We start from the raw sequence: 283,910 nt of genomic DNA, 5'->3' as shown, positions 1-283,910 counted from the left end.
CTCTGCATCAGTGCTGTAAAGCTGCTGCGAAAGGGCCGTAGCCTGTAAAACCTTGTGTGAGTATCCTTCATTCACGTGAGTTCTTCTTACATAGTGAGTTCTCTCTACTCAGTCACGGAGCCCCTTTGATTTCCGTCAGGCTCCTCCTGGGACTAAATGTTTGCATAATCAAGCCAGAATTATTTCTCCTCTTTCTAGTGTCAACCATCCAGCATTTCTTTGTGGGAGGAATTGCTGTTCGCTCATTGATGGGGCATGGGATTATACTGTAATTTTAGAGAGAACTGGCAACCTCTACTCCTGGCTGTCTGAGGCTCTCCTCTCCCTTAATCTTCCCCCTCAATCACTATTATAAGGGAAGGAGAAGCCCCCAAGCCACACTGGGCAGAATCTTGGAAATAACCTTTTTCATCTCAAAGATCCTGCTGAATTTTAGATAAAAAGGCAGCTTCCCTTTCAATAATGCATTTCCCCCTCAGCTCCCTTGCTATCAAAATAAGTTTTCCAGAAAAGAAAGCTCAAAAGATGACACTTCACCAAATTCAGGCTGCAGAACGGAAGCCTGGGCCTCCCGGAAGCCTGGCTGGAGAGAGTGGAATGGAAACCAATGCATGAATTTCAGCCTCTTTTTTTAATAAAAGCCCATTTCTTACTGTGTTTCGGAGGCCCCTCAGGAGAAGCCGGGGCATTGGACATTGTTTTAAACCAGGACATTAGGAAGAAGGGCCACCTCGCCTTGCTGACTCCAGCCTGAAGCTCGAATTACAGCTGAGCCTGTAGAATTCAATGTGAGGGTCTCGGAGGGAAGCTGAAAATATTCTATTGCATTGTGGGGCATGAAAGAAGGGAAGACAATTTGCATAATCCTTCCCTTTGGCGCTGCCTCTCTCTGGCTCTTGAAACCATACAAGAGAATTTGCTTGAAAGGACTTGGGCAGGCAAAGCAAACACTTGCTAGCTTCTACCACCTATTCTTATAGTAACATTTCTCTGGTAGCAACCTCCAAGCACTGGGCACGTCACAGAGGCAAAAGGAAGGTGGGGTCCCCGCCCCCAATTGAAAAAGCCAAGCAAACAAACAAAGCGTCATAATTAGGGGGCAACCTACCAGTAAAGTGATCAAGGAGCAGATTAGTCTTGAGATTGCAATGTTAGCGGTTGCAGTTTGTCTTGTTTTGCTTTTACAATAAGATAAGGGGGGTGTGTGTGTGTGTGTGTGTGTGTGTGTGTGTGTGTGTGTGTGTGTGTGTGTGTGTGTGTGTGTGTGTGTGTGTGTGTGTGTGTGTGTGTGTGTGTGTGTGTGTGTGTGTGTGTGTGTGTGTGTGTGTGATCACCGCCACCCATCCCCTTGAACCAACACCCTTACAGAGCCTATTCCCAGAACAGATACAGCACAGGCAGCTGCAGCATGAACGCCTCCCCCCCCACACTGCCACTGTCACCATGACCATCGTAGGGATGAGAATGAAGTTCAGCTCCATGGCCCAGCTGGTCCTAAACCTCGGCTGAAATTGCCAGTTGCTGCCAATAGGGTGGTGATTTGTTGGGAGGGATATCGAGGGGGAGGGTTGGAGGATGGGGTGCAGTGGGGTATTTGTTCACTGGAAATTGGAATGAGAACCCCTAAACTCATTGCACAGGTGTAGACTGTGGAAGCTCATCTATTGGCTTAATGCTGCATAGATTAAGTCAAAGGGGCTACCCCAGTTTACACCAGTTGAGGATCTGGCCCAAGGACTTCAGAGAACTAATTTTTCCCCTGTAAACTTTCTGGGAGAGGGTTTAAAAGCAATGGCCCTGCTGCCTGCTTGTTCCTGGAATCATAGGAATTAGAGAAACAGCGTCTCAGGTCACCTTGACCAGCAGCAGGGTGCTCCCCAAAGCAACGCACAATCATTTGTTTACTGGCCCTTTCCCATCATATTAGCACGTTCAAAACATCCCTAGCTAAGTGCTACTGCACTGCAACAAGCTCTGAAAGCCTGTAGTGATATGGGGGGGGCGCACAGGCTCATTTTTCCCTTGGGAATTACTGTATATGAAATGGATACAGAAAATAAACCATCGATAGCATAAATGAATTGAGATAAAGTGCTTCTCTGTAAATGGCTTAACATATTATACACGGACCTGTTGCGTTACTCAGCCCCCTCATGACTAAGTCGTTTCAGCACTGGCTGAACAAAATTAAAATTGAAGCTCTTAATGAATAAAATCCTGCCCTTGCTGCAAAAGAGAGCTTCCCTGCGTCGCCAGATTTATCTCCCCTAACGCATGCATCTTCGTGGCAAGTGCTACCAGTAATTTTTTTTATTAAGGTAAATTACTTATATGGGATTATATTTGTGTTTATACCTCTTATTTACTTAGCAACATCCTTCCCGGCTCCTCTCGCAGGACAAATAACTAGGCATCGCTGAGCCACTCGCAAGCTGCCTGCCTGGTGAGGTGACTGCGCTCTGTCCACATTGCTGGTGTCTGGAGGCAATGGATTGGAGTTTATTTCCCCAGCAAGCTTCCATGTGCAAATTATCAGTCTAGTTGGAAAACAACATCTCTGTGGCCTTGATCCAGAGCTGTCACTTCCTGACTCCCTCCCTCCACGCTACCTGTTACTACTGTAAATCTCAGGGACACTGGATATTTGATGTATTGCTACTTTGGTCACACCCTCTCCCACCCTCTATACGGGGGGGAGCCAGGAGGGCACGACAGTAGAGCCAGTCGCCTGCTCGCAGGAGCATCCCCCACACCTAGTTGCACATTCAAGGCAGCTTTATCGCCCCTTTGTATGACTAGAGTGGTATAAGGGTCCCTAGCACATGGCAGGATCTGGCCCATCGGCCCTGATCCAGCAATGCACCTCGGTATGTGATTAACTTTAAACAGAGAAATAGCCCCATTGTAAGAACCACTAGGCTCGGGAACCTAGTTTGAAGAGGTGTCTGAACCTTTGGTCACTTATCCAAACCAAACTCAAATTCTAGACCTTTCCTGGTTCTCAGTTATCACCACCTCACGGTGAAAGTCCTTTTCACAGGATTAGATTCAGCCGTTGGGTTTTATTCATTGTTAAAGGAAAGTACAGCACACCTTCCAGATACCAGTAAAAACCTCCCAAAGCTGCATTCTGACAGCCCCCGTTTCCCCTTGACAGCTTAATGAGACATTATTCTGTTTGCTCTGATGTATTCAGAGATCATTTGAAGCAGCACATTCTACTTTGCCAGGCAAATCTTGACACTTCATATCAAAACTGTTTCAGGCATTCTGCCATTCAAACAACAACAAAAGCCCCTGCAAACTCAATTTAGAAACATAAAAGGATACAACTGAAAGGACGTTTCGTTGTAGTTTTGTCTTGTTTTGTTTATAATATCGCAAGATAGTTTTCCTTTGTATTGAAACATGCAGCCGGGAAGAAAAAAAGGGAAAGTAACACGAGGTGGAAGATGTAATACTCAATCCAGAGAAGGGGAAGGTATATTTGGAGCCTGGTTTTTTAGTATCACTTGCTGGGGGCAGCTAACTCTCAGACCACTTGCATTATCCCAGCTAGTCAGCCAAATTAATCCTTTGGCAGCATTGCACGTGCCCCCATACCCCCATGGGTTTCATGCATTGTATGGGATAGTCTGTATTTGTCTGGCAGAGCAGAAGAATGTTAACAAGCCCATGCACTGAGGCAACTGAAATCCAGGGAAGACTACAGTGCAGTGGGCAGGGATTGGTGTTAATGTCTATGGAGGATTTGTGGAAATTCCCCAAAGGGCTCCCTCTCATCATATCCTATCTGTAGGATTCAAGGTTGGAACTATCTTGGGGCCCCCTGCATACATTATGCAGGACAACAGTCACAGACTCAATGGGCCCATTTCTCAGTCACCCTTCACCTCATGTAGCTCTTTGCTCTGGCACAAAGTGGCCGTGACATGCAGCCCTTCTGATTGCGTGGCGTTCTCCAGCCACATTCCTGGGAATGGCTGCACAGAAGGCAGGGCAGTGGAGAACTGGGTCTCAGATACACACAGAAGGGAAGTGGCTCACAAGCAAGTCAGAGGAAACATCCAGAAAAGAATGAAACTGTCACTTTTGTTCCCCTTGGTCTTTCCTGGCTCACTTCCCTGCCAGCAGCTGGGACAGGAAAGGAGAGGGCAGAATTTCATCCCCCTGGCTCTGGGCAGCTCCTAGCTCTCAACATTCATTTTAATGCAGCCACCTTGGCACACAGTGTAGTTGAGCCAAAGCAAAGGAGACCCAGGCAGCCCAGAGCACAACACAAGGCTGCATATCTAGCCAGTACCTTCCACCCCCCACCCATTCTCCTCTTCCTCTCTCTCCTTGGTGTTGGTGTCTGGTCCTCAGCCTCTACCTCTCTCCCCTAAGAAACTTACTGTCTAATTAAAGTTGATCGGTGAATTGCTGAGACCTCCTGGCTGCCTCAGACAGGGTTTTAACCCCTTCCTTGCCTAGCATTTTGCAGGATACATCTACCTTGTCACTCTGATCAGACAGATAGATCAGGAGACCAAGAAAGATGAGAAAGCCGAAGAGAGTGCAGAGTTCAGGGACTCAGCCATAACAGGGTTGCTCCCAGGGCCCCAGCAGTCCCATACAGACTTCCCAAAGAGAGCTCTGTTCAGTGAGGAGTGTAGCACATGCCCTAGCAGATGAAACTGAAAGTCCTGCAGGACTCATCAGGCATCAGCTGTGGCCAATGGAGCACAGCTTTGGGAGTGCTGTTAATAAGGAGCTGATTGCCCAAAGTGCTGAAGTCAGTGAGAGCTGCAGGTGCTTTGTGGCACTCCCATCACTCCCTCATTAAATGCTCTTCCATGGCTGTCTGGGGGCCCTGAGGGGTTTAATGCCTTTGGGGACGAGCTGGAGAGAGTTGCAGCTGTTGGAATGAACAGGGACTGGCTGGGGATTTGGGGAGACTTGCTGTTGCTGATTTAGCAGGCACTGTGGGTCTGGCAGGCAGGCAGACGTGTGACAGTAGGGCTTCAGCTAGCACACTACAAATAGCAGTGGGGACGTTGCATCTCCGGTGGAGACTCAGGCTAGTCACCTGAGCTCAGAGCCAGGGAGCTGGGTGGGCTTGAGGAATGTCAGCACTGCTTGGCTTGCATGCTAAGCGCCTGGGAGGCTGGCTCCCAGCTGCTGTGCAGACACACCCTGCTAGCTTAGGGCTCCAAAGTCTGGCTAACTGAGCCACCTGGCCAAATTCAGTCCTGCTGCAATGCCACCGAGGCCTGTTGTTTCCCAGGTATTTTGAGTGTGTTTGAAAATGGAGAGAAAATAAGCTTTGCCAGCCTGGCTACCAGCCTTTTATTTTCCAGTTTACCACATTCAGATAGCAGCATGCACATCCGCCAGAGGCTGCGATAGTCTCTTCTCCACAAAGGCAGAATAGGGAACTTATGTGTTTATAATCCAGCGCACAGCAAGGAGACATGTTGCTTAGATGGCATGTGCATTGAGGGAAATATTTGTGACTTGATTTCATTTCAAGAACTCTGTTGCTTCCTTCAGACGTACAGACAGCAGGAAAGGTGTGATGGATGCTGTTTTCTTTGGGAGTTTGTTTTCAGTGCTCTAGTACAATATTCATTACATGCTATTGTGCTGCATTAATGTGCAAACATATTAATTTTGTGTTTAATGGGATGCAAAAAGATATCAAAGCAAGGGTTTAACTTTTATACCTAACCCTAAACTGTCCAAACTGCAAGATGAATTGATAGTAGACAATGCAGATGATAATCATGTTTCTTTCTTGGCAAAGCATAGCTTTGACATAATGGCAGCAGCTGACAATTTGCAACTCCATAAACTGGAGGCATGATTCTAATTTATGTATGGAGCTAATGGATCATTGCTCCTGTGATAAACTGCTCATGGGAGGTAGGGTTTACCAGCAACTGGGTTTCCTTTTGCATGCTTTTTTATTTAATTTTACTTTATTTTGCAAAGTCAACACATTATTAAATCTGAGCAAACATTTGCTGGCTGAAGTTAGATCAAATTACCAAATCCATTTAAGAGATGGGATTTAATTGCTTTTGGAAACAAACTTGTATTTTAAATTAAAAACAAATATAAAGATTTTTCATTTTCTAATACAAAGAAAGATTACAAAAATGTATCATAACCAGAAATCAAATCAATAGGCTTTAGTGGGAGATGATGGATATGTTGGAGCAGCTCCTACAAACCTTTAGGGTCTATGTTATAATTGGGGCATGTGATTGCAACACATGTGAACATACCCCAGCTAGCTTTAATCTAGCTAGCATGGGGACCCACAGCAGTGAAACACAGCAGCACTGGCTTTAGTGCAGGCCATTCAGATCTGCCTGGGATCCTGGGTACGTCTGAGAGGGTCAGTTCCATGCTGCCATAGCTTCACTGCTTCTCCTGCTGCTGTCAGTCCTCCAGTTGCAGAGTAAGTCACACAAGCAGTCTCACCGGTAGCTCTCCTCTTCCTAAGCACAGTAGCCACCCTGTGGCTTATGGAGTGTCCCCCTGTATTAAGTCTCTCCCCATTCTATGGGGATTTTCCCATGAGACCCCAAGATAGCAATAACCTCCCAGCTTCCATCTCTGCAGTGCAGCGTCCCCATGTTCAGATAAGGGTGTTACTAGTTATAGCAGCTTTTCAGGGCTTTCGTTAGCTCATATTTAGAGTGCAAAGCTCCATGGAACGGGGACTGTGCCAGGGACAGCACCCAGCACAGTGGTGGTGTCTAGCAAATAATGACAATGAGGGCTGGTAATTATGAGTAATGATTAATTACAATCAATTCCTTATGAATTAACATGTGGAATGTGCTTGGAGATCCTGGAGTGGCACACACTACGCAAGTGCAAACTCTGGCTGTAATTATTACTCACTCTGCCATGCAGCAGAAGCAGGACCAAAGCCAGAAAGGCACTTCCAGCCCCTCTCCTCAAAAGGCTAAGACTGGGAGCCCAGGGAGTGCCCTTTTCTAACTCCATCGACTCCCCCGGCTCTAGGTGCCATCCTGTTCTGCCAGTGGGAATGATCCCATGCATAGTTAGCATCAGCCTCAGTCCAGCACTCAGGTCTTCTCACCTGGACCCCTGCTCCTGTGCATGCAAGATCAGGGCCCTACTTTATTTCACACTATGCTGCAGTAGCTGCCGGAGCACCAGCATTTAAAATGTCCATTTCCCACACAGCTTCTTTTCTCTTTCGTTCTACCCAGAAGAAGAGCAGCGAAAGCCTTGTGGGGAAGGAGGGAGGGGGCCTTTCCAGGAGGAACACAAAGCATTCAAAAATCTATTGGCAGCATTAAGCAGTCCATTAAATTGCTCCCAGGAGTGCTGGAGATGCATTCTGTTTACAGTGGTGAGGGCAGAAGGCTAAAGTACTTTACTTGACAGACTCATGTGATTTAAGGCTTAGACTTCATCAGGTTGAATCACAAACCATGTTTGAGTTATCATCAGTCACTAGAAATATTAGAGATGTGAGGGCTTGGAAAAACCCATCTAGCTCTGTCTCTTTCTCATACCCAGCACACCACTTCCAGGCTGTGAACCTAAGGGGAGTTTAATTACTTGGACTGGCCGGACCTTTGGACTATGCTGCCTTCCAGACATAGCCCAGGGCTCATGATCCCACTTTTCTGAGTGGAAATTTTGGGCTGGCAGAATTCCTGCTTAGCAGCCGACGTTTTGAGTGGCTCCAATGTGTGACATTTTATGCAGATTATATAATGAACTAATTTGCACATTTACAAATCATTTGCATACGTCCATAAACTTTAGGTTATGGTCAACAAACTATGCCCCAAGCAGTGGGTGGGGAGGAAAGAGAAAGTCGGGGCTGCGAAGGTAGGCGAGTGAGTGAGCGCCAGATGGCGACTGGGGTAGATAGGTGGGTGCTGACCTAGGGTGAATGGGGCTGGGAGGAGTCCATAGGACGCAGTCTGAGCCACATTGTTCAGACAAATAGTTTATTCACAGAAAAAGGCTGTTTGAGGTCAACCAAACCTATTCACAAATTCCACGGAGGGTGGGGTCCCCAGATGCTGCTGAAATACACATCATAAAGAAGACGAGGTGGGGAAATACATATGATCTAGCATTCGTTGAGTCCATGAGTTAAAACCTTTCTTAAGAAACAGATTTTGAATGCTAGGCACTTTGGTGACTTGAGTTTCGCTCTTGTGGTTGAGGCTGCAAAGATGACATCCTGAGGGTCTTGTGTGCTGTGAGGCAGGTGTGGAGCCCACAACCCAAACTAAATGGGCTATTCCTAGGTAATTAGGGATGTCCTGGCAGAGCAGCTCCAGGAGCATCGAGAGGGGGCTACTAGGAGGGAAGCATTTATACTGGAATTATCTATATCATGTCTTCAGTTCTACTTTGTATATTAATTAAACTCAATAAGCCCAGCTGAGGACTCCGCAGCTCTAGCTGTGCCAATGCTGCCATCTATAGTAGTCTCTCCAGTAGTACAAAATTTCCCTCTGATCTGGAGAATCAATCTCCAGACATTCAGGTCTCAGAGAAGCAGAGGGCAGAACTTATCAGACAAGGTGCAAGGATTTGTCTGAGATGAAACCTAGTAACAAAACACTCCCTGTACCGTGGAGAGAGAAGCCAAGGAATTGCCCCCAGAGTTCTGTCCGTAGGCATCTGCTGCCTTCCCAAACAAACTTCCTCCTTTTTCCTTCTCTGTAGGAATGAAACCCTGATTCTCCCATCTCTAGCCCACTTGGCCACCCTCCCTGCACTTCTCCAGCACTCCTCTCCCATGTCCAGTTGCACACTCACTCCACGCTCAAGAGATGGCGCAGCACAACAAGCGAGAAGCCACAGAACGTGAAAGTTTTGCATTCTGGAGTCAAGAAAGGTTATACTGAGAAGAATGGGAGTTTACCAGCTCACTTGATCTCCCCGCAGAGATGGCTGTCTCCGCACTTCAGGTTAAACTTGGAGATATACCTATCTCATAGAGCTGGAAGGGACCCTGAAAGGTCATTGAGTCCAGCCCCCTGCCTTCACTAGCAGGACCAAGTACTGATTTTGCCCCAGATCCCTAAGTGACACCCTCAAGGACTGAATTCACAATCCTGGGTTTAGCAGGCCAATGCTCAAACCACTGAGCTATCCCTCCCGCTTGCTCTGTGGGTGGCTGCAATTTTAGCTACCAGACATTGTATGTTCATCTCCGATTTCCAGCACATGCAAAAACACCCCATAAATAGTGTAGCTGGGTTTTGTTTTGTTTTTTTAATTTGAAGCTGTCTTGCAAGCAGTGATGTCTAATCTTTGGAACATCTGCTCAGAGCAGGCAGCAATCCCTTAAATGCCACTGCGCTCTTAAGAAGTTTTCTCCTTCTCTGTGGGGGCTCCTGGAAGAATTTCAGTGACATAAAGCACTTCCCACCGCTCCAGCTAATGATCACAATACCAATGGTATCTGCATGCTATGATATTCCTTTAGTACAGCCTGGGGAGGTGCAGAAGAGAATCGACAGAATAACATCTATTAATCCCCTACAGCTTGATTTCCCTTCATTAGAAAATAATTTCCCAGCCCAGGTAATAACCGGTATCAGCAAAGCAGGCAGAGTCACAATGCTGCTGGCCCATCTACCTACACTGGGCAATATCTCCAGCCGGGAGGATTTTGCTAGTTTCCCAGGTTTAGGTGAGCAATAAATTACAAAGGTTTGGGGTGGGGGGTTAGTTGCATATTTAAAGAGACAGGAGAGGTTTTGAGCTGTGCATTTGGGAAATCCTCTGCTCTGATTTTTTTATATATATACAGCAGGCTCCAAACTACAGCAGGTAGGTTGCTTCCTTGAGGTGGAGCCCTGGAGAATTCCAGACTCCAAAATGCCAGTGGAGCAACAAAAGACCCATATGGCAAACAGCCCCCGCACACACACACCTCTGGTCTCTCGCCTTGACATCCCGATGCTGAGAGCACGAATGGGTCTGCTAGCCAAGTACCAGCAATCTGCTCCTCAGCTCATGCATAGGAACCCACAGCAATCGGTAAAAGGGAAACAAACCCAGCCTCATTTAGCACAGTAGCCAATAATTTTATCCCGCTCCAACTTTCGGGAGAGGGATGGTTGGGTGGTTTCCTTGCAATCCCCAGTCATGACAAAAGATTGTGGGCAGAGCATCACCCAGCTGAATGGGCGAACAGGCTGATCTGGCACCTGCTGATTGCTCCTGCCATCAGATCCCAACATTGGTCCGACCTGCCTGCAAAGAGAGCAGGAAGGCGATTTCAGAGGGGGCAGAGTGACAGAATGGGGCAGAGGGGAGGCAGAGGGAATCCCTTTGGGGCATGCAGTGTAGTCCCTTCCTTATTATTTTTTGTAACGATTTGGTTTCATTTAGGATTGGCATCCATCACTGTCTGGCACCAAGTGCGCACAGTTACACACCTACACTGGGAGCGCCACTGGAGTCAAGGGGCTTATGCCATTCGACACCAGTGAAGGATCTGGCCCCTTCGCTGTGTCAGTTCTTGGGACAGGGACCAGAGTGTCTTCTCATGCACTTGGATGATGCCTGTCGCAACAGGGCCACAATCTGGACTGGGGGCTTTCGGGGCTCCCCAATGTAAAGAATCGTAATAATAAGCAGATATAGGGAATTAATTCAGGGTGAGCATCAGGCGTCCTGCAGGGATGAGCCAGCCAGAGACTTCAGCCGGGAGGAGCAGCTGCAGAAGCAGCCAAAGCAGGGACTGCAGCCCTGGGGAGCAGGGGGTAATTTGGGGCCCACTGGGGTTACCCCTCCAGCCACCATCTGCCTGGACCGGCACTGCGTAGAGATGACCCACACATGCACTCCAGGGCTACTAGGGCCCAGCTGGTGCCTTCAACCCCCTCCTTGCCATATGGACCCGGCAGGGAGGAGCAGGTCAGCCAGTGGGAGCAGATTGCAGAAGCAGCCCAAGCAGGGACTTTCAGACAGCTGGAGAAATGTCGACAAGATGAACTGGACTTCCTCTGCCCTGTGCTGATTGGCTGTTTGCTCCAACCCTCTCCTGCCCCCTCTGCTTCACCCCACCCAGGCCCCACTCCCCTTCCCTTCAGTGTCCCCTCTCCTGCCTGCTTCCTCCCATTCAGCTGATCCCCTCCTACCTCAAGCCACCCCCCAAAACTCACAGAACTGCTTGGCATTTGCTGCCATCCCATCGTTCACGCTGCCCAGGTGTTCTACCCCTTCTCCACCCGGGTCTGTCTGGTCTAATTAGATTCTAAGCTCTTCGGGACAGGTACTGTCTGCTTAACACCACCAGACCCCGGTCATTAGTGGGGCAGGATCAAACCGGGGACCTCGGGAGCTTAGCGCATGAGGCTGTACAGCATGAGCTAAAAGCCAACTGGCTGTAGAGCAGACTCATTTTACCTGTCTCTTGGTGCCACTAGAGGGGACAGAACACCAAACCCAGGAGGTGGGGGGGTTACATACTTCCCCTAGCTGAGGAAGGGTGCCCCAAGCTTCAGAGACTTCCCAGTTGAAATCCCAGACATGCAGCCACCTGTAATCCTGACAGACCTCAGTTGTTGGGAGGCAGCATTGATCCAGGGACCTTTAGGGCTTAGTGCCTGAGCCTACAACCAACTGCCTCTTAGTTAGTCATTTTCTCTCTCTCTTTAAGTGGTCTCAGTGCTACTAGCTGGGACAGAACACCACACCCAGAAGGCATGTGGGTTACATTTGTACCGCACCTAGCACATTGGGGCCCTGTTCTCAGCTGGCCTTTAGGCACTGCCATGCTAAACATTAATAGTAATACTACTACTCACAGGAAAGACTCCCATTGACTGCCATGGGCTTTGGAGCAGCATTTGAGCCCAAAGGCAGGATGTCTGGGTATTTCAGCATTTAGAGCCATGCCAGCTAATCTGTGCAGCATGCGGGGAGGGCTGGCAGAGCTTTGGGAAGAAAGAAATCCCACCGAACTGAACAGGGCACAGACATCCCCAGCAGTGGGGAAGCTGCAATCAACACATGCAGCGTTGCTCTTTTGAGTTTCAAAGCTAAAGTCCCTCTGTTCTGCTGCTCCCCTCGCCGTCCCCCAAGCTGTGTACAAGACCAGGACCATCTGGCGGATGGAAATGTACCATATTAGAGACATATGCATGAAGGCAAAATATCCACCCAGCTCTTCCTTGAGCAACTGCTGTCACAAAGTGGATTTCAGAGGCAATTTCACCAGACTCAGAGCTTCTGAGCACAGCAGTGCATGGCATTTGCAGGGGCATCTCAATCCCTTAACACAATGCCATGATATGCCCCACCCCAGCAAGCCCTCTCAAAGCCACAGGGGCCCAGCAAGTAGGCAGCCTGGTCATGTCAGCTGAAAACGTCTTGAACAGATGCAGCTGGTAGGGCGTGCACCTAGGTACTACTATCTGCGCCATCTAGCAGCCTTCTGGTCTATGACAGCACTTCGGGTCCCAGGAGCTTTGGGGAGACTTCAAATAAACACCAAGACTGAGGCAAAGCCACAGTACGTTTCACTGTTCAAACAAGCCCGCTGAGGACGATGGGATAATTCACTGCCAAGGCATTCATTTGTTTGTTTATTATTAATATTGAGCATGGGTGTGTGCATGCTGCGTCTAAAGTAATTATCGTGTGTGAACAAACCCAGCACATACGGGACACTCCACATGTATGTCAGCATGTGATGCAGTCTGTGGGCATCTGCCAGAATTGCAGTTCTCCCAGCTTTTGTGAAACACCAGAGGCATCAAAACCTGGCCCATCTGAAGGACATGTTGGCACCTTGGCAAAAGCCAGAGAGCAGCACCTAACGTGTATAGAATGGTACAGACTGCAGCCTCCGCTGGCGAATCCTGCAGAGACTGCAGGTCGCTGCACATGATGCTCCATCTTGATCCAATAAGGGCTAGAAATGGGATGACCAGAGATGGGCCTGATTCTGAATCTAAACCTCCCCAGAACACGAGGAATGTTCAAAATCCTTATCTAAGACCAGAGCCAAACCCCCTCCCTGAGAAAACCCCTCATGCTTAGAGGAGTTTGAAAATCAGACTCCGAGCTGAATTCCCAGCTCTCAAAGGCTGGTCCCAGCATGCTGTTCTGCACCTGGATACTGGCAGCAGTAAGGAGTTTTCTGCAATGTGGGCCTCAGAGACTACAAGTCCCACAATGCAGTGTTCTCCGTTGCATCAAGCAGCCAGTTGCAGTGCATTCTGGGACCTGTGGTCACTATGGGTTGCACCGCTGCAGTGGAGGCCGTGTTGTCAGACCCTGGCCCTTCATCTGGCCCTCATGGCACACACTGCTGCTCCGTTTCCAACCCCGCGTTCCTTTCAGGGCTGATCTCAGCTTTGAATGGCAGCATTGCCAACCCCAAGTGTTCAAAAAGCACAAGTCAGGCTCACCAAAAATCATGAGATTGTGTAAAAATAATCCAGTTGGCATTCTTTTCATTTGCCTTCTGCTTTTTGAGACCTTCAGGGTGCACTGAGGTCACATTTTGAAGCTTTCCACACAACCTCAAGGGCTAGAAACTTACTTTTTCTTTAAGAATGAAGGCTGAAATCATCCCAGATCCACTTGATTCCAGGAGCTGGGGCTTTAAGGGAAACAATAATGACCATGAGACTCATGACAAAATTGCGAGAGTTGGCAACACTGGAATGGAGAGTTAGAAGGAGGAGATTTGTAGGGCTAGAAATTGGTTTTCCGGGGATGCGAAACACGCAGCGCTCAATGTCCCAAGCAGGGGTTCCTCTGGGTAGGAGGACTGTCACCTGAGAGCACTGGTTATTATTGCTCAGCCCTGGGGGAGCCAGCCGCGCACTCAGCAGAATAGCAAGTGCTGCTCTGGGTGCCATTGCAGAGGGATGGAGCTGGCTGCCACCTCCTTAGCCGTGTCAGCCCCCAACCCTTTCCTGCTGCAGAAGCCAATTAATCTGCCCCATTCTTTGCCCTCCTCTCTCCCTTGGGTTTCAGTCAGGGAATTCACTTTCTCTCGGCACTGCAGTGCAGGTACTGCTCTGTGTTTCCATCCATTTCCTCACTTGGCAGGGGTGGGGGCGGCGGGGAGCTGGGTTTGTGTTTTAAACGGCTGGCTCAAAGGCTGAGTTCCAAGCTGTATCGTTTTACCTGCTGCGGATCCTTTTCGCCCCCAGCCCAGCCAGCTGAGGAAATGGATGGAAAAGCTGAGCAGAACTCGGGCAGTGACATCAGCGGAGTTATTCCTGATTGACACTCCCGTGAGAGGCAAGTCAGGTCCAATATCTTTTCCTGACAACTTCCCAGCTATTGTGAGCATCGCATGATGTTAGCAGCTCTTTAGTCTGGAGATCTGGGGGGATCTCCAACAGACCAACAGCACGATTTGGTTTGACCATTCTGCTATTAGTTGCTCTAGCCAAAATACTTTTTTCCCCCCCCTTCCTAATATTTTTCCATCCTTATTTTTTTCTAATTGACATCGTTCTCCCAGGATGCGACAGTTTGTGGGCAGGGAAGAGAGTTATATGTATAAAAATCCTAGCATGTGCTTATTTACCTTGTGGTTTCTCAAAGGGCTCCATCACTAATTTTTATTATGAAAAACCAATAATGTTTAAGCTGCTTAAATCCAAGCGACACAAAATCAATGGGACAATATTGCTACCCCGGATGACTTGTGTAAATATTTTGTTCCTTATTGTTTGCCCAATGAAAAAGCAGACAATCCCTCTGGAGTGGGAAGTGAATTAAAAGCTCCCGGCCAGCAGCGTTTTGGTAATAGCATTAGCATCGTAAAATGCGTCATTAGGTCAGTGCCTATCGTTATCACAAGGCATCAGGGAGACCTGTAGAAAGGCAGGAGGTGATGCAAGTTTATTAAAACCAGGTTTACAAAAGAAGCTACTTTAAAAAAAAAGTTTGTTTAATGTCACTTGTTTCTGTTGAACAGTGTCTTACAAACCGCTGCAGTTTTATTCACCACAAGCCTGGTCCCACCCCAATCATGACTTCCCTGCTTTAACTCATTGCACGGCCTGTTAATTAGATGTTTATTATTTCTTAAATAATTGCTTGGTGCTGCTCCATTGCTCTAAGCTCTGCTCCTTAGAAAGAAGTAGTATGAGTCAGAATGCCTGGGTTCTACTTCTGCCTTTGACCTGGCAGGATTCTTTAAGTGAGTTACTTAAGCTCTTGGGTCTATTGCCAGTGGGAGTTAGGCACCTAAATAACTTGGAGCATCTGGGCCTCTGTGTCTGTCTTTCTATCCAAGTATTTTTACTGGTCAGATAAGTCACAGAATGTTGTTTCTCTTCTGTGGCTGGATGAATGCACAAGCATCTCTGACCCAAAGTTTCATACACGTCCATTTCAAATTCTCTTTCCATGAATCCTCACACATGGGACTTTGGAATTCACTATCTGTGCAAGAAACTTTGTGGAAAGTGAACAAAAAGGCATGAATGTGAATAAAGAAAATAGTTTTAAAATTAAACAAAGATTTTGAGGAGAGCTTTTTGTTCTGTGCTGGCTCATGAACTCTGCTAAACTACAGTTTTCATTATCATCTCTTCCATCTCCTGCCAGGGGCTAGTTCAAAACTGACTTTATCTTGTAGATTTCTTTAATAAAATCCCATTGCTGGAGATTCTGAGCTCAAGTTGCCTGGAATTCGAGATCTGCTCAAGCTGACAGAAGCTTTTAAAAACACTGTCAAGCACTGGAAGTGCCAGATTTGGTTAGGGTGATGGCCCTGGCTCTTGGGAATACAATTGCTTTGTTTTCTCCTCCCAGGTAGCCTGCAATCATTACTGTAAAAATAAACAGCTTGTTCCTGGAGGGTCAAAAGTTGCATTTTAGGCAGTTTCCGAGGTTTATTGAAATTTGGGTATGAAAGTACACTCTCAACTTACATTTACTAGACAAGCTCTCAGACTGCATCAGACCTCTTGTGCATATACTTATTTAAGTATGTGGGGGTGGGGAGGATTTCAAATCAGACTGTTGAGCAACCACTTTGCATCTGACCTCTCAGTCCTCCTCCTCAAAGGAAACCTGCACAACACTTTCAAAAGACGAGCTTAAAGTCATAACTCTGCTGGACACTAAAAATCATGGACTGAACAGAGACACTGAATTCATGGCTCATGACACCACTCTGTAAGCCACTAACTCCCCTTTTGTCCTATGGCAGCAGAAGTGTTAATGGGCCACTTCACCACGAATGCTCCCTTTGAACCTGTGCTCACCCCTTACACTAAACAATCGTTCCCCCTGGCAGTAGCTGTGAGGCTCCCCAGACGCTTCCCAGACCTGAAGAAGAGCTCTGTGTGGCTCGAAAGCCTGTCTCTCTCACCGCCAAACGTTGGGTATCACGGTACCTCACCCACTTTGTCTCTCTAATAGCCTGGGACCGACAGGGCTACAACAACTCTGCGTATCACAAGACAATGGTATTTGTGCTCCTAAATTACTAATGCAGTTCTGGAAACCACACACAACAGACAGTAAGTGCTGGCCCAAGGCCACACACTGGGCCGATGGCAGCACCAGACTGGAGCCCAGGTCTCCAGCTCCGCGCCTTAAACATCAGACCAGCCCTCCCCTGAGGTGAGGGGAAAAGAGCTCTTCTAATTCTCCTTTCGCTTTGTTGTAACTTCACTGCCCTCAGTGGAGTCACTCCTGATTCACACACCTGGACATGAGAGCAGATCAAGCCCAGTGTTTGCAAATTTCATGACCAACAGTTTCTCTCTCTCTCTCTCTTTTTTTTTTTTTTTTGGCTAATCCACTTGATGAATCTGCATCCTAAATGAGAACTCAGAGACTGGATTAAATAGGCCGTCAGTGTCATAGACATCTCTATTACTAACAACACAGTTACAAAAAGTGGAAGAGTCTTTCTTTTATTAAGAGAAAGAAACCAGGGATTTGAATCAAAATAACAATTAATCAGCTGGTTTTCAGCCTGAACAGACCTGCAAAAAAGAGAGAGAAAGAAAAGAGAAATAACTGTGAGCTTCATCTCTGCCACCTGTCATTGAACAGGGCTTCTGTAAAACAGCCAGCAAACCAGATTTTAATGGAACTTACAACTTAGAGAGACAAGGGGAGGGGGTGGGGGGAAGAGAAAAATTGAATTAAAAATGCTTCCAGAGCTGGGCTGCTCGACAAGATAAATAGAGATCATCATTTCTTCTCTAAAGGAGGGAGCTGCTGCTGTATAGTTCACCTGAGGAATGCAGGAAAAAAATTAATGCCCTCTGCCAGAACCATTAAAACCACTCATTAAATATCCCATTTATCTTCTGTTTCCCCAGGGTTCAGGGCTCAGGACAGACACCTTCACCCAGTATCTCAGAACCAGGCTCTGCAGTGGAAGCCTTTACTTTTAACTCCTTTGTATAGGTTACTGTTCCTGCCACCAAATGTTCACTGTGTGGCTCCTGGGACTTTTCAGGGAAACTGATCGCTGTTCGGGTGTGAAAGGCGCGCACGGCCGTTATTGCTCTCTGCCACCTGGGAGCGGTGAGATCCAGGAAGCCTTTTGCTGCTGTGGACTATGGAGTGACCACTGTCCTCAATGAGGAGAGGCAGCTCACCTGCCGTGCAAAACACCACGGCATCTGGGAGGAATCACACCCGGCTTTACAAGAGCCTTCCTACCCACAGAACTCTGCACAGACCTCTCCAGAGCCCCTGCACAAGGGCCCGGCACACGCAGAAGACCATGAAGGTCTTTATAAGTGACAAAAGCCTTAGGGCTTGATGCCAATCCCACTGAAAACCATGGATATCTCTACGCATGTCGCAGGGCTTCGGACCAGGTCCGGACCAGAGCCAAAAAGTGATTGGATTGATTAGCAGGAGCACAGCACACCTGCTGATTTTTCAGCAGAAATCAATGAGAACAAGCAGAGGCCGCTTGCTCTAGCGGTAGAAAGGAAAACAAACCAATCTGCTCTCCCGTCCAATGTTTCCCTTGACTTTGAAAACAATGCTATGGTTACCACTGCCCATTTCCCAGCCGGCCCGACCAGAATTGAATGGCAGACCCTCCAGACACAAATTCAAACTAGCCCTGGATTTGGTCTCCTTACATTTACCTACTTACCCAGGGAGGAGTATATCCTCAGCTAGCTGTCAGCAGAGAATATTAACTGTTCATTATTACAGCACCTGAGAGCCCCAGAGAGATGGGTTCTGTACAAACACAGAACCAAAAGATAGTCCCTGCTCCAACGAGCTTAGAAGGTAAGTCTAAAGCAAGAGGCAGATGGATACAGAAACGCCATGGTCGGTGTGATAGCTCGCAGTGGTTTTTAGGCCTCGCAGCAGAGGAGAGTTTTCAGGAGGGTTTTGAAGTAGGTTACTGAGTTAGTTTTGCAGCCGTTTACAAGGAGCTTGTCCCAGGCATGTGGGACACCATGGAAGAAAAGTGCTTGTTTGTCAAATCTAACAAGTGGGTGACAGAGGCTGACACCACAGGCCGGTGAAAGGCGGAAGTCAACATTTCGGTACCGAATGAGAGAGGATGGGTAGAGTGGGGACAGGCCGGAAGGGCCTTGAAAGGGAAGACAAGTAGCTCATGTTTGAGACAATAGAGAAGATGGAGGCAGGGAAGGATTCACAGACAGGGAGTGACATGGTGAAAGCAACGGGCTTGGAAAACGACCTTTCCAGCAGTATTCTGGCTGGATGTAAGCAGGGCACAGCAAGTAACCCCCAAACACAAACAGACACACACTACAGACAGTCACTTACCCCACAGATGCTGTATTTGCTCCTCCTTCACCTGGAGAACTCCCTTGCGAAACTCCCTGTTAGCAGCCCCGGTCGCTTACTTACTTTCCATTTCATTGAATGTCCCTTTCTTGTGTCACAAGGCAACTTATACTAACAGAGAAGGACTGTGTGTGTGTTTCCCAGTTCATTCCTGCCCTGTTTATTCGTGGCTTTTTCATTTTCAAAACAGGGAAGTGTTTAATAAAGAGCAGAGCCAAGCAATCCTAGGGAGAAAGGGCCAGGGAGTGCTAGCACCAACCGATAAACAATATTAAATATTGACTTGGAAATGGCTTCAAAAACACGGGGTGGATAAAACAATGCGATTTCCAACAGAGCACCAGTGTGCAAGATGAGCAGTTCTGTTCCCCCGGTGCTCTCTTGCACCTGCCACTTTTCTCACGCCACCTGCTGACCTTTCTCCCCAATGAACTGGTCTCATGGGATGTCGAATTGTGATCATGGCTTCTGCCAGGAAGGATGCTCAGGAAAAGCATTCTCCCCATTTCGTTTTCTTTCCCTCCCTCGCCGCCAGTCATTCCTCCGCACCATCTGTTTGCATTTGCATATTTAATATTGAACTGTCCCTTATTATCATTACGGTGGTGATATCTGAGTGATAGCGCTGCCTGAGGGCAGCTTCCCGCCTCTGCCTTGTGTCAGGGTGGCACTTTCCTTTCTCCTTGGGATGGGCCTATGTCTTGTTTCAAATTCCTTCTTCTGCTACCACCCTCCAAAGTATCTTGCCATTTTTGATCTCATGCAAACAGGTTTTTAACAAAGGCATCTGGACGCTTGAACAGAAGAATAAATCAATACATGGGCATTCCCAGAAGAGCCAGTCGGGCAATGATTTCTGGGAGGGGGCAGATGAAAACCCAAAATATATTGACAAAAACTGACATTTCCTGTGAAAAATTCCATTTAATCAAAAAAAAAATCCATTAGGGAAAAAAAAAGATGGAAAATGTGAGACCAGCTCTAATTCCCCCAGCACTAAAGTTGAAAGAATCACCAACTGCAGGTCTTGGGGGTGGGGGGGAAGGAGATGGCTCCTGTTGCATCCTACAGCAAAAGGCGTTGTTGTTCAATGTCTATTTCTGCTTTGGACTGAGCCACTGACCATTTTTTCAGACTTTAAGGCCGTGTCCCGCACCCCTCACTTGCACAGCAATGTAAAGCCTTTGAAGGAGAAAGAGGCCAACAAGGGGACCTCAAAGCTCCAGGCTCAGCTTTAAATCCCCTGGACACCTCCAAAAACGCACAACAACAACAACAACTAATAATTGTCATTCCAAAGCATCATCCCTCACTGCGGTACTGGAGGTGCTGCACAACGCAAACACTATTAACATACAATCAAACCATTACATCATATTGTCACTTTCCATCTAGCCTCTATCACGTCACCCGCTCCATCTGCCAGCAATGCCAACCTTGATGCCCCAGGCTTTTCTCCAGGCCAGAACCATCTTCCATTTTCTAGTCTGCCAAGCCACTAATCCTCCAATGCCCAATCCAGCACCCACTGAAGTCAATGAGTCTTTGCACTGACCTCAGTGGGCAGTGGACCAGGCTTCTCCGCTATCCATCAATTATTGTATCATCCTCCTAGCAACAGGGCTTTCACCTCTTCTCTTAAGAAACTGTTCCACTCTCAAGTGCATCTCTCTGTTAGCGTATTTCTCAGCTACTCGGCCTAAATCCCCCTCTCTGAATTTCACCTCATTACGCTTAGTAATAACCCTCAAATAATTCCCTTCCCCGCTTTGCACCCAAAACCCTTCACTATCTGCGGGCAGGTATCATGTTCCCCTTTTAGCCACTGCGGTTTTAGATACCAAGATGGAACTCGCCTGCCAAAAGAGAAACCCTTTGGTAAATCACAACAACAATAGTTGACCCTGAGCAGGAGTTTATAAAAGGATGGAAATAAAGGATTATCCCCCCATGTAATAGACTGCAATGATTATTCTATTGCCTCCTGAGTATATAGGCAGCAGTAAACAACCCCTCCATACACACTGTGTACTCAGCTTCTCAGTACATGGGAGCTGCAGCGGCTTGTAAACTCAGAGGCCAGCGAAATTATCTCTAAACAAACATTAAGTCACAGCCCTGGGGAACAGCACCAGAGAGGCTGCACAAGCACAAACGTTGAGCTTTACAGTTCAAAAGGTAAATCAGCTTTAAGACAGTAGCAGTTTTTTCCCCCTGCTGGTTCCAAACTAACCTGCTCAAGGTGGGCCTGAGAAGTAGCAAGTTAGACATGAAAAGACTCCTGGAATATTACCAGCTCCTGATGATTTCCCTGCTGAACAACACACTGGAGTTTGTGTGTGTGTGTGTGTGTGTGTGTGTGTGTGTGTGTGTGTGTGTGTGTGTGTGTGTGTGTGTGTGTGTGTGTGTGTGTGTGTGTAAACAATATTAAATATTGACTTGGAAATGGCTTCAAAAACATGGGTGGATAAAACAATGTGCTTTTCCAACAGAGCTTTTCCTATATATATATATATATATACACACACACAGAGATCTATCTAGCTACCTCTACTTCTACCTGTCAATAGAAAATACCTTATTTCAACACACAGTCCTGCCCCTTCCTACATTTAGTAGGTTACTTTTTCAAAGGAGGGTGTAACAGGTGCACTGGAAAAAATGGCATGTGTGTCGTTGTTATTTAATATTCATGGAATGCAGTAGTGCCTAGAGGCCAGAGTTGGGGTGGGGACTCATGCTAAGTATTACACGGGCACTGTCCCTGCGCTGAAGAGCTTGCAGTCCAAGGGGAGTTGCACAAGAAAAATCACTAAACGCACTTGAAGTTTTAGTTTGCAAATGCAGTTACTGGCTTTCTGTGTTTACACTGAGCATTTGCCAGGAGCGATGTGGTCACATCTGTTGAAACTCTTACCCATAAACCATGCTGAAAAGTCCTCACAAATCATAGATTTACACGGCCAGGCACTGGAGTTACACAGCACCTACAAGGCCGAACGTTCGTTCCAGCATCTTGAGCAGCAGCCTGCTCTGCCTCACGGACGGTACTGATAGAATCAACAAGATTCAAGATAGGAAAGGCTCATTGGCTCCATGCAAGCTGGACCCTAGGGCCAGTGCTGGCTTGCTCCCTATGGCTCCTCTCCACTGTCCGGGCGGAAGGCTGCGCAGAGAAAACCCTGTTCCAGGGCCACGCAGGGCGGGGGAGGGGTTTTTGCTAAGCGATGCTGATTGCATCTGAAAAACACACAAGCAAGACAATGCTGCTGTCAAAGAATATGCACCTCACCTCATTGCCAGGGCCCCTTCCACTCCACCCTGCCCAGCTCTGTGCTGTCACACAGTTCAGATTCCCCCGCCAGCTCTTTTAAGAGTAGGCGCTTCCCTTCTCATTGCTATGTGAAGAAACAAAATATACCCAGTCCCAGAAGAGGAGCACAATTACCCCGAAGAACCAGGGCCAACGTAACCATCACCCCTTCGCAGCCCTCTCACCGCTTCGCTGGCTCTGGTGCTTGTCAACAAAGCCCTTGACTCTAGTCATGTGCTGCCTCAAAGCTAGCCCGGTAGGTACAATGCATTCAGCTGCTTCTTCACCATGCCATTTTCTGTAAATGCAAAAACAAAGACGCATAAGACACAAAGACATGAATATAGTATGAGAAGAAAATCTTTAGCTGGCCCAGTGCCCACCACTCGCCTGCACTGCTATATAGCCTGGCAGGGCCTTAACCTAGAAGCAGAACTCACAGGGCGGGGGAGTCTGAGGACCGGTCACTGGACAGCGAGGGCTACAGCTTGCCAAAGCAGGTGCAGATCAGGTCCGTGGCTCTCTAGCTGAGCATCTCCACCTGCAGTTGATCTGTGAGCACCACAAGTGTGCGTGTGATTTTTCAACTTGCAAAAAGAGGGGCCAGGCCAGAAAATGGCTCGAGAGTGGTTGCAAACTTGGCCCTGAATTCTGTAGGATGCTCCAAGCAAAGCAATATTTGGTGAGACCATCCAGCTGAGGACATAACCACCTCCAGCGGTGATGTTAACAAGGGATTTCACTACATTCCATGCCCCAGGCTTCCTTCCTATGTCATCTCTTTAGACTGCCAGCTCCTTGGGCCAAGGGACTTGAGTTCATATCTCCACTCCATTGCCCTGTGCAAGCCGACAAATGGATACACGTTGGCTTCCCAAAGAACCTGTAGCATTCTTAGGCTTCTCCCAAAGCAAGGGGCTGTGTGTGTCAGGTACACAACTTGAAATGCCTCAGAAGGGCCTGAGCTACAGGAAGTGAATGCTTGGCACTTTCTGGGCATTGTAAGGGGTCTCAAGCTGGGCCCCCAAAAGCATTAATCACTTTTTAAAATCTTGTAGAGAGTCATTTCCAGAGAGAGAGAAGCAGCCACAATTTCAGCAGCAGCAGCAGCAGCAGAAAGCCAGCACCTCCTGCAGCACTGCAGCCATGTGCACCATGGCAGGGCACTGGGCCACTACGGAGAGAAACGCCTGCCCTGAGGAGTCACCAAGCCTGCTTCCCGCAGCAGAGTCACCCTTCTGCAGTGGGCACCCGAATTCACAGTGCGCAGTCCAGGACGGCAAGAAACATCATCACTGTGCCTCAAAGGCTCCTCCGGACTGTCTCTCTGGGTCTGTCCTGCGGCTCCCAGGTGCACGTGCCCCCGCTACCCACCTGGCCGGTTTCACCCACTGCTATACCCAGCACTCGCTGAGGCACAGGGAGAACGTCTCAGGTCTGTTACAGATTCACCAGACTTTAGGGAGACGTCATCGGTTCTTTGGAAAAATCCAAAAGGCAAGACCAAGTGTTTGTGAAAACAGCTTCTGCCTCTGGGTGTTTGTGTACACGTGACAGTTAAAAAAAGAGGGAGCGAGAGAACAGATTGCTGCTGCCGGCTGCGATGCCGAGCAGGAGAGAAGCACGTCGCATGAGAAAATCGCTCCTGTGGAAAGAATTCCTGCAGCGGGATCTTTGCTCCAGGGTCTTGCTCCACAGCCCAGGCGTGGCGGGGAACAGCGCAGAGCCCTGGGGCACGGCTCTTGTCAGTCAGGCCCAAATTTTTCAAAGTAGCCTCCGGTTTTAGGTGCTGACTTTTGGGTGCTCAGTTCGAGACCCCTTGAGAGGGGCTGACATTCAGGCAGTGCTGAGCAGCCACAGCTCCCATTACAGTCAACGGGAGGGGGGCTAAGCACATCTGAGAAGATGACCCAAAGACACTAAAATGGGGTCAGAATTAGAGACCCCTTTGGAAAACGCAGGTCTTACCGTCCCCCTCTGGGCAGCACCAAGGGGAGATGGTCAGTGGCACGCACTAGCTTTATGAGCCCAATGCCCCCTGACTGTCCAAGGGCGTTGGGTGCCTAGCTGCCCTCTCTGCCTCGGAAAATCTCCACCACGGTGCCAAACTCCACAGAGGGTGAGGCCAGGCCTTCCGCGGCGCAACCATAATGTGGAGCCCTAGGGTGATGCTGTGAGGTACTATAACAATGGTTAGTTTGCAGTGCCCAGCAGTGGGTGAAGTGCCTTCCAGGGCAGAGAAAGAGACACGGTCCTTGCCCCCCGAGACCTTGCAATCCTTATACAGGATGAAACAAAGGTGGCCAAGAGACGGACAGGAGAGGACGGACAGGCGCGATGGGGATAATGATACCCAGCTCCTATCCAGAATTCAGCAGAGCCGGGCGCCAGCCTGCGGGAAACACTCCTTTGCTCTGTGGATTTCAAAACCAGATAAATAAAATCAGTGTCTTTGTTGACTCCATTCTGCCATGCGTCACTGAAACAAGGACTGGAATTAGGGGCGGGATCAGTGGATCAGTCAGTAAAAGGAGAAACCCAATGGGGAATCCCAGGCAGCTGGGCTCCAACGTGTCTGACCATACCATGCCCTGGATTGGGCTGTTTGTTTATTTTGTTACTGGGTGGGGGTTTGGGTGGTGGAGAGGAAGGAAATTGAGTGTTGTAATTTATGCTCAAATAAATTCGTTGGTCTCTTAGGGTACGTCCAGACTACATGCCGGATCGGCGGGTAGCGATCGATCTATCAGGGATCGATATATCTAGACGCGATATATCGATCCCCGAACGTGCTCCCATCGACTCTGGAACTCCACCAGGGCGAGCGGCAGAAGCAGAGTCGACGGGGGAGCTGCGGCCGTCGATCCTGCGTCGTGAGGACGGGAGGTAAGTCGAAATAAGATACGCTTACATCAACACACGCCCCTGCCCCCAGTGTAGAACAGGCCTAAGGTGCCACAAGGACTCCTGTTCTTTTTGCAGATACAGACTAACATGGCTGCTACTCTGAAACTTTTTCAGTGCCATTCTTTCGCTGACTCCCCAGCCTTCCCCGTTATTACCCACAGAGCACTGTGCCCCAGATAATCCCTCTGCCTCTGCATTTAAACCAGAGGGTGTAGAAGCAAAAGTGAGATTTACTCAGGATTCTTTTCTCTCTAATCTCTTTCCATCCGAATACTCTTAGGTGTTGTTTGTACCAATAGTAGGTAAACCAAAATCAGATGGAAATGTGATTTGTACACTGACAGCGTCCCTGTTGTGCACAGGGGGAAATTAACTTAAAGCATGGGCTGTTAAGAGAGTTAATTAGTTAATGCTTGTAAAGTGCTTTAAGATCCTAATGGTGGAGCTCAGATGAGGCTCTCTCTATGCAAAGCAAATTTCAGACTGAAAATCCTTACTGCTCAGAGACAGTATTAAATGCAAGAACTTCGAAAAGAAAAAACTCAGAACTGACCCCTACATACATCCTTGTGAATAAAGGCAGAACACCAGTCAAGGGTATCTTATGTGTGCATCTGTGCCCACTAATTATTCTGCCTGAAACCAGCCTTCCTGGCAGTTTCCCAAAGCCAATGCGTCAAGGACCTCGGTGTCAATATTAGCTTTATAGCAGACAGATAATAGGCGGGAACTACTCAGAGCTGGACTGTGCCAGACGACATAATGGCAAATATTAAGTTCTTCAACAAAATAGCTGCTCTCTGTGCGCGTTGGAACAAAACGCACTCAGAGAGGAATGTATTGCAAGGCAGAACAATTAGAGCGCAATTATAGGCGTGAACTTTCCCGGCTCACCCACGTGACACCTTCCTTTTGTTCCCTCTCACTCGTGTCAAGCCACCAAACATTTTCTTTCTTACTGCTGGCAGTAACCAGCTAAATTATTATTATTAATAATACTCGGCACATCTATAGCCCTATAGACACCCTGGGCCATTTATCCTCACAAGCCCCTCTGAGGGAGAATGGCATTACTGCATACTAATTTGGGGCTGAAGTTTGCAGTCCTTACTCAGGCAAGTGGTCCAATGGAGAGAAATTCACTCCAGGGCCAGCACTAGGCTTAGGCCCTACTTCAGCCCTACAAGGCCACGGTACCACGTAAGACCCACTCCAGCCCTATGGGTACATAGACTTTGGATTGGCTCCTTGAACAGGGATGAATTTCATCTGTTGCTAGTAAGGGTTACTCACAGGAGGGAAGACTCAAGGTTTTCTATGATCACTGATTCCCCAGGGCTGCACACTTCTCTGTTTGATGAGCTGCCCCTCTCAACAGGTAGGTAACTATCTTGATTAGTAGACAGTGAAGCTGGTCGGAAAACTGTATTTTCCACAAAATAATTGGGAGCAGAAACAAAGACAAACTTGGTTTGGGGTGTTTTAAATGTTCATGGAAATGTTCCAGTTTTGTGCTGAAAAAACAAACAAACAGATGAACCAATGTAGTTTTTAATGTCAACATCTGGGAAATTTTGAGGGGTTTCACTGAACAAATGGAAAATTTAGAAATAAATGATTTAGTTGTTGTTGTTTAGAAGAAAAGACCCTTTTTCAACTGAAAATATTTCCAAATGCAAAATTCTGAGCCTCTCCAGTAGCCAGGCTGCAAAGCTGGAGCATCATCTCTGGGGAAATTCCTCACCCACAACCCTCTCACCTCGCTGTCCCTTCAGGAGTGTCGAACTGAATGGGACAGGAACGCAAGCCTCAGTCTTACGCAGTTCGGAGAGATGAGGGTTCGCTCACTGCTCTGTGAGACAGGAGGCATTTAGGCTGGTATTTGCAAAACCTTTGAAGGAATTTGGGTTTGGATCTGGGCACTCAAATCTCCTAGGCCTGGTCTGCACTAGAAAAGTTCTATCAATATAACTATGTCGGTGAGGGGGTGGGGACAGGGAAATGGGTTTTATTCATCACCCCCTGGCATTCCCTCTCTCACTGCTCCTCCTGCTTCTTCTCTCCTGCTGTCAGCCACAGGGAGTGAGATAGCACTCTGTCCCAGCGGTTATCGCCCCGGCAAAGCTCTCCAAGCGTCGTTATAAGCAGGGACTCATCGCCAAGTGGGGGCGTTTTCAGCGCAGTCCCGCAGGGATCGGTTCTTGGCCCTGTGCTGTTTAACACTTTTATCAGTGGCTTGGAAGAAAACATAAAATCCTCACTGATAAACGCCAAATGAGCCAATGATTAGCGGAGAGATAAATAATGAAAAGGACGGGTCACTGATACAGAGCAATCTGGACTGCTTGGTGAGCTGGGCCCCAGAAACAATGTGTGTTTTAATGGCTCGATGTAAATGTATCCATCTAGGAACGCAGAATGTCGGCCATACTTACACGGTGGGGGACTCTGCCCTGGGAAGCAGATAATTAGCTGAAGGTGAGCTCCCCGTGTGACACGCTGGCCTAAAGAGCTAATGTGATCACTGGATTCATAAACAAGGGAATCTCAAGCAGCAGCAGAGAGGTTATTTTACCTCCATATCTAGCACTGGTGCAACCACCGCTGGAATATTGTGTCGAGTGCAGTATCCGCAATTCAAGAAGGACGATCAGTTGGAGAGGGTTCAGAGAAGAGCCGCAAAAGGATGAAAGGATTAGAAACCTGACAGATTCCAGGAGCTCCATCTACAGAGAAGGTTAAGGGGCGACTTGTTCACAGTCTATAAACACCTGCATGGGGAGCAAATATTTGAGAACCGGCTCTTCAGTCTTGTAGAGAAAGTTATAACACGAGCCAATGGCTGGAAGCTGAAGCTAGACACATTCAGACTGGAACTGAGGGGTACATTATAACAGCGAGTGAGGGTAATTCACCAGTGGAGCAACTTACCTAGGGTTGTGGTGGACTCTCCAGCACTGGGAATTTGTCAGTGAATATTGGATGTTTTTCTGCTCGAGTTCAAACAGGAGCTAACTGAGGGAATTCCTGTGGCCTGTGTTACACAGGTGGGCAGACCCCAGAGCTGACCTGCCCCACTGACCTGTTTGCTCAGAGGTAACCTGCGTCCTTGGGACTTCCAGGTTCAGCAAGGCAGAGCTTCCAGGGTAGGGAAGCGGCAGTCCCTCTGATCCATAACTCAGCCGCTAAGTGCACTGAAAGCACCCGGCAGCCTACCCATAATCCCTTGCGTGCACCTGTTATTTTTCAGTCCCACAGGCCTAGGTGGACAGCAAGAGTCTGCCACTAGAACTGCCTAGCCAGCTTTCCACCCATTGTACTGCAGGCTGTTACCTAGCTGAGAGCTGTGTGTGAGGCTAAAGCCATCCCCAGCTCTGTACGTCAGCCTTCTCCTGACGCAAGGGCTCATGCTCCTCTCCTGACAATGAGATGAAGCAAGTTTTGACAGTGTTTCCCACCCACTCAGGGAATCTGCTAGTGGCAGTTGGCAGGTGAGCGCAGCAGCAAAGGAAGCTGCAGACTTGGCTGGGAGAAACAGGATCAGACCATGGACTGGAGGAACCACCACCCCCAAAATCAGATCCTGCTGTGCTTTGTGCATGCATAGGCTGGCATGGGGGAGAGACTTCTGGCCTGGGTTGCTAATTCTCCAGGGCCTACGTTTTCACATGCCGAAGCCTGCAATTACTAGCTATTTAGGCTCAACATTTCAATCCTGGGCACCTCAATCCATAGTTAGGGACCTAACTAAGTGTCATAATTTTTAAGAGGCTGTGAACACCCTCAGCTACCATGGATCACTGCCAGAGTGGTGGGAGCTGACTACTTCCGAAGATCAAGCCACTTTTATCTGGGTGCCCAAATCTGAATTTAGATGCCCAACTTCAAACCTCTGCGCCTATGTTTCCAAATGTGGCTAGTGATTTGGGGGGGTATGGGAAGGGGTTCCATTTTTGGCTTCCCAGCTGATGATGCCTCAAAGAGGCCAAATTTTTAGCCATGCTGAGCATCCGCTCTCTGCAGTCCAGGCCCTTTTAGGACTCTCAAAAAATCTCTCAGTCACTTTGGAAAACGTAGACACCTACGTGTGAAAATTTTGGCCAAAACACTTGCTAACTTTTTGCTTCGCCGTAGGGTGAAGGTACAACCTGTGCCTCCAGTTCTGAGCCCCTTGGTTCAGCAGCTCCGGAATGACATCTAAGAAGGCAACTTTAGAGATACTGCGAATGTTGAGGTGCATTCTGGCGTTAAATGTATAAGATCAGCTCCTTTCCCCCGCTCCTGCCAGTGAGCTTATGGCCCAAATTCCAACTTCCACTGAATGGATTCATCAAGTTTATTAAAGTGTATCGACAGGAACTGTAAATATTCTTTCCCCTCCATTGCGCTACATTGATCATGGGTCCTGTAGACCTGAGATAAACTTTCGCCACATTTATTTTAATAACTTCCCTCTCTTTGGCGCTAAATGTGAGCAGACTGTTGATGAAGAGACCAATGTGAAACCAAGAAGCCGCAGCTGTGTCTCTAGTGAGATTAATAAACCAGGCAAAGGGGGCAAGGACCTTACCACTTCATCCCCTCCAGACAGCTCCGTTTTCCTATCTCCGGGACTCTCACCTACCGGCATGCTAAATGTTCACTCCGGGCTGAGGCTGTATCATTAATTCAGAGCGAATGCTAAGTCCTGCCTTGTGCTGTTTGGACATCTACCCAGACAGCACAAGCTGATGCAGGAAAGGTTTTCATTGTGTCAAAGAAAGGCACTCTGTGATCTGTTGCATGGCCTGAACTCAATACTCATGGGCGGGGGGTGAGATGTAGGCTGAGAGGTGTGTGCTGTGCTTCCTCCTGGTGTGGCTTTCACCATAAGCTCAATAGTGCCAGTCTGGGGCTTCTCCACTCGCCTTCAGTGCTGTGCAAATCCAGGCCTCCCGCTTGCTGTGAAGACCCTGTTGCAACTGCCTCAGAATAGAAGAGGCTGCCCCAGGTGCTCGCACTAGATTTGGACTTTGGCGATGGCCAGGCTGAGCAGTGACCAGCTGATCAGGACGGTATATTCGGGTCTGTGTCCCAGACTGTCACCCAGCCAGCATGGGTGCTGCCATGTTTATTTCTTCATCCCCCCTAAACACCTCGCTGGGTGCTTCTGAGGTTGGTTTTGCAGCATCCATAGGGCTAGAGGGTGAAAGTCACCTCTCCGGCACAAAGCACAAAGCCAGGGCAGGGCACTGCACAGGAGCAGCACAGGTATTCTCACACGCACCAACTGGCAGCCAGAGCACTGGGCACAGAGGGAGGCTGAATCACTATAAGTGTTCGGGAGCTGCTGGTATCACCAGGGCACCAGGACAGCCGGGGGAAACTGGGGCTTAGAGTTCTTGCAAAGAGTAAATTCTATTTATTGGAACAAGAAGGAATCAAACCCCCAGTTGCTGTGTGATACTCCCCGCTTCCCAGCTCAGCAGAGACAGCTGTCTCAGAAACCACAGGAGCAAGTACTTTGAGGAAATAACCGTGGGGAGAAAGGATAGGTGCTGTTGATCTAGGCTGGCAGTGGGTTTAGTGGGGAAACAGACTTAGCTGGTGCAACATTCTGGTCTTACCAAACTGCTGTAGCCAGACATGGAGCAATGCAGGATCTCATCCTGGGTGGTGCCGTCTGTGTGTGTGTGCGCCTGCCCATGCATGCTGCTTGTGCATGTGTGTGAGCATGCGTGTGCATGCCTGCTTGCGTGTGTGTGCACATGTGCGTGTGCACGTCTGCTTGTGCGAATGTGCTGGCGCCCTGGGATTTCACAGTGGTCACTATCCTGCCCATCATGGGCAATCAGAATTTCACAGCTACATCGGGGATAAAGGTCATGTTCGCCTACCTGGAAGCACAGGCCCCTGCCGGCTCAGCTAAAGTAAACTCTCTCTTGACTGTGAGCAGCGCGGGGGCTATGGCACACAGCGGAGCATTACCGTGCAGTAGCAGGTGTAATGTACACACACATAGATGCCTCTGCCCTGCCCTTTCCATCCCTGTCTCCCACCTCTTTCGCTTCACTCAACCCTCCCTCTCCTGCTGGTCTCCCTGCTGCCCTCCCCTCCCTCGTCACTTTGCCATCCCCACCCACCTGCCCCAATCACGGCGATCACACAGGAACCTAATTCAAGCCAGGGCAAGAAGTGCCAGTGCAGGATGGGTCATCACTGCATTTATCTGTTATTAAGAGAACACGGGGGGAAGTCACTAGTGTGTCGTCTTATCTGCTGGCGGTGAGTGAATATTCCATTGGATGGGATGAATGATATTTCCACATGGGCCAGATTTTCTTCCTGGCATTAGAGATAAAAACACAATAAAGATGAGGGCTGACAGCGTATGGCTCGTGCCTGGTCCGCTGGCGTGTGGGCACAGCTCTGAGTTCTTGCTACCTCCTCCCCCAAAGCTAATGGGCAGAATGCTGCCAGCTCTTGTGCTGTTTTCTATTTCTACTAAAGCCCCCAACTCTTGGAGTTATGTGATCATGCAAGAATCTCAGTTTGCATTTCAAAAAATAAAAAGATTCTACCCCAATGGTGGCGGTGGAAAAAAGCTTGAAAACGGTTCGTGAAACAGAAGGCAAAATAAAAACTGCCCCACGCTGGTTATTTTTTAAAATCTCGTGATTTAAAAGCCGATCTTGTGGTTTAAGGGGGACCTTGCTCTTGATGTTTGAGTGGGTGGGGCTGGCAGTACTGCATGGAAATCCCAGATATTGCAGTCATGGCAAGTCCCCAGGGAAACTGATGAGTCCAAAGGAGTTTAGGAGATGAACTGGGGATCACAACTTCCTGACTATCACACAGCTATAGAGCCCTTTGGATAACCGGGCAGGGGGACGCAGCTCTTGGTGGACGGTAGTTTGAGCACTGAGTAGGTTTCATAAACTGCATGCTGCTTTGTTAAACAGCCTCGAGAGTCTGAGACCAGTTGCCTGCAAGGAGGCAATTGGCAGATGTACCTGCTGCCTTGGGTGAGAGGGGATTGTAGGGCTAGGATTCCTGGGACCTGTACTTCTCTGTGAATGAATCCTAGAAGCGATCCCAAGCTAAGCCATACTGGGAGAGTACAGAGCTTGGATGAGGGACTGCTATGGGAGACTCAGAAATGTGTAGTATAGCTTATTCAGTAGGCAGAACTTTGAGGTGCTCCATGACCATAGTGCTGAATGGGATAGACGAGATGCTTCTTGGAAAATATTAAGTGCCGGATCTGATGCCCAATAGCTAGACTCCTATTGACCTCAGTGAGCCCTGGCTCAGGCCGCACGAGAGGGGGGCGGGAATTCTGTGGCCTCCAATGTGTTGAGGGTCAGATTAGATGATCACGATGGTCCTTTCTGGCCTTACAGTCTACGAGAGCAAGCCCTGTTTTCTGAGCATGCCAACCACTGTTCCCACACACCTTCCAACTCACCGCCGTGAGTTCATGACCTCGTACAGTAGGATGGAATTAAAATAACAGGGATGCGTCATCATGCTTGGCACTGTACAGCACTTTCCATCTTCAAAGCACTTGGCAAACCCTAACGATCCCTTGGTCTGAATATTCAGCCGGGCTCAACTTGAAAAAGCCAACGCGCATCGTCGCCTGCCAGCTGCAACCAGCTCTTTCATCATAATATGATTTATACTAGTGCTCATGTTCCACTCTTGGTTGGTGTTTTACCCAGTGACCTTGAAACTGAACTCTGAGACTGAAAGTAATTATCAAGCAGCAATTACGCGGCACTAAACTTTGTCTATTCCATGGTGTGAGGATGTTTATGTGTGTATGTATTTATTAAATATCTTTTATTGTGAGTGCAGCAGAGGGTAATGGGAGTTACGAAGATCATCCCTAAACTCACACCAGTCAGTATTCAAACCACACGCCATGTAACCACCCTGCCATTTTGCTCTTACAGGGGGCTATCATCTGGGCTTATTTAATTACTGTGACATGTAAAGTGGCAACACATACCAGCTTGCTGCTCCTGTTGACTGGCACACACAGGAAATCAAGGTGACAGTGATGTATAAGGCTTGATCTACTCTGGCTGCTCTGTCTAGCACAAGGTATAAATTGGATTATGTTGTGAAATTTTCTGTGAGGGGAGTTTTGCCATTTGAGTGGCATTTCCATATTCTGCTGAGCGATGCACATGCCCATAAAATCGGATAAGTTTTCTCGGTCATCACTTTGTGTGTTTTTATGAGTCTATTAAAATGTGATTTACATTTTTTCAATTCCCCCCCCTTTCCCTTTAATATGCCCCAGGGATGGGCAAAGGAGATTGGAGGGAGACCAGGACCATCTGGCCAATTGAATTAGACTCGGCTAAGTGTTCCGCAGAAAGTAATCGGTGTTTTAAACTTGTAGCCTGGATTCTGGATGCTCATCTAGTCTGAATTGCAAAACAGCTGCATTTTTTAAAGTCTCTTTTGCTGTACTAAAGCTGCCAGTGTAATGATGGAAGGACATCTGACTGACCTAGTGGCTAAGGGCTTGTCTATAAATTGACTGGCATCACTATTCTGGAACAACTGTGCCACTACAGGTATTCTGGAGTAAGAGTGTCCACATGGGGAGGTACTCCAGAATAGCTCTAGGGCTTTAAATGTACACTCTCTACTTCATTCCACAATCGCTTCTCTGTGTAGACAAGCCCTTAGCTTTGCAGCACTCCCCGGCTCCCCAATAGCACTGTGAGCACATGACAGAGGTGCCACTAGGTGGCCTGGGACTAGGCAGGTAAAGATTGGCATTGTGAAGAGGGGAAAGGACAGAGCTCCTGGCAGCATTGCTAGAGCATTTCCAGACTGACCCAGGGAGAGCAGTAGACCGGAAGAAGTGTACTCTAGCAGGGAGGACACTGGGCTAGGAGTCAGGGGTCCTGAGTTCATATTCTGGCTCCACCCCCAAGACTTCCAGTGTAACTCTGGGGAAGTCATGAAGTCCACCCCGTGTCTCAGTTCCCCATTTAGGAAATGAGGATAATGCCTCCCGGGGGCATTGTGAGGACAAACCCCACTGCTTGAGAGGTGCTCAGACACTATGGGGAGGGGAGGGCCAGAGAAGCACCTAGACAGAATTGCCAGACTGGGTTAGAGTAGCGGCTGGCCTATCGAGTCGCCCTGCAGAGGAAGGGCCAAGAAACGCTGCAATAGCAGAAAAGTCTCTTTTTAACCCTGTCACATGGTGGATGAAGCAGAAGGACCCATCCCACCTGGCCAGAAGAATGTGCTTCCCTTCACCCTGCGGTGGCCCTTACAGGCTTCATTCCAACGCTGCTCTGTCCACCTAATGCAGGGCCACATGCCACCAAGGGCAACGTACTGGTTAACACCAGAAGGAGCGTTAACGATGATAACACTAGAAGGAGGGTTAACGATGATAACACTAACACTTGCTGTTTGTGAACCAGCAATGGGATGGACTCCCCCAGCCCCTGCTCTGCAGTTGCAAAATTAATTACCAGTCCATCTTTCAATGTGGAGCTCTAGTAAAAGGTATTGAGGGCACTTCAGGGTTCACCCCACAGAGATGATTTAACTCATCACAGTAGCCAATTCACATAGCCACTAGCTGAGCAATTCGGTTTTAAATAATGATCTCTCCGCGTACATTTGTAGCAATGGGTTAAAGTCCCAGAACTGCTGGAAAGGCCATTTGGCACAAAGGGATGCAACAGAAAACACGTCTGAGTCAGAGCTCTGCAGAAACAGGATGTGTGCAACTTCCTGCGATTACTGAATAACATTTTATGGGCAGGGAGAGGTTCTCACCTTCCTACAGTCAGTAACTCTTGGTTTGCAGGTTATCCACTGAGAATATTTGCAATTCAAAATTCATGCTGTGTTGAAGTGTTACCTAAGTTACATGGTATTGCTTCTCACTCTTGATTGGATGACACAGAAAAGTCATCAATGCAGTGCAAATTGTAAATTTGTGAATTTTACAGTGGAATAAATTTTGCCCTTCATGAATGTTCCAGCTTAAAATTTGCTTTTCATGCATATTTGTGCTTGTAAAGAGCAAACACTGGAATGCTGGTGGGGAGTTAGCACAAAAGAGATTCACATGCTGCCAGCTCAAAATTTGCTTTCAAATTTGAAAGAGTATTTGCAGAAATGTCTTTCTCTGCTATTTGCTCAATTCTGCTAATCACATGTTGCCAACCAGGTTCAAAGACAGATGAGCAAGCAGACCTCCGAACAGCCTCTGTAATTCCCTTCTATAAAGAGATAGAGGCAGATTAACAGACAAAGAAGCAGCAAGAGAGAGACTTTGCCAAAAAAAATAATCATTTTCAGATAAAGGAGGCTCGGTGGCTGATACTGAGGAAATGGCAGAGATAAGGAGATTTGAGTTCCTTTGCCTCACAACACAAGGGAATATTTACAGCATCTTTGGTGCAAAAAATTATTACATCTGGACTATTTTTCTCACTGCCCACCCTTTTATCAGACCCTCTAAGCTCCTCCATGTGCCTGGAGCCTGTCGCCCTTTCTTAGTCTCCATTTTGCTGCCCAGTTGTTAGGTGCATCCACACAACAGGACTCAAGCTTAATTTATAAGGAGTGATGCATCTCCTGCTGCAGCTGTCTGCAAAGCTGTTGAATGCTGCCATCTATGGAGAATGAAACATGGCCCTTTCAGAGCTACACTGCAGCCAACCAGCGTGGGTGACATGAACGGCCCCAGGTAATTCAGTAGGCAAGTCAGGCCGTGCAAGTAGCAAAATGGCAGGCGGTTTGTTTGAGCGAGGAATCAGAGCGCTGCTGAAGCAAGGCGGGCTTTGCGCCTTAGTCAGGGATGGCTGGCGTCAGATGTTGCTCATGCTTCGGGTATTCCATTTCCCTCATCACTGTCCTGGGGTGGGAGGAGCTAGACACATCCAAGCACTAATGAAACCTCCCCCCACAAGGAAGGAGTGTCATTGTCCCCCTTCCGGCCCCTCCGCTGTGGAAACTGCGGTGCAAAGAGGGATAGGATTTGCCAGTAGCACAGCCAGGAACAGAACCCAGGAGTCGTGACTCCTGTATGCGCTAACTGCTAGATTCAGTGGAACTGACTCGTCCTGGAGTAACTCCACTGACTTCAATAGTGACACGTCAGGGCTGAGTTAGGGACAGAGCCTCACAGCTGGGTGGTGTTATTCACTTCCCCTGCCTACTCGTTAGTTTGGCACTGAGTAACCTGTGTGCAGTAGCACTACTAGACTCTGGAAACCGCAGCAGCTCTGAAGTGGGAGAGGCATAGAGGCCTGTCCCACCCAGGTAGTCAGAGAGGCCTAACAACCAACAGTCTATCCCCTGAGACCAAAGCGGATTCTCCCTGTTGTCTACCCTATGGACTTTTGGTCCAGTCTAGTTTTAAATTCCCCAAGCGATAGGTTCTTGGCCAGGGGGTTGTTCATCATGAGGACGCTGCAGGGAGTCCTGTGTATGTTGCTTCAGCAAGGGCCCTGAGAACTTGTCCTGGGAGTTGGCATTTCATCATTGGACACGATGTGCAAGGAGTGCAGCTTCCAGGTGCTCCAGGCAGATTCCACCAAAGACAGGGCCCTAGGAATGACACAGGTTAGAATTTGAAAGGTGAGTGTTTGAAAGGTCACACACGTTGCCTAGTTGCTAGAATTGCTTGTAAGGAGCATTGGCAGCTAGAGACCCACATCCCTCCTTTCGGGCTCACTTCCAGTGCTGGCTTTCTCTTGTCTCCTTGTGCAGCCAGGGCAGGTGGGGACCAGGGAGTGGAACCCTGATTTCTTTGCATGAGCCACTCTGAGCATCACGTCTGATATTAAACCCAGACGAAAAACTGCCCAAAGCTGTAAAGTGCGGCATTTTTAAAAGCACTTTTAGTTGTGATCATTAGCACAGCCCTGATTCCTCCTACAGCAAAAGCCATCAAACAAGACAAGGGGGAGCTGTAAAGTAAATATGGAAATGATCAGTTAAGGCAAAGCGGGACCTTTTGCAGTAGGCACACGGGTTAAATTAGAGCAGCTGCTCTTTCAGCTTGATTATTTGTGTCTCATTATTAAGGCATTTAAGAGCTTGCACCTTCTCACTAAGCTGGATAACACTCTGGGTAGATGCTGCTGATATTGTTAGGAGCCTCCCAGAGACGCACAGCGCTGAGTTTGAAGCACACACCAAAGAGGAGTCCTGGCTAGTGAAGGGCAGGTCTCTCCAGATGAGAGGTAATAAATACATAATGCTGTAGCAAATGCTCAGCCGCTAACCACTTCCCCATTGTATCTCCTAACCAGGTAGAACTTCCCAGCAGCAATGGGGATAGCACTCACACGCTTCCACTTCAAAAGCACAGGGCCTTGTCATTTGAGCTGAAAGAGACTCTCTCTAAGCTGCTTGCGTGTTAGGGCCTATGACACTCAATTTAGCAGTTCTGATTTTACCCAGCAGAGGGCAGTATTGCACACAGACTAGCCTGCTCATTACATTCCCTGGTACCCAGACAGCATAGCACTTTACGTTGTCAAAACATTGTACCGACACTAACTGCCCATGACAATAGCCCTGGAAGGCGGGTAGTGTTTACTAATGGAAATGCAAGGCGCACATAGGTGAAGTGACTTGTCGAAGGCCACACCATGCGTCAATGGCAGAGAGAAGATGAGGACTTGGGAGATTCTGGATTCTCGTCCTGTTCTCAATACACAATAGCCACACATGCTAGCACTCCCTGGCTTTCTCCTAGGACAGACGCACTGCGAGGCTTTTCACGCCATACCCCCATCTGCCCTACTCAATATCTCAGACAAAAGCCTATTCCTGCGTGAGCTCCAGCTGGGTTTGCAAGCCAAAGAGTTCAGAAACATTTAGTTAAGCATTAGGCCAAAGCAAACTACTGAGCCTTTGGAGGGTCCCCTGCCTCTGAATTATTGTCTCCCTACCAGAAAGATACCAGGGGAGCGATTGCAATTCCTGCAATAAAATCCCCTGCCATTAGTCTTTAGGTAACAGCAGCAGAAGGACTTTGCCTGCCACCGAAGCAGGTGAGATATAACTTGCCTCATTCATATGGCGCAATAAAACATGAACAACTGGAAATGAAAAATACAAAGAGATTCTGCAACATGGCATCCACTGCCAAAGCCAAGCGATTGCAGGGAGCGGTCCCCTGGGCACAGGGAATGGCTAACCAGCAGCAGAGCGAGACAGGGCAGAACTGATTGAAACGGGAAATCAAATGGGTTTTGAGAAGAATACACATGATAAAGCAAACTATCTCCCTGAGTTCCCTGGCTGCCCCTCATTGAAATGCAGCTGGAATCTTGCAGACGACTAGGCCTCTCGCCTTTTGTTCATAGATAAAGTGCTGAATTACACCAATTATGGGGGGTGAGAATAATCCAGTTTCATTTTTCATCTCTGTTTGTGTGGCACGTGCCCGTGATTTGTTCAGCTTTATTCTTTAATAGCCTTTGCGTCCCTTGGTGGTTTTCTGCCTGTAAACAGTTGAGCAGCGTGTTCCAGACACGAGAAACGCGGCCAAGTACAAACCTGAAATCCAATTTTTTTCAGCTGTGCTGCAATTTCAATTAACATATGCCTTGTTTTGCCCAGGGGAAGAAATCCTGATTTAGAGGGACTAGGAGGGAAGATTAAGAATAACGAACAGTGTGGCAGATAATGAAGGACATATACGCCTTTCTGCTCCGATAGATAGCACGTGTGCCCGGTAGATGCCAAAATTAATTGTTTAAATTATTTTGAACGGCATTTACAAAAATCACCTTGTCAATACAGCCAGGCCTTTGGTTTCAAACACTCTTCCTGTATTATCTGCATCTGAACATTTTACAGCCAAGCTTCACTGCAACAGACTCATTTGCTCTGCAGACACAGGTTTTTTCTTCCCCTTATAACACTGCCAAAAAACATGTGGAGAAAATGCAGATGGTTTGGGTTTTTTTCCCCTTTAACCACCCTGCTGAAGCTGCATGGCCTCCCTCTTCAGTTGTGCTAACATCCTTCCCATAGAGAAGTGTCACAAAGACAGTATGGGCCCTGGACTGCATGGGCCGTAACAATGGCCAGCTCAGGTCAGGTCTCAGAGGGCCCCTGGGATGGTAAGGGAGGTGAAATTCATCCCTGTGAGGGGGCAGCACAAAGACTAGGCATCAATTCAGCCCACAGGGCTGACCCAAGACCCCGGAAGCAGGTGCAAGAAGAACTCGAACCCCCTGGCACATGAGCACAGTCGGAATCTAGTCCTTAACCTCCCATCCCTTCTTCTACCCCCAGCGCCTTCTACAGGGTGCCTCTATTTCCCACCAAGCTCTCTGCCTGCCCCTCCACTCCCTGACTGGCACTGTCGTTAATAAGAAGTGCTTTTCTTCTATTCTACTCAGGGCTGTGATGGAAAATACTTCGGCTGGAAGTGAGACAAAAATCAATAGTCCATTCCATTTAACAGGGCGACTGTCACAGTAACTAGATAAAAGTGGATTAGGTACCTGCCGCTTGGCAGACCAGCGCAGCCTGGCATTTCAAGTCAGCGCTGAATGCGTGTGCGTGGCTAGGGGATTCCATCTGTTCTTATCTATTAAAGACCAAATGCACAGAGCTGCCCTTGGGGCTGGGGTGCTGCTAGGGCAACCGGACAGCAAGTGTGAAAAATTGGGACGGGGGTGGGGGGTAATAGGAGCCTATATAAGAAAAAGACCCAAAAATCAGGACTGTCCCTATAAAATCGGGACATCTGGTCACCCTAGGTGCTGCCCTGCCAGGCAGAATGGCCAGGGGAGCATTGGAGGAGCCCGGGTTCATTCTTCGCTTTTGCAAGGAGTCCCGGGCTTCAATCAGCGTGAATTGTTACTTGTCTTTCAGACTCAGTTTGGGGGTGCAGCCAAGCCCTCACCCTTCAAGGTTTATTTCAATAGGTTTCTTCCACAATGGCCCATGAACTGAATTGCTTCCTTTACACACAAGGATATGAACGGGAAGAGCAGAGGCTGGTGGGAGTTGGAAGAGAAGAGAGGGGCTGGATGGGCCTGTCACACGCTCCTGGGGCATGTCGCGTGTGGCCAGATTTTCCGTGCTCTCAAAGGGCGGAGGGGACAGGAGAGAGGAATCCGGTGGAGTGGCTGGGTTTGGTGCTACTCTCTACCCTCCCGATAAAGCCGTGGCTAGTTGTGACATGCTGCAGTCCTGTGGTGATGGGGGCCAGACAAACACCCAGATGGCTAGGGTCTGGTGGGCACTTTTCTGTACTAGAAACCACTCCTTGATTTGGCCTCATGGTCAGGCCCTGCCCCAGGAGGCCCTGGAGTGGGCAGTGCTGCTGCAGGTCCGGAGCTGGCAGAGGAGCTGCACTGGCACAGCAGTAAGGGCGCTCAGGCCTTGGAAACAAAGGCACATGGGTAGAGGAGGTTGGCGGTGCTTGGCAGAGCTGAGCAGGGTGAGGAAGGTACAGAACTGGGAACAGAGCCTGCAACCTGCTGTCAAGAGTCTCCATTCACCCACAGATCCCTTTGAAGGCACCGGGAAAAGCAGCTTCATCACGTTTTGCTCTAATCGCTCCTTCCCTACTCAAAGCTCAGTGTCACTTTGCACCAGAAATAAATTAGCTCTTCCGTTCGCCTCTGAAATTAGCAGGCCACAGGGGCAGCACTTAGCCAATGCAATAGAAGATTGAGTGCTCACTGGCTCCCAAGTGCTGCCATCAGTAGAGACCAGTCCCTGCCAGAATACCAGACCCATTTCCACAGTGCCCAGAGCCATCCCAGAGCCCCTGGTGCAAAGGAAGCAATGAAGCCAAAACGCATACATGCAGGATGGAGTCCCAGGCCAGGGAGAGAGGGGCAGCTGTACGTCAGTCACCATAAATGCTGAGGGAGACGACAGCTGTCAAATAATATAAAAACCGAGTATGTTAATAATTCTTACAATTGTGCCAAAGACTTAATGCTCGGCCTGTCAGCAGCAGTGACAGAAGCTATTATGGAGACAAGATTGGAATATTTCAGAGGCAGCATTGCAGCTGGTAACAGCCCCCTCTCAAACGCATGACATTGACGTTATGGAACCAGCAGTGCTGCCGGGAACGGGATCTAGCATTGCAGATTAGATTAATTCCCTCTCTATAGATTTTCCCTTAGTACATTTTAATTAACTAATGCAGGTATCAGTGAGCTTTCCCCAAAACATCAGGTCAACTTTATTCATTCTTGTTATTATTATTGCATTTCTTCATGTCTGTGCCGTGTTCTATCTCTCTCTCTCCTCTCCTACATGCGTATGCATTATTTCTTTATGTGTCATAAAAAACAGCTCTTAAAAGTACAATGCCCAGTTTTCCAGATGAGGATATGCTCCCCCGCCTCCTGCTTTCCTCATGGTGAAATTCGCTCCAGGGCGCAGTGCAGCACCAGGCCCTGGAACCACTAATCTCCACGTAGCCCCTTCTCGGAAGGTCAGAGCCCTAGACCTGGTCAGGAAAAGATATTTTTTTTCCCCTCAAAAACGGTTGATGAAAACTGAAGGTTTTCATTTGTCTAAAAATATTGTTGACATTTTTTGAATTTTCATTGAAAACCCACTTTTTTTTTTTTTTACAGAACTGAAATGTTTTGTGACAATTTCCTTTGGTAAAAAAGTTTTTAAAAAAAAATAAAAAAGAATTAGACAAAATTGTTAACTGCTTTATTATGCACCATGTAATTCCCACTAAACCCTGGTCTGAAGCTCACCTGGAGCCTAGGACTTCTGCTGGCCCCTCTACCAAGGGTGAACTTGGAGTGCGACCAAAGGAATGAGGCTTCCTGCAGCTCCCATTGGCCGGGAGCGACGAGCCACGGACACTGGGAGTTGCAGGTGGCCATGCCTGTGGACGGTCAATGTAAACACTCTCTCATGGCCCGCCAGCAGATTACCCTGATGGGCCGCATGCAGGTTGCCCACCAGTGAACTAAAGGAACTCATTGAATATATTGTTTGTAATTATGTTGTTAGCAGGCTGTAGAAATAAAGCATTCGGCAACAAAGCAACGCGATGCTTTTTAGGGGGTTCAACTGCAATGAAATGAAAAGGATAAAATAATAACAATAATCTCACGGGATTTAAAAGCGGCACCTCTCGGAGATGAGATTGTGTGATATGGACACGGCAGATCGAATACTTGGTCAGCCAGAGTTTGGTGGCAGTGGAAGGTAGAGGACAGACCTGGCTGCAGACTGGCCTCTGTCCCTGGAGCAACCACTCTGCAAGCGGGGCCAGTCCCTGAATCAGATGGAGCTCCTCTGGCACCTCCAAGCAGTGCATTCACTTTCCTTCACGCCCCTGCCGAGATTGACAAGTAGACGGCCTGTTGGGCTCATAATATGGGCACTGTGTGCCAATAAGGCCAGGAATCAGACCCCACCAGCTCAGTGCACGCAAGCTGCCCGCAGCCAGCAGAGGAGAATGCCTCGCTGTGATTGAGTCATCTGGGCTCAAATGTAAACATGTGTCCTCGAGGTCAAAGGCTCCGTTTCCCAGAGCCAATCTCCTGAGTACACGCCTCACGCATTGACACTGGGTTAGACAACTCCAGGCTTGCCGTGGTCACTCGCTATTGCTGCCCACGCTGCCTCTATCTGCTTGGCACCCTAGATTATCATGACAGGTTCACGGTCTCAGGCCTTATCTTCAAGACACTGACGGACCTGGGCCCAGGACACCTAAACAAGCACCTAAAGTTCCGATAGGAGGACCACAGTCAGTAACTCCATCCCTCTAGCAAATGGAGCTGCCAACTTGCTTAGGCCAGAGCGAGAGCTTTCCCAAGGGCTGGACTGAGGTGGTGGGATGAACGCCAGCTAGGGTGACCAGACAGGAAGTGTGAAAAATCGGGACTGCCCCTATAAAATCGGGACATATGGTCACTCTAACTCCAGCAGAAGCCACACACCACAGTGTACACCTCCCACCTGCCTTTACTAATAAAAGCACAGAGCACATCATGCCTAAAAACATTGGGGTTTTTAGTCCACGTTTAATTTTTCTCCTAGTGAGAGAAGGAGAGAGAGAAGGAAAGAGCCACTCATGACAGGCTCTCGTCACATCGCTTACAGCCCTTCTGGGATTTGTTCAGATGCCCTAGTGCTGGGCATAGGATAAGAACCAGAGGAGAAGAGAACTCAGATAGTTAAATAAAAACTTCATTTTGGAGGGTAAATAGAATTAGACCAAAATGCTTCAGAAAAACTATTGCTCTCTTTGTCCATCTGATTCTTCTGGAAAGGGCCAGAGGATGCAAATCCCAGGATCCCTGAACCCTTTCACTTTGCTATTGGAGGCCACGCAGAGCACAGCTAAAGCTGTCACTAGCCTAAACATCAGCAGCTGAGTTACAGGTCCTGGAGGCCAGTTAAGATGAGCAGGGCTATTAAGTGCCTGCAGCTGAGGCACTGGCAGCTTATAAAGGGTGCACAGGGCTATTAAACCCTCGCAGCTGAAACACTGGGGGTCAGGAAGGGTGATCAGGGTTCTGGTGTGTGTCTTTCTGCTGAAGTGCTTCTCTTCAGCTAATGGAGATGCCATATCAGAAGGGGTTATGCAGGGCTTGTAGCAGGCATTATGGATGGAAGCATTCAAGCCATCTCAATGAACGTTTGTTTTAGGTCAATAATGGAGTGTAAACATTTCCTGCCATGCTGCTGCAGTGTTGATATTATTTATGTGTTGACACTGAAGCAAGGCTAGGCTACAAATCTCTATAAAATACATTTCCACCAGGCAAAGCCTGCAGGGCCTGATAACCTCAGCAAAGTTTGTGCAGCACCAGCTGCTGTGTGAACTAAATTTAGAGGCTTACACACAACCTCCAAATGCTTATGGTGCATCGATTCCCTTCTCTAAACAGAAACTGTGTCTTAGTCCAGGTGTGGCTGGCTACCAGGATGCAACAAAAGAAGCAAGCTTGTTAGCCTTGGGCATTCTTTTCTTCTTAAAAACACATTTTTAAAAAAATTAGGATTTTTTAAATGGTTGGATGGAAATGTTTAAAAATACACAACTTGGGGACTTTCATAAGCAAAACAGAGCATTGGGCAATGATTTATCATTTCTAATGGGCCTTTTATCCAAAAGGGGGGATTCCAAACTAGCCTCTTTACAAGTTATCGGCATACTCACAAGTTACGTGTGTGCACTGGGTAGGGAAATCTTTTTTCTTAACCCACCACTGAAAAGCAGCCACCTCTAGGGTGGAACATGGAAGCTCTAGGTCAGGGGTTCTCAAACTGGGGGTCAGGACCCCTCAGGGGGTTGTGAGGTTATTACATGGGGGGTCACAAGCTGTCAGCCTCCACCCCAAACTGCGCTTTGCCTCCAGCATTTCTAATGGTGTTAAATATATAAAGAAGTGTGTTTAATTTATAAGAGGGGTCACACTCAGAGGCTTGCTGTGTGAAAGGGGTCACCAGTACAAAAGTTTGAGCCCCACTGCTCTAGGTGCATATAAATACTGCATCATTGCTCAGGGTATGAACAACACTGCCACCGTTAACTACAATAAGAGACTCTGAGGCATGTATGTAAGTTTCAAATTCCAGTTGAACAGGAAAGTAACTATTTTTGGTTTCAAACCCATAGCTTAATATTTCTCTCTCTTATCTTTATAACTTAGTTAATAGTGAAACTTTTTTCTGCAAATGTTCTTTTGAATATGAAGCAAACTTAATTATCCATAGACCCGCTGCTTTTGGGAAGGCCAGAATGCCCAGAAGGAGTCAGGCGCCTGGCTGATGCTCTAACCACTGAGCTCATTCTCTTTCCTCCTCTCTCTGGCCCAATGACTGCATCCCCACCATCCCATTATCCCATTAACAGGTGCCAAGTGACTTTACTAGCATGAACAGTGAATTTTAAGTTCACATATTCCCTGGGAGCACGTTCTGAGTCAGATAGTTTATTTGTATTATTTCCAATTTCACACTCACCAGAGAACAGGAAAATCACCATGTGACTTGTACAACTCACCAACAGGAATGGTAAAGTTTGAACACAGGATCTTCTACCCCAACCTGTTGTGATCCATTTGGAGGGGGAAGCGGGCTGCCAAGAAATTTGAACAATGGTGAAATAGTAGAATCCTGCAGCTGGCTCAGAACCAGTGAAGGTAATTTCTTCTTCAACTAATTCTGTGAAAATTACTTCCAGGTATATTTCATATTCACGGTAACTAAACATGGCAGTCATGAAACCCTTTGTGTCCTGACCATTGAAATCTACCTCTTTCTGGGCTTTGGCTTTGGCTAGTTATTTTCACTTGATGGAGTTCCTACTACGAAAACTCCCTGCCCATGATCCATTCAAATTAGGGGAGGGGGTACTCTACAACTGCTCATGCAGAAAGGCTCTAAGTCCATTCATTGAAAATTAATCAGGAAAATAGGGGTGTGAGATCCACGCAGGTGTCGGAGAAAAACTCAGTTCTCGCTTTTTGTTTGGGTGCAGCAGAGTCAGATACTTTATTCTGTTTTGTCCCCTTCCTAGACAGGTCTCTCACAGGTAAACAATTACAGCAGCATTTTACACTTTGTTACAGACAAATATAAAGCAAGCTGCATTTTTTTTTTATACATAGGTCATCCTGATATCTTGTTTTCCTCACTTCTAAAAAGACACCAGTCTACATATTTTGTTATCAGTGCAAGGTCGCAACAACTTCTCACACAGTTCTTTTCCACTCGCCTCACACAATCCTCACTTCTACAAATCTCGCGTTATTAGGGTTACAGTTAGCCTAACTCTTGCTAACAAAGACTGTCATGCATTAAGATCCCCTACAAATCCTTGTCAGTTCTTTCTGTACTTCCACACAGGTGTGCAGACCAAATGTATGTGGCCTCAGTTAGAAAGAGAAACTGAGCTTGTCTCTTTCTATAGAATTAGACATTTATTGGCATGTATAATTCCTAACAGGGATGCTGTTCAAAGGCAAAACAAATTGGAACTACAAAGAAGCTGAATGTGTCTATGTGGTCAGCTGACCACTGAACCATGAGAAGCCTTTTTGTGATGTTAGTTACGACTAGCTGAGATCGTAACCACCCTAAGACCAGCCTTCTCCAGGAACCTCCCAGTGAAGTTGGCTACCTGTAGATACTCATGACCCATGTACCAGTCTGAGCCAGTTATTGGTGCAGAACAGAGGTTCTCTAAGTATGGTCAGCACGGAAATTCTTAGTGGTCCCCGGGGAGCCAGAAATGTCACATGTTGCTGCTGCCCCTAGATCCTTGTTTTCAGCAGGAGGAAACAAAATAGCTGGGAGGGTCCAGGCCCCGATGCAGCAAAGTACATAAGACATGCTTAGGTTCCATGGCTGAGCCACATTTCCAGGCTCCCGCAAGGTCCTGGCCATGTGGATGGCGAGCGGCACGCTGCGATTTCTCTCCGATCTGAGATCGTGGGGAGACCAGTCACACTCCTAGTCTGTGGTTTATTATTTCTCCATCAGGAAGAACAGTTCCTACAAATGGCTGTTCCTAAGACTGGTTAACGTCCAGGTTCTGCCATTCGGCCTCCCTGCTGGAACTGGCAGGAAGGGTCCTTATTAGCCGCAGACTTTATGATCGTATTGATGATGTAGGCACACCCTGTCCCACTGGGAACCGGATCAAGGCAGATGGCTGCGAGCATGGCATGGCCTGGTGTAAACATAAACAGCTTCCTAATTAATCAACATGGCAAGAGAAATGAGGATGAACGTCTGAAAGGCAAATGAGCTTCAGGAGAGTTTTGTACGAGTGATTCATTGGACTCAGCTCCTCTTTGAGGATTAATATTTATTTCTTATAAATTTTTTGGTGTAATGAAAATTTGATTTGTCATGAATTAGAGATGAAAACATTTATAATCTTACCTACTGCAAATGAGAGAGTCAGGCACCCATCCGGTTAGCAGAACGGCAGGTGACAAATACAAGAATCTGGGTCTATGGACAGGGAAGAGAGATGAAAAGATTGCTCCCTTTGGAAGAAGAATTGCTCTCCCTGTTGACTGAAGTTGTGGGGCCTGGCACGTATACAAATAATTGTATAGGAGCCTGTCCCTTGGGGGTGGGGAAGAGATGCGTTACAGCCTCGTGGTTGAGTCCATTGGGCTGCCCCTGGTCTCGGGGCTCAGGGCTCCATTACCTAGTGGCCAGAGTCTGTAGCCCAGTCCTTGCTCTCAGGGCAGTGTGGCCTAGCAGCCAAAGTCCATAATACTGGTGAGCAGGATGGGGGGACCCAGGCCTGCCCTCTCCACCAGGTCCCAACTCGGGCCCCTATCGGTGGTGAGGCTGCCCGCCACCAGCTCGGTGGGGCTACTAACAAAACATGCCAAGCCTGGGTTCGGTTCTGTAGCCATTGTCCCACAAAGCTTCCCTCGGTCACTTCCTAACCGAGTCTTTGGCATTCTCCATCTCTGGGATTCTCCAGTCTCTCCACTCTCTGCAACATCCCGAGCTGGTGTGTCAGGGTCCGTCTCCGTCTGGCTGGCCTCCGCACCTTGGTGTGCAGGTGGTCCTCTCCCAGGAGCTATCGATGCACCTCCTTCCCCACCGGTGGTCAGCCCAGACTGAGCTGCTCTGCTGCCTTTTATATCCTGGCTCCAGCTGGAACACGCCCACCAGATCGGGAGGGGGCGTGGCCTCCTCAGCCAAGAGAGAAGAGTTAACCCCAGCTGATACACCCCACCACAGAGCCCCAGAGATAAGACAATGTATGCATGTATGGGAATGGTCTGATCAGATAGAAAACTAGGTCCCAGAGATGACGAGTGTGATAGGGAATCCATTAGCGGTGTTGATAATGATAAGCACGCAGCTCATCTTTGGCAGCAGAAAGCCATAATTTCCAGGCATGAAAATAAATGGAAATGTAAAAAAAAAAGTCTGGATAAAGATGGGGACTTTTTACAGCTTAACTAGCAAAAGGAAATATTTTCAAACAAACTGTATTCCCATTAATTGCAAATGTAAATGAAGCCAACAAAACTAAGGATTCCCGTGGTAACATGCATGAAATGCGTTCTCCTTAGCTCCGTGCTCCGACTCCAGCGGAGATAACAAAGCTCCTCGTGCGTATTTCAGGGTTCGTTGGTATATGAGCTGGGAATGGCAGGCAGGACTCTGGGCTGCCAGGCCAATGACCCAGTCACAACATTGCCAACCCAAGCATTCAACAATCATGCACTGGACCCCTCCAAAATCATAAGCAACTGACTGTAGCCATGACATGAGGCAACGTTTATGAGCGACTGACTATGCTAACCCAGCCATCTTGAGCATCTGAGCATCCCCATGTGGATGACATGGCTGTAGAAGCAGAGCAGACTTGGGCTGAGCTGGGTGCTTGTGTCGTTATGAAGCAGTGCTGGGCTGTCTCGCCAACCAGCCTGTAGACTAGGCATAGCGCTCTTTGGTATTAACATGGATTCATTTCCTTGAATACGTGTAGCTGAAGAACATAATTCTTCTTTCTTTGCTTTTCATTGTTCTCCATGCATCCACTGCTAGTTATCATTAATTATTCTCCTCTTTAAAATATTTATCATCCAATCAGGAAGCATATGCAGTACCACAGGACTTCTGGTGGCCAATCACACACCACAGATAGAAAAGTAAGTCAACTACCCACCCACAGATTGAAAATTGTTCATCCAGATTTTTCACTGAACACACTGGTTTGGCAGAGACTCACAGACAGAAAAAAAAGTGGTAGATCCTCAATGAACCATTCAACCAGCTGTAGCTGTAGCTGTGGTCCTTAAAACAGGCCCTCATTCCAATCCCAAAGTTACCCATGTTCCACAAAATGTAGGGTCCCATTGCCTTTATCACTGACAATTATTTACATCAGTAATAAAGATTTATAAGACTAAGTTCCCAGGAGGAGTTAATCACAATAAAGGAAACGAGCCCACAGCCTTTTACGTTTCCTTCGTGAGTAATTTTGTGGGTCTCGCACATGTTGGATCTTTGACAGATATCGCATTTGCTATTTGGGCCTCGGCAGATATATGAACACAACAACAGCATCAGGCTAACTCGGAAAGTGAAATTTACGAAAAAGAGAAAATGAAACAGATCAATCTGTTTTCATTGCCCCAAGTTGAGTGATGCAATTGATAAAAAGGCACAACAGACAAAAATTAAATTAAACTTTCCAAATACTTTTAGTTTTATTAGAGGGAAGGATTTTTTTAATGAATTTTGTTTATCTTAGCAGCTTGGTTCCTTTATACAAAAAATGAATAGGTTCAAAATAAATATGCTCTACCAATAAGCTATTTGCCACAAATGGGGCCGTTTTTAGATTTATAGCTCATGGCTGATTGTGACTGAATCACGACAACTTCACTAGCAGCATTAAATCTGAGATTAATGTCCTGTGTTACCTCCACATTCAATTTCTTCTAATAATTCGCCCATTTCCAGGAGATGTGCAATCGATATAGCATAAAGGACAGAGGGAAGCTCCAGAGAGGTCATCAAGTTCCAGCAGGGCTGCCCTCTGAGGATGTAAATCTAAGATATTGATCTACTTTTATTAGATGTGCATTTAGGAATTGATCTCTGCCTTTAGATGTCGCCAGCTGGGCCAAGGCCTATATTATCCCCTGGCATCTGAATTCATCCCTGGGTAGAAAACTTAGCACCACTGTGATTTTATGACGTTTCCTGTGTGTGCAGCATGCCAGAGTCAGCTTTTAAAAGAACTTCCAGCAAGTTACATGACTCTTAATACTGTTACCTCTTTTGACCCAAGCAGTTAGCCGATTTCGAGGATCTTGTGGATTGTTCCCATTAGAAGGAACGTTTTGTTATGATAGGGTCAGGTATTTCTTTGATGCAATCCTGTCTGTTTACAAGGAAAGTACACAGAGTGCTCTTTCCCTGAGCACAGTAGGAATCAAACAACAGGAGACAGTTTCTCCAAGCTCCAAGACTCTTTCCAGCTACCACTCTGCCCCGGAGATCACACTCTTTGCTTTCTTTCATGGCAATGATGCCAGTTTTCTTGGCTCTTTCTTTGGCTTTTCTGTTGCCTTCTCTGTGCATCTGTGCTCCCACATGGGCTCTCTCTCACACACATACAGAGCTGCAAACAAATCAACCCCCCACCCGCCCCAGCATTTAATATCAGATCCCTGGGAAACCCCTTGGATTGCTTGTCCCAGCAGTGCCCAGACTTGCATGGGGTCTAGTCCTTGGGTGGAGGTTTTCCGTTGTTTCATCTATCCCTAAACAAAGGAGTATTTAATTGTTCCCTCCTTTGACCTGAATGGAAGGGCACTGAATGGAAGGGCTTCCAGGAGCTGGTGATGACCTACCCCCCAGCGTAACAATACTTGGAAGTGTGGCTTGAGCCCAGACACCACTCAGGCAGGCACTGTGCAAGCTTCTCCCACCCACAACCCTATCAATGCACCAGCCCCCTGACCTCCAGGCACCCTGGCAGCTCTGCCCAGGCCCCTCATCCTATCCTGGAATGCGCCCTACTCTTTTAGACCTTGGCATCTCCAGTAAGCAGAGGGTGCCTCTCTTGCACAGCTGAATGATACACAAATGATACACAGCCTACTGGGGAGTAGGCTGAATCTGCCAGATCTGCTTCTAATACCTCACTGTGTGTGTGTGTGTGTGTGTGCACAGCAGAGAGATGGTTTTGGAACACTAGCTCCTCCACGAGGAGTAGCAGCATCTGTCTACACAAATACCAAGGTCTCCACCCCTTCCAAACATCTATTTTCACCAAAGAAAATGAAGCTTCAGGATTTCCAGCTACCCATTTGCTAATGCTTCAGGGGCTCAGTGGGGGCTGGTGTGACAATAGAGGGTAAATAGGGAGCCTGCTTTAGCTAGGTCATTCCAGACATTACATTTGCTCAGGGATACAAGCTATAGCTTGCCACGACGCAGACTCCAGTCCTACAGGTTACTTTGAAGTGGACGACCCAGTAAAACTCAGAGACCCCAGTCCCTGTTGAATCTGATCTCATCAAAGGAATCATAAGTCAAGCACACACAATTACTTTCCCCACCTATCGTTGTGCAACAGCCATATTTGCTCACGGCAAATGCATGAGCTCCAAGCCTGCTCCTTTGAAAACTGCTGTACCAACGCAGACCCAGGTCCAGCTAGTGTGGGACCCTGTCTCCAGTGACGATCCATGAAGTGGTGGATGCACCAGAGGCATAATGCACCCAGTTGTGAAATGCTTTAATAGGAGGAGGAAATTGCAGGCAGTAATCCTCCTATGCCCTGAAGCCAGAAGATTGAGAGACTTTGAAATATTCAGCCCAACTAAAGAGACTCTAATTTAAAATCACATTTCTGTTTTGTTGTTGTTCCATTAAGGTTACAGGAAATAAGAGACCTTAGAAATATTTTTCTCTCTCTCTCAGTCTCTCTTCCATCCCTCACCTGTTTCTTTAATTTGTGCCTTCCACAGCATTTTCTGCACATTCACTTTCACTGTTTCCCCTGCCAATCAGTTTCCGTTGTTGTTTGCCTTTGGGTCTTTCACACAAAAACAAAGGGAAGGAAAATATTTTCAAAAATAGGAAACATTTGATTGTAAAACCACAAAAAAATTGTCAGAGCAAGATAAGGGCCAATTAACACCTGGAATTACTTTTAACTCTCTTCTGGAAGCTGACAAGAGTTCAAGTCGATGGTATCCCATTAAAACCATGCACTGAAAAAATCCCATTTCAGCTGGATCCGTGACACATCTGCTCTGGCAGATGTATTCATGCAACCTTTGAAGCCAGCCTTGGTTTCAATTCAACCTGGTTGGTAGGTCACACTGCAGAATGAAGTCTCTCATTTCCAGTTGGGTGGAGCTGCTCTGGGCTGCCATGTTCCTTGGGGGATGGAAAGTGTCTCTTCAGATAGACGGGAGGCTCCTCTCTTGCAGATGCTCCGGGAAAGCTGGGGAATAAGAAATGGAGCTGGTTGTCTCTTGCAATGACCTGCAGCAGACGTGAACTGTCAAGAGGAGAAAGATACAAGGGGCCTGAGTTATTGCATGCAGAATGGAAACCTCCAGTTCTCAAGTGAAATGCCTGCCTCTTCTGGCTTGACACCATGAAAACGATTAGATAGATGCCCTCAAACTGATTCATAGCAGTGGCCACAAACTTAGGGCAACAAAATGCTTCATTATGCAATTATTGGCCCACACCTTACAGTCTACATTAGGGTGACTCTGCACTGGTTTGGATCATTTCTGCAGAGTACTGGGGGCGGGGGAGGGTGTTATAGATATACAGACAGAGTCATTGGGCAGGATGAGGGCAGCTAGATGGAAGGGGACGGAGAACTTTAAAATAATCTTGTTGTTTGATCTGATCTGAACACCTTAGGAGATTTCTAGTGCTGCTCAGACACAGTTCAGCTTTTCCTCCCCAGATCGGTTCATCTAACCCCAAGTTTGTGCTTGCAAATTTCACCCCGCACAGTCCACATGGGATAATGCAGCAGCCACAAAGAGAGGCCGGGTTAGCAGACGTGCACTATAAATCTATGCGAAACAATGCCAGTCTGTCTGAAGTGTCCCCTCTTGCTATAAATCTCTCTCTTCAGAGGCGTTAGCGGCTAATTCAGGAGCATGCAGAAAGCACTTCAGATTTCCCTTTCACAGGCACTGCTGCAGGACGGTTTCAGTTTGCAATGGCAGAGACTGGAACCACTAGGGCACCTTGGCAAACTGAACAGGCTTCACCTGCTCTGATCGGATTCTTCATCAATCTAAATATTCTGCTGACTGCTCTCACTTCCTTGCCGTGACATATGTCACGCTGCTCCGGGTATGCTTATGAAGCAGAGCCCACGTCTCGATAAAATTATTATTTCTATCTCACTGATGCAGAATCCTCTCCTGGCGCCTGGGTCCAAATTCAGTCTCCAGTGTCTTGCTACTTTATTGCCAGTCTTCAATGTCCGACGTTCTACTTACAGCCTCAGTTCCTGGAGACAAGTGCTTATGGGAGAATCGCAGCTGTCGTTTCCTTTAGACAGAGCAAGTTTCTAGACCCCAGTAGTTGGAGAGACAGTCTTGAAAATGGGTGTAGCTGGCTTGCCTCGGAAAAATTAACAGAAGGGTAATGAGCCCAGGCCAGGGGTGGCTCCAGGCCCCAGCACGCCAAGCGCGTGCTTGGGGCGGCATTCTGCGGGGGGCGCTCTGCCGGTCCCGGGAGGGCGGCAGGCAGGCAGCCTTCGGCAGCATGCCTGCGGAGGGTCCGCTGGTCCCGCGGCTCCGGTGGACCTCCCGCAGGCGTGCCTGCGGAGGGTCCGCTGGTCCCGCGGCTTCGGTGGAGCCACAGGACCAGCGGACGCTCCGCAGGCACGCCTGCAGGAGGTCCACCGGAGCCGCGGGACCGGCGACCAGCAGAGTGCCCCCCGCAGCATGCCGCCGTGCTTGGGGCGGCGAAATGGTTAGAGCCGCCCCTGGCCCAGGCAATGAGTAAAACAAATGGGCCTGGAGACAAGGCTCAAAGATACAAATAGAGAGTAAATTAAAGCCTTTGAAGCATATTTATTATTTGTTTTACTGTAGTGCCAAGGAGACCCGGCCATGGAGCAGGACCCCGCTGCGCTAGGTGCTGTACAGGCACAGAACACAAAGACAGTCTCTGCCCCAAAGAGCTTCCAGTCCACGTATAAGACAAGAGACACCAAGAGATGGGGAGTGCAGGGAAACGATGGGCCTGTGCTGGTCACCCTGACAGACAGTGGTCTTGGCAGCCTAGCCATGGGCAAGGAGACTTGTGAGAAAGGAGTTGAAGGAAGAGAAGGAGTTAGTCGTGCAGATGTTTACAAGGAACTTCTCCCGTGACGGTCTCGCTCCTGACTGCAAGGATTTGATTCTCAAAACGAGACCTAACCCAAAAGCCCCTGCAAAACCCTTTGGCCCGTCTCACTTTTTAAGGCGATGTCACTGCAGTGCCCAGCTTGGACTGGAATGATCAGGATTTGCCTTGTAAATAAATAGCACATAGCCCCCATCTGCACTGTGCAGCTTGCTAGGCAAGAATTCACTCAACACGAGGTCCTTCCCGTGGCATTGGAAAGGAAGTGCCTTCCACCCTGTCAGCGCTCTTCTGGGGCTATCGTGCCAAATGCTGACAACGGGATTAGTGATACTAATGACACTCACCTTTATATAGCACTTATGCTTGAAAAATACTTTGAACATGTGTATGCCATGGCTGTGAATTCTCCAGCCACCTGGGGTTTTCGCTGCGTCCACTAACAACTTGTACATAGCCCGTATCCCTGGCCTAGTGTGTGTGTACCACAGATGGCTCCCTGCACTGAGGGGCACCGTACGCCTTCTTTCTGAAGATGTGTTCTTTTTCCCTGATCACATTTCCATTTGGGAGCCCAGATGTGCACCCAAGATCTGAATGTTTCAGCCTACGCTTGATGCATCCCTCTAACAGCTGGACCCTTTTTTTTATCAATGGCCCATTACAAGAGCCTCCGTGTGCTATTTTTCAAAGTAAAATAAACAGCGACTCCCCTTGGGGAGAGGGAACAAGAGTATTATTTTCTCAACTTTTGATAAAGGCAGCAATTTTCAGCTATATTACATTGTGTACTTGACCTCCTGTGACCTTTAATAATTTCACCTTGAAACAATCATAACAGAGCTATTTAGAGGCGGCAGTAAAGGCTGCTATATTTCAGGATTGATTTTCTGCCAGTCCACCCAGTGCACTCTACATTCAATAACAGAAACTTCAGTGATCTTTCAACACACTCTCCATTCTCAGGATTCAGGCTGCAGCTCACCTTCAAAGCGCTGCAGGCAGCAAAAGGGAGGTAGCAGAACAGGGGCTCTCAGCTGGTGCTTCGGTTCAGACTGGGAAACTCTGCGGGGGTGGGGCATTTCTACATCCGTTTGGACCCCTCCCTTCAATGTTAGAAGGCACATTCACGTGGCCTCTGGGCCGAGTTCTCATCTCAGCGTCCATAATGCAGAAGCAGTGCGGTTTATGGCTACAGACGTTTCCCTATTAGGGCAGGGAGGTATTTGAGCTCCAGGCTCCAGATCTCAGTCTTCTTATAGCGAACCACAAATCCTGGCTCCTCCCAGGAGTTCTCCATGATTTTCTTTTCTGAAAGGGGCTGGACCTGACAGCCTCGGAAGCTGAAAAAGTGCAAAATTCAGCCCGGAACGTGTACGGCACAGGCTTCCAGCTGCCACCCATGCCACCTTTGTGCCAGGCCCTGGAAGGAGCATGAAATCATTTCCCCGCACGCCATTCGCTCCTTGGTCTCTTTGCCATGACTGCCAGTCGGGATAGCAGGTTATGTGAGATGAGCACATGAACCACATACGTAAACGATCTTCAGGGGGGCATCAGTTCTGATCACGACTGAACTTCTGACCAGGATGGCAGTGGGAAGCTCTGTAACCCATCACCCATTCCCTGACCCGTTACACTGCTTGGTTCATTCCTTGCTGGGTATCCTTCTCCTCTTGTTCTAACCGATGGCAGGGCTCACACACATGTCGTGCACTGAGCACTGCTGTCAGAGACATTCAGGGAATAAATGACATTCCTGGAAAGCACAAAATTGTTTATTTGGGTCTGTTAGAACCAAGTCTATTCCAGAATTAGTGGGTCTTGTCCAGCACTAAAATGCATGTGCTCTCACCACATCCCCAGGGAGGGATAGTGGCCTGATGATAGAATTTAACCAGAATCTACCTGTCTGTCTGTCTATCATTGGTCGGTCTGTCTTAGACATTTATAATGAACCCAGCATTTTATCTGGGTCCCAAGGCAAGAAGGGGAATCATCTCTAAACAGAAATTTTTTCCAAGTTTTACAGAGAGTATCAGAGCCTCTTTGAACAACTTTATCCTTAATTCTAAAGTCGATTTGAATCACCAGAAACTGGGTCAATATGGAAGGACTGGGAGATTCAACTCATCATCTGCTTACCAGACAGCAAAAAGCAGTAATTCCTTTCCATTCAACTCAATTATCCCCTGGCTCAGTCTTTGGAGAAACAGCCATGATTGCTTTTCTGCCAGCTCGTGGCTGGTAAGTTAATAACGTTACAACCTGCATTTGATGCACCAAAGAAATTCCTCCGGGGGGGCGGGGAAGGAGGATCCGCTGCCCCTAGGCCCAGGGTTTCTTTTCCATCTCATAAAACTTTCAGTCCCCGAATTTCCCGCTCCTGTGCTCTCCCACCAGGTCTGGAACGTGCTACCAGAAAAACAATAGGCAGAACAGTGCTCTGCTTTGGCATGGTCCCTGGGCAGCCACCACCCTAAACCCCTGACAGACACCTCACTCTTTACAGTGCCATTGTCCAGAGGGGCACGCGGACTAACGTGCATTATTTCATGCTCAGAGTTATAGGGATACTGCTGGCACCATGGCAACACCAACTCTACCTGCCAGTGGCGATGCCCAAGGGTCTAACGGTGACTGCTGTACCGCGATTATTACCATCAGTCGTACTGTAGCCGCCCCGAGAGCCCCCAGGCCGGGATAACGCCCATCGTGCTAGGCATCATACGTACACATAGCAAAAAGACAGCCCATGGCCCAAAATGCTTGTGGTCTAAATGCATAAGTAACCACTGGAACAACTCACCCAGGGTTCTGGTGGATTCTCCATCACTGGCAATTTTTAGATCAAGATGGGCCACAAGTATTATTGTGAGGAAGTTCTCTGGCCCGTGTTATACAGGAGATCGGACTAGATGATCACAATGGTCCCTTCTGGGCTTGAAATCTATTAAACCAGGCCACTGTTCTGCAGCCCATGTAAGGACACAAGGGCCCCCCTTCTCTGGAAGTTCCTGGTGCCCTCTATTTAGCTTCCTTCGACATTCCTGTGGTGCTATCACTGTGGTATCTAGGCATTGTCCCGCTCCATCAGCATTAGCATTCAGCACAGCCCCTTTGCTCCTATGCCACATCTCTCCCTGACTCCAGGTATTTTGGTCTGTGTGTTTTAAGTGCATTTCTGACATGGATACCCGCCAGCAATTCACAGCAGGAGAACTCCAGAAGAGCAGAATCTGGGTCTAGCCTAGAAGCCGTCTACCCCACTGCTTTATGGACGATCTGAGAGGCCAGGAGCTTGTAATGCTTGCGTCCCGTTGGGCTGTAACCTCAGAAGCCCTGCGTTGCGGGCGGGACATCACACTGGGACCCAGCTGACTGGGTTTAGTGCTGTCCCCCACCCTCCCTTGGGAGCAGGCCTGGGAAAGGAAACCTCCCGCTGCGACACCAAATCCAGTAGGGAACGCGGGTTAAACAGACTGTGCAAGCAAACACTCATTAATTAATTCACCTATGAGGAAACACGGAAGCCTGGTCCTTCTGGGCCACTAAAAGAAGCAGCATGCAATGAATGGCAGAGGCACTGCCGAGATGAGAAAGCATCTGTGCAGCCCAAGCAGTGCCAGGCACACAGCACTTGTGTGCACTGAACTAGATAAAGGGAGAAAAGAGAAGCTCTTAAATCCTGCTTTCTTCTCCCTGCAGAGTGAGGCTCACTCTGGAGCTCAGTGCTGGGGACTGATGAAAAAAAACATGTGGTCAAAAAATTCTCAACTAGCTTTGTTGCCTGGATCTTGTGCTGGCCCCTCTTCAGAGGGGTGAATTCCCCCCTCTGGTAGAATGGCTCCCAGACATCTCCATCTCTGCGCTTTCAGGCTGCCTCACTGAGACGGTGCCACACACTTGCTAGTCACCTGGCACTGTGTGGGGTACATCTCCAGCACTGTTATTTATGATGTAATTTCGGTTGTTTGTTGTAAGTCAATATTGCCTCCAGGGCACCGGGAGCCTGCCAGGCATTGGGGTGCAGGGGCTTGGCGCACACACTCCCTTCTGTCAAGTGGACATAGTTAGGTTCAGCTACAGATTCTCATTAGTTTTTGCTCACTCCGCTGCCTTATCGATTTCCTCTCAGCCTCTTCATTACTAGTCTTGTCACATTGTAGAGGCTCTTCGAAAAATTTACAATACGGGAAAGAAAGAAAGAAAGAAAGAAAGAAAGAAAGAAGCCTCCAGGCTCAGGAAGCCTGTGCCAAAGTTCTGCATGAAAGAAAAGAAACTTCACTATTAACCCTGCACTTCCCACTAGGGACTAGGCCAGCAGAGACAATGGAGCTGTTACAAGCAGCTGGCTAAGGAGGGGTGAGTACAAGACAGCATGGGCAGCAGAACCTATTGAAACTGCCTGATGCAGTGTTGCCAACACGTGATTTTATCGTGGGTCTCACACTATTTGGTGTTTCTATTAAAGCCCCAGCTGCTGAGGCAGGTCATGGGGGGTATGTCTACACAGCAGCTGGGACTGTGCCTCTCCGTGCAGGTAGACAGACACACGCTAGCTCTGCTAAGCTAGCGTGGTAATAGCAGCGTGGTCACTGTGGCACAGGCGGGCAGTGGCTCAGGCTACCTATCCACGCTGGTATTTATAGCATGCTGGCTCGAGCAGAGCTAACACGTCTCTCTGCCCATGCAGGGAAGCATGCTCCTAGATGCAGTGTAGAAATGCCCTAGGTTGGAATCTCAGGTTTCATTTAAAACAATAAGTAAGTCTCTAGCCCTCCTGGTTGCAGAGAAAAGCTTGAAAATGTGGCCCAAGGGTCCCTCAAAGGCTCAGAATCCAGAGGACAAAGAACCCACAAATTATTATTTTATTGTACTCGGTATTATTTATGCATTAAAATCAAACAAGTTTTAAGCCAGCTCCTGAGTTTGGAGATTTGACTCAATGCTTGAAATGTTCAGCTGTGAATCCTGTTTCCTGTTGCAATTCCTGGGACTGGGCTACCAGCTGGCGGGTTATACCCCCTCGTGGACACAGCTGGTCTATGCTAAAAGTGCCCTTCCACCCACCAGCCGTCCAAGGCCTATGCACCACGTTAGTCTATCTGAAGTAGGGCCATAGGTCGGCCTTCTGCACGGGGGGAATTTCACCCCCAGAGTGACGTTTCACCCACTTGTTACCGCTTGGCTTTTAGTCTCAGATCCTGCTGGGGCCAGAGAGATCCCAGCCTTATAACTGCAGTATCACATCCTAAAGCCCCGAGTCACCAAGCTACGTAAGCAGGTGTCTCGCTTTAAGAACAGGAACTGTCCCTTTCCAGTCAATAGGAACAACTCAGGTGCTTCAAGTGAGGCAGCTGCTAAAGTACTTGCTGACTCGGAGCCTCAGTTAGGGTGGCGAGGGGGGAGGTGGCAGATAGCAGGGCTGAGAGGACGGGGTGCGCTGGCGGTGGGTGAGCAGGCCGGGCTAGACAGGTTGTTGGGAGTCGAGGTAGGCGGTGGAGTCAGAGCACAGGCGGCCATTTCTAACATGTTTTTAGTTCTCGAGATGACGAGCTCTCTACAGCACGAGACATTTTGTTGTTATCATTGTCCCTGGGCAGAGTCCCTTTGGAAAGCAAGGTGGGGCGGGGGGTTGCCTCACTGTTTGCCACGGAGAATCAAACATGTCAGCGCCCAAACTGTATGCAAATGCTGCCCTGACAAAGCAATCACCCACCTCCCATTCCGTTCTGGGAGCGTTTGCTGAAGAAAACACATTTGTGAATCTGACAGATATGAAATTGCATGCCAGCTGCTGGCCAGTAAATGACATCTCATGGACCCCAGACACCAGCGAAATAACTGGATCCCCATAGGCTGAAGGAGGAAGGAAAACTCTTGCCTTGTCAGGTGAGTCACCAAAATGCGTGAAAGAGAGAAGCTGTCCTGCCCTCCCTTGCTTTCTGCTTCATGGGAGAAGCGTTGCGTCCCCCTGCTTCTTTTATGGTCACAAAAGAACCCTCTCAAGGGAATGTATTGCCATCGGCACCAACAAAAACCCCTGCCACTGAGGCAAGTCTGTGCTACTCGGGAAGGAATATTGCCGGGATCCTGCTCCCGATGCAGCCAATGGAAAAACTTCCACAGACTTGCCTGGTGTGAGATCAGGCCCCTAACGCAAGCACAACCCCCTAGAAATAGCCAACGACCCACTGCTGCTAGTCGATGGCAAAGGCCTGTTCAGGCAAACCCGGCTTCCCCACCCAGCTCCACCTGCTGTGCCCGAGACTCTTCTTGCAGTTCCCCAAGGCCAACGTGTTCACAGCGAGGGTGACTCAGAGCAAGCCCGATAATCCAGATTCTGGTTCTGACCTGATTTCCAGAGATGCTGAGCAGCCACCACTGATGTACTGGAGGCTGCAGATGCTCCTTGCCTTTGAAAATAAGGCCACTAAAGCCACCCAGGCTGGGACTTGCTTTCTCCTCTTCGCTCTTCCTGGCAGGCACAAATCTCCCCCGCCCCCCTGCTCCCCTCACAAATGTCAGTGCATTGAAAATTAAACTTTTCGAGGGAAGGGAAGGGAAAGGGAAAATGAAAGGGTCACTTTCAATCATTTTTCTTGACTTGAAAAAAAAAGTTTAGAAACTGTTTCAAAACATTTCAGCTTAAGTGGGACTCATAGTGCATCGGACAGGTACAGGCTCTTTGCACAGAGGTGAATTTCACCCCCAGAGTGAGTTTGCTTGGCACATGCTCTAGAGCTGTGGTTCTCAACCGGGGGTACAGGTACCCCTAGGGGTAAGCAGAGTTCTTCCAGGAGGTACATCAACTCATCTAGAGATTTGCCTAGTTTTACAACAGGCTACGTAAAAAGCACGAGTGACGTCAGTACAAACTAAAATTTCATACAGACAATGACTTGTTTATTCTGCTCTATATACTATATACTGAAATGTAAGTACAATATTTATATTCCAGTTGATTTACTTTATAATTATATGGTAAAAATGAGAAAGTCAGCAATTGTTCAATAACAGTGTCTGGGACACTTTTATGTCTGATTTTCTTGGCAAGTAGTTTTTAAGTGAGGTGAAACTTGGGGGTTCGCGCGACAAATCAGACTCCTGAAAAGAGTACAATAGTCTGGAAAGGTTGAGAGCCACTGCTCTAGAAGGGACTAAGGATCAGGACTCCTGGCTTCTATTCCAGGCTCATTCACTGTGTGAACTCAGGCAAGTCACTTTATTTTCATCGCTGTGTGCCTCAGTTTCCCTGTCTGTAGGCAAAGGGGTACTAATTTATCTGCTGTGAATTCTAATTAGTGAGGGCTTTGCGATCCCAGGATGTGAAGAGGTGGCATCACAGTGCAGATTAGTATTACATAAGTTAAGTCATTGCTGAGCCAAAGCATAGGGACAAATCTCTCTGCAGGGCTTGCAGTATTCTCATTGTAACAAAAGCCAGGCACACTTGGTAGGCAGGGAGATAAAATAAATGCAACCACTCCTAGAATCACAGATATTCTTCTCCTAATCCCAGGTCCTCTGCTGCCAATACACAGGGACTCGGGGTTTTGAAATAGCATCAGGTATGTAAATGATAAGACAAGGAACGTAGGGGTGTGACCCTTCTTTCCTTGAAGGCAGCTCCCGAGTGAGCAATGCGGAGGACTGCAATCATGGCTGGGCTGGTTTATGGGGTTTGTGAAAACCTCAGTGCTGGCTCATCTGTCGGGAAGGCCTGGTCCCTCGTTTATTAGCTGTGTTAAATAGGAACGGGAGCGTAAGAGAAACGGGAGGTAAATAATGAAGTGGGGGAAAGTGTTTATAAATGGCAACAAGACAGTGGAGTTACACCCAGGTGAATTTGGCTCTCCATTGTTACAGGGGCATTGTCGGCATGAATGCTTGAATACCAGGCCCTGACTTTTTAATACATACTAAGGGTTTCTCTCTCTCCTACTGAAGGGTGATTTTGGCAAAAGCAAGACAAGTTTCCCCTGCCTTCTCCCAGCCCCTTCTCTGCACACACTCCTGGCTGAGTGATACCCCTTCGGTTTCAGCTTTGATGCGGCCTTATGGCTAAGAGGCTCCTTGCAGAACCGGCGGAAAGGCACCAACAGAACAGAGAAGCTGGCTGGATATGCGCAGTGCCATCAAATGCCCAAAGCAACCAAACTAAAATTACACAAAGCAAAATATTGCTCCGTATCTAGTGATATTCTGGGTTCCTCTTAACAAGAGCAGGTACACCACTTTACCCCATGGAAATGCGGCAGTGTCCCTTTCAATCTCATGAGGTTTTAGGTGGATCTTTTCAAGCCAAGTGAATTCACGTCTTCTTCAAGGAAAAGCAGCACCTGAACATAAAGGAGTCCCTACAGTGCCTGACTGGGAGATACAAGGGCTGAGAGCCTGCAAATAGCTAGTCTGTGTGGCCACATCTTCCTATCATCAGTTCGCTACCCTCATCCTCCCTTCCCCTCCCCTCGTGTATCTTGTTTGTAATGAGCGCAGAAGATCAGCAAGGCGGGATGGCTCCTTACATTGTGCTTGTGAAGCACGCTGACCAACAGGGCCCCAGTCCGGAATCTGGCCAGTGGGTGCTACCAGACTATCAACCAGCATCACCATTAACAAGGAGTCAGAATCTAAGGATGCAGATGAGGTGCCAGGTTTCCGGGTCTAACTGGAGAAACCATCTTTCCTTTGGGTGACACTGTGACCTGGGGACATAGGCCCTGAGCCCACGAATGAATGCATGTGAATTGTCCCACTGAAATGAGTGTGCATAGACAGGCAGAGTAACGATTCCTATTGCTCTGAATACACTCTCCAGAGCTCCTGCTGTAACAACCTGACCCTAATTGTGCAACCAGGAGTTCATGGGCCAATCTGTCCAGGTCTCAGCTCAGAGGGGAACGCTCGGCTTTATTTACCATGACAACCCTGGAACTACAGAGGAACTCGGGAGAAAATCATGGGGCCGGGGACACCGCTGATGGAGAATTGCCCTAGCAAAGTTGGGAAGCTCCTGCCGATGCCGACTCTTCCTCTTCCCAGAGAATCAAGTCTGAGGAAATTAAATGCAACTCACTGGAACGTTGAAACTCTTGTCATTTATATCCACTTCATGTTTTGCCCGTTGCTGGCTATTTTAACACATGAACAGCATCAGTGTCATGCTTACTTAAAACCCTCTGCTCTTGCCTGCTGGTAAGAGTGTTGATTTCAGTCATTCATGTTGTACGTTCAAATCCTGCTGGTGCTTTCTTTTCATTCAGAAATACAAAGGAACCTCTTCTTAATGACCATTCACCTTTGGGTGCCATGAGGTGAATAAATTCTCCACACATTGCTATTTAGAAACTTAAAAAAAAAAAAAAAAAGAAGCAGCAGTTATGTCAGATCTAAGGAACATTTGCTCCAGGTATAACAATGGCCAGATATGCTCCCCAAACACTTACCAGGTATTCTAGTCTTGTCTAATCTAGTCTGTCAGGAGTTTTGAAGGTCACCCGTTACCATGGTATTTAAGGGCTTTCCATGAAAAATAAATACACAGGACCAGGTCCTCAGATGGTGTAAATCAGTTTACATAGTTGAAGTCAATGAAGTTACGTTGGTTTATACCAGCTGAAAATCTCTCTCTCTTTTCCAGGAACAAGTTTAAGATGATTGTTAGGATTTTGTATAAAGAGTGATTATGGGGAAACTAAGAGGAAATGGATTTTCCATTCTGCTCTGAATGCAGCAAGGTGATGTTCACTCTTATTTTATCTGCATTCCACTGTCTAGAGCTGGCTTCTCCTGCCAATGCAAGTCTTTGCCTGTTCGCCAACAACCTCCCATTTCCAGTAAAGCGAAGCTGTGGAGTGAGGTCATCCTGGTGGAAGTAGAGGCAGATTGAAACAGCCATGCTGGATAATGCCCAGAATCCAGTTGGGTAGAGTGGCTAAGTTAAACAGCCCTGTACATTCATGTTAAGACAGTTCACTCCCTGGCTTCATCCGCCTCCCCCTGGGAGCGAGGAGGAAGGGAAGGTGCATTGTAGGAGACTGAGACCAATGTGATACTCCCGAGGGCCTTTGTGCTGGAGTCCTGTTCCACATCTGTACATTTCATTGACAGGGATGTACCAATAGGGTGACCAGACAGCAAGTGTGAAAAATCGGGATGGGGTGGGGGGTAATAGGCACCTAAAACATCTGGTCACCCTATCCAACATCAGGATCCCACTGCATCCACGTGACTCAGCACCGAGGAGCCTGGAATGACCAGGAAGAGAAGCAGTAAAACGAGAAGCTCTAAGACTGATTCCTTCTACAAGGATGCACCCACTGGGCCTAACAGCAACTTGGGAGACGTTCATTGATAACTATATGCTGGAATCATAAGCAGCGGGGCTGGGAAGGACATCTGGGGTCATCCAGCCTGATTCGCCTCCTCCACCCCCTGATGTTTACAAAACCACTCGCTAACTAGCCCCACCCTGGTTTTACTGGATTCACGTCTCCTCACCACGGTTGTGGAGCTGTTTCCAAACTGACCCTTTGGTGACAGGTCATAGAAGCCAGGATCCCACTCGCGGGGTAAGTGAGGCTGCTCAGGGTGCTGCTAACTCCAACTTCAAGTGAGGCCGAGAGGTCAGGGCTTGAAATGTAACAACAACCCCTAGCGGCAAGCGAGGGATGCAACAGGGCCCACATGCATCAGCTGCAGGTGGAACTCAGGACCGGGTGCCCACCCAGGGCCAAGCTGCACAGTTTTGCTTTGTTTAGGGGCTGCCCTGCCCATAGAGATCCCCAGGGCAGGAGAACATGTCCATTTCTGCGCACGTGGGCCCCATCCTCATAGCATCCGAGGGCCTGATCCAAACCCCACGGGAGAGTCCCATTGGCTTGGACGGGCATTGCATCGGCACCGGAGTGCACAAGAGCAAAGGGATATAGGAAGCAAGATGCTGAAAAGGGCTTTAAGTTAATCCCCTTGTTTGCCACCAGACACCACTAGCCTGTTCCCCTTCCCCTTTGCTGGAATGTCTCTCCCAACTCAGGAGAGTATCGGTCAAGCCGAGTTTCTCTCACACAGATGGATTCAGCTCTGTCTTGATTAGAAATTCAAATCTCTCCTCACATTTGGAGACGGAAAAGAAAAGAGTCTCTTCTTCCTCATTAAAGAGAGGGAGCAATGTTGGGAGTGGGAGAGGGAGTTAATCAAACTTGGGCTGGCATTTTCCACTCGGGTTCCTCTCCTCCAATGGCACCGCTCTCTTTGCTCTGCGGCACTTCCCCAGTAATCATAACAATAAGTGGAGAGGATACGTTTCAGGGTTTAACTTCTTTCTATAGTTAATAAATGTCGAGTGCTTCTTTATCTCTGCCTGGTCCTTTCTGATTCCATCCTTTACACCTTCTTAATACCTTCCCCGGCTTGTCTGACAAAAGCATTTTACAAGATGGATATGTTCTGTCTCTTGCTATAAAAACCAACATGGTAATGAAAATGATAGAGAGCGCCGTGTGGATGAGCTGAGAGTGTGACCTCTTGGCAGGGATCTCTGGGGAGAAAGCAGCTTAGCCCTACACAAGGCACTCACTGCAGAAATAAGTCACCCAATGGTAATGATTTAAAGTAGGGCATTGTGTTTGCATAGGCAGGCCTGTGTGGTGTTGGCCCTATGATTTTCCTGTCATGAAGCAAAAGATCCTTGCAATGAGCCTCCTACTTATTATGACTGTGACTCTTACAGCCCAGTGAGAGGTCAGGCCCAGAGACATAGAATTAAACTAGGGGAGCTGCAGGGGATTTTTAAAAATATCGTGCACCCTTGTTTTGAAGGCCTGGAAGGTTCCGCGGTGGTTATTACTACTGTAGCTGTATTGGGAGAGAGTGTAGAGGCCCCAGCTAGAATGGGTTAGAAATGACCATTTTTTGGTGTGGAAAATTTTGACTTTTTGTCAAAAAAATCAAAACCAAAAATGTAAAGCTCAGCCAAACAGCCCAGCCCATAGAAGAGAATGGGCACATGAGGGAACAGAACTACACTTCCCATGAGGCACTATGATGGAACCATATTTTGGTTTCTCAGCCGAAAAGCAAAACCGTCTAGGTTTTTAAGTGCTCTGTTTTTATTTTATTTTTAAATCAATTTTTTCTGCCAAAAAGCTAAATAGTTTGTTTAGTCAAAAACCCCAGTTTTCCATCATAAAACAGTTTTGACAGAAAAGTTTCAACTGTCTCTCATTCCAAGAGCGACTGGGCCTTGCACATACACAAACTGAAACGTTCCCTCCCGCCACAACTCTCACTGTACTAGACACGACAGCCAAGAGAGAAAGGTCAACGACCCGGTTCTGCCGATGAGAATTGGAGATCCAGAGAAATTAAGTGACTTGACCAGAATCACTCAGGGAGTCCATATGAGATTCAGAAATTTGACCCACACCTCCTGAGTTCCAGTCTAGCAACTTCACCACAAGACCAGCATTCCTCTCTTGACTGTGGGATTTTTACTTTTACTTTTTTTAGGAAGAACTTCTGTTTTTCCTATTTGTCTTTTATTATTAATGATTACAATAATTATGATTTAGCATCTGCACTGCAGTAACACCTACGAGCCACCATCCTGGACCAGGACTCCATGAACAAAGAACACAGACATACATAGTCCCTGCCCCAGAAGGCCAACAACTTAAACAGAAGACAACAGCTCTCACCATATTAAAGAACCAGGATGGTGGAACTAGAATTAATCTAGGTGCCCTGGAGTCAAAGCTGCTTGAACCAATGTAACCTAATCCCCTCCCAGTGTGACCCTTTGCTCCTGATGTATCCCCAACTCTACCCTAGTGATAACCCTTCCTCTGGCCCAGTTGCTGGCTAAAATATTGCCCCACGGTGCGGCCGGCAGAATGCAAGGAATCAAGCCACTTTTCTAAAACAATCAGGCTTTATGGAGGCTGTGGCACAATTACATTGAGCAGCCGTGAAATTCATTGACAGACTAAACCCTGTAATCTCTTTTTAAGTACCTTTGTAATGACTGGATTAGTTAGAAACTCTTCCACTATCCAGAGCAGAATAGCTAATCCAGAAAAATCCAATACTCCAACATTACAGTGCTCTGTGTCTCCTCCCCAAACTGGCTACAGACTGACGGGCTGATTTCGGCCCATTCTGGGTTCTGACCCCAAGACACATCCGAAGCCAGAGCGTAATTAATTAAGGACATTTAACTAGTTACACATTCATTAATCTCAGCATCAATGTGCTGCTTTAAGCTCTAAAGCTAATAAATGGGCTTCATAGGGGAAGCATCTTCTGGCAGGATGCTTGTGGCTTAATATTCTAGTGAGATAGCACGGGACTTCTGAGCTAACAGGATGCTTGGGCCAGGCATGGTCACAGGGAGAAAGCAGCAGCTATGGGGCCGGGGTGCTTTGCAGCAGATTCTTGTTGTTGTTGAAATTAGCTGAGGTTAAAAATGATAGAATACAGTAGATCCAGGGGCGGCTCTAGCCATTTCGCCGCCCCAAGCACGGCGGCACACCGCGGGGGGCGCTCTGCCGGTCGCCGGTCCTGCAGCTCCGGTGGACCTCCCGCAGGCGTGACTGCAGATGCTCCACCGAAGCCGCGGGACCAGCGGACCCTCCGCAGGCACGCCTGCGGGAGGTCCACCAGAGCCACCTGCCGCCCTCCCGGCAACCGGCAGAGGGCCCCCCGCAGCGTGCCGCCCCAAGCACACGCTTGGCATGCTGGGGCCTGGAGCCGCCCCTGAGTAGATCTACATAGAAACCTCAAAAGATTCAGAATTCTGCAGACAGGATCGTGCTTCTGCATGTACCCCCCAGGCTTCTGTGAAGCATGTCTGTCTATTTCCAGACACACCCTCTGTCTATCACCATCTATACCCCTCTATCTGCGCAATTTTGGATCTCGCTATCTTGAGTACTCATCTGGGTCCCATTAGCACCGTATCTGAGCCCCTCGAACTTTAATGTGTTTATCTTTGCAACACTCTGGTGAGGTAGGGCAGTGTGATCATCACTGTACAGGGAGAAAAATGAGACTAAGTGACTTGACAAGGTCCCACCAGAAATCTGTGGCAAAACAGGGTCTCAAACCCATATCTCCCAAGCCCAGTGCTCTGACCACTGGACCATCCTTCCTCTTAATCCCGTTCTGCAGAGTGCTGGGCACTTTCACTTCTGGTTGATGAAGACGATTGCTTCAGATTACAGTTACCAGGGATTACAGCCCCACTGCACTAGGCACTGTGCAAATGCATTTTTTAAAAAAGCAGCCACAACCTCAATGAGCTTAAAACCTTGGTTTATGACAAGATCCAATGGGTGGATGAAACAGACAGAGGTAGAGAGGGCCGGGAAGCGAGCAGGATGCGGTAACAGTAAAACAAGCACAGTTTTGCATAACGAGGCAGCACCATCTGCATGTCTCTTACCGGCTGGCAGGTTCTATAGGCATCATGGCAGAGGTGAGTATCCAGGAGGGGTGTGAGGGAGGATAAAGTCCTGGCACTGAGGATTTTTTCCGTGGCGTTTTCCCGTGCATGAGGGTATCAGGGGAAAGGTCAGTGGGATCAGAGGGTGTTCACCCCTCTGCTGGATCAGATCTCTCCTGTGCTTATCAGCAAGGTGGGTGGCACCAGTTTAATTCTAGTGAGAAACAGCAGTGGTGGCAGGACTTTGTCTTATATAGACCCCTATTGCCCTCCGCCCTCTGTCCCTATTTTTCACACTTGCTATCTGGTCACCCCACCCCAAAGCAAGTTGCTTTTAGCTGAGTTTCCCACCTCTCACTGATTCCCTCTCATAATGCCATAGACATCTGGGGTGGGAACGCCCTAATGATGCCCACCTCATCCAGGCCCAGGCGGGAGGGGGGCAGTGCCAGAGTGTACCCCATGCCTCTCACCAGGGCAGGGGAGTGGCAGTAATTAGGGATTTGTTCCTCTGTCAGGTGACTCCTGATGTTCATCACATTCTCTGTCTGTTCTCAGCTCATGCAGCAGAAGAAAAGCATGTCAAACTCAGAGCCTCATTTCACACACACACACACACACACACACACACACACACACACACACACACACACACACACACACACACAGAGCTAGAGCTGCCTCCAAATGGGAACCTGTTTTCACATCAGCACGTTCTAGCTTCTGCTATGCCCTGGCCGTGCAGATACAGGAGGAGCCGCTCTCCCATGACCTGGGCATAGAATCTACAGGCAGGGCTGATGAGAGACAATTGGACCTGGGCCCTGAGCTCAGGGGACCCCCCAAAACACCCGTGTAAATGCAGTAAAATGGGAGATGGAGGATCCCCAGTAAACATGATGTACTGGAGCCCCACGTTTCTCTCCCTGGGCCTGTCTGCAGGCCAAGGGGCTCTGAATGCAGATAAGTCAAGAGGGCAGGGTAGATGCTGGAGGAATGGAAAGCACAGTCTTCTGTGGAGCTATTTTTAAGCTTGTGTATATGCCAGATACAGCGTTGCATTAAAAATGCATCAGCGGGTGGAGAAATTAGGGGACTAGGTAACTAGAGGCGGCTTGGAGGGCCCCGTGATGTTCAGAACAGCAACCCACGGAAACACTCACATCTGGCAGGTTGTTTTTTTCCTGCCAACTTGCCCCCAACGGTGTCATTGTCTTAAAAATGTACAGCTAAACCCCCGCGTACTTTAAAGTGAAGTTAAATAGCAGCGAAGTCTGGGCCTGATTCTGCTCTCACTTTCCATGGTGAGGCACCAGTGGTGATGTCAATAATGGTGCTCCTGATTTGCAACAGTGCGAGTGAGATCAGACTCAGGCCCTCCATCTCCCCACTACTTCCCCCACCTCTTTAACATATTTATTTAAAAAAGACAATAGCATCTAACTAGTGATTTTATATTAGCTGTAAGGAGACAGCCAAACTCAGTGGCAAAACTCCCCTTGAGTTAAACAGCGCCCAGATTTGGCCTTGATTCTAAGGGGCAGTGTTGAACTTCAGTAAGGTTTCTGTTCTTGTAGCTCAGGACGCTCCTAAAATTAAATTCTAGTCATTTCCTGCTGCAAAGCCATCCCTGACAGTCTCTGAATTTAATTCTGAAGTGGGTCAAGCCCCTTCCTCCAGCCTCATCTCCAAGACCTTCCCCCTGCCTCCTAGGTCCCGATGGGGGGAGATTGTGGTTTTCTGAACTTGACTTCTTTTTCAGCCAGCCCCAGAAATAGACTCCTCACCCACAAATCTGAGTTGCTTTTGGTGTCTTTGTTCTATAGCTAATCGTGAGCAGCCTTTAATGAAATTAATGCTGCCACTTCAGGCACCAAAGACAGCTCCGCCAGAACAGTAACTTACAACAGTCTTCGAATCTACCTAAACCTTTTTGTGAGGTCCTGTGGAGCTATTATTTTTAATGATGTGCAAACTCATGTGGGAAGCAGGAATCAATGGTGGGTTGAAAGGCTCTGTGCAGGGGGTCTCACATGGACTTTCCAAAGAGAGGAGCTGCCTGGGGCTTGGTTTTGTTTAAATATAAAAGTGGAATGAGGATTCTTTTCTGATGTTTCCTGGGTGTTTCTTCCTATTCTCTAGCTAACAGAAGAAATTGATTTCAGATTGTGTTTCTGTGTTGAAGGCAATATGACAATCATCTATTTCACTTGTGGGCCTGAGCACAGAACTCTATTATTCACACTCTGACTTTAAGTTATAGCAGTTTTTGCGTCGAATGTACCAATTCCAACAGATTTAATGGACCTGGCCTCTGCACCCCTTTCTATGTGGTAGCTGATATTTTCTACATTGATCAACTGTATCTACAAGCAGAAGAAAAAATCTATTACTCCCATGACGATTGTTTTAGAACAGCGTAAAGGTTTCCTGCTATGGTCAGCTGAAAGTCTGCACAATGTGTACTGCTGTGCATGTGTGTGATTGTGTGTGTAGATGCTTGTAGGTGTGTAACTGTGAATGTTGGTGAGTTGTGCATGTGATGTGGGTGTGTGATTGTGTGCATGCACGGAGACCCAAGAATGTGTGTAACGGTGTGTGTCATGTGTGATTGTGTGTGCGCATGTGTGCAAGCCTGTGAGACTACGTGTGGGCATGTGTCTGTGTGTTCCTGTTGGTGTGGTTGTGCACATTCATGAAGGTGTGTAACTGTGTGTATGATTATGGGTGTTTATGCACAAGATTCACACTCTGAAATCAAGTGACTGCGTTTTTAAAATTACATTAAAGTAAGTGGCCAGTTATTTGATGTTGTCTGCAGCTAGCTTCCCTCTACTGGCTCTGTTCCCAGCATCCCATTGTGTTTGTGGGGATATGTTGTGAACCTATGGGAGGTAGCGGAGATGGGGCTCCCTACACCCGGTGTCAGACACAGGCAATGCTCAGACGATTCCCTTGCTGGAGGAGCAGTTTCCATGTTCTCTCTCCTGTGTAATGATTAGAGGTGGGTCACACTAGGCAGGCAGGATGGTCTTGCGGTGCAAGTTAGCGTTAAGCTGATGCTGGTTCTATTCCCAGCTGTGCCTACAAGCTCCCTGACCACTTTAATCTCTCAGGGCCTTGCTGATAGGATGAGGATAGGATGTTTCCCTCCCTCCCATGGGTGCTGTGATGATAAAGAGACTAGACTAGATGGACCCTGGTCAGATCCAGCCTGCGTTTGCCCAGAACAGCTGAGGTTCTTACGCAGTCACTTGCAATGATTTCAGAAGAGTTTTCTCGGCGTGTGTTGCAGTCTGTTCTCGTGGCAATGACAGTATTAAGCATGGCAGCCAGACTCCTGCACAGCTGTCTCTGAGTGACATTCTCTGCAAACACAGATGACATATGCAGCATTGAAATTACTTGAGATTTTCAAACTCAGGCTATAAATCACAGGAGGGTTTTTTGTAGTTGTTGGTTGTCGGGGAGGGAATGCAGGTACTAATCAGGGCAGCCGGCGTCACAGAGCTCTCCTCCCCCATCCCCTGCTCCAGGCAGCTCAGAATTGCCTTCCTAGCTTCTAACGTTCTCACAAGACCGTCTGGACCATGTCTCCATCTTCCCCATTCCCTCAGCTCACCTGTTTGGGGAAGCTGACGAACAGATGGGATGTAACAGGTTGGATATACTGTGCGAGGAAGACAAGTAAATAAGAGGATAAAAGCCCTCTGCACTGAGGATCTGATCCAAAGCCCATTGAATAAATGGAACAACTCCCACCATGGGTTAGGCAGTTAATCGGGCTCCAGTTTCTAGCACTTCCCACCTCTCTGCACACACGTATTTTACCACAGCAATTACCAGATAAATGTGCCAGGAGGAGGAGACGGGGAGGAAATACCATAAATCCTGTGACTAATTAGTGAATTATTTCCATGGCTACAGCAGCAGCTGCCCATTGATCTGGCCTTTTGCTGGACAGCAGTGAAGAGGGGAGGTGGCCACGGTGCCTGATAAACGGGGAAGGTGGCAGCAGGATTCCGAACAAATTTAACACAACTCATGATGTTTAAGCCCATTGGTTTTGGTTTGCGCTCTGTGCAGCAGGTACAGGCCAAGGGGCCGCTGGAGGCTGCTGGAAACTGACCTTAATACATCAAACAGAGGACTGCGAAGACGGGTTTGAAAGGAATCTGCCCTGACAGCTCATGGCTGAGAGCTTGTCTCATCTGCAAGAGAAGGGGCCACAGGCGACTCATCTAGAAATACTAATATGAAAATTTAGCCAAAGGGGCTTTTGCATGGACTAGATCTGCATGTGGGTAATGATTGCTGCACATGTTCACGCCAAGCCACCCTCCGTATCACTCCTCAGGAGCATTCCTGGGGAGACTGGGGCTGGCTTTTTCAATTGCAGGGATATTTTTGCCAGAGAAAATACACAGCAGCAGGGCAAGTGTTAACACTCCTCGCTACGGTCAGCAGCTGGAAGGGAACCAGCAACCCGCAGAGCTAAGAGCATGCGCCTCCACAGCTGGAGCTAAAGGGTTAAGTCGCCTCTCTGGGCGTTGTAACAGACTCATATCCTCTGGCTCAGGGGGCGGCCGTGCCACACACTGAACAGTGGGTGCAGCAAGTTCACACGCCCACCTTAACCCTTCGTGGATGGGACGATCCAAAGAAGAATTCGTTCAGTCTCCATGTCCCACTCCATCTTTGGCCTCTTGCTGTGTAGTAAGATCCAGTGCCTCAAAACAGGCTTGTGATTAGCTGAAAAGGAGATTTCTGTCCACAGAGCCACTGCTCCTGTAACCACCTGGCAATCTACCCACCTCTTAATTTTTACAACAAATTATCTCTAATTATCTCATGTCATGAATAAGCCAGCATGGAGATAAATAATTAATTGGCATGGTATAATGCACCAGGCAATGGGCCCCGAATGGCTTGCTCACAATTGCAAACATCCCTTTTCCCCTTAACCACTTTAATTTGCTCTTTCATTAAACAAAAACAGTGAGAGATACAGAAAATCTGAGAAATCGAAGCTCATTATTGAGCCAGCCCTGGGTAAAGCAGGTGAATGTCTGTGCAAAGCAGCTAGTGTCGATCATATCAAGGTGTGACATTATCTGATTAAAATATGACCATATAGATCATTGTTGCAACCATTGTTATATATTTGCAACAAATCTTGTACAAAATGTGGCATGTAAGGTGTCTATGAGAAGGTTATGATTTGCTGGTTAGGATTATACTGTCTGTGTTCATGTATCATTTTAGTATTTGAAGTTATGAGTATTGGCTCCATATTAGGGCTGTTGATTAATCACAGTTAACTCACGCAATTAACTCAAAAAAATTAATTGCAATTAATAGCACTGTTAAACAATAGAATACCAGCTGAAATTTGTTAAATATTCTGGATGTTTTTCTACATTTTCAAACATATCTATTTCAGTTACAACACAGAATACAAAGTGCACAGTGCTCACTTTATATTATTTTTTATTACAAATATTTGCACTTGAAAAAATGATAAACAAAAGAAATAGTATTTTTCAATTCACCTCATGCAAGTATTGTAGTGCAATCTCTTTATCATGAAAGTGCAACTTACAAATGTTACATAACTGCATTCAAAAACAAAACAATGTAAAACTTTAGAGCCTACGAGTCCACTCAGTCCTACTTCTTGTTCAGCCAATAGCTAAGAGAAATAAGTTTGTTTACATTTACAGGAGATAACGCTGCCCGCTTCTTAATTACAAAGTCACCTGAAAGTGAGAACAGGCATTTGCATGGCACTTTTGTAGCCAGCATCACAAGCTATTTATGTGCCAGATGCGCTAAAGATGCATATGCCTCTTCATGCTTCAGCCATCATTCCATGCTGATGATGCTTGTTAAAGAAAATGCATTAATTAAATTTGTGACTGAACTCCTTGGGGTAGAATTGTATGTCTCTTGCTCTGTTTTACCCGCATTCTGCATATATTTCATGTTATAGCAGTCTTGGATGATGACCCAGCACATCTTGTTCATTTTAAGAACACTTTCACAGCAGATTTGACAAAACGCAAAGAAGATACCAATGTGAAATTTCTAAAGATAGCTACAGCTCTCGACCCAAGATTTAAGAATCTGAAGTTCCTTCCAAAATCCGAAAGGGACGAGGTACGGAGCATGCTTTCAAAAGTCTTAAAAGAGCAACACTCTCATGCAGAAACTACAGAACCCAAACCACCGAAAAAGAAAATCAACCTTCTGCTGGTGGCATCGGACTCATGATGATGAAAATGAACATGCGTCGGTCTACACTGCTTTGGATGGTTATCAAGCAGAACCCATCATGAGCATGGACACATGCCCCCTGGAATGGTGGTTGAAGCATGAAGGGACATATGAATCTTTAGTGCATCTGGCACGTAAATATCTCGTGACACTAGATACAACAGTGCCATGCAAAACATCTGTTCTCACTTTCAGGTGACATTGTAAATAAGAAGCAGGCAGCATTATCTCCTGCAAATGTAAACAAACTTGTTTGTCTGAGCAATTGGCTGAACAAGAAGTAGGACTGATTGGACTTGTAGGCTCTAAAGTTTTACATATTTTGAATGCAGGGGGCGGGGTTGTACACAATTCGACATTTGTAAGTTCAACTTTCACGATAAAGAGATGGCACTACAGTACTTGTATTAGTTGAATTGAAAAATACTATTTCTTCTGGTTTTTTGCAGTGCAAACATTTGTAATAAAAAATAAAGTGAGCACTGACACTTTGTGTTCTGTGTTGTAATTGAAATCAATATTTGAAACTGTAGAAAATGTCCAAAATATTTAAATAAATGGTATTCTATTATTAACAGTGCGATTAATATTTTTAATCGCTAGACAGCCCTACTCTATACCTGTATTTCAAATGTTTGCTCCTGGGGTACTGTCCACAAGGTAGTCAGCCTGTATATCTTGGAGGGACTATTCAAATTAAGTAGCTCATCAAGAAACACTTAACTGACAATGGACCATGGGAGACTCCCATCTACCCTGAACGGACTGTCCTGCAAACCTGCTGTCTGGGGTATCGGTAATGATTTCCTGCAATGACTAGGAGAAATGCATGGACATGTGACTTGTCCGTGTGACTCCAACCACCATCTTGTTACTGTAATTTTCCACAGTAAGAACAATGGGATTCCCTCCACATGGCAGAAGCTATAAAAGGCCCTGAAAACTCCTCCATTTTGCCTCTTTCCTGCTCAAACCTCTGGACTATGGATTTATACTAATGGGTGCATTCTACCAAGAGACTGAGGTCCTTCCAACTATTTGGAAGCAACCAGAGACTTGACTTAAGCCAGCAGTTTATTCCATCACTGTTACAAACCTGAACCAAGAACTTTGCATTTATTGTATGTATTTGATTCCTTTAACCAAGTTTAACTCTCACCTTTCTTTCTTTCTTTCTTTTTAGGAATAAGCCTTTAGATTTTAGATATTAAAGGATTAGCATCAGCATGATTTTTTAAAATTTTAAATCCATGGTGCATCCACAGCTTGAATACTGCGTGCAGATGTGGTCGCCCCATCTCAAAAAAGAATTGGAAAAAGTTCAGAAAAAGGGCAACAAAAATTATTAGAAGTATGGAATGGCTGCCATATCAAGGAAGGTTAATAAGACTGGGACTTTTCAGACTGGAAAAGAGATGACTAAGGGGGAGTATGACAGAGATCTATAAAATCATGACTGGTGTGGAGAAAGTAAATAAGGAAGTGTTATTTACGCCTTCTCATAACACACAAACTAGGGGTCGCCAAATGAAATTAATAGGCAGCAGGTTTTAAACAAACAAAAGGAGGTATTTTTTCACACAACACACAGTCAACCTGTGGAACTCCTTGCCAGAGGATGTTTTGAAGGCCAAGATTATAACAAGGTTCAATAAAGAACTAGTTAAATTCATGGAGGATAGGTCCATCAATGGCTATTAGCCAGGATGGGCAGGAATGGTGTCCCTAGCCTCTGTTTGCCAGATGCTTGGAATGGGCGATAGGGGATGGATCACTGGATGATTCCCTGTTCTGTTCATTCCCTCTGGGGCACCTGGCACTGGCCACTGTCGGAAGATAGGATACTGGGCTAGATGGACCTTTGGTCTGACCCAATCTGGCCGTTCTTATGAGTCAACCTCTTGAGAGTAGTGAGCACAGTGGATGATTCCTTCTTTCTCCTCCCCCACACCCACCCCCGCACACACAGTACATGCACTTGGGCAAACTCTGGTGTTTTAAACACAAGTGGCAAACACTCTGCAGGACATGAGACATGGAAATGTTCCACAAGACCGAGGCAAATTTCTTCTTCTTAAACTATTTTGCTCCAGTAGCCCCCGTGTTGTGCTTGGAGAAGAGCAAGCAGAAAAGAAGGGTTTAGAGGTTGAGCAGGCAGACAGATCAAGAGCTTTAAAGAGTATGGAGCAAAGCATTCTAGGAAACCCTAATGTCATGCCATCCCAAGGAGCAGTTCCTATTTTTACCATTTTCTGCTTTCACCATGATCCAAAAGCTCAGTCAGGACTCGTGGGTTCTAATTCTGCTTCAGTGTTTGGTGTCACTCAACCTCTCTGCACCTTGCTTCCCCGTCCATAACAGGGGATAATGATATTTGCTGTTCCTGCCTCGCACAAGAGTTGCAAGGTCTTGGAGCTCCTCAGATGCAAGGCTGTACTAAAGAGCAAAGTGTATCCTTTCTATTGCTACAGCCTCAGGGACCAGGGAAAGGAAAGCCTTGACTCCTTTGTCCTCAGAGAAGGAGGGATTTAATTTCTCCCAGAATCACAGTTGCAGCTGGAGGAAGGGGAGGCTTAGAGACACATCCTGCCTTATTTGAAGTTAGGAAGATAAGGCTTCAATTTTTGTATTAAAATAATAAAGTTATCAAGAGAACAGCATGGTCTCCCGAGGCTGACGAGGCCAGAATTGGCACCTGCTGCTCCAATTCAGATGGCCCCTTTGGCTAATCCCTCAGTCCACAAGGTGGAGATCTGCTGTCCGGAAGCAGAGCCTCTGCAGGATTAGCACTCTTCCTGGACGCCACGCTGCTAAGCATTTCTGCCGGCATCCGTTTCCAGCGGAGGGAAGCCACCAGGTGCCAGCCAGCCAGCTCATTCTGCAGGAAGGAATGTCATGCAAAGGTTATTGCGGAGTTAATGGGGTACTAGACGGGTCGCTTGCTGTGCTGGCTCAAATGGCAGCCGGAGTGGGCCAGCTGTCCGAAGAGGTTTCTCTCTCGAAATGGTATCCTCTGACATTCTCCTCAGTCTGCGTGTGGATTTAACCTAGTGCCGTCCTACAGGCAGATAGTACCCACTGCAGCATTTCTCACAGACAAGAGAGGAGCCCATCATGCAGCCCAGCCAGACGCTATTACCCAAGTAGCGTTGGCTCAGCACCCAAGGAAATCTATGCTTATTGCACCCGCTACCCCCTCTTCTTACCGACTGCACCGTCCCTTGAAACCTGCCGCTAGGAGCGATTAACAGACCGACTGCCACGACCACAGATACGGGTTTCTTCAGTCGTTCATTCTTCGGCTGCTGGCAATGGGGACTTGTCTGAGCAGAAGAGTTCTACAGAGATGGGTCCCAACCAAATCCCCAGATCCCAAACACCCCTTGGATGAGGGGAAAATCTGGGTCTGGATCCGAAGTCTGTATCACAGGCCCATGTCTAGATTCTCCTGATCTGTAAATAATGTTCCAGATTCAGCGCTGCCAAACCTAAGCTGTCAAAAATCCTGACTCAGTCCCAGAAAATTCTCATGAGATTGGTTCTAAAATCATGAAGTGGCTTTGCTTTTGTTTAGGTTTTGTTCTTGTTGTGCGGGGGGAGGAGGAATTGTTTTTTAAATAGTAACTTTGAGGTTCTGCTTACTTGTCTTCTGGCCTATGGGGATCATATTTCCACACTTTTCTCCACAACCACGTGGGTTAGAGTTCCCAGGAGCATTGCTGTTTTACTGAAACTAGCCCGTTCCACACTGGAAGCTGAATCCATGCTGGAGGCTGGGCGTTTCTGATCCCACTTCGCTCTCACGGTTCTGCGCCCGGTATGGGCGGAGGGCGGGCGAGGGCCCTGGCTCAGCAGTATGGCGTATTGCCTGGGCTGCTAGCAGACTCGCCAAAGGGACTTCCATCTCCCTCCCTGGCAAGGGGCAAGAGAAGCCAAGGGCTGATTGTGCCCACAGAGAGAGAACTCCTTGCCCCTTGACAAGCTCCTCCTTGGGCCGAGTTTGAGACGCCTTGGAATGGCAAGATGGCACTGCCCCTTGGGTGCCCCTTGGGTCCTGCAGATGCACTCATGACTTGACGCTGTGACTCGAGTGCCTGCCATCAGAAAAAGACCCATACTAAGCTCGTTCCTTTCAGGGCTCGTGCATGTCGTCCAGCCGGGCGCTCTAGATAGACCCGGTGATAAAAAGAAGGTGGACAGGCTTCGGCTTCGAATCACTCCTGCTGATGTCTCTGCTCTGCAGACAAGCTGCTTGGGGAAATACTTCCTCCCTGTAGCTTATTTACTTCTTGGTTGCTTGTCCAAAAACTACCACCAGCCTGCACCAGCCCCCCTTTGAGACTGCATGTCCAGTGGAGAGTGAGCCCACAAATGCTGCAATAAAAGAGTGGGACTGACAAGCACAGACATTAGCCTGACCAATAATTTTCTTGGCTAAATCTTCCACTTCCCAGGCGTTGGCAGAAAGCTCATCACGGCTAAACACTGGCAGCTCTATCATTACATGACAGTGACATCCTCCAAAGCTCTCCCTCTCTCTCACACACACACCCCGACGCTATTAATACCCTGATAACACTGTACTAATTGTATTCTATGGATGATAACACAAGATTAGCCCTCCGACACACCAGCGGAGCAGCTCCCCGGTGAGCATGTGCTGCTCTCTGTGTGCCGTGACTGCAATGTCCCATTATTCAGCTATCTGCTCCATTCGCATGGGTCCTTCATGGGGTGTGTGCACTGAGCCAATAAATTAAACTGGAGTGGCTTCACCATTATTAAGTTCGATGATACTTTAAAGAGAACCTGAGCCAGGAAACTGAACTGTCTGTTAAAAACAAGAGCAACTCTATTAACCCTGAACTTGTCCCACTTGTGTCTGTAGCAGCTCCCAGGATTTAGAGGTTACTGTATTATTGCCCTTGGAGCAGTGGAGTGAGATCTGTTGCAGGAGCTCTGTCAGGGACTGGACACCAGATCTGAATCAGAGGAGAGATGTGGCCTGGCACAGTTTGTTAGGGACTTTGGGGCAGAATTACCAAGGTATTAGGCTCCTTAAGATGCCAATGGGGGTTTACAAAACAGATTAGGCACCTAACTCCCACTGACTTGTCCGTTTATTCAAGCCTAACGCAGATCCTGGTGAGCTTGCAGACTTCTAAACGGGAAAAGGATTCTGGGTGTGAAGCTGCTCCTGGCTTCTGGGCAGGAGCTCCGTCAAAACACAACTTCCAGAGGGCTGCTTTCTGGATTACGGGCTCTCTTGGAGAGAAGAATTGGCAGCTTTGGCAAGTGCCTATTGATTTACAAGCCTTGTTTCATGCATCCACAACTAGCTGGCCCATGGAATAAACAGAACATGGAGCAGATACCATGGAATAAATTGTCAGTCACCAATCCCTAAATTTCATCCCTCAGCACCTGCACGAGCATGGTCAGCCTTGTGGAAACAGGCATGCTCACATGAGCAGTCATTGCCATGAGCCCCATGCCTGTTCTGTGCACAAAATTACCAGTCTGCCCAAGCCAGCATAATGAATCCAGGTGGAATCTCTGTGCCATACCAAGTCTGTTCATCACTAATTACAATGCCATGCTTGAGGCATGTCCACCCACAGCATGGAGGCCATCATTCAGTTCACTAAGCCTCAGGCCTGCAACATGAAGAACTTGCAACCCAGGTTCAACACAGCCTTTCATCCTTCTGCTCTTGATCAACTGAGTCGTTGATAACCTGGAGATAACCAAGATCCTGTTTGCTCTGCGTGGGTGTTAAATGTCCCATGATACTTTTCCTTTAGGGTGACCAGACAGCAAGTGTGAAAAATCAGGGAGGGAGGGGTAATAGGAGCCTAGATAAGAAAAAGACCCAAAAATCAGGACTGTCCCTATACAATCAGGACATCTGGTCACCTTATTTTCCTTCCAATATTATTCTGGCTTGCAAAGTACCATAGGAGTGCAGAACGCTTTGCATATATGTGGGGCCAGATTTTCAAAGGGCTTAAGAGTCTGCAAGTCCCTGAAAGTTTGGCCCCTGTTCCCTATCCTGCTAAGCTTGAGATCTAAGGCAGTTTAGCTCCACTGTTCCTGACAAAATCTTCCCTCCCATTGCTGTGGTGCGCTACGCTGAGGGCTGCACTCCACTGATGCTGGCACACACACCTCATTTCTGACGTCCTTTGGGGAAGGTCCGTTAGACTAGATGATCACAGCTGAAATTAGAATGTCCTGTATTACTAGTATGTTATTGTGATGTCCACTCACACCTGTCCTGCCTGAGGGGCACAAGCATGGCTCATTGAGGGGCACTGATTTATACCCCTGGGTAAGGGTTTCCTGGGGTGTGGCCTGAGCGGCATATGGACCAGGTGGAGTTGGCAGGCAGTATGTGGGCCAAGTGATGCTGACAGTCACTCTTGCTATTTTTTTGGTTCTCTGGTTTCATGTTTAGTTTTTTTTTAAACCTTTAGCAGCCAGAGGGCAGCCATCACTGGATACCTCCACTAGCAGGGAGATCTCACTAGCCGGTAACCCCGAGCAACCCTGAAAAGAACTAACTCCGTCTGCATAGCTCAGCAACCCTACAATAACAAACCCTGTGTGCAGCTCAGCATTCATTAGCAACCCTACAATAATAAACCAGGGTTAGGATGTGCTCAGTGAGGGTTGGGGGAAATCTGAAGGAGGAAAATATCAAGTGTCCCAAGTGGTTTTTCTATACAACAGAATATGGGAACTCCCTAGAGAGTGTCACTGAATGTGCTGCCGGGAGACACTGCATCCGAAACTCACTGGACATCTCAGGTAGCTCTCTTCATTCCCTTGGACAATAAGATGTCTGAACGTCCTAGTAAATGTACTTCCTTCCACATTTCAGTATCAAGACCGTGGTAATATGAGACACCATTGCAAACTCTGCTCCTAATCTTGGTTGAAAGGTGGAGAGAGGACGTGGCTGTTTGTTTGTTTGTTTGTTTGTTTGTGCAGACTGTAAAGTGTCCTACCAACACATAGCTTAGTGAGGGTTAAGAACATAAGAGCGGCCGTACTGGGTCAGACCAAAGGTCCATCCAGCCCAGCATCCTGTCTACTGACAGCGGCCAATGCCAGGTGCCCCAGAGGGAGTGACCTAACCTAACAGGCAATGATCAACTGATCTCTCATATGGGTTCTAGGTTACTAGCAGAACAATGTCTCCTTAGAGGATTAGCAGCTTAGAAGCCTGGACAAGAACTCTCCAGCAGAGTCATTCTGCAGCCCAGGCGTCCTCAGCAGTGCCGGGACTTCAGGAGGTGGGACGCACATGATGCGGGGTGCAGATTCGGACTCTGCTGAGCCAGTCGGGCTCTGCGTGTTCTGTCCAGTTGTTCGCTAGAGTGAAAGGATGTGGCAGGCTGAGCTGTTTGTTACTTTGTTTGCACATCAGCCCCAGCCTGCTGGGATGCACATTTCAGGTTCAGTGACATTCGTTCCGATTTCACAAGCTCACGGTTCAAAGATCTGGTGCAAGCTCCGGCGGATGTCGGGTACGTGAGCAACAGGACTGTGATGGCAGCAGTGGAGTGGGGGTTCACCGACTGTATTTACACAACAACACAGCCACACTAGTCAGCTAGCACGCTCAAAGCCTGCTCCCCCAGCTGCTTTAAGGACCTCAGTGACACGTGGTCTGTGGGCCAGCCCTTCCACAGAGCTGGATTTCATCCTCAGCCTAATGGCCCTTCTCTTGCAGAGGCTTCACTTCATGGCACTTTCATTTGCACGTGAGACCCAAACAATTGCACATAAGCTCTAAGGCTGTGGCACTCTTATTGTGGAAGGAAAGAAGAAGAAGAAGAGACCACAAGAGAAATCTTCGGCAGATATGACGCTGTGCTTCCCAGGCAGAGGACATCCTCCTTCGGTAGCTTGCTGCGGTTTCTCTGACTCTCACATAGCCCCCTGCCCTCTGCAGAGAGAATCTCTCCGAGTGTTGTGCCATCTCGGTACCCTCTTGTCCCAGTCTGGCAAATAGAAACATGCTCAGCCAATGAACTGAGCGCAGAAGGAGTTAGAAAAGGGGTGAGCCTCCTCTATGTTGGCCACTGCTTCCTCTGGCCCTGAAATCACTGAGTCAGACCGTCCTGAAAGCACCTCCCATGCCTAGGAATGGAAGCCGGAGCCAGACCCAGGGTAAGGCAGGGGAGAGATGGAGAGAGTTTTAAAGGCTTCCCTGACACAGAAAGGCACATCAGGGCTGAGGGACCCAGCAAATGTGAAAACGGAATGGTTCCTTCAACTGTGAAACTCCCCGAATGGCTGATTGAAGTGACTTGATAAATGTAGGGTTTGCACAGCTCCGAGAGGGATGTAATTTGCAAGGTAAAGACTCCCATCCGCGGGGTCAGGGAGAGTGAGCGCCCCATTGCAACCACTGCAGGGAAGGAGTTTGCTTGCTAGGAAAATGGACCAATGCTGCCATCTGCTGTGTTTTAGTCGATTAGGCTGGTTCGCGCCCTACATTGCTCTGGCTCTAATTAACCCTTTGTTTCACTGAACCCCTGATGGGAGCCTGAACCTTTGGAGGCAGTTGGCAGCAGCAAGAAGGGCTCTGATTTGCTCTGATCACAGGTTTTCCAAACCAATTTTCTGCCCGCAGGAATGGATTTGCATGGACTGAGGCAGTGCAAAATGGAGATGACTCACTCTGCTGCATTGACAACTCCACCGAGAATGATGCTGGCAGCCTGGTGCCATTCCTGGCCCTTTATCCTGTGCATCGTGCAGGATCTGGAGAGATCATGGCACACATCTCAACGAGCTCCTGCTAAGGGGTGTATCATCAGTAACAGACCAGTGATCTGAACTGCAGTTAGCTTTCTGCTCCTCAGCATTTGCAGGCCAGATGGGTATGCTGCCTGCTGCAAAGGGATGCAGCTCCAGCAGGGCAGAATAACCTTCAACCGCACTGCAGCCACCTTCCAGCCCCACCCCTAAGCCTAGCCCAGGGACACCAACTGGATCTTCCCCTCACACTTGCTCAGGGAAATCAGATATTGATTTCTGATTTCAGAGAGCCCAGGACATGATCAAAACCCACAGAAATGCAAACATTCCCTCCCCAAACACACCTACAGAAACACACACACATTACATCAGCTGATCTGAGTATCCTGTAAAATTCCTGGCTGGTAATTTAATGCCATGAGATCCCAGATTCCCTTTCAAATAACAGTAACTAGAATCACTATATCAGTCAGTGAGAATGCCTCCTCGCTACAACTTTGGCAGGAAAGCGATTTTGGACCTGGTTTTGAAACATGCCTTGCAATGAATTGTGAACACATGCTACCTAATTGCACCCTCAAAGCAGGTAGTTAGATGACTAACTTGCACAGTTTCATGTGCCATAAATCAGTGGTTCTCAACAGGCTACATAAAAAGCACTAGCGAAGTCAGTAAAAACTGAAATTTCATACAGACAGTGACGTGTTTATACTGCTCTGTATGCTATATGCTAAATGGAAGTAGTGCAATATTTATAGTCCAATTGAGTTATTTTATAACTATATGGTACAAATGAGAAAGTCAGAGAAATTTTCACTAATAGTTTGCTGGGACACGTCTGTATTTTTAAGTACGATTTTGTAAGCAAGTAGTTTTTAAATGAGGTGAAACAGGGGTACACAAGACAAATCAGACCGGAAAGGTTGAGAGCCAATGCCATAAATTATGGGTGTAAAAGTGACCTCAAAAAATTTGAGCTGATTTTAAAATAAAGAGCCAGATTCTCAACCGGTGTAAAGGGGGCTCAGTTCCATTGACTTCAATGTAGCTGCCTCCCTTTATACCCTCTGAGGAAATGGCCCTGTGATGCATGGCCAGAAAGGGTTAAACATCCTGCAACATAAATAACCCTCAAAAGACATGTGGGGAGATAATGTTTGTGGTTTTGTATATTTACATATGTATGAGTAGGGTCAACAATGTAATCAACAGCCCTTGTCTATGCTGTATTCTGATAATTCAAAGGTCAAAAGAAGATCCTAGCATTTAAATGAATTTTAAACACGGGAAATCTCTGTATTCATCTCTCTTTGAAATGTACAGCAAATAATCTGTGAATGGTGGAGGAACAAGCAAATGGCCTTATGTTAATTCTATAGCTAAGTACCAGTGACTGGGCCTCCTTCAAAGTCATCCTAACTACCTTTTGTTTCCGGAGGAAATCCCAACTTGTCAAAGAAGACATGAAATTGTATAAAAGATCCTTGGGTCCTAATTCTGTCATCTCAGATCTGCTTAGGCTTCATCAGAAGTTTGAGTCACAAGACTGAGGTATCAGGTATGCTGGTTCACCCTGACTATGATATTTGGACATTGGACTATAACCTATGAACTATTTCTGAATGAACTCTTTGCAACTACGAAGCTCACCATCTCTGCTATGAATCTGCACCTCAGTGAATTGAACTTGTGTCTGTATGTATATTGATCTTTTAACCATATTGTCTCTCTTTTGTTTCTTAATAAAGTTTAGTGTAGTTAATAAGAATTGGCTGTAGCATGTATTTGGGCAAGATCTGGAATATTCAATAACCTGGGAGGTAATGTGTCCAATCCTCTGGGATTGGTAGAACCTTTTCTTTTATATGATGAAATAAGATTTACAGAAATTTTCATCTTATATTACATGGGTACCTGGATGGAGGCCTGAGGCTCGATCAATTTGAGGGAACTCTGTTGGCTGGATTTCTGAGTAACCAGCAAGGTAAGAAAGAAGCTGTTTTATGCTGGTTGGTGAATCTAAGTATTGGAATATCCACAGCTGGCTCCCCACTAGGATCCCGGTCACAGACCCTCAGCCCTTTTAAGTTCCCAAGACGAATACGAGCACATACTAACCTGAAGGAGAAAAAAATCCACTTCCCATTTATCCCAAGCAAACATTTAAAGGCCAGAACTGACCTTTGTACTCACATGTAGATAGATGGATGGATGGATGGATGGGGTATATGGGGATAGGTAGATGGATAGATAGAGGGGGTGTATGGGGATAGGTAGATGGATAGATAGAGGGGGTGTATGGGGATAGGTAGATGGATAGATAGAGGGGGTGTATGGGGATAGGTAGATGGATAGATAGAGGGGGTGTATGGGGATAGGTTGATAGATTAGTATTTGTTTATTTATTTTGCAATCCAACTACACCGAGGCCAAATCAGTCCCAACCACTTGTTACTCCCCAGCAGTTCATACAGCAATGAAAATCTAACTGATTGCTTCATCCTGGGGGTCTGGGTGACTAAGACAGATCTATGGGCGAATGTCGTCAGAATGTTGTGAACTAGGCAGATGCTTTAGCCAGGAGCCATAGGAAAATGCTAGTAATCTCCATGCAGAAGTCATGACCTGTACACAGTATTACTCAGCAATATGTCTCCTACCAGATTACTTCTCTCTTATATTACCAATGGGCTAGTAAAGTGTCAGGCTGCAACAATATTCTTGTGCTAGCTGAATAATTAAGATTCTTCTTTATCCATCTCTCTTTTCATGCTTCACACTCAGATTTTTCTCCATGCAGTGATAAGCAGTCACAAGCTGCCATGATCACAAACAATGCAAGGAAGTATATTCTGAGCTCTTAAATAGCAGAACATTCAATTTCAGACTCAGCACATCATGAGTGCCAATAGCACTAGGAACCAGAGAGGGGAGCCAATCATTTTTGGCAGATTTTGGTTGTCATATTCTTTGCTTACTGCTTGAAATGATTGAGTTGTGGTGCTGTTGAAACAGCTGCCATGCTGTGCCCCAGAAGTGGCTGCATTACCCAGTCACTCCTGTATGCTTTGCACTATCAAAACATTTTGCAAGGTATCTTGGGAACAACCTGGATGGAAGATACTATCCATAACATGAGAAACATAAGCATGTCCATACTGGGTCAGCCCAAAGGTCCATCTAGCCCAGTATCCTGTCTCCCAACAGTAGCCAGTGCCAGGTGTCCCAGAGGGAATGAACAGAGCAGGGAATCACCAAGTGATTCACCTGCTGTCGCCCATTCCCAGCTTCTGGCAAACAGAGGCTAGGGACAATCCTGGCTAATAGCCATTGATGGACATATCCTCCATTAATTTATCTAGTTCGTTTTTTTAACCCTGTTATAGTCTTGGCCTTCACAACATCCTCTGGCAAAGAGTTCCACAGGCTGATTGCGTGTTGGGTGAAGAAATACTTCCTTTTTTTTGCTTTAAGGTGATAATGACAATAGGACTAAGTAGAGAGGCTAAACTTAGGGTAACCAGGTAAGGCTGAGAAACCCAGGGTTGTGAGTTCAGTCCTTGAGCAGGCCACTTATGGATCTGGGGCAAAAATCAGTACTTGGTCCTGCTAGTGAAGGCAGGGGGATGGACTCGATGACCTTTCAAGGTCCCTTCCAGTTCTAGGAGATAGGTATATCTCCTATTATAATTATTAAATAAGGCAGATATCCGGCAAATCAGACCAACAAAGCCCAGAAAATGTTTGCAAGAATAAACCGGGGAAAAGAGATTTCCCCAAATCCTGACTCCGTTGAGCTGTCTGCTCAGCACCCTGGCGCTGCACTCTAAGATCCCTCGCCTGGGAGCAAAGGCAGAAAAGCACTTAGAATAATGGAGTATTCATAGCTGACACCTTTTAATTCCTCCAATGATTAACGTTCAGTGGATTAGAACCAGGATGGCTATTTAATTAACAGGCATGTCAAGCTTGCTTATGAGTCATTAAAAAAAGAAAAACACCCTGGTGATTGACTTGTTAATACGGAGGAAATCAATTACCTTTTTTTCCACTGAAGTTTTCTGGCTTCAGCCACAAGGATGGAGGGAAAAGGAGCCCAGGTCTAAGCTGAGCTTTATTCTTTGTGACAGAGGCTCCTGGGAATGCTCGAATCCCAGAGACGTGAAATCTCTGGTTCCTCCCGCACCCCGTGGCTCAGAGGCTGCCGGGTAGACTCAGGGGTGCGTGCACGTGGCCATGAAGCAGTACAACACCTGCGCTCCTGTCACTGTTAATTACTGTTACCGGAGGCACAGGGTGGGCCAGTGGCTAAGGGCTCCAGCCTGGGACTCCTGGGACCTCAGGCAATTCCCTGTTCCACCACAGACTCCCTGTGGGCAAGTCACCAAGCCTGTGCCTGAGCTCCCCATCTGCAGCAGGGCGTAGGGAGCCCGAGGCCTGGGAGGCACACGCTGGTGTGGGAATGGGGCCGGAGAAGTAGATTATTTATTTGTGTTGTGGTAGCACCCAGAGGCCTCAGTTTAGGATCAGGGCAGGAATACGAATCAGATGGCAGGAAGGAGCGGTGAAGGGAGAGCGGGAGGGTACCGGTGACGGGCGCATGCCGGGCAGGGACTCGCTCTCTGCTCACCTGGTTGGTCTTGAGCCAGTTAATTTTGTTTTAATGAATCACTGGAACCGTTTACCAAGCACTGAGGTGGATTCTTCGTCACTGACTCAAGATGGGCTGTTTGTCTAAAAGCTCCGCTGACGGGATTAATTTGGGCAGGTCTCTGGCCTGCGTTCTGCAGGTCAGACTAAGTGAGCACAATGGTCCCTTCTGGCCTTGGAATCGATGAATAAGACATAAATAAATCCCTGCACAATCCCTGCTGGCCACCTCGCTACACTCAACAGGGATCATTTTGTGCGTCATTGTCATTCCTATTAGAGACCCCTTGTGCGACAATCGAAGGGATTGGAAATCAATGGAAGGTCGGAAGATATGGGCCAAAGAGCTTCCAGTCTAAACAGTCAGGGTGTGAAGAGAAACAGAAGCACCGAAAGCAGCCACTCAGCCACGCCTAATGACTAACACCCAGGTGTCCTGCCTGCCACCCAGTGCCCTGCCGCCAGACCATGCTGCTATATGGGATGCATTGGGGGTGGAATTCCGGTCCTGAAAGCATTTTCCCTGTGAGCTGTGACAAAGTTTTAGTGCCAGATATTCCCATTGGCTTAGGTGGGCTTTGGATCAGGCCCCTGGGAGTAGGGCCAAGCGGGTGATTCAGATCACCTAGATTATGAGGTATCCAGTCCTCCATGCCCCAGAATTCCCCTCCCTAGTTTACTTCTCCCTCCTGCAAACACAGCTGCCAGCCCAGAGGTGAGGGTATGTGAGGGCGCAGATTGATGGCTGGCTGCAGAAAGAATAGCAGATTCAATGGGCTGTAATAGCAGCGTTCCCGCGCAATGGGCACTCGTACAAAAGCAGCCTCGCAGTCTCTGCATGCAGGCGGCAGCATACCTGACGGCTCAGGCCGCTCGTTTAGCTGCCGCGCTGCTGTGCATAATAGGGGCCTGTAGAAAGCAGCGTGCTGGGAGCGCCAATGGGAAGCAGCAAGCAGCCACTTTAAGAGCATTTATGTAGCTGTAATGGCTGCACCGTTCACACCCACTTCCCGCTTCACTTACCACCCACCAGGCTGGGTTGGGGAGGGACAATGGGTGTGATTAGTGCGAGTAATTTGGAGCAGCAGAGGGGACGGTATAAACCAGATGGGGTCACCCCCATCAGTCGGCTTGTATTTGAACACAGGGACACAGTGAGCTGCAGCTGCAAATGGGCAGAGGAATTGCAAATCAGCGTGCGGCATGCGCTGGGGAGAGGACCTGGCTGCTGCATCACAGTAATGCACAGGCTGGGCCACATCCAGGGTAATCCCTGTTTGCTAAAACCGAAGGCCTGATTCCTAGAGGAGCTGGCGCCTGCACTGAGGGGCAGCAGGACTGGAGCTGTGGGGAGTGCTTGTACATTTTATTATGTAGGGCCAGAAAGAAAATGCCAGGGCTCAGAGGGAGGCTGACTTGCAAGCACTTAGCAAATGGGTCCCTCTAGCCAACCCAGTGCCTGCCACCAACCTCTTCTCCTTAGTCCCTCGCCCCGTTCCTCAGTCCCCCATCACTGCCCCCCAGGCCAGCGGAGATATCCCACAGATCCCTTTTGTCACTGAGGTACGCTCATTTTTCCTTCAGGGTTCAGATTTAGTGCTGGTGTAATGATGGTGACGTTCCAGTGAGCTTGGTCACCATTTGTAGATCACCCTGCCGGCTGTCTTCCCAGCACCGTGTCCGCCCGCCCCCCCAGCCCTCTTCTAATTGCAGCCCAGGAAGAATCTCTCTTCCCTTTTGCCATGGCTGGAGTTCTGCAGGGCCAGACTCTCAGTGGGCGTAAATCCGTTTCTAGCTGAGGATCTGCTGAGCTGAGGATCTGCTGCTGGCTCTTCAGCTCAGCAAGAGAAAGGTCTGCTCAGCCCCTCTGCTCTGCAGTTCTCGGCTGTGTTCCTCTCGCACCCGGGATTTTTCGGGTGGTGCTGTGTTTCCCATAGCGGGTCAATCCCGACCCAGCAAAATTTCCCCCCTGAAGTTGACTCGCTCCACAAAAGTTCCTGAGAGCTGGGGACACTCTGAGATCGTTTTCCCCTGCAAGGAGTGGGGCAAACACAGCTTGTTTGGGTTCATGGAGCTGCTGTGTGATTTCCCCTGTATGTTAATATGTAACAAACACAGCCTGGCCCGACAGCCTAGGCACAGAAGATAGATGAGGCCACCCAGCCGACTTAATAAATCAAGCTGCAGAGTGACGCCAGAAATACAAATGCTCCTCCGGCGCCTGAAGTGGACTCCGAGTGACATGACAATGCAACACAGTTTAGTCTGGCTCTGGGAGTTTACTGCGTCAGAAATAGCAAATAGGATTAATTACGGCCATTGTTGGAAGGTAACAACGCCTCTCGTCCTGTCTGCTCAGGTTAGGAAGGGTTTGCAGCACGCTGCGTTCGTGGGTACATGGCAGCTCTTGGTGCAGAACTGAAGCCCACACAAGAGATTTGGCTGCTGGGTTAAGCAGAGGCAGCGATTCCTGTGACTTGGCTCAGGCTGGTTCAAGGCCTGTGTTCGCACTGAAGAAAGAACTTTTAAAGATACAGACCAAGATTTTCAAAACTGGCTCATGATTTTGGGTGTTGAGCATCCACCCACTGAAAACCAGGTCCCTTTAAGGGGTCTCCGTTTGGAACTCCTAGTCTTGTCCATGGTTTATTAGCAAATGTTTGGGTGCCAAGCAGGGGAACAATGAAACAGGAACGACCAAAGCCAATCTGGGGTGCAGGCCATAAAATGCCTGGTATTGTAGATTCAGGGGTGCAGGTACTGCCAGGTGCTGTGTCACGGTATTGCCATAAGCCAGGTGATAAAATAGTAATTTCCTGGGAAGTGATTTGATTTTAACATGCTACCAGCGCTGTTATTGGCCTCCAGGGTATAAGGAGTATCCCAGAATGCTTTTAACTAAATTATTCCAGTGGCTTAGTCAAGGTATGTACCTATTCCAAAATGTCCAGCTACCCCCTGCAAGACAGATTGCTGTGTCGCTGGCTGAGCAGCCCTGGGGCTTTAGCACGGGCCCTGCCTTGCAGGGGGAATTCCACTGGGTAACCCTGAGGTCCTGGAGAAAGGTACTTCCCTTCCAGGACTGCACCCATCAGCCCAACACTGCAGAATGCCTGCATGGCACACCAGACTCCAGCATCCACAGAGGGTATTGCAACGGAGAGACTCACTGTCGCACTCCTTATGGATCGGGGGGGGGGGGGGCGGCGCCTAGGAGTTCTGAGGCTGGGATTTTTGGTTTTATACTTCAAAAGTCAAAGAGGGGGGAAAGCCCATGGATCTGGTGGTGACAGCAAGGGGCTAACGGAAGCCTTGTTAAAATATATCCTGCAATTTGCTGAGTTAATGATTACATCAGAACAATGCACAGTGCCTCTTAGCAGGCTGCAAAGGGCAGGGCTGAGCAGTGGGTCTCGAGGAATAGCTGATGAATTCCGGGGACAAAGAGGAGCTCATGAGAATGTGGGGGTAAAGGTTTGCCTGGGATGGGGGAGAGGAGAGAGTGACCGTGAACACTGAGCTCAGCCAGAGATGTAGAGGAACCACCTGGCACTGATACACAGGAGGGTGTCCTTGATAGCTCCCTCCCCAGGCAGTTTAATAGCACGTGTGCCATAACAGCTGGGTTGTCACATGTGGCTACTGCAAGGAAATTTTGCAGACAAGTCACTTTCTGGGGTTACCCAAAAGTCCTATTTATCTGTTGACAGGAAGCATCTTCTGCCTAAACAGAGCAGACCCATTGCCCTTCTAGTCCCAAATCCTACCTCTCACAAAGGGTAATGCTGAGTGCATCAGAGATGGACAAAACCTAACCCAGGGTACCAGGATCAATATTCCTTAGTATTGTTATCCAATACAATATAATATAATCTACCCCCTGTTTCTAATACCGGTATTCCACAGTCACACCAATGTCAATCCTCTGCTGAATGGCAGCAGAATCCTGGGCCAAAAAGGTGGCTTCCCAGTGGAAAAGTAATCAGTAATATAGACTCTGGGTGTATGCTACATGTCACTTGTTTTATTAACATTATAAACACCAGTCCTGGAACAGAGGTGGTCACAAAGCATGTGCAAACAAGCTCCTTTGCCAGAAATCTGAGCCTAAGCCCAGTTCCCAGGAAGCTATGCTGTCTCAAGAATTTACTCAAATATAAGGAATAAAGAATTTACTCAAATATAAGGAATAAGCCAGAGAGAAAACTGCTCTCTGCCATGGTTTCTTTTCAAGGACCACTCCCTAATTAACTCACAACAATACAGCATTCCTTCAAAGACTAAATATTTGCTCACACACTAAGAAACAGAACTTGTAAGTCTATATGAAACAGCTCTCTCTGGTGATTCCTGCCATAACAATGTAATATGATATCTTCTGGCTCCACTCCTCTCTTCCTCTGAACACGTCTTAGCGCCTGATCCTGTGATATTGAAATAATAGAATCATAGAATATCAGAGTTGGAAGGGACCTCAGGAGGTCATCTAGTCCAACCCCCTGCTCAAAGCAGGACCAATTCCCAAGTAAATCATCCCAGCCAGGGCTTTGTCAAGCCTGACCTTAAAAACTTCTAAGGAAGGAGATTCCACCACCTCCCTAGGGAACCCATTCCAGTGCTAAATCAGTGGAAGTTTTGCCATGGACTTCAGTGGGAGGAGAAATGCAGCCCTAAATCACACTCCTCTCTCAGTCCTGCCAGCACAAAGCCCCAGGCAAAGATGTGCCATCTACTTTTTACAGGAAGTTTTGAAGAATCCCCTTTTTTTTTAAACGGACTTCACTGTCTGGCCACCCACTGTATTATGCCTCTTCTCCCCCTCACTAAAGTGCTTGCAGTTTTAGAGCAAAGTACAACTCTGTCACATCCAAACCCTGCCTGTGTGCGAAGAAAACACAGCCTCATTGGGTCACTAATGGCGATTTAATTGCGGGTGCTGCAGTAAGATTGCACTGACACAGAAGAAACAAACTGCAGTGCTGCAGGTGGAGAGGAAATAGCTAAAATGAGGCCACAGCAAAATGTCCGGTTGTCTAGGAACTGTTGTGTAGGGGAGCAACCCACCACTAGGAAAAGGATGGACTGGGGGACCTGATGAGTCATTTCTAGTTCTAGCGTCTGTGATTCATAGATTCTAGGGCTGGAAGGGACCTTGAGAGGTCATCGAGTCCAGTCCCCTGCCCTCATGGCAGGACCAAATACTGTCTAGACCATCCTGGATAGATATTTATCTAACCTACTCTTAAATATCCCCAGAGATGGAGATTCCACAACCTCCCTAGGTAATTTATTCCAGTGCTTAACCACCCTGACAGTTAGGAACTTTTTCCTAATGTCCAACCTAAACCTCCCTTGCTGCAGTTTAAGCCCATTGCTTCTTGTTCTGTCCTTAGAGGCTAAGGTGAACAAGTTTTCTCCCTCCTCCTTATGACACCCTTTTACATACCTGAAAACTGCTATCATGTCCCCTCTCAGTCTTCTCTTTTCCAAACTAAACAAACCCAATTCTTTCAGCCTTCCTTCATAGGTCATGTTCTCTAGACCTTTAATCATTCTTGTTACTCTTCTCTGGACCCTCTCCAATTTCTCCACATCTTTCTTGAAATGCGGTGCCCAGAACTAGACACACTACTCCAGTTGAGGCCTAACCAGCGCAGAGTAGAGCGGAAGAATGACTTCTCGTGTCTTGCTCACAACACACCTGTTAATGCATCCCAGAATCACGTCTGCTTTTTTTGCAACAGCATCACACTGTTGACTCTTATGCTCTTACTGATGCTCTTACTGACTCCTCATGGAAGGCTAAAGGCCCCTGGGTTAACAGCACTAATTTGGCCCAGGCTGGAATTTTCAAAGCATCCTGTGGATTTAGGGTGGGTGCTCTTAGTTGTGTGTGTGAGTGGGAGACATGCACATCAGGGGACAACCACTCCTTGCAGACAGGCCAGCACAGGGCTGATGCAACAGCTACTTGGAGATCTTGAGGGGGACTTCAGTGGTTCATAGGCCTCGAGCTAGCCCTCTGCACAGGGGTGAATGTCACAGATAAGGACCAGATTTCCAAAGCAAATATGCATCTTGGCCACCTTTCGACAATTCCGATGGGAAAGAGAGTGCAGAATAGAACAGAATAGGCCTAGGAATAGAATAACAAATGTAGGTGCTCATGTAATTCTAAACATTCTGGTCCAACTCATCAGAACCCCCAAAGGCACCCGCTGGGCTCCCCAATACCCCACATAAATGTTGGGGCACTTTCTTGAGATGGTGGATGTTTCATGCTTTTTTCATTCTCCAAGAAGCAGAGCACAGGGGGTTAAAGTGATCTCTTGCTTGGCATTATAAATTGCATTCTGCAGAGCCTGACTTTGGGAACTGAAATTCTGATTGCTTAAATTGTAGATTGCCTCTTGACATTAATTACTATGTAAATCCGGCAGATTAACATTGTCAGATGGTGAGTGGCAAGTTTCTCTTGGAGACAGTTTCTCAGGTGCTCGACTGTTACATAAGTTGCCATAGCAATCGTCTCTTAAAAAAATATAATAAAATATTGGAACCAGCACTCTCCAGCCCCACCCACTGGTAGTTTGCTGATGTTCACGTGGTCCTGGAGCCAAGCTGCAGCCTGAGACAGTCGCCAGCTGAGACAACCCGCCCACGGCACGTCTGAATTGAGCTGAAATAGGTGACGGCGCCTGAAGACTCAGGCCAGGGATTAGAGATCAGGCCTCTCCTCCCAGCCTGGCGATCTAGCTCCGGGAGAAGCTATTGCTTGTGAGCAACATGGTGCTGTTATCCTGGGCACACTGAGTCCAGCCCCCTGGAGCTGCACTCCCCCACTGCAGGCAATTAGCCCTTCTATTGACTTCAGTGAGCTTTGGACCAAGCCCTTCCTGCAGTAGCTTCAGGGAAGGGTTTTCTGGTCCTAGTGTCACTTGAGGGTCACTTACGTTGGAGCCGAGGGGACTGTACCAGGCCTGTACCAGAAGTGCTGCCTAGCTTTGGAGCGGGCCCTCGGTACTGGCGCTAGAGCAGAGGAAATGAAGTGAGACTCGGGGCAGGTTGACAATGTAACTTACATCGCTCAGGGGTGTGAAAAAGACACACCCCCACCCCCGAGCGACGTAAGTTACAGCAACTAAGCACTGTCCACACTGGCGCTATATCGGCAGGTGACGCTCTCCCATCGGCACAGAGGGTCTTCACCAGCCGCACTACAGTGGCACAGTTGTGCTGATGTCACGCTTCTGGTGTAGACCTGACCAAAGAAAGAGACTGGAGGGCCTTGTCTACGCCAGGAAACTTCACGCAGCTGCACCACCACTACCGACAGTGTGCTGGTAATAGACACGGGACTGGGGTGGGAGGGCCATCAAATCGTGAGAACCTTGCTGCTCTGGTACTGCCTGTAGCAACAGAGGAGCGGCACCATTTTTTCCTAGTGCCGATACACTCAGAGAGACGGGGTGCGTGCACCAACGCCGTAAGAAAATGTTCTTTTAAAATTCAGTGAGTTGTTCATGGCAAAACCCTTGCAGGACTTCTTCTGTCCAGGCACCCTGTGATGAAAGCACAACCTCCGCCTGACATCCCCCTGCACCATGCTCAGGCCTTCCCATGCACACGTAGGCGAAAGGAAGGGAGAACTAAAAAAAGGAGGAGGAAGAAGAGATTCACACACACACACACACACACACACACACACACACACACAGGGACTATAGCCATGCTGGCATGTCAGACAGTCAGCAGCACATGTACACTTGTGTCTGACAGGTGGGAATGTGGGTATCTTCTGTCATTCGATGGCACTTCTGTACCAATAGTAGCCACAGACCCTCTGTCCCTCAGGTCCCTCTGTCTCAGCTTTCCGGCCCAGAATAAAAGCTCTGGAGGTCTGCAGGAAAAACGGGTTCTAAACTGCTGCCAACCATCCCTTCAGTTCCAAGACATTTCTCCACTTCAGACTCAGAGCAGAAGATGAAGTCACATTTTGACCCATCAATGGATTTAATGCTCCTTGGAATATTGTCTAGCTGCTCGCAGTGCTTGGTGCCTGAATGACCTTGATGGGAGAGATTATTGCCACTTCTGCAGTCACTGCAGAGCACAACCTGCTTCCTCTGCCTGGCTGTGCATGCCGCCCGTGTGCCAGCTGAGTCCAGCTGGTATCGTGTTGCAGGGTGATAAGGGTTCCTTTGGTGGAGAGGAGCTGCCACTGCCTCCTTCATGACCGCTTGAGAAGGAGATTTGATTGTTATCTCTGGCTCAGAAACCGAACTATATAAAAAAACAACAACGCTGTTTTTCACTAGAGATCAAAGAGGCAGGCGCAGAATTGAGCAGAGCTACTTGTCACAACAGAGAGCTTTTAAAGGTGAGCTGCAAAGCTCACTAGAGAAATATATAAACTGCCTTAGATCCTGTGTCAGGACCGGAACACAGGGGAGGCTTCAAACATTGACAAATGGGATGACACTTTAAAAGAGCAAAGCTTTAAAATTGCCTCCGCTCACCTGCAAATCCAGACGCCGTCACACCATCGAGCCATTGAGATCCTTTGGTCCATGTAGGATTGTCCCCTCTGCACTATTTCCTGGGGCTTAGCCCACTCTCATTTTAAATGTACCAACTCATGGGGCTTCCTCCACGTTCCCTGGGAGATTATTCGATTGCCCAGTAGAGTGCATAGGTCTCAGTCAGTTAAAAGAGATTTGCTTTCTTTGTCTTGCCTTGTTCAATTCAACTTCTCTGTGCCAGGAGACGTGCCTCTTGCTATGTTTGCAACGTTTAGTGCAGAGTGGCAATGCTGTGACCCAGCCCAGAGTTGTTAATCTTCCTGCAAAGCCCATCTTGTAATGCAGGAGGCTTGTGGATCAGAAATGGGGCGAGAGAAGTATCTCCCAGTGAGGGGGTTAGCAGGTGGGTTTCAGTGTCTCTGGGCCAGCCCATTTAGCAGCCCATGCTTTGGATGTGGATTTTGTACTAGGCGTGTGTTTAAAAAGAAAAACAGGAAGAGCTTAAATCTCAGGGCAAGAGCGGTGAACACTTAAATAACGCTAAACATGGATAGATAGACTATGGATTTGAAGTCTGAGGGTGTGAGAAATAGATTCCAGTAGAAGATGCTGATACTGACGATTTTACTGTGGCTGATTTTCCCATTGCAGCGCAGTAGAATTTGCCTCACTGCCCCATTAGCTCTGGAAGATCACACACGTCTGTAAGCCACGGTGCCTGTGTGTTACTGGTCCCCACCCCATCCTGATCTCAAAGGTGATAAGATGTCACCCCCCCCAACTGCAGGGCCTTGGCTCATTAGCTCAACCTGTAGCAATTCATGCTTTGAGTTCTGGAGGTCCCTAGTCGAAGCCCTGCTGTGTTGGCCAAGAAGGCAGCTGTCACACTTCCCTCTTGGTGAGATGGTTTTTACAGAGGCTCCCTGGATTTCCAGCCATTCTGGGGGAATGGGCATCTCCAGTACAATCCACACCCCATACTCATTCTGGCAAAGCCCTGACTCTAGATAGGGCAGAAGAGGAGAGAGGAATCCATACACCTAGTTAGCTGATGCCAACAGGAAAAACGAGGCAGAGAACAAAGGATGCAAGAGGGTGGCAGCTTCTGAACCTTTGCATTTGCTTTGAAACCGCTCCGGTTGGTGGCATGAGACAGAGGTGGAAGGGGAGGGGAGGCTCCAGATGGGGCCTCCTGTGGCTTTCCGGAGCTAGTCAGCATTAGGACGGGACTGTCCCTCAGGCTTCTGTGTCTCTTGGGAGAACATTTTCCAGCTTCACCTGCCCTGCACCCCCTGCTTGGTGGAGCATCCAAAGCAATTTCAATGTGATATTTCATTGTCATGTTTATTTGCCAGGGGTGTCACTCAGTGGCAGAGAGTGATGAGCTGCTTTTCCCTTCTCCTTCCCAGCAGCTAACCTGCTGCTGCATCCATTACCAAAACGACAAGAGTTTTCTTGAGGGAAGAGCCAAATATCTGTTATTAGATTACAGGAGTTTAAAATAAAATGTGACAACATTGTGCCTGGCAGTCGGTGGTATTTGCAGCAGAATGGAGTGTTTAAAGACGTGAGACTGTGCAGGGGATAGTGCAGTGCAGCCAGTGGCTGAAGGGGAGGTACCTGAGACTCAGTCGATGCCTGTGTCCCCACTTTTTCTGAAATTACGACTCCCAGAGGCAATATCAGGAGAACCACATCCATGGAATTGCCAAACTGGGTCAGATTCATGGTCCATCTAGCCCAGTGTCTCATCTTGGACAGTGGCCAGCATCAAATACTTCAGAGGAAGGGGTGAGAAATCTCATAATGGACAAGTGTGGGCCAGCCTACCCACAGGGACAGTTCCTCCTGACCTCTGTCAGTCACTGGTCGGTTTATCCCTAAAGCATGAGATACGTGCTGATACAGCAGCAACTGGAGCATTGTGTCCCATTCTGGGCGCCATGTTTCAGGAAAGATGTGGACAAATTGGAGAAAGTCCAGAGAAGAGCAACAAAAATGATTAAAGGTCTAAAAAACATGAGCTATGAGGGAAGATTGAAAAAAATGGGTTTGTTTAGTCTGGAGAAGAGAAGATGGAGGTGGGGCTGGAAACGACATGATAACAGTTTTCAAGTATGTAAAAGGTTGTCACAAGGAGGAGGGAGAAACATTGTTCTCCTTAACCACTGAGGACAGGACAAGAAGCAATGGGCTTAAACTGCAGCAAGGGCGGCGTAAGCTGGACATTAGGAAAAACTTCCTGTCGGGGTGGTGAAGCACTGGAATAAATTGCCCAGGGAGGTTGTGGAATCTCCATCATTGGAGATTTTTAAGAGCAGGTTAGATAAACACCTTCAGGGATGGTCTAGATAATACTTAGTCCTTCCATGAGTGCAGGGAATGGGACTAGATGACCTCTCGAGGTCCCTTCAAGTCCTATGATTTTAGATCCCTTACAAATTTTGATCCTCTCTTCTGTAACTGTTCTCACTATTCACACCAAAGTCTAATCCATTTTGAATCCTGCTAAATTCAAGGCCCTGCTTCTAGGAGTAATCTAGGAGACTGAGACAAATACCTTCCATTAAAAGTAGTGCAAGCTCTGGGTCAGATGCCTTTCAACTGATTTTGGAAACTCAGCCATAGGTCTTGTCCATGTCTAACATCTATGATTCTTTCAGGTCGTCTAGTCCATTCCTTTAGTTTTACAGCCAGTGACAATCCAGACCCCAAGCTACCTAGGTGACCTCCCCCTGCATTACCCCTTGTGCCTCCAGAGATCTGGCCATGTCATCAGTGCTATCACATTACCATTTAGTGCCTCTGCTTGGATTCTGGCCAGATAAGCAGAGTCTGTTCTCCACTGGTTGAGTCGGGTATCTAACTCCTGCTGAACCTGCTGCCACCAGGCTGTAAAAATGTCTTAATCTTATTAACACAAACCAATCCATTAACTCTAATTGCCGTGCTTGTTGGGGAAGGGGATTTTAATTAACTATCCTGGTTTCCCGTGTGAATGCAGAAGGACACAGAGCACGTGGATGGGGCCATTGTGACTTTCTTCATTGAGTTGTGTATTTGCTTAGATATTCTCTTAGCATCTGTTTTGCATCTCTTAGCTCCCCTGCCCAGTTACCCATCACTCCTCTCCTGGGCCAGCCTATGGAACGCAGGTGCCACCAGTTGCTGTTTTGGGAAGTTGACAGTACAGGGGTAACAATGAGCATAGTAGAGGCACGACACAGGAGGACGCAACAGCCAGGAAGGGAGTTACAAACTGTCAGGCAATGATCCAGCAAACTGGGTTTTGCCAGGTATAAATGGGAACGTCCAGTTCTTCTCACTGAAAAATCCAGGAGGACAATCGATGGCAGAGCCCGTCTGCTGGGGAGCGAAGATGTGAGCAGTCCCACTGAGCTCTCAGGATGAATGAGGGCTCCTCAGCCCAGTGGGGTGAGTGCTGGTTTCAGCGCAGGTGGACAGTAGTGATGCTAACACCCAGCTGCCCAGCATCCCGGCCAGCCTGGCCCCTGTCCCAGTGGCTGAGTCTGCAGGTGAGCTAGCGCTAGGGACAGAACGGCCGGACAGGTGCCTAGCCACCCACCACACTCCCACTTTGCATCACCCTGAACGCTGCTCTACGCAGGGGGTGAAGGAGCCGCCAACCCTTGGCCCAGTGTGACTAAGTGCTAACCAGTGGCATGGCACATCCCCATCCCTCCACGACTCCCCTGGGGCCACAGGGCTGGGGCAGCCCCATTGTGTGTTGTTGGGTTTACTTGCATTGCAGTAGTAACCCCTCGGGCTGGGAGCTGCACAGACACAGAAAGAGCCAGATGGTCTCTGCCCCGGAAGCTTGTGTTCGAAGCAGCAAAACACGGCCCTTTCAATAGCAGAGAACGACTGGGCACGTAAAAGCTGTGGTTGTCAATCTTGAGGAGCAAAGCGCATGGATGGATAATTACAGGCCCGGGAGTTTAGCCAGGACATAAGGGCACAGGGGATAAGCAGATCAGTCCCCGCGCAGGTAGCAGGACAGAATCCCATGGCCGGCAGGAAGGAGGGGCCTACGTCTGTTGTCTTTAATGAGGCCAGCTGGACCGGATGTGTCATTCTGGCTCGGGTTGTGCAGAAGGCCTTGCTGCTTAACCCCTGAGAGACGCAGGCTCCCGTTTGCATGGCAGGCTCTGGCCCTTTCCCTGCTTGTCTCCAGACTCGGCCATTGCACTGCTTTGGGTCTGTCGCCCAGAGTGAGTGTGAACAGGATTCAGCAGGGGGCTGGGCAGTGAGCCCCAGAGCCCAGCGTCACTAAGGATGCCGGAAAGTTGCCTTGCAATGACAGCCAGAGCAGAGCGGATGCATTCTCCCTCCAAATGCTCTGTCTCAGCCCCCCAGGGCACTAACTGAAACACAGCCAAGGCTGGTGATTTTAATGGCTCCTGTGGCACAGCAGTGGTAGGACTTGGCTGTGGTCATTGTAAAGGGGATTCTTTAATGAGGCTGCTGGACACAGAGACACCCTGTGGTTTTCTCTGGCTTTCCAGCTCCCAGCCTGCATAGCTTCGTGTCATCACACGGGGTCTCCCGAAGTCCTGGCCTGGACCGAGTGGAGACTTGATGGGTCACAGTTTGTTCCCTTCTGGATTCCCCCACCTCTTCATTGCAGCCTCTGCATCGGTACAGGCACCTGGGCATTTAACCATGCTCACACTGAGAGTGCCTCCCGAGATGGGTCCATGTCCAAAACAGAGCCATAGTTCCAGGGATCAGCTGAGCTGGGCTGCAGGTGCCTCAAGTGCAAACACACCCACAGGGTTTGCTTCACCAGTGTCAGTTACACCAGTGCAAAGTGGGTGCAACACTTTGCCACTGTGATCGGGAGCATTCAGTTTGCACCAGCACAAGAGATGACACAGGGCACTGGAGAATCAGGCCTGTCAAATGAAGGTTCTGAAAAGTACCTACAACTCCCCCTGCATTATCCCAACCATAGACCCTCTCTCCATGACACTGGCCCAAGGAGAGGCTTCCTCCTGCTGTCAGGGAGCATGCAGGGTGATTGGGAAGGGAACTCAGGGCTGCCAGCTGGGTATGGTTGGAGTTCGGCTCCTCGATCCCAAAATGAACCAGGAGCTGTCATGATGTCTCTATTATTGTTGAATCTTCCATCATTATTATTTCATCATCTAGTCCCTGGAGGAGTTCGCCTGACAATGGGGATCACTCAGGAATAATGTGGATTGTCTTGTAGCTCCACAATGTAATTCAGCATAAATTAATGTACCATAGAAATAAAGTGTTCCCAGCTCGCTCCTCCCTCCCCACTCACGTCTCTCCCTCCCCTGGTCGCAGCTGCCTGTATGCAAAGCAGCGCTTGAGTTCTGCCAAACTGCGAGAATATTTTTACTCCAAAAGCCTGGGAGAGAATTCAGCACCAGGATGTTGCCAGCTGCCACCCAAACGCGGGGCCTGATCCATGACTTCACGGGACTTTGGATCAGGTCCTAGGTTCGCTCAGGTCAACCCTCTGCTGGATTTATCCCAGCCCAAAGAGCATAGCGGGGCTGCCCGTTGGTATGGTTTTGCTGGCCCCACTGGGCCGCAGTGTAACAATATCCAGGGCCTTTCCCCCCAGCACAGCCAACTGAGGATCTGGTGCAGTATGAACAAGAGTTACAGCGCGGGCCGCTATTGGCGTGTAACGATGTGTAAATTACAGCTGGAAGCTTGTGCAGGGGCCATGGGTAACATCCCATCTGGCTGCTTCGCCAGCAGAGAGGCCCAGAGCACAACAGGTGACGAGCTCCCCGCATGCGGGGTCTGGCTCTTTGGGGGAAGCTCACCCTGCTAATGCCTGGGCTGTGACTGGTGTGGAGAGAGCAGCAGCCAGGCCCCAGGGCTCTCGAGCTGGGACATTTCATCAGCCCTCAGTTTGCTGCGCCCATTTCCTTGACCCCTGCTCATCCGTTGTGTTTTCATACACCCAAAGAGCAGGCTCCTGAAAGCCCAGAGCAGCCAGCTCGCGCCGTGTCCCAGCGCAAGTCAGATCCCCCGGAGGTGGCATGAGGAATGTACCTGTGACCGTTCACTCACAAGAGGGTAGGAGCCCTTTGCTGGGCCACTAGCCCCAGGCCACCACAGCCACCTGCCTCTCTGCAAAGAGCTTCGTGCTGCTTGCAGGAGTTCAGCTCCAAAGCATTGCAAGATGGGGAGGCAACTAGGCCAGAGAGGAAAAGTGACCGTTGCTGGGGCACCTTTGCTAGGTATGATGCAGTGGAGGTGCCATAGCGGTGGGGTGGGCGTGGCCCCACGCTGGGAAAACAGGGTCTGCTGCCAATGAGAATTGAGGGGCATCGGCTGAGCGGCGTGTGTAGACCCCAGGCTGGAATAGCAGGAGCTGCTGCAGGGCAGGACTGCAAAGCTTTGACAGAGCTGGGGAGGGTGGTAGGAAGGAGGTGGAGCGATGCACTGGCAGAACTGTTCTTGGGTGCGAGCATGAGCTAGCAGCGGGGGAGCGGAGGTGCAGGGGCAGACCTCTGGATGGGCAGTGGCAGGACCAGACCAGCAGGGGGTGCTGTGTAAGAGATGGTGACACAGCACCTGCTGCATCATGGCCCTACAGGCTTTATTAGCTTAAAAGCCTGGCAGGCGTCTGCTAGCCAGGCCCTCCCTGGGAGCCAGCCTGTGCCCTTCCCCTTGGCATTCATGTCACTCCTGAAAGCCGCCCTTCTACGAGTCATGTGACACCATTCCAAAGTGCTGATTGGCTGCTTCTGCACCCTCACTCCCAGGGGATGCTCTTTCCTAAACCGGGTACCACAGCACCCTGGCGCAGGGCCCCGCTGGGCACACAGAGCTGCCTCCCTGCAGGGAGGAGGATTTTACCAGCTTCAGGCAGAGCCTGGCTTGGGCCCCACCTCTGCACTGTGCATTTCTTAGTGAACAGTTTTTCTCTCAGAATAAAATTAGACTCTTCAGATCAAATCCGGCACGTTGCATAGGGCTCCTTAATCTCTGGATTACATGCACCCCAGCAAGATTTACACTGAATTTGAAACAACTTCCATTTCCTAATGACTCTCCTTGGGCATAGCGCTGGGGGAATCTCTCTCTTAGCTCACTGGACTCTGACCTTCCGAAATTCAGCTCACAATAGAATCATCTCGCTTTGCTGGCTAAATGCCTGTTGAATTTCAATGGGGTGTTGATGCCATTCGAGGAATACGCAGCCGGTAGCACACTGGGTTTCAGCCTGGTTAAAAAATATGGCTGATGCTTTTGTTGCTGGAATGAATCAAGGTGGGGTTGTGTTCATTTATTTTTTGAACCATAGGATTTTCAAGCACAAAAGGTGATTAAAAAATGATCCACCTGACAGAGATCTTCCAGGAAGATAAAAGATACAGTGCTACATGAAAACAGGGTCCTGAATAACTGGGATGGGCTCCAAAACGTCCACTCTTTCATTCACATGTACATCTTACAGCGAGTTGGAAGCAATTGCATGTATAATTAAGCATACAGTATAAGGCAATGCTCGCTGGTCCTTCGCAGCTTTGGTTGGGTTTCTGCTCTGCCGTGTGAACAGGAAATGTTTTGCAGTCAGCAAATGCCCTTGGAATCCTGATGCATGGAGTGAGTCATTTTGATCAGTGGGCAGAGGGAAACATTGGCTAGGATGAAATAACTTGGCTGGACGTTTGTTACAGGGAACGTTCAGAGATGCTCCATCAGAGACCAAGGGAGCTGCAATGAAAGTACCCTTTGGGATGGTTACACTGAAGGAAAAACCCCTGCAAGTGCAATCGTTCTGACCAAGAAAATATTGAGTTTCTGCCTGAGGTCAGAGCTTTAACCACAGGAAGAGAAATGTGCTCCCCCTACCCCCAGGTCGTTGCAGTCTGGGAAGGAGGTTTGCAAACTTCCCCTTGTCACATGGTGCCTGTTGAGACACTGAGCTCAATACTGGCGTTGGTGCCTCTGACCAGATGTGAATTTTACTCTGGATGGGAGTGACACTGCACAGATGCCTTTCCATCACCTTGAACCCCTGTCTCCCGGCTCCCTCTCCTAGGGAGCTCCTGTGCTATCCAAAGCCCCAGCAGGCCAGGACTCAGGGCTGCCTTGGCCCTGGCAAGAGGCAGCACCTTCTTCGACACCGTGAGCTCATGCAGAGAACCGTCCCAGGTGAATTTCCAGCAGGGCCACGGCGCTTTTCCAGCTCTGCCGCCCTTCCCCCTTCCAGGAGCTTCTTTCCATCTCGCCTCCCGCCTGAGCTCCAAGAGTCATTACGATGCCAAGCAGAGCATGGAGCAGGCAGACATCTAAAGGCAGCACGGGATTCCCTGGGGAAAGTGTGTGTTCCCGGGGAGGGCAGAGAGGAGAATGAAAGGAAAAGATCCCAGCTCCGGCTGGAGCTTTCGAGTTGGCGGAAGGTCCTGGGGCCTTTCAATGAGATCATTACCATTTAGGTTGTTTAGTAAGAGCAGGCGGTTTGAGCTAACACTTCCCATTCACCCTAACTGCTCTCAGGAGAGGATCCCCCAGCACTCTGGGCTCCTCCCGGTGCCATCCCCAGCCCATCCAGAGGGGCGGCTTATGACAAAAGGTGACCTAAAAACACTTTCTCCTTTCAAGGTTGTGCTTGTGTGGTGCTTCCCTACCACAGCCCGGTTCTGGTCTTTGTGGGAAGCGGGGGATCGGCCTGCTGGGGATGGCAGGTATTTCAAACAGCTCGGGCAGCCAAGATGTGGAATATCTGATGCCGTGATTGTGAGAAGCCACAAGGTGTTACTGAAAGGCAGAAGGTTTCCTTTGTGCCCTGGCTGGTCCTCAGGCAGCCTGCGGGGTCCCTCGGAGGAGGTGATAATAGCATGTCCGGGGAGAGGCCATGGAGTTCAGTGGACTTGGCTGGGAGTCAGGAGACCTGCATTCTCCGGCAATGCCATTCTGCATGTCCTTGGGCAAGTCACTTCATGCCTCTGGTTCCTCTCTAGACTATTTAGACCACGAGCTCCCTGAGGCGGGGCCTGGCTCTCCCTGTGTGTCTGTACAGCCCCAGGCACGCTGGACCTGAGCTCAGCTGGGGCCTCTAGGTGCTAGTGTAATGATACTAAGAGTGCAGAATTAGGGGGGAGGGGATAGCTCAGTGGTTTGAGCAGCCTGCTGCACCCACCCAGGTTGTGAGTCAATCCTTGAGAGAGACCCACTTGGGGCTGGGCAAAAAAAAATCTGTGCTGCTAGGGGGCTGGCTGGACTCTCAACCTTTTTCAGTCTTCCCCAGTTCTAGGGTGGTGGTATATCTCTATTTACCTTTTTTTTAGTTTGTGTGTGTCACTTGTAGCTGCACAGAGACGCCCACCTGGAGCTCCTGATGTGATAGGAACCTAATATCAGAGGGAGTGATGGCACTGAGTAGGGTAGCCTGGGGGGCTGGCAGTTATTGGGTGGCTGCTGCAGAGAAACGGGGTTGGGTGGGGGTGTTAAAATGAAGGGAACAGTTGTTGGCAATTTTCTGCTCTGGTTTCCCTTCATAACGATTTTGTTCATGTCCAGCAATGCAGCCTCCCTGCATCAGTGTCTGACCCAGGGCCGGCCCTCTGGAAATCCCTGCGCTCGGACTCCTCCATTGGTGTGTTCTGCAGGGGAGCCAGCCAGAGCTGAGAGATGTCCTGAGTAAACTTTCCTACACACCCACTCAGCAGCCTCCTGGGACGTCCAGCGACAGGTAGACAAGGCAGCTCGTCTTCTGCAAAATCAGAGCAGTTTTCCCCTCTGCCGTGCTGTGAGCAAACTCCTAGTACCTAAACCAGAGGCTGTGAGCAGATAGATCTAGCATGTTCTCGCCAGCCTGCAGGTCAGGTGTGCTGGAGGGGTCAAGATGTCACTGCCCTGTAATCCAGCGAGTCTCCATTAGTCGTGGTACATTTCACTTCAGTAAAAGGCGGCAGTGCTCTCCACACGCCCTCACCACGGGGTTCACCGGCTCATCTTCTGCAGGGTTGTGATGGGGGAGGAAATAGGTTGGTCACTGCCTCACCTTGCCAGCTCCTCTCAGCTAATACTGTTCAGTTCTGTCCCCTCAGCTCTGCAGCACCTGTACCCTCCAGCACAGCCAGTGCAGCTCAGCACCAACCTGCAGCAGCCCCAGTTTTTCCAGCTGGGGGGTCCCCACCTCAGTTCAGACCTGCCCACCTGCAGCCACGACAACACCTAGACCAAGTCGGCCCAGCTCCAGCAGCAGCTAGATCTTAGCACAGTTATTCCAGGAGCAGTCACCCTGTGAGTCTGCAACAGCTCGGAGCAAACCACTGTTTATTTTGGAGTCTGTTAAAACTTTGACGTTCAGATCGAACTTGGTGGCATTTGAGAAACTGCTCATGAAAAGGAGTGCGTGCCGCCTGAATCCTGATGTATTGTGCAGCCTTAAACGGGAGTCAGCCGGGGCTGGGGAGTTTGACTGAGCAAACAATTCAGCTAGAACACAAACCTCTTGGGAAGTCATTTGAACTGACACTACTGAAACGGCACAGAGGCTTGACAGATCTCTTGTGGAAGCTGAAAATGTGCTACATCGAGAACCTGCTGTGAGCGGGCCGGGGAGAATGAAACAGCTGCCCAATCAACTGGGGACTGGGGAGTGAGTCTGTTCTGGTAATTACAGGTGAAAAGCAGCCGTGGCAGAATGCTCGGACCCTGTAATGAGCTTGAGCGCTGCAAATGCTGGAGCATGTGTGTTTACTCTCCAGTTCCAGATCCACTGGGGAAACTGGATTATCACGAGTTCCTGCCAGAATTCTAACTGAGACTGATTCCCATGGACCGTGCTCCCCTCTGTGTGATGTATTCTTCCCTTTCATAATACTTTAGGATCTCAAAGCATATCGCTAACATTGCCAAAGACTCACAGCCCCCCTGCAAGCTAGCGTGGTATTATTCCCATTTTACAGATAGGGAAACTGAGGTATGGAGAGGGAAAGTGACTGGCCCAAGGTCATAGAGTAAGTCAGTGGCAGAGCCAGGAGTAGAACACAGGAATCTTGGTCACCTGCAATAACCTTAAGACCACACTGCCTCCTAAGGCAGCCATTAGCACACAGAGCTGGAGGCTTATCGGCTCACTAAATGCCTACAATATAAATGCAGGCCGTGAGCCGTCAGGTGTGAGAACTGACTCGGGCGTCTGCCTCAGGAGAACGAAGTCACATTCAGTATCATCTTCAAGGCTTATTCTGCAATCACCATGCCACTGTGTAATGCACACGGTGCTACGGGCTAAACCTTCTCGCTCAGGGAAAGGCTGCCAAAGGCATTTCATGTGAACAGAACTAGGGTTGCTCTGTGCATCCTAATGCCACATTAACCTGGGGAGGATAGTCGACTCCAGCAGCCTGCATGTGCCCCCTAGAGAATGACGCTGAACACGAGTGGGGTTGTTGAAATACACTTGCAGATGAGTTCATGTAACACTTTCTTAATAATAGACCTGTTGCACCGTCCAGCCTTTCTCTCCTGGGCTAATGACAGCTGAAAAGCAACATCTGTATTGTAACAGGAGAGACACGCACTCTTCCAGGCCCCCAGACACGCGCTGATTTTATTATTGGTAAGTTCCATTAAAAAATGCCTTGTGACACAAAGTAACATTAGTGTCAGGAAATCGTGGCAAGGCCCCTCTGGGGAGCCCCTGTGCTGTCACCCTGATTAAATTAGAGTGTATCTTTTTCCCTTGCATCCAGATGTTCCATCAATATTCATGAGGGAGACTGCTTGAGTACACAGCAAGTGCCCTGAGCTTTTCCAGGCAGGGAAGAGAGAGAGACGAGAATGAGCTCCTTTCTAGAATCAGCATCAGCACCATTTGCCAGTCGAGCTGCCAGTCCAGAAATTATGATCACGGGCGATTAAAAAGTGGCACAGGTGGAAAGAATGCTCTGCATTCCTGAGACACAACGTGTCTCTGCCCTGAGGAGGGTCTGAATATCCCGAGGCAAGCGGAGTTCTTTTTGCTAAGTCAATACTCACCTACGCTGCCCGCCCAGTGGCACCAGTCAAAAATCACAAGTCTGCCCCTTGGACACACATGTACGGGGCACATGTCCAAGCTTTCCTTCACAACCATGAGGGCAAAAAACCTCACTATTAATCAATCAATCCATCCATCAAGTAAAGACTCACACATGATCACCTGACTCCAGGAGCTGAGGCTTTAAGAACACTGCCAAATATCACCCGACTTGTGGGAGAGCTGGCCATGTTTCTGACCCCTTGGGCAGGGCTGAGACTCCGAGCTTGGTTATGCCTGGAGGCACAGCCCTGAGCCAGAGAGGCACATAAACTGCGTGGGTCCTTTCCGAGGCACAAGGCCTAACCTCTTGAGTAGGCTCCATGAATCCCCCACTGCTCCTCGTCCCCTCCTCGGCTGCTCGCACTCAGTGAGGAAACCCAGAGAGCAGGTGCTACGCTCCTCGCCGGAGCTGGGTCACACTAGGCCAAGCCTGGACTGGTAAATTCATTCCCTCTCTGGTTAATTCCACCTCAGGTTGGCAGGCGCCAGAGAAGAGCAAAGGGTTAGTGTAAGCTGCCATGGGGGTGTTACGTTTGCAGTAGACACCAGTCCCTACTTGCCTTTTCCAGCCAGCAGGCTATTTTGGGTGGCAAATGTGCCTCTTTCCCTAGTGGGGAAGGCATCTGGAATTCTGCGTATTTGGCTCAATATCACAGAGACGGAGGGAGGTGCAAATATTCCCACCAGTCCCCCTTCATTTCCTGCCCAATCAGCGAGATGTTATAAGTGTGGTCCCCTCCCACACACCAGAGACATCAGCTCTGACTCCAGGAGGAGAGGGACCAAAGAGCACAACAAAACCCTCAGTGAACTCACTGGAAAGGCTCCTGTTGGCTCCAAGCAAGTTGGATCAGGGTCCAAGTCTCTGGCTCGCTCCCAGCCCTAATGGTCCGTCTACACGGACAGCAAAGGTGTGACGGTAGCACGAACAGGCTCAGCTTTGCTAGCTTTCATCACAGGCTAGCAACCCACAGATGTACCCAGGCCCCCAGCAGGAGGACAGCCTGAATGCAAGCCCCTTTCTCCACAAATACACTATTCCTGATGAAAGCTAGCAGGGGTCTGACTACCTGTGTTACAACCATCACACCCTTACGTGGCAGTGCAGACGTGTATCCTAGCCTGGGAACTCTTTGGAGAAAGGACTGTGTGCGTGTGTGTCTGAGTGTGTGCGCATGTGTTTCTGTGTGTGTGTGTGTCTATGTGCGTATCTGTCTGTGCATGCATCTGTGTGTGTGTCTGTGTTTGTGTGTGTGTGTGTGTGTGTGTATGCGTGTGTGTGTACAGCACCCTGCCCATTGTGGACCCTAATGAAACACAGCTAAGAAGCCCTCCTGCTAGCGGTGGAGCTGAGCTCAGAGCTGTCACAAATGGAGGGAGAAGAGCACCGGAAGCTGCACACTCTGAACGTGCCCTAGCCGCAGGGCTTTTGAAACCAGGAAGCCTCAGAGGAGGTGGCGGATGGAGACTGGCGATGTTATTTTCATTAGCAATTTCTCACACACCCACGTCCCTTTTTATAACCCTGGCTGGGCCAGGACAGTAGCATCACTAACCCCTGGGCCGGACTGTTACCACCTAATGCCAGCAATCGAATGTCAGTCAGAGATGAGCTGGCCCCAGCGAGTGACTCGAAAAGCCAGTCCATTCGTTGGCGGGTACAGGGAGAAAGTCTCCTTGCAATCTCCACATCAGTCAAAACATCAAGATCTTGCTCAGGCTTCCTGCGGCTTCCAAACTGCCCAACGAAGTGGAGGGGCTGCTGCACTGGGCCATGCCCCTGCCCAAGGGCCCCATAGGGATGGGGCTGTCTGCCCCTGTGAATCCTTTCCTCCCACAGGCAAGCACTCATTCGTGTGCATTTCAGTGCTCACCAGGGGGTGCAACTCACCTTTGTGCAGTACGAGGTCTATGCACCATTTAAGGGCTGACGTGCCAGTGTTCTCACCAGGCGTGAATTTCACGCAGTGGTGAGCCCGTATTCACGTGTGTGTGAGTATGTCTACACTGCAGTTAGACGGGCGTGGCTGGCCCATGCCAGCTGAGTCGGGCTCACGTCACTAAGGGGCTCTTTAATTGCAGCGCAGACGTTCGGCCTCAGGCTGTGGCCCCGGCACTAGGACCCTGCGAGGTGGGAGGGTCCCAGAGCTCGGGTTACACAATCCTAGTGTTGCTCTGACCCCAAACTCAATAGTCAGGGAGTCAAAGTATTTCCGGAGCGATGAGGCCAAACTCATTCTCCTGTCTGTATTTTTCATTCTTTAGCTAGCTCTAAAACAGCCTTTCTTACCCTCTCCACCTATTGCATTTTTAATAGACTTGTTTAGGGAAAAAACAGTTTATTCCCCAGCAAATTAAAGCTACAATTCAATTCTCTAGTTTTATTTAAGAACACAATTAAAGTGGTCTGATATTTGCAGAATTCGCAGCTGTAAATTTCCCTCAGGGGAGCAGATACTGTAGCCCATGAAAAATCAAAGTGCCAAATTGCTGCTAAAGAAAGGTAGAAACGTGTTTTAATTGACTAAACAAGTCAGCAGCTTCCCTGGTTTCACAAAGACTCTGCATTTTCTGGAACCTTTTTGTGCTTTTTCCTTTGACATCTTGGTTCAAATCCCACCCTGGGGTAGCCCCACTTAAGCCAGTGGGGTTGCACCAGGGAGCAGGATGGCTGCTCTTGTCATTCCTTCCCAGGACTCCTGGACATGACTCTCTCTTCACCTGTTTTCAGCTCTGCTGCCAAGACGCTGTGATCCAAGTCCAGTTACAAAGGCAGAAAGGCATGGAGGAGCCTGGCAGAATGCTTCCCACGTGCCATTATTTCCTTAAAATGCTGGGGTTGCTGCATGCGTCTGTCTGTGGCAGGGATTATAAACTCAGGGTTCCGGGTCCCTTCTCCCCATCTGCCTCTCAGTATAAATACAGCCGCTTGGGGGTCCTGCCAGGTTCCTGGGATCAGAGACCTGGCCCAGAACTCCTCTCTCCATCCTCTGAGAACCCATCCAAGCTCTGCTCTGCCATTTGTTCTCATTATGCTTTGTTTAGCAGCACACAATCCAAGCCCATAACTTCTCCTGGACGTAATAGCAGCATTTCTGTATAGCTCAGTGAAAGCAAAGCCCAGGCTAACCGGCCACCAGGGAGAGGTGGGATATACTGCAGGCATTACCAGCTGTTGGGACCATTGTTAATGCTGGATGATTATTCCATAACTCCATGCACGGCTCCAGCAGTGATCAGTTCAGCGAGTGACAGCGTGCCCAGGACAACACGGGGGGAGCACTGCAGTGGGAGCCAGAGCAGACTATGAAGGCCTGGCAGTCACTGAGGTTTATTGGGGTCATTGTCTGTTTGAAAGGTACTACCCCAACCCCATCAGGAATCTAGGGGATGAGAAACAAGGATCCCCCCACCCCCAAGTTTTTGGAGCCTGGGTGCCATTCTGACACCTTATCACCCTGCTGATTGCCACCCACACGCAGAGGTGCCAAGGAGGGTCCTGGCCAAAGCACCAACCCAGTGCCACAGCATCAGGCACTGCATCCCCACTCCACCAGCAGTGCCAACCTCTGTGCCCCGTGCCCACTCCCAGCCCAGCCCAGCCCACACCCAGGAAATACTGTCGCGTCCTTTCTCCCAGGATTCAAGTCCCTCCTAATCCTCACTTCTTCTGCTGTGCCCAGGGGACGGGAACCCAACGAAAAGAGAGAGAAACCCCACACACACACACACACACACACATGATTCCTCCCACTGGGCTCCCATCTTCTCTCTTATTGTGGGTCTGGCAGTAGCACCTATGGGCCCCATTGTGCTGGGTGCTGCACAGACACATAAGGAGTGCCTGCCCCAAAGGCTGACAGACAGAAGGAGAAACTTGTATAGATGGGGAAACTGAGGCACCCAGCCATTGATTTTCACATGAAAATTGAATCCAGATCTTCTAACACCTAGGCTGAGGGCTTCACTCCAGGACATCCTTCCTCCGTCTTCTTCTAGTTCTGTGACTGTGGTGCTGGGACAAGCTCTCTTTTCTGTCAAAGGCAGTGCTAAGCTTGTTATCTGCTCTTAAAGAAAGAGCAAAGAGCCTTCGGAGGGGGCGCTGGGATCTAGGAAAAGTGAAACCGGGGCTCCAAGGATTCCCATCATGCCTGCCCTACCACACAGCATCTTCCAGGGGGTACCTCTTATCTAATTTCCCAGAAACAACAGCCTCCTGTCAGGTTCCCCCCACCCCCAATATTTTGAATTCACAAAATTATCCCCTGGGTTTCCTTTGAGCTGTGTTTGAAAGGATGCTCACCTTGAAGTTGCAGCCAGGAGCTGTTTCATTCTGCCAATGCACCAAGGGCAGCTGCTGCTTTGAGACAGCAGAACAACTTTTAAACACACACTTGTGTTGTCCTGCTCCCCGTGAAGGCAGACAGATTCCCTTCAGAATTACAGCTCTTGGAGCGAGATGCAGGAAGCATGAAAGGCTGCGGCAAAGCTTCAAAGCCAAAGGATTGTATGACTGGCATTAGCTTCAACCTGCAAGTAGTTACTGACTTTCCCTTGCGGGGTGCTAGGCAGAAATGGACTGCTGGGAAGGCACACACGGCGCACCGGACGGGGGCTGGAGAAAGGACAAAGAAACTGGCTGTGAGATACCGTCTTTCACCCCCAGATTGCGAGTTCAGCTCGGGGCTGGCCAGTAACACCTGGGAGCTCTTCTCCTACCAGCCAAGGAGAAGGGTGGTGCCTCCCCTGAAATGAGCTGAGGGGTCTCAGTCCAGTCCCTGTTGAGCAGGTCACACAAACCAGCATCACAGTCGTCACCGTTGTTGTGGAAAGATGAAGACTGAGGATACTGAAGACCCCCAGGCCCATAGAGGTTAGAGCTGGAGCCAGTAACAGGAGACAGGAGTGATGGCTGCCTGTGCTGGAGACACAGATCTCTTTGCTCCCAGGGCTGTCAGGGCAGCTCCTTTCAACTGCACAATATTCCTTGAGCCCATCACTCAAAGCACCTGAGCAGTTCAAGTCTGAGTGTTCACACGCTCCAGCTCTGACAGAGCTCCCCCAGCAGGTTTTCCCACCCATCTCCTGGGGCAGGCGGGAGAAGCCATTTGGCAGGGTTCTGTGGAGTTCCCAGCTCATTGGATCCTGCTATTTTAACACCTTCCTCGGGAGATTCCAGTGTGGTTTTCCAGGGACAACCTGCGCTGCTTTTCTCCATGCAGTCAGTGTAGTTCTAGAGAAGATGCACCACTCAACACATCTGCCAAGAAACAGCCTTTGAAACATACAGTGACACAAACACCAACCTTAACAGGCACCCAGACTATGAAACAGCCAAAAGCTCAATGGCTGACACCTAAACAATTTCAATTCTGCCCCTCAATTTGGGTTACCATTTTAAGGCCTGATTCATCTTCCATTGCCAGCGATAGTCTTGCCTTTGACTTCAGTGGGAGTTGGGCAGGGCCCTTACTGTGCTTGTAGCATTACTGATGTGGATAAAGGAGTACGCGTGTATATTATTTGTTCCTAGTGTCAGTTTGAAGGCTGCATGAAGATCCAAACACCTGAAGTTACTGCAAGATGTGCTTTAGCCATCATTTGGTAGGTCATATCGTCATCTGTGGTTGGGGCTCATGGATGTAGAATCCCAACCCTTTTGAAACAAGATGTGTTTGTTGGTCAGTAGTTGTGTGTTTTGTTTAATAAACAGACTTCCACACATTTGGTTTTCCAACCTCGTCTCCTTTGTTTACCAGAGGCCACTTCTTGGAACTCTGAGCAGCACACAGAGTCACCTAGCCGCTGAATAATATACTTCAGTGAACACAGCATTGAAACCAGTATCAAGTTTATTACTGCTAGCAATGGATATACTTCAGATTTCCAACTGCATTTCAAAGGCAGCACATCACCACATATTTCTGATGTCCAGAAAAGATTTAGGGCTGCTCTAATAACAAAGAAGCAGGATGGGAAAGGAACAATGAAGTTTAGGTTTTGTTTTTTCCAGTTTAGACCTAGTTTGTAAGAGGACAAAAGATGTTAAAAGCTTTATTCAAAGACAGTAAATGGTCCCCTCCCCTGCAGGGTAATATGCGATTTCGGCAGTTTAGTACAGACAGAAAAGTGTGTTGAAGGAATGTGGCATATCGATTTCCTTTTGTGGGGATGTGTGATTCCTAATGGAGAGCTGTAATGTCTTGTCATACTAGTCTGGGAGGCCTATTTACCACCCTCCTGAAAGCAAAGGTCCCTGTCATTGATTTCACTCAATGTTTACATGCATTTCGCTCTTTTAATGTAACAAGGACAGTAGCAGCAAAATTCTCAAGACCTCTAACACCAAGAGATAGTGGCTTCATTTGAGATAAGCTCACTCAGTAATTATATGATTCTAACCGGTAACTCTCTCCCCTCATTCCCCTTTGTAAGTAGTTTGCATAGAGCTAGGCAAATAATTCACCAGCATTTGCATTGATTCAATTAATTTTGCTGTTTTTTCCCAAATAAAATGTTTCTTTTTCATTATCCACCCATCTCTACGTGTGACCAGACTCTGAGGTGGCTGCTAGAACGCGGTTGGGTTATCAGGAATACAGTGAGGAGCCTTCACCTCTAGGTTACAGGCTCCAATCCAGCAGAGGTTCCATTCCCATTCCCATTTTACAGCTGTTTGAAGGCCTCTGTGCCCAGACAGAGGCTAAACTCCCTGCAGGACCCAGAGGAGGGAGCTCACTTACATTATTTTAAATGTAGTTTAATTTTGTTTGTGAAACTACTGCCAGGGTTTGAGCCTCGCAATTTGCAGTACGGCTACACAGCCCTTGACTTCCTGACCTAAGGAGCAACTCCATTAGCTGGCAGCGGTAGTAGGTTGTGCCCTCTACCTACTGCATTTGTATTTGTGAGACTCATGGGAAATGTGAGTCTTTAGGCAAGACTGAAACATTGTTTTCTAAGCTCTCTCTGAAGCTGTGGCCCTACCAAAGACCAGAGACCTTCCCCCCATGTCTGTGGGGACACGGACATTCGAATGGAGATGGATCTTACCCTGCACAGCCCAGGGAGCCCAGCTGCCATTTAGGCACCGAAATAGGCAGCCAGTCGGGTGCTGGGCTTTGGCTGGCCGGCAGCATCACAATGAGAGCTGCTAGGTGTGGAGCCCTTGAGAATCCAGCCCTGAGCTCTTGCGAGAACCTGGCATCCCCTCTGACCATCCTGCCCCTCCAGTGCTGCCTGAGAATGAGCGGCAGCTGTGGTGAGCAAGAGCTGTCCAACATCCCCCCGCCTGGCAATCCGTCTGGGCTGGAGTGAACAGCCTAAGAACTGATAGCAGGTCTGTCCATCCGTGTCACTGGGACAGATGTAACCAGCTGGAAAAAATGCAGCCATGGCCCCTTCCCTGGGCTCCCTGGCTTTCCAAACAAAGGGGTATGTACCAGAGGGAGGTTGAATCCCCCTGGCCTGTCACTCAACACCCCCCCATTCTAGTTCTGGGCTCCCCACACATAAGTCGGCAGATGCCCCTGAACCCTGAATCCCAGCACCGCCTGCTAATCCAGCACTGGGCTCCCCAGACACTCTGCTTTGCTGATGCTCCCCCCCCCCCCCCCGCCAAAGCCCAGCTACAACCCCCTTGCCACAGTCCAGGCCTGGAGAAAATGCCTGTTGGAATGTGTCACCCCAAACTCAGGGGTAGTCTGGGGATGTGGCCAAATAGAGACTAACAGGAGAGCACCCTAAACAATCCCCCCCCCCCGACCCCATGCACACAGATCGACAGGCTTTCCCCAGCAGGCAGGAATTCCCCAAAGCTGCCCCCTCCCCGCACTACCCGGCTCCATTCTAAATCACAGCGCACGTCTTCTACCCCATAAACCAACAACCAGAGGGAAACGGAGGCCAAACGTCTCCTCCACCTTCCTTTGATAGCTTCATTGGCACTTCCAAGCCTCTGTTGTTAACAAGAGTTTCATTAATAGGGACATTCGAGTCCTGTTCAGCCACTTTAGACACTGGGCTGTGCCAGGCAAAGAGCTGCCTGCCTGGTTTAAGGTATAATTTAAAGCATCAGGACAGAGAAGTGTTGGGGACCAACATGGAGGCCTTGTTTTATGGCTGGTGTTCCCTGCGAATAGACCCCACCTGGACTGGTGCAGGAGATACACAGACGAGAGGCTGTTCCGGGGTATTTCAGAACTAGGCATAAAGAAAGGCCATTCCCTCACCGTGGAGGCTCTCAAATGTCATGGAGATGGGGGGGGAGGGCACAAGGACATCTGTTCTCGTGATGTTTCCAGCCTGATTCCAAACTAAAGAGTCTGGCGTAACCTTTGGATAAGCAACCCACCGTTAGCTCCATCTCAGAGTCAAGCCTTTGGAAATCAGTCCAGTCCAAGGAGATACCAGTGCAGTCACGCACCAGCCCCAGGCCACGTCCCATTCTGTTCACCCCACTCAGCTGGGGTGAGGGATTTCTTTTGGCCAGTGGCCAAAATAGCTTTAGGTTTTTCACTATTGCCCACCATGACCGGCGGTGAGCGATATGGTACCCAGGCAGATAAATATTTAGGAGTTGTCCAGGCTGCTTTTCGTTTGTAGGAGCAGGATTTGAATCACAATAGCGTCCAGAGGCTGAGATCAAGGAAACATCCAGTACAAAAGACAGCCCCTGCCCAAGGAGTTTACAATCTTAGCATATGATGAGAAACACCAGAGGGGATCTAGCCTGCACAATGGAAGCAAAGAACAGTGAAAGGATCGTATCTAGTATTGCAGGTAGTGGTCAGAGCGCACCAGCCTCCGCAGTGACACTACAGGTCTGAGTTCGTTGCTTGGCTGGTTAGGTTAACTGGTCTGCAAGGTTTTGCCACTGCAGGCTGGTGAGAACAAGTGGAACGTCTGCAAATGGACGATGAAGATGCTTCTTCTTAACTCCGGTGCGACTCAAGGGCAGCAAATGCTCCAGACTGACTCTACCCACTCGCATGCAGATGCCTGCAGCCTGCTAACGAGCAGCGCTGATTTAGTGACTCATAACAAGCCCCACTTGTTGCTACCGAGCAATAACATTAAATCCGTCCCCTCGCAGGGCGTCCCGGAGTGTTGTTTACAGGGCATTCGATAACTTTTGTAATTACAGAGCCATACGCTGCGTTATCAATTGTACCGGGCGAGCTGGGATCCCTGGGACACTGCCAGCAAACTTTACTTGAAGGGATAAAGCCGGCAGGCTGTAAAATAGTTTTATGGCCCCAAGGCTGAGCCTGCCCCTGCCATCTGTCCCACCCAGCCGGTGAAATATGGCCTGTTTCCCAGGCCGCGCTGGTTGTTGATTCTTCCAGCCCAGCGCGTGTTTACAAGTGACCGAGGGAGAGCGACTGCGCCAGGTGGTGTTGACTTGACCCAGGATCCAAGGCTGATATGTTTGCGTGAAGGGCCCAACGCGCCTCCTTGATGCATTCGGGGGCTCAATGACTGTATCCAGTGGGGAACAAAAGGCAGAGCAGTGCCCCAGCCTCTCACAGCGCAACGTGGGCCACTGCCTTCCCGGCTCCGCCTCGGCACCCCCGTCTCCTGTGAGACGAGGCCTCAGTGGGCTCGCCCCAGTTCCCCTGGCCAGAGCCAGGCTTGACGCAGCGCTGCCGGCCGTTTGCTCTTTTCGGGCCTGACCCAAAGGCCACTGCAATGAATAGAAAGGCTCCCAGGGAGAGCAAAGGCCCTTTCCGAGAGACTCCGAGTGCAGCCCCTCCGTAGCGGAGAGGGGCTGGCTGGCTGGGATTGCCAGAAGTGCCCAACAATGGCCATTGACTTCAGTGCTCTGGAAAGTCCCACCCGCTACCTACAGCCACCAGCTTCCCTAGGGCCACAGGAATGCGCTTTGCCTTTGGGTGGTGAGTCTCCAGCACCTCCGTTAGCCTGGGCGTCCTTGCACAGGACTCTGAGCTGAGTGTGGCTGGGGGCAGGCGCTGAGCCCTCTGCCCTCCACATGGCACCGCACAGGGTCTCAGCCTGCCAGACTCCGCAGATTTCATAGCCACCTTCCCTTAGAACAGAATCACCTCCGGAGAAAAGCTCCCAGACTAGCCTCCGTGTCCTGAACAGAGCCCAGCACAAAGCCAAGGCCTACCAGCCACCGAGAGCCCAGTCGCAGGAGTCGGCAGGCAGGACATGCCATAGCTGCAGAATTACATCACTAAGCAATTATCATTGAGCGTCTTTCTATCGCCACTATCACTAGATACATATCGAGTCCAAGCCAGGCTCTGCTCATTGCCAGATGAAGGCAGGTCTCATTTCTCCCCCGGGACTGGCCCATTGTAGAGGGGAACTGCTCACAACAGATTTCAGGCAGTTCCAAGGACCTGGTCCCAAGCCAAGGGACGTCAAAGACTCTTGCAGCCTCCAATGGGCTCTGGACAGGGGGCCGAGGAGAGCAGCACACCAAGTGCCCTCCCATAGGCACATGACTGTAATCCCCATCTCTGCAGAGTCATCGATGTTTAAGGCCAGAAGAGACCTGTGTGGCCCTTGTGTATAAAGCCTGCTGCACGGGCCAGCCAGCCCCAGCCAGCGAGTTCACCCTCACTTGCACTGAGCCCATCCCCTCCGTTTGAGCTACAGCCGATCTTTTCGGGTTTAGCACTTCTCAGCTCGCTGTGCTAAATACAAAGCACGTTCGGCAACTCCACGCAGCTGCAGAGCGACAGCAAGACTGCAGGGCTGGGGCTGGGCTGGCTAGAGAGCGGCTTTCCAATGGCGTCTGCGTTCTTCCTGGTAAACTGGCATGAACGTGGCTGGTTTTCCAAGCCCTTAATATGGCTCTGACTGTTGCTGAAGAGATTTAGCAGCTGGCACTGATTTGCTTGGTTTAAAATATAAACATGGCCCCTTCCCAGCAGCTGGAAGGGCCCCAGTGGGTGCTAGAACATGTGTTCCGGTTGGCACAACGGAGGGGAACTCCTGGGCACAGTCAGGCCTCATTAGCTTCCTCTCCTTACAGAAAAGCGGAGGGAGGAGGAGCGCTCTCATTCCGGCTCCAGCAGCCAAGGAACAAACATCACAGCCTCCCTTCCCCAGCGTGTGCGGACACACACTCACCTGGACAGGTCGGGCCTGATTCACCATTTCCCTGCGCCTTGTGTGGCCATTTGCACCAGTGCGAGGCAGGCCCAGAATCCGGATTCCATTCCAATGAGGCACATTTCGCTCCTGTTTTGCACTGGTGTAAATGACTGCACGAGGCACAGGGTAGGTAATTAATGCTGAGGTGAGCCCTGGCTCTCTCTCACACACAGGAAATCATGTTTAGTCCCCACTGAAATGACTGTGAGGCACCAAGCGAGCTGCCAATCCCAACTCCTCCTCCGCTCCCCTACAGATTCGCACCCAGCGCTAGCTCTGAACCTGGGCCTCCCTCACGCCTACAGGAATCCAGGCTTCCCTTGCGTGGGACATCCAGGCCCAGAGCTCTGATTTCACTGGGGAAATCACTAACCCGACACATCCCCTGCTTCCAAGGACAGGGACAGCCATTCTGAAAAGAACGCTGCCATGCAGGCCACATTGCTGCATGTTCCAAGGAGCTTTATGGCTTTTTTCTTCAATGAACCACACAGCACAGTGATCCCCTCCTTACTCGGGCATTTCAGCTGTTACTGAGAAGCAGACAGAGCTGTCAAACCTGGCAAGTGTTACTTTTGCTCTCCAGGACGGGAGTTAGGAATGGTGGACTGGGGGGGGGGAACAAACTCAGAGTACAAGGCTTGCAGAAGGTAATAGAACTGCACATTCAAGGTTGTCTGTTGTTAGCAGTATTTCAGTAGTGTCTAGCTGGCAGCAGGACGAAGGAAGTATCATTATCCATATGGGGAACTAAGGCCCAGAGACAGTAAGTGACTTGTTTGTGGTTACATATGGAGTCTGTAGCAGAGCCAGGGATTGAACCCAAATCTCCTGAGTCCTCACCTGCTGCTTTATTCACACACCATCCTTCTCCCCTTGCATTTACCCTACTTTTCCTGGAAACTTTTGCAAAGAGCAGCACCTTTTTTGAGCAAAATCAAGGCTGTCTAGGGGCCAGAAATGTGTTCATCTTTCAAGGGCAGCCAGCTTTTGCATCTAAAACGTGCACAAAATTGCATTTCCTTCACATCTTTTCAATGCAGAAGTTATTTTTGAACATGCAAAAGGAGCAACATCTCCTCAGGAGCAAAAGCTCATGGAACAATCTGCTCTAGGCCAGATCCTCAGCCAGGGTAAAACAGTGTAGCTGCACCAATGTCACTGGAGCAACACTGCTTTACACCGAGGATCTGGCCGCTGGGAGTGTGAGCCATCCGCATGGTGCTGGCTGTTCCCCACCTGCTGCAGGTCTCAGCAGCTTCTCCTTTCATCTCACCGATATTTCTCGTTAAAATAATTTGTCTCTTAAATAAAACATGCATTATCTGATGGGGCGATTAGTGCAAATGTGCTTCCAGTCCGGTGACAGATGCGGTGAGTGTTCCTGGCAGCACAAGGAACCCAGCTGCTGTTAAATGAGGAAGGGGACGTTTTTATCCTGATGTGCAGGGCGGCCCGGCGCTAGCTGGTTGTTTCCTCAGAAATCTGCCCAGTGTGTATGGACTGAAGCGGGGCTTGGAGAGAACTCTCTGCAGAGACCGGGGGAAAGGCCTCCAGGGTTCCCAGGGCCACAGCTCTCAGTCACCATGGCTGCTTCCTCCAGAATTTGAGACAATAGGCTTCTCCATCCCCTGCCAGGAATCCCTGGGCATTTCCAGGAGGTCGGAGACCCCGGCTAACGCTCCCAGGGCTCCCACATCACACACCGAATGGGAGGCTCACAAAGCGGGGCTCAGCTGGAAGGATTTTCTAGATAAATAAAAAAGGAAACTGCTTTGGTGCTGGATGGTGATATGGCCTCAGATGGGAATTTCTCAGCCTAGGAGACCACTGATAAGGGCCCTTTGACACGGACTCCTGCTGATAGCAAGTGGTCTGAGACAAATGTATTTCACAGAGGCTTTAACTAGCCACCAGCAGGGACAGAGTTTTGATCCCTGCTAAACTAGGTGGAATTTGAACTGGTGACCTAGCAAGGGTGAGGCGTTATGGCCTATTTTCAGTCCTCTGAGCCATCTCACCCTTCTGCCTAAGGGTTTAATGCTTCACTGTCCCTATTCATTTTAACAGGCAGCACCTGGCTGGAACCTTTGAAAACTGCGGCTGTGCCTGCACAGAGCTCCCCAGAACAAGGGAACTCTGCCCTCACTCTCTCCTCCTAGCTCAGAAGCTGTTCGGCTTCCTCTGCTCCATAATTAAACTGCTTCATCTTTGTAGGAATCGAGACAAGCTTTTAAGGCACCTTTCATTCATTCCACTCCTTTCTATCGACAGGAGACATTTCTTTATTCTGGTAGCTGTCTGTGAGCTATACACACTCTCGTATTTGACACGTCTGAAATGAAGGTCTCAAGAGCTGTGATGTATCCAGAGACGGATGCCTGGAGAATAAGAGATTCTTTGGGAGAGGGATACACACACACACTTATACTTCTAGCCTAAACAATTGTCTGTATTTTCAATTTTCCACCAGATTATGTTTTCTTCTTAAAAGATGTTGTCTCCTGCTTCTTGACCTGAATCAACTGAAAGATAATAGAATCCAGTTGAAATATATACATGCATTAATCTTACACACAGAGTGTCTTTCCCAGGCTGAAGGTGGAGCGCAGGGAGAGGATCCAGCATGTAATCAGACAGCGACCTTTAGCTGTGTAATTTCCACGCTGCTTTAATAGGAGTCGATGCATTTGTGCAATGCAGACGCATAGGCACCTCCGTGAGTTTTCTGTGCTAATAGCATAGCACTGGAAACATGATCTTGAGTTCAGATAGGAAGGGAGCTTAAACCTTAGAGCTGTGTCTCCCCACACACACGCCCCGCCCCATCTGCAGAGACAAAGCTGCAGCCTTGACCCTTGGGCAAGAACCAGGAGGCCCAGTGATGAGCTGGGATGGGCCATTTTTAAATGGCGCTCACAGGAGAACGAGGCAGGATGGAGGGGAAGGGAAGCACTTTGGCTCCAGCTGCAGAGCACGTTGGGGCACCAACGGGCAGATGCTGCAGCTCAGATCCTCAGAGACCCTGCTGAAGCCACTTCCCTGGAATCCACCTCATCTGTTCTTCAGAGGGGACGGGAGCGAGGCTCCTCTCCCAATGAGTCCCCCTTACTCCTTTGAGGCCAATGCCGCTGGAGGAACCCTGCAGGGCTCCAGCTTCCCTCCTCCGCGGAGAGGACCTCCAAACCCTCGCCACTTCCTCACCTCTGCCCCGGTGGGTGCTGCCTCCCAGCCCTGGGGGGATCCCAGCTTTATCCCCCAGTGGCCCCAAATTGTTCTGCCTTCCTCCACAGCAGCGAGTGCTAGTCCCTGACTGAGGCAGGGTCCCGGACTAGCTGGACCAGAAGTCAGATGCCTTCAGGAGGCTGGATGGTCACACTGTGCTGATCGCCAGCCCTCAAAACCAGGCCCCTGGGAGGTGGGTCAAGCTGGGGACCTAAAATGACCAGCCATTGTGGACACACATGGCCACAATCTTTCTATTCTCCACTTGTCTCTCGCGCAGCGCTGCCAGGACAGCTTTGAGGCAGGGTGGCTGGGCAGATGCTCTCCATACATCTGACAGCTGTGGCCATCTCTCTTCACATCCCTGGTCCTCACCCTTTGCCACATGCAGTTAGATTTATGCTCTTGGGAGGCGGGAATCTTGGCCCCAGTTCAGATCCATGACAAAACTCCCATTGACTTCGGTGGGGCCAGGATCACTCCCTTGGGATTTAAGACAAATGCCCCAGGGTTTTTTTTTGGGGGGGGGGGGGTGCGGGAGGGAGATGTTTGCCTTACATTGGTGGCTCACCATCTCCCATGCACACAAATGTCCTTGAGCAGGAACTTCTCTGAGGAATCCCAGCCTCTCTGTCCGTTGTGAGGCAAACAGTGAGGCAAAGCAACTCTGGGTATCCTCCCTGCCACGGGATGGAAACAGCTCTGCCAACCACCGACCAGTTCAAGTGTAAACAATCCAGGTAGCTCTGGCAGTCAGCCGGCTGCAGCCACCTCTTTTGTGCAGTGGAAGAGGAAGAAATTGGATTCAGGGAAACCGAATACAGTTCCCTGGAGAAGATGTACTTTTCCATTATACTTAGGTGCTGAATAATTGGTGGTAATACAAGAGATATGGGCAGTATCATTATACTCCAGACTGTGCTAGAGATGCATTATCATCGTCTGTCATTATCTGGGCTTCCGTGTAGCTGCTAAATTGTAGAACATGATTTTAATAACCCTGGCAGGCAAAAATAATTTTTCTTTTGTCACTTAACAACTCGTCATCATTCAACAGTTCCTTTAAATAATAAAAAAAGAGAGAAAGAGAGAGAATTAATTTCTGGTGGAATACACACAGCCACAGTTTGCCATTCTCTGCATTTGTAAAAATGCCCCCGTGCAGCCAGACAGCATTCAAGGACATTGCAGATAATGATGGGTGAACTTGAGAAAGGTCGGGGACTCGTACAAGCATCCAGATGTCTGGACAAGGGTGATAACGACAGCAACAACACACTCGACAGGGCCATGCTCCCCAAACTGTTTTGCAAATGAATGTCCACAGTATATACACTAGGGAATCGCTACCTCTGCTGCTGAAATGCAGCCATCTCTAGAGTAGGAGGGTAGCAGCTGTTGGGAAGGGCAAATTGATGCCACACAAGCATTTGGGGAAGTTTTTTGGAGTTTTAGCCAAAGATCCTCAGATCTGCTTGGCCTGGAAGTCTAGTGGCCAAGGGATGGATAGACTCATTCCAGCAAAGGTGGCCCCATTCAGCTGTGGGAAAGGCTAACCTGACAGCCCAGGAGTTGCTTCCGGATCTGACACAGACACAAACCCTGCCCTTACAAACACAGTGCTTCATAAAGCACTTGGGCTACTCAGCTCAAAGACTGGCCCAGGGCAGGAAATCTGGCTGCCGGCCTCCAACACCGCATTCAAGATGTAGGGTGTGTGGCTGTGACAGGGGCTGCGAAAAACCAATCCCTTTGCAAAGCTGCAGAGAAGTTCTCCCACACCATAGCCAGAAGAATGGTCTTGCCACGTCCTGCAGCACTTCTCATTCACAGTGCTGGAATCAAGCCGCCTGGTGAAATCCCAGTTTGTTTGAATCACTTCAGATCAAATGACCTCAGAGGAGACAGGCTGGGGAAACTGATAAAAGGAAACAGGTTGGTGGGGAGACTGAGTGGAGATTGGCCCAGCATTGACTCTGACACCTTCAGCAGCAAACTCACAGAAGAGACTAGATTGAAGAGGAGAGTCCTTAATCTGTCTTGTCAGAAAAGCCTGGTGAAATTAATTGGAATTTGCAGACAACAAGCCAGCCCAGGCATGTAACAATGGTAGCAGTGATAAGTGTTCTAAGCATTCTGTTACCGGGATAAAGCCTGCCACAGTTGTGTCTACAAAATGGATTAGGTGTCACTTTGGCTGATTTATAGCTTTCAGCTGTTTAAAGGAGCAGACTTGCCACCTGACGCAACCCAGGGACTTTCACTCGGATACCAAGGTTGATGTGGGTTGGGGTTTGGTTTTTTTCTTTTCCTTTTTAATGGTATTGCGGAATGGAAGGTCTGGCGATATTAAATGCATGGGCCTGACTGGCTCCATAGCTGTGAGGAGCAGGAAGGAGAGTGGAAAGACGCACTAACTTTTACCCTCTGATGCGTTCAGTCCTTTGATACAGGACACTTAAAGAAGCCTAGAGCTGTTAGGTGCCCAATTCCCACTGGAATTCAATGAGCCCCTAACTCCCCTGAGCCCCTCTGAAGACCCTAACCTCACGCTTCAGGCCTCTCTGTTCTGAAGATCCATCCCATGGAGTGAAACTCAGCCAGAACCAGGCAAGGCTATAGCTGGATCCAGGGGATGCTGAAATCCTGGTTCTGTCTCCCCAGTGCTGAGGTGAATCTCCCCCTGAGAGAGCTCAGCCCGCAGGTGCTCTCCTCACCCTAATCAGTGTTGTGATGCTGCACCCCAAATTCTTCATAAAAATATGGTTATGACATGAATATGGCCTAACTAAGATATAGTGTATGCAAGAGGGGTCATGTAAGGCAGTGCTTCTCAAAGCCGGGCTGCCGCTTGTGCAGGGAAAGCCCCTGGCGGTCTGGGCCGGTTTGTTTACCTGCCGCATCCGCAGGTTCGGCCGATCGCGGCTCCCACTGGCCGCAGTTCACCGCTCCAGGCCAATGGTGGCTGCGGGAAGCGGGGGGGGGGGCCAGGGATGTGCTGGCCGCCTTTCCTGCAGCCCCCATTGACCTGAAGCAGCGAACCATGGCCACTGGGAGCTGCGATCGGCCAAACCTGCGGACGCGGCAGGTAAACAAACCGGCCTGGACCACCAGGGGCTTTCCCTGAACAAGCGGCGGACCGGCTTTGAGAAGCACTGCTGTAAGGTATCATTGGAAAGGTTATGATTTGCTGAATGTGAGTATCCAGTTTGTGTACAGGTGTCATTTCTGTATCTGCAGCTAGGAATATTAACTATGTAACAATTTACAATTGTGTGTACGCTTGGTGGGATGCCCACCAGACAGCAGGCAATCAGCCTGAACTGGCCATTTAAGAAGGACAATAGAACTTTGAAGATACTAATCTCCCACCTTCCTGAGAAGCTTCCTGGGATGTTGCTTTGACACTGCAGGGGCATCTGATGATGTCACCTGCTACAAAGTACCACCTTGGACATTGCTGGTATTTTTCCACTGGAAACAAAGGATTCCCGCTTTATGTAAATCCTACTTAAGGCTGGGAAGTGAGTCAATCAGTTTCTTTGTCCCTTCAGGTGCTTTCAGGCAGGGAGGCAATGGAGAAGAGCCCTAATTTGGGGAAAGTCACGGGCTGAGTACAGGCTGAGACAGGGCTCTAGTCTGTAAAGAGAAATAACGGCATCTTTAAGCTGCAGAAACTCTGCAACCTGCCTAAAGCAACATTGAGGGTGAGAAATTACATTTTGTAACCGATTTCTTTAGTGAATTACGTTTAGGTTGCATGTTTTGTTTTATTTGCTCAGTGATCTGCTTTGCTCTGTTTGCTCTCCCTCATAATCACTTCAAATTTACCTTTTGTAGTTAATCAACTTATTTCTTGTTTATTTCAAAACCCACTTTGTGCAATTCATATCTGGGGGGGCAAAGAGCTGGGCATATCTCCCTCATTAAATGCATGGGCCTGTCTGGCTCCATTGCTCCCACATTGAGGGAGGGGGCGATTTTTGTGAGCTTGCGCTGTACAGATCTCGCTATACAGTGCAAGACAATATAATCTGGGGTTTACACCCCAAAGGAGGTGTGCACGTGAGTGCTAGGTAAAATCCTGAGCTGAACCCTCCCACACAGAGTTCATTTCAGTCTGTATCTGCAGCTGGGTGTGGCCGTAGCTGTGTGGGTGCTAGAGAAGCCTTGAGGGCCTGGCACAGCAAGGACAGGGTGAGGAAGGCCAGGCTGGTGGAACGGGCGGGCTCAGTGGGACCCCAGCACACCAAGTGGCATCCCGGACGGGGGGTCCAACCCGTCACGAGTGTAATTCTGAGCTGCCACAAATCAGCCACGCAGACCTCCAGCAGCTCCTGAGGGTCACTTTGGATTCTAATTCATGCCTCTGGCTTGGGAAACTCCTACAAGCAAGGCTTCTCTTGAGCTTTCTAGGACTGAGGTGGGACAACCACCATAGAATCATAGAAGTGTAGGCCTGGAAGGGACCACAGTAGGTCATCTTGGCCAGTCCCCTACACTCAAGGCAGGACTAAGTAATAACTTTTACTAGACCAGTCCTGGACAGGGGTTTGTCTAACCTGTTCTTAGACACCTCCAATGGCTGAGATTCCACAACCTCCCTAAGCTTAACTACTCTGACAGGAAGTTTTCCCTAATGTCCAACCCAAACCGCTCTTGCTGCGATTTAAGCCCATTGCTTCTTGTCCTATCCTCAGAGGTTAATAACAACAATTTTTCACCCTCACCTTGTAACAACCTTTTACGTACTTGAAAACTGTTATCAAGTCCCCTCTCTGTCTTCTCTAAACAAACCCAGGTTTTTTTTCAATCTTCCCTCACAGGTCATGTTTTCTAGACCTTGAATCAGTTTTGTTGCTCCCCTCTGGACCTTCTCCAATTTGTCCACATCTTTCCTGAAATGTGGTGCCCAGAACTGGATACAATATTTCAGCTGAGGCCTTATCAGTGCAGAGCAGAGCAGCAGAATCACTTCTTGTGTCTTGCTTACAACGCTTCTGCTAATACATCCCAGAATAATGTTTGGTTGTTTTGCAACAGTGTTACACAGTTGACTCATTTTAGCTTGTCATCCACAATGACCCCTAGCTCCTTTTCCGCAGTGCTCCTTCCTATGCAGTCATTTCCCATTTTGTGTGTGTGCAACTGATTGTTCCTTCCTAAGTGGAGAACTTTGCATTTGTCCTTAATGAATTTCATCCTATTTACTTCAGACCATTTCTGCAGTTTGTCCAGATCATTTTGAATTTTAATCTTATCGTCTAAAAAACTTGCAATCCCTCCCAGGTTGGTATCGTCCACAAACTGCATAAGCATACTCTCCATGCCATTATCTAAATCATTGATGAAGATACTGAACAGAACCGGACCCAGAACGGATCCCTGCGGGACCCCACTCGTTAGGCCCTTCCAGCTTGACCGTGAACCACCGATAACAAGTCTCTGGGAACGGTTTTCCAAGTAGCTCCATCGAGAACAACAGCTCATACCAGTTTGGGAGCTGGCCTGGCAGATGCAGCACCAAGCTCTGTAACAAGTGAACCCAGCTAGTCTGAACCGCAGAATGAGCCCAGATTCAATTCCCTGAGCTTGGGGGGACGGTCCATGGCTCCTATTTTTCTAAACCCTTTTGCCCAATGGGTGGCTACTGCAGTTGCTGTGGCTGCACTGCTCTGTCATATTCCAGGGAAAAGACAGAAATACTGGGCTGTGCCCAGCGCTTCGGCAGACCCAGCTCGTGTGTTCTGCATGGGACTCCCTGCAGTGTCTCAGGAGCCTTCTACCTGGATGTACCTGCCAAGGACAGCGGCACAGCTTTCTACCTGGACACACCCAGCCAGGCAGGGCGCTCGGCCCCAGACCAGGTGTGTTCTGTGACATTCAGCAGCATAGCTGGTGCTGTCCTCCTGAACACGTCCAGTCATACGGCAGCATGGCTGGGGCCTTCACTCTGCACGGACATTCGGAAGCTCAGCAGCTGCGTTCCACCTGCGGGTACCTAGGATGTTCCAGCAGCATAGCTGATGCATTTGACCGTAATGTGCCCCAGATTGGTCCGTCCATGCTGCAGGGCTAGCATACACCACAGAGAACTGGGGCATTCAGAAGCACAGCAGATGTGTCCCGAACAGGTGACAGTACAGTGCACGCCTTGTAGCTGACAGCACCTGCAGTGCTGGCAGGGGCCACAGGGTTAACAGCCTCGTGTTATTCTGCAAAGCGGTTGTGTGTTTTGCATTCTCATTACTCGCTCCCTCCTGTGCAGCACGCCCTGTGCCACGATCTCTGCCTGACGTCTACCCACCAGCGACAGCCCCTGCGGTCCAGCAGAACAATATGGGCAGGGCATCTGCGGTTACTGAGACGGGGAGGGGGAATGCACTCTGATGTACTCTCCCCACTCTCCGAGGCAGACGGAGCACTTATTAAACGGGACACCCTGTGACACCAAGAGACGCTTGTACTTTTAAGAAATATGCCTTTTTTTTTAAGCAGTTGCTTAGCCCTTTCTGCAGTTGCTACAGGCAACAATCTGCCCAGGCCCCAAAGAAGAGCCATATACAAGAAACACTTAACAGGTCTGACACCATCGGGTCAGTCAATCTGCGGAGCCCACACTCTCCTGACAGGAAATCAGTAACACCACAAGTGATAAGGGGTATTTATGTGGCAACAGCTTATGTGCCGGCGATGGCACCTCACCCTGGGATGCTGCTTTCCATAATCGACTGTCATAACCCAGCCTCATCTCTTCGCCGTCTCCGTCGCTCCTTCCTCCTGGGCTGGATGACTTTAATTCTACACCAGCACGTTCATTAGGGTCAATCATAGACCGTTTTATTATTATCTGAATTATTTCTGGGCAACATCTTAAATAGAAAATTCATATCTGCCATTTAATGGCCCAGGTGTCGCCGCTGGAGTTCACATGACAGCTCTGTTGGCAAGGAACCTCTCCCCTGTGACATCTGCTTTCTGCCAGTCACAGTGGGAAAGGTGTGAGGACAGTAACACTCGCTGCTGTGTGCAGCACTTCAGCTCTTCACCACACTTTGAAAGCATCACCCCATCTTCCTGGGCAGAGCATCAGTGTTATCCCTGCGCTGCAGATGGGGAAACAGAGCCACAGAGGTTCAGGGACTTGCCCAAGGTCAGGGAGCAAGTCAGTGTCAGAGCTGGGATTAGAACGCAGGGCTCGCTGGCTCCCTGGCCTGTGCTCAGAGCCCAGGCCGATGGGCGCTAGAGTAAGGTAAACCCTGCACCCTGTTAATGCAGCTCCTCCCCTTACAGAAAATGAGGCAAGGGGGGACTGCTGAGGGCATTGGAGCCTGTCGCCTCTAGGCCACCAATTCAGCTCCACAGCCAGGTGGGGAGCGGGAGCCCCTGGAATCCCAGGAATAACAGTATTGTCAGACTAAGAAAAGGGCCGGCTGGGCAGGTCCTGTGGTAAAACCCTCCCACCACGGAAGCTGCGCTGTGTCCCGTGTACAGAGAAGGGCAGTGGCAGCTTCATATCTGAGCTCCGTGTGGCAGACGCCTTCCAGGAAACAGGAACGTGCCTGTTGTGCCAGTCTGAACCCAGGACCCAGCAACGCCCCCAATGGAACCCTGCTCCCACATGGCAGCTGATGCAGTGGGCTGGGTCTCTCGTCGCCTTCAGCTGATGCAGCACCTGGTTGGAAAGCTCTGTGTTTGTGCAGCACGGCAGGGGAACTCCCTCTTGTCTCCACAGGGCATGGAGCCCTGGTACTCGGGACCTCATTATAATGTCACCTCGTTGTGTTTAGTTTCCAGGGAGGATGTCTCACGCCATGTGCTGGGCATGCACTGAAACAGGTCCTGAGGTCAGCGCCAGCCCACAGCCCAGCTCAGTGCACAGGGGGGACGGCAGGGCGGGTGGGCTGCATGCTGCCCGCCCTCGGCTGAACTCTGGAGGGTTCTTACAGAAGCATTTCGGTTTCCTTTACCAGAGACATGTCCCTGCAGTGTTCCCGAGCATTACTGCCCGGCTCTGCCTTCTGGATTAGCTGTTGTATCTGCCCAGCTCCTTTGCTTCTCACATCCCATCGCTCTTCAGTGAAAGCTGCTGGGTTTCACTCCTCAGATGCTAGAAGGAGTTTAAGGGATCATCCCAGACAGCAGCAGCAATTCTCTGAGGCCTCTGGGAACCTCCTGCTGCTTGCAAGTCACCGTCTGCACAGGGTTTTTTTTTTCTCCTCTCTCTGAAAAAACCCATAAGCGCATCAAGGCTGAGTCAAGCTCTGCCTCCAGCATGGTTAGGCCAAGCAAGGGGTAGCTGGAGAAAGAGGTGTGAGAGTCCATCGCAAAGTCACAAGTGCACCACACAAACACTCACACACATGTACACTAGCACACATGCAGACACACACACACCTAAACACACGTGTGATCACACAAAAGACACACTATGTCGTGTCAGGCACACACAGGTCTACACTCATACAAGCATACGGACACCTACTGTAGGTACACACACACACACACAATCACACACACCTGCTCAGATCTCTGTCACAGTTACTTGCTGCATGACTTCCCTTAATCCAAGTAGTTTTTCTGCTGATTGACAATACGAATTCCCCCAATGTCCCGTGTGGCACAGGCAGGGTCGCTGACGGGGACAGTTTTGAAGGGCAATAGGTACCAGGTGCCTGCGCCTGCTGCTAGCTCCCTAGTTGAGACAAGTTATTGTTACAGAGCGATTGTGTCTCTGACACTAACCAAGCTGCTGGTCAGTTTCCAGCCTAGTTCAATGCTTGTTGTGTGAGCAAAGACAGCACCAAGGAATCGAAAAGCAGCACTGAAGCCCACGTACAGCTCCTGGAAACTGTCCTGCTCTCAGCGTGTGCGTGCATGTGCGTGAGTGTGTGCGTACGTGCACTTAGGCCGAGGCGAGTGTGCAGCAGACGCAGCATAATTCAGAGTCCTTCCCACAAAGTGCAGCTCGGTGCTGTGCAAAGGGAGTGCAGATGCTGACACCGAGCACCGTGCCCGCCGGGTGGCCTGGCATGACAGTTCTCTGCCCTTGCTGGAGGGGATGGACCAACCCTTCACTCAGCCGGACCGCTCTCATGGCAGACGGGCCACATCTTCTCCTGCACGCTCCAGCTCACACCTTCCCCGCCCAAACTGCCCCACATCCCTCCGGGCATTCACCTTTGGTGTCGTGCCACAGCCCATTACAGAGCTCTGTTGCCATGGGGGGAGCTCTGCAACCCCCCGGATGTGAACACAACAGAGACAAGTACAAAGCCCTCCACTCGGGCACCTCGGCCCCCTGACTGAATGGAGAGAACCCCAGAAAATGCTCCAGGTGGCAACACTAGCAGCTGCTCTGGATTCCCTGCAAACATCCTGCTCCCATGGGCCATCCTGTTCCCCCAGCACAATCCCCTTCCCACCGCACCCCAGGCTCTGCGGACATCCCTTGTGATGGTCTCTGCCCTGGGGACACAGCTACAAAGAAAATAGCATGCTCTGGAGGAGTGAGCGTAGGCCAGGGAGTCAGGACTCCTGGGTCCTATCCTAGCTCTGCCGTGGGTTCCCTCTGTGCAAAAGGGAGGGCAGGATTGGCCCCAGAGGTTCATGGCAGGGCCCTGGCATCATCCACAAACCCCTCAGGCTTTGCTGATGTCATTCCCATTGTCACCTGCACCCCTGGGGCCATTTATTCAGCCACCTGCAGGTTCCCTTCCATTGTAAGGATCCTGCCCGTGCCGTACTCCCTGCTGTGTTGCTTTCTCCCAGGAGAAATAGCACCAGGAATTCAATAAGCAGCGTGAATTCTCCAGCTCTGCTGCAGCTGGGGCTCTCTCTGCTACTGGGCATGTGGAGGCGAGATAAGGCCGGATCTTGGCTGGGATTCCTCCTCGCTAGCTCTTAGCCCTGTGCAATCCCCCCGCTGGCTGCTGGGCTGTGCAGTAACCTTGGCCCCAGCTCCCCGCTGCTTACAGCACAGCCCAGGACACGGCAAAGAAACATGCCCAGGCCAAGACGAGCCCAGCTCGGTTGCTCACTGCCTAGGAACACAGGCCACCTGAGATCCTTCCCTCACCTGGGCACAAACCAGAGGCAAATGTAGCTGGTTGTAAACTTGGATCTGGCTGGCTGTTTGGGCAGCACGGAGTGCGACTTTCCAGAGCAGCTGCGTGGGCCTGGAGGGGCCAGGTGGGCGCGGGCAGAGGGGGGTGGGCTTTGCTCCGACATCCCGAATCCCTGGGACTATTTAGCAGAAGATAATGCAGCTCATAGAGCACTAGAGAGGAAGTGGGGGGCAGGACTCGCATTCCAGCTGGAAAGTGGCCACAGGGACCGGGCTGCTTCCAGGGGAGAGAATCCCCCGGCTTCCCGAATACCACACACACCGCAGATAAATCCCCCACCTCGCATGCTGCCTTGGCCACTAGCAGCTGCTTTGACCGAGGAAGGGGATATTGGCCAGGACGGCTGAGGGATCGTTGGCAGAAGTGAGGCAGGGCGAAAGGAGCCTCACTTGAATGTCTCCTCTGAAAACCAGCAGCCTGGAAGGCCCCTTGCGCGGCTCAGGCTGCAGGATCAGTATTAATTCTGAGCCCAAGGGCTGGGGTGAGCTTTGCCCCAACCTTGGGAGTTTACAGCTGGGCTGGGACAGTCACGAGCTGCTGCTGGAAGGGGCTAGACCAGAGCAGGTGTAATTTGGATAGAGACCTGCAGATGGCCACACGTTTGCTCTTTGCTGAAGGAAAACTGACGCCTGCTGGGGCAGGGAATCTGGGAACTCAACTGGTTTGCAGCTATGCATGCGCCAGAAATAGAGTCGCTCTGAGGTTCCGGTCCCAGCCTTGCCAGTGGCCTGGGACAAGTCCCTGCCTTTCTCTCTGCCTCAGTTTACCCAGTTGTGGGGCTGTCAGGATGCACTGGGGCTCACCGAGCCTCACACTGAGAGACAAAGAAGCTAAATCCTGCCCCACTGCTTTTCATGGCTGCCGAGAAACGGGGCAGCCCCATCGACGCTTTCCCTTGGACTCTCCGTTCAGAAGGTCCAGCCGGGGCCAGTGCAGGCCCTGCTGCTTGCTCCGGCCCCAGCAGCGCTGATGCAGAATGGGGACAGATCGCAACAAAGGAAAGACATGAACACCTCCCCCCACCCCGTTCTCTCGCCCTCTCCGGCCCTAGGGGTACGACCCCATCGCACTGTGAAGCCACGCTGCCCCGGAGGCCATGTGTACGAGACCGAGCCCCGGAGAGGAAGCCAGAACCTGCGGGACAGGCACAGAGGTGGCCTCGAGACCGCAGGGGGAGGAGCAGGGCTCTGGGTACATTACTGGGGTGTCAGCACCCACAGCTGTGCCGAGGGGCGGCCCCATTCCCTCCCTACCACCAGGATCCACGTAACTCCCCTGGGGAAACCGGAGCCCAGGGACCTGTCAGTTCCTGAGACACGCAGCTTAAAACATCCCAGTAACTGGCCCCCTGGCCAAGCCGGGGCCTCCATCCTGGAACCCAGTGGAGGAAAGAGGCTTCCGGTTTCCTCCCAGCCAAAGGGCTTTTCAATCCCATTCGCTCCCTCCTCTCTCCCACAGCAGGTTTTAACGCCGGCTTCTCTCCTTTGTCGAGCTGCAGTCGCCCTGGTTAGACAGAACCGTCTGGGGCTGTCCCCCGTGTCTGCGGGAAAGCGCTGCGAAGGGACGACCATCCCCTTTCCCTGGCTGGCCCCATCCGCCAGCGTCTGACGTGACTATAAGCCCCCCCGAGCCAGCCGGCCGGCAATCTCGCTCTTCATTCCAAGGGTTTCTGCAGCAGGCCTGGAAAGGCAACGGTGTGATTCAGTCCCCACCGTGAAAATCACAGCCGGGCCGCCCTCCCCGCTGTCAGGTGCAGGTGCAGCCACTGGTTTTGGTTTCACCCGACTTCTATCAGAACATTCCCCCCAACCCCCGCTTCAGTCCTGGCTCATGACAAAATTCACCTGCCCTGGTCCTCTCCTGCCCAGCACTCGTGATCATTCACAACAGTCTATAATAACCTTTCTATGGCTCTGATCTAAGGCCCTTGAGCAGCTTTCCATTGGCTTCACTGGGCTTTGGCTTGCATGCCTGCGTGTGCAGCTGGAAGCAAGCCCTCCAGCTGGGCAGACAGACTCACGCTAGCTCCGCTCCAGCTGGTGCACTAAAAATAGCCGTGCACGTTGGGGTTCGGGCTTGCCCATGTACCTTTGTACTTCCACGGGGAAAGTCTAGCTCCATTTTTCATTCACTCCTGCACCGGAATCCTAGTGCACGGAGAGGCTGGGGTCTTCCTGGTTAGCGTGGTATTACGGACGGCTGGAGTCTCTCTAACCCCCTTGCGATGCTCTGGCACTACAGTGGATGCAGTTTGCTGGTTATATTGTAGCTTTGCAGGTGACGATCTCCCGGCTCCCAAAGCCGGTGTAATAAGTGTGGCTGCTTTTCCCAACCGCCAGGAGGAATTGGGGGATCTGAGTCGTTTTGACCCACGTTGACATTTTCTGGTTTATTAACCTGAGAAGATCCCATTTGTCCCTCTCCCCCCCCCCCCTTAGCGCATGTCGGCATCAGGCAATGGACAAATCAGGTTACAGGGAGACTAATAAAAATGATGGGGAATAACGTACTTGGGGAGGATACCAGGCTGCTCCAATGGGTTTCTAGCTCTATGTAGCATTTGATTTAAATCACTGGTGCTTGAAACCACCAAATACCCATCATTTAATTGTCCTTTGTGATTATTTTCAACTCAAATGACTGAACGTCTTCATACATTTATGGCTCTGGACATTTCGCCAATAAAAGATGGCAGCTCTGCCCAAGCTGCTTATTAGCGGAACAGTCGTGTGGCAGCATCAAACCCGTAAGCAACTGCCGGTATCTCCTCCCACATGCAATATGCACTGATGCCAGGAGGTGAGGGATAACATGCAGTGACTCCAAGCAAAGCTGTGCAGTGGGAGCACAGGTGGTGGCTTGGGCTAGTAGTCTGAGTGCATACCCGGGGGCACTGGGCAGCCCACCCGAGTCGTACCCGGGGGCTCTGGGCAGCCCACCCGAGTCGTACCCGGGGGCTCTGGGCAGCCCACCCGAGTCGTACCCGGGGGCTCTGGGCAGCCCACCCGAGTCGTACCCGGGGGCTCTGGGCAGCCCACCCGAGTCGTACCCGGGGGTTCTGGGCAGCCCACCGAGTCGCACCGGGGCTCTGGGCAGCTCACCCGAGTCGTACCCGGGGGCTCTGGGCAGCCCACCCGAGTCGTACCCGGGGGCTCTGGGCAGCTCACCCGAGTCGTACCCGGGGGCTCTGGGCAGCCCACCCGAGTCGTACCCGGGGGCTCTGGGCAGCCCACCCGAGTCGTACCCGGGGGCTCTGGGCAGCCCACCCGAGTCGTACCCGGGGGCTCTGGGCAGCCCACCCGAGTCGTACCCGGGGGCTCTGGGCAGCCCACCCGAGTCGTACCCGGGGGCTCTGGGCAGCTCACCCGAGTCGTACCCGGGGGCTCTGAGTTCATACCATTGGCCCTGACTCCGCAGCGCACCAGGAGCACAAGCAGGCGGCTGATGTGTGGAGGTCCCACCCACCAGCTGTGTTACCTGCTGTCAGTCACGGTGGGCAGGGTTTGATCCAAACCTCTCGAGACAGATAGAAGTTCCCCAGGCACCTAACTGATTCCCAGCTCCTCCCAGCTGCTCCTAATCCTGTGCCAGTGCTTGTTAAACACAACTCTCATTGCATGAAGGAGCTGTCAAAATACGGCAAGTCTCCTTCTGAACAAAGGGAAAAACCAGTGTTTGGTTGTTAGAGCAAAGTATTTTGACAAGAAACAGAAAGTGAACTTCACAGGGTGAATAGCATTAGATCCAGTGCATCCAACGTCTAACTGGCGCTTGGCTCAGACATGTTTTATTCATCCCCTTTTAAATGGTTTCCAGTGTTTTGTCAGGGGCGACTCTCCTGCTACAAGTTACCCTGACTATTGATTACAGAGCCGTTGGGGCTTCCCGCTGGAACTATCGCCGTGAAGTATTTCTAAAGATGTTTTAACCAAGGGGCGGAGCCACTGAGGTCAGCCAAAGGGTCTCTGCCGTTCATACTGGACAGCATACAAGTCTCAGTAGAGCTAGGGGGCATTTTAACTCAGGCCGTTGGATGGGCCTGTGATTATGGCCCCAGCCTGGGATGCAGGTAGGGTGACCAGACAGCAAGTGTGAAAAATCAGGAAGCGGGTGGGGGGTAATAGGAGCCTATATAAGAAAAAGACCCAAATATCCGGCCTGTCCCTATAAAATAGGGACATCTGGTCACCCCAGGTGCAGGAGACCTGGGCTGAAGCCACAGACTCTGTGAGCCTCGGGAAGGGACCTGTTTTCCAATCTGCAAAATCAGGACAGTAGATGTGCTTTGCCTCACAAAAGTGCCAGGAGGATAAATACATGAAGGGTTGTGAGGCCATCTAAGTCCTAGCACAGACGAGGTGCTGAGCGCCTGCAATGCACGGAAGCCAGTGAAGAGACGCTGATGAGCCGACCTGCACGCTGAAAGTTAAGAAAGGGCTTGAGGGCTTTGCTCAATGAGTTTGGAGTGAGTCTGAGCCATTGGGGGTTTAATTAATGTCTGTGGCCCACTCTGCTAGGTGGCCTAATGCAGAATTTGCACCTGAAAGCTCCAGTGGCTGATTCTAGGGCTTATTCAGCAGGAGCTTCCAGCAGCCAGTTTACAAAGTGAAGTGTTCTCCACAGGATGGAAATACTGATAGCCCTGTGCAGAGAGCAATAGTGATTGTGTGTATATATAGCCACGCTATTGTGAGATTTTTAAAGCGTTGCTACGAAATGGTTCTGTTCCTTCAAAAGAGAACCCCCGTCAGGCATTCGCTGGGGCTAACAACCTCGTTCTGCAGCTATTGACTAAGAGTAAATAATCTTCAGATATATTTTTTCCCCCGATAAAAGCAGAATTTCTCTATTATGGTTGGGGGTGTTTATTAGAGCAGAAAAATAATAGCACTGCACTTTCAGCGTGATTGCCTGGAAGTGTCAGAAATCAGACAAGCACCGACTGGCACTTTGGCATGAAATGTTCCTTTTTGTGCCTTAGTCAAAAGGGAAAAGGTTGGGGGTGGGGATGGGGGAATTAGTACAAAAATCTCTCTCCCAGTAGCTTCAAAGAGGCCACATGGGACTGCGCTGACCTCCTGGGTGGAGGGAAAATCTGGCAGGTGGATTTTCCGAGCCACCTGGCTGCGCTGTAGAACAGCAGACAGAAGGCAAGGGGGAGGGGGACTTGCATGGAGGGGAAGTTCGTCTTGCTTGGCTGTGGTTCTGCTGCAGCAGAGGGGAGCCCACTCGCTGGGTCTGCCGTTCCTTTAAGTCACTGTCAGCATCCGAAAGGGGGGCATCCCAGCTCTTCCAGGGTCCGTGAGCACTAGCAATGGGACTGCTGCAAGGAACACACCCGTAAAGAGCAGCCGGATTCCACTGGACACACTCTGTCCCCACAGAGGCTCAGCAGCTGCGCGACCTTCCAACTAGCTTGATTTTGAGCAGGGAAGGAAGCGTGAGGAAGGGTCTGAATTCCCCTGAATTTCCCTGCCCTGCTCCAGGGAGAGCTGATCCCTCTGTTCCAGGCTCTGCCCATCTCTGCTCCAGAGGCCTCCCTCAGTAACTGGGAGTTTTGCTTTAATCTCGTGAGGCCAGCACTGCCCATGTCATCCCAAATCCCGGCTCTGGGGAGTTAACAGCACGGCACTTGGAGCTGGACGACTGATCTTCTGCCTCCCACTGTACACTAGATGCAATTTCTCATTTGAGATAACATCATAGAAGCAACTAGCTCAGAAGCCTGCCGGCTTTCATTACCTGGCTAGTAGCAGGCAGGAAAAATGGCCAGTGGCATTTCTCTTTATAGTGATAACAGGAACACACCAGATATATTGTTACCTTTCCCTCAGTCTAAACCAAGTGTAGGCCTTGGCTTGCACAGTCTAAAGACGTGCTGTACTGATCGACTGCTGCTGAAATGCCTCGTGCTAAGTACCCTTGACAACTGCCTTGGGACCTGTTTGTCTGCTTTTGAGGCAGTAGGGATGTGTCCACGAATATTCCTTCGAACTAAAAAGGGAATTTACATTTGATCCCATGAAAGGAAATACTTTTTCCACACACTTATCCATAAGAACATAAGAACATAAGAAAGGCCGTACCGGGTAAGACCAAAGGTCCATCTAGCCCAGTATCTGTCTACCGACAGTGGCCAATGCCAGGTGCCCCTGAGGGAGTGAACCTAACAGGCAATGATCAAGTGATCTCTCTCCTGCCATCCATCTCCATCCTCTGACGAACAGAGGCTAGGGACACCATTCTTACCCATCCTGGCTAATAGCCATTTATGGACTTAGCCACCATGAATTTATCCAGTCCCCTTTTAAACATTGTTATAGTCCTAGCCTTCACAACCTCCTCAGGTAGAAGAAGAACTTCCTTTTATTTGTTTTAAACCTGCTGCCTATTAATTTCATTTGGTGACTAGTTCTTGTATTATGGGAATAAAGTAATAACTTTTCTTATCCACTTTCTCAACATCACTCATGATTTTATATACCTCTATCATGTCCCCTTAGTCTCCTCTTTTCCAAACTGAAGAGTCCTAGCCTCTTTAATCTTTCCTCATATGGGACCCTCTCTAAACCCCTAATCATTTTAGTTGCTCTTTTCTGAACCTTTTCTAGTGCTAGAATATCTTTTTGAGGTGAGGAGACCACATCTGTACACAGTATTATATATTCTCAGTCTTATTCTCTATCCCCTTTTAATTATTCCTAACATCCTGTTTGCCTTCAGAGAACTATCCACGATAACTCCAAGATCTTTTCCTGACTCATCATGTTGTATGTATAGTTGGGTGGGGTTTTTCCAATGTGCATTACTTTACATTTATCCACATTAAATTTCATTTGCCATTTTGTTGCCCGATCACTTAGTTTTGTGAGATCTTTTGAAGTTCTTCACAATCTGCTTTGGTCTTAACTATCTTGAGTAGTTTAGTGTCATCTGCAAACTTTGCCACCTCACTGTTTACTTTCTCCAGATCATTTATGAATAAATTGAATAGGATTGGTCCTAGGACTGACCCTTGGGAACACCACTAGTTACCCTCTCCATTCTGAGAATTTACCATTAATTCCTACCCTTTGTTCCCTGTCCTTTAACCAGTTCTCAATCCATGAAAGGACCTTCCTTTTATCCCATGACAGCTTAATTTGTCCACATGTTTGTTGACCTCTTCAAAGAACTCTAATAGATTAGTAAGACACGATTTCCTTTACAGAAACCATGTTGACTATTGCTCAAGAGTTTATGTTTTTCTATGTGTCTGACAATTTTATTCTTTACTATTGTTTCAACTAATTTGCTAACTTCCAGTCATTAAGGACAGGTTACAAACCTTGGTTAATAGTTCATTTGAGTTCTTTCAGAACTCGACTTGTTAATGTTGAGTTTATCAATTAATTCCAAAACCTCCTCTAGTGACACTTCAATCTGTGACAGTTCCTCAGATTTGTCACCTACAAAAGCCAGCTCAGGTTTGGGAATCTCCTAACATCCTCAGGCAAAGAATCCATTTAGTTTCTCCCTCTTTGGCTTTTCTTATTACACTCTTGCACTTAAGTTGGCAGTGTTTGTGCTCCTTTCTATTTGCTCACTGGGATTTGACTTCTTTTTTTTAAAGGGAAGTTTTATCTCTCACTGCTTCTTTTACATGGTTGTTAAGTTTAGTTCTTTTACTGTTTTTCTTAATTTGGGGTATACATTGAAGTTGGGCCTCTATTATGGTGTCTTTAAAAGGGCCCCATGCAACTTGGGATTTCACTTTTTAGTCACTACTTTTACTTTTGTCTAACTAACCCCTCATTTCTGTATAGTTTTGAAATTAAAGGCCACAGTGTTGGGCAGTTGAGATGTTCTTCCCACCACAGGGATGTTGAATGCTATTGTATTATGGTCACTATTTGAAATTTTATCTCTGCATTTCGTCCTGAAGTGAAATGTTCCCAGTCAATATGGGGATAATTGAAGTGGAACTCACTGCCACAAGATGAGGCAATGAGCTGGTAGCCATCCACAGAAACTTTCTGTAGCCTGGCAGCCCCTCCGTCTTCCTCCAAGGCTGGAGCAGCAGCCTGGAGAATGGGTCTCTGGTTGTGTCTGGGGGTTGGGCTGCGCTCAGCTTTCACTCTGCTGAGGCTGGGGCACCCAGCTGTGAAATGCACTGGGGAGGCCTCACTCTGCATCCTGGCAGATTCCCCACCCTCGTCACCTCCGAGGAAACAACCTACCCCCGCAATTCTCAGCAGAGTCTGGCAGCAGGGGCAAGGCAGAGGGCACCGTTCCCATCACAAGCTGCAGTTCCATTGTGTCCCTTTCACTGCTCAGGTTAGAGAAGAATAGTCCACCCCAGGCAGCAACCAGCCCACTGGCTCCAAGGAGGGATTTCCTGGATCCCAGCAACAAGGAAAATTAATATTCCTTCCTGGTTAATTACAGTACCGTGTCGGAAGCCTTGTTCAAGGTCAGCCTCTTAGACCCCGTGTAATCAATTCATGCCTAATTTACATCTGCATCGTTGGCCAGGCCTTTGGCAAGGGGAGTCTTGCTGCAGCTCGGAGGTGATTAACTCCTGTAACGTGGGGGAGCTGGGAAGACCTCCAGTGCCGCTAGCACACAGCACCTGTCAGGTCCGTATTATTTGTATGGCAGTAGCACACAGAGGCCTGGGTGAGACACACTCCCTCCCCCAACGAACTCACTGTCTCAATAGGCCAGACAGACAGAGGGGGAAGTGGCTTTCCAGAGGTGAGTCACCCAGCCGGTCAGGGCAGAGCTGGGAACAGCAGCCAGCCGAGGTCCCCAGGCCACTACTGCCGAGCCCTACCCAGAGGGCCATGCTGCCAGGATTCGTACATCCTCCTGAGGGCTGCTCCCTGCTCTAGCTGTTGGCTCCTATATTTTGTCCATTGGTTAGGCAGGGCCTTTTTCAAAGCCTCCCTCCAGGGGGCTGGCACCTTCACTACGATATTAAAATCCAAACCCAGCAAGACAGGGGAGAATCAGCGCAGCAGGCTCCAGGCACGGCCAATGCAGCTGTTTCACATCAGTCACTAATGTTCTGCTGGCGCCTGGGCTGAGGGCACGAGGTCTGGCAGTGGATATGCTGGAACCACCCTGTGACCAAGAGCCGTGAGGGCTGCAGGGGCAGCTGACAGTGATGTATGGCTGCAGAACCACCTTGGGTTTGAGGAGAAGGCAAATGTGTGTATAAAAAGCTGTGGCAGGATAAATCGCTGTCGCGTGGCAAGCTCCAGGGCAGAGGCAAAGAGAGGAAGGTGGCAGGACACACTGGCAGGGAAGGCCCTTGGTACCCCCTTCACCCAGCAGAGTGAGCAGGAGAGGCCCATACCAGCACCAGGGACACTGTACACCGAGATAGAGAAAAATCCCAGCAGCAAACTGCCCTCTTGTGACCCCACCAAGAGGAGTCCTGCTCTCGGCATTGCCTGAAGACACTTCTCTCGGCAGGTGGAGTTTCTGGAACTAGTGTCTTCTCTGGATCCCCGCTTGTGGCACTGAATTGCTCTTTCCTAACAACACGTCTCTTACCCGCTTCCAGACTCCTTACACCAATAGCAAAACCTGCCCTTAAAGAGAAAAGGGAAAACTAAAGGGAGGGCATCATACTATACAGAGTCATGGCCCTTCTGAAACAGGAGATGTTATTTAAGGAAAATAGCTACAACCACAGACACAAATAAAAACGTTTCTGCACAGCTTGAGCCCCAGCTTTGTTTCCATTGTTCACCAGGGATTACATCATGCCTGGAACTCTGTCCTGCAAACAGGGACATCTAGTGGCTGAATAGTAAACTGCAAGTGAACATATAACATTCCTGAAGGTGATGCAAAGGGCAGCCTGACCTTTCACCCTGGAGCCTGGGTTTAGGGCTTGCTCGAGAGCCTACCCATTCAGCTCTGTAGTCCCCTGAAATTTCTCCGCCTTTCAGAGAGACACACCAGGGTGTTTGATGTCCTCTGAGCCTGGGGGGACAGGGTTAGGGTCAGAGGTCGGGCGTCCTGCTACTCACCATCAGTGTCTGCTTGTGTCGCCGAGCTAAAGATCTCCTGCTTGCCAGTGTCATGCCCAGGAGTTCTGCTGCTGGGGAGGTGCTGTGACACGTATTGCAGCCACATGCAGTATCTTGGCGGGACCATATTGTATGAAGGTTACGAATGGTTTATGTGTCACTGTGCGTTAGGGAGTGTGTGCAGCTCCTGGGGCAGTGGCCCACAACAGCACCCCCAGGAACTACAGACAGTGGGGGGTGATTGAGATAAACACTTCCAGGGAGGTGCGACCCCTGGAGAGGCGTGCCTTGCCGGGCCCAAACGGGGTTTCCCAGAGACCCACAGAAAAGGAAAGGGCTTCTGATATAAATAGGTTTAAAGTGACTCAGGGCCTCCTTGCTGACCCAGCAAGCAGACAGGACCTTCTGTCCAAGGGTTGGAAAAAGACTGATGGGCAACAGCTGGCGAGCTTTCCGCATGCGGATAGGAACGCCGGTTGTTTTGATGTGTTTTCTCTGTCATGTACGAATGAAGGTGCTTGCTTAGCAAGGGCTGGGTGGTGACTTGTGGCCGCAGTGGCCATGGCCCTTGGAGAGAAAGCAAAGTGCAGGCACTGGCCATTAGGCAGTCTGGCTTGCAGGGGATATCACAGTGTAAGGCCGAGAGCCGAGCAGCTTTAAACCGCCCCCGTCAGCAAGGAGGGGGATAAAGTCCCTGCCCAGAGACAGGTGATGGCTGGAGACCTGGGACCTGGAGTGGAGCACGGGGTGGGGGAACAAGCGCAGTTACCCTGAAACTGTGACCGGCATTAACAGTCTCAGGCTGGAGACACTCAGACACTTCCCTTCCCCGCCCCCCCCCACCCCCATGCCTATGTTCCCTCCTGACAACACTTTCCCCGCAGCCTCCTCTCTTTGAAGCCGTGCTCCTCTGACCCCTCGTTCCGGTTCTAAGGGGGACACGCAGAGCCGGTTTGGATGGAATCAAGCTCCAAGTCTCCTTTTAACTCTTCCTCCTTGTGATATCGGCGCTGCCGGGTACCCCTGCCGCGGTGGATTAACACTGCTCCACGGCGCCTTGTTAGCAGGAGCCCTGGTGCTTCAGAGGAGCTCTCGGCTGTTTGTTGATTCCATTTGAAGCCTCCTGCTCAGGCGGGACATGGCCCATTTCAGGCAGTTCCCTCCCGACTCAGGGGCTCCCCGTCTCCCCTCCTCCCTCCTGAGCCAGTCTCAGCCGCAGTAGCTCTCTGCCCTAGCTCCTCGGGCAGTGCCAATGAGGGCAGCATCTGGCCATTTAGGGCTCTGGAGGTCACCACCAGCGCCTGGACCGCCGCGTGGTGCCCGCCCCCCGACAAGGTGCCCTGACGCCCAGGGGCCAGGCGAACGGGCTAACACTGCGCCCTGGGCCCCAGCACAAAGCAAAGCCTGAGCCTTCAGGGAGTAGTTCCCCTGCACTGCTGGTTCGGCCTGGGCCTGGGAGGAGAAACAGCCAAAATCCACAGTTCATGCTGCATTTTCCAACCCAGACAGACTGGGCAGGGGCATGGGGGGAGAGACTCCTTTCCAGCCGGCTCACCTCCCGTTTACAGCCCCCCGTGCTGCGGATAAGCTCAAATTAAGTTTGCACCATCTGAGCTGAATCTTTCAAATCTATAGACCACAAAAAGCAAAACGAAGCACAGGAGCAGCCTGGCCTTTGGGGCTGTGAGGCCCTCGGCGTCGCTAGCAGCCCGTCGTGGAGCTGCAATCCTAGCCAGGCAGCTGGGGCAGATGCTCCCCGTACGGAGTGCCCGGTGGACGGACCTGCACCGTGACTTGCCGGGCCGGGACGCAGGGGTCTCTGCAGAGGGCAGCTACTTGCTGGCAGGCTGCACGCTCGGAGGCAGGTGCAGGATAGAAATTGTGAGCTCTTTGCCCCGGTGCTCGTTCACAAAGGCTGAGGCCATTGGTTTGGGGGCGTCTCTGAGCAGATGTGCTGGGCCCTTTTGGTTGTCGTGGGCCACACATGGTTTCCCTGCAGCCTCCTCGGGGCAGCTTAAGCTTCCAGATGCTGGCGTGCCCCCCTTCTTCCCAGCCTAGCACTGAACTGGGCGGTCAGACACCACCATCCTGTCTCGCCGGCGAGAGGTGCAAGGAGAGTTTGCTCCACATAAGTGGCTTGCTGCCAGTGGTTCTCCAGCATTTATTGCTGCCATATGGAAATCAACTTAATAGAGCAATAAACTCTTCTTAATGAGATTGCTAACCGACTGCAACATCAGCTCTGGGCACAACATTGCCACGTAACTGAAAATGTTCCTAATTTCTAGGCTTCCATAATGAGTCAGAGGCTTAATGGATGGATGCGACGGAGCCGAGACTGGGCGTTCTGGGGCAGCACAGACCAGAGACTGGTTCTCGAGCCCTGCCTGTGTAACCCACACACCTCCTAGGTGTGATGTTCTGTCCCATGCAGTGGCACCAAGATCACTTAGAGCGAGACAGAGAGATTAATGAGTCTGCTGCAGCCTTAGCTAACGGCCAGGTGGCTTTTAGCTCCTGCACTAAGCTCCAGAGGCCCCAGGTTCAATCCCACCCACTGACACCTGCACTAGTACATTCTGCACCGCTCCCGGGCAATGGATGCAGCTGCCTCCATCGAGCCCCAGAGGAGAGTGAGTACAAGGACCAGGACGAGGCTCCCTGGGGTGGGAAGCTTTGGGGGCATGGTGCAGGGAGGCCGTGGGAGAAATCTCGCTGTCTGTGGGCACTTGATTGCAGGGCTGTCAGGCCAGCACCTTAGCCACAGCTAAATTCACTCTTAAAATCCCTGTCACTGTAAACAAACGCCCCACAATTTGTAACAACTTGTAGTGTTCAAAATCAATTGCTCTCGGGGCCATTGCAGGCAGCAGTGCCAGCCTCCTGCTCATCGGGCAATTGCCAGGAAGGAAATCCCTCTCCTTCCAGGGGTGGCTCAAAATGCCAGCTCTCTGCTCTCAGGGGGTCCTCCCCAGGGGCCAGCAGGCACTTGGCCGAAGTGGTGGCCCAGGCGCCCCAGGAACGAGTCTGACTATGTGACTAATTCCTCCATGGCGCCCTGCTACCGCTGCTTCCTCACACACCCTGCACACGCTAACCGGGACTCTGCAATGTGACCTCCTCGGGTCCTGAAGCTCCCACAGCCAAACTCCAGGGGAGAGAAGAAAACAGGACAGAATAACCCAGCGCAATCGGGGCAGGACAAGAGGGGCAGCTTTTCCTGGGTCTGCCCCCAGCCTTCAGAACTCGGCTCCTGCAGGGGAAGATGCCCTAGGTAATGGTAGGGGAGAATGAACTGAGCCAAATCAGTGACACGGGCTCAGCCCCAGACACCTGACTGCATTTCCCAGCCTTGGGGCCCTTGGGGGAGCCCAGGGGCTCGGCTTTAAGTGAGTTGCCATTACTGCAGCATCACATGGAGATGGGACTAGAGATGGGCAGAAAGTGACTTTTTTCCTGCCAAAAATGTTGGTGAAAATGACCATTTTTCTTCCAAATCATTCAGGTTTTCATAGAACCCTTCTACTCAACATTTTTCCATTTTAAACCCCAAAATTGTCTTTTTTTAAAAAAACCTGGACATTTGCTATAAAAATGGAATTTTTTTCACAAAAATTTCCATTTAATCAGAAAGCGACTTCCTGGGCAAAAAAAGGGCAGTAGAAAACTTTCGACCAACTCTAGAGGTAATGGATAAAATTCTGTTCTATGTAGGTTTTGATCCCGCGCCATCGCCGTAGAGTCTGAGCATATTGCAATTGTGCATTAAGCAGCGTGACTCGCATCTGTCCTGTGTTGTTCACTCTCCCTTCCTCTCCTGGGGAAAGAAGCGTGTGCAGTGGAGAGTCTTGTTTTGAGAAGGTTAAATACCCCTGTTGCTCTGTGTTTCTATTAGAGAAGATACATCAAAGAAACGCACTTGCACTTGAAGCAGAAAGTGATGAGGTGTGTGTGATCCGTCTCGGACCACCCTGGGGGAGGTTCTATCTCCTGCACAGACAAGCATCACTCTTATTGTGGAGACCCAGAAACTGGAGTGAGTTTCTCTGGCGGTGGGACCCCCCTACCAACTCCCCCGCTTGCATCTGCTCTTCCTGCTCCATACACGTGATGCCCACAAGATGGCGCTGGGCCCCCCCCCTGCATGGGGCTGGGGCTGGTGTTCTGAGGACAGGTTTGCTCACCCCATGGTGTTACCTGTGGGTCTTTCACCCAAAGCTCTTGGCAAGGTTACTCTGTGCAAGGGGGTGTCAGGAAATAACTCAGTGGAGACACGGCCGCCCGACCGAGAGGGCGCTGGCCCAGACAGTCTAGCACAAGAGCGCTCTCACTTAAAGCTCGACGTTACTTAGTCTCGAGCACTTACACGCATCCGCAACAAGTTAGTAAAACACCCGCAACCCTCAATTCTGACCCAAGTTTGGTACCGCGGCAGCCGTCTGATTGGCCCATCTTCCTTGGGGAACCCCAACTGTGTCCAGGACGAGAGCCCACTAGTCCAAACCTATCCCCCTATTTATCCTTGGCAGACAATAACACCTCAAGAAAAACACTTGCTAGGCAAGCAGTTTCAAAAGCTCCGCCCAAGGTCTCCTCAGGTTACTCATTAGCCAGCTGTACTCCTGCCGGGCCTGCATGCCTCGAGGCCCCTACAGACACAGCCCTGAAGGCAAATATAAATAAGCCTCTGGCTTTTCTCCTCAAACACAGACCCCAGCATGTCCAACAGAAACTTCATCCCGGAGAGGGGCGCAGGCTCAGGCAAAGGTTGAGCAGGAGGTTCCCTTCGCTCCTGGCTTGGTCATGCTCAGGCACTCACAGAGGCCTGCTAAGACCTGCTAAATTTGGTTGCTGTTGGTGACAAGTGTGATAACCAATGTTACGCTCTGGGGAGTGGTCCCCGGCCCTTTTACTGCTCCCGTACCCCGGGACTGGCCTGGCAGCAGCGTGAGGAGATTGGCTCTGTTGCTCCTGGGCGGCTGGGTATTTCAGATTGTGGGCCCTGCTGGAAGGAGTCAGGAGAGGCTGAGGGAGCCGTGGGCAGTTTAAAGTAAAACCAATGAAATGGCCTGAACTTTATTTAAACTCCCATAAGATTCAGCCTGAGGTTGGCAAAGGTCCAGACTGGTTCTGGTTCCATTTACACTGATGGGCCAGTTCCTGTGCCCCTTATTGGTCCGTGCCATAGGGTGAGGAGTGAGCGGGGAAGGCAGGGACCCCTGGAGCACTGTTACCCAGGTGCCCCTGGCTGATGCTCCCACTGCCAGGCTCTGTTTGCCTTTGCACCTCGGTCAGCAGCAGGCTGGCCAAGAGGACAACCGTTTGCATTTAGCAGCGCAGCGTCCAGCCTTTCTCTCCCACCCACCGGGCTCCCATTCAAGGACCATGTGGCTGGCTCCGCTCGCTCAGTGCCTGGGCACCCTGAGGCTGAAACACAAGCACGTGGTGCCAGCACCCCCTTTGCTTCCGGGGCTCAGCTGCTCTGGCTCTGGAGCGCAGCATGAATTCCACCCAGCATGAGCCCGGGGAACCAGGAAGCTCAGGCCTTGAGACCCTGGGGGAGTCTGCCAAGGAGCAGCTACTGAGCCAGGGCTCCCAGCCTGGGCTGGTTTCCAGCTCCTGGGTGTCTTTAGATGCCAGTGATGGGGCCTGTGCGGTCCCAGGAGTAATGCAAAAACCTGGCACTGGCCCACTGTTGGTGTCACTCCAACCTGCAGCAAGGCATGGCAGTAATGCAATCGTCAGCCCTAGCTTCACCTCGGACTCGGTTTTGTTCTTTGTGTCAGTCAGTGGCTAAGCTCGCTTCATTCAGCCATTGTTCCCAGCCAAGCCCTGAGAGCCTTACTTGGATTTTACTGAGCCCTGATCCACACTTAAAATGTACCGCGACTAGCTACATTGCTCCTGAGCGCCATAGTTAGGCCGACCTAACCCCCAGTGTGGACACCTCACGTTTGACAGAAGAAATCTTCTGTTAACCTGGTCCCACCTCTTGGGGAGCTGGAAAAAGCCCTTCGATCGACGCGGGAAGCACCTACACTGCGACACTATGGCTGCGGCGCTTGCAGTGCCGACGTGCCCTTAGTCCTGACTCCGGCAAAGCTCCCCTTGGCTTCACTGAGAGTTTTGCCTGAGTGAGGGTGTCAAAACTTGGCCGTCTGTCTGTCTGTCTGGCATCCAGCTTCCCAGCTCTCCTGACTGGGGCTGAGTCGCTTTCCTCCTCCGCCACCCTCCAGGCAGGTTTAACTGATTGCACCAGGTACCACAGTGCAGGAGCAGAGACACGACCAAGCCACTTTGCCCCTCGAGGCCCTTGCAGTGCCAGGCAGTGTTACCCGGGCAGCCTCTCTATGGCCCAGGAGCACGTAAACACTCATCAATCACATCAACCTGGCAGCGCAGTCCCCAGCCCACCCAGCGACCCTCCAGCACAGAGCAGAGCAGAGGCCAGGGCAGCCGGGCGTTGCATCCAGCTGGCCATGGACCCGGCTCCGCTGGAGCCGGAGTGACTCGATGGGGAGCACGGCCGAGGAGCCACAACGCACAAGTTCATCCTCCAGGGGGACAGCGCGGGGTGGCAAAGGTGGGGGAACAGTGCCATCTAGTGGGCGATGGCGGGAGGATCCGTGGGAGGCCTTTTCCGCAGCAGGATTTCAGCTCCCTTTGCCCAGCGCGGTCGCATTCCCCCAGTACATGGGCGTCACTGGGAAATAGAGCAACAGCAAACCGTGGCAGCTAGGCCCTGAGCTCCCGGCGGCGCTGCATGTGGCCCTTCGTTTGCTGAGACGCTGAGCTCGGCCGTATTTTCTGTGGGGCACCGTCAGCCACTTCGAACCGGGGGAGCCAGGGGCCCTCTCTGAGCAGCAGACAATAAATCAGACACAGCCAAGGTGGTGAATGGCTGAAACACACACACACACACACACACACACACACACACACACACACACACACACACACAGCAGGAGGCAGACTGGACGGGATCTGCCAGCCATGCTGTCTGCCCGCGTGTCTGCCTCCTCCAGGACCAAAAGCCCATAGAGAAGCTGGGAAATTAGAGACAGAAAACCAGTCCCCGCTCTGCAGGTCTAGTGCAGAATTGATCCCTCCGGCAGTTTGTCCAGCCTAGTTTTAAAAGCCCCAGGCAATTGCCAGCTGCTTGCAGCACATAACGGGGGCCGGTCAAGGCCACAGAGCTCCCATGAACCAGGGCCAAATACCCGAAGTGCAGATGCCCCCAGCGTACCCTGAGGCCGCTCAGTGCCCAGCAGAGGGGGACACTGGCAGGGATGCTGCCCTATGGTGGGAAGAGAGACACAACCCTGGCCACATCACGTTTCTCGTCCAGCTCGGCCCAGTACGAAAGTTGTAAGGTGCTGGGAGGAGTGGGACAGCTCTCCATAAAGGGTGTTTCTAGGGCAGGGGGCAAGGGGGATGGGATTGAGAGAGAGTGTGTGTGTGTGTGTGTATGTTTCACACCACAGCTACTCCCCAAGAATCCCTAAAGATGCAACCAAAGTCTCTTTAACTGGAGCCGTATCTAAAGCCTCAGCCCTTCTTTTCGGCCTGGAACAGCCTCTGGCCACCTACAGCTCCCTAAGCACTGTCCCTCTCCTGCAAAAATCCTTTAGATCTGCCTGTTGTTTTCCTTTTCCCCTTTGCAGCTGGACTGTTTGTCTCTGTGGAGCACAGTGCAATGCAGTGTGAATGAAAGCTGCCACCCAGGCTGGAGCTGTATGCTGTGTTTTCACAAGTAGCGATGGCTGTACAAGGAAATTAGCAGCTGTCAGCCTCGGACAAAAGCAGATTAGCAAAGCCTCTGCTGCTCAGTGTCTCTTTGACTTGGTCTGTGATTTTCATCTTTAAAGGGCCAGGATAAATTTTTCATATTTTGCAAATAGCTCTGGATGTTAAGAAACAAACCCATTGCCTGCCTAGAGAAGTTGAAAATGCTCGGTGATTGGAACAGACAAAGATCTTCCCTTCTGCAGGGAACATAATTATCTCTTTGCAAATCAAAGGCCATTTCAAATCTGTCATGTTTTGTATAGATCACAATAGGAGCTAAAGTAATTGAGGCCTGGAAAAGCAACATCAAAATAAAGCAGAAGCAAGACTGCATCTTCCCTCCCACATTAACTAGCGGGTGTCGTTTATTATTGCGGGAGCCTCAGCTGAGATTGGGGCTCCTTGCGCTAGGTGTGAGACACTCTCCCTGTTAGGGTGACCAGATGTCCTGATTTTATAGGGACAGTCCCGATATTTGGGGCTTTTTCTTATATAGGTGCCTATTACCCCCCATCCCCTGTCCCAGTTTTTCAGACTTGCTGTCTGGTCACCCTACTCCCTGTCCCAAAGGGCTTACAGCCTAAAAAGACAAGACAAACAGAGAATTGGTGAAAGGAAGCATCATTATCCCTGCTTTATAAATGGGGAAACTGAGGCACAGAGAGATTAACGGGTCTGGTTTTCAGAGGTGCTGGGAAACCCACCACTCCAGTTGGAGTCAAGGGGCATTGCAGGGGCTCAGCATCCCTGGAGATCAGACCCTGCGTCCAGATTTTCCAAAGTACTCAGCCCCCATGTAGATACCAAACTCAGTAGCACATCGGGGGCACGTTGGGTGCTGAGCTGGTATAGGAGGCCAAAGTGTGCAGCAATAGGCTCATCAAGCAACAAAGCTCCGTTCTAGCGAGTGGAACATCTCTGGGCCACGCTGACACACCGACCACCCCGGGGAGGCGACGGCTTCTCCTGGAGCTGCTCCGAGCCACCTCAGCCTCAGGACTTTTATCCTCCTCTCTGCGGTTTTCCACAGAGAGAGGGGGAGGCCACACACTGGGGAGCCACAAAAAGGCTTCCAGCCCCAGGAGGAGGGCCCCTGGCATGCTCTCCATTCAGCACATCTTTCCAGGAGCTCTCCGGTGTGAGCTGATCCCGGTGATCAGGGCATGTCTGCCATGCCAGGGCTGCCAGCAACGGAGCAAGACTCTGCCATCCTGGCGGGCACCCTTGCCGAGCAGGATGATGATATTGGAGTAGACAAGGGGGCCAGACACAGAGGGGTGAGGACAAAAAGGAGGGGGCTGCAAAGTGTCCCTGCCCCCAAGTGCTGTCCGGATACTTGCCGAGGGGGGCTCTGGGGCATCTTCATTCAAGACCAGATTTTCAAGCATAATAAGATTAGATAGATAGATAGATAGATAGATAGATGGGGTGTATGAGGATAGATAGATACTGTTCCCTTGTTCAGTTGGATATAGTAACCTGCTTCATTTTCTGCCCTCAACTCACGTGCAGCGTTGCTATGTTGCTCTCAGTTCGGAGTGAAGTGGCCTCTGTTTTTCATTACTACGGTCATTTAGGAGCGTTTCTAAAGACCCGTGAGCCATCCGGATGACAGTTGCTGTATAAACGTACAATTATTATCGCTGTCACTGCTGCACAGAACCCCTGAGTAACCGAGGCAATTTGTGCCTGGAAAGTGCACAGCATAAATACATACCGAGGTCTATTTATCTCCTACTTCTCCACAGCTGATGAAGAATTACCAAGTGTTTGTCAGGGAGGTACACAGAGGTCACCCTGGCTGTGTCTGCTGAGGCTGAGGGCTGGAAGCGAGAGCCTGCTTCTCTTATGGCCTTAGATCCATCTCTAAGTGCAGTGGAGTTTTTCTTTAGCAGTTCCTAGCAGAGAATTTTCTTTTTATCTCCCTCCCTGACTGAGCCTCTTTCTCCCCCATCCATGGCGCTGGCGAGTCCCCTCCAGTGAGAGTAGCAAATTGCATGGCTTTGTAACACCACTTGTTTTGCCTGCTTTTTCTGGAGGCCCATTCATATCAATTGTCCTTCTGCTGGGTTTGATTTACGGACTGTGCTTTGCTGCACTCCTGCATGGTGCTGGAAGTTGCCAATACGTTTGCAGAGAGGAGCTGGCTACAGGGTGGACCCAGTTGTCTGCGATGACAGAGTGCGCGCGCTCTCTTTTGCTGAAGGGCTGTAACAATATGGTTTGTTTGAATAAATCATGTCGGGTGGCAATTAAACATGTCTCCCAATACATTAGAGAGGCTGTACTAGGAGCGGCACCAGGTTTTTACACTTAGATCTTCCATGTTAAGTGACTGGCAATATTTTAATTTTTTATGGAATTAAAAAAACCCTCTTTGGGGAGTCAGATTCTTGCAGGCAGCTGAACTGATATGAGCAGGCAAATGTACTTTATACGGCTTAATAGCAACGATCCACCCGAGGGGCTGAGGAGCATGCCTGAGGAAGGAAGAGATTGAGGAACATTTTGAGGGATTTTCTGTGCAGCTCTTTCCCTGGCTACTGACCCATGAGTAGGGCCCTACCAAATTCACGGTCTATTTTGATCAATTTCATGGTCACAGGATTTTTAAAATCATAAATTTCATGATTTCAGCTTTTTAAATCTGAAATTTCACGGTGTTGTAATTGACCCAAAAAGGAGCTGGGGGGGGGGGGGTCGCAAGGTAGGGTGACCAGACAGCAAATGTGAAAAATCGGGACAGAGGGTGGGGGGTAATAGGAGCCTATATAGGAAAAAGACCCAAAAATCAGGACTGTCCCTATAAAATCGGGACATCTGGTCACCCTAATCGTAGGGGGGTTGCAGTTCTCCTCCCCCTGCTTCTGCACATGGGTGGCAGGTCGCATAGGCAGGGGGAGGCGTTGCCTCCCCAAACAGTCAGGCGTGCCCCCGCCCCCTGCTGTGATGCTCCCTACATGCCGCTGCGGCACGCTTTTGGTGCTGGGGGCTAGCCGCAGGACTGTGCCAGTGGCCGCAGTGGGGAGGGGTCTCTGGGCTCCGGCGGGACCTTGGGCGGAAGGGGAGGGGCCTCCAGCAGAAGGGGCGGGGCTGAGGGCTAGCCTCCCCCAGCCGGTGGTTCTGCGCTGCTGCTGGCGGGGCGCTGCCTTCAGAGCTGGGTGTCCGGCCAACAGCTGCCACTTTCCAGCCGCCCAGCTCTGAAGGCAGCGCAGAAATAAGGGTGGCAATACCGTGACCCCCCAAAATAACCTTGAGACCCCCCCGGGTCAGAATCCCCAATTTGAGAAACGCTGGTCTCCCTGTGAAAGCTGTGTAGTGTAGGGTTAAAGCACACAAGACCAGATTTCACAGGAGGAGCTCAGATTTCACGGCCCATGCCGTGTTTTTCATGGCCATGAATTTGCCACTCATGAGGAAAGCTGTCTGTCGGCTGGGCCAGAGGCTCACAGGAGAGCCGTGCTGAGCCCTCTCAATCAGAGCTCAGTTCCTGCTTAGGGCACCCACTTCAAGGCCAGGTTTTCAGATGTGCCCCGTGCCCCATGGGAGACTGGTGGACAGGCTTGGCAAAGAGCTCAGCGCCCAAAGTCCTGACCCCTTTTGGGAAGCTGATTGAGCCGATCGAAGCCCGCAGTGAACCCGGCTTCGCGCAGCCCCAGGGAGGGCTGTGGATAACGGAGAGGCTGGCTCCAGGGGGCTAAAGGAGGCTGTGTTTGGGAAAGGACTAAACAGCAAGAGGGGGGTTTTGTTTTAAGAATTCTGGCCCCTTACTCGTTGCAAGGAACCAAGAGGGCTAGCTCAGGCCATGCGGGGGCGCTCTCTCTGGGAAGACCCCCAAGCCGCACAAGACAATTGCAGCTCAGGGTTCGTGCTGGGTTCTGCGGCGGAGCAGGGCCGATGTTGCAGTGATGCCCAGTCCTTGCCTTGGTCCCCACTCATCCCAGCAACTCTCGGGACTCTGGCGGGGGACACAGCCAGCCCCCTTGGCTGGGGGAAAGCTTGCTGCAACGTGGGGCCTTTGGGGGTCAGAGCAGCCACTCTCCCGTCAATGCTGGTAGCCCCTAAGGAGGGTCCTAGAATCCCAGGCCAGGCCGGGGCTCCGGGGGTCTGGCTCAATAGGGTCAACATACTGGCCCTGGGCCCTGACTCCCCCCTGGCGTCCCAATCCCCCGGCTCTTTCTTCTCTTTCCATCACTTGTCATTTCCCTGCTGCAGTGAGGATCCTGTTCCCGGCAGGCGCCCAGGAGCCACTGATGTGCCCGCTGGGTATCCGGCTTGAGCGGTCAGGCCGTGCCTCCGGGCCCCCTCTGCACAGACTGTGGCTTCTCAGCAAGCTGCCCGCTGGCGGCTGGGAGTCCAGGCTCCAGCGGCTGAATGCGGAGATGTTATTCATGGTGCTGTTCTGCGGGGCGGTCCTGATGTCAATACACTAGATCAGAGTCTGTCAGCTCCACGCTAGCGGCGAGGGCGTCAGGGGAGCAAGGCAGAGATGGTGGGGATTTAATTACCTGCTTAGCACTGAGCAACGTGGCTGTGGGGAGCATGTTTACAGTCCCTGCCATGGCCAGCAGCCCAGCTGGCTCCTAGCCCACATGGCCCTTTCCAGACGTCGCCCCTCGCACCTGCCCTCTGCAGCGACAAGTTCCCGTCCCTGCAGCCGGGGTCTCAGCTCAGCAGCTCCCACTCCTCCTCCCTGAGCTCAGTGTTCCCATGCCATGCAGGGGCACTTCGCGGCTCTGCATGGGGCTGGCACGCCGACCCCAACAATTCTGGGTCCGTGCCCTGCACCTCAGCTCCCCTGGCATGGCTGTGGGCAGAAAGGCTGCGGAGGGGCTGCTGTGCACCGGGCTCGCCTAGCCGTCCCGGCACAGATTTCCAGGTGGAGGCCCAGGCAGGAGGGGTTCTGGCTGTTTGGGGGCGAGGGGAAGCCCCGTCTGGTGTTCAGGAAGGGTCGCCCCTCACAACAACCTGGCTCTCTAGGGATCTGGGCGGGGAAAGGGGCCGCTGCAGGATGCCCTGGGGATGGAGGGGCAGCCCGGAGCAGGACAGTTACACTCTCTGCAGGCGTGGCAGAAACTGTGGGGTCTCTGAGGAAACCTGGGTCACTGGGATCAGGAGGGTGGGGCGAGGGGGACGGGGTGATGGTGCTGCCCCTCCAGACAGCTGCCCCTTCCGCAGCAGCCGGTGCTCTGAGCGGTGCCGGGGTGCGTCCAGCTGCCCTTCGTTCAAAGCTTTCAGGCTCAGTTACCAGACGGCGCCCACACATGGTAACTCTGGAAAAGCCCTGAGGAAGAACCGCGGCCACTTCCCCTTTTGGGGTTCCCGCTCTCGCTGTGTCACGGGGCGGGGAGCAAGGGCATTGTTGTGTCACTGACTAGGAGCCTGCCGTTCCCACCAGCTCTCACCTTCACTTCTCCAATTCCACTGGGCAGCCCCGCGCACCCCACTCTACACTAGGCTGGTGGTACCCAGCACCCACCGCCGGGGGCCAGTCGGCCCCAGCCACCAGGGCTCACCTGCCCCTCTCAGAGCCAACTCCATCCTTCCCCTTTGTGCCGGGGACCCAGCGAGGGCACCGGTCAGTGCCAGCTACGCACCGGGCTGCTGGCTCCCAAAGGGCCCTTGTCTGCTAGAAGCCAGCCTGGTGCCCGGGCCACGTCACAGAGCACCGGGCACTGTCACGCAGCACTCGCTCCTAGCCCCCGCTCCGCCGGCACCTGGGATGTGAGCTCTAGTCCCAGAGCTCTCGCCCTGCCACACCCCACAGTGCAGGGAACTGAACCAGGCCTGACGCAGGGGCCCGCACTGCCCGCTGGGAGGGAGCAGGGGGAGATTCTCAGGAGCAGACTGTCCCTGCCCCAATCCCATCCCTGGAGCAGCTAGTAACAGTGCCATTCAGCCCCCTTCTGTGCCCACCCCTCAGTAACTGGAGCTGCCAGGGGTATTACTGGGAATGTGGAAATGCCTGTGCCAGCTGAACCTCACTCACTGGGGCCTTGGGTTTTCCCCACACCCCTGTTAACTCCAGCCTCTGGACTCTCTCTCTAGGGAAAACCACTGTGCCAGGCATCAGGGCCCCATTGTGCCAGGCACTGACCGAGCAAGAGACAGGCCTGCCCAAAGAGCTCCCAGTCTGAACAGCCCAGGAAAAGGAAGAATTATTGTCCGTTTTACAGATGGGGATCTGAGGTGCAGAGAGATATGGGGACATGCCCAAGAACCCACAGGGAGTCAGTGGCAGAGCTGAGAAAGCTCATGGGTACTGGCACCAAGACCCATCTCAATGGCCGGACCATAGACCAAAGGAGCAGAAACCGGCACCCCAGAGCATGCAGTGTTTGGGCAGGGCAGCATCTTGGCCCCCATAGATCCACTGCCAGAGCTGGGGGACGTCCAAGACCATGGGGGGTGGGGGAGGGAGGCTGGGAGGCCACAGGAATTAGCTGGGCCGGGAGAAAGGGAGAGAGGAGGGCGTCAGGGACTACTGGCAGCTCAAGGAACAAGCCACGTATTGGCACATTGCCCCTCCGGGTGGGGGAGCACCGCTGGCGTCAGGCAAGAGGAGTGGGGCTGACGGGCTCCAGTCTGGTGTAAGACCCAGAACCCAACCGAATCCAAAGCTCAGGTGCAGTTCGCTTGCCCCCTGCTAAGACAGGACCCCATTTCCATCCTTTGCTGGGGATCCGAACCTCTGTCAGCTCCCCAAGGCCAGCCCCTGAGCATGTCGGACGGGCGTTGGCCTCCCAGCACTGTTGGAGCAGCCAGGCTGTCCGGGCTGGGCTCTCGGTGTACCCAGAATGCTCAGCACTTCTCTGGATGCAGTTCCCCCTCGCACCAAGGGTTTTGGTGACACCTGGGCCTGCAGGGTGCCCTCCAGGGTGTCCCAGCACCTGGGCTTGGCCGGGCTCAGTTCCCGTCTCTTGGCCCTGGGGCAGGAGGAGAGCGGCAGCAACATTTGTTCTTAATCCCATTTTTTTGTTTGTTGCTTTCAAGCGGCCCCCCCCTCCCAGGTTCCCACGGGGACACGCGTGTCACCATAGTTACAAGAAAAGGAGCTCCCACTTTCTGCAGTAAACAGGCTGCAAGAAGTCAGGTTTCCGTGGTAAGACGCTCGGGTTGCTACACTCAGGGATGTTGCAACCACAGCCTCTCCTCCCCATCCCGCATCTGCCCCTGCCTCTGCGCCCATCACTTGTCTGCGGGAAATCACCGCTGGACAGGCGTGCAGTGAGATGGGCATCAATCAGGGAGGCCAGAAGGGCACCCAAAATATGAGGAGAAGAAAGACGATTTCTGATTTTTTATCAGAACTGCCAAGGCGAAGTACCCTGGTTCTCCCCCAAACAGACATCACACGGTGCCCCTCTCCCATGCGTCTAACCCTGGGCAGCATGCCCACACTCCCCACAGCTACACACGGCCGTCGAGATTCCAGCCGATGGCTCTCATTGCACTTGAACTGGGGTTGGGACCATCTTTTTGTTATGTACCGCACCTAGCGCAATGGGGCTCAAGGCTCTAGGTGCTACCTCTAAGCAAATACTATCACCAGTCAAAACTACCAACAATGACATCTGTCAGTCAGGTAAATTCTTGCCAAGCAGTACGTCACATTGATCAGTGTTGTGTGAATCCTCCCGTATAACAAGAGACTACACTGATGATCCTAGAACACGCCATCTTACAGCAGATTACTGGACCTTTGCTGTACAATTCTGTCTGTGTGTTTTTAAATTTTTAGCAAGGCACGTAATGAAAGACTTGGAATGCGTGCACTCAAGGGGCCAGAGTCTGCAGTGACAGACATGCTATAAGGACTAAAAGCTGACAGAAATGAACCTTCTGATGATCATTATAATCCTTAGGGCAGGTCCATACTCACCGCGCGGGTCGACGCGGTGAGTTCGACTTCTCCAAGTTCGAACTATCGCGTCTAATCAAGACATGATAGTTCGAACTCCCCGCGTGCTCCGGTCGACTCCGAAACTCCACCACCGCAAACGGCGGTGGCGGAGTCGACCTTGGAGCCGTGGAGTTCGACCCCGCCACGTCTGGACGGGTAAGTAAGCGAATAGCGTAGTTGAACTTGCGTACCCTAGTTCGACCCCCGCCCTTAGTGTAGACCAGGCCTTAGTCCTTCCTTGAGTGCAGGGAATGGGACTAGATGACCTCTTGAAGTCTCTTCCAGTCCTACGATTCTATGATTCCAACATTACATTTGAAAACTTTAATGCCTGCAAGCTGAGATTTGTGCACTGGGCTTGACTCACGGATGGACAATCCGCATGTAGAGCAGGTGCTGAGGGGAGCAGTTACATTGCCATGGTATTATCCATTCTAAACCCAGAGAATTCCACCAGTACCATGGCATGCGTCTATAGCACGGTGCAGTAAAGGTCGTGATTTGAATGGTGCCCATTCTGGAATGGCTCTGCGTTTTTTAAGCTGGCCCCTAACAAAGTGACAGCAAACAGCTCCCAAAAGCACAGGACGCCAAGGCAGTTACCATTTAAATATGGCTACAGATGTGAGCCGGTGTCCATGAAAGGGACTACTCAGGCAGGGTACGACCTGTGGAAATCAGACGGAGCAGACACCATCTCTGCAGACCTGGCTTCCCAAGATGCACCATGCACTAGCTGATTGGTGTTCAGGGATTGGGACCAGCTGCTGAAGTCTGGGAGGAGGGTTTTATTTGGAAATGCTCTTCATTCAGGAGCCCTGGAGACAGCTCCAGGCCAGTCCCGCAGCTGATGGGAAGCTCAGCTCCACTGCTGTTAGCTAGCACACTGGCTCGGGCAATCCCTTCCTATAGGCCCAGCACCTGCTCGGCCCTATCAAAATAAAGCCAGCAAAGCTGGGCTGGGGAGGGGTTATTTACCAGAAAGGTTATTTATAATGCCATCCCTGAACTCCGTCTAGCACCTGGGCTAAGTGATAATGGCAGAGAATGGATTTTTGGTGGGCTGGGCGGAGGAGGGAGCTCAGGTTTATTGACGCCCTAGTGTAGGCTGTGATGTTCCCCCGCTAATGGGTGGGAAGCAAAGCAAATCAACAGGGAGGAAACAAGTGAGGCAAGTGAATGTAGGGCAGGATTGCTGGTGCACAGACCGGGACTTCCTCTGGCAGGAGATAAGCATCTGATAGCTCCAGGCTTATCTCCCTGCCTCAGCCCCACGGAGCCCCCCGCCTGGCGTAACAGTTCCTTAAACACTCAGCCCTAGAGAGTGGAAGTCGGCAGGAGCGGAGCAAGATAGCAGGGAGCAGTCGCTCTGGTTACTGGTCGCAGGCTGCTTTCCAGCAGGGCCCGGAGCTCTCAAGAGACAAGAGACCGATCAGTGCAGCACAAAGGGGACTCACCAGCCTCTCTCCCCGGGAGCCACCCACCAGAGCAGACACCGCTCCCTGCTCCCTCACGGTGAGGAGAGTGGAAAAGGCTCTCACTCAGCGAGCCACCACTTAAGTCCCGCTTCAACCCACAGGGCTAGGGCCTTGTGCTGCCCCCCCCCGACACCCTCACAGGGTAGGTTCCACCCCCGAATGGGGTTTTGCAAACCCCACTAGTGTTTATCTTTACTCCACCACGTCCCTCTGGATGGGGCATGTTCACTGTTAATGTGTTTACAGTGAGGGGAAACCGTGTGCGGTGACCATGGCTACGCACGGGCACGGGGTTAGCCGAGGGGTTTGCTTTGGCCTCCTGCTCCCTTTAACTCAAACTCTACTGTTGTGAGGAAGTGCCAGTGTCTCTCCGGTGAAATCCGCCAGGCCAGTGAGAGCTCTCTGATCAGTGTGTGTGGGAGGCGAGCAATACACGCAGAATGGGGCATTGTCTGTTGCATTTCCTAGTGAGCAACCCGGAGGCAAGTGTTGCAGGCTTCATGCTGTCCAGAGTAATAGCAGCTTCATGCTCGCAAAGCAATGCAACCCCTTCTGGAGGAGAGGAGAGGGAGGGAGGGTTTCAGAAATAAGCATAACCCAAGCTAGAGACTGTCGTGATCACTGTATCGACCACCACACTGGATACTGGCCCACGTATCAGTCAGCAGACTGGTCACTATGCGCCTGAACCAAAGCCCAGTGAAGTCAGTGGGAGTCTTCCAGCCGATACAGTCCCCAGTCTTTGTGCCAGTTGCCATACTGGTGCTCACATGTTCTCCAGCCATATGATTTGGGCTGGGCATTATTTCTCTTGCGACTGCCTGGGCTCAGGACCCCAGGTCAGCAAGATGCTCCCCCACACACACACCACACAGAGAAGGGGAGCTGATGTAAGGTTATGGAGGAGATCGAGGCATCAGCTCCCCCTGCACACAGGGCCCAGGGAGCAGAGGTGTGCAGGCATCAGCCTGATGGGTTTGGTGGATAGAAAGCTGGCTAGTTTGTTGGGCTCGGCGGGTAGTGATCAACAGCTTGATGTCTAGCTGGCAACTGGTATCAAGTGAAGTGCCCCAGGGATCAGTCCTGGGGCCGGTTTTGTTCAACATCTTTATTAATGACCTGGATGACGGGATGGATTGCACCCTCAGCAAGTTCGCAGATGACACTAAACTGCGGGGAGAGGTAGATACACTGGAGGGTAGGGATAGGGTCCAGAGTGACCTAGACAAATTGGAGGATTGGGCCAAAAGAAATCTGATGAGGTTCAACAAGGACAAGAGCAGAGTCCTGCACTTAGGAGGGAAGAATCCCATGCACAGCTACAGGCTGGGGACTGACTGGCTAAGCGGCAGTTCTGCAGAAAAGGACCTGGGAATTACAGTGCATGAGAAGCTGGATATGAATCAACAGTGTGCTCTTGTTGCCAAGAAGGCTAACGGCATATTGGGCTGTATTAGTAGGAGCATTGCCAGCAGATCGTGGGAAGTGATTATTCCCCTCTATTCTGCATTGGTGAGGCCATACCTGGAGTACTGTGTCTAGTTTTGGTCCCCCAACTACCAAAGGGATGTGGACAAATTGGAGAGAGTCTAGCGGAGGGCAACGAAAATTATTAGAGGGCTGGGACACATGACTTACAAGGAGAGGGTGAGGAAACTGGGTTTGTTTAGTCTGCAGAAGAGAAGAGTGAGGGGGGATTTGATAGCTGCTTTCAACTACCTGAAGGGGGCTTCCAAAGAGGATGGATCTTGGCTATTCTCAGTGGTGGCAGATGACAAAACAAGTTGCAATGGGGGAGGTCTAGGTTGGCTATTAGGAAACACTATTTCACTAGGAGGGTGGTGAAGCACTGGAATGGGTTCCCTAGGGAGGTGGTGGAATCTCCTTCTTTAGAGGTTTTTAAGGTCAGGCTTGACAAAGCCCTGGCTGGGATGATTTAGTTGGGAATTGGTCCTGCTTTGAGCAGGGGGTTGGACTAGATACCTCCTGAGGTCCCTTCCAACCCTGATATTCTATGATTCTATGAGAGGCAGACACAGCAGTTGTTTGCGGCGGGGTGCTGCATGGGTAATGAGTAATGTGCCGCTAATGCATATCAAGTAAACAAATACATTACAAATCCCATAGTAAACAGCTGTTTGCACAATAAATGCTACCGCTGGAAAGGTCACCAGTGCATCATGGGATTGGGCAATACTCTGTTTACACAATCACTCCGTACTCCAGCTCAACAAATGCAATGTGCTTGTAACACGGTCTAAGGGATGTGATGCTGCCCTGGGACGTGTGGGTGAAACAACAGAGATGTTTAAAGCAGAAATGTTAAGGTCTAGGAGCCCTCACCAATGCCCTGTCTCGAGCATGGCTGTTCCCAAGAGGCAGTTAACACCCAAAGTAGGTCACAGACTTCCACAAGTGAAGGATTTGTTTCTAGCATGTTTCTAGCACAAAAGCCACCACAAACTAGCACCTTCATTGGCACAGAACATAGCACCGCCTACACACAGAGAAGTTAGAGAAAAACATCAAATCCTTCCTGCCAGAAGGTTGCAACATAACATGAGTTAATTTCTTAGAATTCAGAACAATAATAGACAAGAACCCAAACCAGGAAGAGACAAAGCAGGCTGCTCCCTAAAAATAGCGAGGCCCAACTCACTCCACTTTACACTAGGCTGGTTCTTTTTAGACCAACTACAATTGCACACTTCCTTACAGAACCACTTAGCCCGCAAGCAGGACCAAGAAAAAAACCTGAAATTAAAAGGGACACCCTACAATTTTAATACAATTTTCAATACACCACAGTTGGATATCTCAGCAAAAAAGGCAAAACTATGAAAGGGCCCAGAGGATAACCCCCCTCTGGGCACTAGAGGGGCCCTGCTAAGGCAGAGTTAAGGGTTATTGTGTTTCTGTCTCATCCTTGCAGTAACTGAGCACCTCAGAAACATTGCAAGTGTAGCCTGTGTGGGGAATCAGTGTTATTCCCATTTCACACCAGGGGCAAGTGAGGTTCACATGAGGAGAACTACTGAGCAAAGAATCCTCCCACAGTGCCAGGGAAACGGATTGAAACTGTAATTAAATGGAATTCTGAAAGGCCTAGATGAACGCAATCCCACAGGGACAAGCCAGCCCTGCTCCTTAAAGGAAAAACTGCACCTCTTCAATCTACTAGAGTTCTTGGAGAGGGAGAACCAGCTAATGTCGTTGATTTGGACTTTAAATAGCTGTCGACAAAGCCCCTCGCAAGCGGCTGTTAAGGAAACAAAATCAACCCGGGGCGAGAGGCAGAGTATTGTTGCGGGTCAGACACCGACGAAGAGGCGGGACACAAAGGATTAGATGGCCAGTTCTCACCATGGCCAAAGGCTGGTGGTAGGGAGCCCCGAAGAACTGTGCTAGGGCTTGGAGTGGCACATTCTGGAGTGAATCCCAGCAGTGCCATAGTCAAGGCTGTCTCTTGATTTCCACTTCAGTGGCATCTGAACTGCACCCCACATCGTCCCAGGGTGAGTCAAAGTCAGCAGTGTGCTCTCCTGAGCCCCTGGCTGAGCACATGCTGTGCTGGGGGGAGATATGTCCTCAAACCCACAGGGACTTTGCTGAGGTGGGTCTCCCCTTTTCTCGGCAGCCTTTGCTAGGGCCCACCCACTCGTCACCTTGGTGCAGGAAACGCTGGGCGTTTAGAAAACGCCAGCTGAGCTTAGCAGGCGGGTGCAGGGTGGGCTTGGTGGCCTCTGATACACAGGAGGTCAGACCAGATGATCAGACCAGGTCCCTTCTGCCCTTAAACTCTATGGCTCTGTGACTTGGAGGACCCTGTGTCCCAGCACACGGCCGCTCCACCAGCTCTGACTGGAGAATCCTGGATTTAGGCCTTCCCCAGTGAGTCTCTGCTGGGAAGGACCCAGGAGCAGACCCCAGGGAGGTTCAGGAGTGTCACCCAGGGCGGGCAGGGGCAGCACTCACAGTAGGGACCCTGGAGGGTTAGTCTCCGGTGTGGGGTGAGGGAACAGCTGGCACCAAGAGCAGTGGAAGGGCCTGCCCATGGGAACAAAGGTGGAGACTGGGGGATGGCTGGGCTCTCCCTGACACGCCACTGGCTGGGTGAAGCCCTGGAGAACATGCAGCAGATGAACAGGGGGGATGTGAGCTCTCAGCGTGGGATGCTGCCTTGAACGGTGCACTGGGCTGTACAAACAAGGGCACTAAAGGTGCATGTCCAGCCCCTCCCAAAGGCTGCGCTCTGCTCCAGGGCACCTTGGAGGCTGTATTCCTCCTGCCAGCCTCTCAGAGGCCGAGCTGGCCCAGCTGGTTGCGGCAGGTCCCAGCAAACCAGCACATTATTGCCCCATCCCGGCCGCTCATGGACTCCCTTCGAAGCGTGGTGGGCAGGGGAGGAGGATGAGCCAGGAGCCCTTTCCCCAGCCACTCGCTGCGTGTGATGTGCTCCTTCCTTCCTGCCAGAAAGCCAGGCAGATACAGCCTGCGGGGAAGCATTTTGCAATCACCTTTTCTGAAAGTCAGAGCAATTAACGGCACTGGTTGGTGGGTTGGTTGTTTTTTTTTTCTTTTTCTTTTTTGAGGAACTAACGGTGAAAGCAACATGTTAGAGAAGAGCTGGAACACTCTTCTCTCCTGGGAGCCGGGGGCCGGTCCTGCGAGGGAGCCGTGAGCCAGAGTGTGCCGCACAAGGCGCTGAGATGAGGTAAGGGATGGAGCTCGTGCTGGCTGGGTGCTGACTCAAACTTGGGTTGTACAGAACCTCTGATGGGATCCTGCTGCTCTGGCTAGGCTCCATCCTTGGCCAAAGCTGCTCGGGGTGGATCGTCCCCCTTTTAACAGGCAGCAAATGATGCATTCTTGTGAATCTGGGGGTTCCGGCATTCAGCGCTGTCCTGCTGCTGCAGCTCAGAACCATTCAGCGGCTGTTTAAAGTTTGCACGATGCTTTGGAGCTGTGAAGTGTTATCCCTGAAACTGAGGCTATTCGTGGCTCATTTCCCCGCAGCGGGGTGGAGAGACGGAATAACCCATCTCACACACCACCGAGCACCAAATCCAGGCTCCCACACCATTGACTCCCCACCCAGGAGCTCCTTTCGTGGGACTCAGTGGGGCAGTCGGATCTCCAGCCCCAATCCTGGTGGGAACTGGCAGCAAGGAGCAGGTGAGGGAGTCAGAACCTGGGACCCAGCAGTCTGGGGCTCAGGAGCAGAAGCAGGGGTGAGGATGGGGGAGTAGGGAGGTGCTGGAAGAAGAAACTGAAAATAGTTTAGAGGATGAACAGACTGCAGAGTAGGGGGAGGCAAGATCCCAGTGGCCTGCAGATGTGGCCTGTCAAGTAGGGAGGCATTTCCTCATTCATTCCTTTCGTAAGACTATAAACAGCCCCAGCCTCGAGCCACCTTTCACGTTTCTTTAAACCCACCCACTGGATGGCATGGGAGGTGAAACCACCCCGGCACCGTGAAGTGCCACATCTGGATACGAATGTGTCCGTCCCTTCTCTGCAGAAGCCGGGGGAACCGCCTGCCTTGAGCATGGCTGAGTGGAGCTCTGAGCTGGCTGCCAGGATCGGGCTGGTGGCCGAAGGTCGTGCCTGTCTCTCCCCACGCATGGGGCTGGTTTACTCGCAGGGTTCTTCTTTCCCAGCTCAGGCAGCACCAGGCTCTGGGGGGGGCCTTGTTCCATGCAGTCTGGCCGCGCAGAGGTTTGGTTGTACAGGCTGCACGCTCCTTGGGGCAGCAGGGACAGGCTCTGACTGCGGGGGTGCCTACACAGGAGCGAGTTCCCGGCCTGGATGGAGACTTGTGCTTGTGGGGCCAGGCTAGTCCGTTGTGGCTCTGGCACGGAGCGGGGCTAGTCTGAGCTCAGACCTGGGGGCGGCAAGTCTCCGCCTCAGCCAAGCGGCAATCGCTCACCCTGGGCATCACCACACCCACAGCCACTCCAGTTACTTTATTTCCCAGACTGGAGGGGACTGGAGGGGCTGCGTGAATGTGTTTCTGACACAGAGAGGTGGCCTGAAAATGGGCAGTGACAGGCCGCAGGCACCACAGGCCTTGTGTCCTATGAGCCTCTTCGTCCCAAACATACATGATGGGAACAGCTGGAGGGGCATGGAACACCCTCACGTCCCACGTCTGTATGTACCACGGGCGAGCACTGAGAGGACCCGTCACATGCCACCTCCATCTGTAACGGGTCAGCACCAAGAGCATTTGTGCTTGGCTCTGCTCTCCCATGGCATGAACTATGTGGAAACGCTTGGTGATGCAATTACCCAAATGTCTCAGGCCAAGGGAGAAATTCACAGCCTCAGGGGGCTGGTGTAAAATGAAATGTGCTTTGTGAAATACAAATGTAGCGTATGTGTCAGATTTATCCCCGTTAGCATGTGTGTCCATGTTAGATAGACGGGGGTGGGGTGGGGGTGGAATGGGAAAGATAGATAGATAGATAGATAGATAGATAGATAGATAGATAGATAGATGGGATGCATGGGAATAGATAGATGGATGGATGGATGGATGAACCCAGTACATTTTGCCTCCTATGTGACTCAGAAAGTCTCTCATGTAGGGTTGTACCAGGCCAGGTTAATCTGAGCACACTCCCATCTCCACAGCCATCATCCCAGGCCTGTAAAGGAGACTCAGTCTGTGAATTCAGATCATGGCCATGCACTGGAACTCTGAGATGCTGCTGGGATGCTCCACACTCTTCCTTCTGCTCCTCGGAGGTGAGTTTCAAAGGGAAGTGGTTCCCAGCAAGGAGCTGGGAAATCCCTGACTCCGTACAGATGCACTTGATGTCAATTCTGTGGCCAGCATGGAATGAGTTTTGCTAGTGTCCATCCCAGAAACGGTGCTGACTGGCAGTGAAGACAGGGGCCAGGCAGTGACTGTATTGGGGACTAGCCTGTCGGAGAGGTGGCGAATCCAGGTCAGGCTGGAGAAGAGTGGTGGGACATTCCCCCTGTCCTGGCGTTACTGGACCCTGGATCTGTAGATAAGTGGAGAATTTCCCATCCCAGGGCCATTCACCAGCCACAAGTGAAAATAATAGATCGATGTCTCAGGGCTTTGAAACTGAAAAGCCACACTGAAGTGACCGTGGCCTGAGTACAGCTCAGCCGTGCTTCATGGACGACCCTCAAACAAGAGCCCAAAAGCAAACAAAAGTCTCACTCCAAACATGTGATCCTCTAGTACAGACCCCTGAGCCCAGGCCACATCCCAGTCCCACCGCCCATGTGGCGTCGTCCCAGTCCCCCGAACCAATGCTGGAGCTGCTGAAGTCTCTGCGCTGGTACCCTTCACATTCTAACAAAAGGCACTGTCCGCATGTCTGGCCTTTTGATTGTTCCTTTGCCATTTCAGACTCTAACATGGCCCCTTTGGTGCTAAACTCTTGCTGTGCAATGTGTCTGCTCCTTAAAATCTCCATTTGGGAAAGAAAAATTCAACCTTAATGGCAGCAAATTTAAAGCTGACAAAACCAAATACTGTTTTGTAACATTAGGCTGTGGAACTCACTGCCGCAAGGTTTCCTTGAGACTGAGGGTTTATCAGAATTCAAAACAAGTCTTGGACATTTATCTAGCTAACCCGACCATGCAGATTTGCTATAGAAAGGCTTAAAATTCATATAACTTTGGAAGGGGTATAAAGTCTCTCCTTCAGGGCATCAGCCAACCAGCAGGGGCTGGGGGAAATCTCTTACTGGAGCCGGTTATCCCATAACTGCAGGGTTTTGGCACCACTCCCCCGTGTTGGAGATGAGATACTGGGCGAGATGGAGTCCAAGTTTCTAAACATGGGGCTGGCTTTCAGGAAAAAAGAGTAACGCACTCAGGCTGCCAGGAGGAGTTCCTGGAGTGCCAGTGAAGGAGCAGGCCAGAGGGGCAGCCCCTTCTGTGTAGCCCAAGGCCCTGTCACCTTGATGTGCTGTTCTCTTTCACTCTGCAGGGGCCCGAGCCTGTGGCAGGGTCACAGTGGACTCACCCATCATTCTCTTGGGATCTACAGTCACAGCCTCTTGCACCATCCAAAGCAACCGCTGCGGTGGCTTGGAAGGTGAGGAAATCCAGATCACGTGGAGACTCAACCGCGAGTCCATGTCAGGGAGCCAGCACAAGAGCGTTGAAGGAGCAGACGTTTCCAATCTCACCATCAGCCATTTCAACCTAACCAGGGCCAAGCTGTGGTGCTTTGTGGTGGGGAACGGCACCCCGCAGCGGATAGACATGAAGGAGATCCACGCAGGCTGTAAGTCTCCCCCTCCTCTGGCCTCGACTCAAAGGGCCATGTTTCCCTGCACGTGCAAATAGCACACCCCCTTCCTCCTGATATTTGCACCTGCATCCCTTTCCTTGCACCAGAACTCCTGCATTTGCACATGCAAATGGGGTTAAACTGAACTCCCAGTGGGGGCAGGTAATTAGGGGCCACCACCTCCTTTGCAGGCATGGTCACTTGGACTGCCCCCTCGGCCATGGCTCCAAGAGGCTGGCTGGATCTCGCTGAATACCTTCTCACTTCTCTCTTGCTTTGGCCAGGGACAGAGGGGGTGGGGGTTACTATTTCCTGGTGCATGGGGGAGGGGAGGGCTCTTTGACGTCATGTGCAGGTTGGCAAGGTATGGCAGCGAGGAGAGGGAGAAGTTTGTGCCATTGCTGCCTGGCTGGGGACTCCAGGGCTTCAGGCAGGTGTTCCCTCTCTACAGGTTACAGGAGAGTTCTACAACTGTAGGTAGTAAATAGTTAACAGACACAGGACCAGTCGATGGTGCTCAAGGACATGCAGCTTAACTGCCCAGACCTGGGAGGTCCACTCAGCACATCTCAGATCCTTTCTCCCCGTTGCTTTCTGCCTAGATCCACCATCGAAGCCTGAGAATCTAACCTGTATGATGAACCTCAGTGAGAACAGCCTGACGTGCCGCTGGGACCCCGGGCTGGACGGACACCTCCCAGCCAGAGTGGCTCTGAAAAGTTCCAAGTAAGTGATAAGCCTCAGCCACATGCATGGCCTCCTATCCATCTGCAGGGCCATGGTCAGGCCTCTTTGCCCATTGCACACCGCACATGGAGAAATTAGAGGGGAAAAGGGGCCCGTTTTGGTCCTCTCCTTCCCTTTGCACCCAGGACAGCATGTTCCCCACAACTATCTAGGGCTGTGTCCCATCTGCTTTTAAAAGCCCCACGCAATGAGGCCTCCAGCACGCCCTCCGCAGACTGTCTGCAGGCATCTGTGCTCCGGGGGATACCACGTCTTGCAGGCTGCTCGGTGCAAGCCCCTTGTTGCTTTCCCTTGCTGTGTGGCCTCGGATGTGTCCTTTGGCCATACAGTCCCAGGGCTCAGCGTCACCTGCTGGTACCTTGTGCAGCAGTAATTTTTCAGAGTTTTGTGCCAGAACTGGCTCCCAGAGCCCCGAGCGGGACCAGATTACAGCACTGACTATGGGCAAGTTTGAGAGCTCCTGACACCACACGACAAAGTCAGGAGCGCCGCCAGCTTTTTTGGCACCCTAGGAAGCAGAAGGTCCCACCCCCGAAATGGCGTCCCTGACAGAGGCGGCAGAAGGTCCCGCCCCCAAAATACCGACGACGACCCCCTGAATGTTAGCGCCCGGTCTCCTAATGGGTTGCGCCAGCCCTGGGCAAAGTGGATTATAGACACCCACCATAGAGCAAGCTTAAAGCCACTGAGACTTGATCCCAGAGTCCCTTTGACTCCCAGCCTCTGGGATTGCACCTCAGAGAGTCGCTGCCGGCAGAAGCCCATCTTCTCGATGAGGCCAGCCTTGCCTCCATGCCAGCGGCCCTGCTCAGCTTAGCTCTCCCTTCAAGAACTGTATTTCCCCTGCCTCTGGCCTACCTTTGGGAGTTATTCAGAGGGTCCCTCTGCACCTGCACAGAACCTGGATTTCCATGTCCCTGGGTGTGCCCACTGGGCGCAAGTTGAGAGGAAGGTGAGGATGGGTCTCCAGTGAGAACACACAGAGACTGACCCCATCTTGTTCCACTGCAGGAGCAGAGGCCAGTGTGACGTTTCCCAGGAGGCGATCTCAAACTGTATCCCACAAGCCGGCCAGAACTACTGCACCATTTCTCGCAGCTTTCTCCAGCTGTACCAGAAAATGGACATCTGGGTGTCAGTCCAGAATGCCCTGGGCACAGCTGAGTCTGAGCATCTGTGCATCGACCCCATGGATGTAGGTGTGTAATGGAGCTGGGGGCTTCCTTTGTAGCCACCTAAATCAGAGTCTGGACATAAGAATTTAGAGAGAGAGAGAGAGTTAGTTCTGTTAAACCAAGTCGCATTAAAACACTTCCGATTATTAGGTCACACTTTAAGGTTCCATTTATAAATGGTTTCCAAAGCAAAGGGTTAATAGAGGATTACTAGCTGTTCTAAGCCGGTTATAGATGTTAGTAGGATGTGTTATAGGTGGTTACAAGCATCTTAGCACAAAATGTCATAGATGGTTATAAGCAACCTGTTGACTGACTGGTCCCTCTAACAGATGGTTAACCATTTATTGAGCTGTGTGTAGCTCGAACGTTTGTCCCTTTCACCATCGGCAGCTGATCCAGTCAAAGATATTACCTCACCCGCCTTGTGTCTTTCATGTATTGAAACATCAGCGAGTCGTTTATTAGCCCTTCGGAAACTACGGATCAATGGAACCTTCTATCAAATACAATGGATCATTATTACTATTATTTTGCTGTTTAAGGGCCTGATTTGTAGCCCAGCAAAGTCAGGGCGAGTCTTTCCATTGACTTAGCAGGCCCTAAGTGCTCAGTTCTGCAGGTGAAATCCTCACCCTGTTGAAGCCTCTGGCAAAACTCGGCTATATTGCATCAGTACCTGAGATTTCTGTTACCAGAGCCCCTGGGTGTTGCGGGGAGGTGACTAAGTAGGAGTTAACTCCCAACATCCTGGCCAAATTACCATGCAGTCGTTATAATTTGCTCACTGCATCCCCACTCCAGGAGGTTTTGACTGATGCAGGATGATGCTTCTCTCCCTGTTCTGAGCTGCTGCACGGAGCCGCTCTGTTAAACAGCTGCTGCATTTCAGCCCAGCATTACAGCACTAGGTGGGGTAATTCCTCTCCAGAGGGAAAAGGGGGATAACGTGCGTTGTGAGGTTTCAGGAGGAAAGACACAATAGGAACATCAAAGAAATGATTAATTAATGAGTTATTGTCAATTACTAATAACAACACATTTCCCTCAATCTCTGATTGGCCCCTTTTCCGCTACTGTAATTATGGATCAATCTCCCTGTAATGCCATGAGGCTCATGTATGGGAGACTATTTTACTTCATTTGCGTATTGAATCCAACTCCTAGTCAGATTATTTCTATTTCTCAAGGTCTTTTCATGCTGCATTTTTTTAACCATTTATTTTTCTTACTCACCTCGCTGGGGCTTAAAGCCAGAGCCAGGATTAAGACTAACACTAAATCCGATCAGATAGATGGCTGGGATCCCCCGTGTGAATCCCAAGGTCTGGGGGTCCCACTGACTGCAGGAGAAGGTGTGCAGGCAAACAATTAGTGGGGTCAAGCCCTGGCTGTGTTTTGTGCTTTGCCTGAGCCCCATCTCTCTATCGATCTATCAATCTATTGATCTATCGATCTCTATTCCTTGTAGCCAAACTGGATCCCCCTGTCCTAAAGAGCATCCAGTCAGTCCCTTTCCAGACTGACTGTGTCTCCGTGGCCTGGGAAGTGGCTCCCACCAGCTCCCACATAGAGCAGCAGTGTGAGCTCCGCTACAGGACCCATGAGGACCCTGGATGGACTCTGGTGAGTGACTGGCTCCGGGAGAGGGGGCCGGGCTGGCTGGCTGGCTGGGGCTGTGTTCCTTTGGAGGAAGTATGGTCTAGTGGCCAGAACTCCTGGGATCTGTTCCTGCCTCTGTTTCCGTGGGGGGACTGAGAGCCCCTCATTTTCCCCATCTGTAAACTGGGAGATTCCATCTGCTCTTCCAGCCAGCTCCTGAGGGGAGAGGAGTGAGTCATTGGCTTCTCTCTCCTGTTTGGAAGGAGGGAAGGAAACCTCTCCTGTCCCACCCAAACCCCCACTCCTAAAATGCGCTGTCTGCTCCTCGATTGTAACCATTCCGCATCCTTCTACTCAGGAGCTGCACGGATAGTCCAGAGATTTACTCTGCACTTCCAGTACCTCTGTTTGACCCCCCTCCCCTCGCCACACACCCTGGTGCCCGCTGCTGATGGGGCACAGAAGAGGGGCAGCCTGCGGGCACTGACAGCTAGATTTCCCAAGATCTCAGGGCTGGATCTCCAAGTGCACAGCGCCCCCCATCGGAGCCAAATTTCCCACCCTCAGCAGCTCCCATTGGGACACGGATCAGATTTTCCAGAGCTCACACCCAGCACCCTGGGCTCTTTGGACAACCAGGCCACTTGCTTAGATGCCACAAAGGGAGTTGAGCACTTGGAAATCTGGGGCGATGAGGCCTGCCTAACACTCCAGCCTACAGCATGGGGCGGGGGGAGGGGGGGGCAGCCACCAGACACTGGGGCCAAGATTCTCCAGAAGTAGCTAGTGATTTGGGGGCCTGGATTTTCACAATGTGCTGAGCAGCCACCCTCTGAGACTCAGGCCCCTTTCAGGCATCTCAGGTTGGTGACTCCAAATCACCAGCCACTTTTGCACCAGTTGGGGATCTGGCCCATTGACCCCAGTGGAGCGAGGCTGAGAGCCGGCCCCACCAAACAGAGAGATCCAGGCCACACAGCATGGAACCCCCCCCCTCTCGGAGCCACTAACAATCACACCTTAGTCTCTGCCACTCCGGCCCCATCAATACAGCTCCCGCCGCCAGCTCGTTTCCAGAGCTGCTGCCTGGCAACCTGCGACCCAGATTGCCTTTGGAGATGTCCAGTTCCCTTGTTTAGATCACAAGTTTCCTGGGCTGATTCTCCCCTCCCTTCGGTGTAACACCCCCCACCCCGCCGGAAAGGCCTGGGGTTCCCCTGGGGAGTGTGCGGAGCCAGGCCCCTGGAGCCTGGCCCTGGCCTTTAAGAGTGGGGCTCTCTGGGAGCAGTTTCAGGCATCGATTCCCCCTGGGTCTGGAGGCTGCATTACTGGGCCAAACCCATCTGCTGGCCGCCATGGACTTTGCCCAGCAGATCCCACACTCTGCATGTGACTCTTCTTTTTGGACCCGTCTCAAGTGGGCCGTGCAGCTTTGTCCACAGAGGGTGAAACAGCTTTTCTGGGCAGGAGCTAGAGAGAAGCGGGGCCGGCTTCCCCCAGGCCTGGCCCCTCGCGCCCTCAGTTACATCCACAAAAGGCTGCCACAGCAGAAGGGGTTGCCGGGGCTACCCCAGGGAGCTGTTCACGCCCACTTCGGCACGCTTTGCCCTGGTGTGACTGACGCACGGGGCGAAGCCGGAGGGGGATTGGGGCCTCGACCCGGCCACGACTGAGCAAGAGTCCACATGGGGCTGCCTCTGACGTTGCTTTGCTTTGCGACCAGGTCCCCAACATTGTCAGCCCCAACCTGAAGACCCATCACTGCGGCTTCCTCTTTGGGACGGAGCATCGCTTCCAGATGCGCTGCAGGCGGGTCACAGCGATGGGCTACTGGAGCGAGTGGAGCCCGGGATGGAATTTCACCACCCACGAGAAAGGTGGGTCCTGGCAGGGGGACCGCCCACGCCATGGTACCACCGCACAGACAGGGTCTGACTGGCTCAGGCTCAGGGACCCAAGGCCTGGCTGAGAGTCCTCCCCATGCCAGGGCTGTTGGGAGGCCCCTGGGTGAAACAAACACAAGAGAGAGCCATCCTCACTGCTGCCCCATACACACACCCCCATCCCCCGGCTGCCTCAGCAGAGAGACCACGGACCGAGCCCTAGGGCTGGGACCCACAGCGTCCCTAGTGCTGGTGCATTGTGACCCCACAGCAAACCTGGGTCTGTGGCTTCGCTGGGTGACCAGGCAGGGTGGAAGAACAAAGTGACACACACAGAGCTCGGTGATGCGGCACTGGGGAGGGCAGAGGAAAAGGCCCAGAGCTGCCTGGGGGCGTGGGGTCCGACTCCTGCTTATTGGCGTTCGCAGTGGGTCTCTAAGGCTCCCCGTGCTGGGAGCGGTGGGTTCCCATTTACAGCCCTTGGTGTGTGGGTCAGGCCAGCTTTGCTCTCCCACGCGGCCTGGCTTCCACCCTGGGGCAGGTGTTGTTACGGGTGTTCATTTGCTGGGCGATGGGCCAGCTTGGTGCACAACAAGGAGACAAGGGCTCTGCCCAAAAGTGCCCATGATCTAAGGGCTGCTCTGCACACAGGTTTGGTCCTAGGAAAGCAGTGTCCCTTAGGGGCGTGATCCTTTATCCAGTTAGACTGGGCTAAGCAGGCCCTGTCCTGGTTCAGCTATTCCTCTTCTCCTATACGGAGAAACTAACCTGGCGTTGGGCACCTTTATACCAAGAGCCACACCCACACGGGGGCTGTACCGATGTAACTACCCCGGCAGAGTTCCAGTGGTACAACCTGTGACTGTCGACCAGGCCTGGGAACGGGGCTTGCAGCTGAAGAAGGTGCAAGACTGAATTTTAGTGACATTCTGATCCACTGAGACCAGCACATCTGTGTGGGGTCTGTCACATCTGTACCAGTAAAGGGCAGCTGCGAAGAATGGGTGAAAGAAACCCCTCCTCTTGTGTGCTCTAGCTCCTGCAGGGAAGCTGGACGTTTGGTGGAAGATGACGCCTGTGGACTCTGGGAAGACAGCGGAGGTTCAGCTGCTGTGGAAGGTAATGCTGGACAGGCCCCTCCCAGCAGAATGCACATGCGGCTCGTTGTAAGACAGCCCCTGTTATTACACACGGCTTGTCTGTGGGGGAAGAGGCACGTGAGCACTTAGCCGTGGGACTCGCTGAGACTGTCACAGCCCCATATCTGAACTCCCTGCTGGTGTCCTGGGCTCCCCAGTGCTAGGACAGGCTGCCGCATCCTTTTCTCCCCTGCCCCAGGTGTTTCTATAGGACCCGTCCCCCCTAGAAGCCAAGCACTGAGCACGGTAAATCACCCCTGCATGGTGCCCTCCACAACGGGCTCTGGTCCCAGGCCGGGTCCCCGCACTAACCCAACCACTGTTCTACCCGCTCTGTGCAGGCTCTGAAGCGGAACGAGATGAATGGCAGGATCCTGGGGTACTGGGTCTCCCTGAATCCCAGACAGAGGAATGTGGAGCTAGCCGCTGTCTGCAACACGACCGAGATGCAGTGCAATTTCTCTGTGCTGGCTGGGGTCAGGAGAGTTTATCTCGCAGCCTATAACTCAGCAGGCGAGTCTGCAGCAACAGAAGTTATCTTCCTTGAGAAGAAAGGTAGGGGCTCGCTAGACAGCCTTGCAGTCTGTTCAAAGCAGCATGTCTCTGAAACCCTGAAAGCACCTTCAGGTGGGCTCCGCTCTGCAGAAACCCTTTGATTTCTCAGCTCAGCTGCACGGGGGCTAGGAGCCCTCCCTGTCGCTCCTTTGTCTGGCTCCAAGAAGTTGGACTGTCTCTATTTGGTCACTGCCCCAGTAATAAGTAGAGGCACTTGCCTGTCAGAGCGTGATCTCTGGGCTCCTCAGTGATCCCGCAGACACACAGTGACCCCGAGATGGGCTCCCTGGTGCGTTTCCTGGGCTGCAGAACATTTCAGGGGAGCAGGGGGTGAAACCCGGCAGACACCAGGCTGGCCCAGGAGCATGTTTTAAAGGCTGTTGAGAGTGATTAGCTGGAGGGCCAGCTCCTCAGCTGGTGTGAATCAGGGTGGTTCCACTGGAGCCAATGGAGTGACACCAGTTTACACCAGCAGAGGAGCTGGCCTGTAATCTCTGAACCATCCTTTTGAACGACAAGAGAGCAACTAATGGCCAGGCCTGTGCCCTGAGCAAGGGGAGAGTGTGAGACCCCAGACCAGGCACTAAATCTTGACATTCCCATGGCTGCTTGGTAAGAGAAGATGCTGCTTCTGCTTGCAGACTCACAGGCCCCACCCCCTCTCTGCTAGCCGAGGCGGCTGCAGAGGGTCCATGGCCTCCTCTGGTTTTACTGACTCTGTGGTGAGCTCAAAGCGCAGCAGCACCAGTTCTGCTGCCCTTCCCCCGCTCCCTCCTGACCCCCGCTCGGCTTCCCCCATATCCCACACACAGCTTCTCTCCCCCTGGGGCTGCGGGCGTGACTGTCTGGGCCTGATTGCCTTCTCCCACGCTGTTCGCAGGGCAGCCCCTGGCCGGGATCCACACTTCCCCCTGTGATGAGCACAGCCTCTGGGTGCACTGGGAGGCACCCAGAGCCACAGCCACTGGGTACGTACTTGAGTGGCGCCAAACAGCCTTGCCGGGGCCAGCCAGGAGCAGCGGGAGCTGGCAGGTGGAGCGGAACAGGAGTGCCACCAAGGCACTAATCCGAGGTAGGCGCTAAGGGGCAGGGTTTGGGCAGCAGCCTGGGGCGTGGGGGGGCAGCAAAGGTGGGTTCCTGGCCTTTTGCCCCTTCGATTCACTGGTCCAAGGTCTGTCCACAGCACATGGCACCTTGGAGGCTGGACAGCTGCCAGGAGGGGAGGCAGCACTCTGCCAGCCCAGGCTTACGGGGGGAAGCCTTGGTTGTGTCTTCTGACTCTCCATGTTTCTGAGCTGCCCCTCAATTTTACAGATCTCTGCGCTGTATCCCTCCACCGACCCCACACCCGTCTCTGCTCTGTATCCATCCTGCAACACCCCCTCATCTCTGTGCTGTATCCATCCATGCACCAACCCCATCTCTGCCCTGTATCCATCTACTGCTCTGCTCTGTATCCATCCTGCAACACCCCCTCATCTCTGTGCTGTATCCATCCATGCACCAACCCCCCCATCTCTGCCCTGTATCCATCTACTGCCCCCGTCTCTGCGCTGTATCCACCCTGTGACCCCCCTTCCAGTTACCCTGTACATACCAAAGTTTGTTTTCATGCCCATAATGTCAATGCTGTGCCATTAAACCCCCGGGATGCTGCCTCATGTACCAGGTACATGATGAGAAGTAGAGATTTGATGTGTCAGCTGACGCACTGTGGCTGATTGACTGGAGATGCAAGATATGCTGGCAGTGCAGAGGGCGCCCTCCCTGCTTCAGATGATTGAGTAAAGGGCTCTCAGTGCTTGTAGCCCTGCTGGTTTAATCACCTCCTCTTGTTTTCTCTTCCAGAAAATATTGAGCCTTTCCAGCTGTACAATATCTCCGTGTACCCGTTGTATGCGGACGCGGTGGGGCTGCCCCTGCACACAGCAGCCTATTCAAAAGAGAAAGGTATGTGTTTCTATAGCAGCTCCCATCCCGAATGACCCCAAACTGCTTCAGGTCCAGGCAGCATGACTGAAATGCAGCCACCTCTGGGGTGGAGGGTGGCAGCGCAACAGCACACATGAATGGGGGTGCTGAAAGTCCAGCCCAGGGCCGTGGTCCAAGCCCCTGCTCTTATGAAAAGTGTCTCCCGGCTCTGTGGAATTTGGCAGAACAGAGGGTTAACTGCAGAATGATCTTTTGCAAGAGATCACCGTGCAAGAAGCACAAGACAACCAGAGTCCTTGGGTGAGGTGCTCCACTGACATACTGCACCAGCATACACTGGCAGAGGGTCTGGCCCACTGCTCACAGGGCATTCAGTGCCAGAGGTGTGCGGGTCCGGGGCTCCCCGACCTCCAAGCAGTCAGATTTGTCACAAATACCTGCTCTTACCCAGGACTCTCTGCTCTCCGGCCCATATTGGGGACCCAATAGGAATCTGCACTGCAGTGCCCTTGGCTGCTTTTTGTACCTTTCGTGTTCTTCTCCCACTTCAGCTCCATCCTGTGCCCCTAAATTCCGCCTCAAGAGTGTCAGCAAGTCCCACGCCGAGCTCTGCTGGGACCCAGTCCCCATTGAGATGCAGAATGGCTTCATCACGAACTACACCATCTTCTGGGCCAGCACCGCCAGCGATGAACTCCGTAAGTCCTGCCTGTGTCACTGCCACCCTTGCACTGCACCTACGACCTCGTCGACCTGCCCAGTGCTCTGCAGCACCGTCTTCCCATGGGCTGGATGGATAGTAATCCATGAATGGATTACTTGAATGGATAGTAATCCATGAATGGATAGTAATCCAACCGTGATCCCCCACACAACCACAAGGGTTGAGAGGGTTCAGAAAAGAGCCACAAGAATGAGTAAAGGATTAGAAAACCTACTTCTAGTGACAGACTCAAGGAGCTCAATCTATTTAGCTTAACAAAAAGAAGGCTCAGGGGAACTTGGTTGCAGTTTATAAATATCTACGTGGAAACAAGTATTTACTAATGGGCTCTTCAATCTAGCAGAGAAAGGTCTAACAGAATCCAATGGCTGGGAGTTGATGCTAGACAAATTCAGACATGGAGGTAAGGTGCAGTGAGTGTAATTAGCCATTAGAACAATTTACCAAGGGTCCTGGTGGATTCTCCGTCACTGGCAATTTTTAAATCCAGATGGGCTGTTTTTCTAACAGATCTGCCCTAGGGATTATTGTGGGGCAGGTCTCCGGCCTGTCTTGTACAGGGGGCCAGACTAGATGATCACAATGGTCCCTTCTGGCCTTGGAATCGATGAACATCCCAGTAGGCGCCTACCTGCATCCTATGGTGCCCAAATCCCTTTGCAAATCTGGCCGGAGAGGCTGAATGACCTACGCGTGGTCACACAAGCCATCGGTGGCAGAGCAGTGAATTGATCCCAACTCTCCTGAGTCCCAGGCTAGTCTCCATCCTTCCTCTAGGTGTGTGTATGTCGGGGGCTGTACTATAGGTCTGGGAAGTGGGTGGGGGGGAGTTCCAGGGGGTCACACTGTTGTGGGGTCAGCGTTTTATTTTCTCTTCTCCCTCATCACCGTCCCCTCCCCCCTTCCCTGTTGTGGTCCTGTCTTTCGTGGAGGAGGTGGGCGCTCAATTCCAGTCAGACCCACTCGTGCAGGTACCACTGCCCCCGCGCAGGCTCTGGATTTAGCTCCTGGAGGTGATGCCAGGACTCGGAACGGGTCCGTAAGCGGTGTGAGTGCGCGGCGGGATTGGGAGCTCAGGGTGACTAATAGCCGTACCTGCTTCCTAGGTGCCGTTGTGAACTCCTCCTTCACCACCTTCACCGTCAGGGGCCTGCTGCCGTCGACGATGTACAAAGTGCACATAATGGCGTCCACAGCAGCCGGCAGCACCAACAGCACAACCCTGACGCTGGTGACCCCGGTGCTGGGTAAGGCCGTGGGCTTGGCCCGCTTGGGAACCCAGCGCTTGGGATGGGCCCACAGCTGTGATCCGAGGCGCTTTGTGGCCCACGAGGCAGAGGCGGGGGTGGGGGAGATAGCCCTGGACCCACACCCCTCACACATGCACACACACAGACAGGCATGTGCACACACACGCACACACACAGATACACATGAACTCTAGGGACAGCTGGATCCCAAACTGCATGTGAACTTGGCCCATCCCTAGGTGGCAGGGGAGACATGGGGGTTGCTGAGGCACTGGGACTAATTCCTGGGTCCACTCCAGCTGCTTAGCACAAAGCACCCCGGGATCATAAGAACATGAGAACAGCCGTACTGGGTCAGACCAAAGGTCCATCTAGCCCAGTGTCCTGTCTTCCAACAGTGGCCAATGCCAGGTGCCCCAGAGGGAATGAACCGAACAGGGAATCATCAAGTGATCCATCCCCTGCTGCCCATTCCCAGCTTCTGGCAAACAGAGGCTATGGACACCATCCCTGTCCATCCTGGCTAGTAGCCATTGATGGACCTAGCCTATATGAACTGATCCAGTTCTTTTTTGAACCTTGTTATAGTCTTGGCCTTTACAACATCCTCTGGCAAGGAGTTCCACAGGTTGACTGTGCGTTGTGTGAAAAAATACTTCCTTTTGTTTGTTTTACACCTGCTACCTATTTTCATTTGGTGACCCCCTAGTTCTTGTGTTATGAGAAGGAGTAAATAACACTTCCTGATTTACTTTCTCCACACCAGTCATGATTGTATAGACCTCTATCCTATCCCCCCTTAGTCGTCTCTTTTCCCACTTATTCATCGCTCCTCATATGGCAGCCATTCCATACCCCTCATTACTTTTGTTGCCCAACCCCCACCTACCTCGAGGGAATGCTCAGGTCACGCCATGCCACCTACCTGACTCGCTCATGCCAAGGGCTGAGCTTTGGGAATAACCCAGTTCCTATCTCTTTTCCAGATGAGAAAGAAATCCAGTATCTCCTCCCGTTCTTTGGCCTCGTGTGTGTCGTGCTTGTAGTATTATTCGTCTGCTTCCAGAAGAATCGGAGGTAAGCGCCCGTGGATCAGCAGCCCTCCATGGGCTTGGCACTTAGCCTCCCGTGATGCAGCTGTGACCTGTGCGATGCGCAGACACCGATCTCCGTCCAGACAACGGAGGGGGCTGGAGTCAAAGGGCTGGGCAGACATTTCCTCCCCGTTAGGCTCAGGGACACTCACAAGTATGGGAGCTTTGTGCTTTTCACACCAGGCCAGATCCCCCGCTGGGGCGAGTCGGTGGAGCTCCATGGGCTTCCATGGACTCAGCCCCAGAGGAGCGATGTCCCTCTTCACTGGCAGCAGGTGTCTGAACAGAGGCGGGTCCAGCAGGCTCAGACAGGTGCAGAAGGGCACTGAGGGTAACTGCACTGCCCCCAGTTATTATTTATATTGTGATCTGACAGCCCCCAGAGGCCTCTACCAGGGATCAGGGCCCCCTGCTGCTGGGTGCTGCACAAACACAGCCCCAGGCCCTGGATTTCACCCTGCCAGCTGCGTCTCTGCCAATCCCCCCAAGAACCCAAGCCCTGACGGAGCGATCGGCCAGCAGCCCTGTCATTAAGCATCCCCCCGGCTTTGTTATGTGACCAACAGGGTGAAGAATCAGTTCTGGCCCAGCGTCCCGGACCCAGCTAACAGCAGCCTGGGCAAGTGGGTGCCAGCCGACCTGCAGCAGGTAAGAAAGGGTCCGGCAGGTGCCAGTCCTCCCCCATCACTGCTGACTCCACAGCACAATATTGAGTCACCCCTCACCAGCTGAGCACCTGGCAGGGAGACGGGACAGTGCCCTGGTGAGAAGGCCAGACACCACAGTGATGGGCAGGGATTAAGCACCAGAGTAGAATAGAAGAGAAACTAGCCCTGCCCTCCTAGCAGCTGGGTCAGCAGCAGCCAGCCTAGCAAAGCTCCTTCCTATCCGCCAGTAGGGCCGTAGCAGGCTCAGCCCTGCTGGGCAGTCAGAGCTAGCAAACAGCTCAGCTGGCAAAGAATGGGGCCTGATCCTGCAAAATGCCGAACACTGACTTACTCAGCACCCTGCAGGATTAGGCCCCGCTTAGCACCACTTCTGGGCCCTGCAGTGGGGCTGAGAACACAGAGCCTGGCGGGAGAGGGGCAGGATGAGGGCGGGGGGGGGGCGGAGGGGCTTGCACAGCAGTTGGGCTGGGAGAGGCTGGGGTGAGCGGGTGCTGCAGAGTGTCCCCACTCAGTGGGACTGAGAAGGGGCTAGAGGAGAGGGTAGCCGTCAGGAGAGGGCTGTGCCCTGCAGTGGGGCTGGTGAGGCCGCAGCTACGCACCTCAGCAGGCCTTCCCTGAGCAAACGCGTGTTTCCTAGGAGACTCTCCAGACAGCCAGTGCGAGGGAGCCTGGCCTGGTGACCATTTCTGACATCACCGTGCTCGAAAAAGGAGCCGAGAAGAAGGCACCGCTCTGGGGGAAGAAGGACCCTGTCCCAGCAGCTGCTGGCAGCTTCCCGGCCCTCCCCAAATCCTACATCCACCCCAGCAGCTCCGGCCTGCCGAGCGGCAGCAGAGCTCCGGGAGAGGCGCGGCCGGGCTCGTACGTCAACACTGCTGGGGCCGTCCAGTACGCCAAAGTAGTTGCAGAAGGCTACAGGGGCCAGCAGCAGCATGTCCCATCTCCCCTCTACATCCGGTCCGACTCCACTCAGCCCCTGTTGAGCGAGTCGACGCCCAGCCCCAAGCCTTATGAGAACCTGTGGTTCCACGGGGCCCCGCCGGCAGGGCTGCACTGCCAGAGTTCCCAGGAGGATGTGGCCTTCCTGGAGGAGCCGCTGATCGACTTCCCCCTGCTGCAGGGCCTGAAAATCGACGGGGCCGAGGACCTGCATGACTTCCAGCGATTCTAGCGCCTTGCGGAGGCCAGGAGAATGGGCAGCTCAAACAGACGTGTCTCTCCTGGCCAGCCTCACACCGCCCCCCCCTTCCCAAACCTCCATGGAGTAGGCACCAAGCTGCTGTTTGCATTTGCACCACATACTCTCAAAGCATTGGCGTGGCTTGAGCCTTGGGGAGGCGGAGGGTTGGCCGGACGCCCAGGGATGGTGCATCCCACCGCCCTGCAGGAATACGGAGTCTGGCTCCTTGGCTGGCAGGGGCTGGAAGCTCACAACCAGATCCTGCTCAGGGCAGTGAGGAGCTGGGTGCTGTCTGCTCTGGACTCCAGCGAGAGCAGTGTGCTCTGTAGCTCACAGAATCAGGCCCTGAGTGCCTTCCCCGAAAGCTCCTCTAGTCTCTTTCTCCCCAGGCCGGTGGGGCTGGGAATGCGGCAGAGAGCCCTACGGAGGGAGAGCGCATCCCAGGCAGCCCCGCTGGCCGGCCGGCGCTCAGGGCAGTGCTGATTACCTAAAGGAGCTGCACCCATCTGAGCTGAGGGAAGGTGGCTTTGATGCAGAGAGGAAGGACGGGGGGAATCCCTGAAAACAGAACATCAGCTGCGTGCAGGGTCCATGCAGAGGCTGCAGGCTCTGGAGTCCAGACTTGCTCTGCAGCTGTCTCCTTTCTGCAGCTACTATCCCCAGTGCTGCCCTGGTAGGGAGGGAGTCCCGCAGACTTGGCTAAAGACTTTATAAAGCTCCCTATCTTCTAAGGAAATGTCAATGAACAGTCTTCTAAGCTCATTATCCTGCTCCCTGGGGTTCTCTGGCAAGGACCAAGCCACGGCTCTGCATGGCCCTCGCCGAGATGGGGAGCTGAGAAACTTCACTGCACTTTCTAAACCCCAAGTTAATGTTCTGCTATTTATTTGCTTCTCTACATGCTCACTTGTTACCCTGGGGACATTTGCAAAGAGTCAGCGCAGCAAGAGCTGTCTGAGGCCAGGGGATGGGTACTACGCTGCTGAGCTGTTTACTGCTAGGTTACCAGTTCAAATCTAACCGAGGTCCATAGTGACCGACAGTCGGGCCCTTGGCTGGATGTCTAGGGCTTGGCGTGTGAAATGAACTGGGTGTCCAAGTGGGACTGTGTTACCAAAAGGGATCATGAGCTCCCCGGTCAGCCTGTGAGATGGGACCCCCAGCCAAGGGCTTGGGGTGCTGTGAGGAACGTGTGCCCTGCCGCTCTCAGGCTGTTCCTGTTCACTGGGGGGCGGGATGATCCCGTGTTTAGCCTAGAATGGGGTAGACCTGGGCTAGGTTCCCTTCCTCACTCCTGTGACCTAGGGCATGTCACAAAGGGTGTGTTCACTTTGCAGTGTAAACCCGGGGCTGTGGGACCTGGGCCTGTGGACTCAATGGATCCAAGCCCTCCCTTGAGCATCTACACTGCATTGCAAACCTGGGTTTACAATTGCCGGCCCCAGGTCTCACAGCCGTGCTAATGGGTCCATACCGCACTACGCAGCCCTTCTGACTCGGATCTGTGGCTTGGCCTGCATCCATGCTGCAAAATGAAAGGCTTGGACCTCTCAGCGGGTCCCAGGTCCTGAGTGCTTGCTGACCCCCAAGTCAGACTGATTTGTGTGTGGACAGAAGGGGAACTTGGGCTCAAACCCGAGTCAGACCCTATGCTGCGTGTGCAATGTAGACATACCCTTTGTCTCTCTAGGCCTTGGCTCCCCAGTGGAAAGCACCATCCGGCCTCCCAGTGTGTCATTGGGATAAATGCCCACAGGATTGTGAGGTGCTCAAATACCACAGCAGTACAGGGAGGCAGTACTGTAGATGGCAGGTACATTAAGGCTTTAAGTCTCCCGGCCTGCCAGCCCAGCACTGGAATCGCCACTAGCCTGTTTACCTTTTGAAACAGTATTTTTTAAGCGATTGGGCTGGCTTCGGAGCTGGAGCGTAGCAACTTTCCGTAGCTTTGGAAGGAGTCGGCTGGGCACTGGATGCTGCGGCGGAAGCTGCACTGCAGCAAACCCACCCCCAGCTCACCCTGAGAAGCCCAGAGGATGAAACGCAGCTTCTTAAGGCTTGTTCAGAACTCCCCCAGTGTTGGGGTTTGGGCAGCGAGTAGAGTAGATCCTTCTTTACGCTGAGCCATTTTGCTCACCCTGACTGTCAGCTCAGGAAGTTATCAGTCTGCTCGCCTCACGGCAGCATTAGCTGCTGTCAAGCATTAATAGAGCCAGTAGTGATCCCCGTTCCCCCTGCAAGGCAATCAGTGCTCGTTAGCAGTAGGGTTATTTCCTTTAAGGGTTTTGAATTGAGCCATTTGCTGGACGTGCTGTGCCTCGGCGTGTGGCCTGTTTCGGTTGCTGTGAACATTGCACTGGGTAGGACTGTTGGCTGGTGGACCTAGCTGCCAATAACACTGTTGTTATGTGGTGGTGGGGACTGGCGATATTTCACAGGTAAAGTGTTGTACAGCCATGTAACCATTCCAAACCTGTACGTGTTGCCCCAGCAGCCGCTCCGCCTCGGGCGCTGTTTGTAGTATACCACTCAGAGGGAAGGTTTCCCTTTATGGGTTTGGTTTTTTATGTTTCCTTGGTTTGTTTCCTTTGAACAGGTCATTGTAACATTCTGAAATTCAGTATTTGCCAGGTGTGTGTATTTGTTTCTGTGATGCTGCAATGGTTCTGTCACCTCTTGCTCTCCTCCCACAGGCAGATTGGCAGCGGGTGGAGGGGTTCTGTTCCCTCCAGTTCTACTGCAGGAGTGACATATCAGCCCGTCCTATCATTGGTGTTATTCGTCTCCAAGCCAGGCCTGATCTCGCTGCTGGAAAGGGCAGGGGGGCAACACAGTATGGATCTGATCTCCTGAGGTGCTGAGAGCCCCAAACCCAGCTGAAGTCAGTGCGAGCTGAGGGTGCTCAGCACTTCTGGAAATCAGGCCCTAGGTGACATTCAAAGTCCAGCGCTCCTGCAAAAGGCTGGTTTTCTGAAAGGGTCACTAAGGCAAGCAAGCCAGGCATGTCCACACTGTGCAAGCCAGCAGCAGTTCTGTGCTGGAGCTGGCAGATCACAGCTCAAAGTTCAAAGCACTTTGTGTCATCACTAAGAGTCTGAGAAGTGACATTACACCCAGTGTGAACGGGGACTGTCAGCCACAGACGCCTGACTTTAAAAATCATTATTATTAAGATACTTGCAAAGCAAGGGGAGAAAAGAGATTTGCTGGCTGGGCTCTCTGTTCCTCTGCTCCATGTGCCATCAGTTACCCTGTGTAATGTGAGTGCGAAACACCATCAGATCAGAATAGTAACAATTCACTCCCACTGTGCACTGGGTTAAATGGCTGCACAAGACACAGGGCAGCAGGAAATCAACCTTGTATTTGCTTCTGTGAAACTCACATTAGGAAACCTGAAACCACCCCAAACCCACCTGGCTCAGCTTCCGTTATAGCCTCCACTCCCCCAGCTTTGCATAACCCTGGGGCGTTTAAAACGTTGGATGTTGAAACCAAGTGACACTCGCATTTCAGTGTGAACTGTGGCTGCTCTTCTCTACGTTTTACTTTGAGTGTTTGGCGTTAGAGACCATGAGCCTCGAAGCAAAACTGACAAGGGTGACACAGGGAGGGTGTGTGGAGCCCCCAGGAGGACATGCAAGTGGTTGCCGGCTATGCTGAGGAGGTCTTTGTCCTGCAAGAACAGGTGTAGCAATCGTCTCATAACTCATAGCTCGGAACCCTGAATTCTTGCCTGCTGCAAAGGCCACCCCTTAGCCACGATGCAATCCTTATTTGAGTGCCAAGGTTTACATGCCATCCTATTCAAAGGCTTCCCCAGCTCACAGGCCCTGGGATGGGCCAGTTCCAATGCAAGCCAGCTCCACAGCGACTGAGCATCAGTACAGTCTGGCGGCTCTTCAGCAGCCCCCTGGGGAAATGAATGGGGGGAGAGTCTCACTTCCGTTCCCATTGGCATTTCCCTTTTGTTGGCAGTCACAGTAGCAAGACTTAGGACTGAATGGGGCAAGGAACCTGAACCTCCTGCTCATTCTCAGACGTGAACCCATCAGTGCATTGATGGAGGCTGAAGACACACTATGGGGGAACCTGCTGCTGCCCATCCCATCCCCGTTTGGGCACCTCTCCTGCCGGGGCTCTGCACAGAGTCTCCCATGGGCACGCCTCCCCTGCACATGTAACCCTGTTCATGCCCCTCACTCCTTTGGGGCCCCTCCTGCCTCACTGTCAGGATGGCCTTTGAATGCGGCAGCCATGCCTGGCTGGCACCTTCACCGAACTCCCACAAACTAAATGTGATGCAGGAAAACAAACCCTTGAAGGCAAGAGGGAGTGACGTGCACTATTCTTTATAAATCCCACGTGTAGCTCAGTTTTCCTGCATGTTATCCTGCCTGACCGCACAGAGTTAAATCGAAGGGGAAACTGACAGGAAGCAGAACAATGGCAAAGAACAGGTCAGAATGCCCAGGGTTCTGGGGGAAACAATGGGGAGACTGTTCACTGGGGAAGACCCTGGCCTGGCTCCAACTAGACTGGTCTATTCATTCCCAGGCTTTGCCATGCACCGAAGGGGATCCTAAAACCATAAAGATGTTGGCTAAGGAAAGAAGGGGGGTTGTCAGGGGCTGCCCAGAAAGCATCAGGAAGCGCTGACGACGATGCTAGGAGTCTGCTTCTCCCAGTCCAGAGCCAGAGGTAGGTGGGCTGAATGGAACCGACCCAAGCTTGCAAGGAAAGATAAATGTTTAGAGAAGGGGAAATACGCGCATAGACCTTTATGGTTTTTATCTTTTACTCTAGGTGCTTTGGGGGAATAAATACTGCTTGGTTTTGAAGAAGCTGGTTTTGGGTCAGTTGAATCAACTCTCTGGGCACAGCTCCCCAGAGGTAAAGGGCTTACAGGTGCCAAACCCCGCTGGGCAGCTCGTGCCAGCACTGTCGGGAAATGGCCACCCCCAGAGAGCCGGGGGCAAGATGGACACAGCACATCCCTTGGGCTGTCCCTGCCCCCACCAGGGTGACCTGGCACGCACACTGTGTGTGAGGGCACACCGCGCACACAACACCATGCTGCCAAGCACCCGCTGATGGGGGTGGAGCAGCGTGCGCTGCACAATGACATCCCCGGCGTGTGACAGCGACAAACCACGTCCGGTTTGTATCAGCACCGGAGAGGGGCCAGCCGCCCGGCCTGCCTCCCCCAGACCCTGGCTGCAGGGACCCCCCTGCGAGAAAGGGGCAGGAAGCCAGGCCCATCCCTGCAGGGTGCACTCGAGAGGGGCTGGCAGGCCCTGCTCCCCCGACACCCCCCAGCAGTGCTCGGAGCCACGAGAGGAACTGGGCCAGGCCTGAGCCTGCTAACCCGGGCAAAGCTGCCCCACCCTGAGCCCAGCCCAGCCTCCGATCGATTAGCTCGGCGGTCGATTGGCCGGGTCTGTCTCAAGATGGCGGCGCCCATGCCAGCCGGCCCGTAGGGCAGGGGAGATGCTGCTGCTGGGGCTCCGCGGGGCGCTGGGCCGGGCCCGGAGCTGCCGCCTGCCAGGCCTCGGCTGGAGGGGGGTCAGCGGGGCCCTCCGCCTGCAGGAGACGGGAGACGGGCGCTCGGGTGAGGCGGCCTGCGGGGTTCGGGAGAGAGGGGCCCGCACGTGGGCTGGGGGGTCCGTGGGGGGTCGGGGGGAGACCGGGGAACAACGCGAGGAGGGGGCTGGAGGTTGTGGGGCGCTGGGGAAGGAGGCGGCAGGGGAGGAGGAAGGAGGGTAGGTAACGGGGAAGGAAGGGGGCAGGGAGAGGGGGCGGGGAAGGGGTGGGTAAATGGGGAAGGGGAGAGCTGGGGAAGGGAGGGGACAGGAGCTGGGGGCAGGGAGAGGGGTGGGGAAGGTGGGTGGGTAAATGGGGGAAGGGGGAGAGCTGGGGGATCAGGAGGAGGGGTGGGTAGCTGGGGAAGGGAGGGGCAGGGAGCTGGGGGCAGGGAGGAGGTTTGGGGAGGAGGGTCAGGAAGCTGGGGATGGAGGGGGAGCTGGGGAAAGGAGGAGGGCGGGGAAGGAGAGTGGGTGGGTAACTGAGGAATGGGGAGCTGGGGAAGGAAGAGGGGGTCAGGAGGAGAGGTGGGGAGCTGGGGAAGGAAGGGGGTCAGGGGAGGAGGAGCTGGGGAGGGAGGAAGAAGATGGGGGAAGAGGGGGTAGCTGGGGGGGAAGGAAGAGGAGGGGTGGGGAGCGCCGAGCTGGAGGGGGGAGTTGTGGGAGTTAAGGGCCACGGCAGTGAGGGGAGGTTTGGCAGCAGTTGGCTGAGGTCGGGGGGGGGGGCGGTGCTGGTGGAGTTCTCGGATGTGAGGTGCTTGGGGGGGGGGGGTGCTGCATGGGCTCCCTGCCGGGACTCAGGTGATGGGAGAAGTGCAGAGTCCTGCAACTGGGAGATTGGGCCTAAGGGTGAGTGCTGGTCCCTGGGGGCAGTCGGGTACTTCAGGCCCCAGGACAGGGTGAGTGCCAGATCCCGAGGTGCAGGGTGTACTGGAGTGTTAGCAGGTTGGGACAGGTGACAACCTGTAAGGCCAGGAGCCTTCTGTGCAGGGGGGGAAACACCGGGCACTGTGGTGCTTCATGTGTCCAAACTCGCACACAAGCACCAGTGTTGGTGCCATAGGCTTGGTTACCAGCTACTTTAGCTGATTCCTGCCTCAACCTCGGAGATAAGCTTCTGTGCCGATAGACCATTGCTGCCGGTCTTCTATTTGCCCCCTCTCTGTCCCGCCATGGAGCCTGAGCTGCTCCAAACCTCATATTGTCATCAGACCACATTTTACGGGGTGTGGTGACACACATGAATAGGAAGTGATGGGTGCTGGTTAGTACAGCCAGAGTGTTACTGTGATCCTCTGGGACAATTGCTTTAACAGACTGGGGAGCTGCTGCACTAAGATGTGGTGAGTAGATGGTGAATTTCCAGTCCTGTAATGCTCAGTAATGGACAATATCAGCAGGAACCTGCTATTGAGAGTGCTCTCCTTCAGACTCCCTGCTTCTCTGGACATGCAGCATCCTTGGATTATGGTGCAATCGAACATATGCTTGAAATATTTTCTTTAGTGCCTCTGACACAGACCTAGATAGCTCACAGAATCCCAGGCAGAGGGTGCTCTAAAGGCAATCTCCCAATACAAACTTCTTCTTTACATTATATTGAGTATATTCTTACCAAATCTCAAAAGCATATAGATAAAATGTATTTATGTGTCTAGTAAATCTTTGCTTTCTTCCATGAAGTTTATAGCCCGCTTGTTCAGACAGCCAGAGGTTATGCCCGGCCTGTCAAAAGGAGGAAGCAAGGTATGGTAGAGACTGGATTTTGAGCACATTCCACAATGCATTATTCTTAATAACATTAACATTATCACCAATTTGCGGACCGGGGGGGGGGGGGGGGAGGATTACACCCTAAAAGTGTTATTAGACACTTGAATGGGGGGGGGTGTTTGATTCATTTAAATCATGCTTCAGAAATCCTAAAAAACAATTTTCAGACAGCAAGCATGCTGGGTTGGTCAAAAACCGTAATTGGACTGTCATTTCTCGAATACACCGTGAATGCTCACTGAAGTCAATAGGAGCATTTGCATTGATCTCAGTGGGTTTGGATCAAAACCTAAATCCAGAATACTGAAGCCAGGAAGCGGGATCATATCAACTCCCATCACCTGTCTTATCCACACTCCAGTTTAATTCAAAACTGCTTTCTTGGTTTGCCCTTCACAATTGAAAGATCCATCCCCTCTTTTCTCTTGAATTATCTCCCTCTGATCCATTCCCCCTCCAAATTCTCTAGGGTGTGAGACAGCCCGGATTCGATAAGCTGTTCCCCACATGTTGATCTTTTCTTTGTAGTGCTCCCCAGCCACCTGGATGACCTTCCTCCTACCATGCTGAAGAAAGATTATGCCAATGTCCCAATAATAGATAAGTATGTTCCAGAGGCAAGGGAAGGGGGAATGCTTAATCACTTCAGAGATTTAATTATTAAAGACATCTAACCACAGAAAGCAGTAGTTGTAATACTGCTAGCATTTACATAACACACTGTACAGTCATTCATCGAGAGAGAACTGCAGAAGTTTTGAAATAATGGGTCAAGAGTGAAATTTGCAGAAGTGGCCACTGATTATAAGAACATAGGAACTTAAGAACAGCTGTACTAGATCAGAGGGACTGTGGCCAGTCCAAAGGGAATGAACAGAACAGGGTGCTCCATCCCCTGTCGTCCAGTCCCAGCTTCTGGCAGTCAGATGTTTAGGGATACCCAGAGCACAGAGTTGTGCCCCTGACCATCTTGGCTAATAGCTATTGATAGACCTTTCTCCATGAACGTATCTAGTTCTTTTTTTGAACCCAGTTATACTTTTGGCCTTCACAACATCCCATGGCAACAAGTTACACAGGTTAACTGTGTGTTGTGCAAAGTACTTCCTTGTGTTTGTTTTAAACTTGCTGCCTATTAATTTCGTTGGATGACCCCTAGTTCTTGTGTTATGTGAAGAGGTAAATAGCTCTTCCCTAATCACTTTCTCCACACCAGTCATGATTTTATAGATCTGTATCATATCCCCCCCTTAGTCGTCTCTTTTCTAAGCTGAACAGTCCCAATCTTTTTAATTGCTCCTCATATGGAAGCTGTTCCATACCCCGATTCTTTTTTGTTGCCTCTCTCTGCACCTTTTCCAATTCTAATATATCTTTTCTGAGATGAGGTGACTAGAACTGCACACGGTTTTCAAGGTGTGGGTATACCATGGATTTATATAGTGGCATTATTATATTTTCTGTCTTCTCTCTTTCCTAATGGTTCCTAGCATTCTGTTAGCTTTTTTGACTGTAACTGCACATTGAGTGGATGTTTTCAGAGAACTATTCAGGATGACTCCAAGATCTTTCTTGAGTGGTAACAGCTAATTTAGACCCCATCATTTTGTATATATAGTTGGTATTGTTTTCCGCTGTGCATTACTTTGCAGTTATCAACACTGAATTTCATCTGTCATTTTGTTGCCCAGTCACTGAGTTCTGTGAGATCCCTTCGTAATTCTTTGCTGTCTGCTTTGGACTTAACTTTCTTCAGTAATTTTGTATCATCTGCAAACTTTGCCACCTCACTGTTTACCTCTTTTTCCAGATCATTTATGAATATGTTGAACAGCACTAGTTGTAGTACAGACCCCTGGGGGACACCACTATTTACTTCTCTCCATTCTGAAAACTGACCATTTATTCCTATCCTTTGTTTCCTGTCTTTTAACCAGTTACCAGTCCATGAGAGGACCTTCCCTCTTATCCCATGACAGCTTAGTTTGCTTAAGACTCTTTGGAGAGGGACCTTATCAGAGACTTCCTGAAAGTCCAAGTACTGGACATTCACTGTATCCCCCTTGTCCACATGTTTACTGACACCCTTAGAGAATTCCTATAGATTGGTGAGGCATTTTCCCTTTACAAAAGTGGTGTTCATCTACATGTCTGATCTTTCCTTCTTTTACTCTAGTTTCAACCAGTTTGCCTGGTACTGAAGTTAGGCTTACTAGCATTACATTAGCTATCCTCCAGTCATCTGGTACAGAGGCTTATTTAAGTGATAGGTTACATACTACAGTTCTGCAGTTTCATATTTCAGAACACTTGGGTGAATATCATCTGGTCCTGATGACTTACTACTGTTTAATTTATCAATTTGTTCCAAAACCTCCACTACTGACACCTCAGTCTTGGACAGTTCCTCAGATTTGTTGCCTAAAAAGCATGACTCAGGTATGTGAATCTCCCTCACATCCTCTGCAGTGAAGAGCAATGCAAAGAATTCATTTAGCTTCTCTGCAATGGCTTTGTCTATCATGAGTGCACCTCATGGTCCAGTGGCTCCACTGGATGTTTGGCAGGCTTCCTGCTTCTGGTGTACTTAAAAATGTTTTGCTATTTTTGTCTTTTGCTAGTTGTTCTTCAAATTCTTTTTTGGCCTGCCTAATTGTACTTTTAACTTGACTTGCCAGAGTTCATTCCTTTCTGTTTTCCGCTGTAGGATTTGACTTTCAATTTTGAAAGGCTGTCTTTATGTCTCTAACTGCCTCTTTTACGCTGTTGTTTAACTATCAGGGCTTTTTTTTGGTCGTCTTAGTGTTTGTTTTTCATCTGGGGTATACGTTTAGTTTGATCCTCTAGCATGGTGTTTTTAAATAGTTTCCATGCAGCTTGCATGCTTTTCACTCTTGTTGTCACAAGGAAAGTTCCTTTTAATTTCCACTTATCTAGCTTCTTCATTTTGTGTAGTTCTCCTTTTTGAAGTTAAATGCTACTGTGGTGGGTTTCTTTGGTATTTTCCCCCCTACATGGATGTTAATTCAATTACATTATGGTCACTGTTACTGATTAGTTCAGCTACATTCACCTCTTGGACCAGATCCTGTGCTCCACTTAGGACTCAGTCAAGAATTGCCTCTCTCCTTGTGGGTTCCAGGACTAGCTGCTCCAAGCAGTCATTAATGGTGTCTAGAAATTTTATCTCTGCATCCTGTCCTTATGGATACCTTACTTTCTGGGTGCCCAACTTGAGATGTCTTGGGGTCTGATTTTCAGAAATGCTGGGCACCCAGAGGAGGAACCTGTGGGTGCCTAGTACTTCTAGAAATCAGGCCTTGAGGTGTCTCAAGTTGGGCACCCAGAATTAGTGGTTGCTTCTGAAATTTGGGCCCAACTGCATGTGTGTGGCTGGACTCTCTCTTGCCCACGTGGAATCCCACTGACTTTGGGAGGATGCCGCACAGATATAGTTTGAAGGATAATGGCCTTAATAGGAATCATTTTGTCTTTGAATGTTCACGGAAAGCTAATCTTCAGCACCTGGATTGCACATCATGCAGGTTTCAGAAGTATCAGTACTTCATAGTGAACTGAAACGTTTCAGCCCTAGTATCCAATTAAAACAAAAAGCTACATACTACCTCCACTCTTAGCAGTGATTTCTTTTAACGAATGCAAGAAATGGTTTGATTTCCTTATTACTTTTTATTGGTAGAAAGCCTCTAACCTACTCTATTTTAAAGCTCTTTGAAACACTTACAGAAATGCTAATCTGTTCTGAAAATCTAAATCAACCTTCAGAGTTAAAAACAAAATACATACATTGCATATTCTGCTTTGTTTTATAAATCAATCTCTGATCTCCCTGCAGGGTTGATGATGTAGTGAAAAGGCTATTGTCTCTGGAAATGGCCAGCCAGGTTAGTGTCTTTCTGCTTGTGTAAACGCTGGAACTTTGGGTGGCAATGTCTCTGTAAGATCTGGCTATACGCTCAAAATTATTTCATAATTTACTTCTCCTGGTTTGTTACTTGTGCCAAGTGACTTCAAACCTGGTGGTTAATAACTCACCCTGATCTGTTGGTAATTAACTCAAAACACACCTGAAATTCACCAAAAAATCCTCTCATTTCTACTAGTAAAATACATGTATGTGCTATTGTTTTTTACATATATTAAAATAAGTGAGAAAATGCTAGAAGAATCACAGAAAGAACCATAGGGCTGTTGAGTGCCATCAAATGGTATCTACTTATTCTAGAAAATGATACACCATCAACATTCATTTAAAAAGTGGTTTTATTACTATTTTTTAAGTGCCCCAAAATGCAGGCACATCAAAGACAAGAGAAGGCCCTCATTCCATGGAGCTGCTTAGTATCTAAATTCAAAAATGTACAACCAGAACAGGACACATGCAGATAATATGGAGTTCTCCAACTGCACTGAGAGAGACCGGGCCCAGTTCCTGGTCCTTCATCATGCTGGCAGGAGCTGGGAGCACTTTGGTGTGATCGTGGTCAATCCTACAAACTGTTAAATGTCTAAGTGCTGCTCAAATATTAATACCAGGGAAGCGTTTGGTATTACTACCCTTGTGAAGTGGCAAAATACATAACTTGTGGTTAGGCTTGGAGGAATTTAAATCTTTTTTATATAATTTTATGCATAATATCAATGTTTATTTTTAAGCGGTTTTGTATTTAATTTTTCATAGTTGCAGGAAATTATGGGGGGTGTCAGACAATTATTTAACGACTGTAGATGTTGCGATTCCAAAAGTTAAAGCTTTATGACCTTTAAAACACACATTGTCAATGTCACATGTCAAAATATACAAAGTAAATATCCTTAAATCAAACTCTACGAAGTTCTCACACAGCATTTTTCTTACCTTGCCTAGCTGTACATTTTGACTGTTATCGATGGAAATATTTCTTCATCGGCTTGTGTGTGTCTGTACAGTGATACCAGTCTTTACCGACTTTTACCAATAAAAATCGAATCCTTTCAAGCCTCGGCTGGTGTTGCTTAATAGCAAATCTCTCTGGCTAGTTAAAGAGAGAAACTGCCCAGGTTCTGAAGGGAGCAGGGCTGGATAAATCTCTGAGCATGTCGGCTAAAAGGCACAAAGGGGTTTGAGTGCAAGCAGGCACCTTTCTTTCCACATCTGTGTGAGCCTTAAGAAAGGGGGTTCCTTGACTTCAGGCCTAAAAAAAGTATTTCTAGTGCTTACAGCGGAGAACTTCCTGAGTTCTTCTTTGCTGTACTCTGACACTCAGTGGCTGCCTTTCCCTTTGCTGGCTGAAGAAGCTCATGCATTGAGCAAAGCCATTTATAAAATACTTGGCTTTTCCCCACACTTCCTCTGGGCGTGTTGGGTTGGTGTCAGTGCTTTGAGGCAGTGGGGTGTCTTGCATCTAGAATAATCCCGAATAACAAAACTGAGGGCCGTGGTTTCTGTCTGTTGCCCACAGAGGGAGAAAGTGAAGATAAAGACGCAGCAGTTGATCGAGAAGGTCAGGAGGACTCCTAGTGACAACGGTTCCTTCGAGGTGCAAAGTAAGTCCAGGAGCCAGAGGGAGATCCCCAGTGGAGAGCATCTCTTTGCTTTAATCCAGCTGTTTCCCCTGTCATTTTACCGAGGCTCCTGTGAGAACGACAAGAGCCGCCTTTGTGGGAACACTGGGAAGGTGTCTCACCTGCAGTAGGGCACTGGGGGACCCTCAAGGTCTGGGAGTGCGACAGATGTAACATGCTTATCCACTGGCAAAGGGAGCGGTTTGAGTTTTTCTAATGAGTGCCTGTGGCTGCTGCATAGAGAGACATTCTTGTAGCTCTCTGCTTCAGAGACCTAGGATGGAGGATTCCTCTGCAGCTGTTGATGTTGCTGCAATACTTTTCCAGTAATATGTTTCTTCTGGTTTTTCCTCCACTGTTTCTGCAACTGTGATGTCCCATGCTCAGCAGAATGAAGCAATACTCTGGGGAGGGAGTGCATGACAGGAATTGTGGCTTTTGAAAGATCACTGTTGCGTTTGGAAATAAAACTCCTTTCTGTACACATACCAATTGTTTAATGAAACCCCAAAGGATGGGTGCAGAGGCAGGGATCAGGCTGCTGCATGACCATTCATTTGACAGGGTGTAACCTTGTCCAAAGCTGTGTATGCGGCCGGGAGAGGTGAATCCCTCCAAACATGTGACCCTGTATTAAAGTTCCACGCTGACTCTGGCACCCATTGTCACTCCTTTCCCCATCTGGGGAAAGGAGATTTGCCCCTCCAGGCTTAGTCAAAGTTCTCTAAGGTGCTAGAAAGTTCACAGTACCATCATCCTTCCTTCCAATGCTTTCCATTACAAATGTCTGCCAGGAGCCTTTCCAGTTACAATGTGGAAGTGCCGCACACCCCAAGGGCAATGTGTGGGTTAACCAATTCCAAGCATCCACATCACACAAACTGCTGCAGCTGGCAGTTTTAGCACAAAGGCTGAATTGGCCAAGGAAACTGAACTTCTCACCTCTAGAGGCAATCCCTACAGGCCAAGTCTGATGTATATTGGTAGGGGGCAGTGGGTTTTGCCAGTACTGAAATTCACTACCGATTTAAATATAGCCACGTATTGTTAAACAGACTGGGCTTCTTCCTATTCCTCTGAGCCTGACACCAAGTGGAGTAGAGTGAATATAAAGCCGTCAGCAGTTAAGTGGGGCAGCAGGCATTTCAAGGAAGGCTCTCAATTGTTGTTAAAATAATCTTAATACATAATACACACTTTCAAAATAATTTTAAACTGATCTTTAGGTTTTGGGTGTTCAATTTTAAAGGTTTGTTTTGCATTTTTTTTAGAAATTCTGTACAAATGCCCAAAGTTCTTTGCAAATCTGATACCCAAAATGTATCCGCTGTAGTGTGTCAGAAGCCTGAGAAGACATCCGTGTCAGAGAATGCATTGCTGCTTTTATGTAATCTCTTGTTTATCTTTTATAGCTGCTATTTTAACTGCCAAGATTCAAACTCACCAGGAGCACCTGCAGATGCACCCCAAGGTAATTCTCATTAGATATGTAATCTACAAATTTGAGACCAGCCAGAGGGTCTTGTACTTAGTTTCAGACTTAGAGGATTTCAATTGTGAGGAAGATCCTAATTTAGTTTTTAAAATGTCTGTATCTCCTCCCTTCTAAAGCAGTGAGGTCACTGGTAGCGTTTGAAGCTGGAGGATACTGTAGGCAGTAGCTCATGTTTCAAGGATTGCTTTGAGTTTTGCTGCACCTGACTGGAGAATCTATGGATCACAGTTACATTTTCAAAGATTGAAATTTGTCCAAATATGTTCCTGGAGCAATGGAAGCAGTGGCGTAGCCAGGTTCTAAGAGCAGGGGGAGTGAACACAGGAAAAAAAGGTGCCACCCACTGCAAAGCAGCGAAGAAAAAAAAAAAAAAAAGAAAACCCAAGTCTTGCCAAAGAACCCGCTGCGCCGAATTACCCACTGCCGAATTGCGTCCGAAGACCCGGAGTGACTGAAGCACCAGCCGCCGAATTGTCGCCAAAGACAGCTGCCAGTGGGAAACGCGTGCTGGAGCCGCAAGGTAGCAGGCGCCCCCCAGCGGGCACAGGGAGGAGCGTCACCCGACCGCCACAAAGCGAGGGCCGGGGGAGCAGGAGCCGCCACCGCAAGATGCACGCAGCAGAGCCCAAAGTGAGTGCTGCCGAAGACCCGGCCGTGCTGGGAAGCGCCAAGTGACTGCTCAGGGGAGCGGCTGCTCCCACTGCTCCCCCGCAGCTACGCTATGGAAGCCACTGACGATGCATTTGAATTAACAGCTAAGCTAAATCATGCTGCTAGTGCAGATGGGCTTTTCATATGTTTGTTATTTAACATACATAAATATATGTCAGCTAGAAACCTATTTCCTTCTGGCTATAAACATTTTTCCCAGATGGGATTTATCTCAATGCCACAGTGGCTTAAAATCTAGTCTGTTATTTCAAGGCCCCCTAGGTTCAAAGTCCAAACTTGGATCATCAGCAAAAATGAGTTTGTGGACAAGACACCCTTAGGTTCTTGCTGAAATTGTACCAGCTTGGAAATGTACCAACAAACATGCCCCAAAATGTGCTTCAATTTCTCACATTAAAATTGTTCCCTGTTTATCTTTAAGTTTATGGAATTAAAGTCTTTAAGGTCTGGTCTGCACTACAGAGTTAGGTCGAAGCAAGGCAGCTTACATTGACCTAACCATGGAAGTGGCTACACTTCAATTTGCTCCCACCAACGTAACTGCTTCACTATGCTGACTTCATCTCTATGAGTGGTGTAGAGTCAAGGTCGACGTAGTTGAGTCAATGTGGTGTCAGTGTAGATACTGCATTGCTTATGTCAACTGTTAGAGGCTTTCAGGAGCCATCCCACAATGCCCCACACTGATAGTACAATCAATACAAGCGCTCTTGGTGAGGGCGCACGCTCCTGACACAAGGAGCAAAGTGTAGAGACGCACAGGCGATGTAACTGCTGCAGTGGCTGTATGCCAGCGGAAGTTAGATCGACTTAATTTTGTAGCGTAGACGTGGCCTGAGAAGGTAAGAGCTGTTATCCTGGACTGGGGTCCAGCTAGTCCAATATCCAGCCTGTAGCAGCAGTTGTACCTGATGTTTCAGCGCAAAACAGAAACACTTGAAATGTACTTGGCTGAGAGTGTGCAAGAGGTGTGCATATAGTGTGGGGAGGGGATTGCTTCTGACCCCTGCAGGAAGTTCTTCTGCCCTGAAGCCAGAGATTCCGCCTAATAACATGGTTGAATTATCCAAACTCTTTTGCAAAGGATGAACCAATGGGCCCTGCCAGGTCAAACTGGTCCCAAATGCTTCTCTAGGATTTTGGAACAATACATGTAAATGGAAGCAGAGGTTTTAGCCAGTAAGACTTCCCCTGCAGTCTTTGGCACCTGGCAATTGCAGCTTATGCTAGTGCTGAGGAAGGTGTAATTGAGCAGTAAAGGGGAATACACAAATTGAAACTAACCTTCTAGCAGAAACACTGTAAATCGAATGCAAAATGCAATTTGACTTTTCACATTTTCTTATAAAAATCTGAGGTGCCGGTTATATCATTTAAAGAAAACGGTTCTTAAAATATTACTCTTAACCTGACTGGGTCCCCATCAGCAATAACCCCAGGCTGTTGAGAACTGCTTATTGGGAAGGAATTACAGTCTGACTGCAACTCATGAATATTAAATCCTCTGCAGGACAAAAGTAACCGGCGTCGCATGCTGATGGCCATAGATCGCCGGAAGAAACTGCTCAAGTACCTGCGTCGCACCCGCTATGAGACTTTTGAGCACACGTGCAAGCAGCTGGGCATCCAGTACACGTTACCGCCACCCTATTGCAGGAGAATGACCCGGCGCTGGGCCGCTAAGAAGGCTTTCAGCCTCAAGGTATGAAGTGGAACTAGGAAGCACAGCTCAGCATAGTGTCAAGGGGAGCAGGCTGTGGACTTGTCTGCACAGCTAGAGCAGATTTTCCTGCTAAGGGGCACAGCGGTTTGGATCACTGTGCTGAGGTGTAGGAGGAGGGGAGGTTGTGACTCTAGCCTGGGTTTAGTGCTGGGAGTTTGATGGTCGCTCTGGGATAGGATTTGAGTTTGAAAAACGAATGAAAATTAGTGAAAGGCCTGAGCTGTCCAGACAGCTCCATAGAAGGTGAGTTAGGAGCTGGATGTGGCGGGCAAACTTTTTGGCCTGAGGGCCGTATATGGAGGGCCGGTTAGGGGAGGCTGTGCCTCCCCAAACAGCCAGGCGTGGCCCAACCCTCCCCCGCTCCTGCTTCTCTCCCCCTGATGGCCTCCCCAGGACTCCTGCCCTATCCAACCCTGCCCCGTTCCCTGTCCCGACTGCCCCCCTACACCGCCCCATCCAACCACCCCTTCTCCCTGTCCCCTGACCACCCCCAGAACCCCTGCCCTTGACTGCCCCCACCACCACCCCATCCAGCCCCCCCTCCTTCCTGACTGCCCCCCGGAACCCTTGCCCCCATTCAATCCCCATGTTCCCTGCCCTCTGACCGCCCCAACCCCCTATCCACACACACCCCCGACCACTCCCCCTGAACTGCCCTGCCCTCTATCCACCCTGCCCCCTTATCATGCTGCCGGGAGCACCAGTGACTGGCGGTGTGGCTGGACCCAGCCACGCAGCACAGAGACCGGGTCAGGCTGGGCTCTGCAGCTGCGCTGCCCCAGGAGCTCGCAGCCTCGGTGCCCAGAGCATTGTGCTGGCGGCGCAGTAAGCTGAGGCTGCAGGGGAGGGGGGCAGGAGCTTGGGGCTGGGCAGGAGGGTCCCACAGGCCGGATGTGGCCCGCAGGCCGTAGTTTGCCCACCTCTGTGCTGGAGTCACTGAGTGAGCTACAAGTGCAGCCTGCTTTTTAACTGTCTGAAAGCTTCAAGTTTTGTTGCTGAATTGCTGTGAATGAGAGATTCTGCTTTCCGTTGCAAACTTGGGACAAATCCATTTCTTCAGAGTCCCACTAGGAGAATGAATATGTAGAAGTGAAAGTGCAAACTTCTGTTATTTCCTGGGAAGGGATGTGGGCCTCAGCTGTGGGTCAGTCTAACTTGTCATCTACACTCATGTAACTGAGAGCAGAAGTAAAAAACTGTATTTTAAAAAAAGTATTAATTCCCTGAAAACGAAGACAGTACTTTGGCCCAGCAAAAGAATAGCTGGGTGGAAATGAATATATCAACTGGAATTCTTGTATTTGGAGTCCCAGCAGGTGAGAGCCTGTCAGGTGCAGTTGCTTTTATTGAGACATGTAGTGTCCCTTCTAGACCTTGATGTTCTAGGATTTAACGGATCTTCCCTAAGTTCCTGCATGACCCTGCCTGATGTTAGAACTGGTTTCGACAGGGGTACACAGGCTTCTTTCTTCCCTTGCCCCCTACCGCTCTCCTGCAGGTTTTCAATGAGGTACAGAAACTGAAAGCACCCGAGAGGCTAAAGCAGAGACGAGAATGGCAAGCGAAAGCAAGGGCCGCCAAGGAGCTGACGCTGCAAAGTGAAGGGACCTCGGTATAGCAGCACCCTGAGCAGATCTCGCATTCCAGGCCTGCATGTGAAAAATGTGTCCCTCCAAAATACAATAAATGATTTTAAAGCTACTATTTCCAATTTCTTGGTGTGGGAGGAGGGTGTATGTAGTGTGTCCTCTGTATTGGGTGTGAGTGATCAAAAAATCTGACTGTTCAACAGAAATACCCAGTGGGTGTAATGAGCAGTTTGAGTCACTTTAGCTGCTACAGTCAAGTGTGTGTGTTCTTGAGCCTTGTCCTCACTGATTGTGCTAAGAAAACTTTAATTTTAGGGATCCCACCCCATCATAGGTTGGCAAGTGATCATGTCTTCGATATGAAGCTCCCTCCCTTTAGACAGGCCTCTAGCTCAGGGGAGGGCAAACTACGGCCCGCGGGCCAGATCTGGCCTGTCAGGACTTTCAGTCCAGCCCCATGGCACAGTGGGGTTAAGGCAGACTCCCTGCCTGCCCTGGCCCCGCGCTGCTCCCGGAAGCGGCTGGCACCACGTCCTTGCAGCCCCTGTGGGAGGCAGAGGGCTTTGTGCGCTGCCCTTGCCAGCAGGCACCACCCCCCACAGCTCCCATTGTCCGGGAACGGGGAACTGCGGCCAATGGGAGCTTCAGGGGTGGTACCCACAGGTGAGGGCAGCGCCGCCTGCCCCCACCCCACCCCCAGGAGCCACTGCCGGACATGCTGGCCACTTCCGGGAGCAGCGCAGAGCCAGGGCAAGCAGGGAGCCTGCCTCAGCCCCGCTGCATGCCACTGCCACCCCAGAGCCGCCCAAGGTAAGTGGCACCGAACTGGAGCCCGCACCCTGAACCCCTCCTGCACCCCAACCCCCTGCCCTGAGCTCCCTGACCCCCTCCCTTGAGCCCCCGCCACACCCCTCCTGCACTGCAAGCCCCTGCCCTGAGCCCCCTCCCGCACTCCGCACCCGCTCCTGCACTTCTGCCCTGAGCCCTCCTGCACACCGCACCCCCTGCCCCAGCCCTACCTTCATGGCCCTGCATACAATTTCCCCACCCAGATGTGGCCCTTGGGCCAAAAAGTTTGCCCACATGTCTAGTTCCTCTTATCACACAATGCAGAGAACTCACTACCTAATATTGCTGATGTCAAGAGTTTAGCAGAATTCAACCAATGATTATCCATAGAAATGTCACATAAAGGAGAGGAGGGGCAGTTTCAGGAAGTTAGCCAACTCATGATTTAACACCAAGCCCCTTTGAATACATTTACCCTTTTGGCTCTCTTGAAAGTGAGAAGACAAAGCTTTGAGGTAAGTGGATCTTTTTTCATTTCAAAATGTACATAAATTGCATATTAAATTACTCTTAGTTATTAAACCATTTCTAGTGCATATTAGTCAAGTACAATGTGTGCATATAACTTTGTCATGCACCCAGAATTTTTAAAGCTCCTCTTTGAGAAGCATTCTAGCCCTTCCGAGGGAATGCTGTGTTTACTTATTGTGACTATATCTATTTTCCCTGTCCTGAATAATTAACAGGTCCCTGCCCTTACAAATACAAGACCAAGTACAATGTAAACACGTCTTATGCTTTTGGCTCTCTTAAGTCACCCTAGAAGAAACAAAAATACAAAATCTTTAAAAGTACGTAATACAATTGGAACATGCAACCATTTAACCTCACAGCATAGATCCTATGGGGGCATCAGTGTCTATATCAGTGGTTCTCAAACTTTTGTATTGGTGACTCCTTTCACACAGCAAGCCTCTGAGTATGATCCCTCCTCCCCCATAAATTAAAAACCCTTTTTTAAAATATATTTAACACCATTAAATACTGGAGGCAAAGTGGGGTTTGGGGTGGAGGCTGACAGCTTGCAACCCCCCCCCCCATGTAATAACCTCCTAACCCCCTGAGGGGTCCTGACCCCCAGTTTGAGAACCCCTGGTCTATATTTTAATAGTTTAGTAATTGGAGAAACTGTGTGTGTGTGTGTGTGTAAAAAATATATAAAAAGAGAGAGAGACTTGGACTTTTTTGTATTTTCAAATACTGAATTGCATTTTTAACACACAATTCTGTGTTGTAACTGATGTGTAGTAAATTAGCACCTGTAGATAACTGACTGCAGCTATAAACTCATCATTAAGAATAAGATTATGTCACAGAAGTCATGGATTCCGTGACTTTCCGAGACTTCCATGACATTGTCCACTTCAGCCCTGAGATTTCGGGGCTGCAGCTGGCAGGGGTGGGGAGGTGTCCACAGCTCCCAGACACCAGCCCCAGAGCCCTGATCCACCGTGAGGGCGCCCCAGAGCACTGAACAGCCGCAGCAGCAGTGGGTCCTGGACTCTTTCCCCCTCCCCCCCCCCACTGCACAGCAGGGCTTGGTCTCTCATTCCCCCCTGCCCCTGGGGCTTCAGTCATCTCTCCCCCCTCTACCCCCAGTCAAACCCTCTCCATTATTTTTAGTAAAAGTCAGACAGGTTGTAGGCTTCCATTAACTTTTGTTTAGTGCCTGTGACCTGTCTGTGACTTTTACTAATAATAACCATGACAATATCTTAACCCTACTTGTGATGAAACTTGTGTGCTGACTTCAGACAACACATTGGATAAGGTCACACACCCTTTGTCTCCATTTCCCCATTTGTAAAATGGAGATTACACTGACTTACCTCACATGAGAAGCGGAGGGCTAATATTGCTCTTTTATAAGTGCTTAGGCTTACTGGTTCTTTAAGGAGCAAATATGACCTGTAGCTGCACCTTGGGCTTTGTTTGCAGAGGGTGCACTGAGCACTAGACAATGTCCCAGACAGTGATCATCCAGCAACCTGGCTCCGTGGGGTCTGCCATCATGTCCCCAACGGGTGACTGGAGCACCGGGAGGTACGAATGTTGTGCAGACTGTGCCACATGTAAGTACAGTACTTGCTGCAGTTGTGATGCATTTTTGAGGCAAACCAGATGATCTGTGTGTCAAGTAACAGGTCTGCTGACTGCTGAGACTTTGAAGTGCGTCAAGCACTGGGAGAGCATTTCTGTGAAGATATTAAACATAGGAAAATGGAGAGGGCTGAGACCTGACTACATGTTAAGGAAGTTGAACAACAGGGGAAGGGGTAGGTGTGCAGGGATGGAGGAGGAATATAGTTCCTTTCCTAATGGTTCACTACCCCATGTTGGCAAAACTGAATGATGAATCACTGACCTCCTATACACTGTTTGTATATACTCTGTTTTGAAGGCTGTTTGGGGACTTTCTGCCCAATGCTTCTGTCATGTTATGTGGCAAACAAGTATGGAGAGAACTGCTGCCTTGGCATCACTTTTGGAGGCATGACGGCGCTGCGAACTCACATGCGCCTCTCTTACGGCATCCAGGTAACATTGCTTTTTGGAAAGTTTCACTTCTTGGCATTTTCTATCTTGTGAGCAATGTTTAAATTAGGTCAGGCTATCAGAGCAGCAGGACTCTATTTAGATTAATTATGAAATGGATGTAAGTGGATCAAAGAAGCACCAACAGCACTGAATGTGAACTGGCGGAGGGTAATCTTTGCTGTGGAGATATCTAACATTGTCTGAGAATAAGAACATATCTGCTGTATTGGGTGAAAGTTTAAGTCCATAATGTTCTGCACCCTAGTCTGCTGGCGGGCAATGCCTGATGTTTCAGAGGAGGCCAACACCACTAACCCCACCCCGTTACACAGTTCAACAACTGTACAGTGTGGTACATAGGAAGGAGAGATTCCCTCCTGTTCCCTGTGATGATTATCTTGCACCCCAATTTTTGAGATTTTTATTACCCTTTTCTCACCATGGATAACTTCAAATGTTATTGCTTTCAACATAATCCAGCTATGGTATTTGTCTCTGCCTTCCTCTGAGCAGTAATTTCCATGGCCCACCACATACATTGTGATATATAATTCCTTTCATTTGTTCTAAAATTATCCACCACTTGATTAATTGACTCCCCACCCCTTGGCTTGTTTTCCAAGATAAATAGCCAAATTCTAAACCCGTAGTACGGAAATGCTTCCTACGTTAAGGACCTGTCTGATAACACTGGCTGACTCAACCCTCACTGGAAACTCCTTTGTGTCTAATGGTTCAACCAGATATGAGAATCAGAAGTGTTAGACATGGATAAATCCTGTTAGTCCATCTGCTTGGTGGAGATTAAGGTTTCAGTTTGTAGAACAGAATTGATTATGAAACAACACACTTCATCCAGCTTTGGACCAGCAGCTTAATCATTTTAACTCCTTTGCTAGGAACTTCTGATAGTGTGTGATGTTAAAATCCCTGATTTTTGAACAGCACTTAATATCTTCTGTTAATTCCTTATCCACCACACTTGTAAAACCTACACAAATGAGTTTGTTCTGTTAGGCAACAGCACAAATAACTGATCCCCTGTGGAGAGGGATATGCAGGTCTCTTCTTTTTCAACACTACAGTTTCTCTTTTTCTTCAGCAAATCGTTACATTACAAAACACTGTTACCTTGATGAGGAAGTGGGGAGATGTCCTGTGGCTGAAAACAGTAGCATAGTCTCTCTCTGAATGGGAGGCTGCAGTTAGAACTGTTGGGCCTCAGCTCTGGTCTTCAGCCCATGCAAACTGCTTCCCCTTTGCTTTGTGTCAGACAACAAATTCTAGGGCTGTCAAGCAATTAAAAAAAATAATTGTGCTGTTAACAATAAGCAACAAAGAGTCCTGTGGCACCTTATAAACTAACAGACGTATTGGAGCATGAGCTTTCGTGGGTGAATACCCACTTCATCAGATGCAATAGAACACCATTTATTTAAATATTTTTGGATGTTTTCTACATTTTCAAATATATTGATTTCAATTACAACATAGAATAAAAGGTGTACAGTGCTCACTTTATATTTGATTGCAAATATTTGCACTGTAAAAATGAGCTGTATTAGGTGAATTGAAAAATACTAAGTACAGTAGTGCAATCTCTTTATCATGAAAGTAGAACTTACAAATGTAGAATTATGTATACACAAAATCCTTCAATGTAAAACTTTAGAGCCTACAATGGTGGTTGAAGCATGAAGACATGAATCTTTAGTGCACCTGGCACAAATATCTTGCGACGCCAGTTACAACAGTGCCATGTGAATGCCTGTTCTCACTTTCAGGTAACATTGTAATTAAGAAGTGGGCAGCATTATCTCCTGTAAATGTAAACAAACATTTCTCTTAGCGATTGGCTGAACAAGAAGTAGGACTGAGTGGATTTGTAGGCTCTAAAGTTTTACATTGGTTTTGAGTGCAGTTATGTAACAAAAAAACCCTACATTTGTAAGTTGCACTTTCATGATAAAAAGATTGCACTACAGTACTCTTATGAGGTGAATTGAAAAATACTATTTTTGTTTTTTCCAGGGCAAATGTTTTGTATTCTGTATTGTAAGTGAAATAGATGTATTTGAAAATGTAGAAAAACATCCAAAATATTTAATAAATTTCAGTTGGTATTCTATTGTAACAGTGCGATTAATTGCAACTATTATTTTTTAGTTAATTAATCGCAGTTAACTCACGGGATTGACAGCCCTAACAACTACACATGGGCCACCTCAGAAAATACGCTACCATCCAGGCCCTTAAAATAATAGTACCTAGAAACCATAGGACTGCAGCTGTTCTTTCATCAGTTGTGGCCTCACTGATGAAGACACTGATGGGGAGGAAGGGTTGGTGCTATCTTTAAACAAATTTAAATAAGTCTGTTAAGGAACTGGGTGAGAACTGGCCTTTGGGGCCTCTCACCTCTAAATCACTGGATGAAAATTGTCAAGGTGGTTAATGATCAAAAGTCATTAATGTCTGACAGCACTTTGCCCTAGATGTGAAGTGAGTTTGTGATCTCAATCCAGTTCCTATTGGCCGCCAGCCTTCTGACAAACTGCTCAAGTGGCTGGTACCTGGGAAAAGCATGTCCAGTCCAGTTGGCGCAAGTCTACACCTGGTACAATAATTAGGTTAGGTTGGGTATTTTTAAAAAAAATCTGAAGCAAACCTAGTATTCTGAGGATTGGAGATGCATTATTCAGACAAGGCGTTGGCAAGGGGAAATAGCTACTTATATTAAAACAAAATTCCTACTTGCAGCACACAACATGTGTTTCCAAGCCATATAAAAGCACAAACCTGTGACCATTTCAAATCAACAGAATATTGGATTTAGGATATGGTTGATATTAGCCCTCCCATTTTATCTGGTGTATGCAGGGAACCATCTGCAGGGATGTACTGGCGATGTGTTTTTGTGGCCCTTGTGAGGTATGCAGAATGGCTCGCGAAATGAACATCCGCTCTCCACACTAAAGGTAAAGAGCACTGCAAAGTGAGCAGTGGGTGGGTGAAATCCCAGACACGCCATTGCCCTTCTTCGCTAGGGAAGAGGCAGCAACTTTTCATAGAATATCAGGGTTGGAAGGGACCTCAGGTGGTCATCTAGTTCAACCCCCCTGCTCAAAGCAGGACCAATCCCCAACTTTTGCATGACTGCCCAGAAGATCTCATGCCATGGGCTAAGGCCCAGACCCCGTGGTGCAGTTCCGGTGGTGGGGATGCAGTATTTCCATTAGAGGATGTGGCTGCAGGGTGAGAGGATAAAATCAGCACGTGTTTGCTGGTGGCTGATAAACGTTGAGTGGTGGAGGGGCTGGCTGGGGCTATGAAGTGCAGGGGTGGCTGGGCTCTGTGGGAGGATCTGCAGTAGCTGAGATGGATTTTGTGGGGGCTCAGGAGGGGGACACGAGGAGTGGGCAGTATTTGAGAGTATACGGGTGGGAGATTGGGGGGCGTGGGGCAGAAGGGTGTATGATGGGGTTGGGGTCGGAGGGGAGAGTATGTGAGGAATGGGGTGAGGGGAAGAGAAGGATAGGGGTTACGGGGTGGGGAAGGGTAGAGGGGTATGTGAGGGGCAGAGAAGGGGCAGAGAGAAGGATAGGGGTTAGGGTGGGGAGGGCAGAGGGGTATGTGGGGGCAGAGAAGGGTAAGGGGGTTAGGGTGGGGTTGGGAGGGGCAGAGGGGAATGGGGTAAGGGGGTAGAGAAGGATAGGGGGGTTACGGGGTGGGGAGGGGCAGAGGGGTATGTTGGGGGGCAGAGAAGGGTAAGGGGAGTTAGGGTGTGGGAGGGGCAGAGGAATGGGGTGAGGGGCAGAGAAGGATAGGGGGTTATGGGGTGGGGAGGGGCAGAGGGGTATGGGGGCAGAGAAGGGTAAGGGGTTAGGGTGGGAGGGTTGGGAGGGGCAGAGGGAATGGGGTGAGGGGGCAGAGAAGGGTGGGGGTTACAGGGTGTGGGAGGGGCAGAGGGTATGGGGGCAGAGAAGGGTGGGGGCGTTAGGGTGTGGGAGGGGCAGAGGAATGGGGTGAGGGGCAGAGAAGGGTGGGGGTTACAGGGTGGGGAGGGGCAGAGGGGAATGGGGTGAGGGGCAGAGAAGGGGGTTACGGGGTGAGGAGGGCAGAGGGGTATGGGGGGGCAGAGAAGGGTAAGGGGGGGTTGGGAGGGGAGCAGAGGCGCTCCCCCCCCCCGCTCTAACTCGGGGCTTTGTTTTCGTTGCAGGCCCGGCCCGAGCGGCGGACCCCGGCGGGGGCGGGGGGGCTGGTGCCCAATAAAGCTGTTACCGACCGAGCCGTCTCCTGCGCCGTGTGTCCGGGAGGGGGGGGGCACGCGGGGATTCCTGTCGGCCAAATCACCCCCTTCCCCTTTAAGAGCCCGACTCTGTCAACAAACCGGCCCCTGATTGGCTCCTGCCCCCGCCTCGGTGCCCTGGCAACGGCGTCCGCCTGCCCGGGAGCCTGGAGCCGGCGGCTGCGAGGGACGGGCCCCGCGGCCCCGGCCGGACTCGGAGCGGCCCCGCCCGGCCCCGCCCGGCCCCGGGCCATGTCGGCCCGCACGCTGCCGCTGCTCTTCCTCAACCTGGGCGGCGAGATGCTCTACATCCTGGACCAGCGGCTGCGGGCCCAGAGCATCCCCGGGGAGAAGGCCCGCAAAGGTGAGAGCCCCGCCCGGGGGCCGCCCCGCACAGCGCCGCCCCCCGCCGCCCCTCTACAGCATCCCCGGGGGGCTGCCCCCACCTATCGCCGCACAGCGCCGGGGAGCCGCCACCCGCCCCTTACAACGTCCCTGGGGGGCGCCCCCCGCCCCTTCCCAGAGCATCCCCGAGGGGCCGCCCCGCCCATCGCCGCACAGCGCCGGGGGGCCGCCGCCCGCCCCTTACAACGTCCCTGGGGGGCGCCCCCCGCCCCTTCCCAGAGCATCCCCGGGGGGGCGCCCCGCCCCCCATTACAGCATCCCCGGGGGCCGCCCCCACCTATCGCCGCACAGCGCCGGGGAGCCGCCACCCGCCCCTTACAACGTCCCTGGGGGGCCCCCCCCGCCCCTTTCTACAGCATCCCCGGGGGGCGCCCCGCCCCCCATTACAGCATCGCCAGGGGCCGCCCGCCTCTACAGCATCCGCTGGGGGCCGCCCGCCTCGCCGCACAGCGCTGGGGGCCTCCGCCCACCCCTACAACATCCCTGGGGGGCGCCCCCCGCCCCTTCCCAGAGCATCCCCGGCGCCGCCCCATTACAGCATCCCGGGGCGCCGCCTATCGCCACACAGCGCCGGGGAGCCGCCACCTGCCCCCCTACAACATCCCTGGGGGGCGCCCCCCGCCCCTTCCCAGAGCATCCCCGGGGGGGCGCCCCGCCCCCCATTACAGCATCGCCAGGGGCCGCCCCACCTATCGCCACACAGCGCCGGGGGGCCGCCACCTGCCCCCCTACAACATCCCTGGGGGGCCACCCCCGCCCCTTTCTACAGCATCCCCGGGGGGCGCCCTCACCTATTGCCACACAGCACTGGGGGGCCGCCGCCTGCCCCCCCAGTACAGCATCCCTGGGGGGGGCTACACGCTCCCCTTCCCAGAGCATCCCCGGGGGCCTCCCTCCACTACAGCATCCCCGAGCATCCCAGGGGGGCTGCCCCTTCCCAGACCATTCCTTAGGGCAGCCCCCATCCCTCCTACAGCACCCCCAGGGGGTCACCTGCCGCCACCCACTACAGAATCCCTGGGGGGGCCTCCCCCCCTCTACAGTACCCCCAGGGGGCTGCCCCCCACCCCTTCCCAGAGCATCCCTAGGAGGCAGGCCTGGAAAGGTGACAGCCCTGCCCCAGGGGACAGCCCCCCTGCACCTCCCCTGAGAAGGGCCACAAAAGTGAGGCCTGTGGCAAGACTGCCCTGGTGCTACTCTGCCCACCCCCCCCCCCATGAATTGGCTTTAGAGCCACACACACACCCCACTATTGCAGTCTGTGTATCACAGCCTAGGCTGAAACTGGGAGTGGGGTGCAGGGAATGGAGCATGTGGGAAGGTCAGGGCTCTTTAGAGGAGGCAACTTTAACCCCCCCCCCCTTTTCCTCATGCCTCTGAAATGGATCGATGTGAGTTCCATCCCTGTGGCAGGCTTCAAAATACTCTCTCAAAATGGAGCCAGTAAGAAGCTTTTTTTTTTAAAGCCCCACTTCGTGCCCTTGTGGTTTGAAAGGGGAGTCTTCTGCCTGTGACCCAAATTTACAGCTGCTGTTTAAAGTCCTGTAGACAGCAAACAATCATATCAGTTTCACACTACTGCTTCTGTCAGTTTCACACTACTGCTTCGGAACCTTGGAGCCACAGCGGCAGGGCTGGCACTGTTCACCAGTGAAGGGGATACGAACACCAGAGGCTGTGGGAAGGGTGGAGCAGCAAGCCCACAAATCAAGTGCTGCCTGCAGGGCAGTGAAAGGACACTTTCCCTTCCAGAAGCCAGGAGGGCTGCGGCTTCAAATGTATCAAATATCTACTAGCCACAGAATAGAAAAATAGAACAGAGTTTGAAGACAGCACCTGGGTGCTCAGATGTTGATAAGAGGAATAGGGGAGTGCCTTTCTCACCTGTATTATCCCTTCTCCTGCTTGGTGACCATGGCTCTCTCCCTCCTTACTTTTTTGTTGGCATCTGGCTAGTAGGTCATATGCTAGGGCTAAGTTCCAGAGCCCTAATGGGGAAGCATCACATCTCATGGTGTAGGTTATAGATATCTGGCTAAAGACTCAGTTTCCTTTACATGTCTGACATTTCTAGAGTTATGTTCATATTTAAACAGCTACACAATTTAGCTTCATCCCTAAAGAGAGTCAACAACTAATTCACTCTTTTGGATCCTGTATCTTTGGCTTTCTGTTCAAGAGGCTTGGTACACTGCCCTCTAAACAGCTGAGGCTCCATGAGCAAATTTTGTGCTAAACTGATTTTAAAATGGCTTGTTGTAAGTACATACTGAGCCAAGCTGTTTTTTTTCTAGAACCATGTTTAAAATTTGTCTTTAATGGAGTTTTGGACACAGCACTATTGGATACTTATGCTCATGGATGTAAATGGTGATGTTACATTTTGAACAGAAAAATTCTAGCTAATGTAAATGTGTGTGGGGGATTGGGGGGGGGGTATTGTTGAATGTGGATCAAAGCTACGCTCCAGCTCTCTATACTCAGTTTCCATACTGTACAGCACAGTCATGCTCTATCCCCCTACCCAATATATAGGTTTCTTCCAACTGTTACATCTTTTATGGAAACCTTGAAATCAACGGTTCCCATTTGAAACCAGGGTTCTGACTAGATCCCCTTAATTGAGGGGCAGATGTGAACACCTCACTGTAGCTGCCTGGGGTGAAGCCTGTGTATTGGAAATGTATGTTCCAATAGAATATGAGTTCCACTAGAATATTATAAAGTAAAATGATATGACAGCGTGGGGAGGAGAAAATGTGCCTGGGTGGAAGACTTTACTGGGGGTGCAGAGGACACATTCTTTGTTGCTTTGGGGAAGGGAATGACTCCTTCCCACTGATCCAGGGACATCCCAAACAGGCTGTGGAGAGTACCATCTACATCTCTGCCCTTTGTCTCTGTAAAGTAGAGGAGAGGAGGGTGGGAATTAAAAAGGAAAACTGAGGAAATCCCAGAAGACCAAGAAGCAAATAGAGAAAACTCCAGTCAGGGATGTACAAAATAAGGTGAAATATTATCCTTCTCCTACTGATTCCATTGATCAAGAAGCCACTTTGCAGCAGCACTAAAATGGACTCAAAGCTGCTCGTTCATGGCAGTGTTCTCTGTTTTTAGCAATTTCACTCTGAAATACGATCAGTCACGCTCCAGCTCCAAAGTCATCTACTGTTTACTAGTAAGCTAGTCTCATGCAGTCATTTTTGTTGGGTGATGTTTCCCTGTATTAAATTTATATAGAGTTATTCATATACTTACTATGGTATCAGAAGGATACTGCAAAGACAACATAGTCATAACAACCATTTCCTAATCAGGGCATCATGGTAATAAATTAATAGATTCCAAGGCCGGAAGGGACCATTGTGATCATCTAGTTTGACTGTATAACACAGGCCATAGAACTTCCTGACAATAATCCCTAGAGCAGATCTTTTAGAAAATCATCCAATCTTGATTTAAACATTGTTAGTGATGGAAAATCTACCATGACACTTGGTAAATTGTTCTGATTGTTAATTACTCTCACCATTATAAATTGATGCTATCTGACACTAGGTACCTCTCTGGTAATGACTGCATGAAGCTGTTATCATTCTATGACTTTCCATGAGCTCCGTAACTTCTGCGGCAGCCAGTGGGGCTGACCCCAGAACTGCCCAAGCAGCTGGCTCCAGTGCCAGCTGCTCAGGTGGCCCCAGAGACAGCCCCACTGGCTGCTGCTGAAGCGGCTCCGCAGCCACCCGCTTGGGTAGCACTGTAACCAGCTGCACCAGCCACTGCTGGAGTGGCCCCGGGGACTAGAAGCTGCTCGGGCAGCCCAAGGCAGCTGGCCCCAAGGACCATCCGAGCAGCAGTCAGTGCAGCTGGCCCCGGCGACCACCCGAGCAGTGGAGTCAGTGCGGCTGCCCTGGGGACCGCCTGAGTAGCAGTTCCCCAGGCAGCTGGAGCAGCTGCTGCTCGGCGGCCCCTGGCAGCTGGTGGTGCTGGTCCTTCCCCCACCCCCAGCAGCAGGACCCCCAGACACCTCCCCTAGGAGCAGACCCAGCTCCCTCTCAGCAGCACCTCCCTGACCCCCAAGATTTAATCGGGGTATTTATAGTATTGCTATGGACAGGTCATGGGCCGTGAATTTTTCTTTATTGCCCTTGACCTGTCCATGACTTTTACTAAAAGTACTCGTGACTAAATCGTAACCTTAGTCATCATACTTATCAACATCTCCAGAAAAATCATCACTTCTTTACATACTAGAGATTGCTACACTTACTACAGTAAAGAGCTGGTATGGGTGGAGGCCTACAATAGAAGAAAGTAAAAACTAAGATTGTGCATTTGGTTATCATGGAAACCCAAATAAACTTCAAGTATCAGAGGTGTAGCCGTGTTAGTCTGGATCTGTAAAAGCAGCAAAGAGTCCTGTGGCACCTTATAGACTAACAGACGTATTGGAGCATGAGCTTTTGTGGGTGAATACCCACTTCGTCGGATGCGTGACTTATACTTGAATAAACTTGAATATCTCTGTATTTTTATTTCGGAGCTTATTGCCTCAGGGATCCATTTATGGAACCAAAATAACTCAAGATTTGGTCTTCTCAACAATATTTTCATCATCCTGGTTCTGAAATAACACAATAACAGCCGATGAGGTGTTATTTTTGGACCCAGAGATGGCTTTCTGAAGCATTTAAAAAGCCCCTGAGAAACAAACACACACACAATTTTAAAAATAAGAGAAACACAAATATATGACTACTGGACTTTGTGCCCACCCTAGTAACATGTTTTTGGATCCTGTATTTATAAAGTTGTAAAGTCATTATTAAATGTACCTCCCCCTTTGATTTCATACTAACTGCACAAAAGCTCCAACCTTAAATCAGTGGCATTGTGCAGCTCTCATTGTAACATTTTCAGAATTTAACAAATTAAGGTTAAAAATAAACCACTTTCTTCTCCAAACCATGATTGTATATGGAGCAGGGGCAGGGAGGGCGATCCCAGGAACTGTAAAATTTCATAACAATAAGAAATCAGGGAAAAGGTTCATTATGCTTTTCCATCTGTCCTCCCAACCTGAAAAAACTGCTTGACAGTAGCAGAGGCTATATTACAGGAAGCTATTTTTAACAATTCATATTATAATGGCTAAAGCAATGATAGGGCTATCTTATTGCACCATCGCTGTGTATTGTTCAAGTGGCTGGAGGTACAAAACTTAGGCTTGGCCTACACTACCAACTTATGTTAGTATAATTACGTGACTGAGGGGTGTGAATTTTCCACACCCCTGAGAGACGTAGTTATACCAAGCTAACCCCCAGTGTAGACAGCTCTATGTCAACAGGAAGGCTTTTCCCGTTGACAAAGCTACCACCTCTCAAGGAGGTGGAGTACCTGTGCTATCAGGAGAAGCGCTCTTGTTGGCGTAAGTAGCATTTTCACTAGAGCTACAGCAGCATAGCTCCACCGGTGCAGCTGCAGCACTGTAAGGATAAACAAGCCGGTAAACATAATGACACATGAGGTGTGAATTAGTGACCCAAAAAAACAAGTTCTGACACATCTCGATGAGAACATAGGACCTGCACTGCTGTAGCAGCATTTTGCACTCCAGAAGAGTCAGGCTTTATTTCGGTTGAGATGTGGTTACAGCTATGTTGGGGTATCATTGGTTAGAACTGTTGACTCTATATTGTTCACTTGTGAGTAATAAATATAGTTGTACTGAAAACAACCAGATACATTAGCTCTTCCCTTTCCCAGCTTGGTGTCAAAAGTGCTGAGCATTTGCTTGGGATAAAATTCTGGCCTCAGTGAAGTCAGTGGGATTTTTGCCAATGACCTCAAAAGGGCCAGGATTTCACTATTGGTGTTTGGTTTTTAATGTGAATTAAAGGTAAAAATGGCAGGCAGCCTTTTCTTGTTAAGCATTGAATGCTGACATGAAAATAAAGTCCATTAGCTAGATTTTTCCAATTTCTTTCTTTTAATCTCCTTGCAAGTATTGTTCTTACTACTTGAACCAATGTTTTTGTTTTGTATGCTTCGTGTAGATGAATGGACAGATGTGGACAGGAAACGAGGTACAGTAACCTTTTAGCTGCATGCAGTAGATCAGCACAACCATATGCACATATGCACTCTAAACCCATACGCATATATACACTCCGAACCCTATTGCTGCAGTGTTGTAGTTATAGCAATTGTCAAGAACACAAACAGGTGATTCTTCAACCAAGACTTTCTACTTAAAACATACATTACTAATTTTAGATCTAAACACAAATAAATCAAAGACCCTTTAACAATAAATATCTTATAATCATGCAGCCCTCTGAAAATTAATTATAATCAGGGCAATGCATATCAATAGATGGTATCTTCACCAGAGAACTTTCTAGCCAAATCTGAATGTCTTTGTTGATTAACCTTACAGAAATACAAGCATATGACTGCATGAGTTCTGTGAGCATTGTTCATGTGTATAATGCAGGTAGTAATCATGTATGCTGCATAGCTGTATTTCTGTAAGGATACTCCCTAATCCCCTACCTTTCCTGATCTTAATTAGTCTCCAGTTTCCAGGGCCCAACACCTCTTTAAGCAGCTTCCTTTTAATAATTATGATTCACAGTTTTCAGAATAAAGCCTTCAGCATTCTCTGTACATTTAGCTAAGGTGCTTCACTATGTAGGGCTGTCAAGCGATTAAAAAAATTAATTGCGATTAATCACGTGATTTAAAAAATCGCAATTAATCACGCTGTTAAACAACAATAGAATACAATTTATTTTAATATTTTTGGATGTTTACTACATTTTCAAATATATTAATTTTGGTTACAACACAGAACACAAAGTATACGATACTCACTATATTTTTTATTACAAGTATTTGCACTGTAAAAAACAAAAAAAACATTTTTCAATTCACCTCATACAAGTACAGTAGTGCAATCTCTTTATCACAAAAGTGGAACTTACAAATGTAGAATTATGTAAAAAAAAACTGCATTCAAAAATAAAACAATGTAAAACTTTAGCGCCTACAAGTCCACTCAGTCCTACTTCTTGGTCAGTCAGTCACTCAGACAAATAAGATTGGTTACAATTTGCAGGAGATAATGCTGCCTGCTTCTTGTTTACTTGTTTACAAAACTACAGAATCCAAACCACCAAAAAGGAAAATCAGCCTTCTGCTGGTGACATCTGACTCAGGTGATGAAAATGAACATGCGTCAGTCCACACTGCTTTGGATTGTTATCAAGCAGAACCCATCATCAGCATGGAATCATGTCCTCTGAAATGGTGGCCGAAGCATGAAGGGGCATACAAATGTTTAGCATATCTTGGCATGTAAGTACGTTGCAACGCCAGTTACAAAAGTGCCATGCGAAAGCCTGTTCTCACTTTCAGGTGATGTAAATAAGAAGTAGGCAGCAGTATCTCTCGTCAACGTAAACAAACTTGTTTGTCTTAGCGATTGGCAGAATAAGAAGTAGGACTGAGTGGACTTGTAGGCTCTAAAATGTTACAGTTTTGTTTTTGAGTGCAGTTATGTAACCCAAAAAAAAAATCTGCACTTGTAAGTTACACTTTCATAATAAAGAGATTGCACTTCAGTACTTGTATGAGGTGAATTGAAAAATACTATTTCTTTTGTTTATCATTTTTACAGTGCATATATTTGTAATAAAAAATAATAATATAAAGTGAGCACTGTGCACTTTGTATTCTGTGTTGTAATTGAAATCAATATTGAAAATATTTAATAAATTTCATGTTAGAAGTACGATTAATTGCAATTTTTCTTATCACAATTTTTTTTTTAGTTAATCACGTGAGTTAACTGCGATTAATTGACAGCCCTATACCTAAGTGTTCAAGTGATATTCACGTGTGACTATGCTGGAGTTTGCTTCCATTTTTCTCTGTGGCTCCACAATGTGTTTTGTGCAGTTACATGTTCCTGCAGCATTTAAAATGTACTAACATATCATGTAGGGCTCTATTGTAACACATTCAAAAGTGGGATGCGGAGGATAAAAGCACCTGCCTTTCATATCTATATGGTCAAGGCACAACTGTGGATTCCACATAGATCAATCAGTAAAGCTTTAATACTTTAATTGTGCAAGGATTATACAGTAAAAACATACTGTATCCATTGCTGGATGCTACTATTAAAAGGAATGATCCCCGAGCAGTCAACAGTCCAAAATCACAAGGTTGATGATATCATGATGATTCAGGCTTCACCCATCCTCATCTACTTCATTGACTTCAGTTATTTATCATTAATACACAATTGTTCATGTTTACACAATGAGTAGCTAAAGGAGCTGCTGCAACTGTGTAAAATGTAACCAGTGACTGGTGTCTGAAGCAGTAATTAGTAGTTGGCAGACTGTAATGTGAACGTGTATGTGTCTGTTGTTCACAGCTGGAGTCAGTTATAACCTTGGTAGTCAGCAGTTGTGTACCTGGATTTTGTTTTAAATGGAAACTTGTTGCAGGTAAAAATGTGTTAACTGTTTTGTTCTTGGATTATTCGTTTGGCTGACTTGAATGTAATCTAGGAAGCATGAGCTTTATCAAGACAGAAAGTTATCTGCTTCCTGTCATGCATGTGAGCCATCTCTCATTAAACTGCATTAGAAACTGAGATGTATGGGTCACAAATGATGTGACATGATTATGACAGAACCTCTGTGAATCCTCCCTCTTCTCTCTCGTCCATTGCATTCTCTCTTTGTGGGAATGTCTCCTGTCTGCACTTGGATCCCTTTCCTGGTCCTGCTTGCTGAGCTCCCTCTGTGCCTAGTTTCCTTTATGCTGCACTGCTTAGAGTGTCCTTATCCCTGTGCTGACACACCTCTGTTTTTTTTTATTTTCCTAAACTCGAATGGCTAACGTTCTCCTTGGGAGAACCTACACTCTGGGATCCCTTTGCTTGATACAAGGCTTTTGTCTTTAGTTCCTATAAAGAAATTAATACCACATTTCACTATCCGAAGTGTGTTTGTTTTTTGAATGATACAGGGGTTGGCTATGCCATTTTTACATTGAATATTTGTTTCTTTCACAGCTCTATTTTAAGAAATGTGAATGATTTTAATTGCAGGAATTAATTTATATAAGGATTGATGTGTGGTTAATACAAGTCATCCCATTTCATTCAATTTCATTCCATTGTAAAACACTTATAGAGAGACTTTGAGTATTGTTGCAACTCTAAATAGGATTGTTCTGCTACCTGTTTGGATGGCCTTGGTAACAGGTGAAGGAGAAGACCTTAATGTGTGCAATGTGTGCAAACAGCTATAAAATATTCATGTTAGTGTTGCCATGGGGCAGAAGGTCTGATTTTTTCATGTCTGACCAGCTGCAAAATAAAATATGTAATGACTGATACTTATTGACATTGGATTGGATTTTCTTCATTCCTAAAGGGATGTTGGATTAAGATTCATTGTACTGCTGTGAAGCAAATTTTTCTGGCTAGGATTGACAAATAAAATGTTCCATGGACAGTACGTGCCAAAGGTAGGTAGTGGGGGGAAGAAAAATCTTTTAATCATAGTTACTTTTATTTGGGTCACTGCTTCTTAGAAGCTGAGAATAGATTGGTATCCTATGAAATCTCTTAAGATGCCCGCAAGGGGAAATACTGTTTTGCATCTTTGTAAATATTAACTCCAAGCAAGCATAGAGGGAATTGCATCAGTAATGACTTGCGCTCCAGCACTCTGAATGATCTGTTTCCAGCTTCTCGGCACCTGAATGGTACCTAGCAACTGCCCTGGATATCTAACTAAATTTCCAGTATTATTAAGTGCCAGAGAAGGTGAAAATAGCTGCTACATAGCTTCTGCTGCAGGGCAGTAGACCCACTCACCACCCCCTGCCCCTGCAATAGTGAGCGTGCACTCTAACTCTACCAATAAGAAATAATGTCAGTATTTATATAATTAATCATTACCACCAAGTATCTCTTTGTTCTCTGACTTCTGCCCGGAGGTTTCTGTAATCCTGTTTGAATTTGCTAGCCTCACTATCTTTGGTAGTGGTCATCTGCTTAGAAGAGGCTTAATCCTTGCTCTGTAGTCTTGGTATGGACTGCAATATTAGCTTTCATTCAGCATTTCCATAGTGGGAAGTGAGTGTGTGTGGTACAGAGTTTAGGGCCAAATTCAGTACTGAAGACAGTGGAGTTGCACCTCCTTGTATCACTGCTAAATTTGTCCCTGGTGTCTACCTTTTCAGAAAAGCAGTGTACTCTGATGACTAGAGCAGAGCACTGCGAGGCAGGACTCCATGGTTCTTTTCTTTGCTCTGTCACTGCATCTCTTGAGTAAGTCACTTAACAGCTCTGTACTCAATAAACATATATAAAAAGGTACTATTCATAAGGTTGCTGTGAAGCTTAATAAATGTTTTGAAGTGCTTTGAGATTCTCATATGAAAATCACAGTGGAAGAGCTCAGTATTATCTTCCAGTGGTGCCAGTGTTTGAAATGCTTTCCTTACCACCAAAAATCCAAATCTGTGCAACACAAAAACTTCAGACAAGGAACCTTGAATCATTTGAAAGACTTCTGTTAAAAAGAGGAAAATAAATTGATTTCTTACATTTCTAAAGGGAGAAAAAGATTCAGTTGACCATAATTTATTTTAAGATGGTAATGTGAAAGTCTAATATAATTTAGAACCACAACGCTTTCCCTGTGGAGCAGAATTACAGCTAAATAGGCATTAGATGCAGTATCAGCCTGTTCACAGAACCAGGCATTTCTGATTTAAATAAAAAAATAATAAAAGTGATAGACATGATTTAAAAAACAATGCACCAAAAAGAGTCTTATTCCCATCAGAAAAAAAGTGTTTGTTGCCTATGGCTAGGTCTACACTGCAGACCTCTGCCTGTCCAGCTCTGTCATTCGCAGTGGTGAAGACGTGTGATCTCTGACCCACAGAGCTGTGTCTACAGAAGCTCCTAGTGTAGATGCATTTTTACTGGCAGAACTTCACTTTTACCAGTATAGTTTGTTTCTCTCGTGGGAGATGGTTTTACTATACTATAGCAAAGGACAGCTTTGCTGGTTTAGCTGCGTCCAAACTAGAAGTGCTTTGCTGGTATAGTATACCAGTATTTTTTTCTCTTGTGGCCCTGTATGTGGTTTGCATAGGTAACAATTCATATGAATCCTCACACACCTGACTGTCTGTGTCCTCCATGTGGAACAAAATAGAGCATGAGCTATTTTTGAAGTCTGTCAGTGTAGAAAATCAACAAAATGGGTTCTTTTGTCTTTACAGTTATGAATGATATCATCACAACCATGTTCAATAAAAAGTTTATGGAGGAGCTGTTTAAACCACAGGAACTCTATTCCAAGAAGGCCCTGAGAACAGTGTATGACCGGCTGGCTCATGCTTCAATCATGAGGCTGAACCAGGCGAGCATGGATAAGGTAAAAAGAATGTCTTCCCCTCATAAATTATTCTAGATATTAGAAGCCATTTGTTGCTTTCTTCGATACTGCTTCTCACTGGGTGTTGATTGCAGTAGATTTTTTTTATATCATTCTAATTGATGAAGCATTTTGTGACAGAAATCCTCCTTGCAAAAGTTACTCCTATTTTCCTCCCAGGAAAGGTGTTAGAAAATACACCTTAGTATCAGACATCATTAAGATAACTCAAAACAACAACAAATTCAAAACTCTATGTTTCTGCTTTGATAATGTGAAAGTGTTTGATTTGGGGTATTCATTAGTTATATCTTAATTATAACTGTGTATATGCTTATTACTGTTTGGGCATCTCCAAATTCATACCCTCAATTTTGTATGTGCAAATACCTGAATGTGTGCCTGCAAAGAGTATTTCTACATGCAAATAATTGTGGCTATAACTAAGGAGATTGAGGAAAGCCCCTGTGAACACTTTACCCTATGGGTTTAGATGCTAACAATTAAATTCTGCATGTAACAGGTATGTATAAAACCTACCAAAGGAATAAAAGATCATAGCTCTTACCATACAGGTATTGGGATGAGTTTTCAAAATCACTTTCCAGATTAAACTTGACTTGACAGTGGGATTTTCACCAGATGATGACTGACCTCGGCTTTTTGATCTAACTAGGTTTCCCTGCATTATTTTACAGCTCTATGATCTTATGACTATGGCTTTCAAATACCAAGTTCTGCTCTGTCCTCGACCCAAAGACATACTGCTAGTCACTTTCAATCATCTGGATGCTATCAAGGATTTTATACGAGACTCCCCTAATATTCTTAACCAAGTGGATGAAACATTTCGGCAGCTAATCGATGTAAGAGCCAATTATTGGATGTTTGTTTTTTCACTTTTTTTCAGCTAATTTTAAAGATGCTAAATACCCGGTTGATGAGTGGCTCAGTGAGTGTGGAACTTTTCTTTCACCCTTAGGAAACAACTCAAATCATTCTGCTCCCCTCTTGAACCTGAGGGAAATAGATTTGGTTTTCAGTTACTAACTTTTCCTAATCTTTTTGGAACCACAAATATAACTATCCCAGTGAAAGACTTTTTTTTTCTCTAAATTGTATTTCTTTGGAAGGGAATTTAGTGACTGATATATTCCAACAATAAATAATGGTGAAGGAAGGAAGGCTCTGAAGTGTTTTAAAAACACTTCTTGAGACTTAGCAGTTTAGAATTCCAGTGTTGTTTTCATACTGGCTCACTTTAAGCTATTTATTTATTTAGGGTCCAATCCAGTTCCCATTAAAGTGTAAGTCTTTCCATTGACTTCAGTAGGAATTGAATTTGGAATTGGTTTGTTAACAATGGCTGCTTACCACACTGGCCTTTATTTATTTTTATTTGCAACACAGTTTTGACATTTTCGTGGCCACATTTGACTAGATGGGACAGGTCATTCACAGAACAGCTTAGAAACATTACAGTTATAATTTCTTTTCTGTTCTCTAGATGTACAGTTGTCTCTCTGCTGGTGAATTTCAGCTGATCAGGCAAACACTCCTAATTTTCTTTCAGGACATGCACATCAGGGTAAGTGTCCCATTTCATTAGCCCATAAGAAAAACAGTGTGTTTGATTTTGTGGCAATAAAATGTAGGTATTTTGTTATAATTACATTAGTTTGAAACAGGTGTGGTTTTGCTGCTTGGGGTTGTAACTTACATCGATGTGCTTGATCTCTCCGTAACTCTAAAAACTGAGCACAATATAAATAACAAGTGTGCCCAATAGTTTTTACTAAATGAACATCCCATTCACTAGAATGATATGAAAAGCAACTGCCCATACTCAGCTGCAGTTCTTTAAGTACTAATATACAGACTGTTTTCTGGACTTGGGTTTTTCATTACTGGGAGATTTCACAAACCGAAAGATACCTATGTACAAACTCAACTGACAAACATTTTTCTTTTTAATTAAAGGCTTGACTAAGAAACCATGAAAAACTGGGGATTGACAGAAGGATTCGACATTCCTAAATAAAATAAAGGGTTCTGTTTTACTCATTTGAGTATGATCAGTTAAAGTTAGATTAATACTTCCAGTCTCTGGGTGCTGACTAGAATATGACTACTGTGGGCCCAATCCCACAGTCCTTTCAACTATCAGCCTTCCTTTGATTTTGGCAGGAATTACCATGCAGGAAGTCTGCAGGATCAGGCTCCAAGTGATTTACATTAGGAATTGTTTGACTGGTATTTTTGTGGGTGGGGTGTTTCTTTGCAGGTCTCCATCTTTCTAAAGGATAAAGTACAAAACTCGAATGGTCGCTTTGTGCTGCCTATATCAGGTCCTGTTCCATGGGGAACAGAAGTTCCAGGACTCATCAGGTGATTTCTAGACCATTATTTATTCTGTATGCAGCTCCTGCAGTGTGCACAGCTTCCCACAAAGGAGCAGTTGGTACCAACTGTAGTGAGAATACTTGTCCAGTGGGAAGAGCACCAAAACTATCATTCATTTTGCATAGATCACTGAATATCTGTTGGGTATTAATTACTTATATAGCTCAGGACTTGGAACAAGTGATCTGACAATTAAAGGCTGAGTATTCCCTCTGTAATCCCCTGTTCCAGCAAAGTGCCCCCTATTTATTCTTTTAAAATTACACCACTGCCCTTTATCAATGTAGTCGTTTTTTATAGTAGTATCAAACATTTGACAAGAGAGAGCTTGATTCCCTCTCCTCCAGTATGAAGAGCAAAGCAAGTCAGCACTAAAGAGCCTCACTAAATATCTTGAGATAACAGTGATTTATTTTTATTTCTTTAAGGATGTTTAATTGCAATGGAGATGAAGTTAAAAGGGTTGAATTCACCAATGGTGGAAATTATATCAGTCCACAAAGGGAAGGTTCATTTGATCTTTATGGAGACAGAGTGCTTAAACTGGGGACAAACATGTAAGTAAACTGGCCTACATAGAAACTACGTATAAAATTCTTAATAAAACCTGCTGAAGGTCAGCCTTGAAGATAAATGGCTCTTGGTTTGTTGAGGAAAATATGTCTTCAGTCTTTGTATCTCATTGGCTTGTTTATGCCACTTCTGCAGCTCTTTATCAGCTTGACACCTTTAGTTTAGTGATGTCGTCCTGGGAGAAGAACACCACAACTAGCAGTAGCTATGTATGTATATATATAAATAGCCCCGAAAAGAAACAGCAAAATCTCAACTCCTGTCCACAGCAGAGTTGAGGAATGACTGGATCTGGTTTACTATTACACATTCTGTAATTATCACTTAGTTTGCATTCAGGGAATATTTTTGATGACATAGATTTCTTCTGAGTAATTTTGCCATTCAGGAAAGAAGAGTTAGGAGTACTCTGTCCATTTGTACTTTTCTTCACTCAAGCACTTTAACACAGTCAGTATGTTAGAAAACTGAATTAGAACTGCTCATTCCAATTATTCACTGTCTCCAGAAAAGAATGTATGGATATAACTTTATCATCCAGAAAACATATTTTGATCCTATGCAGACAGAGATGTCTCTTTGGCTCCTCCCCTGTGCATAGGAACTGACTGTTTTCTTCCCTGCATGCAGTAACTCTTTTATTTTTCCCTCTAGGTACAGTGTTAGTCGGCCAGTAGAGACACATATGTCAGGAGCATCCAAGAGCTTGGCATCCCACACAAAGGTCGGATGTCCTTCTATCCCCTTCATGCTTTACTAAGTTATTGACATCAGTGACATTCTGTGGCAAAAAGTATTTTGGTCTAATTACGCATTATGTGAAGAAGTATGTCCTTTTATCAGTTTTGGATTTGCCACCTTTTTTAGTTTCATTCAGTCTCCCCTTGTTCTTTTATGAGACATGAAGAACAGAAGCTCCCAACCTTCCTTTTCTAGACCATTCATTATTTTATATACTTTTATCACGACCCCTCCTATTCATCTTCCTTTCTCAGGTAAACAATCCCAGTCTCTTCAGGCTTTGTGTATTGGATAGTTTTTCCAGGCCTCTGTGTTGTTAGCCTTCTCTGAACCCCCTCCAATTTTGTACCATCCTTGTTGCCATGGGGTGACCAGAGCATATTAGAGGAGGCTACCAGTGGTTTATATCATGGTTTAATATTTTTTTCTGTATTGTTCTCTGTCCTGATCTTTATGCATGCTAAAATCTTTGTTGTTGTTTTTCCTAACCAGTTGTTTGACCTACTGAAACAATTGGAAGTTCGTTTTACAGATTTTTCGGCTGTTCGATTTAGCCAGGAAATTATTTTGTCCTGTATGTGTAACCTCAGTTTGAGTCTATATGCGCTAAACATCAGTCAGCCACCATATTGCTTCTATAATATAAAATAATATCACACTGAAAAATGTTGTCCTTTACAATACCAAGAACCAGCAAAACAAGTATAGTCCTTCTTTTTGTTTGTCCGTCCAATGAATCCATTGTTGTTTTCTGCAGGAGAATGCAGCCCCTAACCCTCTTGCTAAAGAAGAACTGAACTTTTTGGCTAGACTAATGGGAGGCCTGGAGATCAAGAAACCCAGTGGCAGTGAGCCGGGATTCCGATTAAACCTATTCACAACAGATGAGGAGGAAGAGTATGCTTAATTCCAACACAACTTTGTGTGTGTGGTTTTGGTACTGGGGAGAGGCACAGCATTGACAGTCCTGGAGACTGAAGCCCTTTCTCTAAAGCGAAGGTACAGCACAGGGCAAGCTTTCTATTATGGCTCAATCCTGACCTGGATGGATCCTCTCCAGGAACAAGAGAGGAGTTCAGTCTCTCTGGTGTGTTCACACCTTGGCCTCTGAAATTACCAACCAGAAATCCAGTTAGCACAGGTGTGGGGGGGGAGGTGTAACGTGGAGTCTTCTCCACTATAAAGTGACTGAGGCTTCTTAATTCCCCATTGGATGGTAATGACTTTTGGCCACTAGTGACCTGATAGATTTGAACCTGTGCCTGAAGCGAAATACTCTCCCATTATCAATCTCCCTCCAGCTCCTTTTAAGCAAATAAACATTTCACAAGATAAGTGCTTTATTATAGCCTTAATGATAAAGCAGCTAATCTGGTCTCTCAGCTCTAATCATCCTAGTCTCTTTGATAAAGGATTTATTTTCTGGCTGGGGGGAGCAGGGGAAGGCTGCCATTCCATTGTCTGATTAGTTAAAGTTAAAGCTAGCTGGATGTGTTTTGTATTAGAGAAATACTAGTATCTCATGGATGTGCAGGGGTTGCTATATGAAGAAGGCTGCTCGGTAAATTAAAAACCAACCAGATGTTTTCCCCTTCACTCCCCTATCTATCATACATGAGATTAAGTAAACTTTTTTTATGCTTTCAATCAGATATGCAGCATTGACCAGACCTGAAGAGTTATCTTACAAAGTTATCAACATACAAGCAACCCAGGTGTGTATAGTCAAGTATCAGAGGGGTAGCCGTGTTAGTCTGGATCTGTAAAAAGCGACAAAGAGTCCTGTGGCACCTTATAGACTAACAGACGTTTTGGAGCATAAGCTTTCATGGATGAATACTCACTGCGTCAGATGCATCTGACAAAGTGAGTATTCACCCACAGCTGAAGAAGTGGGTATTCACCCACGAAAGCTCATGCTCCAAAACGTCTGCTAGTCTATAAGGTGCCACAGGACTCTGTCGCTTTTTCCAGGTATGTATAGTGTATTTCAGATCTTTGATCTTTATCATCTCTTTGTTTCTGAAAAAATAATTTTACGTTAAAGATTAATTTGATAAATTTTGAAAATATTAATGTATTTTGACAAAACCCAGTTAAGATCACAAATAAGTAATGGAATTAGAAATATAGCGGATATTTGCAACTGTATCTCCTTTACTCACCTGCCAAAGCACAAAGTTTTAAAAATATATAGGCTAGAGATGGCAGACCCTGTGGACCATTTGCCTGCTCCTATTACCCTACAGCGGCAGATCCTCACATGCTTAACTTTAAGCAGGTGGTTAAGTATGTCACCTGAGTTTTGTATTCTGATTCCAGTCCTGTGGTCTGCACAGGGCAGAACTGCAAGGGCAGGCTCCATCATTAGCTATTTTAAGGGAAAAGCAATGGCCAGTGTTATAATTAACGAATGGGGGGAGGAGGGAGCTACACACTTGTTTTTATTTGTAGTGTTTAAAAAACTGGTGGTTCATCAGGGGTTTAGTTAATTTCTCAGTAACTGAAAAGTATCTTTTCTTAAACACACTTTTTATGTTAAAATACATAAAATTCAGAACGCTGAGGGCTTTTCTAAGGTTATGATGACAGTTCTAAATTTGGTCAAATTTTGGACCTTAAATCTTGAGATGAACTCTCTAAACAGAGTTATACTGACAATAATTGTGAAATTAAGAATTTAGATGTTGGGGTTTTGTTTTCATTTTCAACAGGACCAACAGCAGAATGAGGAGCTGGCTCGAATCATGGGGGAGTTTGAGGTGACAGATCAGCCCAGACAGAGCACAAGCAAGGGAGATGATTTACTGGCTATGATGGATGAATTATGATACTCTGCTTCCCAGAGGCACAGGCAGAACAAGAAGCTGTTTATTTAGTCACTTACAATTTGATATAGACAGAAACCTGCTGCTAGTCTCCTACCACATGGAGCTGTTACAAATCCTGTCTGTTTGTCATGACTGATTACACAGGCCAGCCTCAGACCCCAGAATCAGTCTGGGTGGCATTTATACACATTCTATCAAAACTACTCTGATTTTAAATGTGACCTTTCAATATTTGCCTCCTTCATTTTCTGTGAAAGCTCTAGATTGTTCCAGGCCTCTGACTTAGAATCTTGAGTAATTAAAGAAAAGGGGAAGTGAGTATTCATGTTCTGCCCTTAAGCTTTGCTGTGGGAAGTCTGGATACTTTAGATACCATTTATAATGGGAAATGTGAAGCTTGGTGTAATATATACTAGCTTGTGTGTGAATCTTTAGCCCTCCTGGCAGGAACAGTCCCTTCTCTTTGCCAGTTGAGGCCAGAGAAGATTTTGTTTGCTTCAATTCATGTAGCTAGCTGTCTATCCACCATTAAACAGTAGCAACCTCTTTTTTGCAGCACTCCTAAAAATGAGGTCTAGAAATGACCTACTATCAAAAAAGTGTCTTATTTGTGTTTCTATGTACTTAATGTATATTTTTTTTCACTTTTCAATAAGGTACAGTACCATACTTCACTGTTCATTTCTGCCCCCATCACAAAACAGGGAACTCCAGTTCTTCAGAAATATTTTCCCAAGTGCATAGGTTTTTCTGTCTTAGAATAAATCTGTTGGCCTGAGCAATGTAAACTTCAGTCCCTAAATGCTATGCTATCTACCACTTTTCTTACTTCGCTTTAGTGATATTCCTCTTTATAAATGTAGCAATGTGAAAGTAACTTTCAGTTGGATTACTTTTATGGTCTGTTGTTTGCAAGAAATAAGGAACCTTCTCTCAGCTACAAATTAACTTGCCAATACGAGTAAGTGGATTTAGTTCCAGTAAAATGCTGATAGTAGATTTAGGGTAATAAATCAGGAGCTGATCCAAAATCATACATGCTAGTAACGGCAGGGGCATTTTCTTTTTATCATTAAAGTAAAACAAGCCTAATACGTGGATGAGTGAAACAGGGAGTTCAGGTACCCTGCAGGGAGGCTGGTGAGGTCTCCATGGCTGGTGCTGTACCAGTCCAGGTCTTGAGTAGCATGAAGGGATGGCAGGGGCTACCATGGCCTGTTTGGAGGTGGTGGGTGGCGGCGGTGGGGGGGGGAAGAATGTGGGGATGGTTCCATGGCCCAATGGGGAAGAGAGAGAGGAGGGGAGATGCGAGGGCAGTTCCATGGCCCATGCCGAGGGAGGGGAGATGTGGGAGTGGTTCCATGGCCATGCCAGGGAGATAGGGGAGGTTCCATGGCCGGGGGTAGGGGAGATGGAGGGAGTGGGTCCATGGCCTGGAAGGGGTAAGAGAGATGAGTGGGAGGTTCCATGGCCTGGGGGGTAGGGGAGATGGTGGGTAGGAGAGATGGGGAGGTTCTGTGGCCCAGGAGGGGAGATGGGGGGTCCACGGCTGGAGGCGGTAAGGGAGATGGGGGAGGTTCCATGGGCGAATGGGAATGGGGATGGTTCCATGGCCCAGGGGTAGGGGAGATGGGGGTGGTTTGGGGGAGGGGTGGGAGATGGGGGTCCATGGCCCTGGGGAGATGGGAGGTGGTTCGAGGGGGTAGGGGAGATGAGGGGGTGGGAGATGGGGGTCCATGGCCCTGGGGGAGATGGGAGGTGGTTTGGGGGTCGGAGATGGGGGTCCATGGCCGGGGAACTAGAGGAGATTCCATGGCCTGGGGGTAGGGGAGATGGGGGGGTCCATGGCCGGGGTAAGAGTGATGAGGGGAGGTTCCATGGCCTGGGGGTAGGGGAGATGGGGGTGGTTTGGGGGAGTGGGTGGGAGATGGGGGTCCATGGCCGGGGGAACTAGAGGAGATGGGGTCCATGCCCTGGGGATAGGGGAGATGGGGGTGGTTTGGGGGAGGGGTAGGAGATGGGGGTCCATGGCCGGGGAACTAGAGGAGATTCCATGGCCTGGGGGTAGGGGAGATGGGGAGGTTCCATGGCGCAGGGGGTAAGGGAGACGGGGAGGGGAGATGGGGTCCATGGCCGGGGATGGGAAGTGAAGGGGTGGGGAGATGGGGGTCCATGCCCTGGGGGTAGGGGAGATGGGGGTGGTTTGGGGGGAGGGGGTAGGAGATGGGGGTCCATGGCCGGGGGAACTAGAGGAGATTCCATGGCCTGGGGGGGTAGAGGAGATGGGGGTTCTGTGGCCCAGGGAGGGGAGATGGGGGGTAACGGACGGATTTGGGACCTACGGGGGCGGGGCTCCGTCTCGCCCTCCGCTGTAGTGTGTCCCCTCCCCCCCACCAGCCCCGCCATAGGCAGCGGCCGCCCCGCCCCCTGCCCCCAGACGCGTTGAAAGGGGGCGGGCCGCGCCGGTTGCTCGCCGCGCGGTCGTTTCGGGGGCGGGTCCGGAAGGGGCCGGGTTCCTCGCGGAGCGCCCGGGGCCGGCGCGCTCTGAGCCGGGGGGCGGGGCCAGCCCGGGGCGCGCCCCCGCCCGGCCAGGAGCTGCAGCCCGGTGAGCGAAGCCAGGCCCTCCGGCGCGCGCCCGCCAGCCTGCGTGTGCGCGCCCGCGCGCGGGCCCGTCTGCGGCCGCTCCCGGCGGCCTGGCCCGTGTGGGAGCGGCGGGGTCAGGCCGGAGCCCGAGTGCGGGGCGGGGGCGGGGTGACAGGCGCCTGTGTCGGGAGTGTCCCTGTCAGTGCCGGGCCGGAGCTGGGGGGCGCCGCCTGAGGGGGGGGCCGGGCCCGTCCCTGCCCCAGGACCAGCCACCCCTGGTGTCCCCGCCGCCGGGCGCTGCTTGGCGGCTCAGGCCAGGGCCCGGCCCCTGGCGGTGGAAGCGCTGCTGCTCCCCGCCTCTTACAGCGGCGGGAACGGGCGCAGGCCGGGGTAGCGCGTTCCCTGCCTGCGAGGGAGGTGTCAGGCCGGGACTAGGCTCCAGGGCGAGGCAGGGGCCAGGGGCTGCTGGAAGCGGAAGCCAGGCGGGCTCACGCTTTGACCCGTTGTAACCGTTTACCAAGGGGTGTGGGGGAATCTCCGCCAACGACACGTTTGACATCCAGATTTAGAAGATCTGCTCCAGGAGTTATCTTGGGGATGCCCTGTGGCCCCTGTGATACAAGAGTTCAGACTTTGGAGTGTTCGACTCTGCAACGCCTGGGCCTCTGCTCAGGCTTCTAGGCATGGCTGCCTTCTGAAGCGTGCCCATCCCCCAAATAATCCCCCGACAGGCACGAATTCCCCACGATTGACCTGTCTCAGCAGAGTGGCTAAGGAGTGAATGGGACAGAGACAACTCCCCTTTGGCCTTTAGAGGGCAGAAGTGAGGCACGTTGACAGAGGGTTGTGTATGTCTGATCTGCTGATGTCCGTGATGTGCCTGTTACAGAGAGAACTTTGGAGACTGATTCCTGTTGTCTGGCCAGCCCCATGCACCAGTGCTAAGTTCATCTTGAAAGCTTTAGCAATGTATTTGTTATATAATGTGTTCCCTACAAACTGCCCCAAAGTCAGTATTAGCAGAGGCAGAGGGCAATCGGAGGTAGCAGCAGGACCTGTTAGAGAGAGTTAACATGGGGTGAATTCACAAGTGTTACACAGGCTTCTCTTGCTTTTTCCCTTGTAGTTGGGTAGCGCTGTACAATGGAAATCAGCCACTCTGTCAAAGAGCGCACCATTGCTGAGAACAGCCTGGTCATCCTACTCCAAGGTATCCATGGCTATGTCACCACAGTCGATCTCCGCGACGAGAGCACAGCGCTGGGCCGCATCACCAATGTGGACGCCTTCATGAACATTCGCCTGGCTGAGGTGACCTTCACAGACAGACAGGGCAGAGTCTCCCAGCTGGATGACCTGTTTGTGACGGGCAGGAATGTCCGCTATGTCCATATCCCTGACGAAGTGGATATCAAGGCCACAGTGGAGAAGCAGCTGCAGCTGATTCACAAGGTGCGCTACTTTGGAGGCCGCGACAAAGGGAGAAAGGAATTCCCTACAGCGAGACACAAATAAACTGTCCTGGGCATTGCCCAGTATCCCCAGGGAGCTCTAGTGTGAAACAATAGCTCTCAGCTCCCTTATAACACCACCCTCCAACTTCTGGACTGGAAATCTTCCTGTCTCTGTTACCGTTTGAGACAAGAACAAACATTTTTCATCCTGAAAGATCCCCTGGGCTTCTCTTTCAAATCCCTCCTCGGTTTGTTACGGGGATTTGGTTTTGGTTTCTTAGGGCAGCTTCCTGACATTGGTGTTTGGGGGGGTGGGAGGGAGGCCGAATGCAGACAAGGGATCATCCATTGGGGTTTATTTTAAATTTTTTAAGGCCTCTGTGAGACCTGGTGTGTTTCTTGCTGCTCTGGCAGGTTTTATATCCTGTCTCATTCTTAGGTTGTTCAGTAAACTTTTTTCAAATAAACCCTTTTTCCAGAAACCAACAAGCTTCTTCTGTGTTATCATTAGATCTTTTCAGTGCCTTTTGAAAACTCCACTGACCTGCTAGCTTGGGCCATTACTGTATTTTTATTCTTTGATCAATGGCTGGTGGATTATTTCTATCATCTCATTAATCTTTGCTCACCAGCTCAGACCTGAGAATTCACTACCCTCTCTCCATTAGGAAGTTAGAACCAGAAAGATCTTTCTGAATGGGAGAGCAAGATGGAAATCTCCACTCATGAGACAGGCCAGAGGGCCAGCTAGCAGGGACAACTGGATTATAAACTGACCACTGATTGCTCACCTTGTGTTATCCAAATGCAAGAAGTGGTTTTGCCTTTGCAGTGGAAAAGAGATCAGAAAGGCCTAGGTCAGGGGTCGGCAACTTTTCAGAAGTGCTGTGCCAAGTCTTCATTTATTCACTCTGATTTAAGGTTTCGTGTGCCAGTCATACATTTTAACGTTTTTAGAAGGGCTCTTTCTATAAGTCTATAACATATAACAAAACTATCGTTGTATGTAAAGTAAATAAGGTTTTTTAAATGTTTAAGAAGCTTAATTTAAAATTAAATAAAAATGCAGAGCCCCCCGGACCAGTGGCCAGGACCCGGGCAGTGGGAGTGCCACTGAAAATCAGCTCGCGTGCTGCCTTCGGCACGTGTGCCATAGTCTATAGCAGGGGTAGGCAACCTGACTTTTGTCTCAAGTTGTTTCTATTATGGATGTTTTTTAGATTACAGCTGCACTGGCAGCAGGTATCAGAATGAACAAACTATGAAGTCCCACAAGAGCTAAGGCCTTCAAATCATTGAGAAAATTAACAGATAGGGTTTTACACCACCTCTGAAAGGTTGCCGACCCCTGGTCTATAGTGACAGGGCTAAAATCAGTGGGAGACTGGGGGGAGCTGTGTATGGAGCTGTACAACTGGGAAGTGTATTTCTTATTGGTAGAGCATCAGTTGTCTACCATTAGCTTGCAGTTGGCAGGTGATCTGCTACAAGGCCCTGGGAAGAAGTAAAGCCTGACATGATGCACATGGAGGGCCGCTTTCGTGTGGAGCCTGCCACTGCCTGCACTCTTGGGAGCACGGTTGAGCAAGCAGATGAGCTCAGAACCTTTCTGTATTGTGTTTGCTGTGTTACTGTTCAGAGCATGAAGTGTGTAAGCCCTCAGAGGATAACTCTGTTATGACCAAAGGGCAGGAGGAAGGAATAGGCTGTCAGAAGTGACGTGTTTCTTGGTTAAATGAAAGCACCAAGTAGCCATGGTTTCTGGAGCCTGCTATTTTTGGGTCATCTGGTGACACATCTCTGCATGGCTTATCCTGGGAGGTGCAGTGGGAGGGGAATTGGTGCCAGGAGAGGGAAGTTGGGATGTTGAACAGGACTGGACACACAGTCCCTTTGACAGAGGCCTGGCAGATTACGATTTCATACCCAAGGGAGGAAGGTACAAACTGAAACGTAACTGACAGCAGCCGTAGCATGAATCCGAGAAAGGAGTTAACCAGGAAAGCCTCTGTCGGTGGCAATCAGCACAAGGGTGCGTGCATCCAGCCTGCAATTTACTGGCGTAAAAGCTTGTCTACACATGGAGTTATTCTGGAATAACTCCTATTCTTGACATGTCCCAGTGCAGACACTCTTAGTTCAGGATAAAAGTGCCTTGTTCCAGTTTAACCTAATCTACTTTCAAAGTAGGTTAGGTTAAAGTTAAACTGGAAGAAGATACGCTCATTCTTTAGAATAAGAGACTCCACTCTGAACAGCTATTGCACTTTGGATTAAGGTAGGGTGTGAATTTAAAGTGTTGACAAGCCCTTAAGCTTCTTTGGAAATCCCCACCTTCCCTTCCCCTCCCTAGTCTCCTTTCTCTTTCACAGATTGATAGATTTGAAGGCCATTGTGATCATCTAGTCTGATCTCCTATATTACATGGGCCACAGAACGTCCCCAAAATAATTCCTAGAATAATTCTAGAAGAACATCCAATCTTGATTTAAAATTCCCCGTGATCTCTCTCCTGCAGTCCATCAGGTTCTTACAGACTTACCTTAACCTTTTCTTGTTAATATATTGAGCTACTTGAGTCTATCACTATAAGGCATGTTTGCTAATCCTTTAATCGTTGTCATGAGTTCAGAGAAAAGCCTCTCCAATTTATCAACTTCCTTCTAGAATTGTGGGAACCAGAACTGGATGCGCTATTCCAGCAGTGGTTGTACTAGTGCCAAATAGAGGTAAAATAACCTCTCTTCTCCTACTCAAGATTCCCCTGTTTATGCATCCCAGGATTGCATTCATTCTTTTGGCCACAGCATCATATGGGAAGTTCACATTCAGCTGATTACCCACCAAGACTCTCACATTTTATTTTATTTTTTTAGACTTGCTGCTTCCCAGGACAAAGTCCCCCATCCTGCAGTTTATCAAGCGATCCAGATCAGTCTGAATCAATGACCTTGTCCTCTGTTATCACTGTCCCAATTTTGTCATCTGTAAACTTTATCAGTGATCATTTTATGTTTTTCTTCTAGATGAATGATAAAAATATTAAATAGCATAGAGCCAAGAACCGATACCTCGGGGACCCCACTGGAAACACACCTGCTAGATGATTCCATATTTACCGTTACACTTTAAGACTTAGCAGCCAGTTTTTAATCCATTTAATTTAACATCACTACCCTCCTTTAATTCTTACTAATTTTTCCCTGCCTCATGGAGAGGGGAACTTCTCTTCCGGGCTTCAGCCTTTTCCAGTCTGCTCCTAGGGCTGAGTTCTTGGAGCATGGAGGCTGGCAGCTGGATGGCATGCTGCTTCTGCTGGAATTCCTTCCTGGAATGTGGTGACTCAGGCAAGCAGCTGTCCAGCCTCTGCCTGAATCCACCCCGGATTTCTGGACAGCCCTTTCCCACCTCACGCTTTCATCCTAGGCAGCTGGAAACTCACTCATCTCAGATTTCCCGCTGTGAGCCTGGGCAGCACAGGCTGTGCCATAGGCAGGAAAGCCCACAGATTGCTGATAGCTCAACGGCATGAATCCCCTTCGCTGATGCACAAACAGGAGTTGCTCATGAAATAGTTACGCCCTGTTTAACAGCTGACAGCCCGGCCTGTCTCCTAGCCTGTCACTGATGCTCTAGGCAGGTGAGATTGACAGTGACCCGTTGGCCAGTCGGGCTGGGACCCCCTGTGCCTGGTTTGGGTCTCTAGTATCAATGGTGTCTAGCTGAGCTTGTCCATTTCCTGCTAGCAGGTGGGTGGGACACTATGAAGCTGGATCTTAACTGGGGAAATAATAGAAGGATCCTTCTGTGCACGTGGTCTGTTGCTTTTGCCAGCCTTGCACCTGCGGTGGGAGAGGACTTCGACCCCTACTGCCTTCATCCTGGCACAGTCTACCAGCGCTGCATGGCGTGATCACAGAAGTCACTATCCGGCCTAGGCTTCCTCTGCGGAGCACAGTGACTGATGAGTGCTACGTGAGGCTGATGTTTGGTTGCACGAGAGACAGGCCGTCTAAGCCAACAAAGACACGCCAGCCGCAGATCACTCTGTTCATCCCAGCCATCCAGGGGGCAGGGAGGGTTTACCTAATCTAAGTAGAGGGGCGATTTTCACCAGGGAAAGTAATTGGACTGGAATTGCTTTTTGATGATTCACCACCGGTCTAAATGTCCCTCTGGCCGCAGCAAAGGATGTCCCTTCCAGCGATCCAGCTCTCTGCTGCTCCCTCGAGCCAGGGAGGAGTTAGCCTGGGCCACAGCCAAGGGCAATAGATGATTTCATCCTATTTTGACAGGGCTCTTAGTGCTAATTGGCACAATCTGGCTCCTCTGAGATGGAGCTCTGGTCTCTTCCCTTCACTCACTCACGGCCCAGTCCTGGCCTGTACTCCAGGATGGCAGCGCACCCCTTGTCTCCTGTTTATCAGCCGAGCGGGCAGGTGTGGGGTTGGCTGAGTGACCCGCAGCAGTTCAGCTGGTAACTAACACATGGGGACAGTCAGTGCTGGACTGTGAGCTGGCAGGAGCAGTGTGGGAGTGGGAATGGGGTGCGGGTTTGGAGGGGAGAGCAGACTGGAGAGCAGAGACTTGACTTCCAGCTGCCGTTCCCAGCTCTGAGAGGGGGTTATGGTCTGGGGATTGGAGCCGCAGGGCTGGGAGTCGGAACTCCTGGGTTCTGGCCCAAGCTTGGGGAGGGGATTGGGCTGTAATGGTTAGAGCAGGGGAGTGGGAGTCCGAACTCTGGGTTCTAGTCCTGGCTTTGCCAATGATGCTCTGGGGCTTGATTTCCTCATCAGTGGCTGGGTCGGGTGAGGCTGAATCCCTGTATTGTGGAGGGGGTGGAACTTGGAAGCCCTGAGACGATACACTAGCAAGGAAGCAGTCTGATTTACTTACTCTTTCCAGGATATCTCGGGCAGCAGCTACTGCAGGGTCACGTGCAGCCAGAATGGTTCAGGGCCAGCCCTAGGCAGAAGAAATGAAAGTGACAGCTTGGACACCACCCCATTTCCCCCACCCTGGGTGGCATGACATTAACAGACACTGGCTTGATGGTTTCCCAAGCTTTGGGGCTGGGGGGACTTGTTTCTCCTGGGGGGCTGGCAGTCTGGGGCAGAGCAGGCACCTTGTACTATCAGAGAGCAGGGGGTGGCAGCCCCGTTAGCGCAGCAGTTCCCTGTGCCTATGACACCCTCGGCCTCTGCTGCATCCCCTGCCCTTAGGCTCCTTGTGTGGCCCACATGGGGTATGTTTGGGACGTGATGCTGGGCTGCCATTCAGGCCCCTCCGGTGGGTGCCGTGTGATGGCACAGAGCAATGCTAGGGAGGGCCAGGCTTGACACTGCCATGTCCACACTGCTGCTCGGCAGCCTCAGGACAGCAGGGAGCCAGAGTTTGGGCAGCAGGCGGCTTTTCCCTGGGCCTTTGGGGGGCGGGGGCTACCTTACATCTGGAATATATTCAGGGCCGAATTCCCCATCACCCTGCACCGCCTGCAGCCATGTGCGGCTGTACAGAGGGTGAGGCGTTGCCCAGTCACCATGGAAGTGTTTGCACCCGCTTGGCCCAGGGGTGAACAGCCCCCCACAGTGCTGGGCAGCAGAGTTCTTGGCTCCTACAAAGCAGTTCCCGGACTAGGCTATGACATACCTAGCCAAGGCTCACCTAGCTCGTCCAGCAGGGGGCGAAGCCATGCCACAGACACACACATCCAGCTGCACCCCCCAGATCCGCCCCCCCAACCTCCACTCACACATGCATTCTGCCCCCCCCCCGTTACGTTTTTCTCCGGCTAGTGGGAGTTTAGTGGAAAATGCCCTGACTCAGCAAGAATCACAGACCTTTTGGAAAACCGAGACGCCCGATTTCACAAGCTGGCTGGCTGGTGCTGCCAACGGGTCCTTCTCTGAGTTAAAGGGCCCCTGGGAGCTGGAGTGGGGGGAAAGAGGTTTGTGCCATCCTCCTCCGGTATCTCTTTCTTGGCATGCATGCTTTGATGGCTGCTCTGTCTGTGCACTGTAGCCCAGGGAGGCAGAGCTCTATTTAGCTCACTGCGTCTGTGCAAGATGCTGAGCAGCCTTATGTGCTGTGGGAAGAGGGGACCAGCTGGCATCCAGACAGAGCAGGGATGAGCCAGACTTTGGGCATTGATTTATGATGTGACTATGCAACAGAATTAGCTCCATGTTAATCAGCCCCTGATTCACTCACTTGTCCCACCAGGGCCCAGACAAGAGCCTCCCTTTTTCTTGCACTTTATAAAGAATTTGGACATGAATCTGTTGCTTGTGAAGCAACAAGCTGGTGTCACTGGTGTTCAATACAGTGCTGGCAGGAGCTGGGCAAATCTTCCCACTCCAGCTCTGCAGATGCCCCTCAGTCCCAACCCGCAGCCCCCCTGCTATTCCAGTTCTGGTTGTCTCCTGACCAGAGCCTGCCAATCATGCCAATTTGGGGGAGCTGGGATGTGTGAGTGTGTGAGAGACAGCAAGAGATGGTGTGTAGTGAGAGACTGTAGGTGTGTGTGTGTGAGAGAGAGAGAGTCAGCAGGGTGTGAACAGGAGAGCGAGTGTGTCTCTCAGAACGCCTGTGAGTGAGTGAATGTGTGGGGGTGGGGCATTGCACCCGGGCCTGGGGAAGGTGCCAGCTTGCTGGCCCTCCAGACCTACCTCCCCCCCCCCCCTGCACGTCCATTAGTGTGAGTCATCCAATCACCAAGGCAACCTGGCTCCATGACATCAGGGATGTAACATCCCAGCGGCTTTGGACAGCATGGGAAGAAAACAAATTTCCCTGTATCCCAACTACAGCCTGAGCTGTGATAGATGGGGGCTGGCTGGGGCTGGATGGATGGGGGGTGCATATGGGTGCAGACTGATTTTTGGGACAGGTTGCAGCTTTGTATCTGTCCCCTGATAAGCCAGCGTCCCCTGCTGCTGGATTCTGTGCTCCCTCCCAGTGATGTATTTGGTCCATCAGCACCATCTCCCGTTCATGCAATGCTGCTGTTGAATGGAGGAGAGGCTCTGAGTGACCACCCTTGTCCTTCGGGGGGGGCCAGCGGTCTGGAAACAGCTCAAGCAGCTGATAATATATAATGAGCAAGATCAGCTGGGCATTAAACCCCGCTCTGTACCTCAGCCGAGACAGAGCCCTTCCACAGAAGACTCTCTGCCCCTTCTGGGGGCTGAGCTGCCCAAAAAGCAAAAAAAGGGTGGTGCAGCGGTGTGCAGTGGTGGGTGTGAAGGCCAGCTGCAGCCTACCTGCCAGCACTCTCTCAGTCTCCCCCCCCCTGGGAGGAGAGGGTGTGTCTACACACCTTAACAAAGACAAAGCACACACACACACCACACACGCACACACAGTTGGGCAGCAGTGGAGTGGGGGGAAGGGAGATGGACAGACCCACAAACACACAACAGCAAGCTCTCAGCCCAGCCTCTCAGGCCAGGTACCTGGCCAGGTGCAGGGTGGCTGGAAGTGCTGTGTGTGTGCAGACTCTGGGAGAGTGGCTGGAGAGGCTGGAGCATGGGGCTGGGGGGGGGTGGGGACCTTTGAACCCCCCCCCCTCCCACCCTGTCCCAGTTCAGGGTGGGACAGGAAGGGGGGAGGGGGGGTTTCCCCTCACTTCCTGTAGTAGGGAGACAGGCACAGTAATCACAGCCCAGGGGTCTTCACTACTCAGCATTTGGACAGTGCTGTGAGATCCTCAGCTGTATCTCCATGTCAGGAGCCCTGGGTCCAGCCCAGGTGTCAATCCTGCAGAGCTCCAGGGCGTGTTCGGGGAGGGAGCTGCTGGTCTCCTTAGCCATGGTGAGTCTGGACTGCAGCAGAACTTGACATGTTGGGCCACAGACAGGAGCTTCCCTCCCCGTCCCCTGCCACCTTTTCCTGGTGCTCAATAATGCGAGTGCTGGCATCTCACATGGCACAGTCTAGGAAGGACCATGTGGGCTGTTGGTTCACTCTGCTCCCCTGCAGGCATGATGCTGTGGAGTAACTGGGCATTGGACTATCCCAGCGTAATGCAGATACAGTAGAGTCTTCCCTGCCTCCCTCCCCATTCTGTTCCACCCACAGCTTTCCTGTGGCTGGATGGTGCAATCAGGAGGAGGGGAGTAATTGACTGATGCTCCTGGGAGTTTTGAGGTTGCCTCTCAGGCACCTTTGGTTGCTGAGAGCCAGAGAGAATCCAGAGAGGGAGGAGGGTGCCCTGCCTGTTGCATGATTCACCCTGCGTGATGCAATTGCTTTAGAGTACCCACGTGCTGCTGCCCTCTGTGTGCAGCTGATTCACCAGAGGAGTGGCAGGGAGCGAAGGCTGGGAGGAGATTGCACAAGCTGCACAGGCCTACTTATTGGGCTGCTTCACAGGAAAGGCTGCTCCAGCACCACACCTGACATGAATCACCTGTGGCCAAACATCTGGGGGTCTGATGAGATCACAAAGGGCTGCCTGCCATCACATCCCACTCTGGGGGTGGGGACTCAGAAACCCGCGGGGTGGGCTCATGTATGTGCCCCTCTTGCACTTGCTTTCCTGAAATTGCTGGCCATGGCCCTAGCCCAAGGATCTGGGAGAGCAGCTCAGGAACATAGGGACTGTCAAACTGGATCAGATCACTAGCCCACCTAGCTGAGAATCCCATCTGTGACAGCAGCCAGGAGCAGGTGTTTCACACGATGGAGCCCTGCAGGGGACCTGCCCCCAAGGAGAGTTAACCTTGTTAGGGAGAGGTTGGCCTAGGCCCGGAAGCAGGAGTATCTAGATTCTTCCAAGGCTGCTAGAAGAGGTTTGTGTGTAATCCTGGCTTTTGGCCTGTGGATGCTCTCCGTATCCATAGAAACATCCCATCCTTTTGACCCCTGCTGCGCTCTTGGCCTCTCTGGGATCCTGTGCAGGGAGTTCTCACGTTAATCATGTGTTGTTTGTGTATACGGTGTTGTTGTAGCCACATCGGTCTCAGGCTATTAGAAAAACAAGGTGGGTGAGGTAATATCTTTTATTGGACCAACTTCTGTCGGTGAGAGAGAGACGCTTTTCAGCTACGCAGCTCTTCTTCAGGTCTGGGAAAGGGCCTGTGAGTATCACAGCTAAATATAAGCTAGTTTAGCATAGATAGTTAGCACATATTTTAAGGGACCATTCAAGGTGAAGTGGCCCACTAATATCCCTGTAGCCACAGGACAAAAAGGGCAGTTAATGGGTTACAGATTGTTGTAATAAGCCACAAATCCAGTGTCTCTGTTCAGTCCATGGTTCTTAGCATCTAGCAAAGTTATGCATTTAAGCTCCCAGGTGCATCTTTGGCAAGTGTTGTAGTTTCCTTTGAGGATGAGGCCTGAGGGGTCAGCTACAGAACGGTCGCTGTGTGAGACACGTCCACCCACAGTAGGGTGACCAGATGTCCCGATTTTATAGGGACAGTCTCAGTTTTTGGGTCTTTTTTTTATACAGGCTCCTAGTACCCCCTCACCCCGTCCCGATTTTTCACACTTGCTGTCTGGTCACCCTAACCCACAGGCAATGGGGCGTTTCGTCTTCCTGTGCGAATTCATTCGCGAGCGCAGCGCTTGGCGAGCTGCTGTCGAGGCGTTCGGTGCCTGCATGAGGGACCCCGCGGACCACGACAGGTGTGGGTGGGTGTGCGGGGGGGGGCACTGTAGTGATACTGCTGTGATGTGCCATGCAGATAGGCCCTGGTTCTGTGCACGCACCGTGGGGATTCGAGGGGAGCTCTGGGGGGCCACCGGACATTTGCCTCTCAGGTGCTGGGGGGACCCCACATGGCTCAGGCTGGGCCCCATCCCCACCTGCTCTGCACAGAGCCCAAGGGTGACCTGGCAAGTAGCTACCCAGCTCTCCTCCAATCACAGCCAAGCAGCTTGTTAATCCCCCACTTACCCACCAATCCCCAAGTCCCATGCCAGCCCACCTGGGGCACAGCCAATCAGTACATGAAGTTGACCAGCCCTGCCAGTCAACTACCTCGCCCCTGCGGTGATCAACCAATCAGCAACTAACACCCTACAAACTCCTCAATCCCCTTCCTGCCCGGCTAAGGTTTCAGCCAATCAACATTGACGGTGTTGGCCCAGCCTTCCAATCAGGAGCGACGCTGGGAAGATCAAGTGACTTCCCCGGGCAGCTGCAGTAGCCATCTTTGCTCTGGCCAGAGGCGCCAGGAAAAAAGATGGCGGCTAGTAATGGGGGCGGGGCCGAGGGGAGGAGGGGCTCGGCGGGGTGCGTCACTTCCGTTGTCAGGTGGCCGCCGCCGGGAGCGGAGCGAGCCGGGGAGGAGGGCCGAAGCGGGCCTGGGCTGCGGCAGGAGATGCCTCCGGCCGGGCCCGGGGGTCATGGGTGAGGAGCGCTGAGCGGCCGCCGGGACCGGTGAGGGGGGCGCGGGTCACCCGGCGGGGAGCTGCCTCCTGGGCGGGGATGTGGTGCCACCGGGGTGGGGGGTTAACCCCCCTCCTCGCGGGGCAGGTGCCCCCCTCCCTTGGGGGGATTAACCCCCCCCTCTCTGGGGGTCTGGGGGGGGGTCAACCCCCCCTCCCTCGGGGCAGGTGCCCCCCTCCCTTGGGGGGATTAACCCCCCCTCTCTGGGGGTCTGGGGGGTTTAACCCCCCCTCCTCCCGGGGCAGGTGCCCCCCTCCCTTGGGGGGGATTAACCCCCCCGGTCTGGGGGGATTAACCCCCCCCTCCCTCGGGGCAGGTGCCCCCCTCTCTGGGGGGGTTAACCCCCCCTCCTTCCGGGGCAGGTGCCCCTCTCCCTGGGGGGCGAAAGGGGGGTTGGGTGCCTCTCCCTGGGGGGCCGGGGACATGCCTGCTGAACTGGGGCTCCCTTTCTTGGCCCAGTTGCCCCGGTTGGAACCACTCCCTTCCCCTGCTGTTCTGCTGTTACCTAGCAATGGAGCAGGGCTACACCACCAGGAACCATGGAAACGCCCCTCGTCCAGCAGGGATGGGGACTTAGAGCCCCTCTCCAGGAGCTTCTGGTGTTTAGATAGTGTCCCCCTTTGAAAGCTTTCACTTGTGTTGTGGGGCAGATTATGGCGGGAGGAAGGGGGTGCATGGGCTTGGCAGAGCTCTCCCAAGAGCCCTGTAAGTTTATCTGAAGGTCCTTGGCATGGCTTTGCTGCCTGTGGCTGATAGGCACAGCAACAAGAATGACTGTCTCCGCAAAGTGCTCCCACTGCTATAGTGCTGGGGTTTGCCGCCCAGCAAATTGAGTAATGAAGTCAGCACAGATAGTAATAGCAGATAGCAAAGGCTAGGTATTGGGTTGCATGCCATGGTGGTGTAGCCGCCTTGGTCCCAGGATATTGGAGCGACAACTGGGGGAGGTAGTACCTCTTATTGGACCAACTTCTCTTGGTGAGAGAGAAAAGTTTCTAGGCTTACACCTGAAAAGAGTTCTATGTCTCTCTCACCCGCCGAAGTTGGTCCTGTAAAATATATTACCTCTCCTCCTTCATAGCTGTGTCAGGCAGGCTCCTTCACCAGGAGTCTCTCAGGACACTTTGCAGAGGGAGATCCGGGCATTCCTCTTTTGCACCCCCAGCTTGGCTGCTTTGTTTCAGAGGTGACTGATGCATGGTGGTTTATCATTATTTATAGGCTGTTGGGCTAAATGCAGCATTTCCCAGTTTCTGATGATTCGCCCTGTCAGTTTCAGGTTTAACATAATATGGTTTGGGGTGTTCTCACCACATCATAACCCACTTCAGATAGCGCCCGCCCTGTGACTGGCAGCATTGGTTTATTTATCTTGCTGTGTCCTGAAATCTTTAACTACATAGATGACAGAAACAAGAGTCAGCAAAGACCTGTTATTAGTCATATAGTATTGCAGATGTGCAAACTGTTTTATGGTGAGTATAAACATGCTGAGAATGGAGTCCTGGCCTGGAAAAGGCTACATCTGAATGGATGAGTGGGTACCATGCAGTGCAAACAGTATTGCCAGGGAGAGTATTATCTAGTAGTTTCAGCAGGTCACTGGGATTCGAGACTTTTTGGCAGCATCTACTGCTGGAAAATTGGCACCTATAATCCCCACTGGCTGCTGTAGTGTAGACAGGGGTCAGATATTTGTACCATCATCTCATTTAACTTACACCACATCTTATACCTTTCCTACAGCTGGTGGAACTGCACTGCTGGGAAAGTGTAGGTCCTAATTCTCCTCCTGTAAATAAGCCCTAGGTTCTGTTCTTAGTTCTGCTGCTGACTCACTGCATCATTAAGGTAGAGATGCATGGAAAGGTGAGTTTCCTAATCTGTAAAATGCTGGGTATAGTGCCTTCCTGTCTGGCAGGGGGCTTGCGAGTCGTAATGAATATTTCAATCTACTTTGAGCTCTGGATGACACGTGCTATAGAAGTGCAAATGCTTTGGGGGTGGTCACTGAAGCTGGAATGCTTGGTGGAAGATTCGGATTCTCAGATTTGAAAGAAAAGAAGCATGATGTCTGGGTCTCTGATTTAGCCCTTTAAGTGCCATATTGTTCTACAGCAGGGTCAAGGAAACTGCCTCACAATCTTTTTTTTTTTAACTTTAGAAACTGAGTAAATAACTGGTTGTCTCTAAAACCTGTAGTAACTGATTACGGTGGCTGAGAAAGCCTGAATATTTTCTAGGATTTGCTGTGGCTTTCACACAAGCTTAGGAAGAAGCTGCACTGAAATTTTGATGGAAAGCTGGAGGAGAAAATAGTTAATTTATGCACATATTGAAGCTGTCTGGTATGCAAATATTGTACTTGGGATGTTTAAGTATTGAATAGCCTAGAGAGATTGAAGTGGTCTTGATCATGAAATTATTCAGGGACTGATACTCCAGTTGTTCAAGGTGCTGAACTTGTCTGTACTTCTGTCCTGCTGTGTGAGAGTTGGAAACATAAGCTTGCATGTGAACTCTTACAAGGATAAGTGGGGGGAGGAGGGGCTTGAAAGTTACTCTAGCCATTCGCATCTAGGCTTCGGATTTAAACCCTGATAAGGCTCCTACTGGTAGTTGATTTTCTGCTGCTCTGGTCCTTAGTAGTGATTTGTTCTGATCTGTGAAGATCCAGGCTGTTCAGGAAGGTACCTGGAACTAGGTTGAGTGGTGCTTACCCAGCTGATCGAAGAAGCTTGCACACTGGCTTCCCTGCTAGCCAGTGTTAATCTTACTTTCATAAACACCTAATTAATCCATTGACTCTTAAAAAATATGTACGGTATGCACAAAAATGGTTTTAGAGCTATATGTCTTTGTCTAAAAGTTCTTTAAGTTTGGTGGTATTGTTTGTTCAGCACTTCTTGCATGTAAAGTACTAGCCCAGTGCTATGTGGTCCTTTCTGGTGTTGGTGCACAGAAAACCTCATGGACTCTGGTGGAGATGGCTTTACATCTGTACTGTTAGGAAAAAATTAGATGATAGTTCTACTCACTTGTGTAACAGCTTTGATACTTTTATGTAGAAAAAGCTTTAACTTTAGAAGCATGGAAACTTAGTCTTTTTTTTCTTCTTTTCAGGTAAAGTAGGTGGGAATTTACAGTGAAGAATTTTAGGGAAAACATGGGTGACTCTTTAACTGGGTGCTGAAACCTTAAAAGGAAATTTTGCTTTTAACAGAAATGACTTTCTGAGAACACTGACAACCTTCTGAGTAAAGGTTTCCATCAAAACCAACAATGGAGGTGTAACGTCCTGGTTCTCTTAAGATCCCCTACTGACTTGCTAGTAAGGAAAAGTGACTTCATGCTCCCATTCAAAATTTCTTTCTGACCAGGCCGCTGAATCTGAGAGATTTTCCTGGTCTTGCGCAGTTTTTTGTGGTGTGGAAGCCAGTGTCCTATTGACTCATCTCTTAAGGATGTGTTCAAAGGTAGCAGCAGTTAGATTGTTATTGGACTAGTTCATGAAACTACAGAAGTGCAACTACATGCACATTGGCCTCCAAACAATTGCCACATTCCCTTGCCTACATTTGGTCAGAGGTAAGCTTCCTGACTTTCACTGAGATAAACTTACCAAGCCTGCATAGCTTGCATACCTTCCACAACTAACAGCTCTAAAATAGGCTTGTTCAGTAACAGGCCTGTGTGCTTGTGAGGCACTTTGAAAAGCAGCTTTTTCTGTCTTGAGTAACATCTGAAATACATTTGTGGGACTGAAGAACAGTTTACTTCATTAATTCTGGATGTGCATAGTGTACATTTATATGTACACACACTCACTTCAATAATTCTACGTGTGTGTACACATACACACAATATCCGCTCTTTTCCAGGATCCACACTGTCACGAGACATTAGTTGGAACAACCTACACCTTGTTTCTGCAAGTCTGAGCTATCCTCTGCTCACTGATCTTGGTGGTTCCTGAGAGTCTTCCCAGAACAAGACAATCCAGCGCCCTTCAATCATAACTAACAGGTTCTTGTCTACAGCTGTGCTATACTGATGTACAGTACAGGTGCCAGGCAAGTGTAGTGTGCACTTATCTATATGCACCATTCAATTGCTTACTCTGATGGGGGTCTCCATAGGATACATTTTCATGAAATGAAAGTAATGAAATTCCTCATTTGGGGTCTTTTCAAGCATTTCATTGTGGATGTATCACTAATTTTGCCTTACATTGATAGATACAACCTACTCATTCATTTACCAAGGTAGCACATAGTGAACATGCTGAGGGAACAAACAGTTCATGTGTAGCACTATTTCTGTTTTCAATCAGTGTTTAGCAGTTTCTTGTCTGTCCTTTCAGGCCCCAGCAATGAAGGAGAAAATCTTACATATTCTGAGCACTTGTCTTAGTTGAGGTGAACAGTGCCGGATAAGAACTGCTTAGACAATAATAAAGCTTTAAAGATGGGGATCAAGGCTAGTAGAGGATGAGTTTCTGTGGCTATGCTATTGTTTCCATCATTCACCTGAATAAGATAACAGAGAACCCATTTTACTTTGATCTACTGGGACCTCGTTGTTTTGCTCTGTAATTTACTTGTGGCTCTTAACAGTGAGATGCTTCATTGTTGCAGTATATAAAATATCAGTCTTGTCTTAAAATTGTCATTGGGAGAACCCACAGGTGCCCCTTCCCGCTCACTTCAGACATGACCAGATGTCTGTAATTCTTGCTTTTATTTTGGCTGCCTTACCACCCCTTCCCTCTAACACCATCTTGTTTATTGTTAGCTCGGTGGTTCTGATCTTGAATGTGAATGAGACTCTTCTGTGTATTAGATGATTCCTTAAGTGTTGAAAGAAAACCAGGAAGCTGCATGTCTTGGTGCTGTGATTGATCCTGCTTTGCAGGAGAAGTACAGAACCCTGAACTCAGGACTTGGCAGCATAAATTTTCCATTTGCTTTTTAAAAGCATTTATTCGGCATGTTGCATTAAACTGTTTTCAGAATCTCTCTAACATGGTGCTAGCATGGCTGAGATTTAAGAATTAGACTCAATGTACAATACTATTTATATTAGTGCCTAACAGTATTGTAGGCACCTCACAGGACAAATAAAACACAGCTCCTACCCTGGAGAGACTCCATTCTAATACCAGATGTGGTGGGCGTCAGATCAGTGGGGAGGAGGACAAAAGAACTCCGCAACAGGTAATGCATAGCAGAGCCAAAACTCTTTTTACTGTTTAAACAAATTCAGTGGCTTTGACTCCTTTCCTGGTGGTGTCAGTGAGAGTAGGTCTTGCAGAGGGATTTAAATGAGTAGAGGGTAATGGCTGGGTGTACCAGCTCGGTAAGAATGTTCCTGTGAGTAGGGGGGCAGAGGGTAAGCCCAGAGAGGCTTCAGGAGAAGTGGAGTTAAATGCTAGATGACTAGCCAGAACTGTGTGATGTGTAGACAAGGACTAAACTAGGAGAAATCAGATCTACACTAGGAGAAATCTACTGGTGCAGTTCTACCAGTGGTAGCTGTTGTGAAGAAAGGGCACAGGTCTCTCTACCCACCAAATCAACTCACTCTGTATCTGAGTCCTGGCTGCACTACAGCTTCCACCATTGCAGTGACTGGTGGAGAATTACAGGTCTGAATGTTGCCATTGTAGCTAGGTAAAGCCCTGGATCGGCCACCTCATCCAGGTATGCAACATGCCCATTTCTATTTGTGTGAAACTCCTATTGAGTGGCGTCTCACCATAGCATAATCTCTAGCTACCAGCACCTGGCGGGCTATTTTTCAGAAAACAGTCCATGTTCTGGCAGGTATCTGACGTGCCAGGGGCTGCATTGTTGTTTTTTTTCAAGATAGTTTGGTGAAACTGGGCTGGATCAAACCATTCTAAATGGTACTCTAATTGTGGAGGCATTTGTCAGCCTAATCACTTTACAAATAAATATTTAAAATTACTGCAGTTCAGATTGAACATCTTTTCCTCTCTAATTCTTCACAGACCATGTTACATGGAATATTGGTCTTCTGGCTTTCCATGCCTGAGCCCTTTCTCTTCCAACTAGTAATGGACAGGTAAATCCCTGGCTCAGTGTAAGCTGTGCTCTGGAGTAGGAGCCATACCTCTGCTTAGGTTCTGCGGTGGGATTTGCTTTCACGGATGCTGTGCAAAACCTGTAATTTTTACTGAGTTTAACTGAATAAGTCCTTGAGCAAGTCTTCACTTTCCCATTAAATGTTTTCTAACTGGAGAATTCATTCCTGGAAATCTAATGAAGAGGCGGCTAGTTGGTAGTAAAGTTTGAGCCTGCCCTGCTACAGTGCATCTGAGACTGTTTTGCCACTGATCCTACCCAAAGGTTTCATCCGCCCCTCGAAAGCATCAGTGAGCAAAATCAAATGTAACAGGAGCAGAGGTGTTCCTCTGCAGAAGGGATTCTTTTTCCTATGGCTAATTACAAAACTGGACCAATAGCCATTTGGTCAGAGAAGTCAGTGGTCTCTAGGTGGGGTCAAGAAAACAACAGGAGCTCAGACTTGTGTCTCTGTCTAAATAGCCCTAGGGGCAGCTTCTGGCACATTCTCCTTTTGAAGAAGAGCCTGTATTAATGCCCGTTTAGTGAACAGTCCCTGAGCAATAGCAGTCGTTAGGATGCAGGAAGTATTTCCTTCATTCTGTAGTGTTAACGCTACATCCTTTCATTGTTTCTCTGTGGCATCCTCACTAATGATTTGGTCATAATCATATTGCTTAAAAGCACCATCATCTTCAGCTGCTTTTTATCCTTAGGATGTTATGGCATCATCTCCATTTAAAGACCACACAAAGGGAAGCCGTGTAGGTTGTTAGCTGCTGTTTGATTAAGGATGACCCTATCGATTTCAGCTGCACTGCACTTTGCTTTTAGTCTAAATAAGCCTTGTGTTATCTCTGTTTGCAGAGGAGATGCTGTGGGTTTTCTAAATACGGTACCACGCTCCCATTTGGTGTATTCTCTATTTGGAAGCTGGTGTCAGGATTGCTGAAGTTCCATCCATATTTTAGTTCATCATCAGGAATGTCTTTCTCCTGGGAGCTGTAATCAGGATGCAGGTTTTGTGGGGTTATGGTGCTGATATCAAGCAATGTTCCCTCTAATTTTTCCATCCTTGTGTGGAATGAATTTTGTTATTGCACCAATACGTAGGTGATGTGTGGCAGGGGTGGGGCCGGGGGGTTCGGAGTGTGGGAGAAGGCTCCCGTTGGGATGCGGGGGAGGTGCGGGGCTCCTCAGCCTACCTGCCAATGCTTTCGCTTCGGACTTTCCAGGAGGGAGGGGGAGGAGCGGGGACATGGTGCACTCGGAGGAGGAGGCAGAGAAGAGGCGAGGCCAGGGCAGGGATTTGGGGAAGGGGTTGGAATAGGGGCAGGGAGGGGGCGGGGACTTTGGGGAAGGGGTGAGAAGAGGCGGGGCTGGAGCAGGGCCTCATGAAAGGGGTGGAGTGGAGGTGGGACCAGGAGCAGGGGGGCGGGGTTTGTATCTTTGTATGAAAAGGTGTCTGTGATGCGGCCCTTGGGTCAATGTACTAGTCCTCATGTGGCCCTCATGGTGATTTGAGTTTGAGATCCCTGCACTAAACAGTTAAGCGTACTAGTTAGAAAGGGATTGTGTAAAGACAGCCCTGTCCTCTAACCTTATAGCCAATAAGAAAATGTTGCCCTATCACTCCTGCTGACAGTCCTTAACTGTTCTCTTCTGTTCCACACTCTTCTATAGGCTTTTAATCAGAAAAACTGTTTTGCTTTTCAATTCTCAAGTTTTCTTTTAATCATTCAGTTAGGGAAGGAGCCAGAATCAGTTTGCAGATTTCCAAGGGCATAAGCCAAAGCTTCCTGAGTCTAGACTCCCTCGCCCCGCCCCCTCCAGCCATGTTTCTGTAGAAGGCTTTGTTCCTACAAAAGGGCTTTCAAATCAATACACAAGTTCTTTGTGTGTCTCAGGGGTGCTTTTGAATAACTGGACTCAGTCTTAGACTTTGGGCTCTTTAAATCTGTACTGACAGGTTTTCATTTCATGTAATTTAGTTTTCTGTATAGAATTGTTACATTGCCAAAGGTTTATTAATATTTCAGTTGATTAAAACTGAGTGTTCATATAAACTGAATCAGCACCAAACTACTGCCATCTCCGTAAGGCAGAGGAACTAACTTGGTTTGTACTTCCTTTTTTTAGAAAGGTCTCTACTTCACTGGCTACCCTCTGCACTTACCCTTCTTGTAGTGAAGGGGATTGTCTCCACTGAAGAGCCCTTGCTTTGCACCCAAAGGATAGTGGAGCTGATATTTGCATTCATTCTTTGGAGGTAGCATGGTCGGGGGAGAAAGGAAATGGCCTGGCTTGTAGAGTAAGTTGCTGCACTGACCTCTGGCATCACCAGGCCAAGTTGCAGCCTCCTTACTTTATCATGCTTCCTTCATATTCTGAATCTGATCTACAAAGCTTCCCTTAACCCAGGAGCCAGGGCCTCTTGCTCATCTCAGGTCCAGTCAATTTTGAACAACTAGGCTTCTAGGGAGGTTGTTTAAATAGGTGTCTGAGCCCTGTATTAAGATGATCTGGGTGGCTTTGTCTCAGAAGTTCTACAGTTCTTTCCAAGTGGGAAGTGGCTCATGGAGACACATGAAAATGCTTTTCTCGGAACACTGTTTTTCACCATAATCTTAACCAATTATACATCTCCCAACTGATAAGTCAAGTCATACTTGAGGTTTTACTGTGTTTAAACTTCAGTAAATGCTTAAATCATTCATTTGGATTGAAGGTCATGTCCATTGTAACCTCTCTTCTGCACACCAAGTTTAAAAGACCTCTGATAACCTTGATTAAACGGGAATGAATTTTAGCTGGTAAACGTTTAGAGGCAAACAGATATATTTTTGACCTGTTCTGTTAACCCAAATGTTATCTTTTGCTGTTTAAATTTCAGTAAAATCTAAAACTGACATTGAAGCCTGTCTGATTAGGTGCCTGGTAGTCAGTGGATTTGAGGAAGCAAGCAGAACAATAACCTTTGTGCCAACTCCTGTAACTTGTGTTGGAAGTATCCAATCGTTTTTGGTCTTATTCTCAAGAGAGCCTAAGTTTACATTGGTGCACATTAACAAGCGCCCAAAATGCTGGCTGGAAAAGCCAGCAAGTTAAGATGAAAGATGCATTGCAAATGGCTGGGTCTTGTGCAGTTCATCTCTAAAGCTGCTGAGCTCTGCAAGGAGATGCTAATGTGGCTTCCCTTTCCTATGAATAAACAGGTCTGAGGGCCTTTGTTCAGTCCCTCGGTGCAAACCGGTAATGCCATTCTAACTTTTGTTTTGGAAAATGGACTGAATCCTGCAGGGAGAAGCACAGTTATATGGACACTGAAATATCAATCATGAGGGCCAAGTAACTCCACTGAGAACCAGAATGTGGGTTCCTTGCCTTCGTGATGCAGTAGGTGTTGGGAGAGCCTCGCACTCAAGCAGTATTTTGGCCTCTCCTGGCAGTAGTGGAAGAAGGATCTGTGTCCAGTGTTCTGTACCTAGACGAAGGGTCCCTTGCAGCATGAGGAAGAGATCAATAATCCAGGGATATGTGGGGGGAGCTTTGAGCTGCTCCTAGCTGCATAGCAGCCAGAGTGGCAATGAGCGGATTTTTTATTATTATTATTTATTTTGGCTGTTTCCGCTGGCGTCTCTTCCTTTCTATGTCTTTAGCTGACATTTCAGGTTCGATGACAAATTGTAGCTGCCAGGAGTCTCTGGGGATAAATGATTCATTTGTCCTGTACGCATGTTTAAATTAGCAGTCTGGGAACTGCGCTTGTAACTCTGTTTGCCTATCTTGTTTTGCCTGCAGTGTTTCCATTTTAGAAATGATAGAGAAGTTTCAGGCACTTCAGTGATCACTTCAGCAAAGCAAAAACATACGTGTGAGAATATTCACCAGTTCAGCTTAGAATTGTTTCTGGAGGTATCCTGGTTTCTGAAGGCTTCTACTTGCTGCAAGTAAAGCTCAAAGGCTCTTTCAAAAACTGACTGTTCGCTCTTGGGAGGTGTCAGGTAGCATACAAGATGGTTTGGGGATACTAAATGCAAGACCAATGACGCAACTTTATCTGGAATCCTCAATTCTAAACCCAGCACTGTTGTAGTGAGAAACAGCCCTGTGGTAACTGATGTATCCAAACTCCAGGTACAATTGCAATTTTTGCTGCTTGTCTTGTAATCCTTAAATTCCAGCAAATGCAGGTCTCCTTTGCCTTTGATCTTTGTCCCGGATCAATCAATCTTTTCTGCTTTTGTCAGCTGACTTTAGGCATTTAGAAGTTACAACAATGCAGAGTTTCCTAGGAAGGTGACTTGCTACGTCTCCATCCTTTTATGGAAGGAGAGCACTGCTGGGCCATCACAATGCCTCCCACAACTGTGCTGTCCCTAGAGCAAAATATTTCCAGGCAGCTTTTGCAGAATTCGTCTCTCATTTTGGCACTTGGTTTAGCAAACTAGGGTTGAATCCTGTACTATTAAAATGGATCTCTTTAGGCTCTTGAGGTGAGAATGAGACCCAACTATAAAGCACTGGTTTGAGGCTATCTGCAGAGGACACTGCAGAAGTTCATCTGTGGTTCTTTCTTCACCATCATAATGCTAAAGACTTCGATTTTCTGTTAAAGCAAGTGTAGATTTTAGAGCATGATTGTGTAGCAATCTTAAAATAATTAACAATTATGCTGCAATTTGCATGGTTGCATAATTGCATTGTACACAGGGCGATGATTATTACTATTCATTAGCTCTTTGGTTCCCTATTCATTATGCCTTTGCAAAGCAAGAAATCCTTGCATGATGCAGTAATTCTCAGATTTGTCTGCTTTCTTCTTGTGAGCAAATAGGACAGGGGAAAGCCTCTTGCTGCTTTGGCAGATCAATGGTGGTAAAACATACTACCAAAAGGAAATTGGAGTTTGGAACATAAATTTGGTCTTTGCAGTAACTGTGACACTTCCTGTTTCTCTCTGGCACCCCCTCCAGCTGATGTAGGGATAGTGTTGATGGGGTCCCTTGGCACATACCACCAACCTACCTTGTCTGGAAGGAAGCTGTGATTGTCTTAAGGGAGGCTAGGGATCCTGCGAAGCCCTTTGGGGATGGAAGGGCCTGCAGATTATCTAGCTTTCTGCAGTGCTTGCAGAACCAGATTCCCATCTCTTTCATTGTCCTCTGTGCTTGCAAGAACTGAGCATACAGTCAAAGTGCAGGATTAGCATCAGTGCTTCCAAACACAGCTGCTGGATCTAATTTTAGGTCTACTGGTTTAGATTGTGTCCCTTTAAATATGACTTAACATTTAGATCTTTTTCAGAATATAATTAAATAGTTGGTATCTGAGCTGGCAGCCTGTAGACTAGGTTTCAGTGGGATTCATAGATTCCAAGGCTAGAAGGAACCATTGTGATGTAGTCTGACCTCCTGTATGACACAGGCCAGAAACTAACCAAATTAATTCCCAGAGCAGATCTGTTGGGAAAACATCCAATCTTTATTTTAAAATGGCCAGTAATGAAGAATCCACCACGACCCTTGATAAATTGTTCCAATGGTTAATTACCATCACCGGCTTAAAAATGTGTCCTTATTTCCAGCCTGAATGTGTCTAGCTTCAGCTTCCAGCCATGAGATTGTGCTATCCCTTTCTCTGCTAGATGGAAGAGTCCATTATCAAGTATTTGATACAAGTGCTCCCCATGGAGAGCCCTTTTGAAATGAGCATTGTAATGGCAGTGCTCAGGGCTAAGACAAAACAGAAGCACTAGCAGATCTGCATGCTCTGTATACCTGTGGACTTGGTAGGGGGCGGGGAATCTCTTGCATTGCAGTTTATCAGGGCTATGACGATGATGCATTCTGTACAGGACACTTTCAAGTAAAGGCAGCACAGTGGCATTCATGTTGAAAGGCCTCAATAGATTCATCCCCTAGAATCCTGTTTTTCAAAGCAATGCATTGTTGTAGGTGAAACAAACCTGTGTCTCTGTGGGCATTCCCCAGTTACTAAGAAAGAAGCTGCACGGTGAAACGTTTGGCCTTTTGACCACTTTCCTTGGTTTAATCAGGGTTATGCAGTGTCAGTAAATGCAGAAAAGGGAACCATCTTCCTGGTATTTTTGAGAGCAGCTGTCTTTGACTTTCTTCCCTTTGCTTCTGGGACTTTCTCTTTCTATCTTGGGTTTAATTCATGTTCCATTGCTGAAAGGAGCTTCAACATGAAATCCTCTCAATTTCAAAACGAGTTCAAAGTAATTTCCGGTGCTATCCTTGCACCGAGTCCCCCAGTCAATTTGTGTGGCTTTACAATTGCATTTTCCTATTTACTAAGTTACTCTTTCCTGTTGCTGTTTGAGATACCCAAACTAAACAGGCAAAATGCCCTACAGAGGGAGAAACAAGCTAGACAAAGTGCTGTCAGATGCACAGACTGAAAACAGGATTTTCTTTAATTGTTCAGTCCCAGCCGTTTTGACATTGCTTGTAACAACAGCAGGTAAGTTTTCTGACAGGAGTGTGATCGTTAAGTCAATGTTACTTTAACAGGGCAGGACTCCTCCCACTCTGTTTGTGATAAACTCATAGTGAAAATGCTGCGTAGACCACGCTTGAGGTTTGTGAGCTTGCCTCCTTTGCACTGCTACAGCCTGTCCGGCACAAGTCTGCGTGACTGAGGCTATGCCTACAGCCACGCTGCTGTAGTGTAGATGCTTGCTTCAGCAGCAGAAGGGGGTTTTCCACAGCTGTAGTAAATCCGCCCCCTCAAGAAGCAGCTGCTAAATTGTTGGAAGAATTCTTTTGTTGACCTAGTGGTGTTTACACTCGAGCTTAGATCAGTTTAATGATGGCTCTCGGTGGTATACATTTTTCATACTGCTGAACGACGTAGTAGGTCAACCTACGTTTTTAGGTGTAGACCAATCCTTCAAAAAATGTTCATTGCAGTCTTAACTCCTAGTGCTAAGTCCTTTGGCATTGTAAGACAAAATACTAAAAATTAAAGATGACACTCAAAGTACAGTGCTATGTAGCCTTTTAAACAAGTCCCACTAACCACATGTATTGCGACTTTACAGCTCATCTGGCCTCAAAGGAGATTAATTTTTGTTGTGTCCCAAATATGGTCACATATGCGTTTATTTAGGTTCAACTGCAGTTTATTATTTAAACAAATACAAGGGGATTAAAACATTGTTGGGGTTTAGTAAAGCTGTACGAATTGTTATACAATATTTAAACCTCAAATGTTTGTAATAATCTGTTGGTTTTTAATACACTAACTGCCTGATTAAATCCTAATTGCAATCCTTCCTTGAGCATGATTTTGAGTTGTGACCAGATTAACTGGAAATGATACTGAATTTTAGTGGAATTATTTTTGTCACAGGTTTTCTTGGCCCTTTTAAAGAGAGGTCCTTGTGCAACCAGGATTCAGTAAGAACTTTTAGTTTCTGGGAAGGACAAAGTTTGATACGCTGTCTGTCTGAAGTGCAAACTTTGTGCATGTAACCCTTTCATAGCAGTACAAAAATAGTTTGCTGATGCTGAGGAATTCATTTCCTTCTCTCCTTCCATGAAAGTGGTAGGTAGCCTTATTAATTTTTTATGTAGGTAAAAACTCAGTCAGGTGTCCTTTGAAAACCATTTAGGTAGATTTTACTGAGTTCTAAATGATCCAGCTTGCACCACAAAATATCATTAGAAAGATCCGTGAGGCTAGTGTTTGTCTTCTGTTTGTACAGTACCATCCGTACATTTAACTTTCCCGTAACAGAGCTTCGGTAGCCCTACTCGCTTGACTACAAGCAGAAGCTTAGAGAGGGATCTGGAGGTTGTTCCAAGGCTAACCAAAACATAGACATTGCAAATTACAGAAGTTTTGGTGCCTACCATGTTATCGTAGTCAAAAATAATCCGAGAACCATAGCATCAAGTGCATCTCCTTTTACATTTACAGAGTCCCCAACCTTTCGACCATCCAGCCTTCCCCAAAGTGATGCCTGCTGTCTCCTGAGGCATTGGAAAACCTAGTTTGGAAGAAGAATAAAGTTATGGTTGATGCTGAACTACAACGTGAGTCCTCAGATTATTTTGTTTACAACACCGCCATGTGCACCAGTGAGTCCTAATGAACGCAGATTGCACAGCCCCAGTTGTTGCAGCATATGTATTAGCTGGGGGTTTCCTCAGTGAAATTTTGTTCGTGCCTATTTCCATCTGGAATGATTAAATTGCAGGGAATTGAGTGATTTCAGTAAGGTCAAGTAGTAAGTCAGTGATGCAGCATGAACAGAACAAAGACCATTGTGTCACCCAGGCCTTGGTTCTAACCACGAAGCCTTGTGGGCGCCATAACTGAATTCCGTTAATACTTAATTTAAAGGCAAAGCCAAATGTATATGGGTCAGTAATGGGGGAATCTAAACCTGCTGATTGATTTCATGGAAGCATCCCACTTCCTACTGTAAAATTTCTTGCTCTGCTGGGCACAGTGGTAAGTGCTTATCTATAAATTGATAGTGGTGTCGTGTTGAGTCAGCAGTCAGTGAAAAGTTCATGCCACCGGAGGTGTGAACTTCCCACTCTACCTAGTCACGGCTGGAGAGGCGGAAGAATGTATCAGTCTCTCTCACCTTTTAAACAACAGCGCTGTTAAAAAGTACTCAAAGCGCCCTTCCCCTGCCCAAAAGTCATTGAAACTTTGCAAGGAATTTGTTTAGGGTAAGATAGGGAGGTAGGAAAGCCCTGGCCCAGGGGCAGTTCCTGTTGAAAGTCTTAGTCATTCCTTTTTGAACTGCTTTTAAAATGTGTTAGAATGAATACAGTTAATCAGTGTGGAGTTGGAGCATTCTCTTTAAAATGACTCCTAAGCTAGGGAAGGGAGTGCGGTGTAAGGGAAACTCTCTGCAGACTGGTGCTCGCTCCAGTGACTGCTGCTGCGGGAGTAAGACCTTTGCACTAGCAGTGAACCCATCGAGCGCAGAATGTAGCAACTGCAATAGTTTCATAGCCAACCTGAGGACAAGTTCTCTTGCCACTGAACTGAAGCAAGACTGTACCCTTTAGAGGGAAATGTGTTGTGATTAACCTGGACCTTTAGATGTTGGAGCTGCAGGGCTACGTCAGTACATTTTCTGTAGGGCTCTGAGGAACAGACAGCTGGTTCATTTGAGAAGAGTCCAGAACATCTCTGCAGTACCTGAATAAGGAGAAGGTAACATACTTCAGAGCCTAGTCCAGAGTGATTATCCATTCCTTCAGTCTGTCTATATATAATGCTGTTATCTGCACATTTGGATGCGTGCAAGACATTCCTGTGATGGACAGGAGTATTTTTCCTGCATGGCAGTAGAGCAAGGGAGCTCACATCCAGTTTTTTTCATGAAAAATTTGTCCACTGCAAAATATCTATTGAGAACTGGTGGCAGTGTGCTTTTCCTTAGACAATACAAAGCACAGAAATACAAGAGAGACAGTGATTTTATACAGCAGACTGAAAGTGCCTGAATTCAACTCAGTCCAGCTGGAAGAACATAGTGAAGGGATAAGAGTATAGATTATTAGGCTATAGGGTAAACAGGGACAAAGAGAGGGGGATTTTAGTTTACACTAACTATAAAATATGTAATTTTTCTCTCTGTTACAAATAAGTTGTTAATTAAGGATGAATTAGCTAATCATCCTGAAGTAACTAATAGAGATGTATGCATCTTTCATGCACCCTCCCTCCCCAATGCTCTGTCCCAGGGAAAGCTGAAATGGAGTGATTCAGCCAAATGATCAGTTTTATTCCTCCAAGTGCTGAGAACTGTAAAGACTCTTGTGCTTCTAAATAGATGGTGAGTTGGCCACAGTCATTAAAGCATAAGTGTTTCTGTGAATAAACCCCTAGGGTCTCATGGGTTGACTTTGGAGTTTTTTGGAGGAGCAGAGACAGTTTCTTCTGAAGCTTTTTAGAATGTGTTCATTCACGTGCTTTATTCTGTCGTAAAACAAGTCTTAATTATTTAGACATTCCCCCCCCCCCTTATATGTGTCAAATAACTGATCTAGGAACATTACACTCTAATGGAGCTGCTTTGTTCCTTGTAACTTCCTGAAATGCATGAAGTCTGTAGCTCCCAATTAATCCACTAGTAAATGAGCTATAGCTTTTTGTCAGGAGGAACTGCCTTCTATTATACAAATAGGCAGAGGTACTGTGCATCATCAAGTAAAAGGTTTCCAGCACAAGATAGGATTTAGTGTAAGGAGAAGAGCTTTGTTACTCACTGAAGTATGATCTTCCCTGTCTTTCAAGAGCTGAGGATGAAGCGGCGAGCATCAGACAGAGGAGCTGGGGAAACATCCGCTAAGGCAAAGGCTCTTTGTACAGGGATTTCTGGAAGTAATGCCAAGAGAGCAGGCCCTTTCATCCTAGGTAAGCAGAAGAGGTTTTCTTCATCCCCTCTGCCATATGAGGTAGAATGTTAATGGTTGCAAAGCTTAAGGAGAACAGAGTCAATAAAATGAGTCAAAGCAGAATTGTAATCTAGGTTTTTGTGCCTAGCAAAATTCGCTTTATCTGATGTTGACTGTAGCACAGTGCAGACTCACCCCTGCGGTGCGTCCTGCGTCCTGCTGATTGTCCTCGGGATTAGCTCTTTGACCCAGGAGTGCCCTCTGCAGGCCAGTGATCTGCTTGCTGTTGGCCCTCGTGTCCCTCCCTGGACCCTGGTGCCCTTTTGACTGGGGTGCTGCCCCCTGGCAGTACCCCACCAATCTGGGTCTCCCCTTCCTGGGGGAACCCCCAATTCACTATCTCCACTTTGCTTCAGTTTTGGCTATTGCCCAGTCTCCATCTAGCCCCCATTCACTGGGGCAGACTGCAGTATCAGCCACTCATCACAGGCAAAGGGGTTTGGACCTGCTGCCTTTGCCTGCCCCCTGCAGCCCCCAGTACCTCTTGGCCTTCTGCTAGGCCACAGCCTGGGGCTTTCCAGGCAGGAGCTCCCCAGCTCCTCTGCCTTTCCCCAGCCCTGCTCCACTCAAGGTACCCTGTCTCTAGCTCCCTGCAGCCAGGCCCTTCTCCCTCTACAGCCAGAGACTGTCTGGGCTCCTGGCTCACTGCCTCTTATAGGGGCCAGCTGGGCCTGATTGGGACCTGGCCACAGCTGAGCCTGCTTTCTCCCAATCAGCCCAGGCTTCTTGCCCCAGCCACAGCCCTCTCCTGGGCTGTTTTAAGCCACGAAGGGCTGGAGCGGGTAACCACCCTGTGGGCTTTGCCCGCCCCGTTTCCTGGAAACCCAATAGATACATAGACAAAGCAGCAATCCTTGGAGCTCCCGTAACTGGAAAATTAAGGCTGTTTGTCCTGCTAAACACTTATTACAGGCATAGCCATTAGGGGCACAACTGTGAACCCCTGCTTTTATTGATTTATATTAAATTGTATCCAAAGGCAAACTCTCTTCTTGAGGGTGATGTGTAAGGAGCCCTGGGGTGTATGTTCAACCCCACTTCACTTTGAATATGCTGTTAAATTAGCACACACAGTTTATTGAAGTAACACAGTGGCTGTTCTCTCCTTGGTATGTGTCCTGTTGGCACGCGCGCTCTCTCTCTCGGCTGTCACTTGCATAATATATAGTTTTTAGAGTTATTTTGCATAACCCCAAGATCCCTGTGAAGTCCATTGTATAAAACGTATCAGATCATCTGTTATTAAAAATGGACTAGTTAAGATGGGGAATCAACACTGGGGGTTATTCTGGTGCATTCCTTTAGGAGTGGCAGCTAGATTCAGAGGTTCAAGAGTTCCTTGCCACAGCTGCTGGTAGCAAATGTAAAAGCTATATGGTTTAGGCATGCAGAAATCTGTATTTCTATAAGGGACAGCTGGACACTGTGCAGTGTTTGCCAAAGGTCTCTTCTGTGAACAAATGGACCATTGTCCAAGGAGGTTGAGAATCCAGCATCCTTTATTGTTTTCTTAAGAGTACAATCTATGGGAAGAAACTGCCAGTGCGGATATTCATGCCCTGCTGAAAAAGGAACTAGATTTAGACTTATGCAAACTGTATGACAGCTGAATATTGACATAACATTGAATTAGTCATAGCTTCTTAAAGGAAAACAAATCTGTTCTGCTTTGTGCTGGTAGGTCCACGGTTAGGTAACTCCCCGGTGCCAAGTATTGTTCAGTGTTTGGCAAGAAAGGATGGAACAGATGACTTCTATCAGCTAAAGGTAAGCAAAACACCTGGAGTGCGGATTTTCTGAGACTTTAACCCTTGCTCCATCAGAGAAACTGCCTGAATCCAGGGAGAATGCAACAGTCTAAAGCCTTGTATACAAGCCTTGTAAAACTTCCTGCCAGCCGTTCACCCCCACTTGCAGTAACACTGGTGCAAGTGTTAGCTGTCAAGCAAAGCCTCAGCTGCTGCTGCTCTGAACAGGGTTAAACAGCTGTGCTTAACACACCAGTGGCTTTCTGGAGCTCTCTGTGCACTACTGCCACTAAAGAAACTGAGCTGTTGTACTGGCAACAAAGGGGGAAAGACTCAGGGGTGCTTACAAAGGGCAAAGAGTGTTTCCTGTGAGCTCATCACATTCATGCTCTCTCATTCTGCACATATGTTAGTTCAGACACTGTGTGGCAAGTACATAAATCAAGCACTGGTGTAATTCCATTCAGCTGCTAAATGCACGTGTGAATGTTTAAACTGTACAGCTGTAGCTAAATATTTGGGGGGACTTCGGTTTTTCCTAAAGGAATAAGGCTTCTTTCTCCTTTCCCAAAGATCCTGACCTTGGAGGAAAGGGGTGACACAGGAATAGAAACCCAGGAGGAGCGACAGGGCAAGATGCTGCTGCACACAGAGTACTCTCTCCTTTCCCTTCTGCACAATCAGGATGGAGTGGTTCACCATCATGGGCTCTTTCAGGTACCGCCAGCCACCTCGTAGGCTCTCTGAGGACACTAGCAACTGCAGTGGGCCTGAACTACTACTCTGTGCAATGCGTGACCCGCACGGACCGTCTCATGCATAGAGAATTATCAGCCTGCAGGCCGTGATTAGGGCTAACTTTTTGTCATGGCTACTTTTAGTAAAAGTCACGGACAGGTCATGGGCAATAATGAAAAATTCACGGCAGCATCTGATCTGTCCTTGACTTTTACTAAAATTACCCATGACAAAATGGGTAGCCTGGGCAGCTGTGGGAGGTGAAGACTGGGAGCTCCAGGGTCAACTTCCGCTGGAGGCTTCAGGCTGCAGAGGGCTCCCCACTGCCTCCCACAGCAGCCAGGAGCTCTGGGGAACCTCCCTGCTGCCCGCCGCAGCTGCGAGCTGCCACATTCCCACCTGCCACCCACAGCAGCCAGAAGCTATGGGGGTCCCTCTGCTGTGGCCAGGAGCAGCGGGGATTCCCTCTGCTGCCTGGTTCCTCTGCTGCCAGCGAGGAGCAGCAGGGGTCCCCCTTGCTGGCTGGAAGCAGCGGGTCCCCTGTCAGCCATGGTGGCCGGGAGCAGCGGCGGGGAGCTGTGGGGAGGCCAGGGAGCCTGCAGCTCCCACATGGCACTGGCTGAAGTCACGGAAGTCTTTGGAAATCACAGATTCTGGGACCTCCATGACAAAATCGCAGCCTTAGCCATGATTAATCAGTGCCTCTTAAAGCAAGCAAATGTATTGCAGAGGCAATTCATGTTAAATACTGATGAAATAAGACTTGTGATGTGAGATATATTAGATTATAAAACAGGACATGGGTCTTGATATGTGCACTTGTGAGCCTTTCTGTGCTGCTTAACACTGAGAAGTAGCCTAAAGCAAGTACAAGAAACATCAATGTCAGTCTGAAGAGGCTCTTCTGATACAGCTATAGCAAAAACCACTGAGCTATCCCTCCCCCAATAGTACTTTGAATTTGGATCCCACTCCAGGAAAATGGAATTGCTTCATGCCCCTGGCTTCATATTTGTGCTAATTAGCAAAGCGCCTTTTTAGAATGTAATCTATGCTTTGCAGTTTCAGTAATTGGTCTGTTGTTGAATTGGGAGAAGCAGACAAGTTTCCAAGATGCTGTTTCAACATGTTAAAATAAATTTGTAAATGTGCTAATTAGCAATTAAATATCCGTAAGTGAACCAGTTGCAGGGCTGTTAACACCTCTGAAATAAGTCATTTATTGAGTCTGTGACAGGTTGGCTGATAAGAGATGTTAGCAGTGATGCAGGTGATTGTTCACTTGCTGCCTAAATGTTTGTCAACAGCCTGTTTCAACTGAGGCTCTGTCTATGCTGTAATAAAACCAGAGGGCCCAGCTACAGTCCCGTGTCTGGTTTCTGAGCATGCTGGCGTTTGATGTAGGTTTTGGTTGTGTCGAGTACCTATGCTAGTTGCACTACTCAGGCCAGGAAATGCGGACTAAGCCCTATAGTTGCTAATCTTAAATCAAACAAGTGTGTCCCGGGCAATCTCTTATCTATGCTTTGCTTATTACTTTATTGTAACTATCTAAAAGGCCATCTTATTCTCTAATGCTCTGTTCTTAAGTAATACATATGTGCCCTGCATTTGCAAACTAGACCATTTATTTAAACTCCATTCCTTGCTTCTGTCTGCCACTACAGGATCGAACTTGTGAAATCATAGAAGATCTGGAAACCAACAGAATGGTCAGGAAGATGAGGAAGCGCATTTGCCTTGTTTTAGACTGTCTCTGTGCTCACGATTTCAGTGACAAGACAGCAGATTTAATCAACCTGCAGCATTACGTCATTAAAGAGAAGAGACTCAGCGAACGGGAGACTGTTGTTATATTCTACGACGTGGTACGAGTGGTGGAAGCATTACACAAGGTACGGTCTCCACGTAGCCTGTGCACGTGTCTTGGGGGAGTTTCATCCCAAATTAACATCCTGGACTTCATAAAAGCAATTGAGGGATTACAAAGGATGGATGTCTCAGCTCTTTTCCAATAACACAATCCTTTTCAAACATTAAGCTCTACGCAAGCCTTGGTATTCTGAGCCATACCAGAGCATCACCTCTCTCCCCTGCTGTTTATTGATGGCACAACAGTTGCTGGCTGAGGAGAGAGGGCAGTTGGATTAGATGTAAATCAGGTGAACAGCAAAACTATTAACCTCAACAAAAAGAAACTTTCTGGGTTTGAGGCTAATCAAATCCAGGAACCACTCCAAAGCATTTCCCATGGAAGCAATATAAATCATAAGTAAGATAAAAATTGATTCTGAGATAAAAACCCTATGCTGCTAGTTTGAGATCAATGAACTGGAAATTACTGTGCTATAAAAATAGATTCCACTGAGGTTTCTGACTTGTTAGGCTGTAAAAAGTGACATCCGGCCTCCCTTAGCAGATGCACATTCAGAAGAATTTCTCAGCCGAAAGGGGCATTGTGGGGACGGGGCAGCCTGCGGCTCAGACCCAGCAGCTTCAGTCGGATGTGCCGTGCAGCAGACCTGAGTTAGCAGGATTCTTACACTGCGGTTTTGAACCCGGGCAACAAGAATGAAGCAGACAGAGTAGTGCAAGAGCACTGGATACACCCTCAGTGACAAATTAACACTTTGAATTTCATGAGGATGTCACCAAGCTCATTAGATGAAGGGCCCTCGACATCTGTCTGTTAGGGTTATATTATTTGGGTATAGCCAGCCACCTTTACAGCTGTTTACCCCCAGAACCAACTGAAAAATACCAGACTGGGCCTCAGCAATGTTTGCAGACACTTATGTTGCTATTTTGAATGTAGGCTGATCCAGCTATATCTCTACATTGTAGGCTTTACCTTCCCAGGGCTGCTTGTGTGCTGGAATAGCTCTTGGATTGTATATCACAATAACAAATTCAACAAGCTAAGAGTGTGAGCATTTGCCTCTAATATTCTTCTAGTCAGAGGATGATGCAGTCTCTAAAATAGGATTAGTGCTTTGTATCCTCTGAGTGCTGGGGCCAGAACTGAACTCATTCTAAGGATGCTTGTGTTCATATGATATCATCTGATCTAATATGGAATCTGTCTTACAGAAAAATATTGTGCACAGAGACTTGAAACTAGGAAACATGGTGCTAAACAAAAGGTAAGTCCTTCCGAGGGCTTCTTTTTGCATCTGTTTTATGGTGCTTCCTTAAAGTATTTCCTTTCTAGCAGACATCTCCTTCATGGGTTACAGAGGGGTGCAGATCTTTAAGTTCACACATGGCTGCTATTCCAGAGATGGTGAGGGGAAAGGAGCAGTTTAATCTTTTGTCTGTTGTCCCCTCCCCTGCCAAAATTCTGTTCTTAGCGGTCCTCCAAAAGTGAGCAGAGCCCAACCAATCTCAGTTCTCCCCCCGCAATGTACTTCCACTGCCCACACCAAGCTTGTTACCCTGTGGTCTAGACATCAGGCATGCAGACTCTTGGGTTCTGGTCTCAGCTCTGCTACTAAGCAGTGCCTCGGTTTGCCCACCTGTATAATGTGGATGACACCAATTGGCAATGTTGAGATTTAATGTTTGTCACATGCTTTGAGATTTGCAGATGAAAGTCCCTGTGTAAGAACTCAGCATTACTCCTGTGCCTGGATCCTGCTTGTGGCAGGTGCTCAGAGCCTGGGAATTGTGACGATGATAGGCAAACTGCAGTTTTTACCCTTCCTGGTCTGTTCAAGTACATTTCCTCTCAGGTCTTGGGCTGTTCCATCTCCAGATGGAATCACACTATTCTCCTACTCTCAGAATAGATTGAATTTCATACCCTAATTCTAGATGGATTTGAGCCTGAAATTTCCATTCTTAGCTGTTACATAAGAGGCTGCTAATACACGTGGCAAAGTTATTGCAGATTATTTTTCAGTTTCTAATGTTAATCCCTTTTGTACTGCACAATTTGAGCAAAGCTTAACTGACTGCTAAATTCAAATGGGTAATCAGCCTCTAGCACCAATTCTGAGGCTTCCGGAGCAAAGTCTATGAAAATCTCATTCTTACTGCCAAACAATTAAGGGTCATTTTCAAGCTTTACAGAAGGCAGGATAAAACCTTTGAATAACCTATGGCCAGTGATAAGACCAAGTCAGACTAGATGATCATAATGTCTTTTCTAGCCTTAAACTCTACAGATCTATGAAGGAAAAAGTATATAGCAAGGAGAACATAAGTGTGCAAGTGGTGGCGGTGGCCTGTGCTAGACAGGACGCCAGACTATCACATCAGTCTTCTGGCCTTAAACTCTGACTCTAAACAGCTTCCTTTCTGCAGGCTGGAGAGTGGGTAGGGACTGGATTGGGAAATGGATCTTATCTCGGTAGGACATTGAAGAGAGAAGGGAACAGATGCTGGCTTTACCTGTAGTTATTGTCTGTCTGTCTGGGGTTTTACTAGTAAAGACAAAATGCAAGTAAGCATTGAAAAGATATGATGGTTTGACAAGTCTAAAGTGCCTGGGTTTTTGTGGGGGTTGGGATGTTTGGATGCTAAACTGTACCTCTCCTGGGATTATTCATGTTGTATATAGCTCAGATCAAACTAGCTTTATAATATCCACTCATAATTATAGATTAGTGCGGGTCTAGGCTACAGCAGGCTATAAAAAGCACTGCATTAGTGCAAGATCCCCTTAAAGGGCAGTTATAATCGGTAGTCAGTTTTACATTTACTTTGCAGGTTTTCATTGTGTGACTTACAGAGGAAAAAAATTGCTGTTTACAGATCAGACGATGTTTTGGTAACCGCTGATACCAAATTCTGCCTCGGTCTGAAAATTCAACTTTATTGCCTCTTACCTCATCACTAGTAACAAAGATTCTGTAGCTGGGATTTATCTGACCCTCGGGTGCACAAGGCAGAATAGAACCCTATTGGTTCTTCAGGGCTAATGGGAGTAAAAGCGTGGTCAGTAAAGTGCAGTCAGATCCCAAGATGTGTAGAGAGCTAGACATGTTAGTAAGCTGTAAATTGGTCCCATAGTTACATGGTCACACTTCTCACTAGCACCACCCTCTATATTCGGGACAGGAGCCTTCTGAGTGGTCCTTTTAAAATCTGTGTTCAGCCAGTTCTGCACCGGCTAAGCTGACCCTTCTGTCTCTCCCCAAGTTGTGTCTGGTGTCAAATACCTGTTTGCGCTTTCTCATTTTTCCTTGCAGGATGGGTGCTCCTAGCCTGTTGCCTTGTGACAGGACCTGCTTTCATTCTGTTCTCTTGCCACTCCCTTTTCAGCTTCAATTGTATTTTGCTGCTGCTTCTTTCACAACTGGTTTGAAGTTGCTTAAACTCTGGGACCTGATTCTGCCCTCAGTTGCACCTGAGCTGCCCCATTGAAGACAGTAGGATTGGGTGGGTGCAGAGAAGGCGGAAAGGGGCCCTTGTTTTTGTGGAAATGAGCTAGGAGTTAATTACTTCGGATAACTTATTTCAGTTAGGCTTTCAATTTCTCTTCCACTGGCCAAACAGCAGAATTTTCTGTCTTGGAGCCATTGTGCCTGAAATATCCGAGCACCCAGGTACATTCCCCTTCTCTGGGGAAAGTGAACTCCCCTGTTCCAGGGAGGCTGACACAGCTTCTCTTCTTTTTTATGGGTGGGAGGTGCGACCCAAGTTCCTAGAAAAGAAACAGAGCATCAGCCAGAAGGCTCATAACTGAAGTGTGACTCATTCAAACCAAACGGCGCTGATGCAAATCTCTGTTTATTTCTCTCTCCCAGTCCTGTTGGAATGAGATTGACTGCCTTGAGGGAATAAAGCCATCATTTCTCTGCAGTTAAATTGTAAGAGCTGGTCACCAGTGACTTAGTAACCCAAGTAAAGCTTAAAGTCTGCCCAAAAAAAGTGGAGGATCTTTTGAGTTAATCTTGTTTTCTGACACTCATTCAAAGCTGGACTTTAATTGAGTAACCAGTGGCTCAGTTCTGAATGCTGCAATCCTATAGTATTATCTAACACAGCGTGCTGCTTTATCCCGATGTACAGTCGGCCTTGTTAATCTTTCTTTTTGTGCCAAAAATCTAGGCTTGTCTTAACAAGACAAACTTAGCTGGTAACTTCTCAAGCCTTTTAAACATAGTGAAAATAAAGTTTGCACTTTGAGAAGAGTTAAAGTCTTGCTCGTTAGGCCCAAAGAAGTTGTATATCTCATTCTGTGTAGCAAACCGTAGGATTTCCCTTTGTGCATCAGTGTAGGCTGTTCCTATCAAAACATAAATTGACTTGGAGAAACATTCATGTTCTTTCTACTCTTAGTCTCTCATCATTTTTAGCCATGCATGTCCTCCCAGAACATGAGCTCCATTACTTAAAATACCTCGCTGAATGTTGAGCTAATCAGTGTTTAAAATTCACGTTTAAAGTAAAATGGCCATCTAAGTTCCCATTTTACTAAGCTGGCATGAATTTCACAGTAATTTTTAGAGTTCAAGATTTTAGTGACAATGTTTTAAAATAACTTAATCCCAGTCACAACTTTCACCAGAATTGGTAAGATGCCAGGGGAACGTGTTTCCACTTGATTCAGATTACACGACTGTTTCTATTGTTACCTCGTGGCAGCACCGTCATGCAATAGTTCATCTGCATAGTCTATATCGTGGTCAGCATACAAGCTGTGGCGCATCTCAGATGCTCACTTGTATCCAGACTTGTCAGGGAAATGGGCACTTGTTGAGCATCACTTCTGCATGTGCTTCCATTAGCTTTGTGAAGTATTGTGGTAGAGTAATCTTGTGTTGCCTTGCTACTGTGTTGTCCCTATCTTGCCTCCAATGTCCACGTGTGGAATGTTCTTAGAGCTTCATATGTGTGTGGCCAGCCATGGCTCCTGCATCACGCCTTGGAGTTACTTTCCAGAAGTGTAGAGAATTAATGTCTTTTATCCAGCTTCAGATTTCTCAAGCTCTGATTTGGGGTGGAAATAGTGGTCACATTCTCAGTAGTTCATGTTGGGGCTATGGGGGCCTGGGCAGTCAGTGTGTTACTGCACTGCTGATTATTAGATGGAAGCTCTGTATCAAGCAGTTTCAGGAATGACACATGCTGCACTTGCACATTTCTTCTACTGTTTTACCTTGAGCTAGAGGCCAAGAGTGCACATTTCTTAACCATCTCTCTCTGCGGCTGATCTGATTCATTGGATGGTGATTTGGGGCTGTCTGGTTTTCTTGTTGGTTGATGTGATCAGAGAGAAGCTGTGGGGATCTAAATTTTTATGCTCAACTCCCCCTATACCAGCCTTCTGCTCCCACGCAGACTCTCTAGACACATGCTGACTGTGTGTACGATCCCACTTAGCCCCCAATTCCTATTTGAAGACAAACAGAAAAGTCTTTACCTACCCCGACTGAATGCTGTGGTTCCCCTGCAAGAGCTGGTGGCTTTCAGTGCAAGGAGCTGCTTTCTTTGTATTGTGTTTAACGATCACAGCTGCAGGATAAGCTTTCTGTTTAACTCCTTTGGTTGCTGGAAAGAGGCAAAATGAGACTTCCCTAGGGCTCCTTGCTCCAAACATCACATGCCAGCGGGAGGCACCAAACTGCGCAAATGCATCCCTTGCTAGCGAGAAGGGAAAGGCATCTGAAGTGACACCAAGATGCCTGGGTATAAAGAACTGTTTTAGCAAATATATGCTAGGTTTACTCTTGTCTAAAATACGAGTTTTGTGGCTAGAATGCCATTAACTGAAGAGAGAAACTCACTGGATCTTCTACAACGAGTCGTTGAAAAGGGACAGGGAGGTAAGCTTGCTGTGGAGAGGGCCAGTGATTTGGGCTGATCAGAAATGTTATTTCGATGCCAGACATGCCTGTTGTAAAAACCCACGTTTTCTTTGTTGGCTGCAGTGGTGGAGTTGGCTGACGGTCGCTTTATAAAATCCAAACCACAGACATCACGTTCCTAGGCTAATGAAAATACTGCAGCCGTTGTCACCCGGGAAACAGATCCCAGCATGAAAACCTGGCTAGCTCAGGCCACCTCCAAAATAGCCAGTGCAGCAGCTTGATTCTACATTTGCAAATCAGATCAGATTTCAGTGCCTAAAGAAAGCCAAGCAACTCTGAACATCTTCGTGTCTGTTAATCTAAGCACTGAGCCTTTTACATCGCTAGCAAAGCTTGGATCTGCCATCCTTCCACAGCGTCTCTCTTGACATTCCACTCTTAATCTCTTGACAATAGTCTAATGGAAGTCTCTTGAACATCAGTCTTGTTTCTTAAATAAAAATAATGGAGAAACTCCATTGCCAACCCACACTTGATTTTGTTTGATTCTAATATTTCATGGATAATTTTGACTGACTTAATCCACACCTGCCAGCAGTACATTAGAAATACCTTCCCAGGGCATCATAATGTCATCTTCTAGACAGTGGCTTTGGCCTCCATCCTTTGGGTTTTATGTTGAGATTCTTAGATTGTTCAAGTGACTGTTGAAAGTAACAGGGAGGTAATTAATTTCATAATGAACTTAACTCTGAAAGAATTTCTTAAATCAGATCAGGAAATCCTGTAGAAACAAGGGTATTTTGGTGTGAAAACTGTGTATATCTAAAGTTCTTATCCTCTTTACCTAGAAACAATTATCCGTAAAGGAAACCCCTAGTTATTGATTAACCATTGTCTGCACGCTGGGTACTTTCATGTAAAAAGTATCCATGAAAGCCTGGTTGTGTGCTGTGAAACACTGCTGCGGTGGAGTACTTGTTTGGAGATGGGTCTGTGTAAAGATTGGGGGGGAAGGAGGGTCAACTTCTCAAATGAAAAAGCTGCCATTTCTTACTGCTCCCAAGAGGTGGTAGAGATTTGAAAGCCTAGCACAGAGGTCCAGCTGGGCACTTTGCCCCTGGCAGATACAATGCCAAGGCCTATTTTAGCATATTTAGAATGCCTCTCCCTCAGAATGGGCTGGTTTATAACCACAGCTGCCAGTGTAAAGCTGGTGTTTTATTGGCTTCCTGCAAAGAAGTATAGTTGTTTCTGCCTTCGTGTTAATTCCCTTGGTTCACACTGTCTGGCTCCTGACCTGGCTCTTCTTGCTCACTAATGCCTTGTAATCCTCCCCAGGACTCACCGAATAACCATAACAAACTTCTGTCTTGGAAAGCACCTAGTGAGCGAAGACGACCTGCTGAAGGATCAGCGAGGGAGCCCCGCCTACATCAGCCCAGACGTTCTCAGTGGTAGGCGATTCCCTTCCTTCCTCAGCGGGAGTTCACAGCCCCTGCGCGTGTGGCCAGCTTTGTTTTATTTGTATGCTGCTCTCGTTACTGGACGAGAACTCTGTCTAGTCTTGTTCCCAGATGTAACATGCTTCTAAGATCCTCTTACCCCCCGATATTAGAGCTAGTCTATTCTCCAGCCAGGCGGGAAGGGGAAGGGAAGAGTGTTTGTAATTCTTGGATTAAGCTACACCGGAACAATGCTCTCTGACTCTGAAATCAGCATGTCCACAGGTGGAGTTGGTCAGGAATCCTCACGGATTCCATGTGTAGACAAGCTCTTGGGCTCCATCTTAATTCTGTCCCATGGGGGATCTGTGCAGCTTAGTTGGGTGATGGGTGCACATTTTAGACAAGAACCAGGACTCAGTCAGTGCTGACACCTCAGTGTAGCACTTGCCCCATGCTGTGCTGTCTGATGTTACACGGCTCCTTTTTGCTTAGTCTCTGGGTGCTGCCCTGGTGGAAATTAAAGATCCCATGGGCACTTTGTGCTGAGTAACAGACACTGCCAATGTCCCAGCCTCTGACTCTGCAATAGCGAAGTAGTAGATGGTGGTTGCGTTTGACTAGGCAGTGACTGCACTAGTCACTGTGGCTTTATGCGTTGAGGGTATCTGGCGCATAGCAGGGTGTCAAGTTGGAATCCCAAGTCTGTGCTACTACAGCTGAGCTGTTTGTTTCTGGAGAGAACGGGGCTCAGTGAGCCATGATGTTCAGTGTTGCTTCTGAAAGGCTTTGGAGTCAGCCCTGGCTGGTTCAAGGCCTGGCCCACACTGGTGTTTGACAACTACCGTGAGAGCGCTTGACTTCTCTGTGTTTTGGCTTCTGCCTTTTTCTGCTAGGAGACCTCCCTTGGTCTGTGGACTCTGTTGGACCCCTCTGAAAGTATCAATAAAAATGGCTTTTTATGTTCCAGGAGGCAGCAAAACCTGCAGAGACAGGCTCCTCTCTCTCACCATGGTCTGTGTTCTGCCTATCAGCAGGCACCTTAGTCCTGCCCGCAAGGCTCGGTTCTCTTCTCCCTGGCCCCATCCTGCCTGGGTGGGGGCAGAGACAGATCAGCGACAGCTGTGAGGTAGTTCACACTGGAGTGTCTGCTTCTCATGGGTGCCTCACTGCACGTGTCCAGGCCTTGACCCTGAGATACAGCCGGCTTCTGAAAACCTCAAGGCCATTTGATCTGCTTCCTTCTAGGGTCTCTTTTAAGGCCCTGTCATTATCTTATGCAACATCTGACCTTTGTAGCATTGTAGCAGGCCAGCATGTGAGAAGTGAGCCCTTCGTTGTTTGGTCAGCTGTAATCCAGGGGCATCATTTGCCATTGAGCTTGGCACTAGAATGTAGTGACTAGCTGCAGCGATGCTTGGCTGCTTCTTTACTCGGGGGGGGGGGGGGGGATTAAAGGGAGAAGAGGATAGGAAGGTGGGCAGGATTTTTAATTTTGTTCATCTTATCCTCTCCCTTCAATTCCTGGTACGGAGGAACTGAGCGAGCCTCCGGAAGGCAAAGCCCCATAGGTCCATGTTACCCTGTATCTGTCCTAAGCCAGCAAACGCCCAGGGCCTCTGTGCAGAGAGAATCTCAGGCCAGAACCTGCTGAGAGCTCTGCAGGCCTGTAAGCATGCCAGAGCCGCAGGTCTCTCCTGCTTCTCGAGGTATTGTGAGCTCCTGTGGCCAAGTGGGTGGAGTGAGTTAAGTACATTTCAGGGCAGGTACACTGGGGCAGCTGCTCAGGTTGGAACTCCCTGCTGCTGTCTCCAGCCCTCCTGCTTTGCTGGGGCTTCTCCTCACTCGTCAGTGGGGTTCTGCAGTAATCTGGCCTGGGACTGGGCCCTGCCTGACCTTGTCACTCATGGCTGCATGGTGCTACTGGGAGCATTTCTTTGCTCTTCTAAAATCTCCCTTGTTGCCAGATTTGGGGATGACACATCTGTGGGCCCAGCCCTGCAAGATTCTGGGCACTCTCCAGTCACATTGACTTCCCTGGAGGAGAGGATGCCAGGGCCTTGCAGGGTAGGGCCTTGTGTATTGGGACAGCCCATAGCTGCAGCACCGATGGGAGACCTTCCCAGGCAAAAGCACTCTGTGGTTCTGGGATGCATCCCTCTGGCATGAGCACCTTCCGAGCCAGTCCCGTGAAAGGGAAGAGTCTGTGTGGAACCCTTCCAGGCTCTACACACCCGGGAGACTCAGGCTGGAGCCTGCAGTAAGAATGCAGCTCGGGAACCACTCAGCTTGTGGCCACAGTATCGTCTGAACCTGGCAGCAGACAAGACCCAAGGCCATCAGATTTTTCCTTCCAAACTAGATGTTCATTTAGTTTCTAAGAGACTGTTCTTGGTGTGGTGGAGCCTCCTTCTGTCTGCATGTCTAATATTCCAGGCCGAAGGGGAGCTAAAGAAGCAGGGATGATTACTCCTCGTTTTAGGGCTCTCGAAGGAGCTGTTTCCTGCTAAGAGATGGGCTGAATTTCATGGCTGACAAAGTGTCATTGCAGAAGTCAGCAAGCGAGGAGGAGGGTGAGGTGCCTCTTGAGCTGCACAAAGCAAAGAATAATTAATACCGATACCAAATGCTGCAGCGGTGACTCACTGGTGACTCAGAGGAAGTCGTTCCCTTAATCCTGTGCTGTGGTACAGCAACAGGAGCTTAATGTTCAACCCTCCTGCAAGCTCTTATGTGCATGACTGATGAGGTGACTGACTGCAGGGATTCTAAAGCAGCAATTCCCTCTAGTGGATTCCAGAGTGCCATGGGGGCTGCCGTGGAGGGTTCCCAGGTTGCTGAGGCATGGGGGAGAGGTTCTCTGAGCTGTACCTCTTAATGTCAGACTTCAGCAACCATCTATTTCAGATCTCACCTAAGGGCTGAGTCATGTCAGCTCAGCTGGGTGCATCTGAGACATGTGTGACCAGGTTGGGAGTCTGCACCTCCACATGAACGGGGATGTGTCCTATACAGCCAGGCGATAGGGACTGTATGGTAGTAGCTTTCAGATTGGGGCTGACCTGGGGTGGATGTTTTTTCCAGGTTCTTTTCCAGTCCCCCCCATGCTTCTCATTGCAGGGATCTTTAGTCTTCTGTCGTTTCACTCTTGCCAACAATGAAATTCCTCTGAACCTAATGAACCTGAGTTGGAGCAATACAAATCCAGGAGTACTTTGCCCAATACTTAGAGCACCTGGTGTGGTGGACAGTGATCATCAGTGCATGGCAGTGGGGTTGGGGAACAAAAGAGATGCCCCCAGGGCATCCCCAGTGTGGATGTAGAGGAGACAGGACTTTATCTTGAACCCATCTGGGGTTCCTCTACTCATTCTCTTTGCTTCTGGACAAGGGAAGGGCTGCGTGAGCACTACCAGAATATGAACCTGCAGCTTCAGAGAGCAGGACAGGCCACATGCCAAGCCCCTGTGAAGTGCTGCATGGTGTCAGGCCATGAGAACTTGCAAATTTAATGAATCTCAAGGTCTTGTGGTAAATAACTTTTCCCCTCAGACAGGGGACCGCTTCAGCTAGAGAACAGATTGGCTTCTTACCCATCAGTGTGCGTCTCGCGGAGAGGAGTTCCCATGCACACTGCATGCACTGTTGTAATGGAGACTCCTTTGAAAGGTGGCTGGCTAGCTCAGGATCCAAAGGGTTATAATCGTGCTGATCTAATGCCGAAAGAAGAACTTGCTTGGGAGACAGTTCCTGTGCTGCGCCATACTGAATGAGAGACCGAGGTCGCAGCATCGCGTGACCTGCTTTTGTCCCTTCCTCTCTCCAGGTCGGCCGTATCGTGGGAAACCCAGTGATATGTGGGCGCTGGGCGTGGTGCTGTTCACCATGCTGTACGGCCAGTTTCCCTTCTATGACAGCATACCTCAGGAGCTCTTCCGCAAAATCAAGGCTGCCGAGTACACCATCCCTGAGTGAGTGACCCAGCCTCCGGCGCGCCCAGCCCTTAGTGCATGCGTAGCAGTGGCCGTGGGAGGCGCTGGGTGCAAGTGTCCCAGCATACAGTGGCCTACAAGGATGCGGGAGCTGTGCTCTGGCACCTCGTTCTAAGCGTGAGCAAGGCCCAGCAGTGCTGCCCCCAGCTTGAACAAGGAAACATGGAAATAAAACTGAAGGAACTCAAACCCAGTGGTTAATTTTGAGCTCTAGTGAATCAGAGCACAGCCCTTGCGCTGCATGTGCTGCCCTGCTCTCCCGTCCCCTGCCCCACACCAGGCCCCGGCTATTCCTCCCACGTTCAGCAATCTCTGGGCTGTGTCACCATCACGGCCTTTGTCTTGCTCTGACGGCACGTTTCTCTGGCAGAGATGGGCGGGTTTCTGAAAACACTGTGTGTTTGATCCGAAAACTGCTGGTGTTGGATCCGCAGCAGCGTCTCACGGCCTCCGAAGTACTGGAATCCCTCAGCTCCATCATAGCATCGTGGTGAGTGCGTCCAGCTTCAGGAGGATGGTGGGGGTTGTGCTTCCTGGGGGTCAGGTGTCCCTCGCTTGTGCTTCCTGGGGGGGGTCAGGTGTACCTCGCTTGTGCTTCCTGGGGGGGGTCAGGTGTACCTCGCTTGTGCATCAGGAATATGTTGCTCTTGAGACTTTGGCAGCCCACGGGTTGTGTCCAACTAGGTAACACCAGGCTTGAGCCCTGGAAAAGGGCACCGGGTAGATGTTTCTGTTCTAAATTAGAGCATTTAATTGTGGGGGGGGGGCAGGGATGCCATTGAAGGATAAATCTGACTCCAGAACTGTGCACGTACTGAGCAAGAGGAAGCTCCTCTCTCAGCCGCTCGCCAAGGGCCCAGTCCCCTCCCCCCACAGTGCGTTTGAATGATCCCCGTGTGACTCCCCAGCTGTGCAGTGCAGTCTGTGCTGCAGAATGCCCCCAAGCCTGGAGCTGGAGTGGGCACCCGGTGAGTCAGCAGCAGACCCAGCAATTTTTGGAACATGGGCTATTTTCATTTCTGCCTAAACAAAGTGGTAAGAGTGCCACATCCTGCTTAGAGCACAGGCAAAAACCAAGAGTGTGAAGTAGCGTCTTCCGTGGCTGTGGTGTGCGAGGCACCTAGAGAGACTCATGCACTAGAGACGCCTGCTTAGCTGGAGCTGCAGTGAGCGCACAGGTGCTGCGTGGCAGGTGGGACGGACCCTGTCTGTGTTTAGTGACTCTGGTGTGTCTGTGCCATAAGTCGCTAATCCGCTGTGTTCTCCACACCTCAGGCAATCCATGTCCTCACTGAGTGGCCCTTTGCAAGTGGTGCCTGATATTGATGACCAGGTGGCTAACCCAGAAACCCCCCCAGAGGTAAGAATGCAGGGTGGCGGTGAGCTTTTCACACGGGGTGAGATATAGGGAGGCTTTGGTTGTGATGAGCAGATAACCAGCTGTCCTGCCGAGTGGGCACATGAGAATTTGTCCCTGCTCTGACAGCCAGCTCCTTTCCCCCAGGCCTCAGCACACTTCCCCTTCAGTTGCCTTCTCCTCAACTCCCACTTTCTCTGATCTCTTCACTTCCCTTGTGTCTTCTTGTCAGGAGGACCCTTGCCCTCCACAGCACGTCCCTAGACAGGGAGGGGAGTGCTGCTGGAATCACAGTGCAGGAGGTGGCGTGAGCTCTCAGGTCTCCATTGGTAACAGTGACTCTAGGTCGGGGTAGTCGGTCGGTTGAGTGTGGACCAAATCCGGACGGCCAGATGCTTTTGAACGGACCCTGAATTTTTTTTATTTACTTATTCTCATTATTTTCTCTGGGGTTTGGACCTTGACTATACCTTGACCAAGAAATTTGGACCCTGGCAACAGACAGGCTTCCCCTGCTCTACAGAATAGCTGTCGATGCCTTCCAGCAGGGCGATGGCAGTGGAGCTATGCAGAGGAAGCAGCTGGCAGCCCCAGCTAGCTCAGTTCACACATACTATGTTGATCTCTTAGCTTTTCTGTTAACAATTGGGCTTGAATTTGCCATGTGCAAATGAGCTCCCCAGAGTTGCCGCTTCGCTGCGGGGAGAACCAGGAAGTGGTAGCGGCACCACCGCTGCACCTCTCGTGTGTTCTGCAGTGAATAAACATCCTGTTCTCTTGGCCAGTGCATTTGTGTGGGAAGTGACCTTGCTGTGCCAGCACACCTCTTAGCGCCTGCGTACTGCTCCACACCAAGCAGCCTTGGGGGCTGCATTCCTAGCCGTGGGGAAACTGGCTGCCACTTGGCCCACTCACCTCATGGTCGATTAAGTGTAGTTGGCAGCTCTAGGGTGAGATGCCACCCTTTGCCCATTCTGAGTGGGCAGGGGCATCTGTGTTGTCCAAGGGACAGCTCATGATTGCCCCATTCCTACTTTTTCCCTGGTGGTGAGTGCATGGGAACCCTACACATGTCTGTGTTAGTAGACAGGATGCCCAGAGGCCTGCGTGCTTTGGTTAGGTGAACTTTCGCTGCTTTATCGGTAGCTTAGGACTAACTAAGATGGGTATTGGCAAAGGCACATAAATGCGCTGTGAGTGCCAAGGCTAATGAGTTCTTGGCTGTTAGGCCTCGGGGCTCACACCAACTGTCTGTGCACAAGCGTGCTTTGCCATGGGACTGGCACTCCCACAGCTCTGACTCGCTTTGTGTTGTCTGCAGGCGAAGGTGACCGAAGAGTGCTCACAGTACGAGTTTGAGAACTACATGAGGCAGCAGCTGCTCCTGGCTGAGGAGAAGAACACGCTGCACGAGGCTAAGAGCTTCCTGCAGAAGCGGCAGTTTGGGAACATCCCGCCCGTGCGGCGCCTGGGGCATGATGCCCAGCCCATGAACCCTTTGGATGCTGCCATCCTGGCCCAGCGATACCTTCGGAAATAGCTTCCCACACATCCAACAGCACAAGCATCATCCTGCAGTCTGCCTTTCACGTCGCTACTACAGCTCGACAGCAATACCCGTGCCCTGTGATAGAGATTAATGTAGCAGCTCCTTCAAGCTCTGTTAAGGGACACGCCTCATGCTCGCTCTGTTGGAGGGAGAAGACTTTTGAAAAAGGTAGTTTTGGAAGCAGCGAACTCTTGGCATCTTTTGGAATCTCCGATTTTTAAATCCAAGCCTGGATGACTAATCTGCTTTTAATCATGACTTTTTAATCTACCTCTGTCTTTTTACCTGTGCTGTTCTCTGGCTTGAGCAAAGCCTCTGGGAAGGGAGAAGGTTACTAAGGATGAAATCGGTTCGCTGGCACAAGTGCCATGGCTGAGTGTGCAGTATGGAGAGTTGGCTGGTAGCATTTGCTCCATATGGTTTGAATAAGCTTAATTTTATCTGGGTTTCATGAAAGTAACAATTTCCTGAACCCTCCCACCCCTTATCTGCATGAAACCTTCATTCTATTTTTAACACAACACCTGGGTTGGATATAGTTTGTCTAATCCTGGCTGGTGTCTGGCGTCTCAGTAACAGCACTTTGGGCTTTTAATAAGCTTGATATGAATATTAACATCCTGGTTACCTTAGACAGCTAAGAAACGAAGCCTGTTTCCTGAGCAGTGGAACCAGGGTGAGATGCCAATGACCCTTTCAGGCCAGCATTACAAATGTCTATAAAGTCTTTCCAGGCTTATTCAGAGGTTTTGCAGAACCCCATTTAGCCTATCTTGGCCCTGACTCCCCTCTCACCTTTCACAGATTCTTTTAGCTTCTCGAGAATATATGATTTGTTCTGTTTTTCAGTAGCTTATCTAAGGTGCAGTAAATTTGCATTAATTCTGTTAGCATTTTCACCGTTCGTTGTGGCACACAGATAATATATGAGTTATAATGTGAAAAAGTTCCCCGGAATAATCTGTGTAGAATTAGAGGGAGGGGTTGGCTAAAGCCTCTACTGTATGTGCTCTCTAGTTTATCTTGCCATCCCAGTCCTGACGTGCAAATCTGGTGCTGTTCCTCTGGGCTGGCCATTGGGAGTTAGCGTGGACACGGACACCCCAGCTTCCACCACCAAATGCCATTAAATAAGCATTGGGCTGTGTTGAGAACAGGATAGATCATTTCTGAGCCTCATTTTGTGAACTGGATGCCGGTCTTGCCAGAGAACTGTTCTCACCAGAGAGCTCCCATGGCCTACGCTGCCCGATCCAGGCGTCTGATTAACCCAGAAGCCAGTTTTGCTTTTCAAATGCGGTCTTTCCCCTAGACCTGACCACACACTGTTCTCGGCCGTAACTTGGAGCCCCGCAGCACTCACACGAATAAGCTTTAATATAATGGTCTCTCTCTTAGTTGTGGTAACCAAAGAAACCACCGGATTTCAGTGGAGCTATATAAGAAAGCAGTAGTGTGGATAGCTGGGAGCTGGCTGGGCAGGTGCGAGGAAGTGCTGGAATAACAGATGTGAGAAGCTGGCAATCCCTGGACCCTGGCATGGAGATGGGAATTGTGCTGGCCACAGGTTGGGCTCAGGGTTGCCAAATCAAAAATACTTCTGACTAGATTAGATACAGGGGTTTGTGCTGAGACGTAGCAATATCAGCCAAGTACCTGGAACAGGTGCTCGCTGGCTGAGCCCCCGTGTCACTGGGTATCCAGTAGAGCTGCTGAGGGGCCGCAGCCTGTGCAGTCACCAGCACCTGCTGTTTCGTTCCCCTGTTACGTTAGTGAGCACAAGCGTGGACTGAGCAGTGGGATTTATTTGTAGCTTGTTGCCGTCTCTTGCCTGAAGGCTGGAGATATCTTAGCCTGTTCCCAGTTGTATTTAAATCTGCAGCCCTCTCAGTAGATTTTGCCTGTTGATGCACTCGGGGGCTGAACTGAAATTCGGTGGCAGGAATATTAATCGTAAGCTTTGGGCATTATTGTTCTGCCTCCGAACTCCCTGAAGCAGATTCACCGTGTGCAGGAAGTTAGACTTATGAACACTAACAGGGACTAAAACAGCCTCGCCAAGCTCGCCGGGATGAGCCAGTAGCTTGAAGTCGTATTAGTCTCTTATTTATTTTGTTCAAAGATGCTACATACGGGTGTGGCACCACTACCCCTCAGTGCCGTCCGTGTGAGAGCTGGCATGCGGAGCCCCTTGCCATTGGCTGCTCGAAAATACCAGCCAGCCACCACGGAACAGCTCGGCCAGGCAGGCCTCCCTGCGCCAGGCAGGAAGGGCTTTGAGACCTCGGGGGCAATAGCCTGATGGCCCATTCTTGCCAGTTCCTCTTCCCCGCCACAGTTCTCACAGCAGGCCGGAGGCAGGAGCGCTGTGTGGATTGTCGCACCTCCAGCCCCCTGCTCCGCCCCCAGCCATCCCCTCGGTCTAGCTCGCTACTCGTTCATGTTGTGTTTTCCCCAAGTTGAAGCAATATTCTGGGGACTCTGCAAAGTTGTCTAATACTGAATATTCCTGCAAATGGCTCATCACCAGTGAATGATCACAGGTTTATATTAAATAAACTGGAAAAAGATGGCAGGGGAGGGTTTGAGAGCTGCTGGGTTTGGTTTCAGTAGATTAGACATATGACATGCTGTAGACAAGGATCCTATTGTAAAAAAAAATGGAAAAAAAAATTTGTATAAAGACATATTTTTGTACTACATCAAAACTCTTCCTGCATGTCAGCAATAAAATTTCATAATGTAGAACTGGCGTCACGTGGCCCAGCGTTGTGTGTGTGTGTGTGTCTGGGGGGGGAGGGAGGTGACCGCTTGACCCTACGCTGAGTAGCCTGAGTGGGGAAGAACGGTGACTCTGCTCAGCCTCCCAAGGAGCGGGGGGGGGGGTGAGCAGGACTAGCCCACCTGAGAATCCCTAACCCCTCTCTCCTCTTCCCGCTGGGGCTAGCGGGGTCTCTTGTTCCTGCTTTGGGCTTCTGCCTGAGCGAGCGTCAGGCTTGCAGTGCCTGGGTGATGCACTAGAGGGCACTCAAAGCCCTGGCGTTACTCACATCTGGACTGAGTTCACCCGGCTGGGGGGAGAGTCTGGGCCAGGTGCAGGCAGCCAGGCCTGGAGTGTCCTTGGGCAGACACAGCCCCTGCCAACACTGGCCAGTCAGCATTCGTGTCTGAAGTCTCGCTCCTGCCGTGCTGCTCTGCTGGGGAGCCCACGCCCTTGCTGCGAGCTGGGAAAGCAGCAAGAAGCGTTAACCCCCGAAGCGGGCAAAGGGGATGGGGTGAAGAGACACGTGTGGACAGAGGAGGGAAGCTTTACAGGCCTATGCAGGGGAGTTGGGGACAGATGCTTTCCTTCCCGGGCACTGCCCCTTCACTGGAGGTTCAGCAGGAGGGATCTGCCCGCCCTCCTGGGCAGCAGCATGTGGGGCCTGCTAACGCCCTGGTGCTGGGGAGATCTCAGGACAGGTGGCGCTTCTGGCCGAGGCCCCACTCCCAAGGGGACAATTCAGCCCAGGGTGGCTGCCGTGTGAGGAGCCCATGGGGCCAGCTGGCAAGGGCCATGTGAGTATGACCCAGCCTGGAGGGCTGCCCTGCCTCTTTCCTGTTGCTGCAGAGGGTGATTCGTGGGTCCCGGGTGCTGTGGTGGGTTGGGCATTTCCTAATGCACAGCTCTTGCTAGCCTGACTGGCTCCCTGCTTTGGGGGCTGCTCTGCCAGGGGTCATGGTGCTGCAGCGCTGCTTGTTGCAGGCGTTCCCTGTTCGGAGCTACATCCCTGCACTGGGGGTAGCATTACCTGGGGTGGAGGCCATGGGGCTCGCCCTGAGCATTGGCCTCTGGGGACAGTGGGCGTTACATGCTGGCTGAAACCACCCTCTGCAGCAAGGGAAGGGATGTGTCATCACTGACTGCTGGGTCAAACCCTGCACCCCCACCCCCACCCCCTCTGGTCTGGGCTTCCCCTCCCCTTGTTAGAGAAAACCACCAGGGCACCGGGCCCATACGGCCATGTGCTTTTCCCTGCAATAGCAGAGGGGGGCTGGGAAAGGAGCCCCCCAGCCTGAGAGCAAGCGGGGTTTGGGAACGCCTAGGCCCCAGGGCTGGCGGCTGGCTGTGCCCCAGGGAGTTTGAGGCTGCTCTTCCAGCCAGTTCAAGGGCTTTTCAGGCTGCCTGTTACCTGCCCTGGAAATGTGTGGCTGGCTGGTTCAGTACAAGTGCGAGAGCAGCTAGAAGGCGGCTGTGGGCTGAGTTCAGGGCTGGGCCAGGCTGTTCGTGTGCATTTAATAAACACCAAAAATCCTCGGCATGGAGACCTCCAAGCTGAACATCGCAGTAGGCCCTGACTCTGGAACAAACAGAGCAACGTGACCCCGAGTCTGTCCCCGCTCCTCCCCAGTGCTCCCCTCAGAGCCCACCCTAGCACCCTTCACCCCAAATCCTAGCCCCTTCATCCACCTCAAACTGGGTCTGGGCCTTGGAGGGGAGCATGGTGCTGGTTTCAGGGGGTCCGCCCCACCCAGCTGCCCTGAGGGGAGCTGTCCCAGCTGGCAACTCCCAGTGCCTAGTGCATGATGGGATGGAAGAAAGGGCCCGGGGATGCCACAGGGGCTAAGGGCCCCATGTTCCCCTGGCAGCAAGCTCCCCTGGCCCTCTGCCCCTCCACACACACCTGCAGTTATGGGGGTCATGCCGTGTGCTGCTGGCATGGGGGGGTGCACACAGCCCTGCCCCTCACAGCGGTGGTGGCATACAAAGACCCCATTGCTGGATGGCTAGCAGAGCCAGACCCCCCCGCAAAGCTGGAGGCCGGGCCAGGCCCCCTTGGTGCCTAGATTTCAAGCCGCTCCCAGGAGTCGCCTCCTACTTATTCTCTGTGTTATGGTCCCGTATAGAGGCCTGTCACGGAGTTCCCGGGCGATGCTCTGCAACTGCTCCCCCCCCCCTCCAAAGCCAGTCAGGACTTTGGGGAGCCTCCTCTCCCTTGAAGCATTCAGCATATGCCCCTCCATGTGCTTCCCACAGCGAGCCCGCCCTGGCGGGGCCCTGGGGAAGCCAGAGGGTCCTGCACCCCCACTTCACAGTCAGACGTGACTCTCAGCCAGCCACTAACACAGAGGTTTATTTAGACGACAGGAACACAGTCCAAAACAGGTCTTGCCGGTACAGACAGCAGGACCCCCTGTAGCTAGGTCCATCTGGGGGCCCCAGGGAGGCCACAGCTCCTTTGGGAAGCCCAAGCCCCATCGGGGTGCCCCTCTCCATTTCCCAGCCAGCTCCAACTGAAACTCCCCCAGCCTTTGAGTCCCTTGTTCAGCGTCCTGGGCAGAGGTGTCACCTGGCCTCCAACCCCCTTCCTGGGTTCTCAGGTTACGTGCTTGGGTATCCTCCCTTCCCCAAGGCAGGCCCGGGCTGTCCCAACTCCCCTGCAACCTTCCCCGGTCAATACTCCCCACTCAGCATTCACATAACGCAGCCAGCTGGGCACTGCACAGACCAGGCAAAGGGGGCAGAATCAGCCTCACCCCTCCAAGGTCTTAGCTCCAGCAGGGAGATGGGGTGGGGGTGCTGTGCCAGACCCATGCCCCCATGTGCTCTGGTGCCACTCCCCTCTCTGAGGGCCCCGGGGATACACAGGACTCCCTGGGTGGCCAGATGCAGGCTTGTCTGCATTGGTGTCCTGCTCCCCTGAGGTCTGGCCGTGCTGTTCCTTGCTGGGCTCCTCTGCATGCCAGTGAGTGGAGGGGCTGGCGCCTCTCAGAGATGCTGGCAGAGCCGTCGGTGCTGAGTAACTCCCCCGAACGCGAGGGATTCCTGTGATGAGCCGATTCTCTGCACAGAACCGAGGGGGCAGGAGCCCAGAGGTTCCCCAGCAGATCCAGGTGGGCAGCAGGAGGGACAGAGACTGTTTTAAAAGATGGCTGGTTCTCTGAGCAAGGGGCCAACCCATGGCCACATGGCAGGAGGCCGGGCTGAAGGAGGGAGCCGCAGGAAGGGCTGCCCTGCGTATGGACGCTGACCAGCCCTGGGACTCGCAGGAGGGGTGAGCTCAGCTTCGGGAGGGGGAGTTCAGCCCTCATTTGCCCAAGCTCTGCACCTCACTGTGCCATCCAAGGGTAAAGTGTCTGGCTAGGAGATCCCTTCGCTGCACCTGTTCTCCTTGCTCCCCTGAAAGGGTTAACTGAACATGCCGCGTGACCCTGGGCAGGTGGCCTGGGGGGGGAGGGGGGACATGTCTAAGTGGCTGGGGTCTGGATGGTCAAACTTCCCACGTTCCCCCCGCACTCGCCTGCCCCGCCCTCCCGCACATCCTGGAAGGCGACGGATGCTGCAGCCTTCCTTGTCCAGGGTTAGAGGCTGGAGCCGAGCCGAGGCCCCGGAGCCGAGCTGTGGCCAGTCTGCAGAGAAGGGCGGAGGCCAGCGCCCCCCCTGCCTTGGCTCAGGCCCAGTGACGGTGGACTAGTGCAGCCGCTGTCCCAGCCAGCAGTGCCAGGCCAGTTCCTGCCTCGCTCGCCCTCTCCCAGCCCCGCAGACACGTGCCCTGGGGAGAGGCGGGTGCCGGCCGTGCTCCACCACAGGAACGGTGCCAGGCTGGTGGCTGGTGGCCCTGGCACTCTTGCTGATAGAAGCCAGGGCAAAGCTCTCGGGAGGAGCGGGGAAGGTGGGCCGAGCTGTGGAGCAGCCGGCTCTGCTTTCGCCTCCTGGGGCAGGGCTGGGCCTGGGCTGCGAGCTCCTGAGCCAGGGAGGATGGGGCTGCAAGCAGCCACTCGCTGTGGGGGAGAGGGGGCCGGCAGGGCTGCTTCCCTCAGACAGAGTCCCATGGGCTGGGCCCTGTGGGGGACAGGGGTTGAGGCCCACACAGCCCCCCCGTCCCAGCACTGGGCACGGCCAGAGCCCTGCCGGTCCATGCAGAGTGGCATGTGGAGGGTCCAGCTCCCTCTCCCAGGGCCGGCTGCTCCGAGTCCGGGGCTCACAGGCTGGTGGGTTGACTCCTCTCCGCTCACAGGGTGTGATGGGGTGAGTCCAAGCAGAGCAGTAAGGGGGGATGGTAAGTGTCCCCCCCCCCGATCAGCACACATTGCTCGGGGCTGAGTGCGAGGTTCGCTCCCTGCTCCAAATGCTCCCTGACGCCAGGGTCTCTGCCAGCGTGGTGAGGGGATGGGGGATTGCAACACCAGGGATCTGGGTTCGAGTCTCAGCAGCCCGTGTGACTCAGGCCCAGTCACATATGACCAGGGTTCCTAGCTCCCAGCACGATCCTGAGGTGCTGGGCCCTGGGGCATCTGTCCTGGGCTGTGGATAACCTGGGGTGCCCCCTGCAGCAGTCAGCAGGAAAGATGGGGGGTTAAGTATCAGAGCTGGTGGGGACACTGGTTGGGCTCTGGGGGGTGGAGGGGATGG

The 283,910-nt window shown here is 49.7% G+C and overlaps 6 protein-coding genes and 2 long non-coding RNA genes across 23 annotated transcripts in view; 6 read left to right on the top strand and 2 right to left on the bottom strand.

Annotated features, from left to right (window-relative positions):
* LOC120389273 overlaps positions 1-4,730 on the bottom strand; it is a 9,295-nt gene extending 4,565 nt beyond the window's left edge. Inside the window, exons 1-2 of the long non-coding RNA XR_005590849.1 lie at positions 4,395-4,730; positions 2,356-2,478 (exon numbers count right to left, since the gene is read on the bottom strand). This is a non-coding gene — a long non-coding RNA (uncharacterized LOC120389273). The remainder of the gene's footprint in view (positions 1-2,355; positions 2,479-4,394) is intronic.
* A 160,080-nt stretch (positions 4,731-164,810) lies between these two features.
* Positions 164,811-185,068, top strand: CSF3R (colony stimulating factor 3 receptor). Of its 2 annotated transcripts, none has more exons than XM_039511804.1 (16): positions 164,811-164,932; positions 166,855-166,968; positions 168,197-168,496; positions 169,105-169,228; positions 170,261-170,448; positions 171,896-172,050; positions 173,750-173,903; positions 174,946-175,028; positions 175,390-175,603; positions 176,484-176,675; positions 177,452-177,553; positions 178,087-178,233; positions 179,366-179,506; positions 180,496-180,586; positions 181,170-181,251; positions 181,909-185,068. In XM_039511804.1, exons 2-16 carry the CDS (start codon positions 166,902-166,904, stop codon positions 182,440-182,442), a joined length of 2,574 nt encoding a protein of 857 aa, XP_039367738.1. In that variant the 5' UTR covers positions 164,811-164,932; positions 166,855-166,901; the 3' UTR covers positions 182,443-185,068. The 2 variants fall into 2 exon arrangements, with proteins under 2 accessions (XP_039367738.1, XP_039367739.1); XM_039511805.1 differs by having other exon boundaries at positions 164,845-164,932; positions 166,809-166,968.
* A 1,940-nt stretch (positions 185,069-187,008) lies between these two features.
* MRPS15 (mitochondrial ribosomal protein S15) lies at positions 187,009-200,962 on the top strand. 3 transcript variants are annotated; one of them, XM_039511952.1, is made up of 8 exons: positions 187,009-187,152; positions 189,717-189,779; positions 190,335-190,410; positions 193,663-193,711; positions 195,269-195,353; positions 196,784-196,842; positions 199,049-199,240; positions 200,760-200,962. In XM_039511952.1, exons 1-8 carry the CDS (start codon positions 187,116-187,118, stop codon positions 200,877-200,879), a joined length of 681 nt encoding a protein of 226 aa, XP_039367886.1. In that variant the 5' UTR covers positions 187,009-187,115; the 3' UTR covers positions 200,880-200,962. The 3 variants fall into 3 exon arrangements, with proteins under 3 accessions (XP_039367886.1, XP_039367885.1, XP_039367887.1); XM_039511951.1 differs by lacking the exon at positions 187,009-187,152 and adding an exon at positions 187,613-188,062; XM_039511953.1 differs by lacking the exon at positions 187,009-187,152 and adding an exon at positions 189,358-189,376.
* A 2,666-nt stretch (positions 200,963-203,628) lies between these two features.
* LOC120389325 (cornifelin homolog B-like) lies at positions 203,629-208,525 on the top strand. The gene is made up of 4 exons (XM_039511832.1): positions 203,629-203,771; positions 204,101-204,237; positions 207,118-207,215; positions 208,457-208,525. Exons 1-3 carry the CDS (start codon positions 203,660-203,662, stop codon positions 207,211-207,213), a joined length of 345 nt encoding a protein of 114 aa, XP_039367766.1. The 5' UTR covers positions 203,629-203,659; the 3' UTR covers positions 207,214-207,215; positions 208,457-208,525.
* Positions 203,767-208,591, bottom strand: LOC120389326. Its single transcript, XR_005590869.1, has 3 exons — positions 208,523-208,591; positions 205,369-205,526; positions 203,767-203,894 (listed from the first exon to the last, which is right to left on the bottom strand). It is a non-coding gene; the product is annotated as an uncharacterized LOC120389326 (long non-coding RNA).
* An 81-nt stretch (positions 208,592-208,672) lies between these two features.
* Positions 208,673-227,994, top strand: OSCP1 (organic solute carrier partner 1). Of its 3 annotated transcripts, XM_039511831.1 has the most exons (11): positions 208,874-208,889; positions 219,203-219,290; positions 220,256-220,410; positions 221,109-221,276; positions 221,918-221,998; positions 222,695-222,798; positions 223,242-223,370; positions 224,041-224,110; positions 224,885-225,024; positions 225,779-225,842; positions 226,842-227,994. In XM_039511831.1, exons 2-11 carry the CDS (start codon positions 219,254-219,256, stop codon positions 226,956-226,958), a joined length of 1,065 nt encoding a protein of 354 aa, XP_039367765.1. In that variant the 5' UTR covers positions 208,874-208,889; positions 219,203-219,253; the 3' UTR covers positions 226,959-227,994. The 3 variants fall into 3 exon arrangements, 2 of the variants coding, with proteins under 2 accessions (XP_039367764.1, XP_039367765.1); XR_005590867.1 differs by lacking the exon at positions 219,203-219,290 and having other exon boundaries at positions 208,673-208,889; positions 224,885-225,126; positions 226,842-226,919; XM_039511830.1 differs by lacking the exon at positions 219,203-219,290 and having other exon boundaries at positions 208,679-208,889.
* Positions 227,995-229,444: 1,450 nt separating this feature from the next.
* LSM10 (LSM10, U7 small nuclear RNA associated) lies at positions 229,445-231,484 on the top strand. 6 transcript variants are annotated; one of them, XM_039511186.1, is made up of 2 exons: positions 229,445-229,561; positions 230,667-231,484. In XM_039511186.1, exon 2 carries the CDS (start codon positions 230,685-230,687, stop codon positions 231,054-231,056), a length of 372 nt encoding a protein of 123 aa, XP_039367120.1. In that variant the 5' UTR covers positions 229,445-229,561; positions 230,667-230,684; the 3' UTR covers positions 231,057-231,484. The 6 variants fall into 6 exon arrangements, with proteins under 6 accessions (XP_039367120.1, XP_039367117.1, XP_039367118.1 ...); XM_039511183.1 differs by lacking the exon at positions 229,445-229,561 and adding an exon at positions 229,628-229,761 and having other exon boundaries at positions 230,668-231,484; XM_039511184.1 differs by lacking the exon at positions 229,445-229,561 and adding an exon at positions 229,629-229,739 and having other exon boundaries at positions 230,668-231,484.
* An 8,007-nt stretch (positions 231,485-239,491) lies between these two features.
* On the top strand, positions 239,492-279,270 carry STK40 (serine/threonine kinase 40). Of its 6 annotated transcripts, XM_039511474.1 has the most exons (13): positions 239,492-239,787; positions 239,947-240,075; positions 255,428-255,543; positions 257,771-257,890; positions 259,613-259,698; positions 260,253-260,396; positions 262,085-262,312; positions 263,508-263,560; positions 269,516-269,631; positions 273,446-273,590; positions 273,982-274,101; positions 274,887-274,971; positions 276,290-279,270. In XM_039511474.1, exons 3-13 carry the CDS (start codon positions 255,522-255,524, stop codon positions 276,506-276,508), a joined length of 1,338 nt encoding a protein of 445 aa, XP_039367408.1. In that variant the 5' UTR covers positions 239,492-239,787; positions 239,947-240,075; positions 255,428-255,521; the 3' UTR covers positions 276,509-279,270. The 6 variants fall into 6 exon arrangements, with proteins under 6 accessions (XP_039367408.1, XP_039367407.1, XP_039367405.1 ...); XM_039511473.1 differs by lacking the exon at positions 239,947-240,075; XM_039511471.1 differs by lacking the exons at positions 239,492-239,787; positions 239,947-240,075 and adding an exon at positions 241,230-241,355.
* The last annotated feature ends 4,640 nt before the right edge of the window (positions 279,271-283,910 follow it).

The sequence above is a fragment of the Mauremys reevesii genome, linkage group 23 (assembly GCF_016161935.1).
Source record: "Mauremys reevesii isolate NIE-2019 linkage group 23, ASM1616193v1, whole genome shotgun sequence".
In the NCBI taxonomy this organism is placed as follows: domain Eukaryota; kingdom Metazoa; phylum Chordata; order Testudines; family Geoemydidae; genus Mauremys; species Mauremys reevesii.
This window is presented reverse-complemented; position numbering and strand designations above follow the sequence as displayed.

Excerpts from the sequence above, each read along its gene's own strand:
- LOC120389325 (XM_039511832.1), top strand. The coding sequence starts at position 203,660 with ATGTCCCAGACAGTGATCATCCAGCAACCTGGCTCCGTGGGGTCTGCC. Across the intron at positions 203,772-204,100 it reads TTGTGCAGACTGTGCCACAT|GCTGTTTGGGGACTTTCTGC; the intron begins GTAAGTACAGTA and ends TCTGTTTTGAAG. Across the intron at positions 204,238-207,117 it reads GCCTCTCTTACGGCATCCAG|GGAACCATCTGCAGGGATGT; the intron begins GTAACATTGCTT and ends TGGTGTATGCAG.
- CSF3R (XM_039511804.1), top strand. The coding sequence starts at position 166,902 with ATGGCCATGCACTGGAACTCTGAGATGCTGCTGGGATGCTCCACACTC. Across the intron at positions 177,554-178,086 it reads AGCCTATTCAAAAGAGAAAG|CTCCATCCTGTGCCCCTAAA; the intron begins GTATGTGTTTCT and ends CTCCCACTTCAG. Across the intron at positions 180,587-181,169 it reads TGCTTCCAGAAGAATCGGAG|GGTGAAGAATCAGTTCTGGC; the intron begins GTAAGCGCCCGT and ends TGTGACCAACAG.
- OSCP1 (XM_039511830.1), top strand. The coding sequence starts at position 208,778 with ATGTCGGCCCGCACGCTGCCGCTGCTCTTCCTCAACCTGGGCGGCGAG. Across the intron at positions 221,999-222,694 it reads TTCAGGACATGCACATCAGG|GTCTCCATCTTTCTAAAGGA; the intron begins GTAAGTGTCCCA and ends GTTTCTTTGCAG. Across the intron at positions 225,025-225,778 it reads ACAACAGATGAGGAGGAAGA|ATATGCAGCATTGACCAGAC; the intron begins GTATGCTTAATT and ends GCTTTCAATCAG.
- MRPS15 (XM_039511951.1), top strand. The coding sequence starts at position 187,942 with ATGCTGCTGCTGGGGCTCCGCGGGGCGCTGGGCCGGGCCCGGAGCTGC. Across the intron at positions 188,063-189,716 it reads GACGGGAGACGGGCGCTCGG|TTTATAGCCCGCTTGTTCAG; the intron begins GTGAGGCGGCCT and ends TCTTCCATGAAG. Across the intron at positions 189,780-190,334 it reads TGTCAAAAGGAGGAAGCAAG|TGCTCCCCAGCCACCTGGAT; the intron begins GTATGGTAGAGA and ends TTTTCTTTGTAG.
- STK40 (XM_039511473.1), top strand. The coding sequence starts at position 255,522 with ATGGTTGATGCTGAACTACAAC. Across the intron at positions 262,313-263,507 it reads TGGTGGAAGCATTACACAAG|AAAAATATTGTGCACAGAGA; the intron begins GTACGGTCTCCA and ends TCTGTCTTACAG. Across the intron at positions 263,561-269,515 it reads AACATGGTGCTAAACAAAAG|GACTCACCGAATAACCATAA; the intron begins GTAAGTCCTTCC and ends AATCCTCCCCAG.
- LSM10 (XM_039511186.1), top strand. The coding sequence starts at position 230,685 with ATGGAAATCAGCCACTCTGTCAAAGAGCGCACCATTGCTGAGAACAGC.